Genomic DNA, 288,358 nt, shown 5'->3' with positions numbered 1-288,358 from the left:
AAACACAACGCTTGGGATACTAATGGGTAATAAACGACCATTTGATTTTCTGATTTTTAATGTTTAGGAGCTCCATTATATTTTTCAACACATAGCAATTGAACTTTATTCTTTAGACACGCATGCCTTTGTTTGTTAGCAAGTTCCTCTCACCTCTCGTAGTCCAGTGACCTCAAGTGCTGTTTGCAGATGTATTTTAAGGCGAATTTGTTAACTGGACACGATTCAGTGTTGTTCTGTCCGCAATGTGATGGACATGGTCGAGCCAGTGAAGTCGGTGCTGTTGGTGCAGGTCATTCCAGCTAATTCTGAGGATGCGCTCAGACTGCGTGTATGGAAGGCGTTGAGTTTCTGTTCTTGTCTAGAAGAGACGTTTCAAGACTCACTTCCATGCAGCAATGAGCTGAAGATGCAGGATTTGTCGACAACAACCATGGTGTGGGTTGTCAGCTTGCAGTATGTGGATGCTGCCTGTTGATCTCGGCATCCAAAGACAGATTCTCTGAAGATGGAAACGAGGTAGGTGTACTGATTTACCACCTCCAGTTTGTAGACATTGATGGAGATTGATGTAGGCTGCTCGACGCCTTAGTAGATCTAAGTCTTGCTTTGTGTTGTCTTATATATGTCTTTGTTGAGTGGGTTGCTAGAGCCCTGTTGTCTGCAAACAGCATGTCTCTTTCACATACTATAGTTTTTGCTTTCATGCAAGTCAGATTGAACAGCTTCCCATTTGATTCTATGTTGAGGAAGACTCCGACGGTCGTGGGTTCAAAGGTGTGCTTCAACATGAATGCAAATACGATTCAAAGCAGGGCAAGGGCAAGTACACAACCCTGCTTTGATCCAGAGGACGAGACGTCAAACTGTTAGTGTGGAGCCACTGGATCATACTGAGGAGCCAATAGCAGCACACGAGGGTGAAGGCTTTTGTGTGGTTGATAAATGTGATATAGATTGGCTGCTTCAGCTCTTTGCACTTTTCCTGCAGCTGACGATGGAGAAGATCATGAAGATCATTCCATCCACACTTCGAACCGGGATCCCATGAGCAAGTTTTAGAACCACACAATAAATAAAAACAATAAAACCTTTCCCATAGTCATAAGAAATCTCTGCCAAAAGTGATTGTACGATTCTGTTCCTTTCTCTTTTGGCCCATTTATTGGCATACGCTTCAACAGCATCCAAAATGGTTTTAAAGTTGTGATCCCAATTGGTAGGCGACAGCTCACGATATGTTGGTCCATATTTGAATAACTGATTAGGTTGTTATTGTCAACAATAGAGATTAGTTTAGTTTGTTTGTTGTTTAACGCCATTCTAAATCCAGTCTGGGCATCATAGGCATTGATCCTCATAATTGGGATATGATGACATGCATTAACAAAGTCAGAGAGTCTGACCACCCGATTCCATTAGTTGCCTTTTACAGGAAGTTTAGTCGCCTTTTAGGGCAAGCTTGGTTTGCTGAAGACCTATTCTAACCTGGATCTTCACAGGTACAACAATAGAGAAGTCACCTGTGATTATGTGACATACAGGTTGGTAGCAGTATGCCGAGTCTTGGCAGCAACAAAGGGTTGAATTTACATACCTTCTGCAATGTTCTGCAACACTTTCATATAATTGAACAACCAGCATGAAATGATGTTTGTATTGGAAATTGTTGGAGGTTCCTGAAATTTGTGGCACACTGATTTGTGTCTGAGAATGTTATTTAAATATAAGACATCACTTACCTTCTTTGCAAATTTCAAATTCAAGAATATGCGGTCTTTGTCTCATTTAACGGAGTCTGGAGCAAGTTAAGAGCTTTCCTGCAGTGCTCAGCAAAGAGATCCAGAGATAGTTGTTACAAACGATCCTATCATCCTTGTTCTTGTACAAGGTAGCGATGTTTCAGTCTCTAATGACCAGGGGCACCTCGTCTCAACACCGACACAGATGTTCATGCAGGTGGCTAAGATGAAGCCCCTATCCACAGTTGATGGCCTCTGGAAGGATCCCATCCATTTCAAGTGTTTACCCACAGACAGACTCCCGATGGCCTTGCTCAGCTCCTCCACCAACAATTTCCCATCCAGCACCGTCATTACTGGCAGGTGCTAAAGGGCTTCCAGTGGAGAGTCAGAGATTTTGTTTTTTGCTGGACCAGAGCTTAGTAGTGCTTAACCCATCTCCCCATTTGCTTGTCTCTGTAACTGATCGTGTTGCGGGGCAACATCTTGTTTGATTTGGACCGATGTCTTACTTGATCATACACACCTTGGATGATCCCATCATCAGTTGATAATTGAATGCCTTTACAGAACAGCACTTTATTCCTCTCAGGCCGAGTGCAGCAGCATATTTGGTACAATGAGTTTTTACAATGTTATACAAATTATAATGTGAACAAATGTACATATACAGACATTCAACAAATAGTCATTTACGCATATTATTTCAGTTTTCTGTCATTGGTTTCCATTTGTTCTGATAGCTTGCAGGATCTGGTCAGGGTAGTTTTGCAAATTCTGTTTGTGCTGTGCACCTTTCCTCGGTGACAGGGATGGCATCACAGGAGTAGGCTTTGAGTCACTCATGAGTTTCCCCCTGGACTTAAGTTCTAAAGTAAAGGACTAAACTCTTTGTGGGTGGAAGGTCTTGCTGACATTGATGAAAGAATTCCCCTCCAGCTTAGGGTGGTGCGTATACATTGGTTGGAAGCTCATCCTGCAGCAGACCAAGGTCTGTGTCGTAATCAGCACTGAGGCATAAACATGTGATAAGCAAGTTGCTGAGCTGGAGCCATCTTGTAATGATTAGGTCCATCTGGTGCCAGTGCTTTGGCGGGGGTGTCTTCATGGCAGCTTGTGCTGAGACTTAGTCTGGAAGAACGAAATAGTGCTGCACAGGTAGTGGTGTGTACAAAATTTGAGAAGCTGTTTAATAGCCTTGCCAATGCCATACTGTCCCTGACAGCAGGGCCTTGATTCGTGTCAGTACCCACTCTTTAATTGAAGTCGCCAAGCTGTAGCAGCTTTCCTTGACTGTGACCCTTTGATGATGATCTGGAGCTGGTCGTAAAACAAGAACTTGTCCTTTACCTCCAGAGGGTAGGAATGTACACCCTGATGATTCCCGTCAGATGTGTCGAGTCGAGGATCAGAAGTTTCTCCATGGATTCTAGCCAGTTTCTATCATTCTGAGCATTGAGTGGTTTCTGATTTGATTAGTTCATGTATCATGGTGATATCCACTTGCAATCTTCCGAGTTCACATTGTTGATGCAGTCATGCGTACATCATTCATCTCCCAGAGGTCGGCTGACGGTCAGGTCGTCAGGGTGCAGACATTGCAGCATCAAAACTCTTCTTGAGTTTCTTTCTTTCTTCTTTGTTTGTCTTATCACGGGCAAAGTTTACAGTCTGCATGCAAGGCTGGTCAGAGCACAATGCATTGATCCTTCCCACCATCTGAAGCAACTTCTATGCCAGTCAAGCTAGGCTTTCCACTGGTAGACTCCTGCTTCCCCGGTTGTCCCGTCACTGTGAGGTGATGCTGGAGTTACCTCTGTCCTAGGCAGCTTGATCTGGAGTGCCAACTAAAGCACCTGCATGAGTTCCCGCCTCTCCACGTCTCACTGATAGATACAAGGGTGATAAAAATAATAACTAGAGATTTATATAGCGCTGGTATCCAGTTCGAAGAACTGCTCAAACGCGCTTCATTTGAGTCTACACAAAGAAGAGACATTACACAGCTAGGAAAAAACCAAAGCCTCAATACTCTAAGAAAGATTGGGTGAAATGATTTTTGAGTCTTGATCGGAACAAAGTAGGACTGTCAATGTTCCCGATATCCAATGGCAGCCTATTCCATAGCTCAGGGGCAACTTTGGCGAAACTCTGACCTCCAAAAGTTCTAACACTAGGCACAGAGAGTAGGGACTGGCAGCTTGATCTGAGAGATCTCCCAGGCACGTACTCTTCAAGAAGCTCGCTGATATAAGTTGGTTTTTGATTGTGTCTCGCATTGAACACAATCAGCATCACTTTATACTGGATTCTCTCATAGTAAGGCAAAATCCAATACTGTTTGGTATCAGTGACAGGGTAAGAGGTGACTGAAGGGTTTTGAATAATGGCATACTGCCTTAGGGCCTCTGACTCTGGATTTCGCTCAGCTATTCCCATGGATTGGTACAGCCACAAGGCAGCAGTGGTTTGGAATGAAGGTTTACCTTCACCTAGAAGAGCAACCAGCCATGGTTGACGAGATCATTTGTCCGAAGCATCTGGTTTTGAGGTGTCCGAAGCATCTGGTTTTGAAGTGTCCGAAGCATCTGGTTTAGAGGTGTCCGACTTCTCAATATCTAAATACACACTGTCTGCAAGAAAAAGGTACATTATTTTTTTCCTACAGTACGAGGCATATGTAAGTTATTTCAGTAAACCAAAGTATATTTTCAGGAAAAGAAACTCCCCTGTGAACTCACGTATCCTTGGTAAAATTGTTCTTTCATCACTGTCAAAATGGCACATCCACAGCAAATATTGATTTGTGTAATTGAATGGTATGGGAAAATGTATAGCAAAAATGATGTCAAACATCCACCTTTTGTAACAGAAAACACATCACCTCAGCACCACAATTCACTTGGGGAATCGTTTGAGTCACTTCATTAAACTGAAACAAATATTATATACTCTTCAAAAAAAAGAAACTTGACACTGACTTTCAAAATGTAATATAATGCGATTGTTTCAAAATAGGACACAGAAACCATAATTGAAACACTGTTTGAAAATCAATGTACACAATGTTCAAAACATTAATCGTGTCACCTAGGCAGACACACGTACACGATACAGTTAATGTCACAGGGGTACAGAAAATGTCAGTATCGGCTGTGCCCACCACGTGCATCAATCACCGCTTGACACCGACGACCCATAGATGCAATCAAGTTGTCAATAACACGCTGTTGGATGTGCTACCATTCATGTTGAAGTGCATCAAGAAGCGCCGGAAGTGTTTGGGGCGGTGGATTCCTTCTGCGAACGCGTCGATCCAACTCGTCACACATATGCTCAATCGGGGACAAATCTGGTGACCGGGCTGGCCAAGGTAATGTCTGGATGTTGTTGTGCTGTAAGAAGTCCTGACAAACACGTGCAATATGCGGTCGAGCGTTGTCCTGCTGGAACTGTCCGCCATGAACGTTGACGTGAGGAAGAACGTAAGGCTGTAGGATCAAGTCTCTGTAACGCACACCTGTCAATGCACCTGCCACATGCACGAGAGGCGTCCTACCACCGTGATGAATTCCGGCCCATACCATGAAACTCCCGCCGCCAAATGGGACAACCTGCTGCACACAGTTGGGGGCGTAACGTTCACCCCGACGTCTGTAGACACGTGCGCGCCCATCAGCAAGTTTGAGTAGGAAACGGGACTCGTCGGTAAACAGTACATTTCTCCACGTTGCACGTGCCCATCTAACCCTCTGTTGGCACCAAAGCAGACGGTCCGCCAGATGACGTGGGGTCAATACATGACGTCGAACAGGTCTTCGTGCAAAAAGTCCAGCCTCCCTCAGTCTGTTGCGTACCGTTTGATCTGATATTCTGCGTACCCCAGGGATCTGTGTGGTTGTAGACGTGGTTGTGGCAGTGCGGTCTCGGAGGTGTCGCAGCCGGATGTATCGATCTCGTGCTTGGGTTGTCATCCTTGGTCTTCCTGACCTTGGACTGTCGTCAACTCTGTTGGTGTTGTTGTAATAGGTCCACAGTGAGGAGATCGTCTGTCTGGATACGCCAAAGTGCCTGGCAACTTCTTGCTGAGTTGCTCCAGCTTGTAATCTCCCAATGGCGTTGTTTTGTTGAGCTGCATTCAGTCTTGGCATTCTGTCACCGCCTCTACTGCCGTTATAAGGACTGTATGAACAGCCGTTGATGTGGATTTTTATACCCATTCAGCAGGGGGCCTGTAAGCCTAAATGCAGGATCCTGTGCTGCACGTTTTTTACAGGCGGTTGCGTTTGGATGAAGCTATAAAATTGATCCCCAAACGCTACGTTTATGTGCTTTGCATGTGTTTTCGCGAATTATAGACACATCATCTATACATCTATGTCAAGTTTCGTTTTTTGAAGAGTATATAATTATAATATTATAACTTAAATATAAATCCTTCTTTTTGCTGCTTGAGATTATGAACAATCACACACTGAACGGATAATAAAATGTGACTGAGATAAACTATAAACTACCAATTTCAGTTGTGTTTTACTATGTTCAAAACGTACTTTCCCTTAAGGTAAGAAGGATGCAGACAATTAGGTGGAAGTGCCCTTTAGTTAGCCCTATATTCGAGAGTTTACGGCACTGCGTATTACATGTTTCTTTTTAAACCCATCTAAAATGTAGTGTTAGTCTGTAACCCATGTGTTATGCAAGAACTATAATAACGTCAAGCAGTCGGAGGCAAGGGTCCTCGTGCTTTAACTATATTAGTACAGGGCAAAACTGTTCCATATTACACAACACATGGGGGTAGATCAAACTTTATTTCTCAAGCATAGGGCCTTGGCAACTGAAGCTAATTTGTTGTTTACCGGTTTTCGGTTTGTGGTAATCATATTTGGTAACATATGTTTCTTCTTCAATTACAGGGATACTGTATGACTTGACTGGATCGTATGATCTGCCTTTCCTGATATTCGGCAGTATGGGTGTGAGTGTCGCCTTTTTGCCAGTGATCATTCAGTGTCTGAAATCCACTGGCACTCACAAATCTGTCACTATTTCACACCAGTGAGGTTCCATATTCATTGATGTCAAAGTTACAAACAGCAAACAGCTGAATACCCAGCTAGTTCTTGTGAAAAGATTTGTGACACATTTAATGTTAATTCATAAACTGTTTTTGCTGCATACAACATGCCGAGTATAACACCAATGAGGTTCCGCATTCATTAAAGGCAAGGTCACAAAGAGCCAAGAGCGAAATACCCAGCTAGATCTTGTGGAAAGAATGTGACTCAAGGACATATTTAAGTTACAACTATTACAGTTTGTTAAAACGAAACTAAAATTACAAAAAGGAAACCAGTTCATTAAAAGGAGAAAGAGCAAGACCTACTCAGTATACCCACAGTATACATGCTGCAGAGACTCTTTCCATTCAGAAATCATAAAATATTTACTAAATACGCACACAATACAGTGGATCTGCAGCCCTTAAAATGGACATCGGAGGTTAAAAAAAGCTTACAATGAAAGTTACAAATGTACAAATGATTAAAATTGATTGTTTCACCACATAAAGTTTTTCAATTTTATATACCAACATTTCAATTAAAAAAATCACTTTGCGCAAAAGTTGAACAAACATAGCGGGGTTGGGTAATTGGGAGTTTTGTCATGAAATTCAATCGAAATTGCCGACATCAAGCCAATTTCACACTAAAGATGTGAGCCAAGGGATTGTGATCGGTTGCTGGTCAGAGTAACCACATTTCGATGGTTGTTGCCTGAGGAGATGCGTCTTGAAGGTCATCATGTAACGGGTGCAAAAATATACATTAAGATTTATGTCACTGGCCCGTACATAATTGAGCACATGCGAATTGTTCCCACAATTGCACATACAGGGGCAGATGTACAGCACTGTAGGAGGGCATGCCTCGAAGCGGATGTAGCAGATGCAGTTGTAAACTGACAGTGCAAATTCGCTTCTGAAATCTGAAACATTCGAACGAGAACACACAATCACTGCGTCGGATTTCCTCTCTACGGTTCAGGCTTCCATTACAGTATTGTCCTTGATGAATGATTAATAGCACGTCTTATACATGTACAAGTGGAATAGACAACACAGTCCAGTTGAATCCATGTACAATTGGATTGGTTGAGCAGGGTCTGAATATTTCACGGACATGCTGAAACGCTTAACTTGTAATTGGACAGCTGGCAATATCGTAGTACAATAGTAACCTTTCACACGGCAGGCACAGTTCCCACTTCAGAGTATTGCGGTATATTTGAATAGCCCCGGTGACTCTGTGATATCTCAATACAACTGTAACTATACAAGAGCCATTTCAAAATGATTCGTTCAAATAAACATGTACTGTGGTCTGAGTCATTGTGCAGAGTGAGCGCAGTTTTTGATTTTTTTCAGAATTGTTCAGATGGGAATAAATGTTTGCAACCACTGGGAAGACTTGTTTTGTGGAAACGTTTACTCTATTACAAACCAATGTTCTGTTGTTCATTATGAGAACATATCGCTACAAAACAGACCCAAGCAACTCACTGACAAGATACGTCATTGACTGTTTTGTAATACCTTGACTGGGTTTTTGTTTATTTTTCCTCTCGAAGAAGAGGGCATAACACGCTCACTGGGGGTGGACCAGTCGTCTGAGGCGCTGCAATTCGTTGTGCAGCCTTGTGTCCCTACGGCGCTCCAAAAACCTATGATCGTTTGTTTAAATCCCGGTTCACCCTGATCATGTTTCTTGGCTTGTCGGTATCGTGGGTTTCACCAAAGTGGTAAACGTCTGAGACCTGCATCACTCTGGGCTTCGTCCCACATTAAGCTGAAACGCCGTGATATAACTGGAATATTCTAAATGCGGCGTTAAACCAACTTACTCACTCACCCATTGCTTCAAGGCAAACAAGGAGCCGAAATATTTTAGTCTTTTTATTATTGTTTCATTTGTGTGTTTTTTTCACAGGGGTTGGTCCTTTAGAATTATTAAATGCCCCAGGGTTAAATCCAAACCTCCTTAATCAGTTACAGCGACATTTGGGGCTTACGGGAATAAAAGATTCCCATCTTTGTCGTAGTTATAGTGCGAGACCTGACTACCACGGTTGTTAGTGATTGTGGTTAGAGCAGATAAAAATGGTGAACCTGACTATTGTGGGTATCAGTTACCAAGAAGTTGATCTTGCTATCAACCACTGTTTTGCCTCCTCCAAGTTCCGGTTATTTAGAGGCCACCGTTTTATGACTGGAATATTGTTGACTGCGGTTTAAAACAACAGTGTTCTGGTACCCTAGATCGTTGCTGATGCCGTCAATCACTGATTTCTGCTGGCCAACATTATTTACAGACTAGCGTGATATTGTTTGGATGGTGCTTGCAATGGCGTGACAAATATTTACTCACTCACTCAATGAGGGCCCAGTGGTTAAAGCATTGGCTCGTCACGCCAAGGACCGGGTTCGATTCCTGACATGGGTACAATGTGTGAAGCCTTGGTGTCCCCCGTCGCGATATTGCTGGAATCTTGATAAAAGTGGCGTTAAACTATACTAACTCACTCACTCACTCACTCACTCACTCACTCACCGAAGACTAGGGTTCGATTAACCTGTCACTTATTCCTAACACGTATGTATCGTGATACAACACTTTGGCAATAAATCGTATCAGAGAAAGAATGCATACAGGGATGTATCTTGACTTCATGACGAGACGCAACCCCGATCAACAGACCAGACATATTGATGGTTCTGACTCCAAATTGATCATGTAGCGATTAAACAAATTAAAAAAGTCTTCCGATTTTAAAACGATAAAATCCAAACATATTATTGCGCTTGAAGTACATTTCGCAGTACATTTATCACATGTTTTATCAATATATTCATCGACACGCAGTAACATGTATGAAGATATGACAGTGTATTAATATAAAAATATTTGCTTCCGCTGAACATTGTCATTTTGAAATGTTATCTATTTGTTTTGTTAAATTGCGTATGGCTTTATCTTGCTTGTTGGGCTTGGTCCCTAATTACAATATATGATTACATGAACGTGCTCTTTAGAGCTTTCCGTTTTCATGCCAGACCTAGAGATGATGTATTTTCTTGAGCGTTTTCATATCATTGCACTCATTATCTCTAAACAGAACCGGGTAATGTCTTCCTTTTCCGTCATCAAGTGCGAGTGAAGAATAGTTGCATGGCATTCAGAGTGACATGTCATTTGATTCAGGTCAATGTGATGCAACCAAATCCTATTTTTTTTAAAAATATCTCATATTCAGCAGCATCCTAGCCTGCTAATAACGCCATGATGAGCTTCTTTTACTCGTGTACCAAGGCGCTAACGAGAATATATTGTTTGGGCTTCCTCATAAAATATTAGTATTCATCATTATCATTACTCGTTAAAAGAATATAGTGATATGATTAGCTAGACGATGTCTGCATAAGAGCTGACTGGCCTCGTGCGCCAAGAGATAAGGAATACATTGCGCCCACACTTTCAGAGGTGTGTCTGACCCTACTTTCTGTATTGCCTGTATCAGTCTGTGTTACATACCTATTTTGCATGTGCGATAGGGCCAACACAGACGGGCATAACCAGATCCTTATTCGACCCGCTTCCTTTGTTGATGCGGCTTTGTCAATGCATTTTGATTCGGCGAACGATATCAGCCCGCGTGGTAAAAAATTGGAGTTACGTCCCTTATTGCGTCGTCTGCTCGTCCTCTCGATTTGCTTTCCCGTGACAATGTCTTCCAAAGAAAGGTGAAAATGGATGCATTTTACAATTTTATGTTATGTTTTATGATAAAAAGGTTATTGTATGGCAGTTTTCCATATCAACCCGCGACCACCCCACCCCACCCTCGTTATATTAACATGGTACCCAATTCAGTTAACTTTGTCTTATGTACATACGAGTAGCACCTATTTTTAAAAGTTATATTCCGTTATTGCCGTGCCATGTGATGATGTTAATCTGTATTTGCATTGTCGTCTACCTTTACTGTCGGCCACCAAAAACATACTTGGCAACTGGTATTGTGTTTTTAGGCGTGTTTATGTTCATGGTTTAAATCCTGGTCATGAGACTTTGACTAAATAAGCGTTGGTTCAGAGTTATAGAGAAACTCCCGCCAACACCAAATTAAAAAACACCAAACTGGTGCAACAATCAAATGACACTAGCAACGGTACTAACCCCCTCTACACATCCATTTGTTGGCCTTAGACGACTTAACGCCCTGTGTCCCCGCACATTTTTGTGACCACTGATGATTCTTGGGTTCAAGAACGGAGGTCGTGCCTCATACAAGATATTCATTCGTGCGTTCATTGACTTTTGAAATAGAGCCAATTAATGATTTCATCATTGTATCATATATTTGGCACATTGTGTAACATGTGTAACTTGTTGATCGTCCATTGATCTTGTGTGGTTATGTACTGATTTCACAACTATCTCGGTTAACTTTCGCGTTTCAGTTAGGTGAGGTGAAATGGGGTTTAACGTCGCGTCCAAGATTATTGCACTTAAATAGCGACGTGCATGCACGTGTGTGTTTGTGTGTGTGTGTGTGTGTGTGTGTGTGGCTGCTTGTACTAGACCGGACTGATGCCGATTTATAGTGCTAGCTCACATGACAATGTTTAACATGAATACCCCACAGTCAGACACAGTATACTGACTCCAAGCCGACCAGTCCTTGTTTTAGCCCCTTAATGCCGAGCGCCAGACAGGGTAACAACAAGTACCATCTTTTAACGTCTTTTGGTATGACGCGGCCGGGGATGGAATCCCGGACCTTCCGCTCTCCGGGCGGACGCTCTACCACTAGACCTCCGCCCTTATTATCTGCGTTGTTGTTGTCTCTTGTTGTCTGCGACATCTAGCTGTGGAGTACAAAGCAATCAATAATAAAATTTAATATTGCGCAGGTTAACATGGTCTCTCTCTCTCTCTCTCTCTCTCTCTCTCTCTCTCTCTCTCTCTCTCTCTCTCTCTCTCTCTCTCTCTCTCTCTCTCATAGCCCGTGTTTTAAACAGTTGTAAATAATATTGCAATGCCCAAATATGTTTGACAAATTTGTTTTTAAACAAAATATGTATTCATGACACTTGTGTATATATCAACTTGTTCTTGTCATAATACAATGCCGATGCGGCGTTGAATTTAAACTCACTCTCTATTATTCTGTTAACCCCATACGTGAGACCCCGAATTAGAATACATCCCCTGCAACCTATGCCTGGCGCACATGGCAACTAAATTGGACCTGATGGTCAGACTCGATGGCTTGGTTGATTGCGTGTCACCCACAGGGGCTTGTAACAGAAATATTAGCAGCAAGATATATACGGTCACTAACGGAGTCATAGAACTACATAAAAGGATTATCCTTATTATCAAATTTGCGTTACAAGCCCCATGTGGTGTCACCGAACCCCGACGACGTGAGATGGAGCTCATAATGTCAGCCACTAGTTTGTCTGGCCCAGCTTCCATTGTGTTCAACCTGAGGAGTACAGCCTCAGTGCAGCGCCAGCGCAGCATACCCAGGGAACCAGGCTTGCAGGAGTAGTGCTGTCTGTGGGTAAAACCTGATATTATCGCGCGTGCATCACTACAGACCACGAAGTGACAGCCGTACCACGCATTCGTCACCACTCGCATGTCTCCATAACCTACAACAAGGCCCGTCACCCTCTTTAAGGCAGTCATGCGTTGAACGGCGCAAATATCCCTTTGTATATTATACCAAGAAGTTAAAAATGTATTAAAGTAATTAGTGAGTTGGGTTTAACGCCACTTTTAACAGTATTCCAGTTATATCGCGGCGTGTGAACTTAATGTGGGATGAAAGCCCGAAGTGATGCAGGTCTCAGATGTCTACCACTTCGGCGAAACCCACGACCACGGGTATGGTGCTGACAAACCTAGAAACATAATCGGGACGAACCGGAGTTCGAACCCACAATCATAGGTTTCTGGCGTGCCAAAGGGACGCAACTATACACAGCGAATCTCGGCCCCCTATCACAGATTTCAAAACAAATTATTCATGTACCTGTCAAACTCACATTGTGATATTGATATTGGCCACTGGCGATTTTTTTTGGTTGTAACAGACCAAGGTAGCCAAATGCTTCAGTAAAGCCCTATGAAAACAAAAGTAACTTTTATACCGAATAATAAAATACACAAGAAATTTGGAGAAATTATGATATACCCAGAAACATAAAATAGTTAGGTTAAAGTAACGGTATACAATTACAAGAATCTGTAACTAAATAAGCGTTATATAATAACACTTTGCATTTACTGTATACCATAAGCATCACTTAATTTACGAGGGGCGTTCAATATGTTTTGCAGAAATCCGCAAATTGGCCCTCTAACCACGCTTAGTCTGGGCTGTAGGGTGGGTGATTTAACTGTACAGTCCAGACTTTGCCCCCAGTGACTATTTCCTGTCCCGCAAATGAAATCTGCCCTACGTGGAAGACGTTTCCAGGATGACGAGGACATAAAGGCTGCAACAGAGGCGTGGTTAGACGGCCAATCTGCGGATTGCTATAATATGGTATAAAAAGTTTGAAGGACAAATGGAATAAGTGTACTGACGTGAATGGAGATTATATTGAAAAATAAAAGTGCAAAAAATATTCTGCGACTTGGTCTTATATCGAAGTTGCAAAACTTATTGAACGCCCCTCGTATCTAAGCGTATATTACAAAATACAATCATGTATTGTAGTTGTTATGCCCCCATTTCACTACGGCCACGAGTATCCCGAATCACCCCGAATAGGAAATTTTTCACGTTCGTAGATAAATCTCAATAATTTCTTGAAGTTCTTAAATTAATCTTTTTTGATTCCCAAACATTCGTACAGTTCGCGGGAGTTCGTCGAATCGGCGAGAAAGTTTTTGTTTGTCAAAAACTTTCGTGGAAGGGTCCCCGAATTGCAATTTCGTGGCTGTATCGTAATCCATTCGTAATTAATTCTTATGTTCCGTAACCGCTACGTAATCGATTCTTTTGTATTCTTGGCTATTCTTAGCGATTCGTTGCTCCCAAAATTTCTTGTCCTCAACCCTAAAACATCCCGAAACAGCCACGAATGTCCCGAGTCAACTACGAATCATGTAAGAATGAAGGAAGAACAACACGATTCCCCAAGGACCAGGACCAGAGCAACACGTGCTCTCCGTTGAACCTCCATGCTGGAAATGACGGGTTGGCCAGCCTTTCGGGACCCAAGAACATGCCGAAGTGTCAGGAAAAGTACCGACTTTCGCAAACTATTCGTAACTATGTCGCATGAGTCGTATCTTATTCGTTGCGATCGTCCTGCATTCGTACATGCATTCTGCATATTCGTAAGTTAGTCGTAGGTGATTCTTACAATTCGTGCATGATCCGTACATGAATCTTGTAATTCGTACATGTTTTCTTAACCCATTCCTGGCATTCTTCATATATTTCCACCCGCTTAGCCACTAGTTTTCGTAACTCCGTCTTACGTTTGTCGTGACTGCTTCGTACCTCCTACAGATTCTCCACGGAAGTTTGCATTATTGGCCGAATCATCACGAATTTCGAACGTTTCCGATTCGGGGTGATTCGGGATATTCGTGGTCATAGTGAAAGAGGGGCATTTAGACAGAACATAATTAAAATCCTGTTTAGCTGATTTTAGACTTCTTCTAAATGATAGCTTTTATTAACTACATGTATCTATAAAAATGACTTTGTCAGACATTCCTCTTGGATATAGATTTAATGTCGCCAGCTAGCACTGACATATAAAGAGACAATCCACATCTATAACAACTGCTTTAACAATGGTGTTTATCTTCGCTTTATTATATTTTGACGATTGGATTTGTGTAGATGGGTTAAAAGTATCACAATTAGAGCAGTGGTAATATATTTAAAACGGATATTATTGCAATAAATATATATTTGAGTGATTATCTGGTTGTACATGATACACCTGCACACAACACACAGATCCGCATCACATACTTTCATTACATTAACAAGAGATAACTAAAACAATACTTGTTGCTAGAAAAAATCGATTCCTCAATAAATATCCACAACTATGTGATCTTTTGTATAGCACAAATCATAAACGCAAAGATGTAAGAGATTCGAACAAATTGTTTCGAAATTTGTAAAAGAAAACCTTCAATGAAGGGAAGCTATTGTAAAAAGATCAGAAATTTTTAATGAAAAACTTAATGTCGTAAATATTATGGGTTTTAAATGACCCTAAAAACGTACATATAGTCTGAATTATTAAACCTGTATGGGACTAGTATGGTGCTCCCATACAATCTAATCCGTTAAATACACAGATATTTACTTGTTTTATATCCAGGACATATATTGTTTGTTGGAACGCCGCACTCAGCAATATTCCTGCTATATGACGGCGGTCTGTAAATAATCGAGTCTTGACAATACAGTGACTGACATCATGAGCATCGATCCACGCAATTGGGATACGATAACATGCATCAACCAGGTCAGCGAGCCTGACCACCCGATCCCGTTAGTCGCCTCTTACGACAAGCATAGTCGCCTTTTAAGGCAAGCATGGGTTGCTGGAGACCTATTCTACCACGGATCTTCACGGGTCAGGACATATATTGTACTCAGCTACACGTTTCTTCATTAGTTAATAATATTGTGTTCTTTCTTTTTCTCTTGACACCTTAAAAGTGAACGAGCTTTGAATACAGAAGTTTATTAAGGGCACACATGATCTTTTTCAGGCGGCACCTCATCACATACCTAGTTTTCCTCTGCAAGGAAGAGCCAGACCAAAATCATCAAGATGGCCAGCGAACGATTTTCTTTTCAATAATTTGTCCAAGTTTTGGAGGTCATATTATTTTCAGTGGATGATAGTCCTAATACCTCCCTATAAGGTGTATGGGGATTCGCCAACTGGCGACTGTTTTGACCGCTGTGTGCAGACAAACTGCCAGGTACGCTTGTCACAGACTGAGATTTCCACTGCACAAAAATCAATGAAATCCCAAGCAAATAATAATTTTCCATTTCTACAGCATATTAATCGACCGAGAGAGCGGCAAAACAACTCACTTCGATAATGGAGGCATGGAGTAATTGCGAAATGGAACATGATCAATTACTTGTGAGCATTTAACCTATGATTCCGTCTACTATATAACCATTAATCGATACAGAATGCATTGTTCAAACTGTGATTCAAGGGAGACCGTTTGATGAGAATTGCTACCTAAGTAGGTATTTTTGCCACGATACATTACCACATCAATATGTTTACTATACAGATTGAACTTATTACTTTCGATGTAAACGCTAAATTGGATGCATTGTTTTAATTGGTGTGTTAAGAAAATTGCATGCAATTTGACGTATATGTATTTATGTATTATTATATTTTTTCATGGAAACTATTTCGACTTAGACTATTTCGAGAGTAGGGTTCGTTTCCGGGCCATACCCATCTTCCCGAGGCAAGGGAGTTACCCGACTATTAAAGGCCAGTGGGAACTGGACTTTTACAGTCACTTAACTCTCTTGCCATAACTTGACAACCGTGCCTTTTGATATTTCAATATTTTTAACATTCTTTTGTTATTTCCATGAAAACTTTTGATTTAGTCTCAAATGAGGCTAGGGTTTGTTTTCAGGTCATAACTTAAAAACCTTTCAATATTGTTCAGCGAAACTTGGCACATGCATTGCACATCGACCTAACTGGTGTCTTTTGCTATTTTGATAAAAATAAATAAATTTTAGTATTTTATGTTTCCATGAAAACAATTTCGACTTAGTTTCAAACAACTCTGAACTTAGTTTCCGCGTCAGAACTAATGAATATTTTTTTCATGAAACTAGACACGTGCAATGACCACATGCTCAACTATTGCCTTTTCAATGTATATATTGTTTAATGTCTTGTGTTGGAAATAGAAATTCTTAAGAGTCTTTCTACTGAACACCATACTACTGATTATTCATGGGTACTACATCTACTTGCGGGGGCACGGGTGGCCCAGTCGTCTAAGGCGCCGCGATTCGCTGCGCAGTTGCGTCCCTGCTTAAGCCGTAATACTGCTTAATTAATGCATAAATCAGAAATTGTACTAGTATGGTTTTTTTATTGTTGTTTTTCGGATTTGCAAGCACATTTACAGCAACAACCAACTCGAACTAATGTATCAGAAAAAGGGGATATATGTTTTTATGAGTAAAAACACATTCTAGTTCACCAATGTAGCTGTTTCTGGTTGGTTTATGTTATGATAATGTTCAGTGCAACAATAGGTCGGTGTGATAGTTGAACTATTTACCCGTGTGTCCGCGCGTAAGTGGCTGCGTGCATGTCTTAAATGTCATTCAGCATATAATATACGCGTGATTGCTTGCGTATCTTAACTATTACCACTTGTTTATCACGAGTGCTTTCGTGCGTATATAAAATATTGAGTGAGTCTGATTTTACGCCGCTTTTAGCAATTTTCCAGCAATATCACGGGGTGGGGTCACACATTGTACCCATGTCGGGAATCGAACCCGGGTCTTCGGCGTAACGAGTGAACGCTTTAACCACTAGGCTACCCGACCGCCCCTATATAATATTTTGTCACGTGTGGATGATATTTGCTTGAATCGAAGGGTGCGTGTCTAAAATGTTATCAAGCGTACAATATGTGCATGCGTGGTGGCGCGGGTACCAGAAACATTACTCCTTGTGCTTGCGTGCTTATATGAAATATTATCACCTGTGCTTTGAATCAAAGGGTGCGCGTCTGAAAAAATATCACGTGTGAACAATGTCTGAATGAGAACGTGCATGCAACTGTATTTTCACACACGTGTGTGAAAGCCAAGGAATCATTCGATACTGTATGTTAACCTGAGCTGTCCGTATTCTTTATATCCGCAATTACTCCATGCCTCCATTATTGAAGTGAGTTGTTTTGCCGCTCTCTCGGTCGATTAATATGTTGTAGAAATGGAAAATTATTATTTGCTTGGGATGATTTAGGTGCGGTGGTGAGGTGAAATGGGGTTTAACGTCGCGACCAAGATTATTGCACATGTACGTGTGTGTGTTTGTGTGGCTGCTTGTACTAGTCCGGACTGATGCCGATTTATAGTGCTAGCTCACTGAGTCTCCGAGCCTACCACTCCTTGTTTTAGCCCCTTAATGCCGACAGGGTAACAACAAGTACCATCTTTTAACGTCTTTTGGTATGACGCGGCCGGGGATGGAACCTCGGACCTTCCGCTCTCCGGGCGGACGCTCTACCACTAGACCACAGAGGCGGTCGGATGATTTAGGACCTTAGATTGGCTCATTTAGCGTTAAATATAGAATACTAAACGAGCTCCCGTGTAATACCAATTTTATGAAACGAGTGAATAGTTCTGGTATCTGACGAGCGAAAGCGAGTCAGATACCACAACTATTCACGAGTTTCATAAAATTGGTTTTACACGAGAGCGAGTTAAGTATTTTATTTATTACTTGTCATTTATAACATTTTTAGAATTATACTGTTGAGTGTAAATAGGCTGACACCTACACGATCCACGGCATAATCCAATTGAGTTTAACAGAATAATACTTCAAACACATCAAAAGTTGAAACGTATGAATTTGATATCATACAAAGGTCCACCTTTAGAATTCAGGCGTTCGTCCCACAAAATTATCGTAGTGCTAAGGCTATCACAACTCACATAATTTAACTTAGACTAACGACTGTCGTTGCGCTAGAGTACGATCGCCTTATGGAACGGGGCCTTGCACCTCAAAGTTTACAATCACGTCACAATACCCGATGACGTAATTTGCTGAATTTTGTTGCAAGATCCATCGGCGAAACAATGCCATGTGACGTCAGCCTAGCAACAAGGTTGCTGGGGTCATCGAGTGTGCATAAGCTCCTCCCAGTGATCTATCATCTCCACACACAATGTCGTTGAATACGCCAAGGGATGTTGAGAGCTTTCAATATTTGTTCGTGAAACGTGTTCCAAGAGTACATAAGCACGCATTTTGGTATTACACAATGTGTAATAAAGCTGTATGTTTATTAAACGGGTGATCTCTTCACGGGCAAGTAATAATATAGATTATTATACGAGCTTGCGTGTCAAACTCATTTTGTAGAATCAGTATGACACGCACGCTGGTATAACAATCTATATAAACGCTAAATGAGCCAATTCTTTTATTTCCCGAGCGAGAGCGAGTATGACACACATGCGATTGTAATAATTACTTTATTACTCATTATTTCTGTATTCCTTTGAGTCCCTCTTTCAGAAAATTGATATGATAACAAAAGCCGTCTTGAAAAAAATCGTATGACGTCAACAATCTTCAGCTATGACGTCGGTTCTGTTGTGACGTCATTCCGACCTTACGTCATAATACGATTCGAATGCGGTCGATAATGGCGTCCGGATGACGTAAACAATACACTGGTGCGCGTGAAGTGATATTTGCCCAAGTGCAGTATGCTTTTTATAAATTTGTTATTTTTTACCCTATGCATGGGTATTATTAATTAATACTGAACAATGCTCAGAGTAAACACTTCTTTTGAGGTTATTGAGTGTATCTTAGATAAAGAATTTGATCTAACGCAACTGTCTCCAATAAACCCGTTGTACAGTGACATCATAAATATTATACTCTATATCACAGTGTATGATGCTGTAGTTGATTTTGACCGCCTGTGTCACTAATTCAAACGTTTAAATATATATTGTATTGTGACTATAGGAGCTATACTATAGTATTCTGGTAAAACTGGCATCTCATCATTGAATTCCACATACACAATTGTATTCTGAGTAGCTTTATCAAAACAAGTTGATAAGCATGAATACTATAATGAAAACGTGTGGCGTCAGTCTCTGACAAATCACACAAAAATTCATTTTTGTAAAACATCATCTGTGGTTTAACAATAGAAAAATGAATGAAAGCTGAAATGAAAGGCCTTAGCATGTTAATGTAGGTCACAGTGTTTCCAGATTCACTGTATTATTTGCTAAGTAGCGCTTGTTTCGTTTTAATATTCCGTAATCCGAATTTAGAGTAACCAACTGTCCCAGTCGGCGTGCGGGAGGTGGTCACGTGAATGTCATGTGATTGTGGTTTACGATGGTTTCGCCAGTTGTTTTCGTGATATCAGCAGTATTTTGCTGTATTGTTTTGCCGGGACCTGCATCATGTGTGGACCCACAGCGCATACAGCAACAAATACTCTCATATCAGAGTGTTGCAGATCAAATTATTCAAAGATCGGTGTATGGAAAATCACAAAATCAGTCGTATGAAAGATTAGCTACATTTGTTGACAAATACGGAAGTAGGTTGGTTGGCTCCCAGAATCTCGAGAACTCGATAGACTATATGTTGAATGTGTTGAAGGGAGATGGCCTAGAAAATGTTCACGGAGAAGAAGTGACGGTTCCCCACTGGGTCAGAGGTAACGAGTCCGCGACAATGCTACAGCCCCGGGTACATCCCATGGCTATTCTTGGCCTCGGAAGCAGCATAGCGACACCTCCAGAAGGGATAACGGCAGAGGTTCTTGTCGTGAAAACATTTGACGAGCTTCGTAAGAAAGCAGGTTTGGCTAAAGGGAAGATTGTTGTTTACAATCAAGACTGGGTAGAATATGGAATTACTGTTGCATATAGAGAGAACGGTGCTGTGGAAGCTGCTAAGGTTGGTGGCTTGGCGTCATTAATACGAAGCGTGGCGTCATTTTCCATCTACAGTCCCCACACAGGGATACAGGAATATAACGACAATGTTACTAAGATTCCCACAGCCTGCATCACAGTTGAGGATGCAGAAATGATGTACAGGATGTCCCAAAGAGGGGAGAAGATAGTCGTTAATTTGAAAATGGAGGCTAAAAATCTGCCTCCGGTTAAATCCCGTAACACAGTCGCAGAAATCAAGGGTAGCACATACCCTGAACAGGTAGTATTGGTGAGTGGGCATTTGGATAGCTGGGATGTCGGGCAGGGAGCGATGGATGACGGGGGCGGGGCATTCATCTCGTGGCAAGCTCTGTCACTCATCCGTCAGCTCGGACTCCGCCCTAAACGTACAATGAGGATGGTAATGTGGACGGCAGAAGAACCCGGCCACGTTGGTGCAATACAGTATTGGCAGAGACACAAGAGCAACGTCAGCAACTACGATCTTGTGATGGAGTCGGATGGGGGTACCTTCACCCCCACGGGACTGGGGTTCACTGGTAACAAGGCTGCGACGGTTATAATGCAGGGTGTGCTGAATCTTCTGAAGTCTATCAATGCGAGCACGATGACAACGCCAGCTGATGGCGGGGATGTTGCCAACTTCATCACAGCCGGCGTCCCAGGGGCCAATCTCAACAATATGAATGACAAGTACTTTTATTTCCACCACAGCAACGCTGACACAATGACCGTTCAGGACCCACACGCAATGGACTTGTGTTCTGCATTGTGGGCAGTTGTAAGCTACGTGGTAGCTGATATGGATCAAATGCTGCCTAGAGATAATGCTGTTTAACAATAGGCTAATACGTGTGTGTGAGTGAGTGAATGTTTCAAGCATGCAAGGGCCACCCGAGTTATATCTTTTATTGTAAACAATGGGAAACCATGTTGATTAAACTTTATTACTCTACTTTCTGGGGTATGATTTCATCATTTGAAACCAACTTTTCTTCAAAATTCATGAATTGCTTTCTGAAGGAAGTGTTTCAACTGAAAAAAGTCATCCGGATATACGTATTACGTATCACTCTAAAACGCTACATGATAATATTGACCTTTTTCTTTATCATAGAACACTCGGGTATTGCCTTCTTTGGAAATACACAGAATACCTCACTCTACTCTATACATTCGTTTCAATTTTGGAATTTCATTCCGTTGTAGGTTATATTTGGATAGATATTTAGTAGACTCCACATATTTACCATTGCCTTTTTATTTATTATTTTTTAAGAATCCAGTTTACACTGTAGCCTTTCATTGCCACTAGCTGCTTTCATGGAATGGGAACTTAATATAAACAGGCTGCTGTGTGTGTCATGGTGTGACACATCCTATTTTGGTTCAGTTATTCCAAACCTTAGTTTTATTGGTTTATCAATTGGGTTTAAAATATCGATCGACTGTATTTCTTTCTCAAGTGGTCGTTCTAATGTACATGTCACATTATTTAATAGCTATGGTCATTATTGGCCCAGACGTCACGGTCGTAAACCTGTACCCTGCGATTAAAATTCTCAATTCATTGGACGAGCTCCTGTGATGTTTATGCCAATGTATGGATATGTCAATATACCATCATACATATGTAAATATATATTTAAAATTAAAATAAATTCTTTTAATGTTAACATGTGTTGTGTACATGTAACCGTTTAGTACAAATTCATGCATTCCCGAGGCAAGGGAGTTAACTGACTATACAAGTCCAGTTCCCAGTCAGTTAACTCCCTTGCCTCGGAGAAATCATTCCTTCCCAGCAACATGCATGTTTGTCGTAAGAGGCGACCTAAAATAGTTGATTGTATGAGGGTGACCCGAACTGATCCAGGACCGGTTATTTAAAGGCCGGCTTCATGTAAGTGGAATATTTCTTAATGCGGCCGTCGTCATGTAAGTGGAATATTTCTTAATGCGGCGTGATGAAGATTCAGGGGTAGAATAGGTCATCAGCAAACCATGCTTGCCGTAAAAGGTGACTATGCTAGTCGTAAAAGGCGACTAACGGGATCGGGTGGTCAGGCTCGCTGACTTGGTTGATGCATGCCATCGATCCCAATTGCGTGGATCGATGCTCATGATATTAATCACTGGATTGTCTGGTCCAGACTCGATTATTTACAGACCGCCGTCATATAGCTGGAATATTGCTTAGTGCGGCGTAAAACAACAAACCAACCAACCAACTAATGCGGCGTGAAACACACACACACTAACACACACTAACACTAACACTAACACTACAAGCGTTGTTGGACAGATAGCCTGTAGAAAGAAAGTGACCCGTGGCATGGATGTTCACTGGTGCAACCGATCCAATGAGTCGCCTCTTTCCGACAAGGTTAGGTTGCAGAGGAACTCATCTTTTATCCGGAATCCCTCAAAGAAGTATGGAGGAAAGATCAAGTGGTGTGGTGGGGGGTCATAGAAAAAAGTTTTATTCGAATCAAGTTGGGGACAAGTGATACTTATCATAATAATAAAAATTGTACAAATATTTGAACGGGCGCGGGTTGAATGGCATACAGGGTAAAAACATCTAAAGGACATCTATAGCTACCAACAATATACTGTATACCAACAACAATAAACAATATTCCAACCGTAAACTATTCAGTATTTGAGATGCACATTATGCGTGGTCTAATTGCAACAACAAAAAGAACCTTAGAATTTGCTTACTTGGGGTGACCAGCAAAAGACCAGCAACTTAATTGGTGTGCACAGAACAATATATCGACACTGAAAATAATATCAGTTTGAGTCTTTGTGAAATACAGACTTCAAAACTATCGTACGTTATTCATAAATACTCAAGATCTGTAAAAAGACATTAACGCAATTCATTCTCAATATTTATTCACTATCAGTAAATCTTATCGACAGACCATTCTCAACAATTCGGCTGACAAGAGCCCTTCTTCATTCTTAGAAAAAAAACATTTCTCCCTTTCCATCGTATACAATAAGCCCTCCCTCACGTTCTTTCTTACCTCGCCGCTTACATCACTAAAAATCCAAAAGCATTATTTCTGTGTACGACTGATAGGGAAAAGTTTAACATTATCATGATACATTTGGATTTTTTCATCTTATCAATAGACAATCGTCGTAACAAACGTACTGGCGAAACACAAACTAATGTTGAGCGTTATAAGCGACAAAACAATAATTCAACATGGGGGCAATGTTCTCAAACCCCAACAGGGAGACGGGTGTCCTCAGCGAGAATATGGGGGGAGGGCCAATGGGACTTGGTATGGCTGTTTTCTATTTGACCATATGTACATAGTTAATGCACTGCCTGGACATTACACGGAAGTTTTTTTAGTCTTCTACCGCAAAGACAGCGGCCTTTTTACATATTAGGAATGATGAAACATGAAAGATCGACCGTAACCAGAGACCGTATGTAACCAACATGAATGAACATTGACAGTTACCTGCAGAGAGACATAACGAAGGATTTCAAATTGTTGAACAAGTTACCTGCTACAAAATTCTTATACAGCGTTGGTCTGTCACTATGAAAATAAACCTAAAATTTCAACAAGATATTTAACGTGTCGGCAAAGTTCTCCAAACTCAAGAGAGTGATGGTGTCAACCTTGAAAATAGCTATCAAAGCCTTAATACATAACCTGAGGATGTCACAATACCCCTTTCTCCATATGCTACCAGCATATATACAATCAATGCTTCAGTTTGTTTACGTCTTGATTGAACATAGATCACAAAACAAACCATCTTATGAAAAAATAACATTAAATATCATGTGTATATGTTACACGAGCCCACTATGGGTGATCATTCAGTTAAAAAACACAAAGTTGAAATAAATGACAAAAGTACGCAAAATTAGTCAAATGTTAAGAATAATGAATGAAGGTTACAAATGAAGGTCATTGTTTACATACAAATAATGAATTCAAAATACAAAACAACATGTAGTTACTATATCTGTCCCATACATTGTAATTATTACCAATGATTAGAAATTAGTTGCCATTGATCACACATTTCATGTGCTACATCTTCCCAATAAGAGGCTGACCATTTGTTTTGCTGTATATCACCATATGCAAACTGAGCTTCTCTGCAGGTGACCCAGAAGATCAGTCACTACGGAAAGCTGAGAGAGAAATTGTCATCCCCCAGAAGATGAAGGCCAAGGCGAAGAAGGGGCAATGTGCTGAACAAGTCAAAGGTACCGGTAGTTCTAATTCCTTATCCAGGGACTTACCAAACAGACGACTAACGGGATCAGGTGGTCAGGCTCGCTGACTTGGTTGATGCATGTCATTGTATCCCAATTGCGTGAATAGATGCTCATGATGTCAATCACTGGATTGTCTGGTCCAGACTTGATTATTTACAGCCCACAGACATATAGCTGGAATATTGCTTTTGGGGGGCATGACGGAAAGCTACCGGTGCAGCAATGCATGACAAATATTTTCATTGGCTGATATGTATAGACTTGTGATGCTAAGAAGCTATCCATTGACTCTGGAAGCGACCAAGCAAAAAGTGTTGCTATATCGGTTATACCTACAAAATTAACATTTGCACAAATTGTTGAGTGTGTGAAACAACCTTTGACATAGTAAAAAAATTAAAATAACAATAAATGTCTGTAACAAGCTTTTTACGACTAACATCCTTTTTTGGGGACAATTAAACAGGGCTTCCTACTTGTCCAACAGCTGGCCAAGGAATAATCCATATCGTGTTTGTTTAAGCAATATATACCCATACTTCCAGCATTCATTTACTTTAAGGCCTGTGAAGATCCGGGGTAGAATAGGTCTTCAGAAACCCATGCGTGCCATAAAAGGCGGCTATGCTTTTTGTAAGAGGCAATTAACGGGATCAGGTGGTCAGACTTGGTTGATGTATGTCATCGTATCTCAATTGCATGGAATCGATGCTTATGATGTCAATCACTAGATTATCTGGTCCAGATGCGATTAGTTACAGACCGCTGTCATATAGCTTGAATATTGCTGAGTGCGTTGTTAAATAACAAACAAAACATTTCCTTTAAAATATGAAATAAACAATTGATAAAAAGAATGAGCACTGTATAAAATATTGTCTTATTTGTCAAATTCACATTTAACATTTCCATCATTCACAGTCCAACTAGATGCGAAACAGCATTGTGATAATCGTTCACTGGTTTCTAGTGGGCAAGAGCTTGTCTCTTCCCCACTCAAGGGCATTTGCTATACTTTGTTCTCTCCTTGGGTGTCATCAAACTACCTGGACTGTGATTGCAGTATTATCCTGCTCAACCTGCAGTATCTCAGTGAATTTGTACAGATTTAGATGTGACCCCTCAAGATTATGTGTTTTGTCATCTCACTGCTCAGTGACATAGAATTGTATTTCTTGTAAGTATTCCTTTTTGTGAGGAAAGTATTTCTAAATTATTCACGTTCACTCACTCATTGATATATATTTTAAAATTTTTCACTCGGTACAGTATAGTGAATAAAGTTCACCAATTAGTTGTGTCATAAGTGAAATGCCCCCCTTGATCCCCTACCAATCCCCATGCTCTGGTGAATTTGTACTGAAATCAAAAGGTGCTGGACAAGTCGGAAGTTCCCCAATAAACCACCAGGCAAACTGGGCGCCGGCCCAATCTTGAAATTGTGCAGCACATCAAACACCGGTCACCCGTTTTAAGCCCAGTAAGGGGAATCCCATGTGTGGTGGAATCATTCGTTTGTGAGACGATTTTGGCTGGCGTTTCTTATTATCTGTTTTACGGTATTTCCCCTTTTGCAATTTAACTTCTGGCATGCATTTGTGATTAGGTATGCCCTAAAGTATTAAAATCTGCAAAGTTGCTATTTTTTACTTTACGTTCACTTTAAGTAATGAAGAAAAACCTATAGAATCTCAACCATTCTGAAAAACTGGGTTGTTCAGATGGCCCATTGTTAGCATTTTGGGTCATTATGAACAATGATTGACACCATATGGTGTTCTAAACAATTAGGCAATGTGATGTCACATCACTTCAACATTGAGAATCATTCTTCCCTTATTGGAAATATATGTTAAACAGTACATTTCTCTCCTGGATGATGTATATTTATATTTATTATATAATTATTCCATCCTGAATTATACATTTGTTATGGTTCAACTGTAATATAATGCATCCCAGTTCTAAAATGGTGACTATGAATAGGTCTCCAGCAACCCATGCTTGCCTTAAAAGGCGACTATGCTTGTCGTAAAAGGCGACTAACGGGATTGGGTGGTCAGGCTCGCTGACTTGGTTGATGCATGTCATCGATCCCAATTGCGTGGATCGATGCTCATGATATTAATCACTGGATTGTCTGGTCCAGACTCGATTTTTTTACAGACCGCCGTCATATATTGTATATCGCTGTGTATAAGGCGAGTTTTTCGTACCTAAAATGAGGGGGTTAAGAAGGGGGTCGTCTTATACACGGAGTCAAAGATCTCCCATTTGGGGTTGATATAGGATTTTGGGTTGATTTTGAAGGCGTGTACAGGGGGGTCGTCTTACACGTGGGGTTGCCTTATACACAGCGATATACGGTAACTGTATTATTGCTTAGTGCGGCGTTAAACAACAAGCCAAATCTAAACAATTCCTTTATCGCAGAGTTTGGAATCTGTGCCAAGGAAGCAGGTCTGCTGCTGCCGTTCAAATGCAGAAAACAAGCCAAAGAAATGCACATCTGTCTGACAGCAGCGTAAGTTGATGAGGAAACAGTAATATTGCTAGTGATGATTTGTACTTTTTTTCATAAGCCAATTTTCTGTGATAAATGGGAATTAATCATCAATAAATGTGCCTCATAGTTTCCGTACATTTGACTTGTTGAAAAAATGTTAATTTGCTTGTATTGTGTTATTGTTTCAGTCAGTGGTGTTGTTAAATGGTCTGCCCATGACAGAGTTCAACTGGGTTTTATTTTCATAATTTATTATCCCCTGTCCGTCAGTCCTTCCATCCATCTCGTTTCATTTCCCGAGAAGAGCTAAAGAGAGAGAACTAAACTTGTCACATAGATAGACATAGTTGTGAACTGGTGCCCTTTGATAGTTTGGGAATTTTAAAAATTGTTTGTCTAATCACCCATATATGAGGAAAGCCTGTATCAAAGCTAATGGGTAACATAAGTCAATAGCTAACTGAGCAATCAGACACTGAATCAATGTTTGGACATTAGAAGAAGTCCCTGCTTGTTGGCCTCATTTGCATTTTTATATCGCGATACCAAATTTACAATAATGGTTTATCGCATCAATAACACTATCCTTTATATGATAAGGCCTGTTATAATCTTGCAGCTATGCAGATCAGGCTTTTATTGACGAGTGTACGGCGGAGTATCTGAAGGAGAGGTCGGAGTACCGCCGAACTGGAATCAAACAGAAGATGAAGAAGTCAGAGGGAGTCATGATTTAAGCCAGTGAATTGCAGAATCAAAGTGAATATCTCAAAACTTTGAAAGAAGATAGACAACCCTGAAGAATGAAATCAACTGTGGTCTGATCATTGTGTTTGGAAGTTCTGCCAACTTCTTGCTAGGGGAAATTAAGATTTCGCCCAGAGGACATATTTTCCAGGATGGTTATAAATCTAAAGGGAGGTAGTGCTTGCATGGTGCTTCCTAATGACGTTATGGCTGTGTGTGAAGCCAGTGATGCAGCAGTCCTAATAGTGGTAACACCTTAAAGTAACACTGTCACCATGACGTTAGAAGACTGGATCCAGTGGTGCACCCCTCTCCCCCTTTTGTTGAAGCACGCTAAGCATTAGTACATGGTAGACAAGTTATTACCGTATCACAGAACTACAGGTAAATCCTGACCATATTACAGAACTACAGGTAAATCATTGCTGATATGAAATCTTTGAAACATAACAGAACAACCAGACACCTTTTTGTGGACTATTAGTATTCATTTTGCATCACTACCCTGTTCTTTGTTAACATGGTAAGCATGAAATATTAACAAATGGTAGAAGCGACTCTTGAGAATGAATTCTTATAAGAGAATCAGTGTAAATAGACCAAATTATCATGTATACAAGTTGTGGAGAATGAATGTGCAAGAAAATTGAGACTGTTACCATGGTTACTGATGTATCCCTATTTCTTTTGCTGATAGTGAGCTTAGTGATAGAGAGAGTGAGCTATGTTGCAGTGCACTTAGATGAGAATGTATCTTGAAAAGAGATGTGTTGGCGGTACAGCACTAGGGTCATGATGTGGAGTGGGTCTGATGCTGCGACTATAGTTCAACAGATGGGAAGGGTTTGTTTTGTAAGATCATTTATAAGTGATTCGTAATTGTGACTGTGTTGCAAATGTACTTTGATAAGAGCACGTATATTTGAAATAAAATATCAAAGAAATCTATGTGTGTTGTGTTTGCACCGAGTGTGCTAGAGTTTAGAACTTTGTATGGTTCCTTCTTGGCCACATGGATGACAGAGCAGTTTGCTGGAGTTATTGACACTGAATCATTTCATGTACAGTATTAATATCAGAATTGTTTAAGTCAAACCTTGATTTTTATTGCAATGAAGTAAGCCTGGAAACAGGTAGAGCACCCATCCTGTACTTTCAAATATTCCCAACTTAAATGGTTGTTTTTATTGACTTTCACTTTCTATGAGTTCATTGGAGTATGAACCTTCATAGAGTAAGGGTCAAACGTTGTATGAATGTAGTCGCAAGCTCCGACGTTCATGCAGTTTGGCATTCACTCTATGTAGGTTCATACTACAATGAACTCACACAAAGTGAAATTAAATTCCTATGATATTTTATATCATTTTTTCCCTCGAATGATGTAGCGCTAGCTAGATCTATGCGTGTGACTTCATGCTTACACTGACAGCCATACAACCAGCGGTATTGCGGAATAAAATAGTTGCGCTCATGTCACCTCTCTTTTTGAGTATGTGTGCTCAACTTGCTTTACATGAACATCTGTTGTAGTTTGTTTACAACAAATGTATTCAAATAATATCATTGGAAGGGAATGGTCTGTTGAGAACTACCTCAGTAAGTCAGTCCTAATGACAGCACGTCGTAGTACATTTACATCAAGTACAAGACGTAAAAATGGCCGACACGGTGAATCATGTGACGGGAGAAATTTCTGATGTTGTTAGTGAAACAGGTCACTGAAAGGTGATTATAAAGATGTGTCAAACAGTCATAAGTCAAGTGTTAAACTATTGGAGTTGTGATTGTCTTAGTGCTAAGATCGCTTCATGCAAGTGGGTTGTGGTCACTGCTGAAGGCAAGTTCTTTATCACGTTTATGGTAACCAGCCATTGTGAGTTAAAGTTCTAATATTCAGTGTATCACAGCAGTCTGTAAATGATCAAATCTCGGCCAAGCAATCCAGTGCTTGAGCAACAATCTACACACGACAACACCATGGTTCATACAGTTATGGAACATTCAAGGTTTTTTCAGTAGGGTTAATAACATCAGTCTGACCTTAAAAGCAGTATAAACATCACAAATTTTCAAACAAGATCAATTTTCACAACCAACAAATAAAATAAATTAAATCTGTCATGAATTCTTCAAGGTGTTTGGGAAAGTGTCAAATCTATCACTGTGATAAATCACACTCAAACATCCATGGTATGTAACTGTTAGTTGTGTATGTAAGCCTATGTAAAAGTATGGGAGTTACGATCATCTTAGCGCTAAGATCGCTTTGTGCAAGTGGGCCCTGGTTATCTGGACAAGTATGGTTTACTAAGGATCTATTTTCTGTGAATACATGTATGTAGACAGCCACCAATTAGGTCCCCATTTTAGTCAGCTCTTGTGACAAACTTGAGGTACTTGGGATGTTTTAAGCTGAAGAATCATCCCAGTCCAAAGAGATGATATAGCTCCTGGAGGGTCTTTCCTGTACAACTGGACATGGTGAGCGTAGAACAGCTGGATCAGATCCTGATATATCAGTAGTAGACTTGTACACAAAAGCAAACAAACATGTTTCAATATCAATTTTAATGTTTCAATACTTGCCATTAGCACAAGTAAGCCATAAACATTATTATTTCGTATTTGCAAACAATACAAAATCAGTTTGTATCTTGATGTTATATACAACATGCAATTATCATCCAACATGACCGTAAGACTGGTTGAAGATCACCTGAGTGATATATATTGTACACACTATACAGAAACAGCCATGGAGGGGGGCTCCCATGGCTGCATGTCCTTGAGGTACATGCTCTTTAGGATGCCATCCTTGTAATTGCTAAAATCACACAATATTTCAAATATCTAATTTGGATGTTCATACATGTAAATTTCAGATGTGTAATGAATTTTATTTGTGACAGAGTAGTAAAACCTCCCAAACTTAAAAAGGGTGACCTTGATGGGAACACCAAGACTTGGTATCATGCATTTGGTGTAAGGCTGGGACTGTGTGTTATGAGTGAGTGAGTGAGTGAGTATGGTTTTACGCTGCTTTTAGCAATATTCCAGCAATATCACGGCGGGGGACACCAGAAATGGGCTTCACACATTCTGTGTGTGATGAGAAAACCCTTAGACATCATCACAATACTCAATGTGGGATAAACACTCTATATACTGAGCAAAGCTTGGGATCATGAATATCTTTTGAACTGAAGACTGATCACACAATTTCATAAACATTACCCAATCATGATCTCTAACTTATTTGGTTCAGTATAGATCACTTTATTTAAGGAATGTCCTTGTATCTGTGCATTATATCACTTAAAATTACAGATTCTCCACTCTTACAATTGCAGAATCGGCAGGATTATTTCCTTCAGAAGTGTGACATTGGTACCCCGTTTCAGTGCTCTGAAGGTATCTTGCACGGATGTGTTCTACTGCATTAACAAAGATGCCAACTGCACATCAACGACATAAGGAGCACGGTATGCGACTGTGCAGAAAATAGGAGAATAACTCATAAAAAGATGAACTATTTCACAATAAGTGATCCTCCTTGTTAAAATAGGAAAATGGGATCTCCTGTGGTGAATCTGGGGGGATCGCTTACTGATTGTGCCTCTTCTCACCTTGATGAAAGATACCCCTAACCTTAAGAAAGACATCTGTGGAAAGGATTACTGCTGACTTCGAATGAGATATTTCATGCCATTTCACTGGTTTAAATATCTGCTAAATGGTTCACCCCATTTCGATTTACTAAGACAAATATTACTGTCAACTCTATACAGTTAGACCTGTGCCTTTTGCTGCAGGACATCATCAGAGAACAACGAAATATTTGGACTAAGTATTGAGCTGATGAGCTGGATGTGACACCTTAGTGAAACAATGTTTGGAGATTAATTACATACAAGAGCCATGTGGGGAAGCAAACCTAGGCCATGAAGCATGACAGGCCGACACTTTAACAACTGGACTACAAGATCCTCCTGTCTATCTGCATGATGAAATTGTTCATGTCAAGTGACTTTGAACACCCAAATAATGTTTCTGGCTACCGTATTCAACGTAATAAGCGCCCAGGGCGCTCTCAAATATAGAAATAGGGACCTCTTATTAGAATATTATTTTGTTGAAAAAAAAACAGAGTTGAAAGATAAATTTCGTGGTTTATGTTGATGGCCTGAACTGTTTATATACGACAGATATATTTTTCCTGAATTCAATTGCCCATAATTAAGCGTGTACATAACACACTCGTGCATATTATACACGAATAAATAAGTCTTGTGTACATTGATCAATCGGAAGGGGCGCTAATTGGGATTGTTCACTTGCCAATATATTAGCAAATATATGGTATATGTAGATTCAAATAATGTCAAGTACTTCCAGGAACAAATTGTCATGCGGGTTGTTTGGGATCCAACAAGAGGCTCCAGTTATCTGTTTCTTTCTACTAATGCACATCTCCATAACATGAGGCAATTGTCTCACCAATGTGAGGAAACCAATGTCAATGTACAAATGAATCCATGTATATAATATCACGACGTATCATAAACGAATATGTACACACAGAATGATTTCCACCTCTACTCAGCATTGTCTAAAATCAAACTACAAACGGTAGGTCTGTTTCCCTTGTCTAGACACATTAGGAACAGGACAAACGTGGCAGTGGTTTCAACATTAAACATGCAAGACATGAACAGCTCAGAGAGGTAGGAACTATGTTATAACTTAAATCTACACAAGAGGAAGTTGTTTCCAACGCTTCAAAGTACAACAGATGGAGAACCGATACGAGACAACAGTGCTGAGAAGGGGTCTGGAGGACAAAAAGATGCATTGTCTTGAACATTATATCAAGTTATGTTCATTGTTTCTTCAGGTTGTTATTCTTTGTATACCCCACACATGCAGGGGCCAGGGTTTGACCATTCGATTTAAAGGGCAAGTTCACACGGAAATGAACCTTTTTTTCTTGTACTTTTTCCACATTAAAAGTGTTAACATAGAAGTGTCATAGACAAAAATATAAAAACATCATATTTAATTAACATATTTTTTGCACTAAAACGATTTATATTTTTCACATTTACCAAGTGTTCTATTTCCATAACAAAAACACCATGGCTTATGTCCCTTGCAATATGACGTCATTGGTGCCAATTGATAAACATTATGACGTCATCATGCTTTGTTAGAGCCGCTTCACGTGGTGTAGGTACAGTTTTGTGATTCTAGCATCTCAGATGCAAGCCAGAATTGTGTTATGCTGAGTCACCACTGCGCCGCAGTGTGTCGTAAACCATGTTGTTTTACCGCAAACTGGTCCTTGATATCTTTTGCGTTGAGAATAGACAGGCACCCAGTTGAATTGGCACCAATTACGTCATAATCTAAGGGGGATAACTCAGGCCTATTTCGCTCGTAAAACGAAGGCCTCATAACGGCATATCACTTTCACACTATTGTGAGCTTCCTACTTTCACTGTGAAAAAAAATGAGTGTATATTTTCAAACACAGATACTAACTAATTCTAAAATTGCGTTTTGTTTAGAAAAAGAAAGAAAGTGATTTTTGCGTGTACACTTCCCCTTTAAACGAGGGGAGACCACCTCAGTTCAGATTTATTTCATTATCGAGCAAAGCCCATCACGTTTGAAGTCCACATGGTATAAGATGAGTAGCGCCTTCCTCAAAGAGGCTATGCACTACAAAGCTCTCAGCCGACGCCTCGAGTGCTGGGATTCTAATCTCCCTTGAAGAGGGCACTAACCCATACGTAATGGTGTCTGAGTTAATGAAGGTTCCCTATTTCTTAGACTTGCAGTGTAATGGTGAATCAGCACATTCTGGATCATTACAGACTAACATACAAAGTTAATGAAGTACCGTATTCGACGTAATAAGCGCCCAGGGCGCTCCCAAAATTAGAAATAGGGAGCTCTTATTGGAGTATAAGTTTGGTGAGAGAAAAAAGAGAGTTGAAAGATCGTAAATTTCGTGGTTTATGCTGACAACCTGAAATGATACAGAAGAAAAGTCTGTGCGTATTATACACGACAGATATATTTTTCAAATTTTAATTGCCCATAATTAAGGGTACACATAACACACGAGTGTGTATTATACACGAATAAATAAGTCTTGTGTACAATGATCAATTGGAAGGGATGTTAACTGGGATTGTTCACTAGCCAATATATCAGCAAATATCGCCGTCAGCGCTTATTAAGACGAGGCGCTTATTACGTCGAATACGGTACCTCTGACATGATACTTGATAACATCCTTCTCATTTCCATCAGCAGGGATTTTCCTGAACCTCTCTAACATCTTGCGTAACAGTACTAAGCATGCGTTGTTCAGACAAAAACTGCAAAATAATTTCCAAAGAAAATGAATCTTAACTCCTTGCTGTTATTTGTCATACACTCATCTCTCCAAAGTTCTAAGTGATCTTCAACATATGATGTGGTATCCGTTTGATAGGTGAACATTTTTCTAAAGGCTCCACTATGACGGGTATCATGTCCTCTAACAAGGAATTTAAGACGGGTTTATGTATTTATCAGAATAATTCCCAAAGAGTTTTCTAATTGTGTGAATAGTAAATAATGAGAACACATGGCAGGGGAATGAGGGCTCAAAACATGTTGTGTTACACCAGTCAAAATAATCACTGGCTTGCAAAGAAGTTGGCTGCAATCAAGCAGCCTATTATTATACTTTGAGAGCAATACCAAGAGATCATATTATTTGTAGAAATTTAAAGTTTGCAATGCGAGATGTTTCTTGAGTATTTCAAGAATACATCATTCCGGTGTTATGGTCATCATATGGGACACATAGCGTTTGTCGGCACACAGACCACATGGAACACACAAGTGGCAAAATTAACTTTCATAATTCTTTTTTATAAGTTATGTGTTGAGTGAGTGAATTGGTTGGATTTTAAATTTCTTTGAACAGTACTTCGCTCATATCGGGGCATGTCGGCTGAGTGTGTGAAAGTCCAGGGTGATGCAGGTCTTGGAGGTTAATGACTCGAAGCCACGAGCTGAGACATTCACCACCTGGGCAGCGCGTCAAGACTGGAACAATGCAACTCAGTACAGCTACCATGCCCAGTACATGTATAAGTCTGTCACATTTACCTCTACATTGTCACACTCATTCAAAGGCAGGGTCAGGGATGGAACAGATGGGTGATGGTGCAGATGGATAAGCAATCTTAAAATAATGTCTCCGTGCTCGCTACTGCAACACAAAGATCTGATGACATCCCATTACAGGTCACGTCAGAAAACTTTGACCAACCAATAAAATGACTACCAAGAAATCGACATAAACCAATCAGAAAGCACCTTTCTCAAACTACTTTCAAACTGTCCATTCCAGACTACGCTTTGTAAAATATCGATTCCAAATTTGAAAACTGAACACAAGAAAATTCTCAAAAGTCTTACAGATGGCTGAGATTGTATGGCAGTACTTCCCATGGGCTATGGAAAGTCTTTTCCATTTCAAATGTTTATCTCTTTGAAGCAAGAGATGGACAATGCTATTGACGGAATTAGTTGTACAGGCTGTAACTGTTGTTCTGAATACCTCGTGTGTTCTGAATACCTCGTGATAACTTTTTCGAGGTTGAATGATAAGAAAACACATTCCCGCTGTAACTGTCCAGATCAAGTAAACGATGCTCTGATGTGACGGATTAAAAGCTGTTCTGACATGAGCCGTAATAGGATGTCCTCAGATCTGTGTTGAGCGGTAACGTGAACTAAGATCTGATTCTAATGACATTGGATTGTTCAGGTAGAGAGGTAAGTGCAGCAAACTAATCAGTGGCTTGGAAACGCACGCAATATTCAAGCATATAAACAACATAAGAAAAGTCCATGGTCAAGGAACTAGAGCTGTTGTAATGACTGTTTGATGTACAACTGCATCTTTTTGCAACATGTTGGCCAATGGTAAGAAAACCCCTTGTAATGGAAGGCATCAACATTCACAGAAAACCATTGAGAAAACGGGTCATGAAGTGTCACTATGTCTACCAGTGAAAACAGCTGTCTCTTTCTCTCCATTAGATTCCTAGCATAATGTTCATCATTTATGTTTCGATGTCATGGATGATTCGACAACACCAACACTTCAGTTCAACTTCCTCCAAAAAGTTAGTCTCCATCAGCACTGTTACGATTTAACTCAATTGTAAGTCATGATCAGGCCTGACAATCAAGGGATGTAGCATTCATCATGACTTAGTGGATCAGAGCAGGTCTGGAGGGAATCTATCCACCCACTGATGACTGTCGGATTAACCCTTTTTGTAAGTAACGGAGCCTACACGACTTAGTGAATCATTACAGGCCGAAAGGAAACCAAACTAGTTCTCAATACTGATGACTGTTTCTCGAACTCTTTTTGTCAGTAACAGAGCCTAGATGACTTAGTGTATTATTACAGGCCTATAGGGATCCCAGTAGGTCCCTACTGATGACTGTCGGATTAACCCTTTTTGTCAGTAACAGAGCCTAGATGACTTAGTATAATATTACAGGCCTGAAGTTTCCCTGAAGTTTCCTGACTGATGACAGCCTGAATTACCCCTAATGTGGCCATTGTGAGTATCAAGAGCCTGGACGACTCGGTCGACACACTGCTGCTAGTTTCCCATTCTGCTGGTCCTCCAGTCACTATTATATACTTGTTGGGGATGTCATCACTGAACGGGACTGCACAAGCTGTGGTTGCTGCGGGATATGTCAGCATGGCCCAAACTCCCACCATCACCTGTTGTGACAGTCACACTCCACTGAAGTGATTCACCGGTTTACAATCACTGCTTCTAAATGACACAGTCAACACACGTCCATCTGGATAGGAAACACAGTCACTATCAGTGTCTGGGCATCTTGGCAGGAGGGGGCATTAAGTCTCTGTCTGAGGAGTGGCCGAACTCGGAGCGGTTTGACCCTGGGGGTGTCCACCTCTCTCTTTCTATTGTGTGCATCAGGATGTCTTTTGTAACTGGCTTACGAATACTTTCACAGACACCTGCAGAGAACACAAATGTCAGGACATGTGTAGATACCAAATCGTTTACAACTTTAAGACAGTACAAACATTGAAATGTCAATCAACAGAATGGCCATATGCATCAATTGTATGTTCGCAAGATTGCATAACTAACTCTTCATTGTTACTCCAAAGAAAGAAGAAAACAGTTTTTCGCATAAAAGTATTTGGCACCTAAAATTTCATATGAATTATGTTTCATTCAGAATTATGAAACAATTTTCTAAAGTTTAAATCAAATTACATATCAATTAGCCCAATAGAAGAATACAATCTCAAGTTGAATTTTGTAAAAGGAATTAATTTAAAAAAAACAGTTGGGGTGACTTGTTTATGATTCCACATTCCTGGAGGTGGGGGAGGTTGGGGAGGCTTTGGATGAAGTCTCCCCCTGCAGCATTGTGACAGACTCACTCACCCATGGCTGTGCTGTATGCGTTAGGGAAAGACTTGTCTGTCCTCTGCCGCATGAACTTCCACTCTCTTCCATCCCAGGAACACTCTATGATTTTGTTGTCTAAACTTTTCAGTTCTTTGTTCAGCTGAAAAAATAATGAAAATACGAATGTTCATGTGAGCATGAATCTGATTGGTTGCAACTCATTGCTAAGTGGTATCTTAAAAGACTTATCATTGCGTATTTCTTCTTGGAAAACTTCTCTTGGCAACTATTCTATTTCCTCAGCCTAAAATTTGAAAACGTGACATTCAACATGCTGACATGAATATCTTGCCTATATAAATGTATTCTGAATTTAATTAATACTTATCAGAAAGATATCACTTTGTAACAGAAACATTTGTTAATTTGTTTGTTTGTTTGTTGTTTAACGCCGCTCTCGGCAGTTTTCAAGCTATATGTCAGCGGCCTGTAAATAATCTAATCTGGACCAGACAATCTAGTGATTGACATCATGAGCATTGATCCATTGGGATACGGTGACATGCATCAACCATGTCAGCGAGCCTGACCACCCGATCCCGTTACTTACAACAAGCATAGTCATAGCTTTATGACAAGCATGGGTTGCTGAAGACGTATTCTACCCCGATCTTCACGGGTTAAATGTTAAACACATAATGTTGCAAGTCAGCAATTCTTGGGTCCACCTGGCACTGTGAGTGGGATGCTTGACTCTCACCTTCATGGCTGAGAATGGCTGATCTAAGCTGCCCACGTACAGGTAGCCTTTAGTTTCTGGCAACATTCTGAAGAAGGGAAGTTCACGATTGTTGACATAGTAACACAACTTTTAAAATTTTCACCTATTTTTATCCTACTTTTGATAGATATATGATTGAAAGTAATACATAAGTATAATAATTCCTATTAAATGAAGGCTTGCTACAGTTTACAAAAGATTTTATACAAGGGATGTCATTCTTAATGACTATAAGTCAATTTGAATAAGCAATTTTATTAACCTACCCTGGTCTGTTCTCTTTGACTATTTTCAACCTAAAATCAACAGAATTCATGCTTGGGGGTTTCCACTTGAGAACATCATGACATCTCCCTGGATTGTAAGGCTGAAATACATCATATGTATAATTAATATCCTTACATTTTATCCAAACTCAATACTGAACCATCAGAGAGTCTCTGATCACGTAAATTCATTACACAAGTATTAGGGCTGGGACGAATTTACTACCCAGGTACCCACACCCCTATTACTCGACCCTACCTGGGTACCCGCTGTTGCTGTCAAGAGATAGGTACAAAATGTCCAGTTGGGAATAGTTTGACAGTAGCCCTTGCAAAATGTATTTAAATACATGTATAAAAAGATGTGGTCATGCATACATTGAAGTTGACTGAAGTTTTAGCTTTGTTCAAACATATATAACTCAGAAGGAACGTGTTCATAGTCATGACGAAATGCGAACATTAGAGACTTAAAATTGTTGTGTAACCATGCAGTTACGTAGTGAATTTTTGTCATGAAACAATATATCATGTGACTAACCACGGCTCCGGGTAGTCCTGTGGGTAGTCCTGTCGATACCTGGGTCCTACTCGGTACCCACCCAACCCAAGTACCCGAGTTACCCGTCCAAGCCCTATCAAGTACCCATTCACAATTCAAAATACTGCATAAAAATGGTTCACTGAAGCAGATGACACGGAGAACATGATGGACACAGTCAGAGATGGACACAGAGAAGGAGATGGACACAGATGGACACAGAGAAGAAGATGACACAGATGGAAACAGATGGACACAGAGAAGGAGATGACACCGATGGACACAGAGAAGAAGATGACACATATGGACACAGATAAGGAGATGGACACAGATGGACACAGAGAAGAAGATGACACAGATGGACACAGAGAAGAAGATGACACAGATGGACACAGAGAAGGAGATGGACACAGAGAAGAAGATGACACAGATGGAAACAGATGGACACAGAGAAGGAGATGACACAGATGGACACAGAGAAGAAGATGACACAGATGGACACAGAGAAGAAGATGACACAGATGGACACAGAGAAGAAGATGACACAGATGGACACAGAGAAGAAGATGACACAGATGGACACAGATAAGGAGATGGACACAGATGGACACAGAGAAGAAGATGACACAGATGGACACAGAGAAGAAGATGACACAGATGGACACAGAGAAGGAGATGGACACAGAGAAGAAGATGACACAGATGGAAACAGATGGACACAGAGAAGGAGATGACACAGATGGACACAGAGAAGAAGATGACACAGATGGACACAGAGAAGAAGATGACACAGATGGACACAGAGAAGAAGATGACACAGATGGACACAGAGAAGAAGATGACACAGATGGAAACAGATGGACACAGAGAAGGAGATGACACAGATGGACACAGAGAAGAAGATGGACACAGATGGACACAGAAGGAGATGGACACAGATGGACACAGAGAAGGAGATGGACACAGAGAAGAATATGGACACAGAGAAGGAGATGGACACAGAGAAGGAGATGGACACAGATGGACACAGAGAAGAAGATGACACAGATGGACACAGAGAATGAGATGGACACATATGGACACAGAGAAGAAGATGACACAGATGGACACAGAGAAGGAGATGACACAGATGGACACAGAGAAGAAGATGACACAGATGGACACAGATGAACACAGAGAAGGAGATGACACAGATGGACACAGAGAAGAAGATGACACAGATGGACACAGATGAACACAGAGAAGGAGATGACACAGATGGACACAGAGAAGAAGATGGACACAGGTGGACACAGAGAAGGAGATGGACACAGATGGACACAGAGAAGAAGATGACACAGATGGACACAGAGAAGGAGATGGACACAGAGAAGGAGATGGACACAGATGGACACAGAGAAGGAGATGGACACAGATGGACACAGAGAAGGAGATGGACACAGATGGACACAGAGAAGAAGATGGACACAGATGGACACAGAGAAGGAGATGGACACAGATGGACACAGAGAAGGAGATGGACACAGATGGACACAGAGAAGGAGATGGACACAGAGAAGGAGATGGACACAGAGAAGGAGATGGACACAGATGGACACAGAGAAGAAGATGGACACAGATGGACACAGAGAAGGAGATGGACACAGATGGACACAGAGAAGGAGATGGACACAGAGAAGGAGATGGACACAGAGAAGGAGATGGACACAGAGAAGAAGATGGACACAGAGAAGGAGATGGACACAGAGAAGGAGATGGACACAGAGAAGGAGATGGACACAGATGGACACAGATGGACACAGAGAAGAAGATGGACACAGAGAAGGAGATGGACACAGATGGACACAGAGAAGAAGATGACACAGATGGACACAGAGAAGGAGATGGACACATATGGACACAGAGAAGGAGATGGACACAGATGGACACAGAGAAGGAGATGGACACAGAGAAGGAGATGGACACAGAGAAGGAGATGGACACAGAGAAGGAGATGGACACAGATGGACACAGAGAAGAAGATGACACAGATGGACACAGAGAAGGAGATGGACACATATGGACACAGAGAAGGAGATGACACAGATGGACACAGAGAAGAAGATGACACAGAGAAGGAGATGGACACAGAGAAGGAGATGGACACAGATGGACACAGAGAAGAAGATGGACACAGATGGACACAGAGAAGGAGATGGACACATATGGACACAGAGAAGAAGATGACACAGATGGACACAGAGAAGGAGATGACACAGATGGACACAGAGAAGAAGATGACACAGATGGACACAGATGAACACAGAGAAGGAGATGACACAGATGGACACAGAGAGGAAGATGGACACAGGTGGACACAGAGAAGGAGATGGACACAGATGGACACAGAGAAGAAGATGGACACAGATGGACACAGAGAAGGAGATGGACACAGATGGACACAGAGAAGGAGATGGACACAGAGAAGAAGATGGACACAGAGAAGGAGATGGACACAGAGAAGGAGATGGACACAGATGGACACAGAGAAGAAGATGACACAGATGGACACAGAGAAGGAGATGGACACATATGGACACAGAGAAGAAGATGACACAGATGGACACAGAGAAGGAGATGACACAGATGGACACAGAGAAGAAGATGACACAGATGGACACAGAGAAGGAGATGACACAGATGGACACAGAGAAGAAGATGGACACAGATGGACACAGAGAAGGAGATGGACACAGATGGACACAGAGAAGGAGATGGACACATATGGACACAGAGAAGGAGATGGACACAGAGAAGGAGATGGACACAGAGAAGAAGATGGACACAGAGAAGGAGATGGACACAGAGAAGGAGATGGACACAGATGGACACAGAGAAGAAGATGACACAGATGGACACAGAGAAGGAGATGGACACATATGGACACAGAGAAGAAGATGACACAGATGGACACAGAGAAGGAGATGGACACAGAGAAGGAGATGGACACAGAGAAGGAGATGGACACAGAGAAGGAGATGGACACAGATGGACACAGAGAAGAAGATGACACAGATGGACACAGAGAAGGAGATGGACACATATGGACACAGAGAAGAAGATGACACAGATGGACACAGAGAAGGAGATGACACAGATGGACACAGAGAAGAAGATGACACAGATGGACACAGAGAAGAAGATGGACACAGATGGACACAGAGAAGGAGATGGACACAGATGGACACAGAGAAGGAGATGGACACAGAGAAGGAGATGGACACAGAGAAGAAGATGGACACAGAGAAGGAGATGGACACAGAGAAGAAGATGACACAGATGGACACAGAGAAGGAGATGGACACATATGGACACAGAGAAGAAGATGACACAGATGGACACAGAGAAGGAGATGACACAGATGGACACAGAGAAGAAGATGACACAGATGGACACAGAGAAGGAGATGACACAGATGGACACAGAGAAGAAGATGGACACAGATGGACACAGAGAAGGAGATGGACACAGATGGACACAGAGAAGGAGATGGACACATATGGACACAGAGAAGGAGATGGACACAGAGAAGGAGATGGACACAGAGAAGAAGATGGACACAGAGAAGGAGATGGACACAGAGAAGGAGATGGACACAGATGGACACAGAGAAGAAGATGACACAGATGGACACAGAGAAGGAGATGGACACATATGGACACAGAGAAGAAGATGACACAGATGGACACAGAGAAGGAGATGGACACAGAGAAGGAGATGGACACAGAGAAGGAGATGGACACAGAGAAGGAGATGGACACAGATGGACACAGAGAAGAAGATGACACAGATGGACACAGAGAAGGAGATGGACACATATGGACACAGAGAAGAAGATGACACAGATGGACACAGAGAAGGAGATGACACAGATGGACACAGAGAAGAAGATGACACAGATGGACACAGAGAAGAAGATGGACACAGATGGACACAGAGAAGGAGATGGACACAGATGGACACAGAGAAGGAGATGGACACAGAGAAGGAGATGGACACAGAGAAGAAGATGGACACAGAGAAGGAGATGGACACAGAGAAGAAGATGACACAGATGGACACAGAAAAGAAGATGACACAGATGGACACAGATGGACACAGAGAAGGAGATGACACAGATGGACACAGAGAAGGAGATGGACACAGACAGACACAGAGAAGAAGATGGACACAGAGAAGGAGATGGACACAGAGAAGGAGATGGACACAGAGAAGGAGATGGACACAGATGGACACAGAGAAGGAGACGGACACAGATGGACACAGAGAAGGAGATGGACACAGAGAAGAAGATGACACAGATGGACACAGAAAAGAAGATGACACAGAGAAGTAGATGACACAGAGAAAGAGATGGACACAGATGGACACAGAGAAGGAGATGGACACAGAGAAGGAGATGCACATGGAGAAGGAGATGGACACAGAGAAGGAGATGCACATGGAGAAGGAGATGGACACAGAGAAGGAGATACACATGGAGAAGGAGATAGACACAGTGAAGGAGATGGACATGGAGAAGGAGATGGACACAGTGAAGGAGATGGACGCAGAGCAGTCCTTGTTTTAGCCGCTTAATGCTGAGCGCGAGGCAAGGCAACAAGAAGATCGAACCCCGGACCTTCCCCTCTCTGGGTGGACTCTCTTCCATTAGACCAAGGAGGTGGTCGAGAAGGAGATGGACAGAGAGAGGGGACAGAAAAAGGGGAAGATGGATGGAAAAAAAAAAGGAGGAGAAAAATGAGGAAGAGGAGAAGAGTGATAAGGAGGCTGAGGGGTCGATAGAGGAGAAAAAAGAGAAGAAGAAGAAGTGAAATATTCATCGCCAATAAAGGACTCCTTTGTACATGATGTGACCAAGTGAACATCAACTCACATCAGATCCAGGTTGGAACACCAAACCATCCACCTCATGGCTCACTTCCTTGGTGAACTTCCCATCCAGGAGCTGCAAATGAGGTATGACTTCATAAAGACTTTATTTAAGAAATAAACAACAAGTGAGAGTTGTTTATCGTACAATAAAACACTGCAGGGAGAATAAACCATGTGGGTCGCAGACCAAATACACTTGCAATGAACTACTCAAACAATGTACTACACTGACTAGTTCACTTTGTTATGGCCCATAGTTGAAAGCTGAACTCTTTGACCAGCCCTTGTACGAGGGGGTATCATACATAGAACTGCATAGCCTTCATTTCATCCAATAGCATTCTAGGAACTCATGGAGTGTAACGGGCCTATTGTTCAGTACCAGGTTGTGGACAGCATCACTGGATTTTTGTGTGCTGTTGGTGACTAGTGGAGATTATCTGCCAAATTCTCTCCCCCACATAGAAATCATCTGCCAAATTCAAATCATCTGCCAGTTTCCCTCCCCCAAATTGAAATTCCTTCATCCTATGTGACCAATGATTGGTCAGCCTCCCCATAAACAGCATGTACCCATTCATCAATACTGACTGACCCTAGGGGAAAAAATATTATGACTGCACTATACTAATTTTTTTCCATTTCAATGCCAAGGAGTGGGATAGCTTAGAATCAAAGTCAATTATGAGTGAGTATGGTTTTACGCCGCTTTTAGCAATATTCCAGCAATATCACAATGGAGGACAGCACAAATGGGCTTCACACATTGTACCCATGTCAGGAATCGAACCCGGGCAAACGCTTTAACCACTTGGCTACCCGACCACCCCTCCTCAAATATGAACAAGTAACTGGACTGAAGTATGCATAATTGTGAAAGATGACTCAACAAACACAGGTCAATAATAGTATATGTCACACTCAGCATAACAACAACCAAGACATGCCAATCTCCAAACTTTCTGATACCTCTTTGTACATATGTCTTTACCAGTAACATCTGAACATTCCCGCATTCAGTGCATTACCTTCGCACACATGGTGACATCCCAAAAGGGCTTGGCTCTCACACTAAATGGCTCCTTAGTCTTGTCCAGCATGCCCTGTTGTATCTTTGCATATCGTGGGCCAATTATTTCCTTCTGTATGCATAACAATCGCCGGTCAAAATCTGTCTTCCCAACATCTTGACCCTGACAAGAAACAGATTCTCTGTATACGTAAGTTCACACTGAGCAATATAAAGGTTTCAATAGCATAATATCAAGAGTGAGTGAGTGAGTGAGTAATTTTTTTTTTTTAAATTTAACATCGCATCGGCATTATTTCCGCCATATAGCGACCATTATATTAAGATGTTGAAGGACCCCCGATTCTTTCATATTACTATAGTCAGCCTGTCATGACAGATTTAACTTCTTCTGAGTGACATATTTTAAAGCAGCTTGTGAAATGGCTGTAGAAGTCTGACCAGTCAACTCACCTCAAATTTAATGATATCATATACAAGATATCGTGGTACCGTTTTGTCCTCTACCTTGTCTAGAATCATCTCCTGCAACACAACCCATACCCACATCTTTAACACTATCAGACATCATGTCAATTTACACATTGAAATCATGTAAACTATGACTCAATTTGTGCTTGCACTTTGATTTATTCCTGGAAAGAGTGAATGAGTGAGTGAGTTGGGTTTAACACCGCTTTTAACATCATTCCAGTTATATCGCAACATGTCAGCTTAATGTGGGAGGAAAGCCTGAAATGATGCAGGTCTCAGACGTTTACCACTTCAGTGAAACCCACGAGCCCAGGTATTGTGCTGAGGGTTTCTGGCGTGCCCAAGGGACGCACCTCTGCACAGCGAATCGCAGCGCCTTAAACAACTGGGCCACCCGTGCCCCCTCCTGGAATGTCAGTGAGAAGCAAGGAAATATGTTTTCCCAAGGAGCATGTAATGAAATATCTGATATCAAACAATAATATTCAAGGTATATTACGCTGGCCTGTAAATAATAGTCTGGTTGTTCTTGACTGCAGAAAACTGTTTCTTCACCGTACGCATCCAATGACTCTCACATGGGCATTATCACTTACAGTTCCACTTTCCCCTCCAATACCGCTCTATGATGATGATGCCTGTCTCATCATGGACTCTACAACGACTAGCATGATGTTACTGCTACCTACCCCGTCTAGTAACGTTTCCCTCAAGTGTGAGTTAAGATCCTTTCTCTTGGGGAACTGTAAGTGAGGCACATGAAACACTGCGTTGTCTCGATCCACCATAAACACTTCATCCATACCATCAATGAACATCATGTACCTGAAACACACAGCGGTACACATGTACCGGGATCTCCACGGGCTGCTGGTGTGAGTGGGGTAGACACAGAAATGTAACCTATTCGCGAACAACTCTGTACCTTGACAATTGAATATGACTGGGATTCTTGTTAGTGACAGACTATCTTGCTTCAATATTTGAGGACATCCAGCACAAAAACAGCACACACACACCCCACACCCCTCAATAAGTGAGTTTCTGAATATTACATAACTGAAGCACATGCGCTTGTACACAGCTTAATACTCAGATTTGGTGTAAATTAGGGACTTGTCTTACGTCATGTTTGTTTGTTGTTTAACGCAGCACTCAACAATATTCCAGCTATATGGCGCTGGTTTGTACATAATCGAGTCTGGACCAGACAATCCAGTGATTGCCATCATGAGCATCAATCCACGCAAATGGGACAGGATGACATGCATCAACCAAGTCAGCGAGCCTGACCACCCAATCCCATTAGTCGCCTCTTACAACAAGCATAGTCGCCTCTTACAACAAGCATGGGTTGCTGAAGACCTATTTTAACAAAGATCTTCACTGATCCGCAGCGCTATGAAGCTGCCCCAATAGTTGTATCAGTTTAGGAAACAACTTGTCTGATCAGTCCCTACACAACTTCAGTAACTGACACTGTTACTGAGTACACACAAAACATCCACAACACTCCGTTACCTTGTTCCGTCTGCCTTCCAGCTGACCTTATACGGTTTCTTCCTGAGGAAGTCGAGGTTGTTGATGTCCATTGACACGGGCTGGGATCCAGGGAAGCCATTACTGCAACACACACTCACAGCTCAGACAACCCTACAGCACTGGGAACACACTGGGATCATCCCACTAGGCATGAGATACATACACAACCTGAAGAACATAACCAAGTGGTCGTAGTGTCTTACCTGGACCAGTCACACATCCTCTGGACACACTGCTGGATCTGTGACAGCCGGGGCTGCACCGACACTTGTAACACCCCCGACACACCCTCCATGAACTTGGCATCCTGCAATGAGACATTTACGGTTTTATCTTGACCTACAAAAACAGCGGTCAAGGGAACCCCATTAACAAACTATAAGGGTCCGTACAGGAAATATGGGGGTCCTGTGTCATAATGAAATGGTGTACCGTACTGTAAGATTTGATAATTACTTTAATTACAGGATCTTTATAATATCATTGATCTTTCTTGTGTGTGCGTGTGTGCGTGTGTGTGTCACAGCCTTAGACTTCTTTTTCTTTATAAGACTAGTGAGTGAGTATGGTTTTACGCCGCTTTTATCAATATTCCAGCAATATCACGGCAGGGGACACCAGAAATGGGCTTCCCATTGTACCCATGTCAGGAATCGATTCCGGGTCTTTGGCGTGACGAGCGAACGGTTAAACCAACCACCCCTTTTTTAAGACTAGTCCAGAGGAGTTGTTTAAACCTTATTTCACTAGTCCTCCGAGTTTGTAGGTCTCAGACTGTGAGAGGACTATCATCATTGTATTTTCACTTGTCCTCAGCAAAACTTAGTTGTGGCTTGCGGACTAGCATGGATTTTGAAGGATGATGTCATACAATAATGATTGATGACCAGTCACCTTTGCTGAACCACATACCCCAGCTTGTCCAGATGCCGTCATTGACACGCTATCAAGTGTTTTGGTAAACCCTTCCCATGACAGTGTTTCTATTGTTTTAAGATTGTAAATTTACAAAATGTGAAGCTTGTAACAGTATTATCTAAGATAAACCTTTGTAACTTGTATTAATAAATATTAAAAAACATGTGTTACAAGTAAGTAATTCTTGAGCCAATTAACAATCAAGTTACTAAGGAAGGAACACCTACTTCTTGAGGTTGACAATCTAAAAGGATTTTAACTCACCTTTTTGTTGAATTCCCGTTTCCGTTTGCTGGAACCATTCTGTTTAGAGGCTTCTGACTGATTGTTCATACTATTCCCATCATCATCAACACTGTCGTCATATTCTGAGAAGTAAGGTGAAAACAACAAGTTACTGTCTGTCTACAGCCTCAAACACATTGCCATCACATCAGACATTACCATGGTGAGTATGGTTTTACGCCCCTTTTAGCAATATTCCAGTAATATCACTGTGGGGGACACCAGAAATGGGTCTTTGTCGTGACGTGCGAACACTTAACTACTAGGCTACCCGACCGCCCCTGCTAGCTCACTGAGATACCATGCTGCAGTTTTACATGAATACCCCACTCAGACACAGTATACTGACTCCGAGCCGACCAGTCCTTGTTTTAGCCCCTCAGGGCCGAGCGCCGACAGGGTAACAAGTACCATCTTTTAACAACTTTTGGTATGACGCGGACAGGGACCTTCCGCTCTCCTGGCGAACGCTCTACCACTAGACAATGGAGGCGGTCTATGGAAACACTGAACATAAGATCCTGTTAAGTCACAGTAGTCTTTTATGTTCATCACCTTGGTGAAACTCATGAGCCCTGGTATGGTTCAGATAAACTATAACACATCATCAAGAAGAATCTGGAAATTGAACCCATTATCATAGGTTTTGGCACACTTACATGACCAAAGGGAAGCAACTCTGGACAGTGAATAGCAGCATCTCAGACAACTGGGTCACACATGCCAAATACGGAGCAGCCATTATGTGTATCTGAAATGTTCCACCACAATGACAAATTCACACCACTCACCTAAACACCAGTCAGGGAGGGGTGGGGCAGGGGGCGTGTCCTCCTTGTCTCCGTACCGCTCAAACAGCTCATTCAAGTAGTCTTGCTTATAGATGCCAGGGGGCCGTGCCTACAAGTTTGGCATATGAACTATCAGGATGTTCAAGGTTTGGATTGTTTGCAGAAGCAGAGTAGGTTACAAGACATAACTTTCAAAAAAGAAAAACCTTTTGGAATGGAACAGATTGCAATATTGATGTTCACTGGCCTTCCACAACTTCAGATACACATTTCCCATTTTCAATTATTTCAGAGGTGAAATGAAAAAAATTATGAATTCGATATTTTTGCTATCCAGTTCCTAAGAATCTACATCACATATATTTCACCAAGCCTCACCTGTGCAAAAGCTCGAACAGCTGCCTCTACACTGGAAGTAAAAAAACATTGTCACCATCCTTAAACACTGTCAATACCACAGCACACAAACAAGCATCATTCATTATAGACTTCTAATCAGCTGAACTATAGCTTACACATCGGTGGTAACAATATGGTTCATACATTAGAAATGCATTACAATCAATCAGGGGGACTATACATGACTATAGGGGACATTTCTCCTATTGCAATAGCATTGTTGTTATTAAAATCAATAATAGTATTGAAATAGGTTATACCTCTAAGATACTGCATTGTATTTTTCCTTGCATAATTTGACATAATGACAAAGTCACTCACATCCACCAAGTCTTAGATTCAACAACAGACTGTTCTTAAAACATGGATAATTAATACAAGTTTTTGAGCACTTCTTGAATACCTTACAGCCCCTTAAGCAAGGTACATATTTTAAAAATGAAATCTTTAATAAAAACAACACATAAATTGACAGAAAGATTTTCACACCAAAATCTTTCTATCGCCAACACATGGAACAAAATATTAAAATGCATTGTGCAAATTGAAATGTGTCTTGAAATTAGATGCATAATATAATCAGATAATGTAGTAACTCCCTAGAAAGGTAACTGTATAATAAGGCCAAATAATTCCCGATTTGCTGCACTTTTTTTGGTAAAAAATAATCATGAACTATCATATGCTCCAGTACACCACTAAACCTATGTGCCAAATTTGCTGAAGAAATGTACGGTTTTCAAAATCTGCTCCAGAAACAAGCACTACCGCCATTTCCAGCCTAAGGGAAAGTCATTGACTTGGAAACACGAAAAATATTTTTTTCAAAATTTCCAAACTATTAAAAGGCACTAGTTCACCAACAACTGTATCTATGTACCACGTTTGGTGAAGAAATATTGCACGGTTTTCAAGATCAGCTCTGGAAACAACGCAAGGACGGAAGGTGACCATTTTAGATAACAGATGCGGTAGATAACAATTTTTTCAACGGTGTATCACGGCATTGACATTAACTTTCGATATCTTACCAAGACATCAAGGTATTGCATCAGACAATGACCCAAATCACCCATACTAAAATCAATGCTAATTGCATTTTCTCTGATATTGGTGTAATTATCCTTGCAAACCTAATGTCCTGTCTACGTTCTTTAAATCGATCTTAGCACCAAGTTGACAGTAACTTTGATATTTTAAAATTGACCTACAACAGCTATAGTTCTCAGATTGCCTTGTGAATAAGGGACAGTATGAAAACATACAAAGAGCTCCAGATTAGCTTTTGGTGTTGTGGGTATTTTACCCATGCATTTTAAAATCACTGGGTATCAGTAATTCTATCTGGGTATTCAAATTTCTGTTACCCACTAGTTTTTACACATGTGGGTATTTAAGTTAAATATTTAAAAACACTATTCATCCAGTCCCTGCAAACTGGTGTCATGTGGGTTTGAGAGCTTTATAGGACTCAAAAATACCACGATACTTCCACGAGAAAGTGTGATAGCAAATGATCATGATGTAACTGTCATCGTGGAGTTTGGCAAGGTTGACGGAATGCCCGTTTATAATTTACAAATAAGTTGCTGATTTGCTATTCAAATACCCAGGGTTACTTCACAATATTTTGATGATACGCACAAGTTCTATTTTTGTAGGGTAGCTGTAATGTTTGTTGCGTATTTGATACGCTTGGATTTTATTTTACTGTGTATTTCTGCATTTCTGATGCGTATTTTACGCAGATATGCAGCTTATCTGGAGCTCTGATACACTTGTAGAAACATCCAGTCAATGATGCTGTGAAAGTGTCTGATCTCACCTCCAGGACATCTTCTCCACCAGATAAGCCACCATCATGAAGCCAGTCCTGTTGAAGCCATGAGTACAGTGGACGCCTGTATGAAGCACATGGACATGAGTCAACAGGTGCAGATTGAGTAGTGCTTAGATGATTGATAAATGTGCTGAGCTGGTCCAAAATGAATGGTATACCGTACTTGACCCGGGTCATGCATTTCATCACCCGAGTCTGCAAAGAGCGATGTGCATGTGTGAAAGCTGCAGGTAACATGCATTACATAGGGGCAACTCACAGTGCTCTCACAGTTGAGCATATAGTTCCATAATATCTTTCAAAATACCTTTAACAAACAATGTTTTTTAAGCATTTTAGGTGCTACAAACGTTGGACATGGTTTAAGCAGGTTAGAGCACTCGGACCACGGTGTCTAATCATTGAAGTGGTTAGCTAAGCGCTCCACACCCCAGACTCTAACTAACCATTTCAAAGACTGGACACCAGGTCCGAGTGCTCCTACCTACACTTACTCAGAAAGTGTTACAATGCCACACGTCACAATCCAATTTTGTATTGAAAACAATGAAGAGCCAGTTGAACTAGAATCTGAGATATTGGTTACATTGATTAATTAATATATAACGTGTTAATCATATCAACTGAAACCACACTTTGCATGATCTGACACAAAATTACAGAAGAAAAGCATTCTTACCAATAATTTCCAGAGGTTTCTGTGTTAGAAATCTGTGACACACTTCAAGAAAAGCTTGTGTTTGCTCCACAGTGGGAGTCTCAGACCGACTGAAACACACAACACAGAACACACTTTCAACAATGGCAGTTAGAGCATATCATACCACCATGACCATATCTGACAACTGTTACCAAATTCTCCATAAAAACATCCCACGCACTAAGAAAATTTTCAAAGGGGCATTTGTTAAATTCTTACACAAGGTAAATTTGTTTTCAGAGATCATACAGTAGTGATCAAACTTAGTCCAAACATCACTGAAACTGAAAGGTTTTCACTTATGCACCCATTCTTACTGTTTCTGTCATATGCACAAGAAAATATTGACTTTCATATCATTTTTCGGTCTTTGTAGGGAGCGCTTTATAAAGATTATTTACAGATTATCTAGACTTTGATTTGGGGCACTTATTGGAGCAGGCGAATATGATAAATGCCTTGAGTGTTGGGCTAGTGAAACTCAAACATAGATTGTGTTTTTAACTAGACACCTGGCTAGAAGATTGTGTTTTTCACTAGACATCTGGCTAGAAGATTGTGTTTTTTTCACTAGACATCTGGCTAGAAGATTGTGTTTTTCACTAAACACCTGGCTAGAAGATTGTGTTTTTCACTAAACATCTGGCTAGAAGATTGAGGTTTTTTTACTAGACATCTGGTTAGAAGATTGTGTTTTTCACTAAACACCTGGCTAGAAGATTGTGGTTTTTTCACTAGACATCTGGCTAGAAGAATGTGTTTTTCACTAGACATCTGGCTAGAAGATTGTGGTTTTTTCACTAGACATCTGGCTAGAAGATTGTGGTTTTCACTAAACATCTGGCTAGAAGATTGAGGTTTTTTTACTAGACATCTGGTTAGAAGATTGTGTTTTTCACTAGACATCTGGCTAGAAGATTGTGTTTTTTTCACTAGACATCTGGCTAGAAGATTGTGTTTTTCACTATACACCTGGCTAGAAGATTGTGTTTTTCACTAGACATCTGGCTAGAAGATTGTGGTTTTTTCACTAGACATCTGGTTAGAAGATTGTGTTTTTCACTAAACACCTGGCTAGAAGATTGTGTTTTTCACTAAACACCTGGCTAGAAGATTGTGTTTTTCACTAGACATCTGGCTAGAAGAATGTGTTTTTCACTAGACATCTGGCTAGAAGATTGTGTTTTTCACTAGACATCTGGCTAGAAGATTGTATTTTTCACTAGACACCTGGCTAGAAGATTGTGTTTTTCACTAGACATATGGCTTGTTTCTACTTTCTATGAATGTCCAGCCCTGCTCACCCTTTACATTGAAGCTTGAGATATTTACAGTCCTGGCCGTCAACCTCCTTATTGTCATAGAACCTGGTTGTGTTGGTCAGGTCGATCAGCAGGCCCATCTTGGTCTGAAACAAATAAAGATGAGTAGTTAACATGGCTTACAAAGCTTGAAGACCTTAAAAAACACATGGCCTTAGAAACGTCACATTGGAACTACCCTTCTGTAAACATCTTCGATCGAACATATTGATTAAACATATATCACAAAACAATTAGTTTACACTGCCTTGTGTTATGCTTACACAGAGCCTACATTTAAGCTATTAATGGCTAGACGGGCCACAGACTAGACACAGACACTGATCTACTTGTACAAGACCAAGACAGTAGTTAATCTCATAGTCAAATTCATGCTATTGAACTGTTGTTTTCAGAGCTAATGCTAACACAGACAGTCCAATCCCTGAGCAGTTGTTATGTTAAGATTCATTTCCCACCTCTTACAAGACACCTACAGCACTTGGTGTTGTTATCATCCCAACCAATACTGTAAACTCCAGATTCATCATCTGATATACGGTACTGACAATAAACTGCCCCCAATGAAGATGATGTAACGACTCTGTCCTCACCATCGACGCAGTGTGCAGACACTACATCATGGAGATGATGTAACGACTGTCCTCACCATCGACGCAGTGTGCAGACACTACATCATGGAGATGATGTAACGACTGTCCTCACCATCGACGCTGAGTGCAGACACTTCATCATGGAGATGATGTAACGACTGTCCTCACCATCGACGCAGTGTGCAGACACTACATCATGGAGATGATGTAACGACTGTCCTCACCATTGACGCAGTGTGCAGACACTACATCATGGAGATGATGTAACGACTGTCCTCACCATTAACGCAGATTGCAGACACTACATCATGGAGATGATGTAACGACTGTCCTCACCATTAACGCAGAGTGCAGACACTACATCATGGAGGCGATGTAATGACTGTCCTCACCATTGACGCAGAGTGCAGACACTACATCATGGAGGTGATGAGGAGTCTTGAGACACAAGCCAATCCACAAGTTAGGGCTTTGGTTGGTTGGTTGGTTGTTGGTTGGTTTGTTGTTTTACGCCGCACTCAGCTATATTCCAGCTATATGACGGCGGTCTGGACCAGACAATCCGGTGATTGATATCATGAGCATCGATCCACGCAATTGGGATCGATGGCATGCATCAACCAAGTCAGCAAGCCTGACCACCCGATCCCGTTCGTCGCCTTTTACGACAAGCATAGTCCCCTTTTACGGCAAGCATGGGTTGCTGAAGACCTATTCTACCCCGGATCTTCGTGGTCTGTTAGGGCTTTGGAGAGGCGGTCATACAATTATGACCTTGCTATAGGCAGACTTATGTTAAAGACTTTTTAAAAAAAAAAAACTTGACCACAATTCACCCGAACACATCCCAAGCATCACCATGGTCACCGCCCAAGAAAATGGGTCACACACTGTAAACTCGTGCATAGCGACCTACACATCATGATCACATGACTACCTTGCCAGATCATTCTCTTTCTTAGAGCTAACAGGCTAGAACAGCTGAGATGCGGGGATAGTCGGAAGGGGATATAGCATGTGAGATAGGATAAGTATATAAATATAGAATCTGATGTAAAATTTTTAAAAATTTAAACTTAACCTTTCTCATTCCATGCATTTATCCCACGGTTGGACTGTGAGGTGCAGATACCCTAGTCTGTATAGATTACAACCATTAGACGTGAGGCATATACGAGGAAGCTGGTGCTAAACAATGATACAAATGAAATAATCTAGAACACTGCCTAGTGTCATAAAGACAAGAACTCGTGCGGGGGAAGACACACCATAATAAGTGATGTGATCCCTATATGTTAGGCGGACGTAACATCATGAAATCGGGTATGACAGGTGTTACCTGTTTTTACATATGACATCGTTTCATGAATAATCATGTAGTATTCATCATACAACTCATAATTGATCCAGAAGGGACTCCAGTCAATCGATTCTACAAGACTCCACTATCTCCGATGGACAATAGGGTAAGCCAGCTCGGCATCTCTTTTAACCCTTAGTCAAAGCTATCAATCAAGCCCAAGGGATTGAAGCATGCTAAGATGCAAAGAGAAATGATCGACAATATCCATAAGAGGATCTTCGAACCAATACTGATACACCACATGCACAAGGGATAGGTGTGCAGGTAAGAGCTCAGGACACCGCCGTAAAGGCCACACCTTGCAGTGACTTCGATGTTGAAGACTGGAGTCTACAGGGGTGGTGTCTCACCATCAAATGGGTACACAGTCTGGAACCTGAATAATAAAGACAATAAACACAGGTGCGATAGTTCCAAGATTTATTCTGTATCTACAAGATACGGAGGGCTGAGTAGCAGGAGTGGGTACCCTTGTGTGCAGATGTCATCTGTAGTGCCAGGAACAAGGGACCAAACAGATGGAGGTGAACATCGGTGAAGGAGATGGATAATGGGAAGGGACAACAGTACCAGACTTCCAAAAGCATCTCTCCATAATGGTGGACAGGGTGGAATACTGTGCAAGGCCATGGTCGAGGCGACGGTTCACTTATCATGTGGAGTTGGATGTCACAGGTGGAAGCAATCCAGTGAAGGCGAAGGCTTGCCTGAAATCAACATGACTGATCAGCCAAGTTGTAAGACCAAATGAAGGACTTTTACTCAGCAACCATAGAGATCTCTGATCCTGTTGTAGTTGCAGTGACAGAGTTGATCGCATCGACCCTTTGAGTTTCCAAGTAGATCGCAAATGTTGGAGATATTCAGCAACTTGCTGAAGCAGTGGATGGCTTGGTGATGTCATGAGCTCGACAGTAGGCTTCAAACCCTTTTTCATTTGTGGTTGTATGGGGTCTTAGTAGAGGTATTTGAGTCTCAGTGTTGGTCTTGGCTCCTCTCCTTGAATACCCTTTGGTGACAAATGACTTCTGGAGATGAGCCAGATGCAAAGATGGAGCGTTTCGGGTGACACATGTAGCAGGTGGAAGTGAGGCTGGAGGAGAAGATCGTCCTGCAGTGGCAGATGGTCGAACTTTCTTCCTATGAGTTGTACCAGCATTGAACCAACCCCAAGTTGGCCAATATGGCGTGACCAAATGCAGTGAAAGGAAGTTGGTGGGTGCCGCCTTCTGAATGACCCGAGGTAGAATGCCGTTGGGGGGAAAGGCCTAGGTATTGATGTTGATATCAATCTCCCAAGAGATGGCTAGAGCGTCATGGTCCCATGCCTGAGGATCAGTATCTGAACGTTGAACCTGGTTGTGAAGAGGACAACATCTGGGCTTGGATAAAGTTGACAGCGACTGCAATATCATTGGGTGGAAATGCCTTGTTGATGTGCCCGGGAACGTGCCTCACTCAGACCTTAGTCAATGAGCTGGGAAAAAGTTGATCGACAGCGACAGGAGCAACTTCAACTTGGTGGAGCCCATCTTGTTTACATACCAGACAACTGATAGACTGTCCCACTGGATCATGAGGTGTGATGCACGAAGGAGCTCTGCCCAGCGGGACACTACCAGAATGAATGCCTGGAATTTGGGGTTGTTGATATTGAGTCGCTTCGCTTCAACGAACCAGTGCTCTGCCACCTGAAGGGTGAAAGTGAGCTCACCAGCCCACATTCGATGCGTCGACAAAGAGATGTTGGGTTGGGACAACAGCTGCAAAGAGATTCAGGTGCAATGTTCGATTTCACCAATCAACATTGAAGATACGGACGCTGAGAGATCGGCAGGGAGATCTGGACCTGGCAATTGTCGCCCTGGAGGGGGAGCTTCAGGAAGCACTGGATCAGTTGAAGCTGAAGATGACCTCTCTGAGTGAGAGGGCTTGTGCTGAGGTCAGAAGACCGAGCAACTTCTGGATCTGCATGGGCCTGAATGCAATCGTCAATATATGACTTGAAGACTATCCCTCAAATGTGCAGGAACTTTGTGATGGGCTTGGTAATATGGGTAAATAGCCACGGGTAAAAAGGGCCATAGAAATTACAAAAGGGAGCACCTTCCATTGGTAGTGGTGGCCTTGGAGAATGACCCATAGGAAATGGCAATGCTCCCGATGGTTGGGTATATGTAGATACCCGTTCTGGAGGTCGAGACTGACCATTTAGTCGCCGGGTCGGCTGATTGTTCAAAGGAGTGCGAGAGATTTCATGCGAAAATGTGTCTTCTAGCATGTCTAGATACAATACATTGAATGTCTTTATATCGAAGATCATCCGGAACCTCATGCTGTCTTTCTTCAGGGACCAGGAGGATCGGGGAGTTAATCCCTGGGTACCTGGTATCTGGACCTAGACATTCTATAGCTTGTTTTGAAAGCAACATATCGATGGTTTCTTTTAGCAACAGAAGCTTACTGGCCGCATAGACTCGCTGAAGGGGTGTGGACGTCGGCGGGAGAATTATAACTATAACCGTTCTCCAGGAGAACCGTGACTAAAGGATCGGCCAGGATGGACCAGTTCGCTGCAAATAGACTGAGTCTTCTGCCTACGGGAGTCTCTACAAAGGGTACAAGTAAGGCGTAATCCCTGGAAGCCGTGAATGACACAGAGCGCCCTGAGGACTTGGAGCCCGATGTCCTTGATGGCCACGCCCTCGGCCACAAAAGGAACTAGTCTTCCCTTCACGGAGGTCTCACTGTGAAGAACGAATTGTGGTCGACATCGATTCCTCTTCTGTTGCTCCTCCAGATGCTGCTTTTGAAGTCGGAAAAGGTCCATTGATACCTGGAGATGGGTGTTAGATTACCGACGGTATGGTAGAAATCAGTGTCAATCCCCCGATCATCAATTCTTGGCATTTGCGTAGGTTGATTTATCCGTGAGATGAGAACACTAGGAATATCTTTTGTCTTTGCTAAAAAGGCCATGACAATCACAACAGAGATTGTGAGAATCCGAAGCAGAAAAGGATTGTCAGCACTCAAGATATGCCGGGCGATTGTCATGTCCGGTATCCATCGTCCATAAGGTAAAAATGTAAAGTTAATGAATACTGATACTGGAGGGAAATCTGAAAAAACATGGAGAAAATGTATTCTCTAAGAACTCAGTACACGTATCCTGTGTGGCAATAAGAAAGGGAATGATGTGGCAGGGGCATTCATGTGATCATGTCCTGTAGGTCGCTATGCACGAGATTACAGTGTGTGATTACAGTGTGTGATTACAGTGTGTGACCCATTTGTTTGGGTGGTGACCATGGCGATGCCGACATGTGTTCAGGTGAATTGATTTTAGAAGCTAAAAACTTGTCAAGCATGTTTCCACAGAATAATCGAAAGAAGAAGGAAGAAATGCATAGTGTGAGAAAGGACAAGTTTAAAAATTTATATTTTTATCTCTAAAACTGCAAAATATTAACTACTAATCACCTAAAAACACACACACAAAATAACAAAAAAAACAAAAACATTTCCTGATCGTGTCAAATTATCTAAGCCATATTGTAAAATACAAAATGATTTTGAGAAAAAAAAGAGTAGATTAGATAATTAGATATGAGGTTTGACAGCATAAACTTGGTTTCTCCATTATGGAAGAATGTAGAGTCATGATGAAAACTGCATACCTTGAAAGTTTTGAGAGAAAGGAAGAGCATCTGGATGTTGAAAATATTTTCATCAGGGATTTGATCATCATACTTTGAGTCCAGTGGTGTCTTGAATGGGAGAAACTTGCCTGTTGAAAGAATGACTCCCATACTGAGCAAACATCAACATTTATAATCACTGTTGTCAAGCTTCATTAATCTGATGCCAAACATGGTGGCAATGTAATGAAGAGAGTTATATTTACACATGTAGGTTATGCATGTTATGCTCATTTCATCAGCAACAGGAACAGTTCAAGGTGTAAAATAGTATAACAATGTTGTCGTTCACTTCCAACAATCAGCTTTTGAAGACTTTATGAAACTACCATGCCCATAAGAAAAGCTATCCATGATATGTTACAACAAATTAATTTGTGGTTCCAACATCATGATTTAGCTTGGCCTTGTGCTTTCTAAGAATGTGGTGGTGAGGTGAAATTGGGTTTAACGTCGCGTCCAAGATAATTGCACTTAAATAGCAACGTGCATGCATGTGTATGTGTTTGTGTGGCTGCTTGTACTAGTCCGGACTGATGCCGATTTAAAGTGCTAGCTCACTGAGATACATGACAATGTTTAACATGAATATCCCACTCACACACAGTATACTGACTCCGAGCCGACCAGTCCTTGTTTTAGCCCCTTAGCCAGGCGCCAGACAGGGTAACAACAAGTACCATCTTTTAACGTCTTTTGGTATGACACGGCCGGGGATCGAACCCCGGACCTTCCACTCTCCAGGCAGACGCTCTACTACTAGACTACGGAGGCGGTCTCTAAGAATGTGAGAGGTGTGAACATTTCCTTGTAGTGTTCTTTACTTTTCAAATTATAAAAATGAAGTAATAAAAGGGACAGGAACATTTGAAGACTTTTTATTGTCATCCTGATTAATGACATTTATGTTTCAATGATTTTTTCTGATTTTAATTATTTTCGAGTGCCGCAAAAACAATGAATAATAGGATCTGAAGTATTTGACAGACTTTCACTTCCGTATTTGTAAAAACATGCAAAGTCTCAACTTCATCTGGATGTACATTTCACAGGAGAAATATTTACAGATGACAAGCATGTATAACAAATGATGAACAGACCATGACACAAGCTCACCTGCAACAGGCTGACCCTTCCGTGGGCAGTGGAGCCATCGAGGAGGCAACTCCCACCGTCTCTGACTCATGATGGAGATTCTAAAAGTTTAACGCTGAAAAATGTTTCAAGTTTACTGTTATATATCACAGACTTACAAGCAATCATCAGTTAGGCTACACAAAAAAGCTTTATCAGGCAATTTTTTCTCAAAAGCGAAAAGCAAGGTAGGAGTTCTAGGACACTTTATATATTGCCAAACAATAATATTGATATGTTGGTTTTTTTCCTTCCCTGATATACTAGTGATATCCAAATAAAAAGACTAGTGTCTGTCTTTTGGCATTTATGGATTTTTACTTTTTGAATTGTTCGTATAATTTTTGTTCTTAATTTTTAAAATTCTTAATGACTGGGAAAGCTTGACACACTTTGAATTAAGGGAAATAATTACAGTGATAAGAAATACTTAATGTAACCTACAATTTGTATTAGACATTGACATATTTTTCAGGAAGTTCATGCATTGAATTCGATTGGTTGAATGAAGGTCATGCAGATGACCTTCTCTAACAGGTATCCATGGTTACAGAACATCAAACAGCGTCATATATCAAATGTGCATACATACGATATAGGTTTAGAGGGGATATTTCCTAAATCAGTGAAAACAGCCCTCAGGAATCAAATTCAATACAATTACCAGTGTGTATGTTGGGAATAAAGATAATGCACCAAGGAAAGTAAAGAATAGTGTCAACTGTATGTGGTCACTATAATATTAGACAGAACTGGATTTGACTCAAGACTTCACGCAAGTAACAATTAAGGTATTTTAGCGGAGAACCTCTGCCATTTGGTAAAGATGTGCACAAGCTCCTTCCCAAGTAATTGTTTTCTAAGTTTTTCAGATGCCATATTGAGCCTCCATGCTAAAATAATAGGGTGATTGGGGGAGGGAGCTTACCCAACACAACGATGGCTTGAGATAAAAGCTTTCACAAGTTTATGTAAGTTTTACTAACATAAGTTTATGAAAAATACTATGTATTTGTTGAAATGTAGCTCTGAGGAATGTGACTGATGAGGTTGCCACTTGCCTTTATCATGATCATGGAACATCTATTTTTTAGTAATTTTTCAATGTTGAGGTCCAATTATTCAAGTTATGAATTGCTATGAAATTCTTTTGTAGGTTTAATCAAATATAACCACACAAATGCAAGCAGTAATTTATTTTTTTCAGCATCATCGCCTTATTTCCCAATGAGTAACGCTGTTGTATGTGGCAACATTAATAGCATCAAACAATCATGGTGACTAGATTTCTGGTAACATCTCTGTAAACCACTGGGATGTCTTGATTTTCTACGTAATGTCTCAAGCATGTTGTGTTCCTAAAACGTGTACTTTGCTGTTTTTATGTTTTTGTTCTTACTTCTCAATTTTAACTTTCAAGAAGTTTTGATTTGGGTCTGATTTTACATTTTACATTGCATATACTGTTTCTAAAAAAACTGATCCAAAGTTAATGGTGTCCATTCAAGAGAACAATGTGAAAGAAACTGATGCTCAGAAAGACGAGTAAAAAGTTAATGCAACGGATCGAGCTGATATATGCTTCCTCCATATTCACACAGATTGTATCCCACAGATAGGACGTAAGGGGAATTTTTTCTTACATTATCAAAAACGATGCTTACATCTATGTTACAGTTTACGCCTAAGTGTCATCATTATTGCGATATGGGTCTAAGTAATCAGTTTTTCACAAGCCGAAATGCGTGACTCGTCCACATCGGCGCCATGACAGACTCGTTTTGGTTCGTAAATTTATTACTTCCTGTTTACTACAATTAGAGTGACATCCCCTTGACCTGAAGACGCAAGTACAAATATTTCTTATGCGTTTCATACGAAGGGAGATAACTTGTTGTTAAGTAAAAATAGCACGCACGTGTTCATGCCTTGAAGTGTTGTTAAAATGGCAAGACCTAAACAGGGTCGAAACAAGAAGAAATATAAGCCAAAGAATAGAAAACAACATAATCAGAAAGGAAAGGTGGAAGTTAAAGCGTCGAAATCCCCTGATGAGGAAGTTGACAGTGATCAAGAATCCGATGATTTAGAAGTGGTCACCTCCAACAGAAATGTCAAACATAAGGTAGTTTACGGAATATATTTCTATCTATTATCTGCATTTTTATACCTTGTTTATTGCTGTCTTGCTTAGTGTTGTTGTGTGTGTCCTTCAGGCTAAGAAATTGACTTTAGGGAATTAGTCCAGTTATTAATTCACTTGTAGTTTATAGATCTAGCTCTGTAAAATCAGATTGTCTAGCTGGTGTCAAAGTTTCTTTTAAATTGCTTTTCATTTATATTTTGTCGGAAACCAAGGAAAGATATGAAGGGGGGTGAACACGAAAGATCTCTTCTGAAACCTTTTTGTGATATGCAATAAACTTGATAAGAAGAATGTGATGGAAAATGTGTTGGTAGATAAAGATATTAATATATTCAGTCAACTTGATTTGTGAAAAATAAGAAAAAGGATTATTATCAAATTTAGTATGTTTATATAGAGGATATTATATGAGTTTATGTCGTACTATGTTTATGATGTGTGTGTTTACGATACAGTAGGCACAAGTGTTGTAAACATAGTATGACATGAACACGAATATGATGTTCTATTTATTACCGAAGAAGATGTCTACATACAGAGACAAAGTTTGGTGTTTACCTTTAAGGACAGTAAGCACAAGTAAGTCACAACAGCAGCGGAACCACAATTTGTCGAATGACTTCATTAATCTTCAGCTATGATGTCGTTTCTAGTGTGACGTCATTACGACCTCACGTCACAATAATTTCAATTGACATATCATGCCGTCGAGATGACGGAAACAATACACTGTTGTCTCGTGACCTGATATGACCCTGGGGCACATATGATATTTATGAACCCCGATAGGTAATAAATGTTTATGTGTCAAACCTTCAGCATGCGTGGCATGTTGAGACAAGTGAAAGGGAGTTTGAAAGGTGGTTAAATTACCCCTACCTACATTCAAAATTGGTTAGAAAAGAATCCACTGTTTGGAAGATATCCCTTGACCCAACATATGTGATATGAATACTGATTATCCATAATCCAAAACAGGAAGTTATGTAAACCACATAATCCACATGTGTCACACCACAAAATAGTGATACCGCAATAATATAGAGTTGCCTGCCCTTTGAGTCGTTAAAGACAGATACACGAACTCGGTAAAGAAAATCAGAATCTACCAATCCTAATTGAGGTGTCATTATGTTGAATAAAGAACAAGAAAATTTTGCGTATGACATTTTTAATATGTTGCTAAGTATTCGCCATTATGATCCATTATAAATTAACTAAAGAGCACCAATAATAAAAATTGACTCACAGCCAAATGGTTACTATAGCAATGCAAGAACGGTGCCTTATTTTCATTTTTAAATTTTTTACCTCGTGTTTAAAGACAAGAAATAAATTAAATTAAGCTTACAGATTCACATGCAAACACAAGTAACTGGAAAATGTTAATTACCTACAACATGTTTTCATTGGAAATTAGAAATAAACTCACTGACACTGATTGGGATGCGCAAGTAAACTCACTGTGAAAACAACACATACTTTGAAGTTTTAAGTACCTTTATTCAATTAAACTCATAGTCAGAGAATCAATAGAAGACCATGTTATTAGTGGTATGTGGAAATATTGTGACAAAAAGACAATCAATAGAAGACCATGTTATTATTGGTAAGTGGAAATATCGTGACAAAAATAGATTAAATCATTTCACTAAATTGGTGATGTTTTGCTAAGGTGCCATTTCAGCCTGCACCCGTTGAATGCTACACATGCAGACGAGTGATGGCGATGGGGAGACTGATATGTATGGTTGAATATTTCAGAATAGCGATGAGGAGTCTGATATGGACTCAGATGAGGAGATGGCACAGACACGGAAACTCGTAACGCAACAAAACAGGAAGAAGAAAAAGTCTGGTGGCTTCCAAGCCATGGGTAAATACTGATTCACCATTTTAGTCCGAGCTCTAGTCAGCCAGAGACTGATGAAAATCTCAAGAGACTGATTGTTTTCTTCCAATATCGATCTATTTTACATGATCCATTCATCCAATACAAGCTGTGAATCAGTTGGGTAAGACCGATGGTGTCTACCCTGTAATAGCTACAGTCACTGACCAATCATTCAGTGAATTAATGCATCAGAATATTGTGAAATAATTTCAAAGTCAATTTTGCTTGTGTCATTGAGTCATCGCCTAGATTATTTTAGATAAGTGTGAGCAGTATTGTGGTTAGGGAAGTGCACTGCATCACAACACCATGTATATCTCCATAGTAGGGCCAGATGTGATACACAATATGATACAGAGAATAAGCTTGCCAATTGTCATGTCAAGCAGATGTACTATCTTCAAGGGAATGGCTAGAGGCCCATGCAAACAGGTTCCCTAGGTTCGAGTTATTAGAACAATAGTGCCTTGAGAACTCACATATAAACAGTCAGAATGTAGTACTTTGCAATTCTTTTTCCTACCATTTCACATAGCCTTTGCACTTCCTGTACTTTTATCGTTTTTTAACATGATTAAATAGTCCCATGATACAATACTTGTATCAGCATGATGAAGGCACATTTTTTGATGATACATGTTACTTTTAGTGTAGAACTGTAGAATGTTGTTTTGCAGAGCCAAAATCAAAAGTTACTATTCATGTGGGGTGGTCGGGTAGCCTAGTGGTTAAAGCGCTTACTCGTCACGCAGAAGACCATGTCACCGGGGACACGGGTGGCCCAGTCGTCTAAGGCGCCATGATTCGCTGTGCAGAGTTGCGTCCCTTGGGCACTCCAGAAACCTATGATTGTGGGTTCGAACCCCGGTTCACCCCGTTTATGTCGCTAGGTTTGTCAGCACCATACCCGTGCTCATGGGTTTCACCGAAGTGGTAAATGCCTGAGACCTGCATCACTTTGAGCTTTCCTCCCACATTAAGCTGACACGCCGCGATGTAACTGGAATACTGTTAAAAGCGGCGTTAAACCCAACTCACTCGCTCACGTGTCACTACACTGCTAGTAGAATGAAAGCATTCCACACACAAACATGTTAACATGGTTAGCTTTAGATTGTGTAAGGTGTTAATCATAACCGGTAGTTATGAATAATTTAATGTTTTCGCATGTTTGATTTTCCACAAAAGACAAGGTATGATGAGGGTCCTTTTACCCAAAGGATTTTCATTGTAAAAGATATGAGCAGAGCTTGTTTTTGAAAAGCAAGCCTGTGATCCAACCTCATTTTCATAGGAGTCGTAGGTAAACTTATAGTAACACAATCCTTTTGGTCATAGGCTTGACCACAGTTTGATATTCTGTTGATGTTACCTTTTACACATTTTAGCAATATTTGTTTAGTCGTGTCATTTGTCCAAAACTTCCAAGTGTGAGAAGGCAATATGGCTAAATGTCAACCATACTAACAGGTGTCAAATAATTAACATAACAATATATCTGTGTTTTTCAGTGGGCCCAAAAAGGCCCTTGTCCAAATAATTAGGATGAAAATCAAAATGCTTCTTGACAACATAGTGACAAATGAACCATTTAAATACGGCTACTTTATGCTTGTCGTAAAAGGCGACTAACAGGATCGGGTGGTCAGGCTCGCTGACTTGGTTGATGCACGGTCATCGATCCCAATTGCGTGGATCGATGATCATGATATCAATCACTTCGATTATTTACAGACCGCCGTCATATAGCTGGAATATTGCTGAGTGCGGCGTTAAACAACAAACCAACCAATGACATCCCAGCTTTGTTTCAGGGCTGTCCTACCCTGTGTACAAGGGCATCACAAGGAAGGGCTACAAGATCCCGACACCCATACAGAGGAAGGTACGTGTAGTGGCACTTGAGGGCAGAGTGTGGATTATTGCTAATGAGCGACACAGTATCACTTGTCATACTTGTGGATGTCAAGTATGTTTATAAGCACTGGTAGCCATGTGTTCTGTGATGCTGCATTGGAAGATGGGGATATTTGCTTTTATCTATAACCTTCCTCCTATTGCAGATCTTGTGTAAGTGTGAAAAGGTTTCTTTCAAAAGAATTTACCTGCATCAATCTATTTATGAGGCCAGAAGACTCTTCGAAATAATTTGGGTGTCCCAAGGCATGAATATAATGCTCCCATACTGGCCAGGTTCCAAGATCTTTGCTGATGTCATATCATTGCACAGGTGCCGAAGCCTATTGTAGAGGAGCAGTTTATTGTTAAGATGTAAGATTAAACATTTTGAAGAAAATAAACCATTGATACTCCGAACTTTGAGTGTATTTTTCTGTGCAGGATGGAAATGTCAGTCCCATGTAACATGCCACTTTGATTTGTTTGTAATGATTCAACTGCAGCTCCAGGACTCAAAATGAATATTATTTGTATCCATTCTCAGTTAGTATGTGTAAAACCATGTTTCCAAGTACCGGTATGTGGAATAAATTTCTGTATGGCTAAAGTAATCTTATTTGAGGGCCATTCATAACCTAATGGTTTGGCATGATGTAACGATTATCAGTAAAACTAGGAGAATTGAGTACGTAGTGTATTTGTGTATAACTATAAGGATAACACTCCTCTCAACAGACAGTGCCTCTCATCATGGATGGTAAGGACGTGGTTGCCATGGCCAGGACAGGAAGTGGTAAGACTGCAGCATTCCTGATTCCAATGTTTGAGAAGCTGAAAGCCCATTCCTCTAAGGGAGCCAGGGCCATGATAATGTCCCCCACCAGGGAACTGGCGCTACAGACGCTCAAGTTCACAAAGGAGGTGAGACTGTGCTGTGTTTAACCATGCTGTGCCTTCTGTCATTCACACACTATCATGCACATTGGATCCAGTCATCAGAAGCACTGTATACATTGGTTGCAATTGTGAATGATGTAGGATCACCAGTTCTGATTTTGATGCTTGTTTCAGTGGCAGGCAAAACTTGGACAAAGGGCATCATTACTGATTTCTATTTTGACCAAAATCTAATGATTATTTAGGTTCTATTTTCTGAGATTCATAAGGGGGAACAGGTGGCCCAGGTGGCCCAGTTGTCTAAGGTGATGTGTTTCGCTGTGCAGAGTTGTGTCCCTTGGGCATGCCAGAAACCTATGATTATGGGTTCGAATCCCGGTTCGCCCCGATTATGTTTCCATTTTTGTCAGCACCATACCCGTGCACATGGGTTTCACCGAAGTGGTAAACGTCCGAGACCTGCATCACTTCTGGCTTCCCTCCCACATTAAGCTGACATGCCTTGTTATAACTGGAATACTGTTAAAGGCGGCGTTAAACCCAACTCACTAACTTAGATTCACTTAAGTATTCTGTACCTATCACTTTTGTTCCAGCTGGGAAAGTTCACTGGTCTGAAGGCTGCAGTTATCCTCGGTGGAGACAGGTTAGAAATAGATGCTTTTGTTTTGTTTGTTTTGTGGTCTAGTGGATAGAGCATCTGCCCGGAGAGCGGAAGGTTGTGGGTTCAATCCCCGGACGTGTCATACCAAAAGACATTAAATGATGGCACTTGTTGTTACCCTGCATGGTGCTCGGCATTAAGGAGCTAAAACAAGGACTGGTCGGCTCAGAGTCAGTATACTGTGTCTGAGTGGGGTATTCATCTTAAAATTGCGGCATGGTATCACAGTGGGCTAGCAGTATAAACTTGGCATTGGTCCGGACTAGTACAAGCAGCCACACACATACGTGCATGTATGTCGCTATATAAGTGCTATGATCTTAAACGCGACATTAAGCCCCGTTTCACCTCGCCTGTCCTTGTTTTGTGTAAACATTTTTTGAAAACATGAGTATTTTTATCTTATTGATCATGTTGAATGTATTTAACCCTCCTTACTGGAAAGACCGCCTCCGTGGTCTAGTGGTAGAGCGTCTGCCCGGAGAGCGGAAGGTCCGGGGTTCGAACCCCGACAGCGTCATACCAAAAGATGTTAAAAGATGGTACTTCTTGTTACCCTGCCTGGCTTAGGGGCTAAGACAAGGATTGGTCGGCTCGGAGTCAGTATACTGTGTCTGAGTGGGGTATTCATGTTAAACTGCGGCATGGTATCTCAGTGAGCTAGCACTATAAATCGGCATCAGTCTGGACTAGTACAAGCAGCCACACGTACATGCACGTCGCAATATAAGTGCAATAATCTTGGACGCGACGTTAAACCCCATTTCACCTCACCTCCTTACTGGAAAAAAGGTTATCAGTACAAAGACTGAGTCTGGTAACATAAGTGGCATGTTTCTGACTACATCTTATCTGATCAAAGTCCATACGTTAGACTACAATTTACTGAAATATGATTATGCTGAAACACTTGTCCAGGGTGCCGTTGTACAAAGCAATCTAAGCGTAGCGCTAAGGTAATCGTAACACCCATACCTTAACATAGGCTTATTACAGTTGTAGGTTGTTTTGTACGATGACACCCTGGATAGTAGATTTATGAAGTTTGGGCACGGACTGAGTTAGAACCAATAGCATGTGGTAGTTGACATGAGGTGTGCACTATGTCATTGCTTTTACAGAATGGAGAACCAATTTGCTGCCTTACATGAAAATCCAGATATGTAAGTAGCCACAGACGTTTGCACTGATGATCTCCTTGTCTTCAAGCATAGTTACTTGCTTCCTAGATATTTTGTATGTTAGAAATAGATACAGTATATAATTTCATTATTCATAACCTTTTTTGTAGATGCATGCAGGAATGCTTCTTAGGACTAGTCCTTTTGTATAATGATCAGGGTATCCTAAGGGTAGGGGAGGTGGGTTAGTCCAGTGTTTAAAGCATTTCTCGTCACGCCAAAGACCTGGGTTTTATTCCCCACATGGGTACAACGTGTGAAGCCCATTTCTGGTGTTCCCAGCCGTGATATTGCTGAAATATAGCTAAAGGTGTTGTAAAACCACACACTCACTCACTCACTCACTCACACAAACTCACTCACTCTCACACACACACACTCTCTCTCTCTCTCTCACTCACTCACTCACACACACACACTCTCACTCACTCACACAAACTCACTCACTCTCTCTCTCACACACACACTCTCACTAACTCACTCACACACACACACACACACTCTCACTCACTCACTCACTCACAAGGGCTAGTATAATTTCAGGCTTTTTATGGTGTGTCGCTATATGCTCTCACTTTTCCAGCAAGTAAATTCAGTTGCACCCCTGTGCTCCTTTACTTTACCTATTAGTTAATCAGTTCAGATTACATCATGGAACCTGTGTGGAACTTGATTGTTTCAGCATCATAGCAACGCCCGGACGTTTCCTCCATGTCATCGTAGAGATGGACATGAAGCTCAAGTCTGTGGAGTATATTGTGTTTGACGAGGCTGACAGGTAGGTTTCTTGGCCTGGTTACCTTAGGAGGAAACATTCTATGTAACTGTATGAGAATTCCCAGGAAGAAAAGATTCTCCATCTCGACTATGCTTGGATAAACCAACGTAAGTTGTGCAGCCACGATTGCTATGGAGTGTTAATACTGGTAGTATATTGATGCTTAATGAATTGTTGTTTAACTGAAGGGCTACATTCTTTGTTTGTGGGACTGTTGGACTAAAAAAAATAATAGTCTTTGTTCTCAGGCACTGCCCACATCATCATAAAGTTCATTGCACATTTCGTTTTTGTTTCCATTTTCAATTTTTTTGTGCATTGTGTTATTAGGATTTATATAGTTTTTGAAAATGGCAATAAAAACAAAACATATGGCAGACTTTATGATGATGCGGGTGGTTCCTGAGAACCAAGACTTTCATTTTTTTAGCTTAAAAGACATTTCACATTGGTGAAAATAGCAAATTCCTTGAAATGATGAGTTGGTGGTTTGATTGCAGGAGATGAAGTTGCAGTGTTTAAAGTTACGAGGTATATTATCTGAGATTTGATACCTCTTGGTTTTCTATATGTCACCATGGTCACCATAGCTCATGCTAAGATCACATCGATGGTACTTGGTTATTGTAACATGTGATTGACTCTTGCACATTCAGAAAGAGATCGGGGGCGTCCAAGTCCTCTAAGCCGCTGCAGCAATTCGTTGTGCAGAGCTGTGTCCCTTGGGAATGCTAGAAACCTATGTTTCAATCCCGGTTCCCCGCGATAATGTTTCCAAATTTATCAGCACCATACCCATGCTTGTGGGTTTCACTAAAGTGGTAAACTTCTAACTTTGGGCTTTCCTCCCACATCAAGCTGACTTGCTTTGATATAACTGGAATTCTGTTCAAAGCGGTGTTAAACCCAATTCACTCACTCAAAACGAGATCAAGATTTTGACCATCATTTGTGTGACCCTCCTGCAGTAAACTGCCTATTGGCAACAGGAAGTGGATAGCAGAGTAATCTGCCATGTAACATGAACTGTCTCATGTATTGTTAAGTAGGGATGACACTGGTACTGGAGTGGCGATGGGTGCCTTTTGATTTAAGTGTTTACTTGTCACACAAAAGATCCAGGTTTGATTCCCCACATGTGTCAAGCCCATTTCTGGTGTCCCCTGCTATGCTGTTGCTAGAGTATTGCTAAAAGCAGTGTAAAACCATACTGACTCACTCGAGTATGATTTAAGTATAGACTATCTATCACTAGCCACACAAAAGATCCAGGTTTGATTCCCCACATGTGTTAAACCCATTTTTGGTGTCCCCTGCTATGCTGTTGCTGTAGAATTGCTAAAAGCAGTGTAAAACCATACTGACTCACTCAAGTATGATTTAAGTATAGACTATCTATCACTAGCCACACAAAAGATCCAGGTTTGATTCCCCACGTGTTAAACCCATTTTTGGTGTCCCCTGCTATGCTGTTGCTGTAGAATTGCTAAAAGCAGTGTAAAACCATACTGACTCACTCAAGTATGATTTAAGTATAGACTATCTATCACTAGCCACACAAAAGATCCAGGTTTGATTCCCCACGTGTTAAACCCATTTTTGGTGTCCCCTGCTATGCTGTTGCTGTAGAATTGCTAAAAGCAGTGTAAAACCATACTGACTCACTCAAGTATGATTTAAGTATAGACTATCTATCACTAGCCACACAAAAGATCCAGGTTTGATTCCCCACGTGTTAAACCCATTTTTGGTGTCCCCTGCTATGCTGTTGCTGTAGAATTGCTAAAAGCAGTGTAAAACCATACTGACTCACTCAAGTATGATTTAAGTATAGACTATCTATCACTAGCCACACAAAAGATCCAGGTTTGATTCCCCACATGTGTTAAACCCATTTCTGGTGTCCCCTGCTATGCTGTTGCTGGAGTATTGCTAAAAGCAGTGTAAAACCATACTGACTCACTCAAGTATGATTTAAGTATAGACTATCTATCACTAGCCACACAAAAGATCCAGGTTTGATTCCCCGCATGTGTTAAACCCATTTTTGGTGTCCCCTGTCATGCTGTTGCTAGAGTATTGCAAAAAGCAGTGTAAAACCATACTGACTCACTCAAGTATGATTTAAGTAAAGACATTAGCAAACTAGTAGTCATATGCCCTTCCTAATGCTATTCTCTGAGTACAGTGTCCACATGTCCACAAGCCATGCTGACATATTGTTGTGTGGTTGCAGGCTGTTTGAGATGGGCTGACATATTGTTGTGTGGTTGCAGGCTGTTTGAGATGGGCTGACATATTGTTGTGTGGTTGCAGGCTGTTTGAGATGGGCTGACATATTGTTGTGTGGTTGCAGGCTGTTTGAGATGGGCTGACATTTTGTTGCGTGTTGCAGGCTGTTTGAGATGGGCTGACATTTTGTTGTGTGGTTGCAGGTTGTTTGAGATGGGCTGACATATTGTTGCGTGCTTGCAGGCTGTTGGAGAGATGGGCCGACATTTTGTTGCGTGCTTGCAGGCTGTTTGAGATGGGCTGACATTTTGTTGCGTGTTGCAGGCTGTTTGAGATGGGCTGACATTTTGTTGCGTGTTGCAGGCTGTTTGAGATGGGCTGACATTTTGTTGTGTGGTTGCAGGCTGTTTGAGATGGGCTGACATTTTGTTGCGTGTTGCAGGTTGTTTGAGATGGGCTGACATTTTGTTGCGTGCTTGAAGGCTGTTTGAGATGGGCTGACATTTTGTTGTGTGGTTGCAGGCTGTTTGAGATGGGCTGACATATTGTTGCGTGTTGCAGGCTGTTTGAGATGGGCTGACATATTGTTGTGTGGTTGCAGGCTGTTTGAGATGGGCTGACATTTTGTTGCGTGTTGCAGGCTGTTTGAGATGGGCTGACATATTGTTGTGTGGTTGCAGGCTGTTTGAGATGGGCTGACATATTGTTGTGTGGTTGCAGGCTGTTTGAGATGGGCTGACATTTTGTTGCGTGTTGCAGGCTGTTTGAGATGGGCTGACATTTTGTTGTGTGGTTGCAGGTTGTTTGAGATGGGCTGACATATTGTTGCGTGCTTGCAGGCTGTTGGAGAGATGGGCCGACATTTTGTTGCGTGCTTGCAGGCTGTTTGAGATGGGCTGACATTTTGTTGCGTGCTTGCAGGCTGTTTGAGATGGGCTGACATTTTTTTGTGTGCTTGCAGGCTGTTTGAGATGGGCTGACATATTGTTGCGTGCTTGCAGGCTGTTTGAGATGGGCTGACATTTTGTTGCGTGTTGCAGGCTGTTTGAGATGGGCTGACATTTTGTTGCGTGTTGCAGGCTGTTTGAGATGGGCTGACATTTTGTTGTGTGGTTGCAGGCTGTTTGAGATGGGCTGACATTTTGTTGCGTGTTGCAGGTTGTTTGAGATGGGCTGACATTTTGTTGCATGCTTGCAGGCTGTTTGAGATGGGCTGACATATTGTTGTGTGCTTGCAGGCTGTTTGAGATGGGCTGACATATTGTTGTGTGGTTGCAGGCTGTTTGAGATGGGCCGACATTTTGTTGCATGCTTGCAGGCTGTTTGAGATGGGCTGACATTTTGTTGTGTGCTTGCAGGCTGTTTGAGATGGGCTGACATTTTGTTGCGTGTTGCAGGCTGTTTGAGATGGGCTGACATTTTGTTGTGTGGTTGCAGGCTGTTTGAGATGGGCTGACATATTGTTGTGTGGTTGCAGGCTGTTTGAGATGGGCTGACATTTTGTTGCATGCTTGCAGGCTGTTTGAGATGGGCCGACATTTTGTTGCGTGGTTGCAGGCTGTTTGAGATGGGCTGACATATTGTTGTGTGCTTGCAGGCTGTTTGAGATGTGCTGACATTTTGTTGTGTGCTTGCAGGCTGTTTGAGATGGGCCGACATTTTGTTGCGTGGTTGCAGGCTGTTTGAGATGGGCCGACATTTTGTTGCGTGGTTGCAGGCTGTTTGAGATGTGCTGACATTTTGTTGTGTGGTTGCAGGTTGTTTGAGATGGGCTGACATATTGTTGTGTGGTTGCAGGCTGTTTGAGATGGGCCGACATTTTGTTGCGTGGTTGCAGGCTGTTTGAGATGGGCTGACATCTTGTTGTGTGGTTGCAGGCTGTTTGAGATGGGCTGACATTTTGTTGTGTGGTTGCAGGTTGTTTGATATGGGCCGACATTTTGTTGTGTGCTTGCAGGCTGTTTGAGATGGGCCGACATTTTGTTGCGTGGTTGCAGGCTGTTTGAGATGGGCTGACATCTTGTTGTGTGGTTGCAGGCTGTTTGAGATGGGCTGACATTTTGTTGTGTGGTTGCAGGTTGTTTGATATGGGCCGACATTTTGTTGGCCGACATTTTGTTGTGTGCTTGCAGGCTGTTTGAGATGGGCCGACATTTTGTTGCGTGGTTGCAGGTTGTTTGATATGGGCCGACATTTTGTTGCGTGCTTGCAGGCTGTTTGAGATGGGCTGACATTTTGTTGCGTGGTTGCAGGCTGTTTGAGATCGGCCGACATTTTGTTGTGTGGTTGCAGGCTGTTTGAGATGGGCTGACATTTTGTTGGCCGACATTTTGTTGCGTGCTTGCAGGCTGTTTGAGATGGGCCAACATTTTGTTGCGTGCTTGCAGGTTGTTTGAGATGGGCCGACATTTTGTTGTGTGGTTGCAGGCTGTTTGAGATGGGCTGACATTTTGTTGCGTGGTTGCAGGCTGTTTGAGCTGGGCCGACATTTTGTTGTATGGTTGCAGGCTGTTTGAGATGGGCCGACATTTTGTTGTGTGGTTGCAGGCTGTTTGAGATGGGCTGACATTTTGTTGTGTGGTTGCAGGCTGTTTGAGATGGGCTGACATTTTGTTGTGTGGTTGCAGGCTGTTTGAGATGGGCTGACATTTTGTTGTGTGCTTGCAGGCTGTTTGAGATGGGCTTCCAGGAGCAGCTCCATGAGATCATCAACCGACTGCCCGAGTCACGTCAAACTCTGCTGTTCTCAGCCACGCTGCCAAAACTCCTGGTGGAGTTTGCTAAAGCAGGGCTGACTGACCCCACTCTCATCAGACTCGATGTTGACAGCAAGCTCAGTGAAAACCTCAAGGTAGGGTGCATGATCCGTGTTGTGCGAATCCATCTTTTCCTCCACTGTTGGATAATGGTCCATATGCTTCACTGGCATTGGAATCCCATTGCTCACTGGTCCCCAGTGACTGATGCTAAGATCTTTTGGTAACAATTTGTGACCTGGTGATTGTGTGTCATACCCTGATGGCCTGGATGTACTTAAGACATATGTGGTGTACTGGTGATGTATGTGTATTTTTAGTCAAATAATGAGGCCATGCATAACTTGAGCTTGACTATGTGCCTGACGTCTGTGTAAAAAATATTTCACCCACCACCCCACCCCCCAATTTGTCTGCCACATTTGGAATCACAGATAAATTCCCATTAAAACATGTCACTGTCTGTCCCTGTTGTCTGAGTGGAGTGTTGTCCAATCTCATAAATCTGCATTTTTGCTCCGATATGGAGACTCTCTACATGGAGATCTGAGGATACTTTCATGCAAGGTCTGTGCAGGGGAACTTTCTAGTCAGCCAATCAACATCAAGGCTCCTAAATTCTTCGTTACAAATGAGAGAAGCATTCAGACCAGCATGTCTGATTTCTGCATCTCGAAAATGAGTGAGTGAGTCTGGTTTTACGCCGCTTTTAGCATGATTCCAGCAATAGCAGTGCGAGGGACACCAGAAATGGGCTTCATACATTGTACCTATGTGGGGAATCGAACCCAGGTCTTAAGTGTGACGAACAACGCTTTAACGACTAGGTTACCCCAACGCCCTGACTCGAAAATGAAGTGAGCTGGCTTGTTCAGGATGTAGGTGTCCTCATATATTCACTAAGACGGGTATCATTTCACAGAGACCCGTGAAGATTCCGGGGTAGAATAGGTCTTCAGCAACCCATGCTTGTCGTAAGAGGCAAGGGGATCGGGTTGTCAGGCTTGCTGACTTGGTTGAAGCATGTCATCGATCCAAATTGTGTGGATCGATGCTCATGATATCAATCACTGAATTGTCTGGTCCAGACTTGATTATTTACAGACCGCTGTCATATAGCTGGAATAATGCTGAGTGTGGCGTTAAACAACAACAAAAAACACACACAGTAGAAGGTCTGATTTTAATGAGAATGATAGTTTGTTGTGTGTCTGCCTGCCTCCAGCTCTCCTTCCTGGCCTGTCGAGCTGTAGACAAGCTGCCTCTCCTCATCTACCTGCTGCAGTCTGTTGTCAAGGCCAAGCAGCAGACGGTTGTGTTTGCTGCCACCAAACATCATGTGGAATATCTAAACATGGTAAGAACAGGTCCCCAGTACCCCATGCTTGTCTCAACTGGGTATTCCGGGGCAGAATAGGTCCCGAGTACCCCATGCTTGTCTCAACTGGGTATTCCGGGGCAGAATAGGTCCCCAGTACCCCATGCTTGTCTCACCTGGGTATTCCGGGGAAGAATAGGTCCCGAGTCCCCCATGCTTGTCTCACCTGGTTATTTCGGGGCGGAACAGGTCCCCAGTACCCCATGCTTGTCTCACCTGGGTATTTCGGGGCGGAACAGGTCCCCAGTACCCCATGCTTGTCTCAACTGGGTATTCCGGGGCAGAATAGGTCCCCAATACCCCATGCTTGTCTCACCTGGGTATTCCGGGGAAGAATAGGTCCCCAGTACCCCATGCTTGTCTCAACTGGGTATTCCGGGGCAGAATAGGTCCCGAGTACCCCATGCTTGTCTCAACTGGGTATTCCGGGGCAGAATAGGTCCCCAGTACCCCATGCTTGTCTCACCTGGGTATTCCGGGGAAGAATAGGTCCCGAGTCCCCCATGCTTGTCTCACCTGGTTATTTCGGGGCGGAACAGGTCCCCAGTACCCCATGCTTGTCTCACCTGGGTATTTCGGGGCGGAACAGGTCCCCAGTACCCCATGCTTGTCTCAACTGGGTATTCCGGGGCAGAATAGGTCCCCAATACCCCATGCTTGTCTCACCTGGGTATTCCGGGGAAGAATAGGTCCCCAGTACCCCATGCTTGTCTCACCTGGGTATTCCGGGGCGGAATAGGTCCCCAGTACCCCATGCTTGTCTCACTAGAATACTAGTGTATTCTGGGACGGGATAGGTCTTCTGGGGCAGTTTGAGTCATGCTTGAATAGAATCAAGATTGGATGGTAACAATGTGATAACTGACTGCATGTCATCTTCCCATGACCAGGATTGATTGTTACTCAAGCTTTTAACCACTGGTTTTCCTGTGTCAGACTTTATTTTTTTAAGGTTTGCTTTGATATCTCTAAACATGTGGAGTATTTTGCTTATTGTGCATATATGAACATTAACTCACTCGTCCCTCCGGCAGGTCCTGTCCAAGGCCGGGATCCCTTCCTGCTACATCTACAGCTCCCTGGACCAGACGTACCGCAAGATCAGCGTGGCCAAGTTCCAGCACAAGAAGGTCAATGTGATGATAGTAACGGATCTGGCAGCCAGGGGCATTGACATCCCAATGCTGGACAATGTCATCAATTTCAACTTCCCAGCCAAGTCCAAGCTTTTTGTACATAGAGTTGGTAGGTTGGGTCTTTGTCATCTGCAGTTTCCATGGCAACCCATTAAATTAATTTTAGATATCCTTCCTCACATATTGTTCTCATATTGTTCCATTTCACAAAGTCAAGTAACGCTACGACTGCTGTAAGTCTATGTTAGACTGTCGGAGTTACTATCATGACTATGGTAGCATCGCAACAATCCCTTTGTGAAACGGGACCCAGGTCCTAAGGATACATAGCCTGGTGAAAGGTGTGTTTACAGTTCACACTCAAAGCAATATGTGAGGCATTTGACGGGAAGAAAATTCAAACTATCGGCAAAGCCTGTACACATCACTAATATGTCTGATACACCTCACCTTTTTGTTGGAATATTGGCGTCATGTTTCACCAATATGTCAATGAATCACAAGTTTACACCTGACAATATGACACACCACAAACTTGCTCATGTAACAAATGATGTTTTCATACACTGTCAGTTTAAGAAGGATAATATGTGCAAATTTTGCAAAAACTTAGCTGGATAACTTCCAAAGCTAGATTAACCATGCTGCCTTTCATGAAAATATAAAGCTAAATCGGATTGGATAATACATTAATCATCCTAAAGTAATCAGCTGACAGCCACAACCTTTTATTAACTTGGCTCCAATTAACATGGAGAGTTTCACACAGAACCAACCGATACACAGTGTCAAGTATCACAATATGTGAGGTAGGAGCGATGTGACCGTGTACATCCAAGTGTTTGGTTGTTTCAGGTCGTGTTGCTAGAGCGGGACGTAGTGGCACTGCCTATAGCCTGATAGCCCCGGAGGAGGTGCCCTACCTGTATGACCTTCATGTGTTTCTGGGGAGGGCTGTCAGGACTGTGCCCACAGGCAAGAAAATCACAGGTACGACGCTTTACATCCAGGTGTAGTCTGGGATTGGACCAACTCCATAGTTGGAATGATTGAGTTAATAGCTTACGTGTGTAAGTCTGGACATTTATATCTTATTATATTTCTGAGTCAGAATGTGCTGAGGACATTGTACAGATGGAATTGACTATATTACTGATGACAGCCATCTTGCAGTTGGTGACAGAAAGCTGTCACTGTGAATGAAAATAAGCTTGGGAGCAAGTCGGTGGAACATCTCAGAGTTATTCCATTGTAATTTATAGTTGCATTTGTTATAGAAGATCTTTCCTGTTCTGTTTTATAACCTGGCGATGTTTGTTGTTAAGTAGTTACAAACCGTGCCTGGTTGTGTGTTCAGATGATGGCTGGTGGTTCGGTGAGGTGCCGCAGCGCGTGATAGACGGTGAGGCCGAGATGGTGAGGCAGCTACATGACGAGTCTGTGGACCTGGTGAGTTGTGCAGAACACGCTGTGTAGGAATACTAGAACCTTGCATCACTGTTCACTGTCCTTCCTGACTATGGCAAGTATCAATAAATGAAATCTTTTGACACTTTTTGAGGGAGTTTATTTATTTATATACCGGTACATTTTTTAACATACTTGTGTTAGAGACTATTTTTGTGTGTTGCTAATACGTTACTATTTTGTGTCACTTTTTCCTGTTACTATTACATGTCACATATATAAGATACTTTGGTAATTTGAAAGTAATGCAAAGCCACAGTCTGGAGATGCATCCACTTGTGAAGTGTGTATTGCTGCATTATCCTGAAGCAGTACGCCACCTGAATGATTTTCCCTGAAAGGGTGTCTCAATGACATACTTCTGTGGCATAGCATTGCCCAATCATCGTGTGACCCTGACTCACTTAGTGATACATGATTATCCACTTACTGGACAGTAAGTGGATAATCATGTATGTGGATAATCATGACAAACTAGCTGACTCTTGACCAAAATGCAAATGTCCGATTTGCAAAAAAATAATTCGGGATCCCTGGTGTTAATGTAAGTTGTCAACTCATCCTGAGGGGATATGGTGTGATGTACCCTGTGTGAGAGCCTATGTACCTCTAGGGGATATGGTGTGATGTACCCTGTGTGTGAGCCTATGTACCTCGAGGGGATATGGTGTGATGTACCCTGTGTGAGAGCCTATGTACCCCAAGGGGATATGGTGTGATGTACCCTATGTGAGAGCCTATGTACCCCAAGGGGATATGGTGTGATGTACCCTGTGTGAGAGCCTATGTACCCCAAGGGGATATGGTGTGATGTACCCTGTGTGTGAGCCTATGTACCTCGAGGGGATATGGTGTGATGTACCCTATGTAAGAGCCTATGTACCCCAAGGGGATATGGTGTGATGTACCCTGTGTGTGAGCCTATGTACCTCGAGGGGATATGGTGTGATGTACCTTGTGTGTGAGCCTATGTACCCCGAGCCATCGGGTGTGATGTACCCTGTGTGTGAGCCTATGTACCCCGAGCCATCGGGTGTGATGTACCCTGTGTGTGAGCCTATGTACCCCGAGCCATCGGGTGTGATGTACCCTGTGTGTGAGCCTATGTACCCCGAGCCATCGGGTGTGATGTACCCTGTGTGTGAGCCTATGTACCCCGAGCCATCGGGTGTGATGTACCCTGGGTGTGAGCCTATGTACCTCGAGGGGATATGGTGTGATGTACCCTGTGTGTGAGCCTATGTACCCCGAGCTATCAGGTACATCACACCATATGCCCCGAGGGATCGCTTGACAATGAATTATCTCACGATATTCATTCATACAGACCTGGAATACATGTCTGAAGTTTCACTGAGTAAAAATATTTGATTCAGTCATTTTGACAGTAGCAGGTGACACAAACCGAATTACTTCCCTTTTACCCATTGCATTCAGATAAACATCAACTCATTTTAGCTCAACAATACTTATGCAAGATAAGCAAGTTACCTAACGTGTCTTCCAACTGATTTCTCAGCGGGCTACATGGAAAATAATTGCCTGCTCCTTAACCAATCAGAGTGAGTGAGTGAGTGAGTATGGTTTTACGCCGCTTTTAGCAATATTCCAGCAATATCACAGCCGCGGACACCAGAAATAGGCGTGACGAGTGAACGCTTTAACCACTAGGCTACGCAACCGCCCCTAACCAATCAGAAGCTGGTATTATAATGTAAGGGGAGATAAAGTAGATAATCCTTCCTCTTCAGCAAAACTTGAAGCGTGTAAGTGAGAACGCCTACAAACACTACGTGAAGTCTCGACCGCTGCCAGCCCAAGAGTCTGTGAAGCGAGTCAAGGACGTGGACAAGTCGGGGGTAAAGCTGGGCCCTCATCCCTATTTTGGTGAGTATGTGCTCCCTCTGTTGACGTTAATGTGCTCTTATATCCAATGTTGCTGGCATAGTTGCAGAGACGGTTTTACACAGTCATGGCAACAGCTTTTCCACATTGTGCAGGACACATGCTAAGTTTGTCATTTTGTAGCAGTGACAGCACTAGCACTGCTTAAACTGAATACCGTCAAAACCACTGAACAGAAAAGAAATGTTTGTACTAAAAAAATAAATTGATAGAAACAATCTGTTTCAGGTTATTTCTGAAAGCAAAGAAAATAATGTGAAATGTCTTCTTTTTTGTCCTACCTGCTGGTATCAACCAGGATTTTTCACAGAAATAAAAACATTTAATAAGAAATTTTCTCAAAAAGGAAATAAGAAAACGTCATACCTTATTAAGTGTGCTAATAACTGCTTGAAGGTGTGTGTGAGATGTGTATTTTCTTAACTTTGACTAAGTTCAACACTAGGCAGGGCATGAGAAAAGAAGATGTAGGTTGTGTTAATATTGGGGTACTCTTCTCCTCCCACAGCCAATGTCAAGACAGGAGACGAGTCGGAGAGGCTGAACCTGTTGGATGCTCTCCGTAGCTACAAGTCAAACACAGTCAGTATTTACCTGGTCATCAATGTCGGTCTCCTCCTTCAGTGGGGGGGGGATCAATTCTTGTTGCACCCTGAGGGGACCCAGAGTATAATCCATGGACATCAATGTCGGTCTCCTCCTTCAGTGGGGCATCAATTCTTGTTGCACCCTGAGGGGACCCAGAGTATAATCCATGGACATCAATGTCGGTCTCCTCCTTCAGTGGGGCATCAATTCTTGTTGCACCCTGAGGGGACCCAGAGTATAATCCATGGACATCAATGTCGGTCTCCTCCTTCAGTGGGGCATCAATTCCTGTTGCACCCTGAGGGGACCCAGAGTATAATCCATGGACATCAATGTCGGTCTCCTCCTTCAGTGGGGGATCAATTCCTGTTGCACCCTGAGGGGACCTAGAGTATAATCCATGGACATCAATGTCGGTCTCCTCCTTCAATGGGGGATCAATTCCTGTTGCACCCTGAGGGGACCCAGGGAAGAATGTCTCCCCAGTACCCCATTGCTAGTTGTAAGAGGCGACAAGATTGGGAAGCCTTTGAGATTTCCGTGTTAGAACTGGCCCCCAGTAACCTGTGCTGGTCAAAAGAGGTGACTTGATGGAGCAGGTGGTCAGGGTCGTCACTTGGTTGATTGTGTACGCTGATGGCGTGGATCATTATTCATAATGTCAATCACTTGATCTTCCGATCCAGACTCAGTTATTTACAGGCCACCAGCATATAGCAGAAACTATGCTGAGTGCAGTGTTAAATAACAAACAGACACTGTCACACCCACCCAGCAGTACAACCACAGGGCTCTTGTGATGAAGGACTGACAGATTTCTACATTTTCTTTGGGCTCCAACTTGTCCATTTATTGTGTGACCTTTTCCAGTGTTAAGAAAGCTCTGAAGGTGTAACATTAGGACAAGATTGATAGCTTGCAAAGTACAAAGATGGGTAACTTGCGCCCATCAATGTCAACATACTCAATAAAACTTTATAGAGACGCAGACGTCTTCTTCATACACTAGGGCTGCAACGGTTCAGTTCGGTGCACCGAGAACCGGTACTTGTCATCTCGATTCGATCTTCGATCCACAATGTCTAGATTTCGATTCAGTTCATTCCAATTTTTGTAATAAATTTAAAATTAACAAAAATAACCTACCTCGTTGGCCAAAAAAATTAAAAGACTTGCGTTCATATCGACGAAGAATCTAATGTTTGGGCTCAAGTATGGCTAGTGAGAGGGTCTTTTCAACAGCCGGGGATGTTGTGACTGCTCAGAGGGCTTCCCTCAGTAGTGACAATGTGGACATGCGTGTGTTTTTATCCAAAAACATGATCATCCCTGATGACCTGATTGACCTCACAGTCTGAGGTGATGAGTTTGTCCTGTTGGTGCACAGTGTTGCACTGTTCAATAAAAAAGTTAAAGTAAATACACGTTTTGTTACTTATTTATGCATATTATACATGAATCATTGTACATTATTAGACTAATGAATCGAATCAAAAATAATCGAATCGAATGGAAATAATCGAGCATCGAACCGAATCGAAGTATTGGTGAACCGTTGCAGCCCTATCATACACATTACTTAAGCAAAACATTTCCAATGATAGATGTACAATATAATGAAATCCTGCTTGTCTGGACCTTTCAAACCTGAGCCTTCAGAACAAGTACTGTTGTAAAGGGCTGCAAATATAAGGTGATCATAACTCCCATGCTTTAACATTAACTTATGATAGTCGTAGCTAAGATCACTTAGTGGAAAGGGGCCCTGGACATTACTCCATGTACATCAGTTGGTTTGGAATTTTGAAAATGCAGACATATCATCGAAAACAGTAAATCTAGATTATGACATAACATTGGTTTCACACACTTGTTTTGAGCTTGGTACAATACGTATTGTATACGTGATATAAGCTGACAAACTTGCCAACAGATTTCAGTTGTAACAGCAATTATGTCATGATTGGCCCGGTCGTCTGAAGCACCACATTGTGCCAAACAGAGTTGGGTCCACTGAGCGTGCACAAGCTTATTCCTTAGTAATGGTTTATAAGTTTTTCAGACACCATTTTTGTCACCTCGCTAATAAAACAGGGGGTTTGGGGGGGCTTGCCCCCTTCTCAACAGTTTGAATTCGATGCTTTGGTAAGTAAAAGAAATGTTTAATTTGCAAAGTAGATACAAAATACAATGTGTTTGCTAAAATGTGGCACGGCGGATGTCACTGATGAGGTTGTTGCAAGCCATGATGGAACTTCTATTTTTGAGTACCGGGGTACTTTGATGTTGATGTCCAATTTCTGACAGTTATGCATTGCTTTGATATTCAATTTCAAGGTTTAATCACATTAAACCATACAAGTGCAAGCAGGGTCATTTTTTCTGCTTATTTTTAGCTCTCTCACCCAATTTTTCAAATAGCAAATAGCAGCTTTATTAGCATCAATCAAATATAGCGGATTGGTGTCCGGTATAATGCATGTTCCACATTTAGCGGACACACTATGATATCACTGAAATAGTCACCTAACATTCACTGCAAGAGCAATTCAATTTACAGACAGTATTTGAGGTGAATTCCACCAACAAGAATCCATCATTTGATGTGATGAAGAACAAGCGGACATGGCATGAGAGGGTGATCTGCAGCAGCCGACTGAGGGAGGCCAACAAGCGGGACGCGGACGCGGAGGAGGAGGAGGAGGAGCGGGAGGGGCAGGAGGCAGCCAATCAGGAGGACGTTCAGGTGAGTGTTATAGTGCAGGGCAGTTGCAGTGTACTGGATTCCTAGGACTCCTGCAGTATCAGAGGCACGGGTGGCTCAGTGGTCTATGGTGTGACTATTCACTTTACAGAGTTGCGTATCTTGACCATGACAGGATCCACTGATTGTTGGTTTGAATCCTAGATCTGCCTTGATATGTTCCAGTGATCTATTGCTAAATGAATTCCATCGTAGTCACTTCAGATTTCCTGCTGACATTGATATGATTGATGTACTGTTCAAAGTGGCATTTAGACTCTCACTCATTCACTCACTCACTCACTCTCAGAGGCACTACTATCCAGTTGTTTGAAAGCAGCTGTGGAACTCTTACCTTTTGTTGTAGTGTTTTCTTGCATTGTGGACTCGTTGCTTTATGGCTGAAATAATGCTGATGTGATGTTAAATTTTTATCCCCACGGCATATAATGCGGGGGGATATAGCGATCAGCCAGTCTGTCTGTCCGACCGTCTGTCCGTCCGTAATCATTTCCTTTTCCAGGGCAGAATTCCAAAACCAATCAGTGTATTTGATTGAAACTTGGCAAATCTATCAGGCACATACTGAAGTGGTGCCTTTTGATATTTTGGGATTTTTCTATTTTTTATTTTTATTTTTTTTTGGAAATAAGTTGGACATAGACTCAATTGGGGATGGGGTTCGTTTCCGGGGCAGAATTCTAAAACCATTCAGTGTATTTGATCGAAACTTGGCAAAGCTACCAGTCACATACTGAAGTAGTGCCTTCAATATATTGGGATTTTCCTAATTTATATTTTTTTTAAATTTTATGGAATGAAGTTGGACATAGACTCAATTGGGGATGGGGTTTGTTTCCGGGGCAGAATTCGAAAACCATTGAGTGTATTTGATCGAAACTTGGCAAAGCTATCAGGCACAAACTGAAGTGGTGCCTTTTGATATTATTTTTTTTACGAATTTTTATTTTTTACAATTTTTATGGAAAGAAGGTGGACCTAGACTCCATCATGTCCATTGGAGAACGGGTTCGTTTCCGGGCCAGAATTGGAAAACCATTCAGTGGGTAAACATTGTATGCTTCTTAAAGAACATTCAACTGTTGACTCATTACATAGAGAATTGCACATTTACTAGTGGTTACTTTACAGACAGCTGCCGGGGGGATATGTCATCTTTCTGATGACTCTTGTTACTCACTCACTCTTGCATTCTGGTAGCTTATACATGTATTGTTCAAATTTCTTAATAATATTTTAGTTTGAATTCTTACTTTTGGCTTGTCATGAGATCCAACTCTTTCATAAACATAGTTCAACTTGATGTCAAAGTTTACTGTATGTAGCTCCTTCGCAGTCAGCTGTTGATGTAGAAATGTCATTCCTCTGTCTTCAGAAAGTGTTCAGCACTGTGATAGCACCCAGTAAACATCACTCCGGCAGGGAGACATCCCAGAGGAGGAAAGGGAAGAAACGGAAACACGTAGACATCAAAGATGAAGAGAACTATCTCCACTACCGCCCTGCTGACTACCAGAGTGAGAAAGGGTCAGTCACAACTACAGTTGGATTAGCTACTAGTGGCTTTAAAAAATAAAATGTTTTAATACGTAACCGTATGAAGGGGAATGAATTTTGCTGGAAAGGTCTGTTGTCATTGAGATATACAGACTGTACATGAAGACAGTGTTATCATATACATTTAATGGACAGTGTTATCATATACATTTAATGGATAATGTTATGATATACATGTAATGGATAGTGTTATCATATACATGCAATGGATAGTGTTATCATATACATTTAATGGACACTGTTATCATATACATGTAATGGATTGTGGTATCATTTACATGTAATGGATAATGTTATCATATACATGTAATGGATAGTGTTATCATATACATGCAATGGATAGTGTTATCATATACATTTAATGGACAGTGTTATCATATACATGCAATGGATAGTGTTATCATTTACATGCAATGGATAGTGTTAACATTTACATGCAATGGATAGTGTTGTCATATACATGTAATGGATAGTGTTATCATATACATTTAATGGATAGTGTTATCATTTACATGCAATGGATAGTGTTGTCATATACATTTAATGGACAGTGTTATCATATACATTTAATGGACAGTGTTATCATATACATGTAATGGATAGTGTTATCATTTACACGTAATATATAATGTTATCATATACATGCAATGGATGGTGTTATATACATGCAATGGATGGTGTTATCATATACATGCAATGGATAGTGTTATCATATACATGTAATGGATAGTGTTGTATACATGCAATGGATGGTGTTATCATATACATGCAATGGATAGTGTTATCATATACATGTAATGGATAGTGTTGTATACATGCAATGGATGGTGTTATCATCATATACATGCAATGGATAGTGTTATCATATACATTTAATGGACAGTGTTATCATATACATGCAATGGATAGTGTTATCATATACATTTAATGGACAGTGTTATCATATACATGTAATGGATAGTGTTATCATTTACATGCAATGGATAGTGTTGTCATATACATTTAATGGACAGTGTTATCATATACATGTAATGGACAGTGTTATCATATACATGTAATGGATAGTGTTATCATTTACACGTAATATATAATGTTATCATATACATGCAATGGATGGTGTTATATACATGCAATGGATGGTGTTATCATATACCTGCAATGGATAGTGTTATCATATACATGTAATGGATTGTGTTGTATACATGCAATGGATGGTGTTATCATCATATACATGCAATGGATAGTGTTATCATAAACATGTAATGGATAGTGTTATCATATACATGCAATGAATAGTGTTATCATATGCATGTAATGGATAGTGTTCTAAACTAAGCCAATCCTGTAAGCTTGATATCATGACCTGATGAATATGCAAATATGGTCACCAAACAAGAACTACTTTTAGTCTCCATACATCCATTAAATGTCTCCCTGCTTGATAAAGTATTGACTAACATTCCCAAGAACTTTAGGTAGAGGTTTTCAGATGTGTGGTTGATAATGTAGATTAACATGGCTCATATGATAAATGGAACAGTTCACTCAAACATATCAAACACTATTCATCCACTACTTCATTTAGCGACATTAATAATTGAAACAATGATATTATATGATATATAGGTGATGTGTGTTTCTGAAGTTCAGGCTCAAAAAAATAAAAGTATTATTTCTCAATTGTTTTTGAAAATATAGTGCGGGCAGTGTCTTTTTTGGGGGGTGGGGGGTCGTTCAAACTATGTAACCAATAAACAGTTGTGTAATCAATAAACAGTTGTGTACAATCAACCTGGGAAAGGTTGTATCCCTTGATGAGTAAAATACTGGAATACAGTATTTGAACCAAGGCTCTCTTTTCTTTTTTTCAAACCTTATAGATGAAATATTAACATAAAGAAATATCGCCAAAGACACACATAATACAATTTGTATTCCTAATATATGATATTTATGATACCAAATCACATTCGGGTAATATTTTCATTCATTAATGAACTTGACAGTGTTTAGATCCTGTAAAGTTACGTCTGATCCCATATGGAAAGGCCATTGAAATTATTGAATGAGATTCCACGAGTCAGTCTCTAGAACCTTTCTCAAGTCTCGTGTACACATTCCCTGCAACTGGTGATATTACGGAGTGTTTCTTTCAGCCTGAGTGTCAGCAGTACATTTGAGCAACAGGCCTCCAGTGCTGTTCTGGATCTCACCGGCGACGACGACACCGGGATCAAGAAGAAAAACAATCAGCTCAAATGGTGAGTTGTCTCCCTTCAGTTAACAGATCACTTTACATCACAAAGACTTTTGTAGTGAAACACTGAATGAACCAAAGTTCACTCTTGTCCCACACCATGCTTAGTAATGTTGGTGGATATAACAGACTAATTCTACATCCATACCCTAATGAATCTTTACATTTTGTGTCTCACCTCGCCACTAAAATATCCTGGGGTATGGGTGGCCCAGTCATCTAAGGTGCCACGATTCGCTGTGCATAGTTGCGTCCCTTGGGCACGCCAGAAACCTATGATTGTAGGTTCGAATCCCGGTTCGCCCCTATTATGTTTCTAGGTTTGTCAGCACCATACCCGTGCTCGTGAAACCACATACCCGTGCTCGTGGGTTTCACCGAAGTTGTAAACGTCTGAGACCTGCATCACTTTGAGCTCACCTCCCACATTATGCTGACACGCCGTGATATGACTGGAATACTGTTAAAAGCGGTGTCACACCCAACTCACTCACTCACTCACTAAAAGATCCCACTTCTTTTCATCTTATTGGCCCTAAGTACCTACAGTTGAAACTGGCTACCTGTCCCTGTCTCCCTTTACTTGATAAAATATACCATACATAGTCCTACCATCTGAAAGACATCCTTTAATAGTGGATCTTGTTTTAAAAGACACAAACATGAAATGAAGTGCCTGCCACCTCACGTTTTTGACAAATTTGGATGAAAATCTAATAATTATTGTATTGTAGCCTAATGATCCAAAAAATTTGTTTATCCAACGTTTATTAGGTTCATTACATAAAACGGCAATTTATTCTTGGTAACTGTGAAAGTTTACTTAGGGGACCAGTTCAAAAGTTTGATGTCAGATATAAATCTTTCATTCTTTAAGTTTAGATGTAGGCAGGTAAGGGTCCTTCAAGTTTTCCTGCGGACAAAATCAACTTGCCTGATTTCTCAGTGTTTTATGAAATAACTAAACTAAGCAAAAACTCACGAACCTATTTTTACCATGATATTGTTATCACTGTCAGGGCAAGTTGAGAGAAAAAGCACTTACTCTTCCTGCAAGCTCTTAGCACCACTGGTAATGTTAACAGTATCGCAACAGTATTTGCCAGGCATTGTTGTTATATTTATTTGGTCATTCCACAACGTTGAACTGTTTAACTGGTCTCTAAACCCATCTAATTCACTGGTTTGGCATATATGTGTGCATCCCTTGTTTTACTTCAAACATCCAGCTGAAATCTTTGAGATTTATGTCCATGAAGCTGTATTAATGACTTTTTGTCAAAAGGGACAGAAAGAAGAAGAAGTTTATCCGGGAAGAACAGGACCCAAAGAAGAAGAAGATAAAGACGGAGAGCGGCACCTGGATCTCGGCCTCCTACAAGTCTAATGCATATCCTTTGCTTTCCTACCCTGGCTCCCTGTGGTATTCTGGGTGTGAGTTGCTCCACACTCAACCATGCTAATGACGAGGTGACCTATTGAATCAGGAAGTCAGGCATGGTGACTGGGAGTTATCTCCTCCTGATGATGTGGGACATTGTTCATATCAATCAATGGTTTGTCTGGTCAAGATTTCACTATCCACCTTCATAAAGCTGGAATATTGCTGAGTGCGGCATTGACCATCAAACAAATCCTACTCTAGCAACACAAGCTATTAAACATGTTAAATATATACTTGGCCATTCCACTTCATATATGTTACAGTCAATAGAAAATGACTGAAATCTTTACTTATGCAATTTACAAAAATGCCAGGGGTGGTCGGGTAGCCTGGTGGTTAAAGCGTTCGCTCATCACGCCGAAGAACCGGGTTCGATTCCCGATACGGGTACAATGTGTGAAGCCCAATCCTGGTGTCCCCCGCCGTAATATTGCTGGAATATTGCTAAAAGAGGCATAAAATCAAACTCACACACTCACTACGAAATGCCAAAATATTTTACAATTATTTTGCTGTCAGATTGACTAAAAGTTATTGAGAAGTTAAAAAGGTCCTCAAAACATCACAGTAGACTTATTATGCTAGGATTAGAAGCCAAAAATGTTTTAAAATATACATTGACCTTCATTTTCTTTTCATCCTATCATTTTCTGTCATTTGGTGATTAAATAGAGCTTAAAAATGTTTGGAATTGTATGATTAACAGAAAAGTAATTGTAAAAGATTTTTGGCGTTTTGTCAATTGTGTAAGTGATAATTTCAGTTGTTTTATACACTGACTGATTTTACACATTGACTGTAAGATATATACACTCACAGATCCCAGTGGGGATTGCAGGCTAGGATCTAAGCAAGCTACACTTGTAGGAGGAGACTAAATGGATAAGCTCAGCGATGTGGCTGATATCTTGTCATCTTACTGTGCCATTGTGGATCGTTGCTTACAGTGTCAATCACTGGTTTGTCTGGTCCAGACTTGATCAGTTGCAGGGTTCAGTCACAAAACTGAAATATTTCTGAATGCTACATTCAACAACAAACACATCGATGAACAGTTTTTCCATTCCGTTATTTTTCTTAATGTTTTCACTTACCGTGACTGGCGAGACCGACACAAGATTGACTCCAACCCAGGCGACAGTGATGATGAAGGTCAAAAGTCAAGGTCATTTGGACCAGGTCGGCTGGTGGTAATGGGCTCCAAGGGACGACTATGTGAGTTCATGGCATACAACACACAAGCTACAGGCGCACCACTCTCTTTTCTTAGTGCTAGTTTGGGTTGCCTAACACTTTGGGTACCCATTATCTTTCTCACAGGTAGAGCATGCCACAGACATTGTTTGATATGAAAAAAGAATAAGTGTGTGTTAAGAAAATGTTCAGATTTTACTGATTTCTGGGTTTCAGATTTCTAGGTCTGATAGATTCCCGGTATCTTGTTCTTGACATACACATATCTGGTGTCCCCGCCATGATATTGCTGGAATATTGCTTAAAGCGGCATAAAACCATACTCATTCTTGTCATACTCACTGACTAATGAGGTTCTGGTGGTTACTAAGTGTCACCAATCTGATCGATTGATTGTCATGACCCGACAACGTTGATTGCGGCACATGCTATCAATGACTGTCAGCCTGGCCCATACTCTATAATTTCCAGGTCACTGTAACAGCCGAAATATGCTAAATCTTGTGTTAAACATATACATGTACTATGTTCTTCCTTTTCGTTATCTGCATTGTGTGGGTGGTGTGTTGACTCAACATCACTGCTGTTATTGCAGGGCACACTAAGGGATCAGAAGAAGCTTCAGGACCGAAGAAGAAGAAACAGTTTAAGGAACTAAAGTCAATGGATCAAATAGTCAAGAATAGAAAACAAAAAAGTAAAATCCAGAATTTCCAGAAACACAGAAGGGAAGAGAAGAGTAAGAGGAGAACATTTAAAAATCAGAAGATGAAAAAACAAAAATAGAGTTCGAGAGTTGTTAAAACTTCAAGACGTTCAGTCAGTCCTTGAGTTCAGTCATCATGTTTACACTGTAAGTAATATGTGGTATACATCAAGCATACTCACAGTTTGGTTGTGGGTCAGTCAGTAACATGAAGTGTCCTTGAATGACAGATTGAATGGAGCTTCAGAAGTATGAAAACCTGTTGCGATTGAGTACTTTTAACAACCCTAATAACTGTAGATTTGTTAGATAAGAAGAGGAGTTTGGCTAAAACTGAAGAGTAACCTCAAGTATTGGTGACTAGGTTCAAGCTGGAGGGCTCTCATCAGACTGTTCGACGAGTCTCAAATGTCCATGAGGTACATGAGGCTGGTTGGAGAGGTCTGAATCACATTACGGTTTTGTAAAATTAAGGAAGAAGATAATCTTCAACGTCATAAACTTGTTTTGTTTGTTGGTTTAGTTTTGACTTACCATTAAACATATACCGTCAAACACAGTTCTGTCGAACTTTGATGTGTCAAACTTGTAGTTGCCTTGAAGTAAATATTTGGTCCCTGCGTATTCTTTCTTAAGCCGTATTTTGAATTTGTGGAGACAGAAAAATTGAGGCTGCCGTACGGCCTTTGAAGTGATGCAGCCGCACGGCAAACGCAAGGCCATCTTATGCCCGACCTATGGTTGCCGTGGAACCGCTCTATGGCATGGCTAAGGCGTGCCTAATTGCTACGGCGAACGTAGAAATTAAAAAAAGTTATAAATCCGCGCTATATTCCCACGGCGACCCCTACGGCCTGTAAAAGATAGGAATACTCCCTAGGGCGACCCTGAGGCCACCGCAGACCCTCTTCGGCCGCCGCAAGTAATCCCTCGATTTTGGGGGCTTCAACCGCCGTATCCTAGCCGTAGAGCAAATGTGACATGTGAGGCATTATTCATCATTTTCAGTTGTGTCAAACCTCGGATAACTTGAAGTATTTATGTAGGTCCCTTCAACATCGACACAACGGTGTTTGACTGTGTACCTGTTCATCCTACAATATAGGTTAACTGTTGCGATGATTCACCCATACAGATGTTGCAGTGTACAAATTGAGAACTGAATCTCTTTCAGGTTACTGCAAGTTATGTCTGTGTGTGTGTTTGTGCATTTGTGAATAAAATATTCCATCCACAACTGTCCACATTTTTTGTCCCAGTTTGTATACAGTGCCTTTCTCACTATATCCCACATATGGAGGTTGGTGGTTGTAGCATATTGTGTTTTATTACCTCCGAGGGGTTCATGAAAATATATGTGGCTAGGGTCATATCACGTCAAGAGACAACCATGTATTGTTTCCGTTATCCAAGCAGCATTGTTGACATCATTCGAATCTTATTGTGACGTGAGGTTGAAATGACATCACACTAGAAACACAGCTGAAGATAATTGACGTCATTCAACAAATTGTGGTTCCACTGCTGTTGCGACTTGCAGTCCTTATAGGTAAACACTAAAATTTGTTTTATGTGGACATCTTCTTTGGTAATAAATAGAGCATCATAATCATGTTCATATCATGCTAAGTTTACCACGTGCCTAAATTCCAGTATTAAGACACTCGTGTCATAAACATAGTATGACATGAACACTCAGATAATATCCTCCATTTATTTCCAACACCATGTCCTGGTACCTCCTGACCTTGATGGAGTGCAGTGGAACAGTAGGTATTTGAGTTGCCATAAGAAATACAAGGTGATCTGACGTCTGTGTTCAATATGTGGACAGAACATTGGATCAAGGTTACACCAAGTACTACCATATGGTACAAGTACATACCCTGCTTAAATGTGGGTTAGTCCCATGAAGATCTGGGGTAGAATTTGACTTCAGAAACCCATGCTTGTTGAAAGAGGCGACTAACAGGATCGGGTGGTCAGGCTTGCTGACTTGGTTGATGCATGTCATCGTATCCTAACTGCTCGCGATGTCAATCACTGGATTGTCTGGTCCAGACTCAATTATTTACAGACCGTCATCATACAGCTGGAATATTGCCGAGTGCGACGTTTAAACAACAAACAAGGAAGTAAATGTGGGTTATTTTTTTAATTATTTTCTCATGTCATTAGCGTAATGAAATATAATAAAACTTCTTTTTCATCATATATTTTGAAGTGTTGATTAGGTGATAGTTCTATCAAACCATCATTTACTTCCTGGGTAATAAGACCTTTGCAATGAATTAAATTCTGCATTCTAAAGGATGCATTACTTTGAATTAATACATCATTGTTTGTGTTAAAAGAAAATAAATACATTAATCAGTGTACATATTTGCATTATGCCATATCTACACCCATGAGCATGGTCATTGTGTGACATTGGACCCCGCTCCATTTATCCCTTGATTACTGCGTAGACATTTAAGATATTATAAAATCTGGGAAATGAAAAGAAAACTCAATGGCATGTGTATGTTGGTGTAAAGTTTATTACATTGACAATAAATCAAGATTACAGGCATCAAGTGAATATACTAAGAGAGTAAATACCACAGCATAGGAAGTTCTGCAAAAACAAATGTATGAAATATATACACAAAGAAAACAAGTTCATCATGGGTATGTGCTTTTCTTCATGTTGGAACCCAACAAAATTCTGTTTAGTTTATTATCTTCAAAACAATAAGTTCTCTTTAGACAAGTTTAAATTATGACTTTTTTACCACAGAAATGGTATAATGAAACTGAAACACTAAGTCTTGTGTTATTAATATCAACTCTTGACACAAGAACTTCAATGTGTCAAATGTTCAAAATCAATGTAACATCAGTGTGACTGAACTACGGTGTGACCACCTGCAAGTTGTGAACTTCTTTTAAACTCTTTACTGGGGGACCAACCATTTTTGTTAGAGACAGGATATTATTTCAATTACTGCTTCAAGATGTACATTTTATTTTCCAAAACATTTCCTTTTCCAGGACATACAGACATTCTTTGTGTAGAACAGTAGTAGATGTACATATCATAATTATTTGAAGACACACCTAATGATACTTTTTGTATATAACGTTCTGCCAATTATATTTGTAATTTCGGTGTTTTTTAATTACAGCAATATAGAGTCTGTTCAGTGTAGGACGTATGTTTTTATTAGTTTAATAGTTACTAAACAGGAGCATGCATTCTCCATTAGGAGAGTTGCATGGATAACAGGTGAGTTGACATAGGCTTACTGATTTCATTTCTATGAGACCCGTGTTCCTTGACAAACAGAAGAACAAAAGATGAGATCCTATACTGAAACCACATTGAATAAAAGTGGTGCAGGCAGAAAGACAGGTACGTAATTTGGACATATTAAGCCATTTATTGATTACATAAAATCGATAAAATGTCTCTAACATTTTGGACACTTTGAACTATTCAGAATAAAAATAGCAGAAATAAACCGGAAATATTGCTTACTAAAAACTTTCAAAATAAATTGAATGACATTTTAAATCAATATGGAAACTATACACGCTTGAATGGTGTTCAGAATAGAATAGTCAACAAAATCTGTGAGGCCATAGCATGTTATGAAATCTTTGGGTAGGGAGATCCATTTGGCTATCATTTTTATGAGAGTGTTTCTGCATTATTAAGTTCCTCAATCTGTTTGCATTTTCAAAATATTTTGCACAAAATGAAACAAAATAAAGTTGTTTCTGGTAAATGTGATTACGTTAATATTTATGAGTCTTAAATATTTAACGGATTAAATAATAAAGTTATTAATTTATCATGTGTAGCATGTTGCAAACAAACATCCACAATAAAAACACAGAAACTTGTCTTGGGTAGTATGTTACAAAAGTATGTACATAAAAACCGTGCAAATTAAAAGATACATTGTGTGATGGATAAAAAACAACTGGAAGCATAACATCTAATTTGCATGTGCTAAACACCAACAAGATAAAATGAAAGTCCTGAGCTGGGATTATTAAAAGGTCAGCTTAAGAGTCCATTTTGAAGCCAATTTAGTTCCTCTTTTACTTCAGGGTAAACCGGGATTACATTTTTCCCTTTTGTCATAAAACTAAGGATGTTTATATTTAACAGAATGATGAGATGGTGTCTTCTAATCAAGATAAATATATATTCATTTTGGAATCACTTCAGACTAACAATACCCCAATCAAGACAAAATTGTCTTTACAAGCTCATAGATGTTTTAAAAACAGTGCCAGAGCACTGTAGCTCACATGGATATATAGTCAACAGTTTAATCTGCCATTAAGACAGACACTCAACAAATTAACAAAAGTTCCTGCCAGTATTGCTATTCAGATATTTTCTGTAAAGATAAGGACAAAATCACTAAAAACTATGAAACAAGTGATCAACTAAACATAATGTAAGAATGACTGCTATTTTAGAACATAGTTGCAATGCAAAACAATTACATTTACAGACAGTTTCTAAGGAGAATATGGTATTTCCTGATCCAAATGATTGAATTATATAAAATGTCATCATAAGGAGAAACACACATGCCAAAGTACACCTTAATCAGTCTGGCAATTTGAAAAGATGTTTACAGAGTCAAAAATGCATTTTCAGATAATTTAACAGCATTAAAGTAAATTTTGAGCAGAGCTGTAGCCATACATCTGTTTTCAATGTTGTTACAGACAGCAATGCTGAGGACATGGTACAAGAAAGCCATGATATAAGCCCACAAGACTTTCAGTCAGCTGAGCTAAAAATAAAGCTAAAGTAAATGGTATGCCGAGTTATTTAACATTACTCACTTATTGAAGAAATTACTTTTAAGTGTAAAAAATAGACAAAGGTCATGTAGCTCACCTGATGTGCTACATACATTGCTGGTCTCCTTGATATCTATGCACATTCAGGACGTCATGTTAACACACAGGCCTCTATAGGTGGGCTATGGCACGGAGTTCATGTCTTTAAGAATCACAAGTGCTTGAAAACACATTCAAGAAATTTGTCTTGACTTCTGACTACATGTTTATCTATTCAGAAACTAGGAACATGACAAAGCATGGACACTGACACAAAGTTTCAGTTTTACAACAGTTTGCACAATTTGTTTAAAGGACATTTAGATCCATTTCCTTTTCCGTTAATGATATGACAGAATATCTCCACAGTTCTAAAGCATGGGAATTGACACAGTTGTATCCAATTACAGACATTGTAATAGCAGTAAAAGTCATCTGATTTTCAACCAGTCATGTGTATGTTGATTTCATCAATGTCTGTTCATTTTTACATGGATATGCATTTACATAGATACTGCCATACTGAAGTTTGTCACAGTTTAATTCAAGTCAGTTTGTACATATGAGAATTACAACATTCATCGTAAATAAGCGCTTGCATTTCAACACTATTTACACATATCACAAACCTTTGCTATTCTGCCTTTTGAGTGACAATGGACCTCGATTACATACAAGTTCATTAATATTTTATATGTAAAAGAGCTGTTTGACTTCAAAGGGAGCAGGAACATATTTCAACACTTCAATTTAAGGAATATTTGCTTGGTGGATACAAAAAATGTCCGATGGGTCCAGATATTGTTGAAACAAGTAATTTTACACACATTTTGCAATGAATGATTTGTTTCCCAATTGCCATGGTTGAACAAATAAAATTACTATCTTTGCTCATCATTTCACCTGTAACATTTTAAGACAACTGGGATTTTGAGTTCTTGGGAAGATTACATTTCAGAAAATCAAAGATAGCTTCCAAAGTAACCTTTTTGAATTTGATTTCATGAAAATGGGATCCCCTACATGGATGAGGATTCAGCTCAATCGAGACAAAGAAGTGATTCATGATAAAAATGAGGAAAGATAATGGATGTAGATGATTTCTCAGTTTGAGCCAGATGAACTAACAGACTACAACACAAGCACTAGCGACATTATGCATATATGCTAAAGGTCATAAGTGGTATACAACTTGCATTAAAACAGCAAAAACACCTTCAAAACACAAAAGAAACAACTAAGAAATGGAAGTCACCTTGGTAAATTGCAGCAGATATTTAGAGTAGCTTTTCTTTCAATATCCATGGCACCAGCAGTTTTGCATTCATCTCAAATTATAGCGAAACAGAAAGGTTGTTATGCTTGTATTAATTAAGAACTGTTATTGACATATTCCACAATCTGCATGCCTTTACCAGTGATTTCAAGAGATGTGTTCACTTGACGACCACCCTTTGCAAAAACATAACAGGTAAATACAATTACAATCGAAATAGGTGTTTCTTGGAGATACTGTCACGTTCCAATTTATCTACTTTGGATATTTGGTTCAATGTACAACATAATTCAGAAATATTCATAAATAACGACATCCTCATAAAGAGGAAATGGGATAACATAGCTGGCAATGTTATGACTGCTTAATTAATAAATATAGATTAATGAATAATGATTGACACAAGATGACATCTAAAGCACTGTCCTTTTAAACTAACAAGACAAGGTTAATTACAACACATTGTCTTATTAATTTTGGAACCTTTTTCAAATGCATGTAATTACTAAATCGTAATCAAGCAGAAATCATATCACTGACACATTGGTCCTATGTCATCAATTACCATTATTATTATTATTCAATATTATATGTTATATGTAAAAACTTAACAATTTAACATTACACACAAAAGATATATCCCAAGTGTCACCTTTTTTAACCCGACATATGTACCAAGTGAGTGATTTGGATTTAACGCCACTTTTAACATTATTTCAGTTATATCATGGTGTGTCAGCATAATGTGGGAGGAAATCCCGGAGTGATGCAGGTCTCAGACATTTACCACTTCGGTGAAACCCACGAGCAGGGGTAAGGTGCTGACAAACCTAGAGACATAATCGTGGTGAACTGGGATTCGAACCCACAATCATAGGTTTCTGGCGTGCTCAAGGGACGTAACTCTGCACAGAGAATTGCAACGCCTTAGATGACTGGGCCACATATGCCCCTGTCTAGCCATGAAATATTGAGGCTGACAAGTCATGTTCATTTCAAATATTCTTGTATACAGTCAGTATATCCCAAGAACAAACATTTCATACACAAGTACAAGTAATCTGACAAGTTCTATAGCATTGGTCATTTTGATGAGGTCATGGGCAATTAACACCAAAGAAAACTACAACTGAATACATACACAGTATACTAGATCCTTACAAAATGAAAACCATTCTTTAATGAAACAGAAACTATGTGCACAGAATATATACACTTCATCATTTCTTACTAATAGCTTACCTCCACCATTCTTCTTAAAAGAATGTAATAAAATCAACATCAACTTTAATGGAATTCTACATAATTTCATAATATGATGTTCATAGTTATTTACAACATAAATAATATTTACACACACATTTCATAGCTGTGTACAAGATGTGAAAACAATATTGTTTCCGATTTCAGAATTTGTTATGTAAGTAATAACAAGATACAAGATCATGTCTAGTAGAACATAAGTATTATTTTTTAATGTTGTTACCATATTTGTCATTATATTCATTTACAAAACTATTTACACAATTTACAAAACTTTTCAACATTTGTTTATCATTTTATGAAAAAGATCCAGAATAAAAGACATCAAGTTCTAACATTCTATGACATCTACCTGATAGTTTAGCACAATGTTCGTAGCTATCTACAACATAAGATACCAATCTACTATACATCATTCACATTTTGAGATAAGGTTCTTTGAAAAAAAATGTCAAATGTTTTGTCACTGTATTTATCCTATAGTTCATGTACCACTAATATTTACAAATGTCTTCAACAATCCATGCTTATTAAATGATTTAGTCACAGACAGAGTTTTGTATTGATACACCAGTCACTGAACTAAATGGTATTGTGCATTCTTTGGTTGTGTGCATGCTCATTTACAAGTGATCAGTCAGCAATGATACATCTGTCACTATCCTTATATGACATTGTAGATTTACATTAACATTTACCAACCGTTTAACACTTTGTATCAGGTTATTGACATATCTAGAACTAAGTCAAATGTCCATTCCAGTTTTATAGATATTAACATCAATAATAATTACACTCAAATTTTATAGCTATGTACAAGATATAAAACCATTGTTTCCAATCTTAGAGTTTGTTAGGAAAGAAATAACAAGTTACAATGGGCACATGGTTATCATGCCCAGTAGAATAAAAGCATTTTTTTTCAATATATTTTGTTTCTATATTTGCAAGAAATTCATTTGTCATCACTATTTACAAAGTTACAAAAGTGTCCAACATTTGTTTTAACATTGCTTGAAAATGATCTAGAAAATAAGACCAGATCAAAATTTAATGTTAAGGAACATCTATCCAATAGTGTCACAATTGCTCATAGTTATTTACAACAAGAGATACCAAACAACTATCAATAATACAGATTTCGTTCCATGATTCATTGCATGAAATAAGTAAACAAAATGTTAAATGTTTTGTTACTATATCCATCATATAGTTCATGTATTACAAATATCTACAAAATGTCTTCTACAGTCCATGATTATGAAATGATTTAGACAAAAAGAGTTTTGTTTTGTTTATACACTAGTCACTAAATACATTGGCATTAGCATTGTACATTTATACATTATACATTTATACTTGAAAATATTTGTGTTATCATTGCTTGAAAATGATCTAGAATATGAGACAAGATCAAAATATAATGTTGAGGGATATCTATCTGATTGTGTTACAAATGTTCATAGTTATTTACAACATGAAATACCAAACAACTATTAATAATACAGATTTTGTTCAATGATTTATTGCATGAAATAAGTAAACAAAATTTTAAATGTTTTGTTACGATATCTATCCTATAGTTAATGTATTACAAATATTTACAAAATGTCTTAAACAGTCCATGATTATGAAATGATTTAGACAAAAAAAGAGTTTTGTTTTGTTGATGCACTAGTCACAAAATACATTGGCATTGTACATTTATACATTATACATTTATACTTGAAAATATTTGTGTTATCATTGCTTGAAAATGATCTAGAATATAAGACCAGATTATAAGGGATATCTATCTGATTGTGTTACAATTGTTCATAGTTATTTACAACATGATAAAGCAAACAACTATTAATAATACAGATTTTGTTATATAGTTCAATGAATGAAATAAGTATAAAATTGTTTATTCAATATATTTATGATATAGTTCATGTAGTACAAATATTTACAAAATGCAATGTATAGTCCATGGTCATGAAATTATTTTGTCACAAAGTCGTGTCCTCTTATGTATTTGCATGCCTGTTTACATTTGTCAAAAAAAAGACATTGTAGATTTGCATTAACATTTACAAACCGTTTAACACTTTGTATCAGGTTATTGACATATCTAGAACTAAAGTCAAATGTCCATTCCAGTTTTATAAATATTAACATCAATAATAATTACACTCAAATTTCATAGCTATGTACAAGATATAAAAACGTTGTTTCCAATCTTAGAGTTTGTTAGGAAAGAAATAACAAGTTACAATGAGCACATAGTTATCATGCCCAGTAGAATAAAAGCATTTTTTTCAATATATTTTGTTTGTATATTTGCAAGAAATTCATTTGTCATCACTATTTACAAAGTTACAAAAGTGTCCAACATTTGTTTTATCATTGCTTGAAAATGATCTAGAAAATAAGACCAGATCAAAATCTTATGTTAAGGAATATCTATCCAATAGTGTCACAATTGCTCATAGTTATTTACAACAAGAGATACCAAACAACTAACAATAATACAGATTTTGTTCCATGATTCATTGCATGAAATAAGTAAACAAACTGTTAAATGTTTTGTTACTATATCCATCATATAGTTCATGTATTACAAATATTTACAAAATGTCTTCTACAGTCCACAATTATGAAATGATTTAGACAAAAAAAAGAGTTTTGTTTTGTTTATACACTAGTCACTAAATACATGGACAGTATACATTTATACATTTATACATTATACATTTATCATTGCTTGAAAATGATCTAGAATATAAGACCAGACTATAAGGGATATCTATCTGATTGTGTTACAATTGTTCATAGTTATTTACAACATGATATACCAAACAAATATTAATAATACAGATTTTGTTACATAGTTCAATGAATGAAATAAGTAAACAATAATGATATAGTTCATGTAGTACAAATATTTACAAAATGCAATGTATAGTCCATGGTCATGAAATTATTTAGTCACAAAGTCGTGTCCTCTTATGTATTTGCATGCCTGTTTACATTGATGAAAGAGTTTTGTTGATACACATGTCACTAACTTAATTGGTATTGTATATTGATACTTGAAGATATTACAAAACCATCCAACATCTATTTGAGCATAATATCCAGTTCCTGGTTATTTACAACATAAGATATGAGACATGCCATATAACCTACTACTTATTAGTTAGGTTTTTCTTTCATGTTTCAAAACAAGAAATAAGTATACAATTGCTTTAAATGTTTTGTTCTATTTTGGTCTTATTGTTCATGTACTACAAATATTTACAAAACGTTCCAACATACCTTTTATCAAAGCTTTAACACAATCTACAATAAAATACAATCAAAGTTTAAAATATGTTTATGCCTACATGTTAATCCAACACAAAGCTTTACACTTATTTACAACATGACATAACAACCTGCTATTCAGCATTCACGTTTTGGTAAATGGTTCACAAAAGGAGGCAATAAACAGCTTGGACATAGTGTCTGTATTGTCTAGGATCATGGACTGATACAGTCACATATTCCAATCTTTGGTTGTGTGCATGCTTATTGATAAGTGATCTGTCAGCTTTGGTGACATTTATTATTTATATTTGAATGTTTTCGTCAACTTGTTTAACAATCTGAATCAGGTTATAGACACATCCAGAACTAAAGCCAAATAACCATTCAATTTTTATTGATCTTAACATATATAATATTTACACACACATTTCATGACTATGTACAAGATAGGAAAACAATATTGTTTCCAATTTCAGAATTTGTTATGTAAGTAATAACAAGATACAGTGGACACATGGTTATCATGTCTAGTAGAATAAAAGCATTATTTTCCTATGTTGTTGCCATATTTGTCATTAAATTCATTTACCAAAACTATTTACACAATTTACAAAACTGTCCAACATTTGTTTATCACTGTTTGAAAAAGATCCAGAATAAAAGACATCAAGTTCTAACATTCTGTGATATCTACCTGATAGTTTAACACAATGTTCACAGCTATTTACAACATACTATATGTCATTCACATTTTGTGACATGGTTCTTTGACAAAATAAGTAAACAAAATGTTAAATGTTTTGTTTCTGTATTTATCATATAGTTCATGTACCACAAATATTTACAAATGTCTTCAACAGTCCATGCTTATAAAATTATTTAGTCACAGACAGTTTTGTATTGATATACCAGTCACTGAACTAAATGGTATTGTGCATTCTTTGGTTGTGTGCATGCACATTACAAGTGATCAGTCAGCATTCATACATCTGTCACTACCCTTATATGACATTGTAGATTTGCATTAACATTTACAAACCGTTTAACACTTTGTATCAGGTTATTGATATATCTAGAACTAAAGTCAAATGTTCATTCCAGTTACATAGATATTAACATCAATAATAATTTCACTCAAATTTCATAGCTACAAGATATAAAAACATTGTTTCCAATCTTAGAGTTTGCTAGGGAAGAAATAACAAGCTACAATGGGCACATGGTTATCATGCCCAGTACAATAAAAGCATTTTTTTTTCAATATATTTTGTTTCTATATTTGCAAGAAATTCATTTGTCATCACTATTTACAAAGTTAAAAAAGTGTCCAACATTTGTTTTATCATTGTTTGAAAATGATCTAGAAAATAAGACCAGATCAAAATCTAATGTTAAGGGGTAACCATCTGATAGTGTCACAATTGCTCATAGTTCACCATTTACAACATGGAATACCAAACAACTATCAATAATACAGATTTTGTTCCACGATTCATTGCATTAAATAAGTAAACAAAATGTTAAATGTTTTGTTACTATGTCTAACATATAACTAATGTATTACAAATATTTACAAAATGTCTTCAACAGTCCACGATTTTAGACCAAAAAAGACAGTTTTGATTTGATGATACACTTGTCACTAAACACATGGACAGTGTACATTTATACATTATACATTCATACATTTGTGTTATCTTTGCTTGACAATGAATAGTTATTTACAATATGAGATGCCAACCTACTTTTAATACTTCAGATTTTGTTACATAGTTCATTGAATGAAATAAATATGTAATGATTCATTCAATATATTTATGATATAGTTCATGTACTACTAATATCGACAAAATGCAACTTATAGTCTATGGTCATGACATTAATTAGTCACAAAATCATGTCCTCTGATGTATTTGTATGCCTGTTTACATTTATCAGAAAACAGTTTTAATACATATATCACTAACTTAATTGGGATTGTATATTGATACTTGAATATATTTACAAAACGTTTCAACATTAATGTTATCGTAACATTTAATACATCATAACTATTGACATTATTTGTGTGATGTCAATGTACATTCAGTTGGTCACATTCAGGACAACCTCATCAAATTGACCAAGACTAGATATGACAAAGAAAGAAGCCAAGGGCAAGATGACACTCAGTGAGTCGGTAGATGGCTGTATCTGTACAGAGAGAAAGAAACACAAAGATATGTGTACATTTATATACCAACTACATTCACTACATCACTATGCATACTTATCATCCCTTTTCATACTTAACACATGCATACGTATGCATACCAATTTGAGTTTGTCATTCTTAACAAAAGACAATTTTAAATAGAAAGGATTATATGCAAAAACAGAAGCAGCTCCACCCCACCAATTCCTGAATACACCAAAACGTTCCCATCAGAGACATGTATCATGAACCCTTTTGACTGATGATCTCGCACAGAATACCCATGCCATAATAACAAAGTTGTGAGCAATTCCGGTTTAATAAAATCACCTCTGGTATGGGAAAAACACATGCCAAATGCAATACAATTTTTGAAACAGAAAGTTAACTGATCAAGATATTGTGTAAATACAAGCTTTTTGTGACAAGAACATTATTTGTTGCAAACTATGGTTATGTTATAAATATGAAGTCTCCATACCATACTAACAGTACTTCATGAGTTAATGGGCGGTCAGGTAGTCTAGTGGTTAAAGCGTTCGCCCGTCAAGCCGAAGACCCGGGTTCGATTCCTGATATTGCTGGAATATTGCTAAAAGCGGCGTAAAACCAAACTCATTCACCCACTCATGAGTTAATAAGCTTCAAATTGATCTTGACAATTTACAAAATCATGATGTATGTTAGCCGTTGAGTTAGTTACTTAGAATTTATCCTGATTGCAAAAACCTGTGATTGTTTAATCTTCATTATATTTTAACCATGTTTCATAATTTGATCTTGACCTTATATGTAGGTCATTCAAAGTTAATGAGATAGAGACCACAGCTGAGAGATGCATACTAAGTTTCATCAATTTCAATTCATAAATACTCAATTTATAGTGTACACAAGTTTTTTTAGGCCTAGATCATACTCAGTCACCTTGGTCTTCAAGGTCATCGAATCATATGTCAGAAAAAAATCCCTGTGGTACATATGAGGTACATGTATATCAGGTATCTGTCACAAGTGTGTGTTTGAGAAAAACAATTGTGCCAACTGCAGAGGTGAAGCTCAAATTTATTACAGGGGAATGCTTAACACCAGACTGAACAGGGGATTTTTAAAGGTGATGAGGAAAAGTGAAATACTTACACTTCACTGTTTAGCGTTTCCATTTCTTTGATTTGACAGCCTTTGTCTGCTTCTGCTTGTGCCGAACATCACCACATACTGCCTTTCTTCTGTAATATGACATGATAAAGATTTGGCCTTTGATAAATAACACTTTGAATGAAAAATGATTTCATTGAATTTATTATGGACACATAATATGTTCCAAATCTAAAAATATCATGTTGACGCTCATAAGTGTTTGAACGACACATTTTGACGCTCAAACATTTTTCATGATATTGATGCAGGTCTCAGACGTTTACCACTTCGGTGAAAACCACGAGCATGGGTATGGTGCTGACAAACCTAGAAACATAATCAGGGCAAACCGGAATTCGAACCCACAATCATAGGTTTCTAGCGTGCCCAAGGGACGCAACTCTGCACAGCGAATCACGGGGCCTTAGACGACTGGGCCACCCATGCCCCCTTGACATATATTGAAAAACAGGTCAGTTACAAAACCTACCTTAATTTCCTGCCTGTAGTACTTGACGACATGGAAGATATGTTCAGCACATATGCTTGGTGGTAAAATGCGAACCTCCTTTTCCTCGTCATTTTCAACTGCATAGACTCTCTCTATTAAACCTTTAGGCCACAAAGAAGGGTTTTTAAGCTGATCAGAAAGTTGTTGCTCTGGATCTGCACCTTGTGACTGCAAGTATCTGTAAGCATACTTTGAAAGAGCTATCACCAAATTTTGAAGGAAGGAAGGATCACCAAAAATTACAACTTGACTGACTGCAGCCAGTGCTTCTCTTGGAATCTCTTTTCTGAATTTGTCTTCCAGTGAGTCCACAACATCAGAGGCCATGTGTTTTTCCACAGCTTCATAGAGTGCAACAATATTGTAGAGATATATATTTGAGCAAAAATCATGAATAGTCTCGACCCTGTATGGAAACAGATACTGCCACGAATCGAGGAAATCAGTGAGGAAACGTTTCCTGTCTTTTTGAGATACTGGTGTTCTCTTTATCAGGCAGAAAGTCATCTCTATGTAGTTCATAAGTACTTTACGGTCAGCTGGGTCCATTTTGTCCACCAAGTGTTCCATCTCTGGACTCAATGGTTCTTGTTCTAGGAGTTGTTCAATCTCCTGAAGAAGGGAAGCTGTTGTGTGTTGGATTTCACCAGAGAACGAAATAGTTGGGAAACTTTCTCCAATAGAAATGTATGCTTTGTTTAAAAGACACTGGATTCCTATATCCCTCTCTATCTGAAAAAAGTCATATGTCACTTCTCTTCCATGTCCACATTTAGTGTTGCACTGGGAGAATTTCAACAGCTCATCAAAGTCAGGACCTTTCATAACGTGTTGCTCTTTAATATCTTCTACTTTTACTATTGGCACTGTAGCACATGTACTTGATCTCATAAGAAAACTACTTGACAACACATCTTGCAGAACTGTTACAGTCATTGCATCATCTAAGATTCGATTTTGCATTCTTAAGAGAACTTCTAAAACTTTGTATATTTGAGATTCTTCATTCACAACAATGCACTTTTCCAGTTCAGTATTTGGATGGATAATATCTAACTGCCCCAGATCATCATCATACATGTCTAAGAGAGACTTCATCTTTGCGATCTCCATCCATGACTGCAAAAAGTCATCTAAGGTTTGCTTTACTTCTTCACCAGTGTGTTCACTCCCATTAAGAGAATGTCTAAAGTCTGCAAGTGTTTTCTTGCTGCACTCTCTTTTCTTGTATCTGTAACTGATGTGTTTCACTGTACAAATATGCCATTGTATAACATTCCAGATATGCTTTGTGAGGTTTAATTCTTGCTCATTATACAGAATTAGTGAGAGCAAAGGAAACATTTTATTTGAACTTGTCAAAATAAATTGCATTTTCAAATTTTCAGGATTTGGTTGAGTGACTTCCCTCCACAAGTGTGGTAATGATTCATATCTTTTTCCTTCCTCAAAAACCTCACAAACTGAATCTTGCAGACACCCATCTTCCATGTCACATATATGTTTGAACTTTTCAACATCTTCCTTGATAATTTCATATCGTCTTTGCACAAGGGGAGAAATAGTTTCAGAAAAATACATTTCAAACTCATGTCTTTCCTCTTTTGTGCCAACATGCCACTTTACATCTGTCAAGAACACACGAGATTGCCTCAAAACAATATGCATAAATCGATTGAGCTGTTCATCTCCCATGCTTAAAAGGGTTTTGAGGCATTCCCAGTGGCATAACAGTCTGTCATTAAAGTGATTTGTCACATCTGAATCCTTGTCCAGGCATAGAAGCATACGTAAGTCTTCATCATTTGCATATTGCAAGGCTGATGCACCAGTTAAGCAGCTGAAATATATGAACTGGAGTACCCTGAACACGACCTGTGGCATGCCACGAACTGTCTGCCAGCACGTCAGTTTCTTGCAAGCATAATAATCATCTGATACTTTTGTAACAAGTGGGTCAGCCATGACTTCAACTTGATCAAGTTCCCTTGAGCAGTTTGGACAGTTGCTGTCCACACTGAAGACGTTTCTGTAACCACACTCGCAATCTAAGAAGTGTATAGATGACCTTCCATGCATGATATCACAATCACTGTGTGTACTGACTGCATCAGTTTCATCTGAACATCCTGGGATAGACCTCCTGACATCCCCGCATGGGTTGCATATGCACTCCAAGAAAACATGCAGACTTGCTTTGGAGTCCAAACTGGGTACAGCAGAAATTACTGTAGATAATATGTCTATGATTGGAGATACCATATGGTAATCAGTGACAGTAGATGGAACCTGGAGAAAGAAAACTCCAAATGCTTCTTGCTGACAAAGCCTTGAAAAGAGCCTCATCTGATGATCAGGCATGTGCTGATTTTTTGCCTCTTCTATAAGCTTGCTTGATGTCTCTTCTTCTGATCTGTTTTGAGTTCTCCCAATAGAAGCAAGATAAAATTGTTTCATGGTGTATGCAAAAAGGCTGTAAGTTACATCCGCACTTTTCTCCTGCAGCAGAGTTTGTAATGGATTCACATCACCCTCAGTTAGGCAATTTGCTGCCTTTTGTATTTCAAGGAACACACTTGTGAAAGACATTACCATTGGATTTTGTTCTAGAAATGTCATTGTCTTGTCTGAAGCAGGCTTAATAGATGTCATGTATTCTAAGAAATTGGACCAGTTTATTTTCATATCCACGCATGCTTTGAAACCTCCTCCTTTCGTCAGGCATTTGAGGAAATATGTTTGCATTCCTTGCATTCTGCTTGTTGTAGAAAGCATTCCACCTTCAAAAAGTTGATTTATTTTTTGCCAAGTGTTATCTTTAAGGCGGTTTGTTTCAATTAAATTAACTAGGCTTTGCAGTGCTGATTTTAGATATGCTACAAGAACCAGCAACTTAAATGTCACTTGCAGGGAACCAATGTATTGTCTCTTTAGCTCGAGAAGTTTGTCAAGAAACTCAGATTGTCCTTTTTGTAGTTGTTCACTTACGTTTCCAAATATGTGGTTTTGTAAGAGATCAACAATAATACAGGCTAGTGGAGAATCATCAACTTGCATTTGACTTCTTTTCAACCATTCGTCAAGTACTTTGAAAAACTCATTCTCTAATAGGCTATCTGTCATCAGTTCTTCTGGATTATGATCAAATTGCAAGTAGATTGAGTGGTGGAGAACTAAACCAAGGAAGGCAACATCACTTCCTTCCTCCCCACAATCATAATAAATGCCAGACAATCTTGCAACAAAATCTGTTTCTGCATTAGCCATGAGACAGCAACTTGCATATGATGAAAGAAAATGTTTCAAATCTTTTGAAGGTACATCACAACTAACCTTTCTGATAAAGTCTTGGAGTACAAGCACAGAATGTTCAGAATCTAAGGTGTCAGTTGAAAGTTTACTGCCTACATCCCAGAAATGTGTTTCACTTACTCCATGAGGCAGAATGATGAGAGTGGCCATATCACTGCATACTCGAAGTGTTTGTAATATCATAGGCTCAACACTGACATCTGAAGTAAGTGAAAGAACTAAATTGAACAAACTCTGCCATGTTTTAACACTTTGCACCTTCCTTAGTTCCTGTGATGGTATAAGATATTGGCATGCCAGATCCACAAGGTGTGCTGCAACAGTTTCGTCTGGATCTGAATCAGTGACGTATTCTAAGCTTTCACATGAGTTTCTCAATGACCTATCATCTGGTTCATCGCTTCCACTAATTTCAACAGTTTCAAATCTCCTATCGATACCACCATCAGACATATCAGATTGTTCCACAACAGGTTGAATTACTTCTGGATCTGTTAGCAGGATCTTCAGATCCTCACCATTAGATTTCTCTCCACATGTGTTGTTATCTTCACTCTTTTCATGGACACATATGACTTGTTGGCAATTTGCAGTTGTAGCTTCTTCCCAATTCTGTGTTTCATCACGTTTCTCGTCCTCTCCATCATGATCAAGTCGACCACAAGCATCATTGTCACCATCATCATCACCACCATCATCGTCATCACATATGCGCAATTCTATTTGGTCTACACATCTTTCTTCAGTACATGTTGTGTCCTTGCTGTGTGTAGGCGTTAGTTCTGCTCTGTCATGATGATCTCCTTTTAAGGCCTCATTTCTGTTAATGTCTTCCTCATCCAACACTGTTCTTTCACTTCCAACCTGATCATGATCTGTAACTTCAGTACATGTTGATTCTTCACTGTATGTAGGCGTTAGTTCTGTTCTGTCATGATGGTCTCCTTTTACATTCTCTTTTTTGTTAATGTCTTCCTCATCCAACACTGTCCGTTCATTTTTTGCATGATCGTGATCTGTGACATCCATTGCACTGTCACCTTCTCCTTCATGATACACATTTGATTTGATTTGCTCAATTTTCTTAACCTTTTTTCTCAACTGATATGTATGTTTCAGTATGTCATCAAGAGATATGTTGAGCTGTGAGAGACAAGTATCCACAAGTACTAGTTCAGATTGCAACTGATACTTGAACATCCATGCTGTTACATGCAGTTTAGTCACAAACATGTCAAATGAGTCTCTATCAAGACAGGTACGACTCCTAATTGCATGACCAGTCACTTCAATCATTTGATTTTCTGACATACTCAGTGGCAGTTTTGCTGTAAACCACAGACAGAAATCATGAAAGTAGTCACCAAACTGTTCTTCTCCATAGCTGTATTCAAACATATCTGTGGCAACAGTATTTACATGTCTTCTGAATGATTCAGTCAGTAATTCTCTGGCAGTCTTGTCCATACTGTCATTTTCCTCAGTTTGTCTGGCCCGCCATATATCCAAGAATATACTTTCTAGATTTTCAATAGCATGAATGAAGTAGATGCTGAAAGGGAATTTTGTGGAAAAGGTTGACATTTTACATGGGAGACATTCTGGACCCTTTGGTTCTGCAACACCTGATATATCAACAACACATGTATTCAGGACAAGACGACTCCACAGCGCCATTTTTTCCTGTGTCATTGTATCATGTTCTTCTGTACAGAGACAATCCCACCCATGGAATCTTTCAATGGTAAACACTAAAGCAGCGAGTGGATGCAGCAGTGTTGATTTTATTTCTTCCAAAAGTGCAGTTTGAAATGTCATATAGTTTTTCAATTTGACAACATTGCATGCAGTTTCTAGTTGCCAGTTCCTATCTTCTCTGATGGACTCTGTTTCTTTGATCCATTCCTCAATTCGTTCAAGTAAGACATCAACAACTCTATCAAGATTGATCATCGATTTAATACTGTCTATTGAACGTGACTTTTCAGTGTATCGAATGCAGGCAAAAGCTTCAAACAGATTTTGAAAAGTGATCCCCCTCTTTCTCAGTAGTCTTTGAGCCATGTCTGCCATGGTTCCTTCAAGTAAGCCTTTCAGTGGAAACATATGAGGTTCCAGACAATCAACATTTGCCATGTCCCACCCACACAAAAAGTTCATGAGGCCTATTTGGCTGCCTTGTGTAGTCCTGTCTACATGGATGATGACAACAACATGTTTAACATATGCTGCAGAAGGTTTTGTTGATAAATATCGTTTCTGTTCCAATTCAAGGATGGATTTTAACAGAAAGAAATGTTGTTGATCAGTGTGTGACACTTGTATGAACAGCCAGTCATGAGTGTCAGACCAAAACTGTTGTATGCTACTTGACAGCTGCTTTTCAGATTTGAATGACCCAAGCTTTTCATACTGGGCATGCTTGGTAATGCTTTGGGTAATGGCTGGAAGGTCAACATATATGTTGCTGTGTGTAAATACCATTGCAGATATTCCATGGCTACAACACTCTAACATGTGTTGCAAATATATCTCCAAACCATCATGTATTGGCAATGAAAAGTATTGTTCTCTTATTGATTTTACAAGACTCTTTTCTTTTGTCATCAAGGCAGACTTTTCAGCACGAATTATGCCTTCAGGAGTACAGAGTTTGATAATCTTCTGCAAACATACGTTTTGAAAATCTTCCCTGTCATCAAGTTCAGGCTTGTATTCACTGTGTACCAAGGATGGGATCAGATCTGAACTAAATATTGGAAGGAGCTCTGTTGGACTCATGGATTCAAAATCTGATACTTTAGAAATGTCTTTAATCCATGATTGCAATTGTTCAACGATCTGCTTTGCCTCAGGAACAAGCACATCATTTATAATGAGTTTTTGTTTTTCAAAGCGATTTAGGAATGGAGGATCCGACAAGTCTACTTCCTGTTCTTCCACCAGAACAATGCACCTAAAGCTATCATCCACTTGACACAATGGGTTGCTGTATGCACCAAGTGCTATTCTGCAGTTCTTTTTGCACCCGACTGTTGTGTAGTTCTGATTGAGCATATCATACAGACTTCCATAGATGTTCTCCAGATCTTTCAAAATAAGTGTGATTCCTTGTTCCATACATAAGATGATTTTACTGAGGATTCTGTAGCTGTAGTGGTCTGTCTGATCTTCATCAAAACAACTGCCCAAGATAGTGATATACTGTCGCTTGTTTGATCGCAGAAGATCTTCAACAATGCCTAGAGATGAATCCCCCCTTGTTATTAGCATCAAATGTCTAGCTGATGTATCCTTGATGTTGTCATCAATCAGCTTCAATAATGATGGAAAACATTCATCTGTTAGATCTTGGGGTTGTCGTTTTGTCATTCGTTTTAAGTGTTTGTTGAATGTATCAATCACAAATTTGATTTCTGATTCCAAACCACTGAAGTTACGCAGAAGTCCTTTCAAAACAACTTGAAACTTATTCCTTAGGCCAGCTGACTGAGAATTAGCTTCCCGGGAAATAAATTTAACCAGGGAGTAGAAGTCTCTCAAACCATGAAAATTCTTAATGTTTTGATTTTTAACATATTCAAAATAGGCATATGCAAGAGCTTCCAAAACACTGTCATCTTCTCTTGACAGATCTGAAGATATGGTACTGTCTATAGATTTTGATTTGTTTGCTTCACTACTAAATTCAGCAATAGACATTGCTGTGGAATGCAACTCCTTAACATCCATGTCTGGCCGTGAGAGATGTACTGCACGGTTCATTTTGGCTGCATCTAAAGCCCAGTTTGATATTCCAACTACAGCAACATCAGGGAAATCTTTCCTCTCTGGCTCCAACAAGCTATGCAGGACTTTCAGTGGGTTATATGCAGATACTTCTGCAAGACCTATCTCATCAAGTATTACAACAGGTAATACATCTTCTTCTTTGTTATGTTCACGGTATTTCTGTGCTTTTTCAAAAACCTTTATGATTCCATCAGATGTAGAAGACTCTGAACCTTGATAAGACACATAATACAGCTGAGGTAGCTTTCGGAAGTAGTCATTTTTGGAATCTTTCCCTCGAAGATTGCCCTTAAGCAGCTGTAGTGATAATGACTTACTGCACCCAGGCTTACCAACAACGAATATTGGTATATGTTTCAGGATGCACACCAGTATGACAAACACATTCTCCTGGAGTGCTGTGTTTCTGGCTATGCCATCAGGAAGTTCCATCTGGTCAAGGACTGCCTTCTGATTTTTTTTTATTGTTTTCAAGACAAATTCCTCATCAACATGTAAACCATGGTCTCATAAAAGGCCTACTACACTTTGTCTATACTCTTCCCTATTTTTGCTTTCATTCAGTCTTGAATGATACGAGTGTGCCAAAGCCATTATCATAGCCTCTGTTTCCCTTTCATCTGTGTTGTCACCACTATCAGAGATTTCTGCTAGCATATCATCTCTAAACCAGGACACCAAGAGCCTACATCTATTTACATCTCTCAAACTTACACAGTAGGGATGATTTTCAACACGCCTTATGAATTTCTGTGACATTACCAACAGATCTACAAGTAACTCACATGGCAAAGCATCCAATGTTTTGGCAACCATACTGCTAATATATGCCTTTTCATCTGATTCTGTCAAGCTGCCATAATCCCACACATAGTCTACCATTCTTTCTGGCAAAGGGTGAACACGGTAGACTAGCTTGGACTGGTCATCACTTTTCACTTTGGTGACAAGTCCTGCTGTTAAAATGTTACATTCTTTTCGTATCTTGTAAGGGTTGCAAGCTGCCATTATTGCAAGGTTTGGTGGGAGATTCTGTCCCTTGAATTTGTGGTGACAAAGAAGCTCATTCAAAATTCCTAAATGATCACATGTGTTTATTTCGTCAAAAAAGAGCCAAACATGTTTTTCCAACTTTTCTTTGCACAACTTCATTGCACCTAATACACACCCAGTCACATCTTCTTCCTCTATGCCTGCATGCATGTTCTTGGCAATGAAATGAATGCCACATACACTTGCAAGGTATCTAAGTAAACTGGTCTTTCCACATCCAGTTTCTCCCATAATAATTACAGGGATGTGTGCTTTGATCCTCATTACAATTAGGATCATTTTTAGTAGGTTGTCTGGAGTCATTGCATAAGACTCGGGTACTTGTGACAGTGGTTCATCAGTTGATCCGGCAATATGTTTCAACTTATCCTTCAATTCTGAATCAGTCAGCACTGAGAAATCAGGTAGGTCCTTATTCATCTGTGTCTCAAAGAGAGTTTTGACATGGTCTGGAATTCTTTTCAAGTCTCTATATAAGGCTGAAAATGTTTGGATATTTTGAGAGTGGAAAGCTATGATCAAGTGATTACTATCCTCCCACTGTATCATGCCCTGCACTCTATCGGCCATTGTTGTAGCTGTTGCCATGTCACTACTGCCACTGAGGACACACCCCTCTCTTTTTGACCATACAACAGTCTGCTTCTGTTCCTGCCTACATGGCCCAACTGACCTAGTAGCAAACTCAGTTGATGATGATATCAAAGTCTCTAGGAGCGAACTCTTAACTGTGTTGTCACCAACCATGGAATACAAACTTGACGTTCTCAAAAACAAACTGCAGGACATTTTCTTTAACTGATCTGCAAGTACATTCACCAAAATGTTTAGTACCGAAAATGACAGATCTCCAATTGTAGAAAAATGTTCTCTGAGTAGGTTTCTGCACCAATCTTCAGGCAGTGGTTCTTCAATATTCTCACCAGAAAAATACATATCTGTTGAATCTACTGCACTGTCTTTCATCTTCTGTAGATAGTGACAAACAACTTGAACTGCACTGCCAACTTCCTGACTAACTCTTAGATTTGTAAAATTTAGCCAAGGCAGGTTTTTCTTTTCAAAAAAACAACTGGTTGGCAAATCATTTTCCAAAGTGTGATTGATTGTGTTGGTTATCTCAATACGCACGTGTCCAGTTGTACAGGGAAATATGCTTGCACCACAAGACATGAACCCGAGAATGCAAAGTTTGAAGATGAAAATGTCAATTTCTTCTGCATTTGACACAATTCCTATATTGATATGTAAAAGACTGACCCTTTCCAGTGAAATCTCCTTCAACTTTGACATCAATATTACATCAGTAATATTGCCACTTACATCTAGGGGCACAATGTCGAGCCCTTTTCTGAAAGCATCACACTGAACCTGTTCGCTCTTTCCTTGACCTGGAAGATCAGATGTAACAACAACTACATCAGGCCACAATTGCTTAATGCTGTCCGAGAGTGCATTGTTTAACATAGGTCTTAGTTTATGTATATTCTCAGAAAAATGATTCACAAGAGGGTGGTTGATGTTTCCTCTACATATGACTGCCAGATATTGTATCTTATCTCCAAGTTCTTTCAGTTTGTATACAAGTTGAAACTGCACTTCATTTCTCAATTTCTCTGCATGAACAACACAGTAAAGTTGCTTCTTAAATCCTTTGTATTTGCCTCCAACTGACCTATTAAGCAACAGCTGTATACTTTCCCATGTTGTATGTTCAGTACAGAAGAGGACTTGATGATGACATGGTATGAGCCCTGTAGTGTTCCTGTACAGAGTCATCAGTGTTGGGATGACATACGCACTGTTTTCGTTCCAGTTAAGGACATACAGTTGCCCCTCTTGCACCCTCTCCAAAGGACGTACCTGTGAAGGATCAAAATCTTCATCTTCTGGGAACTCTTGACCATTAACAATGTTGTCTCTCAGAATGTCATCTAATGTAGCCCCAATAGCATTTAAGTTGAACTCATCCATATCTGATAACCTTAGTTTATGCTGTGAATACAACTCTTGTGCAGTATCTAAATTGCCAGGTGTACATCCAGCACTTTGAAACAATGACGAAATTGCATCCCTGTTCAACCCATCCACAAGGAAACCTTTGACTTGGGAAACTTGCTCTGGATAGAAATGATTTAACCAATACCATTGCTCCCTTGCCTTTTCCAGAGCTTTTTTCCATTCAGATAAAGCTTTTCTGAGTCGTTGTTCCTCACCTGCAAGGTGATTTTTCTGCTCAGACATGGCATGTCCAACATGATAACAGGGATGCCCAGTTGAAACTAACTGTTCATACAATCCTGCTATTGCTACAGCACAATCAACCAACTCGGTGAATTTACTCAGTTCAGATTGAAGACTTACGTCTTGTTCTTTCGATTCTGTGTTAACTAAGAGTAAAGCTCTGCTTCTGTAATCATTCAATTCATTTGAATTCAATAGTTTCTCTCCCTTGCCTGATCTGTACTTTAGTACAATATGTACCTTACTACTGCTCAGTATTTTAAATGAAAAGCTTGCCTCATCATCACTAATTAATGCTTTTACAATACCCTTGGTCACTTCACCTCTGTTGGCTACATTGTGGTAGAGAGAACGTAAGCCATGCAGATTAGTATTACACTCCTTCAGTTTGTTGTCTAATTTCGTCAGTTCATTTTCTTCAATTGACTTTTGCACAGTCTGTAAAAATGCCAGAACTGAATCTTGCAAGGAACCTTCAATTAATGGTCTAAGGAACCTCCGTACATCAATGAGAGATGAAACTGTTACTTCCTGCACTGACTGTTCAGAGTGTTCTTCAACTGCATCAATTAGATTCCGGAGATCTTCATGTTTTATTTCTTCAATGAAATAAAGGAGGTGTGTTGATTCTGAAAACTCTTTGAGAACATCTACAATTTGCCGGTCCATCAGTTTGTCTATTTCTTGGAAAGTTTCACTTGCACTAATAAGTGATTGCAAGGTGTCCTTGTGTGTTTCAATTCCACTAAATGCTGATACTGCTGTGGTAAACTTGATATCCTTTGTAGCATCAAGGTCAAGTACCTTCAGGGCACGTTTCAAAATGTCAGTCTTATCAATGTACATTCTGTAGTCACAGGCTAATTGAAGTGCATCCTTTACAGACTGAGGGACAAACTTGTCCATTACTTTCTCAGCAGTTTGTATTTCACATTCAAGATCCTTAACAGATATCATGTGAATATCTGCGATTGGTGTGCATCTGTCACTGGTTAATCTTTCCCAGTATGTTTGGAATGTCCTTTTCGTCTTTTCCATCAGATCACATACGCCTGTTATTAACAATGAACCGTCGCTATGAAGACTAGAGTCACCAGTAAGACAGTTTCTATACATTTTCAAAAAGACTTTTGATTCCCAAAGATATCTGTTCATTTTGCATATTTTCAACATTCTTTTGAATTCCCCAAAGAAAGACCTGTCCACAATGCATTTTATGGTAATATCTAGTCCAATGTCGAAGTCCTTTGCCTTCCCTTGCATTGTTTTCATCAATTGTTGTAGAGAAGGTGCATTCTGTGTCATTATAAAGAGAACGTATAACACACATTTCACTTCAATATCAGTTTCTTCTATTTCACCTAGATATTGCTTCATGCTTCCAACAATCCTGTTTGGCTTCTTCCAAGGTTCAACATGTGAAAGAAATGAAAGTGCAATGTAATCATCTTTTTTGAACAACTCATTGAGCTTCCTGATAACATGGAGTTGTATGTGATCATCTTGGAACTGTCTCTGGTATTTGTCTCTACATTTCAAAATACATTTTAAAGATTTTTTGTTTCTAAACAGAGAATTTTCTGAGTGCTTGAGAGCCCAACTGCACAATCTCCAATGTTGTAGGATGACATTCAACATATCATCAGAGTTTTCTGGCATTATCCGTCCAAGTGTATCGACTCCAATTTGAATTGTCCTCATTCTGCAAACATGAAGAAATAATTACAAGAATATCTTGATCCACATACAGTAGCTACCAGCAAAACATGTATTCAAAGCAAAACGTATTGAATTGCTGCATGAAGTAAATTTGACAAAAGACAAACAGACTATGAATAACATTGCTTCCGCATTAGTCAGTAAAACATGTTTCTTTTTATTTACATGATTATATATCAGGACAGAGTTGTGTAAAATCCTCACTAGTGGCTATATTAAACCCTGATGGTTCATAAAAATCTTAATAATTCTTGTGAATACCCTACCTCTATTACATCATAGCCATAAATTCCTGTTTAAGCTGAGAACCACACTACAAATATTAATACATTTTCAACAGACATCCTCTTCACTGCCAACATATCTAATAGTTGTGAGGGAAACCCTATCCCTCACAAGAGACGCCACTGCGCATGCCCAAGGGGGGCAACACCTCACTTCTTTCCTGTGTGTCCAGATACATCTGTACACGTGATTGCTGTTTCACACTTACAAGCCACACTAGATCATCACAAGATCAAATTAAGACAAGCCTTGAGCAGTTCTACAAGCAGAGAACAGGGGTATAAGAAGGCAGAAGTCTCTAGTAAGTAATTAGTTAGAAAAAGTGTTGTGGGATTGAGGACTTAATCCCCAAAACAGACACCGGTCCGTTCAGGTCGCGTGGGGACACCATCTCTCCTTCTGAGGAGTGATCCCGTCGCTCATCCAACTCTCCCAATATAATTAAGGAACCAATGTAACTTTCAGGTTTTAACGTAACCAGTCACGTACATTCTGAAGCGTCTGGTAAGGCGGATAATGTAGGCTTGGAAGAAGCAACCGATCTCCCCTCTATGCCACGTTTCCCTTTAACTTAAATGAGTTCACGGAAATGATAACCAATTCCATGACTGTAATGATTGACAAACGTATGCAATCAATGTCTCATGAAACCTCACATCTAAAGAATCCGTCGCACAACACAAGATTCACAAGAGATCTAATGCTGAATATGACGGGGCATCCTCACACAGTAGACACTCATGCAGTCAAGCTGAGTCAGCTTATTATGAGGACAGTAGGAGAGATGAAAAGGACATTGAGAATCTCATAGATCCCCTCCCTACCACGCACGTCATAAGGCAGATTGTGAATCAGGACATCACATCGCAGTGAGCACAGAAATACACACCAGTCCCATCCAGCCACTATGATAGATGAGTTGACAACAAAACCTGTGCACATCATGCTAAATTTACCTAGCATGCTCCATACCATACACAGTACAGCGAAGCGAAGGGGAAAGCGAAGTTTATGTTACGTCACAATCATACAGTTATAGAACGCTGATTCCCACTCCGCTAGCCACAGATCAGATGACCGGGATTTCCTATCCCCAGCTCAGCCTGAGCAGGGGGTTCGGTTTAATTGTTAACACTGTTTCTTCATGCAATTGGGACTCCACTGCGGGGGATAATTACAAACCAAAAAATTATTCCATTAAAGTCATCATTGCAGAACTTTATAATCTGATGCCAGCCTTAAAACCAGGTAGCAAAGATAACCGGCTACCAAACCCTTGTTAGAACGTGGTGGGTATGAAGAACCTGTCAGCAAAGCTGAAGAATTGCATACCCTCTCCTGTTCATCATACATTTATGCATCATGAAGAAAATCGAAACATCCTTGAAAGCTTCATCGGCACATAATATCAGACTTGGTATGCCTGCTATTAATAAAAGTGGTTACAAGACACATGATGTTCCCTTCACACAACAGCCTACCATTGATGAAGAGTTTTATGACCTTGTTAAGAAACCTAACATCAGGATGCACGTTGACATGGCCAAAAATCAGGGACTTTGACAACGTCAATAAACAATGATTAACAGCCTACTATTGATGAAGAATTTTATGACCATGTTAAGAAACCTAACATCAGGATGCACGTTGACATGGCCAAAAATCAGGGACTTTGACAACGTCAATAAACAATGATTAACATCAGTTAAAACATTAACTGGGTTGCAGCTGGAATTCGTCAGGTCTGACCAATCAGAGCGAAGACCTGCTATAAGATACCCCCATGGAGATGACACTACGGCAGGCCGGGTTTATTTACAGCTCATTGGACCAGATGCTGAAGATACAGGAAGATCTTCAATCAGCATAAGTTTGCATGTCAGCACAGTTCCTGCTCATAAAAGGAAATCATCTGCTGCAGCAAGTTCATCATATACTCAATAACAAAAGTTGGTGACACCAATATTTTAGTGTATTTTTCAAACAAGTAAAGTTTGGTTTTCAATTGTAGTATATGTATGGAATCAAGTCACAAAAACACAACAGCTACAGAAAAGCATGCATTCCATGCATTTCACCACCCATGAATGGGTATAAAAACATGTGCGTTAACAGGATTTCATATGCATTTTTTAGCATCTTGCTGACAACCACTCAGAAAAACAACAAAATTACGCAATTATGCAACATGAGCGTCTGCAAGCCATTGGTATGCTTGAAGCAGGATCGAGTCAATGTGATGTTGCAAGACAATTTAACATCCACAGAAATACCATTTGGTGTTTATGGCAACGTTGGCAACAGACAAATGCAGTCAGAGACCATCCTCAGAGTGGCAGGACACGCATAACCAATAATTGACAAGACAACTGGATTTGAACAACAACACCTACGAAATCGATTCCAGCCAGCAACAGTGACTGTAAGAAGCATCCCTGGCCTTCGATGAATATCTTTACAAACCGACTCAGATGTGCAGGGATTGTCGCCAGAAGACCCTCCAGACGTCCTATTTGGACAGGAAACCACTGTCAAGCACATCTACAGTGGTGCAGACAGCGTCTATGCTGGGGACAAGTTCCATTCACTGACGAGTCTCATTTTCACCTCAGCAACAGCAATGGATGACGTCGAGGTGAACGTTACGTCAATCATTGTGTCATTGAAGAAGATCGGTTCGGGGGCGGCAGCGTTATGGTATGGGGTGGGATTACAGCAAGACAGAGGACCCATTTGATAGTGGTAGAGGGAAATCTCAATGGACAGCGCTACCGTTACGAGATCATCGGCCCTGTTCTACCATTTTTGCGTCGTCATGGCTCGGGCATTACCTTTCAACATGACAATGCCCGGCCTCATATTGTTCGACTTGTTCAGGATTCTCTTCAACAAACCAACGTAAATATCCCCTGATTTGTAAATTGACATTTGAACACTTACAGGAGTCATTTATCTGTTGCAAACCGAAATTGTTTCAGATTTGGTAAAAAACATAACTTTGCATTAAATCTTATTAAATGTCACAGGAAGTTTTGTTGTTCAGCATATGATTCTAAAGCCGCTAAGAAGATCCATGCTATCACAACCTATCACAACCTATTACGGCTCCACAGATATTCAACGGCAGACTGAAGTCAGTGAAAGAAGCTTTTGCATCATCGACGAGTCAGAAGTTTCAAGAATCAACAATCTCATTGGCATCCAAGATCCAGAAATGGCCTGCAGATTTCCAGCATCAACAACAGAATCCTAAATCTCATCATGGGAACTCTGGTCGGAATTCTGTTGGAGCCTCTGCATGGAAGGACAGATGGTTTCATCCCAAGAAAAAGAACTCCAAAGATGATCATCCCACTTCACCAAGACGAAGAAGTAGAGATAGAGGAGGTTTCCGAGGCTGATGCCACTGGAAATGACTTAACCAGAGCTCAGCAGATTTCTTCAGACCCTGCCGACATTGCCTGCCCATTGCACAACAATTTAGTAATAGAGAATAGAATAATGTAGAATATCAATGCTACAACCACATTGAATCCCGTCAAACTAGTCTGTCTCATAGACATCGATCCAAGACTGCCGAAGTTCAGCACTACCCCTACTCAGGGACCAGTCGGAGGTCGCCTTATGCAGTACGCATGCAGACAACTGAGAAGTCATCACAGACAACTCATGGCTGCTCGAAAAAGAAGTTGAAGAATGCCTAAGACAAGCAGATTGGATGATAAGCCTAGATCTCCAAGATGCTTATCTTCACGTCCCCATTCATCCATGTCATCGTCAATATCTGCGCTTCGCAGTCAACGATCAGAGATACAAGACAGGGGACTTCCATTCGGCACATCCATCGCCCCATGGTTATTCACCAGGATCACCAATCCCGTCATCGGCTTCGCCCACTTAAAACTCATAAGGTTACATGGATATATAGATGACTTCCTATCGGCCGATCAGGACAAGTCACAGTTCAGATAATATACAGTGTGCCTTATTAGGCGCAAGATTTCTACTCAACATGGACATAGCAGCCCTCCAGAGGACAGATATTCATGGTTCAATGACATGATATCAAGCGCACTCGACCAGCCAATCAAATCAAGACGCTGGTGGATGTCTTGCTTAGGCACGCTCACCTCCATCCAAGATCTGACCTACAGAGGCAGACTGCAGCTACGACCCCTGCAAAACTGGATGAATTCCACCAAAATCCTAGAGCTAGAAACACTAATTCAATCCCCACCAGTTCGAATCTCAGAACTGCATTGGTGGCTAACTCGTCAGAACGTCATGCCCGGTATTCGACTCTCATATTCCCCCCTCCCCTCTACATCAACTCTACACAGATACGTCAGGAGAGGATTGGGGTGCCCATGTGGATGATATTACAGTACAGGGAAAATGGTCCACCAAGAAAGGTTACACACCAACTGCCTAGAAAAAATGAGAGGGATGTATGATATATATCATATATCTAGCTCTAGAAGCATGGCTGCTTACATACAGCACCAGAGAGGCACAAAGTATCAGCCTTTTTTGTAGGAGGCTACAAGCTTTTTGTTTTTTTTGCCTTGGTAGACTCAGTGAGTTGCAGGGTCAAAGCAAGACACATACCGGGCAAGTTGAATATCCTAGCAGATTACCTATCCCAGGAAAACAAGATCATACCCACAGAATGGTCACTACATCCTGAGATATTCAAGTGGATAACCTCACTATAGGATACTCCAAACTCGCCACATGTCTCAACAACAAACTGTGGGTGGTTCGCTCGTCACACCGAAGACCCGGGTTCGTTTCCCGACATGGGTACAATGTGTGAAGCCAATTTCTGGTGTCCCCTGCCGTGATACTGCTGGAGTATTGCTGAAAGCGGCATAAATAACACACTCTCTTACTCAACAACAAACTACAGCGTCAGCCCTGTACCAGACACTCTAGCTCTCCAGGTAGACGCTCTCTCAATGGACTGGGAGGGAATGTTCGCTTATGCATTTCCCCCATGGGCTGGACAGAGTTCTGAAGAAAATAGAAGAGACAGACTGCATCATAATTCTTATAGCCCCAGCAAAGCCAAACAGGGCTTGGTTCCCAGGTTACTACCCCTCCTAATGGAAAAAGCTCTGAAAACTCCCGATACGTCACGATTTAATGAGACAACCGAAATAGGCCGCCTCAACAATCTCCACCTTCACGCTTAGAAGTTATCTAGAATAAATTGCAAGCCGCCAGTTACTCTAAATCGGCCGCACAAAGAGGCTATTACATACCCCTGGCGTACCATCAACTCATCAAAGACCCCAAACAGCCATAATCCCGTTGTTTACATTACTGGCTTCATCCTTTGTATCATGGCACTGACTTCACCCATGGTCATCATCACTGCCCTTGTGTGTACACAGCAGGCTTCGCTACTCCAGTATACAATATCTACCCTACTGTATAAACATTGCCTCCTACGTGTATATATACTTGCTTACTGCACTCTGTAAATCACTTGCTTGATAACGGTGTTAGAACCTACACCGAAACGTCGCTCTTAATTGTAATAAAAAAGTTGTTCACCCATAAATTCTTATCCTTACTTAGTACTCCAACTTCTAAATGCCTATCCAAGTAGCCTTGCCACCCCTTCTTCTCTCAGGAAGATTTCAGAATGCCTCATGAACTTGTACTTGTAAGTTGACCTTTGTACTTAGTTTGCTATTGGATAGTAGGCAGGTTAAGTGGCAACACTGAAATCATAGATAGAAGGGATACAAAGTGATATACGGTTTCTACATGATGTACTACCACCAGAAGTGACGTCATTGGAGACTTCACATCCGGACTAACGTCAATATACGTTAAATATCACTGTCCTAAAGGGCACAACAGAAATAACGTCATAAGAAGTGATATGATGTCATATGAGACATATAAACGCAAACAAGATCAAAGAAATGAAAACCGGAAGTGACTTCACAGGTGATGTCATCACCGGAAGTGACGTTATAATATGTTAAAGAATCCCATTGATGGCTCAATATATGTATATAATATTAGTGATATGACGTCATCTATGTCTAGCCTTGAAGTTAGGTTATTAGACATATTCCGTTTTGGTCCCTTTTGTATACAATTCATGTAGTCCCACTTCACAAATGCCAACTATCTAAGGGATACTTGATTCAAGATCCCTACGGTCCCTTTGGTGTATACTGGCTATGATGTAATAGAGGTAAGGTATTCACAAGAATTATCTAACAATAGTTTCATTGTGTATAATTCTAAGAATACTACCTCTATTACATCAGGAATTAATTCCTCCCGCCTCCTCAAATATCTGCATCTAGTTGATGAAGGTTATGGGTTGAAAGAAGTGAGGTGTTGCCCGCCTTGCGCATGTGCAGTGGCGTCTCTTGTGAGGGATAGGGTTCCCCTCACAACTATTATATATGTTGGCAGTGAAGAGGATGTCTGTTGAAAATTTATTAAAATTTGTAGTGTAGTTCTCAGCATAAACAGGAAGTTATGCCTATGATGTAATAGAGGTAGTATTCTTAGAACTATACACCATGATAACTATTGTTAGATATTGCAAATTTACTAATAATAGTACAAATATTACCATGCTTTAAAGGTCAACAGTCAACTTTTCTACATGGAAACTAGTTTCACTGGTGTCTATTTGGCACAAACCATAATTTCATATCCAATCGTGCTTTGACAACATCTGTGTAAAGATTATTTATGAATTACTTACCCAGGATAAGTGTAATCTGATGTGGTCAGTAGCTCATGAAGTATCAACACAAAATAGCGTCCTCTGTCCAGATGATCTGTTATTTGCTCAAGATGAGTAAAAAAGAGGTCATCAACCATAAATCCCTTTTGAAGACACTTCTTTAAAACAAGTTCTACATCCATGGCAGAGAGCGTTTGGAAGACTTTTTCTTTCAGTTTGCTAGATAGACTCTGATCTTGACTGATTTTCTTCACCCTTAAAAGTTCACGAAGTCTCACATACATGTCTGTCAAATAATCTGCCGGTGTTTCATTGTTTGCATTTTTACTTAAACGTTTTATTACGTTTTCCAACCACACACACGTGCATTCAAATATCACTGATTGGGCGATATTCCAGTTCTCAATTATTTCCAGATAATAACCATGCAATTGTTCAGATTGGGATCTGCTGACGATTGTTATCAATGTCTCTTTTTCATCTCTCTGTACAAAGAGTGCTTCAGACATTAGGATCTTCTTCAGTGTGTCACCAGGTAGTGGTGTGTGGCCACCCAAAGACCTCATCATACCAAATGTAATAGCTGTAAGATCTGCTGAATATATGTCTACAAGACTTGGATGTTTGGATACCACCTCACACACTTGTCTCAGTTTATTCCAGTTATGGTTGGATTTGATTCCTTTGAGCTCAATCTTAACTGAATTTGATATTAACCTCTGGATCCTCTCTATCAGATTTGGGTAGTTTTCAAGCGGAAATTTCAGAATATGAAACACGTTGGTATATTCTATAAACAAATCAAACAGATGAAGACTGGACTCGGAATCTGCATTCTCTCGTGAAACAACACATGCCAGTTTGTGAAATAGTTCTTCATGCAAGTTAAAATCTGTATCAGTGTCCCGTGAAGAAAATGTGAATTTGTTCTCCTTCTGTAGGCGTATGAAATACGAACAGGGGAACAAATGGAAACAGTACTTCATCATCCGAAGGACACAAGCAGTTTCTTGAAATGCAGCCCTACACAATTTCTGTGCAGAATATTGCAATTCCATGAGCTGTGGTCTTGACAATACATCTGGTTTGAACATAATAAAACTTGTAAGTACCTCTAATGGAGACACTGTACATGTTACAAGTGTCTGATGACGTATATCCCACTTACCTATCAAGTAAGCAAGAATAGCCAATACCTTTGACCGTTTCAAATGTTTTTCCAACAGAGATGTAATTCTTGTGAATAGGTCAATTTTTTTAGTCACATCCAAGCTTGCAAGTTTACATAAGTTGTCAATTTCGATCATATTACCTCCTTTCAACTCACTGGAACTCCCTGAGGCAATGTGAAGCAAGTGTGATGTGAAACATTCCATCATTTTTGAAGATCCTATTGAGGCTCTTGTACGTGAAGTCACACGTAAACACTGTGTAAAACTTTTATCAGAGTATGATGGCTTTCTCAAATCAAATCTTCGGTAGATATCAAAAGCGTAAAAAAATGTTGTAACCATTGGACATTGAATCTTGTCAGAAAACCACAACTTTGATTCCTTGTCATATTCCATTTTTAGTTTGCGTTTCTTTCCGTTTCCATCAAACTTATATTCCATTTGGACTGTACTTGCAGAATACTCTTCAGGCACAGAGAGTATGACTTCTGTAGATAATACCTATCAGATAAATATAAACGTGCATTAGAGGCAAATTACAGTTCCAATAAGACCAACACTAAAACAGACGACATAGTACCACGGCACTGTAGCTCACCCAAATATATGGTCCACAGCCTAAAATGCTAACAAAGACAGTTTGCAACAAACATAATGATGGCATAGCAAGAAACATACATGCTGAAGTACCCCTCCCTCAAAGCCAAATGTTCATTTTGAGAGGGGGCGGTCAGGTAGCCTAGTGGTAAAAGCGTTCGTTCGTCACGCCGAAAACCTGGGTTCGATTCCTGACATGGGTACAATGAGTGAAGCCCATTTCTGGTGTCCCCCGCCGTGATATTGCTGGAATATTGCTAAAAGTGGTGTAAAATCAAACTCACTCACTCACTCATTTTGAGAGAATTGAATACCGTTCAAAATACGGTCAGAAGTAAACATACTGCAAAAAAGACGGATATATATATAATGAACCCCACAACTAACTACACATATAGCAACTTTCTGAGTAATGTCCATGGTGTGGAGGCCGTGAAGATCCGGGGTAGAATAGGTCTTCAGCAGCCCATGCTTGCTATAACAGGCGACTATGCTTGTCGTAAGAGGCGACTGACAGGATAGAGTGGTCAGGATCAGGGACTTGGTTGATGCATGTCACCGTGTCCCAATTGTGTGGATCGATGCTCGTGGTGTCACTGGATTGTCTGGCCCAGACTCGATTATTTACAGACCGCCGTCATATAGCTGGAATAGTATGTGGCGTTAAACAACAAACAAACAAACAAATGTGGAGGCCATAACCTCTTGACTGAAACCGCTTGAACAAATTGGGGTGCCATTATTGTAGGAAACAAGAAGGTAAGGTTTCAGCTTCACTGATCCAGTGGTTTCTGAGAAGATTTACAACGCACAATGGACAAACAAACTTTGTAAACTCTAAATGTTTTTACATTTGTATGCCTATCCTGCATTACTCCTAAATGAATCTACTGCTGTTTTCTGATAGAAAGACGAGCTGTGGGAGATCCAGCTGCTATTGAAAGTTGTTCCAACCAGTAGAGGCAGCACCCTCTCACAATCGGCAGGTGACCTGGAAGCTATGATGTCACATCAAAGAATATAACTGCTGTAAACACAACAGGGGAGGTAGCGAACGGTGGGCACCTACATGTCTAATGCAGGATAAGTATACAAATGTATCTTATCCTGCATTACTCCCTCATCTTTATCAGACAGCACGGCCGGTGGGCATACCTTCAGATGTGATCCATAATAAACCCTCGTCAATGTCTGATGAACCCGCGCTGCATACAAGTGATGACTGGAACATCTACGACCATTCCTGTCGGTCAGGAAACCAGTGTCAATGCAAAAAGGAAAACCCTAATAGGTGACCGAAATGGAATGAGGCACGTAGCCAAAAACTAGAACTGACCTAAGAGCGAATGCGGAATGCAGAAGAGCAACGGAGAGTTCGAGGGGCTCCCGCTCGACGGGGTATTGGAGAATCAGCATTGTTGGGGATTGGTGTCTACCACCAAGGCTACATCACGGAGCTAGTGACAGGTGAATAAGATGGTGTCAGAAAAAAACAGTCACCCCTGATCGATGAAGAGCCAAGGGAGATTGACCGTTCTGATCTCCTGAGAGGGATATTCTTATCCGGAAGCTTAAGAGGATGACCGCCCATAACTACAGGGGAATAGTATTCCGGGGCTAACTTCTGACTGCGATGTGCAAGTGACCGGCTATAAAAAGTGTTTCCGAGACTTGAGGCAGGTTTTTGACAGTTGTAGGAAAACCCTCAATGCCCGCACCGGGCATAACCAATGCTCGGCCTCCGTCTAGACCAGAAGGGGGAGGGGCATGGTGTACAATCTATCAGGCTGTCTTAGGAGTTGACCATACACATAGAGATGACAGAGCTTTTCAATCGATGAGTGCTGCGCAAATAAAGCAGAAATTCAGCCCCAAACTGTTGTGGTGCTGTCAACGGATCCTGGATCTGAGGAGAGGGCCTGGAAGGAACACAACTTGTCATACAGTACCCATGTAGACGGATGATGGGCTAAAGCAATAGCCAAGTAGCCCTTGGTGTGCATACAAAACCAGGCGGGGTTCAGGTGTGGCAATCTGCTGTGGGTGTAACAGGAGCAGGAGGTTGAGCCACACCAGAAGTTCTTGGGTGCTGCATCTGGCAAGTGCTCGGAGGACACAAACCAGTTTCTTGCCGGCCACCAGGGCATGACCAAAATCAGTGGCCGAGGCCCTGGTACATTTGAAGAATCCTGGGAAGGAGAGGTGGAGGTGGAAAAGATTAAGCAGATAATCCTCCCAAGGAAATTTTGAGGGCATTGACTGCCATACCTAAAACCATACCATACCTATACCATTGACTGGACCCATGAGATGTGGGATGTCAGCTGGCAGTTTCAGGGATGTGGTGAACAGAATGATGTTGGGAGAGACGATCTTATGGCAGATCAAGGTGAACACGTCTGCATAGAGCTACCACCCAAGGGTGCCACTTTTTCCAGCCTGGACAGAACGAGTGCCAGAACACAGCAGGAATGGAGAGTGGAGAGTACGCTCGTTCTGGAGACACCACACCATGGTGACGTTGTCCGTGGATACAATCAACTGGGTATGACCTAGAATGCTCTGGCAGTGAGTGATGGCCAGGATAAGCGTGTTTAGCTCGAGGTTGTTCCTGTGCTAATGGAGTTGATCTCCGGACCACAGCCCTCAGACCGTCTAAGTCGTCAGGCAAGCTTCCCAGCCCTGTTTTGATGCATTGACAAACAGGTGGAGCACAGGATGTAGCGCGGTCAATGAGACGTCGCGGAAGACATTTGATTCCATCGTCCACCAACGGAAGGAAGGTGTCAGGAACTGTTGGATTGGACACAAGAGTAGTCGACTTCAGCCGGTCACAACATGGACTGGCATGAGCAGTCCCCATAGCACCAGCCTCTCACAAAGTGGAAGCTGTTGAAGAGCGGAAAGCCATCGTAGATGAGGTCGTAGACAAGACTGCAAAGTTGAAATGTCAACAACAGGGGTCTCCAATCGTGTTCTGTTGGGACGATACGTGGAAAAGTGTGTTCACCTGCAAACCGATACCAAAACTCAAGCAGACGAAATAAACCTTCTTCTCAAGAATAAGAAAATTGACGCTGTATCTGGTAGCCAAGGACGAAGATATAAAAATTCCGTAGTCTGAAACATCATACCGTATGAAGTAAGGTGATCTTTTACATCCCCTGATTGCCGTATAAGCGCTCCCGTTCTTATAGTGACGGGACACTTAAACAGGATGCCTTGTGACTGCTGGGTTGGTAGCGAAAGTCTGCCGTTTCCATCCTCTGCACATGCAGCCGTGAGCTGTAGCGCCGATGGAGTTGTGCAAGCCACAAGAGCTGTGTGCAAGAGCGCTGGTGGCGCCACTGATGCCAAGGCAAGGTAGACAAGTGCCGTCGACTAGCAAGGTCGACGTAGAAGGCAGGGCAGACGTAGGGACTGCAATTTCGCCTTTGTCATTTGAAAGTACAGGGCATCGTAAATTCAAGGCAGAGAGGTGGGGGGTCCCAACCAGAATTGTTCCCTGGGCATAAATTCTGGAATTTAAGCAGAGTCATATTGATTTGTTAAGCACACAATGGGAAACAGGAGGCATAACTCAAACACTTTTTATTTTTGAAAAGGTTATGTGAGCAAACAATTACGCAAAAAGTAGTGAACATAAAACACATAAACATGATGTTAAACGAAATTAATGGCCAAATAAAAGAATTCAGAATGCAAGACACGAAAGTATGTGGCCACGTGGTGAATTCAAAATGACAGATTGAACAACAATACGCCCCTAAATTACCATGACTAGAGCCACAAATGAGCGATAAAACATAAAATATGTATGGGAAGACCACAAAGGGCACAGACCATAAACAGAAGATAACAAAGTAGCAAACGATGAATGTAGAAACACACAATGTATGAAAACAATAGGCTTTATCTCCACAAGGAGTGAGTGAGTGAGTGAGTTGGGTTTAACTCCACTTTTAACAGTATTCCAGTTACATCGTGGCGTGTCAGCTTAGTGTGGGAGGAAAGCCCGAAGTGATGCAGGTCTCAGACGTTTACCACTTCGGTGAAACCCACAAGCACGGGTATGGTGCTGACAAACCTAGAAACATAATCGGGGCGAACCGGGATTCAAACCCACAATCATAGGTTTCTGGCGTGTCCAGGGACGCAACTCTGCACAGCGAATCGCAGCGCCTTAGACGACTGGGCCACCCGTGCCCCCTATTTCCACAAGGGATACAACAGTACATCCGTTCATGAAGGTGCCGACTGTGCGAGGGTGCTGTCGCTACTGGTTGGAACAACTTTTCTTTAGCAGCTGGATCTCACACAGTTCATCTTTCTATCAGAAAACAGCAGTAAATGCATTATGGAGTAATGCAGGATAAGTCTTAAAAATTGACTTTTTCAGTCAGGGGAGGTAAAAGATGAAGATAAAATCTTTCTGCTTTTACGATCATGACAGTTCTATACTTATTAAGAAATTGAACAAACACATAGTTGTAAAGGTACACTGTCAAATATACATGCAATTAAAATAATTTAAAAGCAATGTGAGCTATCATTAACTGACATTCACAAACTTTTAAGACCATGAAATGTTCTTTATTTCTATCGATCTAGTTGTCCCCATTTATGTTTTCTATTAAAAGCTTTAAAATGCACATTATATTGTCAACTGTTTATCAGACATTTTGAAGAGTCACTCATAAAAATGACAACTTTTTTTATTGTGAACAGCACAATGTTTCAGCGTATATTCAATTTATTTCGTCTGTGAATGACATAAAGCATCATCATGTTGCGTTAACTTGACTTTCTAGCAAAATCATTTTCAAGAAAGGGACTAGTGTATTGGAGGGAAACTGTATTATGTCTACGAAATTGTGAAAGAATATGTTACCCCTTTAAATTGGGAGATCGATATGTACATAAATGTTGATGTATGTTATTACGTGTATAAGTAAACCTGGAGCAGGGGTGTTTTTGATCATTAAGGAGGAGATGGGAATGACAGAGTATTAGGTGTGTGATTTGATGACGCACATACAGGAGCAAGCCCTTCGAACATGATGCACATCAAGGAGACGTTATTGCTGTAATTAGACAATATAGTACATAGTTACGTTATTAACCCTGTCATGCACCATTGTTGTCCTTGTCAAAACCTTACCCTGTTTTCAACTTTGAGTTTTTGTCGCAAAACATTCTGCAATCACTGTCTTCAGGGCCAGTGTGCTTTAATCAACAGCAATCAATCAGCTAAGTGTCGGAGCAACTAAATGTTTATGTAGAAGGGCGTGGAGTCATCCCAAAGATGACATCCTTGTTGACAAGACGTCCGACCTCGGATCAGAAGGTCCGTGATTTTGAATCCCATCACGGGACTCTGAAATTTTATGGCCGCTAGATTTAGATACCAATTAAGGTATTAAATAAATATCCACCAGTGAGCTTATAAGGAACACTGCATGGTTGGCGTTATTAATTTATTAGTTTTGTTTAATCAATTGGGTAGAAGCTTCTCTGTACTTTTCTTTTTTTTTTTTTTAATTTTTATTCAGTCATTACACAGGATACATAAGCACTCGGAGAGTAATACAGCTAGGTACAGATGAAGGCATAATCCACATCATGGTACAGATGAAGGCATAATTATGTATACAATTAAGAAGATGCGGTATTTATGGTACATCAAATTATGTTGCAAACATCACGTGAATAAGTTATTTTGCAGTTTGAGGAAACAAAGCCCATTTTCTATTAAAGGCAGAGAAGTCGTTTTTTCTACGTGCAATATGATATTCAACGTCATAGATACTTCTTATTGTGTTCTTAAAAGCAACAAAGTCAACATTTTCATTCTTAATACACTGGACAAAGATAAATCTTTTAGCAGCTACAATCAAATGGTTAATTAATACATCAGAGGTACCAAAGAGGAGCTCATTGTCAGTTATAAGGATTTTTCTATGCAAGATATGAGTCAAGTAAATACAAAAATCTGACCAAAAATTCTTAGCAACATGACATTCGATATAAACATGAAAAATATTTTCTTTGTGAGTATGACACATAGAACACTCATCATTATCAATAAGTTTCATTCATAATAACTCACGTTTAGTAAATATTACTTTATGAATAAATCTAAACTGGAAATCCCTGAGTTTTGTGTCCCTTAACCCATGGCAATATACACTGAATATTTGATTCCATGGAAAAGAGCATCCCAGCTGATTTTCCCATTTCAAACAAGATTTAGGGAGAGGGAGGGAATTCCCTATCAGTTTATTACAAAACACTTTTGTTCCTTTAATAGAACGTGTAAGATCATAAATCCAAGGAGATATTGTGAGATTAGAAGAGGAATGTAGATTTTTATCAATATTTTGTCTCCAACTTCTTGGAATATTAAAAAACATATGGTTATAGTCGAGAAAAGTTCCTTTAAGATCATAAAGTTGTTGTAAACGTGGGAAAGGGATCCATCCGTTTTCATCATACAAGTCTTTTATCGTAACTATACCTTTTTTAAACCAGTCATTAAAAATTAATACTGGTTCTCTAAAATAATGGTTTAACCATATGGGTTGGGAAGCAATTTCTGCTTTTTCTAACTCTTCAAAGTCATATGAATGCATAAAGTCACTCCAGGCTATGAGGGTATCTTTCCAGAACGGATTTACAATTTCCCAATTCTTGTGCAAACTGGCACCTAAAGTGTAGATATGAGCCAGCTGAAAACTAGCAAGGTCATAATTAATGTTTTTTTCACAATATCTTTTTAAACATGAAATTTTTAAAGATGATATAAATTTGGGTATATCAGTCATTTTCAATCCACCTTGACTATAATTCCTTTTCAAATAACCCCTCTTAATCTTATCTCTTTTGCCACTCCAAATAAAGTTAAAAAGAATTCTATTCAATTGATCAATAAAAGCTTTTAATGGATTTGGGAGAGCGGAAAAAATATGTACAAGGGTAGAGAGAATTAAGGTCTTAACAACTGTTATTTTACCCATCAAAGTCAAGTTACGTTTTTTCCATTTGCTTATAATACCCTAGATATTATCAAGGCGTTTTTTAGTGTTGATTACCCAAAGGTCTTTTAAGTCAACATTAAAACATATGCCCAAAACTTCAAAGTTGCCATCATGCCAATCTAGCTTTAAGTTAGGACAAAATCGGACTTTACTACCAGCCATACTGCCTATCCATATTGCTTTGGTTTTTTTAAAGTTCATTTTTAATCCTGAGATTTTGTAAAAAGTTTCAAGTGTATCCATGGCTAATTTTAATGATTTTTCCGAGCCATCTAAAAAAAGTTGGGTGTCGTCAGCATATTGGCCCAATGTGTGTTCAATATCGTGTAGAAGTATACCTTTTATATCTTCATTATTACGAATCATGATACCGAGAATTTCAGCTACGAAAAGAAACAAATAGGGGGAAATTGGGTCACCCTGTCTACAACCTCTTTCATTCATGAAAAATTTAGAGAGGTAGCCATTTTGGACAATACAAGAAGAGGCATTAGATATGAGTATATGTATCCATTTGATCATATTTGGCCCAAAGCCAATTTTTCCAGAACGAGGAAAATAAAATCTTTATTCACGGTGTCGAACGCTTTCTCAAAATCAATGAGTATCAACATACCTTTTTTGTCAAGTCTCTTAGTTTCAAATATGATATCGTAAAGTAATCTAGTATTTTCACTTAAACATCTCCCAGGGATAAATCCTGATTGATTACAATGAATTAATTTGTTTAAAGATTGCTTGATTCTATTAGTAATACAAGAGCTTAAAATCTTATATACAGCATTTAATAAAGTAATGGGACGCCAATTTTGTAATCTTTTTCTATCTCTATTTGCTTTTGGAATGCAAGTAATCACGCCCCAGTTCATAGTAGAAGTCAAAGAAATAGAGTGGTACGCGTGATTAAAGTATCTCCATATCCAGACTCTTAAATCTTTCCAGAAAAATTTAAAGAAGTCAATTGGGAAGCCATCAAGACCTGGGCTCTTATTATTTTTCATTGCAAGTGTAGCTTTACCAATTTCGTTTAAGGATAACGGCTGTTCAAAGGCTTGTTGCATATCAATCTCTAGTTTTGGAATTGGAATATTGTTTAACATCAGGCTTGGGTCAGTATCTACTGAACTATTTTTTTGGTACAAGTTTCTATAAAATGATTCTTGTTCTTTAATGATGAGAGTTGTATCATTCAGTTCCTCACCTTCACTATTAATCAAAGAGGAGATGATATTATTTGTAAAAATTCTATTTTCAAGACAACAAAAGTATTTAGTTGGTTTCTCTCCCTCCTCATACCATTATAATCTCTTATTAAAAGCATTTATCTTGCTTTCTTCTTCTTTAATTTTTTCATACTCCTTTTTTGATTCAGATAATTTACTTAAAGCTTCTTCAGAAATATTTTGAAAATCCTCTCTAATTTTGTTTTCTTATTGGTTTATTTCTTTTTCTAAATCGCCCAATTTCTTTCCTCTTTTCTTTTTCAAATATGAGGAAAAAGAAATTGCTTCTCTGTACTTGACTTATATATTCTTTAGGTTTTGATATATTACAAATTAAAACTATTGATTGGCTGTTTTTAGTCTCTTATTAATGAGATGGTTACATAAAAGACAATTGTTCAGATATGTAACCCGTAAGCACCAGACTGACGAATGTAGTTCCATTTTGCATTTACTTCATGAAACCTTTGAATATATGCCTCAAAAGATATGATCTTTGGTTTAAATTTGATATTTCATATTCTGTTTGGACTAGCAGAGGTCCATTTTAACCAGAGAATGAGACGTTATGACCAAATAGATCAGTCTTTCTTGACTGGCACCTGAGCCATTCTAACGCAATTGAACTGTTTTGCATCATACCAGAATGTGAAAATTTACACCAAAGAGAATATCGTTATCATACTGACTTGGCACCAGTGGGAAAGCATTGCTTGTTTTGCCTCAATTACACTGAAATATGACAAGATTTCTTAATATGAAAATAACAATTTTCTTATTTGATAGACCCATTTATGAGGAAACTGCCAGGGATTGATATATGATTTTCATTTTATTTATTCATCATGGTAAAAAAGAACTTTAAGTCAATATACCTGTGCTTGCTTCCTTTCAGAAATAGTTGCGCCACCACAAACATTGACATCAACCGAAGAACTGTCATCTACATTACTCAGGGGTGGGGTGGTCATTTTGTGACTCTCTGTTTTGGTGGATTCAGGCTGAAATGGCAAAAACAAGACAGAATATCAAAGGTAAAGAAGACTTCACCTATGACAAAGACTATTCCCTTTAGTTGCTATCAAATCTACATACTTCAACCCATAAGTGTGCCACCTTGAAGGTTTTAATGAACTGTTTTCCTCTAGGACATGAATTTCATCATGCAGTGAGTGTAACATGCGTTATTTGTCTGGTAATATATTCGCTAAAAACTGCTACACGATGGCATGTATGTTCCCCCTAATGATGACACCCCAAGATTTTGAAATAAATTCTTCCAAAACTACAACACTGATGAAGCTAAAACTTGGCACATATGTTCCCGCTAAGGATGACACCACAAGATTTTGATCCACATTTCATTACAAATTTAGTTGTCATCATTGATGGCATGTGAAGTTTCAGCTTTAGTGGTCCAGTGTTTAGGAATAGAAGATTGCAAAGACCAGGTCTATTCATAAAAAAAGGTTCTCGGTAAAACATGTGTATCACTATCCTGCTTCATGGAAAGATGACTAATTAGACGGAATCAGTTGTACAGCCTGTTATTAAGAATATCCCGTGTTAACCTTATTGAGGTTGTATGATTAGAAAACACATTCTGACTGTCACTTACTTCATCTGGTAAGTGACGCTCCAACTGGTCGGATGAGGGGTCGTTCTGACAGTTATTCTTTTAATGATAACTATGAGCTTAACTATTCCATTAAATTTCTTTTGGATATAGTACTATCTTATAACTATTGTTTATTTAAAAGAAAACAAATTCAGTATGGTTTGATGTGTAAATAAACTATAAAAAAACTTATAAATGGCCTGATAAATGAGTGAAACCATTTCTATCCGGAATTCAAGAAAATGTGTAATATAAGTCCCATTGTAACGTTGTACTCTTTGATTTGCTAGATTTCTTGCTAATGGTCTTTTACAATCATACACAAGTTGAAGGTAAATCCTCTCATCTTAAGTTCATCATCGTCAATCACATATTCTTCTTATCACAATGTACAACAAGCTAAACTTACCAACATTGCATCTGTATCTACATATACAGAAGGAATATCAATATGCTACATTAACTCAGCTAAAGTCACATATTACAATGCTATTTCAATTTTTGATACACAGTTAATAATTAATAAATTAATAATCAATTATTAATTGTACCACCGGAAGTGACTGAGTTGGGTTTAAAACCACTTTTCACAGTATTTCAGTTATATCTGATCCTGGTATGTCAGCTCAATGTGGGAGGAAAGTCCTAAATGATGCAGGTCTCAGATGTTTACCACTTTGGTGACACCCACAAGCACTGGTATGGTGCTGACAAACCTAGAAACATAATCATGGCGAACCGGGATTCGAACCCACGATCATAAGTTTCTGGCATGACCAAGTGACACAATTCTGCACAGCGAATTACGGCCCCTTAGTCGACTGGGCCACCCATGCCCCGTATCACCAAATAAGCCATTCTAGGTCTGCTTATGTGACATAGGATATTTTATCTTAAAAGCTTTAGTAGTTGTGGAAACTTCTTTTAGAAAATCATCACTTTGTCTGACACAATGATTTCCCTGAAATTAACATTGCTAAAAGTAACACTTACAGCAAGTACATTCTTGTCAGATCCACCAGAATGAGCTCCCGACACATCAGAAAGTTCCGTGTCCGGTATTGAAGAAGAGGATTCTGGATTTGGGACTTTGGCTGTTACCTAAAGGCGTAGAGAATTATGTAAACAGTTGGAAACTTTGTCTTTGTAATGACCAATTTTGATGACTCTGGATTCTCATTTACTTCCCATGATTTTGTTTAAATGCTAGTAATTATTACAAGAAAAGTTTCTGTTTCTGTCACAGTTTCTGTGGGGGAATGGGTGGAGAGTGCAGGGTTGCATCCCTTGGGTAGCAAAAACCTTTGATCTTGGGTTCAAATCCCAGTTTGCCCTGAACCTGTTTCTAGGATTGTCAGCAGCACATCCATGATCATAGGTTTCACCAAAGTGGCAAACGTCTGAGATCTGCATCACTTTGCGCTTTCCACCCAAGTATTTTGTCACAGTTTATAGGGAATAACTTTGATTTCATGCTGCAATATATTCAATGCTCATGTTGTAATGACATTCCACTTTTGTAACCATATAATGTATAACACAAGATTAACCAACCGTGTGTTTTGTCATGTTACAGTTACTGGAAATTTAGAAATGTCCTCCACATCTCTACCATAACACTTTATTGTAACCTTGAGCAAACAAATGTTAATAGAAAGATTGTACCTCAAAAGTTGAAATGTAGACACCATTGCTGGAGTTGCTCTAATATTGCTTGACATAAAGGGAAAGCTGAAACTATCTCTCTTGTCAAAGAGCTTGGTACAGAGGCTAATATCATTTGGAATTTCTAAGCACAGATCTGTTTATCAATCTAGTAATAAATGTTTTCCCTCATTTAACAGACACAATGTCTTGTTTGACATATGCTACTAATTACAACATTTACACCTAAATAAGGCTTGAAATAGACACTATACCATAAATTATAGCTAAAATGGATAGAATTATCATTAACTGCCCGCATGTTATCAAAAATGAGCGGGCCACTGTAACTTGATAATGCCGTCATATTGCTTGACGACAGGCCATTATCACGCCTGTTGTTAGGTGACGGCATAGGATAGGGATAGGTGAAGTCACGTTCAATAGGTTTTGAAATATTACAAATTAAAACTATTGATTGGCTGTTTTTAGTCTCTTATTAATGAGATGGTTACATAAAAGACAATTGTTCAGATATGTAACCCGTAAGCACCAGACTGACGAATGTAGTTCTATTTTGTATTTACTTCATGAAACCTTTGAATATATGCCTCAAAAGATATGATCTTTGGTTTAAATTTGATATTTCATATTCTGTTTGGACTAGCAGAGGTCCATTTTAACCAGAGAATGAGACGTTATGACCAAATAGATCAGTCTTTCTTGACTGGCACCTGAGCCATTCTAACGCAATTGAACTGTTTTGCATCATACCAGAATGTGAAAATTTACACCAAAGAGAATATCGTTATCATACTGACTTGGCACCAGTGGGAAAGCATTGCTTGTTTTGCCTCAATTACACTGAAATATGACAAGATTTCTTAATATGAAAATAACAATTTTCTTATTTGATAGACCCATTTATGAGGAAACTGCCAGGGATTGATATATGATTTTCATTTTATTTATTCATCATGGTAAAAAAGAACTTTAAGTCAATATACCTGTGCTTGCTTCCTTTCAGAAATAGTTGCGCCACCACAAACATTGACATCAACCGAAGAACTGTCATCTACATTACTCAGGGGTGGGGTGGTCATTTTGTGACTCTCTGTTTTGGTGGATTCAGGCTGAAATGGCAAAAACAAGACAGAATATCAAAGGTAAAGAAGACTTCACCTATGACAAAGACTATTCCCTTTAGTTGCTATCAAATCTACATACTTCAACCCATAAGTGTGCCACCTTGAAGGTTTTAATGAACTGTTTTCCTCTAGGACATGAATTTCATCATGCAGTGAGTGTAACATGCGTTATTTGTCTGGTAATATATTCGCTAAAAACTGCTACACGATGGCATGTATGTTCCCCCTAATGATGACACCCCAAGATTTTGAAATAAATTCTTCCAAAACTACAACACTGATGAAGCTAAAACTTGGCACATATGTTCCCGCTAAGGATGACACCACAAGATTTTGATCCACATTTCATTACAAATTTAGTTGTCATCATTGATGGCATGTGAAGTTTCAGCTTTAGTGGTCCAGTGTTTAGGAATAGAAGATTGCAAAGACCAGGTCTATTCATAAAAAAAGGTTCTCGGTAAAACATGTGTATCACTATCCTGCTTCATGGAAAGATGACTAATTAGACGGAATCAGTTGTACAGCCTGTTATTAAGAATATTCCGTGTTAACCTTATTGAGGTTGTATGATTAGAAAACACATTCTGACTGTCACTTACTTCATCTGGTAAGTGACGCTCCAACTGGTCGGATGAGGGGTCGTTCTGACAGTTATTCTTTTAATGATAACTATGAGCTTAACTATTCCATTAAATTTCTTTTGGATATAGTACTATCTTATAACTATTGTTTATTTAAAAGAAAACAAATTCAGTATGGTTTGATGTGTAAATAAACTATAAAAAAACTTATAAATGGCCTGATAAATGAGTGAAACCATTTCTATCCGGAATTCAAGAAAATGTGTAATATAAGTCCCATTGTAACGTTGTACTCTTTGATTTGCTAGATTTCTTGCTAATGGTCTTTTACAATCATACACAAGTTGAAGGTAAATCCTCTCATCTTAAGTTCATCATCGTCAATCACATATTCTTCTTATCACAATGTACAACAAGCTAAACTTACCAACATTGCATCTGTATCTACATATACAGAAGGAATATCAATATGCTACATTAACTCAGCTAAAGTCACATATTACAATGCTATTTCAGTTTTTGATACACAGTTAATAATTAATAAATTAATAATCAATTATTAATTGTACCACCGGAAGTGACTGAGTTGGGTTTAAAACCACTTTTCACAGTATTTCAGTTATATCTGATCCTGGTATGTCAGCTCAATGTGGGAGGAAAGTCCTAAATGATGCAGGTCTCAGATGTTTACCACTTTGGTGACACCCACAAGCACTCGTATGGTGCTGACAAACCTAGAAACATAATCATGGTGAACCGGGATTCGAACCCACGATCATAAGTTTCTGGCATGACCAAGTGACGCAATTCTGCACAGCGAATTACGGCGCCTTAGTCGACTGGGCCACCCATGCCCCGTATCACCAAATAAGCCATTCTAGGTCTGCTTATGTGACATAGGATATTTTATCTTAAAAGCTTTAGTAGTTGTGGAAACTTCTTTTAGAAAATCATCACTTTGTCTGACACAATGATTTCCCTGAAATTAACATTGCTAAAAGTAACACTTACAGCAAGTACATTCTTGTCAGATCCACCAGAATGAGCTCCCGACACATCAGAAAGTTCCGTGTCCGGTATTGAAGAAGAGGATTCTGGATTTGGGACTTTTGCTGTTACCTAAAGGCGTAGAGAATTATGTAAACAGTTGGAAACTTTGTCTTTGTAATGACCAATTTTGATGACTCTGGATTCTCATTTACTTCCCATGATTTTGTTTAAATGCTAGTAATTATTACAAGAAAAGTTTCTGTTTCTGTCACAGTTTCTGTGGGGGAATGGGTGGAGAGTGCAGGGTTGCATCCCTTGGGTAGCAAAAACCTTTGATCTTGGGTTCAAATCCCAGTTTGCCCTGAACCTGTTTCTAGGATTGTCAGCAGCACATCCATGATCATAGGTTTCACCAAAGTGGCAAACGTCTGAGATCTGCATCACTTTGCGCTTTCCACCCAAGTATTTTGTCACAGTTTATAGGGAATAACTTTGATTTCATGCTGCAATATATTCAATGCTCATGTTGTAATGACATTCCACTTTTGTAACCATATAATGTATAACACAAGATTAACCAACCGTCTGTTTTGTCATGTTACAGTTACTGGAAATTTAGAAATGTCCTCCACATCTCTACCATAACACTTTATTGTAACCTTGAGCAAACAAATGTTAATAGAAAGATTGTACCTCAAAAGTTGAAATGTAGACACCATTGCTGGAGTTGCTCTAATATTGCTTGACATAAAGGGAAAGCTGAAACTATCTCTCTTGTCAAAGAGCTTGGTACAGAGGCTAATATCATTTGGAATTTCTAAGCACAGATCTGTTTATCAATCTAGTAATAAATGTTTTCCCTCATTTAACAGACACAATGTCTTGTTTGACATATGCTACTAATTACAACATTTACACCTAAATAAGGCTTGAAATAGACACTATACCATAAATTATAGCTAAAATGGATAGAATTATCATTAACTGCCCGCATGTTATCAAAAATGAGCGGGCCACTGTAACTTGATAATGCCGTCATATTGCTTGACGACAGGCCATTATCACGCCTGTTGTTAGGTGACGGCATAGGATAGGGATAGGTGAAGTCACGTTCAATAGGTTTTGAAATATTACAAATTAAAACTATTGATTGGCTGTTTTTAGTCTCTTATTAATGAGATGGTTACATAAAAGACAATTGTTCAGATATGTAACCCGTAAGCACCAGACTGACGAATGTAGTTCTATTTTGTATTTACTTCATGAAACCTTTGAATATATGCCTCTAAAGATATGATCTTTGGTTTAAATTTGATATTTCATATTCTGTTTGGACTAGCAGAGGTCCATTTTAACCAGAGAATGAGACGTTATGACCAAATAGATCAGTCTTTCTTGACTGGCACCTGAGCCATTCTAACGCAATTGAACTGTTTTGCATCATACCAGAATGTGAAAATTTACACCAAAGAGAATATCGTTATCATACTGACTTGGCACCAGTGGGAAAGCATTGCTTGTTTTGCCTCAATTACACTGAAATATGACAAGATTTCTTAATATGAAAATAACAATTTTCTTATTTGATAGACCCATTTATGAGGAAACTGCCAGGGATTGATATATGATTTTCATTTTATTTATTCATCATGGTAAAAAAGAACTTTAAGTCAATATACCTGTGCTTGCTTCCTTTCAGAAATAGTTGCGCCACCACAAACATTGACATCAACCGAAGAACTGTCATCTACATTACTCTGGGGTGGGGTGGTCATTTTGTGACTCTCTGTTTTGGTGGATTCAGGCTGAAATGGCAAAAACAAGACAGAATATCAAAGGTAAAGAAGACTTCACCTATGACAAAGACTATTCCCTTTAGTTGCTATCAAATCTACATACTTCAACCCATAAGTGTGCCACCTTGAAGGTTTTAATGAACTGTTTTCCTCTAGGACATGAATTTCATCATGCAGTGAGTGTAACATGCGTTATTTGTCTGGTAATATATTCGCTAAAAACTGCTACACGATGGCATGTATGTTCCCCCTAATGATGACACCCCAAGATTTTGAAATAAATTCTTCCAAAACTACAACACTGATGAAGCTAAAACTTGGCACATATGTACCTGCTAAGGATGACACCACAAGATTTTGATCCACATTTCATTACAAATTTAGTTGTCATCATTGATGGCATGTGAAGTTTCAGCTTTAGTGGTCCAGTGTTTAGGAATAGAAGATTGCAAAGACCAGGTCTATTCATAAAAAAAGGTTCTCGGTAAAACATGTGTATCACTATCCTGCTTCATGGAAAGATGACTATTTAGACGGAATCAGTTGTACAGCCTGTTATTAAGAATATCCCGTGTTAACCTTATTGAGGTTGTATGATTAGAAAACACATTCTGACTGTCACTTACTTCATCTGGTAAGTGACGCTCCAACTGGTCGGATGAGGGGTCGTTCTGACAGTTATTCTTTTAATGATAACTATGAGCTTAACTATTCCATTAAATTTCTTTTGGATATAGTACTATCTTATAACTATTGTTTATTTAAAAGAAAAAAAAACTCTAAATATTAGATTCAGTATGGTTTGAAGTGTAAATAAACTAAAAAAATCTTATAATTGGCCTGATGGACGAGTGAAACCATTTCTATCCGGAATTCAAGATAATGTGTACTATAAGTCCCATTGTAACGTATTACTCTTTGATTTGCTAGATTTCTTGTTGTTTCTTATTTTTTGATAACAAATTCCATCCATTTTAGCTATAACAACGGTAACGCTCTTTTTCAGGGCATTATCATTTGCAGAAGCCCTCGGTCTTTTCAACTGCCTTCCTTCGTCGGGCAGTTAATGGAAGACCTCGGGCTTCTGCAAATGATAATGCCCTGAAAATTAGCGTTACCCTTATATTAAATAGAACCCCTTTAACTTATTTACTCTGACCATGATAAATAAAGGCCCATAATCACTTTCACCATTGTGTTTGAGGCAGGATAATTTGAGTTCTTAAAGTCAACGATATTGCTTTCAATTCATTCAACATAGGTTTAAGCTTCCTTGGCTGATCTGACCGGCAAAGAGGCTAACACTAACGTCTTAGTCAGCTCTGCAAACTGTGCAGCAGGATTCAGTATACTAGTACCTCACTATGTGCAGGAGTTGCTGGTGTCTCAGTTACAGTTGTTAAGGGCTTCGACAGTGCAGGACTGGACGATGGCTCTCCATTTGGTCCTTTTTTAAGAGATGATCTGTGGCATAGCCATGTTGTAATCATAAAATAAAACATAAATAGACTGAAGCATCAAGGCACCAAAATAAGCAGTAGGGTTTAAACAGGTTCACATTAATTCTTGACCATTCATGTGTAAATTGATGTCTGATACTGAAATATGATATCATACATCCATGTTAGTATCACCACAATATCATGTCTCTTAACTGTTTGCATTCTGACAGAGTAAAAGATTATGCTTCACCATTTTACACAATATGATTTCTGTTTCCAAAACATAACAGGTCATGAAGACATCATGGACCTTAACATCTTCATCAAATGTTATATGTCTGGGCTTTCTGTTTTCAAGAAATTAATCTTACTGGCATGAAGAAATTTGAATCCCATTCTGCTACACATCACACACATGTTTCTGATCCAAAGGTTGTGGTTGTAAAGATTTTTCACACAAAATTTTTTATCATTCTTTGAAGAAAACTAAAGTATTTCACACCATGAACAAATCAAGATTTCTTTACACCCTCTCGAACTTCAGTCGGGTCAGAGGAGAAGTCTAATGTTTACAGAGTGACAGACGACACAAAACGTGCAATGCCACAAAAACAATAGAACTATGAAGCTCTGTGGTTTGTCTGAAGTTTTGTTTATTTTAATATTTCCATCATTTGTTTTTATTTCATAAAGGTAATTTAACATGATAATCAAGAAAATGATGATGATATTGTTTTGGTTTGAATCAAAATATCACGTGCATCTGACTGTCAAATATCACAGCAGTTTATGCTATATGCCTGATAAATTTGCTATAAGTGCTTAATAGGGAAATAGTTACCAACGGAGAGAAGGGCAGTCGGAAGGACACATGACAGACAACAACAGAATCTTACTTGAACCTTCAGTTCAATTGAGATAAAAATTGATTATGGAAAAATGTATATGTCATTACTGTATTGAACAGAGACATGCATAGTTTAGATCTGATTGTCTGGTGGATTCACTTGGTAATGTTAATCCAACATACGGCAGATGATCCAACAAAATGACATTCAATAATGTGGTCCGATACATTGAAAAAAAATGATGAAACTGAGATTTACCAGCTGTTTAAGAGTTTCCATAAAACAATTAAGACATTTAATAGGCTTTGGTCTGATTTGTAGTTTTCAGTAACAGTGTAGCAAACTGATCTTCATTATATTTATTACATATTCCGGTATTGGACTGTGAAAAAATAACAGAAATTTATTAAACAGTGTCAACCAACTGTTGAAAATTTGAACTTACAGTCTAAAATGTGCTCTTGTCTTAGTCAACAGTTGTCGGGTGTCCACACACATTTCTGTATCAATAGTTTTCCAATCTGGAAGTTTCAGTTTATCCAGGAGACCTTGTTGTATCAGGAATTTAGAAAATATTCCATGTAGATGTTTTTTGTTCAATTGCTTGAATAAATGACCGGATAGCTTCTTCTGAATGTGCCTCCCATGTGATTGAACCTTGGGAAGCGCTAATGAACTTGACTGTGGTTTTGATGAACTCATTAACTTTGTCAGCATTTGCAAGGAAGGGATCAACATCTTGTTGGTTTGCTCTTTCATCTTCGTGGTCTGTGCCGTTTTTGGCAACAATATACGTCATCAGATCAGTCTCAAAGCCTACAAGGAAGTTATATCACATTACCAAAGTCCATAGCACTCGATTTGAAAGCTCATGGCCCGGAATAAGTGGTCTCAGTTTTTTAGCTCCATATAAATTAGCATACATTGCATGTTTGTAAATTAAGTAGACTTATCATCATCCATGTCTTTGTACTACTTGCTCTACTTTACCTGAAAATCCATACTTACGAAAATTTGGTATTTCAACAGTATGTTGATGTTCATTTGTGATTTGTTTCCTTCTGAAAAAAACATGTGCAATTTGATCACCAGTCTATAACTGTAGAAACGAATCATAAATGTATTATTTGTTTGTTTGGTGTTTAACGCCACACTCAGCAATCATGAATGTTTTAAAACCTCTTAACCCTTTTATTGTATTCCTGTTCTTTTCAAATGTTTAAATACATGATGCATGATGTAGATCTCTGGCAGGTTATCCCTAAGATGTTCATAGTCATATGGCCTTATTTAGATAGTGACGTCATTTAGATTTTACATCAAGTCCACAGTGACGTCACTAGGCCACTATATACAAAGGTATTGCAGTGTTTCTAGGGGATAGTTATGGTTACACAGGCTAAGCAGTCAAACAGAAGTTTACCCGTTAGAAGAGTATGAGATGTCCAATCAAATCAACACAGATAGCAACTGAATATTATATAACGTTGCAGGACTTCTATTATTTTTACTGCTTATAAAATGTGTTTCATCGACATAGGGGCTTTAGTGACATAATAAAAGAAATCTGCACTGAGACATACAGCAATTGACTTTCAATCTTCCATGAATGAGACAAACTGTCCTAATCTGAATCAAAACATGGATTCCATACACATCTCATAAAATAGAGTAGCTCAATACATCACTTACAAGTATGTCTATGCTAAAATGTTAAGGCCCGAGCAATAATACATGATCAGCAGCATACCTAACATCTTGGAAATGTTTCTTTGCCCTTATTTTTAATTCCCTTGCATCAGTAGAAACTATGTCAAAGTCAAGACGATATCCAGTTTGAAGATTGAGCCTTTTCACAAGTCCTCTGTTCACTGCAAATTCTGTGAGTCGGTTCGATAGTTTCCTTTTTGTCTCAAACCATTTGGTTAAGGCTTCTTGTGAAGACACCCTCCATGCTATATGCTCTTGGGTCACAGAAACAACTTTGATGTTTTGGGGCAATAACTGATCCAGCTCCTTAACATCTCTGAAGCATTCTAGGATAGGCCCGTAGTCCTTAACTTCTGTCTCATCTTCTTCCTCATTCTCATTCACAACGTAAACATTCAGCTTTGAAGAAAAACCTGTAAGAATTCAAGAAAACACATGAAAGAGCGATTTATTTGCCTTTTCTTGCAAAAGTCTTGTGATATGTCATATAACTACGACATTGTGAATAAGCTATTATGATAGAAGCATGAGAAGAATAAATCAGCACATACCAAAATGTTCAAGTTGACGTTGCTGGTTGATATCCATACCACCACTTTGGCAAGACATGCTTCAGTAAATGAAGGCAACCTAAACAAAAACAATATCACTAAAACAAATATACTAATCTACATCATGTACATCACAAGAATAATTGGTTAACATTTATCTTTTTTACTTTCTATTCTGTAGATTATCAAAGATTTTTGTGTGTATTATTGCATGTATAGAACATCATCTGATCCATATGGGTTGAACTGACTAATTTTAGACATAGTACCTTAACCTTTTTGGCTCCAATGCCCAAAGTTGAGTGCTGATGATGGTGCCTAAATGAAACGTGCCTTATCAAAATTATTATTAAACTCTGTCAGTATTTTAATAGTTTTCATATTTTGTGAATACTGGTACACATCATACTCAAGGTTATGGTTTCAATGTACCCACTGATGCTTCCACAGTAGTTTTACGACAAGTATATTTGAATGATGCTTAAATAGTAGAGATCTTTACTGTGAGGAAAATGAAAATGAAATTATTTCAATCGCTGGCAGTCCTACCCACTGTCATTTAACAGAACCTGATCGCTAACGCTATATTAGAAATGCTCCTGCTCAAAACAAAGAAAGCAAGACTGCAACTGTCACCCCAGACATTATCATACAGGATATGTTTTCGACCTGCGTCATGTTTGGCTTTTCTTACACATTAAGTTGAAGTGTGATAAAAATGAAATACAGTTAAAACCAACGTCAAATTCCACATCACTCATACACTGTTGATCAACACATTTGCTAACCGGTCTGAGGTGCATAAAATTTACTTTTCTTCAAGTATAGCAGTGTAAAAAGCAAATACGAGAACAGAGGTACTAAATCATGGCATGCAAATAATAAGCAACATTCCAGCAGCTCACATCAGTGAGCAGGTGAGATTACTGAGGGAGAATCTCTTCTAGGCAGTTATCCGTCTGGGGTTGAAATAGATCTTTTCAAATTTACTAAATTACACTTATCAAAAGTTAGATAATATGTGATCAAGCTGAATATTATCAGTACTAGAAATCGTTGGAAAACGTTGGCAAATGTCAGTTTTAGATACCATATTCGACGTAATAAGCGCCCCGCTCTAATAAGCGCACACGGTGATATTTGCTAATATATTGGCTAGTGAACAATCCCAATTAGCACCCTTCGTGTGTTATATGCACCCTTAATTACGGGAAATTAAATTCTGGAAAAATATATCTGGTGTGTCTAATACTTTTCTTTTTTTATATCATTTCAGGCTGTCAGCCTAAACCACATAATTTACGATCTTTCAACTCTTTCACCAAAATTATATTCTAATAAGAGCCCCCTCTTTCTAATTTTCAGAGCACCCTGGGCGCTTATTACGTCGAATACGGTATATTTATTTTGTTCATTCCAGGGAAAACTAAATCACTGCATGTGCTAAAATACATGTATGATCCTGTATTAACGGGATATTCTGCACTAAAATTGTGATTAACGTCATTGGTGTCAGTGTTTGATTCACCATGTGGAATCTGGTTCGTTCGGATTTTGTGCATACTGCAGTTGTGTGTTCATTTCGTACACACACTTTATTAAACCAAACAAGCTCATCACACGCATCAAATTAGCTTTGCATTCTATATTAGTTATGCAAAGACTATGCTAGAGCTACTACTGACCTTATATAATCGAGCTAGATCTATATCCTTATGCAAAGTACGACTACCGATAGATAGAGGGTCCCTATGAGAATGATGCACCAAACACTTTCGTGACTTTAAATTGTTACGTTACGTCGTTTTTGGAAGAACTTCACGAAGGTGTGCAGTTTTCACAACGTCACTCGCCAATAAACTCGGCACAGCGTTAGGCGTAGTTCTCAGGCTATTTTTAGGTGGCAGCCAAAGGGTGAAGGTAAAAGGTAAATCGTGGTGAAATGAAGTCGGTATAAACTATCTGGACAGATATCTAAGACCTACTATGGATTCTCCGGTTGTGCCATCAGTGTCCCATTCCAAGTGTACTTTTTATGACATTGCTTCCGAAGGTGTTTGTTCATGAATGAGCATACAGGACTGCACGACCAGGCCAGATCACTCATAGTGATCAGTTCTGATACAACACATTCGAAAACTCCGTGGAAGTGTGCCTGACTTCTGTTTTTGTGGCCCAAACATCATAAATGTTAAAATAACATTGCTTATTGATCTCTAGCGTAAAACGCAGTGCGTTGAAGTCTAGATCACGGTTGTCTTTTCTTATCCCGATGGTGACCTTGGCCTTCGTTCGAAGCTGTCACAGACATTATTAGCAGACCACTCTCCTACCCAGAGTTCCATGCGGCCGGCAGCCAGCCAGCGCCATGTGACGATTAGTCACATCTTTCACAGTCCATTCAAGATACTGAATATGCTTTTCATCCGTTTCATGTATGACAAGTTAACACATTTTCATAAACAAACGTCAAAGAATGGTTACGGTTCATTAAGAAAGTATCCTAATACGTGAAAATCTATTTGTTTTTGCGTAGTTATTCTTTGTTTACATTGATTGTAAGGCTCCACGTGCTGTCATCGAAGCCCAACTGAGAGCTGGCGACACGGTCACTTTGATGCATAAAATATATATTGTCATGCAACTCACTGTCGCAGTTGTAGTAGAATATCTACATAATTATGCAAAACAATATGTTAAGCGACCCCAAATACTTGCATTAGTCCGTTCTACATTGATTTCTAAAAAAGCGCGTTTGTTTACAAACAAGGGAAAAGTCCGGTCACGTGATATGCAAATTAGCCTGTGGCAGTGGTGTTATGCTGAGTCACCACTGCGCCGGAGTTCGTAAGCAGACTTGAAATGTCAGCAATGTCCATATTTGGGCATATATCAATATTCATGCGCAACCAGATTTGCAACCGGGTTCAGTGTTGGTGTGTTCACGAACGAAAGTTGTTATGTATTTACACTTAAATACATAGATACACTTTACGTGGGTAAACTCGCTTTCGCTCGGCCAGATACAATAGAAAGTCCACTCGTTTCGTAAAAATGGGAGCACCTTTAGAATACAGTACCACAACTTCTCGTGAGGACGATCTCTGCCGTAGGTCACACGTCTCAAGACAAGCAACCAGTTGTGAGAATCCGTCGGACGCGAACCCGCGACCTTCGGATTGTTAACCTGACAGCTAACCGACTGAGCTACGTCCACGCTGTTTAAGCTTAGTGCAAATTAGTGCCTATGACGTCATGGAACTGGTCGAAAAGGTGACGGACACTTACTAAGGTTACGGGTAGGCATGGTGTCTACGGACACTTACGAATGATCCCGATGCCATTTGGCACACTCGTCCCATTCCGTAATCCACAAGATACAGAGTGGTGAGGAATGAGCCGATATGCCGCGAACTGAAAACGGCTTCAGGCGTCAGACGTCAGACGTCGAACTCGCAAGTACGCATAAATGATATGGTGATTTTTGTGACAGAAAAGTGTGGTAGGGAACACTGTAAGGATTATGTGGATAATAATAAGGAACGAGGGAGGAATAAGCACGGTGAGTTCGCTTTTGAATCAGTATCTGAAAGCGAGTCAGATACCATAACTATTCACGAGTTTCATAAAATTGGTTTTACGCGGGAGCGAGTTTAGTATTTTATTTATTACTGGCCATTTATAACGTTTTTAGAATTATACTGTTGAGTGGCTGACACCTACACGATCCACGGCATAATCCAACTGAGATAACACAGTAATACTTCAAATACGTCAAAAGTTGAAACGTATGAATTTAATACCATCCAACGGTCCACCTTTAGAATTCAGGCGTCTGTTCCATAAAACTATCGTAGCGTTAAGGTTATCGCAACTCATATACTTTAACTTAGACCAACGACTGTCGTCGCGCTACCGTACGATCGCCTTGTGGAACGGGGCCTTGCACCTCAAAGTTTACAATCACGTCACAATACCCGATGACGTAATTTGTGGAATTTTGTTGCAAGATCCTTCGGCGAAACAATGCCATGTGACGTCAACCTAGCAACAAGGCATGGGTTCATCTAAGCTGGTTCTCGGCTCCCTATGCGCGTCGTCAACTTGCGCCAAGTTAGGAGCCGGTACAGGCCAAAATAAAAAAACACTCAGCGTGTTTATTTGACGTCACATCCGGTGATTTTCAAAAATGGCTACGCTAATGCCGATACAGGGGAGAGACACACCTATGAAAAGCGTGACATCTTGCGTTTGCTTTGGTAAACCGGGCAATTTTATACAGTGGAAAATAGACAAACAAAATCAACTGACAACAGTCTCGCTAATCTTTTGGAGCGCTAAGGCGGATAAAAGTGGTTCATGGGTTGAATTCTAAGTGAAGACAGAAAAAAAAAATTGTATTTATGAAATTCGATGATTTTGTTTGCGTTCGTATATTCACATAAACCTAAAACAATTAGATCATGCCCTCTAAATGGTTAAAAAAGCTGCATTGTTGACATATTTATTTACAAGAATTCACTTCTATATTTTGGAGCACCTTTAGAATACGGTACCCTCACAAGATACTGTATGTCTAAAGGTAGGCCGAAGATTTACAGATTTTCGGGCAACGAGGTCCATTTACACCTTGTCCAGAATGAAGGTTTACAAAAATTCCTAAAAATGTTATGAAGTAGAGAAACTGCCACAGGCTTTCCCCTTGGATGATAGAGGGACATATTTGTCCCTCCTCTTCAACCCTCACTTTGAAGTCGAATATTTTCAAACTGCAGCAGTCACAGAGACACCTCACAGTTTTGAATATGGTGGGACATTCCCTGTTTGGTCATGTCATTCACTGGCATTTTTGGCAAAGCAAAATTACTGAAAATTAGGTTCATAGTAAATGTCGACATTTTTTTTACACATTACTAAATTACCACTCACGGCGTTATTTACAGCATGTTTTGAAATAATAAGTTCGGCTATTAACTCGGCGAAATGAATTTCAAAAATATCATAGCATCACCCGTATCTGTCTTTGATCAAATCCCCAATGATCATTCCAAAACGTCGCCGATAGCCTTAGAATCGTTTAGAATGTCTTGGGAAAATACGCAAACACGAACGCCGAAGTTTACATTCCGCCATATTGGATAGTGTTTACAAAATCACGTTTCACGTATACCGGTTTTGCAATGCCTGTAACATCACGTTAATTTCATACTCAGCTGCGATACCTAAATCCATTAATTCATCATACAGAGTAGAATCAAATGACACGAGGTACTTGTCACCAATGCAAAGTGTTTAGATGAAATCAATCAAAATAAATTAGGTGTGAAAACGAACGCTGTGCTCGAAAAACTACACTTGTTTGAAATGTAAACAAAGCAAAATTCAGATTTTACACAGTGTAGCATTTTCTCCTATTTTGAACTATCCATTCGTTTATTCATTGAATACATTGGCACAACAATTTCAGAAAATGCATGGGAAGAGAATCGTATGAAGAATTTGGGAACTAAAAATAGATACATTGCAATGGTTGATATTTTCAACAGAAATTGTCAAATTTTCCGTCCTGTGTGACGCCATGACTGACACAAAATCACGCACAACGACAACGGTATTTATCGGAATTTCTGACTATTTCCGTTGGTTTCAATAAAAAATATCACAACAAATAACAGTACTCTGATTGTCAGAATGTTTCTGATTACTTACATGTCACATTTATGTATGCACGATTCCTGAATCAACGAAAGTCCCATCTTAAAATCCCGCGTACTGTTGACAGCGAACACGCGATTTTGTAAAAGGCGATCACCGGTAGTGATGTCATACGCCAACATTGTTGAACATATTAGGTAATTTCTTGGAGGTGAAGGTCCTTGAACAATGTTGAATGAAAGCACACACGATCATTGTATCCTGCTGTTTACAGTTATAATTATTTTGTAGATTTTGCATATCTTTCATGCATTCTTCCGCCTACTTTGGATATTTGTCAATGTTCGATATCATATTATACGTAGATCTAGGCCACAACGTGTATCTACCTTTGATAATCTCCTGTTTGTTTGGACAAAGAAATTGATAAGTTTATATATATATAGTGTCGTATACGATATTTCTTTAATCTGGACAGTGTTACATCATTACCTTACGTTGAGTATCATATTTTTGACAATGCAGTTAATAATGAACTGTACAATGTGCAGAAATGTTTTTATTATGCTACATATTGAGATATGCAAGACAACAATGCCCGAAACGAGGTAAGGGAACCTCTTCTCTCTGATTGTTTGGGGATAGTTGTAATGCATTAATAAAAGGCTCGATGCCACAGAGATAACTCCTTTTGAGGATGATGCCCATGTCTGTCATGTTCAGTATGATGAAAAGCAGTTTTCTAAGAACGCATACCATAAGACCCCATACCATCTCTCCAACGATCTTGAAAATTATCAACATAATCACTTAACACAGGTTTGATTTATGTAAATAGTTACTAAATACCATCCATGTTTAAAAGAAAATCGACACCTGGACTCAACCAGGTGCAATCTTAGACTACATTACTACTATAGTATTATTTGTAACACTTTGAAACGGAATGTCACCTTCATACTGCTGTCACTCAGCTACAACGTTGTACAAAGTTAGAAGTGATGACTGGGTGAATGAATAGAAGCCATCCATTATGATTCTGCCCATTTGTTGAGTAACGGACATTGACTTATTTCGTTGGTATTAATAATTGTATTGCATTTGAATGTTGTTTAAAAATATATAGCTAGAAAATATCAACATCGGCCATGGTTAATTGCAATTCTATTCCAATTTCAATATTTTCAACAGAGGTTTTATCATTTTAAACGTAATCATCCAATAAATATATTGCAACCACATACGAGTCGTACAACACATTTATATTTGTCAGAAGAGTCACATCATATTTATTACGAGTTATTCTTTATTCCTTAAATGGAACACCAACCCTCTTAAAATAAACTTTTTCGACGTCATGGAATGGAAAGACAAAGTTAGGAATATTTTCAATGCGACATTTATACTGTATGGGTGGCTCTACATATGTCGACATATATAAACTTCCTACATGCGTATCTCGTTCAAATACCTGAGAATATTTTATTCGCTCAAAGTTTTCTGACAAGTGTATAATAAATATTTTTCTCGCATAGCACAATTTGGTGGTGTATTCGAAAACCTGCGAAATGTTCATGCAAATAATACGCTAGACTATGTTTACTATCATTTCTCTTACATATCGATATCATGTACGTAAAATATATGAAGAAAATAATTTTGGAAATTTAATTTCCTACAATTAATTACAATTCAAAGTTTGAAGGTCTTTCCTGCACCCGATGGTGGCACATCTAACAAAATGACTAAAGTAGTTTGTGACGTGTCTCGGTGGAGGCTTTTGTAGAAGGGTAGCGCTTCGTCTAAAAATTTCGACCAATGAAAAATTACATAACATAGTGTATGTTTAATATTTCGAAGGCGCTCACAGCCATCGTCTCATTGGCCTGTACCGGCTCCTACATATTGTGATATTGGAGACGGGGCCTAGCTTAGGGTTCATCCAGTGTGCATAAGCTCCTCTCAGTGATCTATCATCTCCACACGCAATGTCGTGGAGTAAGCCAAGGGATGTTGAGAGCTTTCAATATTTGTTCGTGAAACGTGTTCCGAGAGTACATAAGCACGCGTTTTGGTATTACACAATGTGTAATACAGCTGTATGTTTATTAAACGGGTGATCTGTTCACGGGCAAGTAATAAATATCAATTATTTACCCCACACAATCGACTCTGGTTTTGACAGAGTTTTCTTATGAATTTGGGAAGGGTTTTGCCACTTTTATTCAACTTTCCAATAGTCATTCTCCCATTGTGTCGAACAATATTCCTGAAATATGGTGTCTATGTAAGAAAGTGATGTAATGATAATTTCCATCAAGATCGATCCTTCCCAGCGCGTGACACCTTCGTAACACTCGCGGTAATATCGCTGCCACCAGTGTGGGCGTGGCCATTACAAGAATCTTGAAATTTGTCCTCTAACCCCAAATGTAGTACCGTTTATACTTTTGTTTATGTCTTTGGGAATTTCATTTTAAAAAGGTTTACGACTGACCATGTTGTCCAGATGATTTTATTTAGTTGTTTGTATAATCAGATTGGTTCGAGAATGCAGACTAACGGGATATCAACCAACTTCTCCCTTACATACTTACTATATCAATAACATGATAGTTTTAATGAAATAGAAATTCAAATTTACAAAGAGAGAAAGTAATTTATCAGCGGTAACTGTATTCGGCGTCACGACAGTCGTCACTTGTTTGTAAACATAACGGTCATTCGGTTGCGAGTTCAACTCCAAGCATGGTTGGGACACCTATCACAGTGGGGAGTTATGCTGAGTCACCACTCAGTTGGAGTGTGGGGTGCGCTTCCACCGAAAGGTCAACTGACCAATCAGAATTGCCCGCTTACTTTGGGCTGTATGCCGTTTGAAATAATTGGTGACCTGACTTATCGACCCGTGCAGAAACCTCGTGGTTCCGTCATCGACAGATTGTGTTTCACGGGCTTTTTTACTGTTAAAGGTGTCTGATTCCCATTTTAGGTATGGGTATAGTAATCTAATAGTTTGGGTTCAGGAATAGAATAGTTGTTTTGATATTTAAACATTATAAATATTAACTCTGGTTGTCACCTATTTTCGGGGGTCACGTGACCGCATTAACTAGATTCAGGGGAAGTAACCCTCATCTTGTTACGTTCCTGAAAGCACATGTCCTCGTCATTGAGGAACATGTTTGTTATTGGGAGCACCTTTAGAATACAGTACCACAACTTCTCGTGAGGACGGTCTCTGCCGTAGGTCACATGTCTCAAAGACAAGAAACCAGTTTTTGTGAGAATCCGTCGGACGCGAACTCGCGACCTTCGGATTGTTTAGCCCGACAGCTAACCGACTGAGCTACGTCCACACTGTGAAACAATGTGCAAATGTACCTAGTCATGCCTACGAAGTTACAGAACTGAACGAAAAGGGTCGAATAGGTGACATGAACATGCCAAACATGAACATGCCAAAATGTCAATTTACAAATCAATGGCGTTTGTGTCCACAGCTGGTTGCGATGCAAGCAACACATCTTCGTCTCATGGAATGGACCAGGCGTCGCACAAAGTCCTGTGGGATATCTGTCCATATCTGCTGGAGCATGTTTCGAAGTTCCTGGAGTGTCTGTGAAACACGTGGTTGACGTCGAAGGCGCCGATCCATCTCATCCCACATGTGCTCGATTGGTGAGAGATCAGGGGAACGAGCCGGCCATGGGATGACATTCGCTTTGTTTTGTTGTAGAGAATCCTGAACAAGTCGAGCAATATGAAGCCGAGCGTTGTCATGTTGAAAGGTAATACCTGGGTCATGGCGACGCAAAAACGGTAGAACAACATGGCCGATGACCTCGTCGCGGTAGCGCTGTCCATTGAGATTTCCCTCTACCACTATTAAACGGGTCCTCTGTCTTGCTGTAATCCCACCCCATACCATAACGCTGCCGCCCCCGAACCGATCTTCTTCCATGACAACTCGTCACGATATGGCTGAAATATTGCCGATGTGACGTAAAGCAGTACCTCACTCACACTCTTCCATGACAAAATGATTGACGTAACGTTCACCTCGACGTCGGTACACTCGAATCCGTCCATCGCTGTGGCTGAGGTGAAAACGAGACTCGTCAATGAATAGAACTTGTCCCCACTACATAGCCGTCCAGCGTAGACGCTGCTTGACGGCCAAAATGGGACGTCTGGTGGGTCTTCTGGCGACAATCCCTGCACATCTGAGGCGGCGACGTACGGTTTGTGAAGATATTCGTCGAAGGCCAGGGATGCTTCGTGCAGTCACTGTTGCTGGCTGGAATCGATTTCGTAGGTGTGTTGTTCGAATCCAGTTGTCTTGTCGATTATTGGTTACGCGTGGCCTGCCACTCCGAGGATGGTCTCTGACTGCATTCGTCAGTTGCCAACGTTGCCATAAACACCAAATGGTGTTTCTGTGGACATTAAATTGTCTTGCAACATCACGTTGACTCGATCCTGCTTAAAGCATACCAATGGCTTGCAGACGCTCATTTTCGGACAGGCGTGGCATTTCGTAATGTTGAATAATTGCGTAATTTTGTTGTTTTTCTGAGTGGTTGTTGTCAGCACGATGATAACAATGCATATGGAATCCCGTTAACGCACGTGTTTTTATACCCATTCTTGGGTAGTGAAATGCACGGGACTTGCATAAAAGTCAACTTTTGCATGGATTGCATGCTTTTCTGTAGCAGTTGCGTTTTTGTGACTTGATTCCATATATGTACTACAATATTGAAAACCAAACTTTACTTGTTTGAAAAATACACTAAAACATTGGTGTCACAGGAACTTATGTTGTTGAGTATATATATGGTTAGTAGTTTTATAACAAGGGACACAATTCATGTCCTACACGGGGTGGCGCCAAGACAAGTAGGCATGAAGTTGTTGGTTGGTTTGTTTATAACGCGGCACTCAGCAATATTCCAGCTATGACGGCGGTCTGTAAATAATCGAGTCTGGACCAGACAATCCAGTGATTAATATCACGAGCATCGATCCACGCAATTGGGATCGATGACATGCATCAACCAAGTCAGCCAGCCTGACCACCCGATCCCGTTAGTTGCCTTTTACGACAAGCATAGTCGCCTTTTACGACAAGCATAGTCGCCTTTTACGTTAAGTATGGGTTGCTGAAGACCTATTCTACCCCGGAATCTTCACGGGTCCATAACATGTATGTAAAATTTGGGTTTCGAAGTGTGGGCAAGACTTAGACATCCCCATGGGCATCAATCGTGCTACCCTTCTTGCTGATCGGTTTCTTTAGGCATATGTATCGGAATTTCTGCTCCGATTGGCAAGATCAAAACAAGGCAATTTGTCCTAGACGTCTATTTTATTTCTAGTTCTGGTGTAGACATACGGACGAATATGCCGTAAGCTCACTTTGCCAGTGACCGGATGAACAAAACGTGTAGTATCTGTGCCTTAGCAAAGCCGGTAATAGAAGGGACGCAACTGCGGTTGTCTTACTTGTTGATCAATGAAACTGCTTCTAATTTTACCGACATGACATGCACTGCTAACACAGAACACCGACTTGTTAACCATGTCCTACGTGGCCTACTTCACGAGGCTTTCATAACAGGAGTCACGTGGTTTAAGGATTACCACACGTCACTACAGTGCACTGTTAGGTCATGTTGTCCTGGACGCATATCTTTACGGAGAAAAGTAGGGAAAAATTTTGTTCTAAGAACCACATTGTACACAGAAAGCAACACCGAATTTACTACGTAGATATACAGTATTTATCACTGACATAGTGTCATAGCCTACTCTTTACGGGGTGGGGTAGTCGGGTAGTGGTTAAAGCGCTCGCTCGTCACGCCGAAGACCCGGGTTCGATTCCCGACATGGGTACAATGTGTAAAGCCCATTTCTGGTGTCCCCCGTCGTGATATTGTTGGAATGTCGCTAAAAGCGGCGTAAAAGCACACTCACTCACTCACTTTAAGGGGTAATTGTGAGTGGTATACTATAAAGCTGTCGTATTTGTGGTGACGAATTTGAATAGATCCCAATAGGTCTAGGACGGATAACTCGGGTACTCGGTTCGGGTGGGTCCTGAGTAGGACTCGGGTACCCACAGGGCTACCCGGACCCGTGGTTAGTCACGTGATATATTGTTTCATGACAAAAATTATCTAAAACTCTATGGTTACGCTACAAGTCACTAACGTTCCCATTTCTTTCTGACTTTTATATGTTTGAATAAAGATAAAACTCCATGCAGTAAACTTCAGTGTATGCATGACCAGATCGTTTTACACATGTATCTAAATACATTTTGCCAAGGCTACGGTCAAACTTTTCCAAATCGGACAGTACCTATCTCTAAATATCTATAATGGGTACCCGGGTAGGGTCGGGTATATATAGGGTGGATGGTACCCAGGTAGTTCATTTGGACTCGTCCCAGCCCTAGATCCCAAGATCCCATATTGCTAGCAGCAAAGGCCGACTCGAAATGGACACGAAATGGATCAAGTGGACTCGGTGACAGCGAGGAGCGTTGCTCATTATTTCACTGGTTTGCGTGATTCAGACTCGATTATTTACAGGCAGCTGTGATAAAGCTGACATATATCTGATTTTGACTTAAAACAACAAACTCATCAAACTACATTAATTGCAGGTCCTGCGACCATATCTACAAAATACACAAAAAATGAAATTACCATTGTGTTCATTCTGTTAGATATGAACCAGCTTGAGATGATAGATTTATATCATTGAAATGATTTAACTGACAGGTCACTGATTTAAGGACGAATGTTTCAAGACTGTTCATTTCCTACAATATATTCAATATGTCAGTTGTGATGTGTTCGGGTTCGGTGTTTATCGTATGTGAAAGGGTATCAGAACATTTTGAATTTATTTGTGAGTATTGTTCAACTCATTGCATTTGATGTTGATATTTCAAATTCAAGTCTTATTAATCTTCCTATACTTTCTTCTGTGGTGATACCCTAATTGCTTCCAGCAGTGTTTATTGCTACTTGGGCCTTTGTCGGAATGAATGAGCTTATGAACATGCATGCAACTGTTAATGAGATGTTTAGGTAAACCAGTAGAAACCTATCTATCAGCCTTGTACACTATATTTATCTGTGCTGATAGGATGTCATATTATTTATTTGCAATGTTGTATAAACCTGTATTGTTGTATGGTGCCAGTATTTAGAGTATGAATAAGTATGAGAAAGTAATACATGATCTAAAAGTAAAATAGAGTAGTAGGGATTTTAGGCTGTTATCACAGTCCAGTTGTGAATTTCTTGTAGACTGTGTGGGGAGCTATACGTTGTGCAGACTATGTTAAATAATTAAGTGTGTTATTGATAATTGGCTGCCTCTGTGTACTGATAAGGGGAAAATACATGTAAAAAACTGCGCACATGTAGAAAATATAACGTAACTCCAACAAAACATGTTTCATCCAATTACCTATTTTGACTACCTATATCTTTGACTATATTACCTACATCTCCAACGCCATCTGCTAAGCAAACACTTAGCCATGATTTTGTCGTTGTTGCGATATCAGAGGTGAAGTTATACGACTTGGTGATGAACGTTTCGTCTTCTGGGGGTGGTCCCTGTACTCAACAATTGCAAACTGATCACTTCTCCCACCCGTACAGACATTTGATCAATTATTTGATCAATTATACCATGTCAGATGTTGTCTCTGGCATAACCAAAATACGAGCCCATGCTGCCGAGGTCTAACAAGGACATAACTATTTTAAAAATTCGAAACACCGATATGGTTGTTACACCTTTATTCGCGATGCCTAATAGGGGGTGTAAGTAGGTCACGGGACTACGCGAGACCTAACGTTATTTAATACTTCCGGTGACAAACAACGTCTCGCGGCAATGGCGACAGTAAGCTGGTTCCCGGCTCCCTATGCGCGTCGTCAACTTGCGCCTAGATTGTGATATTGGAGACGGGGCCCAGCTTATGGCGACAGCAGTGTCACGTCGGACAGGTCCCGGCGAATCATATTATGAACACGCAGGTGTAACTTAGAAAAACATGACACTACCAGCACTCGAGATGGGGAACATGAATAGTAAGTGTTGGCTTGTCAAAGCAGTTGCAGTGTTGTCAAGACGTCCTATGGTCGATGTCAAACTGGCCGCTACCCATTCATGAATATTGAGGTAAGTTTTCACTTGTTGCACACTTCTGATAAGTTGGTATAATTGTCAGTGTTGATAAGGCAATAATGACCGGTTCATCATCACACGTACAATGGTGATGGCGTTGAAAAATGAGCATAAAACATTCGTTCTGAAGTTATTTGCAATATGCTCTCGGTTTATGGACCATACAATGTTATGGCAAATTTCCATTACATCTATCCTGAGCCTTTTCCAATAATAAATGTTCAGCTCTGATAGGGAACGTCACAGAATTATATTTGTAGGTCCAGGGGAGATGACACAAACTATAGTCATATTTAAAGAAGGCCTATCGTGTGTGTTGGCAACGCAAATTTTGTCAATACTTAATTTAATATCACGATGATAAAGTTATGTGAACTGAAATATCAAGGTTTGATTCACACACAAAAATATTAATCTAATTTGTAAATGATGATGATTAAATCCTTGCAGTGTTTGTTTTTAAGATCTCTGAAAAGTGACCTCACTTAAATGTATTCTGCATGATGCGAATAAATTTGATCATTACATCCCCATTTAGCATTGGTTTATCATATTCAGTTGAAGGTACAATGTACATACTTAATTTATTAATTATATCTTGATGTAGGCATTGTAAGAAATGGTTGTTTTTTTAGAAATATATATTATGTGATCTCATAAGTGTTATATCTTTTGCAGTTGGACCATATTTCCATGTTAGAGGGGAGAAAGATTTCCTCATCTTACTCACTAGTAGATGCATATGGATCACCAGAATTACCTTGATGCCAAGCATAACTGCACCTCAAGAGCATCTCGGACTACAACATATCTTCAGATTTCTTGGAATATTTTGTGGTCAAGCATTATATTGCCTATGAAAGAACAACTCTTGTTGTGTATACAGGTGTAAACATATTAAAGTTCGATCTGAACATTTTGCTGAAGTACTGGTTCTGTAAATGATGTCTGTGACCATCAGAATACACCATATACACTGGACACTTGCTGGAACAGGACCTACTTGTCATCAACATGGTGTTGCAGAACATATTGGGACTCTCTCATAAAGTCCAGTGTGAATCTAGATACTGACACCAGTAACAGTGCATTCTGGCACATTTATTTGTTCAGACTTGGCATTTGGGAATATTTGCCATGAATGTTTAATACTCATGACCTTGGAATAAAATTACTGAATAGATCTGAAGCTTATTTATTGTTTTTTGTCTGGGATAATGCATACAAAAAAAGTGTTTTTTTAATATTTCTGGTATCAGCCATGATACTGAATTGATATTGAATATAATATCATACCAATGCAGATGGAATGTGTGATAATATATTTCCAGTTTATGGGTCAAAATTTTCCCCAAAAATACAACAGATGCTTACCAATGAAAATTTAACTTAACCAATGGCATAGCAGTTGCTGCTTTGTGAAATGAATTCTTTGTTGAAATATCAACATGTCTTGTTTTCACATCACTGTTTTAGGGTCCAGCATGCAAATTACAATGATTCATAGAACAATAGCCAATAAACATTAACATTTCTTGACCAGTAATCTTAAAACAGATTGGTCCAATTGGATAGCGGAAAATGTGAAATGACAGTTACCTCATTTGTTTGACTTGGATTTATTGGCAGAATATTTGAAATACCCGGTACACAAATATATGAAAACTAGGTGCAATTGTTTCTATCTCTGCATCAAGTCAATATGGTTGCACTAAATTGTGTTCATCAGTGTTGACTGAGTGATAAGTTGAATCTATTAATGTTTTGGACTTGTGGCAATTTTTTTACTTGGTTCAATTGAGCCTCACAACCAGAAATATTAATTTAAAAAACCCTACCATTCATCACTATTAATCTTTTAATCTTGCCCCTGCTATCAATCACAGTCTGCAGTGTTATAACAATTATATTGCTGACGAGGTGTAACACTTTTATTTCTTCCCTCAGAATAACATTACACTTCATTTATTATTAAGTATCTTTCTTAATGTAGGACATGTCATTGCTGATCGCCTCCATAATTCAGTGTATTTGTCTTGCATTTTGGCCACTTCTGACTTGAAGTTGCTCCGTGCTGGATGCTGTTTCATCTTTTGGTTGCTGTACAGCAAAAATTCACTCCTGTATGACCAAGAAAAAACCCATTCATGTTCTGCAGCAACATAGAACTAGACATCAAGTACACACACAGTGTAAAATTACCGTTGTCCAACACAATTGTGTTTACACAATTTGATAAATAAGTATATCACTGTGAATATTCATATGGAATGCTAACAGCAGTTACTTGTTGTACAAACCTGAAACCACCTTATAGTAATCATTATATAATGTATTGACTTGCCTTCATGGTTATTTGATTAACTGTTGAGTGATTTGTGACACTATGTTTTTTAAGTTTATTTCCCATATATTCTTTTTTGGTGCATGTTGATGAGACGACTTCTATTCTATTCAATTTGGATAATTATTTTTGGGATCAATATATTTACAGGCAGGGCTAAGAAAATCTATTTGGCATGCAGTAAGCATTCATCCAAAGTAGAGGAAATCATTCATTTTCTCTAAACTTTTAATTATTTCACAAAAACATTTTTTTATTATTATCTTTTTTCTATTTTATATGGTGTGTGTGTGTGTGTGTGTGTGTGTGTGTGTGTGTTTTGAGTCTTTCTTGTTAATTTTTCACATCCGCACTTCCATACAGTCATTAAGTACATGTAGGTGAGAGTAAACTTATAGTGCAAACTACCAACGTGCAAGAAATAGTACATCTGCATTATTATATCTGTTCACATTTAATATAGAAACTAATTTTGATAATTACACAACATTCTACATTGCATAAAAACCCTCTTGTCTCCTTCATAAAAATATATTTATAAGTAAGTTTCTTCTCAAAACTAACAAATTTCTTAATATTATTTAAATTTATTTGTAAAGGTGTGTGACAGAGTAAACATGGTAAATATGACCATATATAGTTCATATTAAATTTTAAGTTCCAAACACATAGCTGGGTTATTAAGTACTATAATTACTAAAAATATAAATAAATACAATATACTAAAATAAATTTCACGTTTAAAAATATATTCATAGCATAGATTTTCCAAATTTCATCCTCCAAATCTTGCCTAATTTAATGCCTATTCAAACTGTCAAAGGCACGGCTTCCATGACACTGCTCATGCTGTCAGATACCAGAATAACGTGGTAAGTTGGGTAATGTGGCCTACCTATTAGTAGTTACATCTTCATAAATAATATTACATCACAGAAACATGTAACACATCCTCCGTAATCATAAAACACTGTCCACTGAGACAGTATAAATACACGTCTGAACGATAGTACCGCACTGGTTGTCAAAATTATTTTAAAGGTAAGGAAAAGAACACATACCTTTACGAACGATCCCGTGGTTGTCAGTTGTCAGTCAGGATCCGATAAACCTGACAGTAATGACAAATAACCGATCATATTATTCTGAAATAAGTAAACTTTTACGACTGTCAACAGCGGTGACAACCAAGCGTGGTAGTTTACTTGGTACCGTCTACAGAGTTAGCTTTGGCGGCCGCGCATTTCGAAAGCAGAACTAGTTCACGAGTATAGGCATGTCACCGGAAATGCTGGCAACGGAAGTAGCGCGTCGCCAGACTTACGGGCCCTTATTGTGTGTCAGAAAATCAATGTCTACACGTTCTAGAAACGCGTCTGTTGAACAGTATATTCTCCAATAATCCCTGGTTCTCGGAAGCACTACGCAAAAAGTTAGTTGATTCGTGATGCCTATTGTGTGTCATAAAATCAATGTCTACACGTTCTAGAAACCGTCCCTGGTTCTCGGAAGCACGACGCAAACAGTTTCGTTTTGGTATTACCGTATTCAACATACTATAAATGCATGATAAGGGACCAACAATTTAATATTCTGCGGGTGATAGGGGGCGCATAGTTTTAAAATGAAAAATAGTTCACAATACGTACTGTCTATAATTATGCATATCTACCTATAACAGCCGAACATATTTCACCTGGACACAATCGCTGGAAGTAACAATTCATTTTACAATTATTGAAACTTTAATACACATCTTAGTCGTCTATGTATGTCCTCCTGATACCATCAGGACGTCATACTTCCCAACACAAAATTATGTTTGCAAGAAATGCTATAGAAAGCCTTTCCTCTAGTGAGATATATAATTATATTGTCAACACCTTATTCTGTGTTCATGATGTATCACCATATATTATATTTTCTTATACTGCTTTCCCGGAGACGTTATACTTCAATAGTTCACGAGTGTGAAACATTCAGTCTTTATAGATACACAGAGCAATACAAACCAAGCGCCCCGTGAAGGTCCGGGTGAGACTTGGTCTTAAAAGTTGACTGTTCTCTGATAATTCACGGGGACGGGTTCTTGCCTTTCTTATTATTTCTATCCCGTGGATATCCGGATGATATCCCAGAAATATCAGTTCGCTTCATATCCTGCGCCAATCATATGCGCAAATGTCGCTTTTATTGATAATATAAAGGCTTGCCGTCACATTGATAATAAAATGAAATAGTTTTGTCTTGGAATTAATAAGGAAATGTAGGTATCTTTGGTGGTGGCTTCGGTAATGGTGGCGAAGTTTAGATAAGTCACTGCTTGGTATTGTGCGATTTTCGTTTACAATATTTCGTCTTGTAACACAAACTAAATATTTCATATCAGCATTGCTTATTTTATCGTGTTACAGTCAATGTGTAAAATGAATAAAAGTTTCACTGAGGCAAATTTATTAAACGCCTAAATATTTAGTTATTTTACAAATTGACTGAAATATATGTCAAAGATACATCTTATCCTAGCATAATTAGTCTATTGTGAAACTTTTAAGCCCTTTTGAATTTCGTAATAGTTTTTAGTCAGTATTTTAAGTAAATGGACAGATTTTCAGTCAAATTGTAAAATGACATAAATATCTAGACGTTTTATGAATGCCTAATGGAATCACATTTTACACATTGGCTTAATATACACACGCCTACAAACGAGAAGGCTTGTAACAACAGAGACTTGGCATCGAAGAGCTTCTCAACGATAACCTAGAGGAACAAGAATGATTCTGTGCAATGCTACAGCAAATAAATGAATACAAAATGCAAATATCGTAATTACAAAAGACCAAAGTTACATGTGTAATATTAGGCAGTTACCTTGTTCGATGAACTTATCCGTGAATATCCACATAAAGGAACAATATCCTATTCATCTACAGCTCTGCACGTGTCTTTGTAACACTATAATATTTTTGATATGTATGTAGCGTTTCGGGATATTATTACTCGTGTTCATTTCTCAACTAATCACGTCAGTTTGTTTCAGGTGTTTTCACAAGTGACCAGTCTTATTGGTCGCCTGGGATAGCACACGTGACAACTATTTTCAAGATGTCCACCGTTCTTTAAATAAATCTATTTAATAACAACGAGAAATCTATCAACGTATTATCTGCTAATCATTGGAACAAAAGGGATTAAGAAAACGTCCAACTTTATGGATAAACAACTTCCGGTTTATTACATATAGCGACGTTTCGATGTAGATTCTTAAATCGTTATCAAACTGGAGTGACAGCAACCAAGTGATGAGAGGCATAGATAAGCATGATATGTTGTGAAAAGCAGCAGATTAACATTGACAACAACAGGTAATAGATAACAAGTAAAACACAGATAATTGGATGAAGCCAAACGTACAGTAAGAATAACAAATAGCACACGGGTAATGAAGCACGCGGGTGATGAAGCCAAACGTACAGTAAGAATAACAAATAGCACACAGGTAATGAAGCACGCGGGTGATGAAGCCAAACGTACAGTAAGAATAACAAATAGCACACAGGTAATGAAGCACGCGGGTGATGAAGCCAAACGTACAGTAAGAATAACAAATAGCACACAGGTAATGAAGCACACGGGTGATGAAGCCAAACGTACAGTAAGAATAACAAATAGCACACGGGTAATGAAGCACGCGGGTGATGAAGCCAAACGTACAGTAAGAATAACAAATAGCACACAGGTAATGAAGCACACGGGTGATGAAGCCAAACGTACAGTAAGAATAACAAATAGCACACAGGTAATGAAGCACGCGGGTGATGAAGCCAAACGTACAGTAAGAATAACAAATAGCACACGGGTAATGAAGCACGCGGGTGATGAAGCCAAACGTACAGTAAGAATAACAAATAGCACACAGGTAATGAAGCACACGGGTGATGAAGCTAAACGTACAGTAAGAATAACAAATAGCACACAGGTAATGAAGCACGCGGGTGATGAAGCCAAACGTACAGTAAGAATAACAAATAGCACACGGGTAATGAAGCACGCGGGTGATGAAGCCAAACGTACAGTAAGAATAACAAATAGCACACGGGTAATGAAGCACGCGGGTGATGAAGCCAAACGTACAGTAAGAATAACAAATAGCACACAGGTAATGAAGCACACGGGTGATGAAGCTAAACGTACAGTAAGAATAACAAATAGCACACAGGTAATGAAGCACACAGGTAATGAAGCACACAGGTAATGAAGCACACGGGTGATGAAGCCAGATGCACAGTAAGGATACATCTCTGACCTTTGCTGTCACCACCGTGTTTGTGTATTTGATCATCTCCATCACTTCAAACCTGGATTTATAAGCCAACCTTACATTGAATATTTACCCCAGACAAAGATTGTTTTTTTGTTGTTGTTTAACGCCGCACTCAGCAAGATTCCAGCTATATGACGGCGGTCTGTAAATAATCCAGTGATTGGCATCATGAGCATCGATGGGATACAATGACATGCATCAACCAAGTCAGCGAGGCTGACCACCCAATCCCGTTACTCGCCTCTTACGACAAGCATAGGCGCCTTTTACGGTTACCATGGGTTGCTGATGACCTATTCTACCCCGGAACCTCACGAATCCCAGACAAATGAAATGCCAATTGGAAATCTTTGTCAGCTAATCTGTGTCGTTGCTGGGTCGTTGCTGTTTTGCGTACATGTATATGAACTGAACTTCATTGCTGCAAAAATAATGCGTACACGTCTTTACTGTATACTAAAATCATAATTGTACATACACATTAACTTTGATAGTTTGTTTTATAATGCTCCGCCCAAATGAAGTTTTGCAGGGGACGTAGAAACGTGGTCCGTCTGTCACGTTTCGTTTCCGGAGCATAACTCATATACCATTCAATATTTATTCATGCAACTTTGTTTTCACGTCAGGCATACACTGAACCGGAGCCTTGTGGTTTTCAGGATAGATATTGTTTTGCGTTTCTATGGCCACAAGTTGGACTCCAAACGAGGGTAGGGCATAACTCATAAAATATTTATCTTTTCTTTGTATTATGCAAGTGCTGTGGAGAGGGGTTCTTTTAGATTTTGCGTTTCAAGTTGAACTCGGGTTCAAAACAAGGTTACAATTTGCTGTTTAATGTCAATTATATTGACAAACCTTTTTGGGGATATAATGAGGTTTATCACATATACTTTGTTTGATTTATGTACATATGTAACAGGGAAGGGGATATTGACGACTTTATCTTCTTGTTCGGTTTATATCCGTATATAGTGTGCAATAGGTATATGCAATGACAAAATGGGGTTTCATACTTTTAATTTTTTTTTATTATATTCTATTGACATTACATGATTAAATATCAAACATAGATATAGGATCCAAATTAATGTCAGTCACACTCAGTTGCTTTAGCCAGCAATTCGATTCACGGCAGCTGGTTAGCCCTAGTGGGCAGTATTAGACAACCAGGTAGAAGGGAGATTAGTCCCCCTTCAAGCAATCCATGCTTGACATAAGGGGCGACTATAATTGGATCGGGGGGTCAGGCTCGCTGACTTGGTTGATGCATGTCATCATATCTCAATTGCGTAGATCGATGCATATGGTGTCAGTCACTAGCTTGTCTGGCCCAGACACGAATATTTTCAGACCGCCGTCATATAACTAGAATATTGCTGAGTGCGTCTGTAAACAACAAACAATAGAACAATCCAAGAAATAATTGAGGCATCTCTTCCAAGAATATGCTTGAGTTTACTTGAGTCTTATGCCTTTTTAACTGTTTTGTTACAGTATTACTGGATTATACACTTTGGTCTAAAGGTATCCAAGATGGCTAATTTCATGCAAACTTGGTTCTCTTGGAAGTAACAACCACATAGGTGTATACTGACTCATCGTATTCCACACAATAACAAAATATCAGTAATTGAATTTGACCTTTTCAGCAGGGAAACATGTTTCGGTTTTAGCATTGAGCTGTCATGGAGCAGTTCCTCTTCATTCGAGTAAGACCGTATTAGTCCGGCTAGTGGGCTACGTGGGCGTACACCATGACTGATAAAACCCTATGTCCCTTGTTGGATTTTGAAATGTCCCAAAAGTCAGTGCTAGTTAAAGTGCCTATATCTTGAAGACATAAATATACATAATAATATACAAAACAATATCATGGAAATAGAATAACCCTTAAAGTGGAGAGTAGAACATTGTACACGAATGCATGGTTCCAGTACAACAAGGGCAGTGGGGTAGCCTGGTGGTTAAAGCTCGTCACGCCGATGACCCGGGTTCGATCCCCCACATGGGTACAATGGGCGAAGCCCATTTCAGGTGTACCCCGTCGTGACATTGCTGGAATATTGCTAAAATCGGCGTAAAACCATACTCACTCACCCACTCCAGTGAAATTAACAAATTGATCACAAGAGGTTTTTTTTACGTGCTTATTAAATGAGAAGTCACATAATTTCATAACTTTAGTGGCGCAATCATTCTTTACATTCCACATATGTATGATGTAAAGCATGAAAGACAGTTTGTATGAGTGTAACATTTGATAATACAAATGGATACACAGTCGACCAACCGGGATGAATATACAGGATGAGGATACACAGTAAATAATATTTGATTTGTTTGTCTGCATATCAGTCCTCAAACAGTGCTTTGTTCCTCATCTTGGACTTCTGCACCATTCTCTGGACTTGGGCGTAATCTACCTCACTCTCCTCCACGTCAAACACGTCACCCACAGCAGCACTGGCCACGGATGCAGGGCGAACATATCTAAGATTTGTTCTCCTGTACTCTACCAAATCAGCCATCTTGGAGATGACCTTGGCCTTGTCACTCACATCTCCCAAACTGGCCTTATTTCGTCTCAACTTCTTCGTTGTGATACCCTTCCTGGCCATTTCTGCAGAGAGGTGTAGCTCCATTAAATCATCGTCAAATTCAACACCTGAGTCTTGTAACTGTTTGATGGCTGCACCAACTTCTGTCTTCATCAGATATTCCAGTGACATCTCCTCCTCCGCGCCACATACAATGATGGTGGCGAGGTTGTCAGAGGATGCAAGAGGCACGTATTGCCCCCCAGTAACATAGGCTAAGCCTGTAAAGAAGTCCTTGTAGGCTGACACACTTGGTTCACAGCCGGCAACATAAAGCACAACTTCCTTTGTTGCTAAGCAGTTCACAATTTTCAGAGGGTCGTAGCCCCGTGGACAACCTCTAGGGTAGTTATCACCACCACCCCCAAGTCCATGAGGTGGCGCATCACAAACCAAAACTGCAATTTTTGTTGCATCTTTTCTCCAAGTAAGGTTTGTTAACTCATGCAGACCGTCAGCAACAGCTTCAGGCGCGTCGACGACGTTTCCCTCTGTCACAGCTTTACATACATCCAGCCATGATTTCATTGCCCGTACACTGGATGTGAAGTCCCTAACCCTCACAGTATCGAATTCTCTCCATGGGGAGAAATGGTCACGATACTGTATAAGTGCCAAACGAACGTCTCGCTTTTCACTTGCCACGATTTTATCAACAATGCGCTTGATGTTAGCTTTTGCTGCGTCGATATATCTCTTCATACTTACTGTGCAATCCAAGACGAAAGCAAGGTCTAGTTGCGCCATGACGGCGGTTTACACAGAGAAATGCAAATGGCGAACACAAACGTGCTCATTTGCATGTTAGTTGCTCACGCATACCTTGCATGGTAGCTTGTGATGAATGTCGACCCATTTAAGGACATACGCCTCCTTATTTCCAAGAAATCCAATATGGCGGACTCAGGGAGATACCAATATATCTATATAATGTATACGAGCTTGTTTACATGCAAGGCATTGTTCACTTAGTACTTATCTCATCCGAGTTATTGGTATGTACAAATATGACAGATGTATATGTAACATTGTATCACTGTTTGAAAGGGATACTTGAACAAAATAAACTACTCTTCTGGTAGGGCAGGGTCCGATAGGCGTGGCCTTCTTACACATGAGGTCACAAACACAACTGAAACTGCAAATCTGCCTAAAGAGGACATACAAAACACAGGGAGCCTAATTATACGAACAACGGAAAAAATCATTGGAAAGTATGACACTATTGTATTTGAAAAATGTGTCTTTGACGTAAGTCAGTAGTTTGAACGTGTGAACAAATGTTTCCTCGAATATAACCTTGGATACACAAAAGCATACCGCATTTCCCACAATGAGCCAAAGCTATTGTCACTTTTTAACAGATTATGTCGATGAGATTTGTCTTAAGATTTTTTAAAATTTTATATTTACAAAGCACAGAATAATGGCTTATAAAATCATGTTGGGGCATACATGTTCAATGTGTACCGTATATCGCTGTGTTTAAAGCGACCCCACGTCGCTAATAGCCAGACAGATGAATCAGTGATGATATCTCAGCTGGAGAACAAGGAGCATGTCGAGCAAGCTGTCGACTTCTGATAGAACCACAGTCATCAGAAATCTAAGTATGCCCTGATTATAAAGCAATTACATCATTAGTGATGTTTAGCTATCCATAGTCATTAAAGAAATACCTTCTAATTCCAAGAATAGCATTTGGTATCGGAATTGTGCTCGGAACTGATTATTACGACTGGTTTGCATGTACATTGGATGACAAGATACACTTGATTCAATACCCAGTACAAGGGCAGGTTATCCTGTAAGAAACCTACCTTCCAGGCGTGAATAGTGTACTGTACACACTTGACCACGCTGTGTAGGGATCTCTCCATCACTTGCGCTGTAGACACCCACCTCGCTTATGAGGTGTACGGACGAGTCCATATGCGTAAAGGGGTTGTCCCGGGTCATCGTTGAACTGAAAGGAGATTGGCAGCCAAGCTTTGGGTGTCCGGGTCTAGAACAGTAGTTTTGAAGGTGAGATTGGTTATAGATTGGTATGTAAAATCCACTCCACATATCACAGAGTGGATGTCACAATGTAATGGGAAGTACAAACTAACCCGACTGCTTGAAGCTTATGCGTTTGAAAGCGGTTTTGATTACCGTATTATACTTAAAGAGATGCACAAAATAAGGTCATAAGTGAACGCATATTCAAATGCTAGATAAAACTGTATAAGCGTTTCTTCAGTAGATAGACAACGTATGATAGATTAGAGAGATACATGATATATTCATATCACAGTGCACACACAGGTTTCCTTACACACATTGCATGATATATAAACGTAGCCTGTGTGTGTCCAATATGCAGAAATCATCTGGTTGCAGGATGTTGTATCATTTTCGGCATTTTTGGATAAATGTTTTAGATACAACCGATTCTTGATGAAAAGATGATATATGTCACTGCATTATCGGTTTTAGAGTACGAGAATGTCACAAAAATATATGTATTTAGTCAGTAAACAGTTGAAGGTTTTTTTTTATAAAATGCTACATGGGAATACAATATGGAATATATATATATATATATTAGTTAGAGGTCCTTCGTTATGTTCCATATGTATTCTTATTTAGAAATGCCTGCACAACTTTCCTCTTCTAAAAATGTTCTCACAGAAAGTTTAATCAATTGCTGTAGGACGTCATGTCAGTACATTAATATCAGGCTTGTTCGGTCCGCTGTCAGGTCGAATGTGAAACTGTGTAGTACTGCGTAGAATATGAGTGTAACCTGTGAAACGGTGTGATTCTGTGTGGTATTGTGTGGAATGGTGTGATTCTGTGTGGTATTGTGTGGAATGGAGTGATTATGTGTGGTATTGTGTGGAATGGTGTGATTCTGTGTGGAATGGTGTGATTCTGTGTGGTATTGTGTGGAATGGAGTGATTCTGTGTGGTATTGTGTGGAATGGTGTGATTCTGTGTGGTATTGTGTGGAATGGTGTGATTCTGTGTGGTATTGTGTGGAATGGAGTGATTCTGTGTGGTATTGTGTTGAATGGTGTGATTCTGTGTGGTATTGTGTGGAATGGAGTGAATATGTGTGGTATTGTGTGGAATGGTGTGATTCTGTGTTGTATTGTGTGGAATGGTGTGATTATGTGTGGTATTGTGTGGAATGGTGTGATTCTGTGTGGTATTGTATGGAATGGTGTGATTATGTGTGGTATTGTGTGGAATGGTGTGATTCTGTGTGGTATTGTGTGGAATGGTGTGATTCTGTGTGGTATTGTGTGGAATGGAGTGATTCTGTGTGGTATTGTGTGGAATGGTGTGATTCTGTGTGGTATTGTGTAGAATGGAGTGATTCTGTGTGGTATTGTGTGGAATGGAGTGATTATGTGTGGTATTGTGTGGAATGGTGTGATTCTGTGTGGTATTGTATGGAATGGTGTGATTATGTGTGGTATTGTGTGGAATGGTGTGATTCTGTGTGGTATTGTGTGGAATGGTGTGATTCTGTGTGGTATTGTGTGGAATGGAGTGATTCTGTGTGGTATTGTGTGGAATGGTGTGATTCTGTGTGGTATTGTGTGGAATGGAGTGATTCTGTGTGGTATTGTGTGGAATGGTATGATTCTGTGTGATATTGTGTGGAATGGTGTGATTCTGTGTGGTATTGTGTGGAATGGTGTGATTCTGTGTGGTATTGTGTGGAATGGAGTGATTCTGTGTGGTATTGTGTGGAATGGTGTGATTCTGTGTGGTATTGTGTGGAATGGAGTGATTCTGTGTGGTATTGTGTGGAATGGTGTGATTCTGTGTGGTATTGTGTGGAATGGAGTGATTCTGTGTGGTATTGTGTGGAATGGTGTGATTCTGTGTGGTATTGTGTGGAATGGTGTGATTCTGTGTGGTATTGTGTGGAATGGTGTGATTCTGTGTGGTATTGTGTGGAATGGTGTGATTCTGTGTGGTATTGTGTGGAATGGAGTGATTCTGTGTGGTATTGTGTGGAATGGTGTGATTCTGTGTGGTATTGTGTGGAATGGTGTGATTCTGTGTGGTATTGTGTGGAATGGTGTGATTCTGTGTGGTATTGTGTGGAATGGTGTGATTCTGTGTGGTATTGTGTGGAATGGTGTGATTCTGTGTGGTATTGTGTGGAATGGAGTGATTCTGTGTGGTATTGTGTGGAATGGTGTGATTCTGTGTGGTATTGTGTGGAATGGAGTGATTCTGTGTGGTATTGTGTGGAATGGTGTGATTCTGTGCGGTATTGTGTGGAATGGAGTGATTCTGTGTGGTATTGTGTGGAATGGTGTGATTCTGTGTGGTATTGTGTGGAATGGAGTGATTCTGTGTGGTATTGTGTGGAATGGTGTGATTCTGTGTGGTATTGTGTGGAATGGAGTGATTATGTGTGGTATTATGTGGAATGGTGTGATTCTGTGTGGTATTGTGTGGAATGGTGTGATTCTGTGTGGTATTGTGTGGAATGGTGTGATTCTGTGTGGTATTGTGTTGAATGGTGTGATTCTGTGTGGTATTGTGTGGAATGGTGTGATTCTGTGTGGTATTGTGTGGAATGGTGTGATTCTGTGTGGTATTGTGTGGAATGGTGTGATTCTGTGTGGTATTGTGTGGAATGGTGTGATTCTGTGTGGTATTGTGTGGAATGGTGTGATTCTGTGTGGTATTGTGTGGAATGGTGTGATTCTGTGTGGTATTGTGTGGAATGGAGTGATTCTGTGTGGTATTGTGTGGAATGGTGTGATTCTGTGTGGTATTGTGTGGAATGGAGTGAATATGTGTGGTATTGTGTGGAATGGTGTGATTCTGTGTGGTATTGTGTGGAATGGTGTGATTATGTGTGGTATTGTGTGGAATGGTGTGATTCTGTGTGGTATTGTATGGAATGGTGTGATTATGTGTGGTATTGTGTGGAATGGTGTGATTCTGTGTGGTATTGTGTGGAATGGTGTGATTCTGTGTGGTATTGTGTGGAATGGAGTGATTCTGTGTGGTATTGTGTGGAATGGTGTGATTCTGTGTGGTATTGTGTGGAATGGAGTGATTCTGTGTGGTATTGTGTGGAATGGTGTGATTCTGTGTGGTATTGTGTGGAATGGTGTGATTCTGTGTGGTATTGTGTGGAATGGTGTGATTCTGTGTGGTATTGTGTGGAATGGTGTGATTCTGTGTGGTATTGTGTGGAATGGAGTGATTCTGTGTGGTATTGTGTGGAATGGTGTGATTTTGTGTGGTATTGTGTGGAATGGAGTGATTCTGTGTGGTATTGTGTGGAATGGTGTGATTCTGTGCGGTATTGTGTGGAATGGAGTGATTCTGTGTGGTATTGTGTGGAATGGTGTGATTCTGTGTGGTATTGTGTGGAATGGAGTGATTCTGTGTGGTATTGTGTGGAATGGTGTGATTCTGTGTGGTATTGTGTGGAATGGAGTGATTATGTGTGGTATTATGTGGAATGGTGTGATTCTGTGTGGTATTGTGTGGAATGGTGTGATTCTGTGTGGTATTGTGTGGAATGGTGTGATTCTGTGTGGTATTGTGTTGAATGGTGTGATTCTGTGTGGTATTGTGTGGAATGGTGTGATTCTGTGTGGTATTGTGTGGAATGGTGTGATTCTGTGTGGTATTGTGTGGAATGGTGTGATTCTGTGTGGTATTGTGTGGAATGGTGTGATTCTGTGTGGTATTGTGTGGAATGGTGTGATTCTGTGTGGTATTGTGTGGAATGGAGTGATTCTGTGTGGTATTGTGTGGAATGGTGTGATTCTGTGTGGTATTGTGTGGAATGGAGTGAATATGTGTGGTATTGTGTGGAATGGTGTGATTCTGTGTGGTATTGTGTGGAATGGTGTGATTATGTGTGGTATTGTGTGGAATGGTGTGATTCTGTGTGGTATTGTATGGAATGGTGTGATTATGTGTGGTATTGTGTGGAATGGTGTGATTCTGTGTGGTATTGTGTGGAATGGTGTGATTCTGTGTGGTATTGTGTGGAATGGAGTGATTCTGTGTGGTATTGTGTGGAATGGTGTGATTCTGTGTGGTATTGTGTGGAATGGAGTGATTCTGTGTGGTATTGTGTGGAATGGAGTGATTATGTGTGGTATTGTGTGGAATGGTGTGATTCTGTGTGGTATTGTGTGGAATGGTGTGATTATGTGTGGTATTGTGTGGAATGGTGTGATTCTGTGTGGTATTGTGTGGAATGGTGTGATTCTGTGTGGTATTGTGTGGAATGGAGTGATTCTGTGTGGTATTGTGTGGAATGGTGTGATTCTGTGTGGTATTGTGTGGAATGGAGTGATTCTGTGTGGTATTGTGTGGAATGGTATGATTCTGTGTGGTATTGTGTGGAATGGTGTGATTCTGTGTGGTATTGTGTGGAATGGTGTGATTCTGTGTGGTATTGTGTGGAATGGAGTGATTCTGTGTGGTATTGTGTTGAATGGTGTGATTCTGTGTGGTATTGTGTGGAATGGAGTGATTCTGTGTGGTATTGTGTGGAATGGTGTGATTCTGTGTGGTATTGTGTGGAATGGAGTGATTCTGTGTGGTATTGTGTGGAATGGTGTGATTCTGTGTGGTATTGTGTGGAATGGTGTGATTCTGTGTGGTATTGTGTGGAATGGTGTGATTCTGTGTGGTATTGTGTGGAATGGTGTGATTCTGTGTGGTATTGTGTGGAATGGAGTGATTCTGTGTGGTATTGTGTGGAATGGTGTGATTCTGTGTGCTATTGTGTGAAACGGTGTGATTCCGTGTGGTATTGTGTGAAACGGTGTGATTTAGTGTGCTATTGTGTGAGACGGTGTGATTTTGTATGGAATGGTGTGATTCTGTGTGGTATTGTGTGGAATGGTGTGATTCTGTGTGGTATTGTGTGGAATGGTTTGATTCTGTGTAGTATTGTGTGGAACGGTGTGGTATTGTGTGGAATGGTGTGTTAATGTGTGGTATGGTGTGATTCTGTGTGGTATTGTGTGGAATGGTGTGATTCTGTGTGGTATGGTTTGATTCTGTGAAGTATTGTGTGGAACGGTGTGGTATTGTGTGGAATGGTGTGTTTATGTGTGGTATTGTGTGATTCAGTGTGGTATTGTGTAGAATGGTGTGATTCTGTGTGCTATTGCGTGGAATGGAGTGATTCTGTGTGGTATTGTGTGGAATGGTGTGATTCTGTGTGGTATTGTGTGGAATGGTGTGATTCTGTGTAGTATTGTGTGGAATGGTGTGATTCTGTGTGGTATTGTGTGGAATGGAGTGATTCTGTGTGGTATTGTGTGGAATGGTGTGATTCTGTGTGGTATTGTATGGAATGGTGTGATTCTGTGTGGTATTGTGTGGAATGGTGTGATTCTGTGTGGTATTGTGTGGAATGGTTTGATTTTGTGTAGTATTGTGTGGAACGGTGTGGTATTGTGTGGAATGGTGTGTTTATGTGTGGTATTGTGTGATTCAGTGTGGTATTGTGTAGAATGGTGTTATTCTGTGTGCTATTGTGTGAAACGGTGTGATTCCGTGTGGTATTGTGTGAAACGGTGTGATTTAGTGTGCTATTGTGTGAGACGGTGTGATTTTGTATGGAATGGTGTGATTCTGTGTGGTATTGTGTGGAATGGTGTGATTCTGTGTGGTATTGTGTGGAATGGTTTGATTCTGTGTAGTATTGTGTGGAACGGTGTGGTATTGTGTGGAATGGTGTGTTTATGTGTGGTATGGTGTGATTCTGTGTGGTATTGTGTGGAATGGTGTGATTCTGTGTGGTATGGTTTGATTCTGTGAAGTATTGTGTGGAACGGTGTGGTATTGTGTGGAATGGTGTGTTTATGTGTGGTATTGTGTGATTCAGTGTGGTGTTGTGTAGAATGGTGTGATTCTGTGTGCTTTTGCGTGAAACGGTGTGATTCTGTGTGGTATTGTGTGAAACGGTGTGAATTTGTGTGCTATTGTGTGAGACGGTGTGATTCCGAGTTTGCCAGCTGCCTCCTATTTCCCGGTACGTTACATTACCCCCAAACGCGTTCTTTCGATTTGCTTTCCAAGTATCAAGTGTCACAAAGTGTATGTGTCAGATACGTTAACAATGAAATTGCCATATCCAAGCACCAATAAAAAAGAGTTACACATTATATCGCACTGACATCTCATAAACGTTTTGGAGACCTGTAAAGAACATATATAAGAACAATGATGTAGGTCAGTGCAACTCCCATCACAGGTACCTGTTGATCGCCTATGGGTCAGTTGGTAGCTCTTTCCGAGAAAAGCGTGATGTGAAACACGTGACACAAGTGTCGTCACTGATTTTCAGTGATCCAATTTATTTTTTTATGATATAATCTTCAATGCTAGTTTGCCATTTGATTCTAGAAGATCGCGAGACTGGTTATTCTCTAGCATTGATGTTTTACATTCATGAAATATAACTTACTGGTATGTTTAGATGTGCATAATATAATAATATGAAGGTAAATTAAAGTGACATTTAACGTCGGATCGGTATTGTTTCAGCCACACAGTAACCCTTTTACAAAACATTCATGCAGAAGCATAAATTATAATACAAATAGTTATATCAGTGATATATTGAGCATCACAAACATTTTTATGCTTTCTAGGTGGTTAACATGGAGTGCCATGGGTGTGGCATTGAAAAACTCTCTAACGAGTATCCTTCCATGAAACTCACGACAGAGTGCAGACATCCACGATTTTTCTGCATGAGGGTAAGATGGCAATTCTTTATGCGGCAGTCAGTAATATTTCAGATATATTATGGCGTGTGATAGTAATATGGAATGTTATTTTGATTCTTTTCCACTTAAAGGATGCGACATTTTTGCATTCATTATTTTAAAACAGTCTGTATACAGAAAAATATTTGCAAGTGTTCAAATATATACCAGGTTAGATCTATTTTTCTGTTCTTGGTATAGAAAGGGTGGGTCAGTTTTAAGTCTGTGTAGTTTTAGCCAGCACCCAAAACGATCACATGTAAATCCCAGAGATGAGTTGGAAACGAGGACGATAGATTTTGTCCAAGTCATACATATATGTAGCCATTTAAGAATGTTATGTGTAATGATGACTGATATATTCTTAAATATATCGACCAGCAATGCCGTTTTAACTCTACAGTTCACCCGATTTCAGTGGTTAATACCTGTAGCTCATGCAGTCAACTAATGGTTTCTGTTCCAGGCCTGTCGTACGAGGTGGTCAGGCTCGATGACTTGGCTGATGATTGACATCGTATCCAAAATGGGTAGATCGATGCTCATCATGTCAATCACTGGATGGTCTGGTCCAGACTATTATTTACAGACCACCGTCATATAGCTGGAATATTGCGGCTTTAGAAATAAACAAACAAATATCGGCGGCGATTTTTTTAGATCAAATGAATTTTCAGTTATTCATTTCATTAAAGACAAGATATACTCTGCAAAATAGAAAAGTCAAAGTGATTTTATGTGTATTCATATATCATATAAATAATCAACAGATTGTTTAAAGTCGGCACACATCATTCCCATTGACCCAGGTTCCATATGGCAACATGGAACAGTAGATTTTTCAAGGGACAAGGCCATCTGTTCTTAATATATTGTATGGACACCATTAGAGTCCAAAACTGACTGACGTCGTCGTCCCATGGAAGCAGTCAGATACCGAATTGTGGTCTGGGGAATGTTGATCCGCTCTGCCGGCAGTGCTTGTGACAATTGTCGGATGTTCTGTGGTTGTTGCTTACGTACTCGAAGTCGTTGATCCAGTGCATCCCATAAATGTTCGATTGGGTTTAAATTTGGAGATCTGGAGGCCCATGGCAGGACCTGGAGGTTGTGATTCTGAAAAAGTCTGTATTCCGTCTTGCCGTGAGGGGTCGAGGGTTGCCTTATTGGAAAATGACGTTCGCTAAATGCATAATGGGACGTGTGGCCAAAGAATCTCATCCGTGTAACGTTGTGCCGTTAAATTCCCCAGAACATGCACCAAGCATGTTCTACCGGTGTAGGAGATGGCTGCCCACATCATCACACTACCACCGCCAAATCTGTCCACTTCCTGTATGCAGTTTTGTGCATAACGTTCCCCACGACGCCTGTAAACGACTACCACCCACAAATGTGACAAATGTTGCCACACTCTGTGACCTTGACACCATTGACGTCGCAGCCAACGATACAGGTCCGTCAAAATGACATCCTGAACTGGTCGTCTTTCACAATATACCTTCAGCAAATAAACGGTTCCTCACGGTCCGGGCTGACATCCCACGCCATCCTGGTATTGCAGTAGTTGTAGAGGTGCCATAGTCGTTCTTTCACACAGCCCTATGAATGTCCTGTGCTTTAATAGTGACACGTGGTCGACCGGATCTGGGAAGGCCTGTTGTCCCCTGTGTTGCAGTCTTGTAATGGTGATTGGTGCTACGTGGAAAAACCTGGCAACAGCTGAAAATGATTCTCCTGTTTGCAGTCGGCCGATGGCTTTGTTGCGATGGGCGTCCGTCAATCGTGGCATGTTTTCACTGTTAACTTGCTGTGAAGATTGTGATGACATGCAAATGAAAACCAAATTACCAAATTTCAGCAGTACCTCATTATTTCCACACTAATCAATCCCAATCCATGTAGAAATTACTATTTCATTTTTGGTATTAATTTTGTATGGATTCGTCAGATATTTATGATATTACTACATTTGGGATTCTTTTTTGGCAGAGTATATTTTATGGATGACTTCTTTATTCTATTATGATGTTTTGGTATAGAGCCTTATACTGTTGTCGAGCACGAGTGAATACGAGTAAAAAGTCATATACATCTTATACGGATTAACAAAAACAACATGAGAGTACACATGACAGGGATTAACAACAAAGGATAATGGTTGATTGATATAGTAACAGAGAGAACCTAATTGGCATTTTTTCGAAAATGATAAGTAACAGTAAAGACAAGATATTTTATGTATACTCTCATGTTGTTTTGGTTTATCCTTATTAGATGCATATAAGCCTGTACTGTGCTGTCTTTACTCTTGCTTGACAATACTATAAGGATATATACGGAAACCTCGCATCATAATAGAATAAAGAAGTTGTCATCCATTAAATACCTTTTCTTACTGTTACTTACCAACTTCTAAGCAATGCCAATCAAACAGTTTATTCAGTTCAAGCAGATAGTTTAATACTGATGTATGTCCTACTGACTGCAGTGTGTGATCCAGCATGTAGCAGACAACAAGCACTGCCCTTTTCAGGAGTGTGGCGTTGAAGTAGACCCTGACAGCAAGGTGATGAAGATTCTTGAGGCTACACTGAGGGAGATGTTCCGGGAGTACAGCTGTGAATACACTCCACCTATGTCACTGAGCGGAGATGTGGTCAAAGTCACCATCTTAACTGGAGATGCAGTGGTCCTGCCCTATAGAGCAGATCTCACGATCCTTCAACTGAAAGATGCCATCAAGAAAAGGTTCAAACATGATCACAGCAAGCAAAAACTTGTGTACAATGAAAAAGTACTGGAGGTAATTGATTTGCCTTCTTTTGGGGGAAAAAGAATAATTAGAAGGTTGTGGCACGAGCAGCTGATCTTGGGGTTGAATCCCAAATTCAGTCTGATCTTTGGTTTGTCAACACTAGATATCATAAGTTGTAGCAGGATCACGAGGGGTACATGTCCCTCGTTAGGTGTTATACCACAAGCCGGATAAAACCCCATGTACCCCGAGTGATCCTGCTACAACAAATTTATCTAACTTACATATTTTAATGTGACATTGTAAAAGTTAAGAAAAATTCAAAATTCAAAAATGACTTGGGAATAAATAATGTATTCTGCTTCTCAGATATTCCTCTTGGCGAGGTATGATATTTATTCACCTCTAGAAATTTATTACCCTCCAAGGCAGGTTACACAGTATTTTATCAAGATCACAATACTTCAATCAATTCTCATCATTCTGACATGGATGTATAAGTGCTCTTGTGTTCCAAATTCATGATATACAACAAACTGGAATAATGTTAAACTCAGCTCACCTGTTCAGGATATGGAAAACAAAAAAAATATTCCGCACACAAAGTTATTTTAAGACAAATGATTACTTTAAAATGAAAATAGTGCTTTTAACATAGGGGGTCACTTTTAGATTATTCATGGTTGATCATGAAAATAACAATGTCACCATACAGAATATATCATATATTATGATCACACATATACACATATCTTTCTGCAAGAATGCCTACAGAGGTGTGTATTTTGCCTCTGTGTTGTATTACAGGTCTATGGCAGATCGCATAAAGAGATGACGCTAGCCGACTATGGCATAGAAGCAAATGCCACAATCCATCTGCTTGTCCTTCTGTATGCAATCCCAGATGACCTGGACCATGTCATCTTTGACCTCCACTGGGGCTATCCCGCCAGCGCTGGGGAAGACAATGTGGACTATCTGGATGCGTCATGCTTTGCTTTCAAGAAGAACATCTACGCCTCTGTTTGCGACTTCATGAATGAATCAGAAAAGTCATCTGCGAAAAAAACTCGTTTCAATCTCATGCGCCATGTGAGAACAGATAACGGATGCAGTGCTGCCATCAAACACTCTGGTGATCGTATGGATGATACTAATAAACGTGGGCACCACACCATTGAAGTTCACATGAAGAAGATCCCAGAGTCAGTGTCACATCTTATCTTCACACTGAGCGCCTTCAAGGCCCCCACTGTCTCCAAGTTTCCCAATCCAACACTTCAGTTCTATGAAGCCTCCAATACTAATGCTGACCTTTGCTCTACATCATTTGACAGAGCAATCCACAGCCGAGCTATCATCATGTGCTGTGTGGCTAAAGACCATGCTGGGAAATGGCAGATCTACGACTGTGGAGCGGAGTCTGATGGGTGTGCTGCAGGGTACCTCAAACTGGTGGCTACCATCAAGAAACTCATGAAAACAGGCATCCTCTAGTTCAGGACACTGAATGAAAGATATCTGCGGGAAAAAGTCCCTGAATCCAAACATCAATTACCCTTCAACTGAATTTATCCATCCTGCACTGCTGTATGTGTGATAGTATAGTTTTATGCCACTTTTAGCAATATTCCAGCAATATCACGGTAAGCAACACCAGAAAATATTCAATTCATTCTTAAGAGGGAACATGTGTTTAGTCATGTCTTTATTTATTCATGTTCACATGAAATGACGTGTAATTTTCACACATTTAAGAAGCACCTTGTTCAATAAAGCAAGCTTTGTACATGCATCCCAATTACCATGTTTAAATCCCAACTAACCTGGGGGAAAAATAAGATGCTCAGGTAATGACTCCTCTTTCATCCTTTTCCTTGTTTGCTTGTTAGATTTTTCTTGTGTTTGTTGTCACGCAGAATAAAATATTGACTGAGAACATTTGTCTGTGGTATAAAACACTAAGTGAGAACATTTGTCTGTGGTAGCTGTTCTTGTGCTCCAGGCGCTTCCATTGCAGGAGGGGCGGTCGGGTAGCCTAGTAGTTAAAGCGTTCGCTCGTCACGCCGAAGACCCGGGTTCGAATCCCGACATGGGTACAATGTGTGAAGCCCATTTCTGGTGTCCCCCGCCGTGATATTGCTGGAATATTGCTAAAAGCGGCGTAAAACCAAACTCACTCACTCACTCACTCCATTGCAGGATGTTCAGGACCTTGGTACACTGACAATCCAAGACATAGGAAATATCAAATAACTTGATTGTTGTTTTGTTTGTTTGTTGTTTATTGCTGCACTCAGCAGTATTCCAGCTATATGACGGCGGTCTGTAAATATTCGAGTCTTGACCAGACAATCCAGTGATTGACATCAGCTGCATCCACCCACTTTGGATACGATGACTTGCATCAACTAAGTCAGCGAGCTTGACCACCCGATCCTGTTAGTCGCCTTTTACGGCAAGCATGGGTTGCTGAAGACTCATTCTACCCCGGATCTTCACATGTAACTTGACTGTTGTAGATATATGGTCATATATATGGACCTTGCACTTATGGTCCAGCCTTGATGATGAACACACAGAGAGGATATTGGTTGTTATTTCCATCTTGTTTATGGGTAATGATCAGCAGTTCAAATTAAGCAGTCTAATACTTATGTTTGAAGCAAGCTAATATCACTAAACCTGGAGGTATTGTTGTGGATCAGATGGTTGCAAACAAAACACCCTGAGTGAGTGAAAGTTGGTTTATTGCAGACAGTAGTGTCACAGTTATATCACATTGATCTGAAAGACAAGATTTTTTTCTAATTCTTGGTTTCCAGAGTTTCTGCAAAAAGTCACCTGAGTATGTTTGCCATATTAAAGCTTGTCTCATCAATCTTGCAGTTGAAATTCATTAAATGTGGCCATGTCAGTTGAAGCCTAATGTCAAAATTTATTATGATCATTTGAGCTTATAACATTGTTTGTTTGCTGTTTGACGGCGGTCTGTAAATAATCGAGTCTGGACCAGACAATCCAGTGATTGACATAATGAGCATCGATCCATGTACTTGGGATACGATGACATGCATCAACCAAGTCAGCGAGCCTGACTACCTGATCCTGTTAGTCGCCTCCTACGACAAGCATAGTCGCCTTTTACGGCAAGCATTGGTTGCTGAAGACCTATTCTTGTAACAGTGTAGAATTATCATAATCATTGATAACAGGTATTTTGCAAATAAATTAATGCATTCAAACTCAAAAATACCACACAAAACAAAGATCACGACCATTAAAGGCTTATTTCATCTGGTTAGTGAGGTGAATAAAACTTGATCCTCAAACCATGCAAACAATGGCTTCTGACAAAATAACAATCAGAAATAAATAAATAACGGTCGTGTTAAAGTGTATCAAAGTCTATTCACAATTTCAAACACATGTAAAGATAATAAATTATACTGAAACGCAATTTTGAAAACTTCAGTATTCCATATATATGTATATTTATATTTCATCATAAATGGCTTACAATAGTGAATGCTTATAACAAAATATAACCAAATATTTGACATTATTTCCTTAGAAATAATTACTTCCTACAGTTACATTCTTCTGCAAATTTGTATGACATAGAAGATATTACAAACTAGTTTAATCTATTTGTAGTTAACTACAAATATAGTTAACTCTGATTTGTCATACATTATTGAAAAGTTATACCTCCCAAAGAGCTTCTTTATTTCTTCATTGAAGTTTGCATTGGCAATCATCTACTTCAAAATAACTTATCCTTTATCCCAATACAAATGTATATAAAAAAAGTGAAGTTTTGTTCCGATAGGACACTGAACATTGTTTTGTATTTTCTGATACGAATTATAGGGAGGTGAGGTGAGGTGAGGTGAGGTGAGGTGAATTGGGGTTTGACGGCCGTTCAAGATTATTGCGACATGCATGCTGTGTGTTGCTGTTTGTACTAGTCTGGACCATAACACAGTTTCACATAGATGAAACACTCAGACACATTTGAGTTGATCAGTCCTTGTTTATTCAATGCCAAGCATCAGGCAGGGTAACAAGTACCATCTTTGAAGGTCTCTTGGTATGACATGGTCACTGGTCAGGGGATAAACCACAGACCTTCCGCTCTCAGAGCAAACGCTCTATCCACTGGACAATGGAGGCAGTTGATACAATATAAGCTAACAGTGCAAACATGCTGGTCCTGGGATGTAGACCCCCATCAAAATGTCATTTAAGTTCCACAAATAGTATGTATGTCTTTTCATTATTTGCAAATCATAAAATAGTCCATGCGGTAATCATGGTAATGTCACATATATGCTTCTCAAAAAATACTATATGAGTTTGGGCGATTTTATTATTAGCAGGTATTCTTTTGATAAATGCAATGCAGCATTCTAATGCAAAAACCTCCATTGTCTAGGGGGGCGGTCGGGTAGCCTAGTGGTTAAAGCGTTCGCTCGTCACGCCGAAGATATTGCTGGAATATCGCTAAAAGCGGCGTAAAACCACACTCACTCAGTCACTCAGTCCATTGTCTAGGGGAGATAACTCTAGGCCTCATTTTGTAAACAACACATGGTCAAGGTCCATTTGCGCACAAAGATATTAATAGCTTTAGGAATGCTGTACACTTAGAGTAACAATAGACAAGGGTTACAAAAGACAAGCACCAACATGAACAATTTGTGACAATGGGCCATACTTGGCCATGGGTATAGTGAAGGGATATTCATGCAGCAGCCATTACCTCTAACATGTTATCACAGAACCCTACAGTGTGTGATATCTGTAACAAGCCAACATTTGGTTGAAAGTGTGGGCATTAATATCTGATATGTAAGCACTATTTTAGTCACTTCTTAAAAGGATGGGTTACCACCGCATGGTCCATTTGTACAAACAGATGTTAGCACTACAAAGATCATAACTCCAATACCTTAACATAGAGTAGGCATAGAGCTGAGTTCAATTTGTGCCAGTGGGTCAAAAACTCCTACCTGGAGACTTAGGACACTAAGGACAGGCATCACCTTTCCCTACAGACTAAAAGGTATGTGTTGTAAATGTGCAGCTATTACACTCAGCCACTGGTCCAAGGGAGTTAACTCTACACAAAACTGACTCGGAAATTTTGTGATATGGAGCAACTGCGGTTATTCCTGATGGACAGAATAGAATCGGGAGAGTAGGGATGGAAATTAGCCAAAAACATCAAGCATAGCATACAGCAATACCTCAAAAATGTTTGAAATTCTACCAGCCCTAAGAAATGTAAACATGTAACCAATTAAAACTAACAAATACTTGTGAAGCTTTTTTTCAATTGTAAGGTGCAGTGTCTGGCATATGTATGTTGGTGTAAAATCTATTACATTGATAAATAAATCAAGCTAACGGGCAGTGAGTTAATATGCTAAGAGAGTTAATACGACAGCATAGGAAGTTCTGCAAAAACAAATGTGTGAAATATATACCGAGTACACAAAGAAGAAAGTGAAGTGGTTTTTTTCATGTTTGAAACAGGAAAAAATCTGTTTAATTTAACCAATATGTGTGCTCTTTAGACTGGTTGAAATTATTTACATTTAGTACGCGCTTGGTTACGTAACCATCTTGTGGTGAAGTTAAACATCACTGCTTCTTGAATTACGTCACTGTCGCACAGTCATTCATCACGCCTCACATCGCATTATCACCTATTACTCTGGATCTTTCTTTCTTTCTTTGTTGTTTAATCGATCCACACAATTGGGATACGATGACATTCACCAACCAAGTCAGCGAGCCTGACCATCCGATCCCGTTAGTCGCCTCTTACCACAAAGAGTATGAGTTCCTGAAGACCTATTCTACCCCGGATCTTCAAGGATCTGGGGGCACGGGTGACCCAGTCGTCGGAGGCGACGCAATTCGCTGTGCAGAGTTTCCCACGCCAGAAATCTATGCTTGTGGGTTCGAATCCCGGTTCGCCCCGGTTACGTTTCTAGGTTTGTCAGCACCATACCCGTGCTTGTGGGTTTCATCGAAGTGGTAATCGTCTGAGACCTGCATCACGTCGGGCTTTCCTCCCACATTAAGCTGACACGCCCCGATATTAAATGCAGCGTTAAACATAACTCACTCGCTCAAGGATCTACTCTGGATCTGTTATAGGTAGACACCAACAATATCCTGCAGATCGTTACTGGCACAATGCACGCGACCCAGTAAGGTGGAAGAGAGACGATCCATACAGTGTGCGAGCTCAGCCCATGTTACCGCTTATAGATGGAAACCAAGCTTCGCTTTCACACAGGTTATAAATAGATTCAATGCTAAAAGCCCTATAGTGACGTCACAACCCCTGTCACAGGAGGTGACAAAACTGTTCTGTACACCTACCTCATATATATATCTTTTTATTACTAATCCTACACACATATGTTATACTTTCATATATTTCCCATGTCCACATATGTCTATTTATAAAAAAAATACCAAAATATAACCCATCGATACATTGAATAGACTCTGAGAACATGTTTGTTGAAGTTACATGACCTCAAAATATTCTCTCACAGGGTAAAAGACCCACACAAAAATATGGGTGCCATCTATCTTAAGGGTAGGAGGGGCCAATTCCTATGTTTCCTGCAATCACTGATCACTAAGCTTCCCAAGACCACCTTAGAATAGGAGGAGCTGCGATGATAAATATAATTTTAATTGGATAATAGACAGTCCCCAATATCCCCCTCAAAGTAACCACAAAGTCCCACACAGAGCGTCAAGAAATATAAATACACATGGCACCTAAGTGATAGCATCACATTCCACTGACAGATACATTACTTTAGGGCAGTTTAACACCGTTTGTTTGAAATTGTCTTGACTGATATGTCACTTAGGGTCTAATTTGTGTGTCAGGGGTCAAAACTGATTGTTTACAGGTTGTGGTGTTTGACATTTGGTCTTAAGCATTCTAAACACAATTTGTCAGTGTTATCACACTAAACAGACATTTGCGCTTAAATAAATCAGAACTTAAATCTCAAATATGCATTGGTTTATTAGTTTTAATTAGGAAGTAGTAACCCTTCACAGAACCGGAAGTAGTCAAGATTTTTAGTCACGTGACCTCTATCAGTGAAATGATTGGCTTAAACCTATCGTCTGCTGTAGCAGAATACAACTGTTACTATTGTGGATTATTCCTGTTAGATTATACCTTGGCTATAGCATTTTTTATGCACAATCATGGCTCAGTTGTGTATTTCAGCTATCATTTTCTTGGCCCTCACTTGGAATACCCTGTGTTTTGCACACTGTCCATCATTATGTGACTTCAAGCTGACACCACTGGAGATGTGCCAAGAAAGGTATGAACATATTGGAATTCTGACACCCATCACACTCATTAATACTCAAGTGGAGAATATGAAGAGTACATTTATACCATACGGGCTATTGTGTGCATTAATATTATGTAGAACTTTAAAACCTTATGGAATTTTGCATCTTGTGAATATATGTGCATTTATTCTGAAGCCATTGGATCTCTTTTTCAAAGCTGGATTATTTTTCATCATTGCCACAGTTAACAGTTTTATGTGTGGGAAAAACATTCTATTCTTTGTTGTTTCTCCTTCTACGAGACCAGGAGGGGAATGCAAGCATTCACCCAAATCCTTTCAATCTATCCCAGCATCATCCAATCAAACCATGTTCAAAATGCCATCCAAAAAGTCAGGTAATTACAGAAAAGATAGAAACAATAGTGGGAATGATGGTATTCCTCCTAAAAAGAAATGTAAAATGTCGTATCATGATGGTAGCCCATGTAGTCCTTGTCAGGTATGGATACAGTTGGGAAAATTTACCAAAGATGGTCCTGATCATGAAATGAATAAATCTTATCACCCAGGTGAGAAAGCATTTAAGTTCAGTGAATATTTTTCGTCACAAGGAAAAATAATAAAACTAACAAAAGACAGTTGTTTATGCAGAGCATGTTATGTCTGCCATCATGACATTGACTTGACAGAACCATGCCCATGCCCATGCCAAACTGCCACACAGTGGATTAAATTCAGTGTCTGGACAATGGGTTTATCTGCTAAATCATGGCAAGAATATTTTAATATCACAAGAAATAATTTTGCTTGTAATGTGAAGGATACTTCGGTAATTTGTAAAGTACATTATATGGAAATGTATAAAGAAAAGACAATGTGCACTTTGTAAATGCAAATCTTCAGGTAGCTGGGAATTTACCAATAAATACATGGATAAAATACAGGCTACATTGACACCACAGTCTGGTATACTTCAAATGTCAAATACAAACTGGATCTGTGAAAATTGCCTTAAACATTTACTGAAAACAAAACCTGTAACAAGTCTTTTAAGTAAAGATATGTCTTCAAACCATAAGTTCATAAGAGATATGGCTTCATTTCTTCTTCAGGCTATTGAGGAAATAAAGCAACAAGGTTATCTGTTGAGAGCAACTATTGTAAAAAGGTTTAGAGACTCACTTCTGCAGGAGAAGGAACGAGATGAACTGGTGAAACGATTTGATAATTATCTTTCAACACATTTTCGAGGTAATCCTCTCATTGGATCCTACTGCGAAAAATTTAACAGGGCAGGTACAATGTTGTACTATAGAGAACAGTACACCAATGTGTCAATAAGAGCTGTATATTAACTTTTATCTGAGAATACTGCACTGGAAACAGAACTGGAAGAATTAAAACATTCATCAATAACAATGTCGATTTTGATTACAGATCATTATTTGACTCATACTCAACTGACACAGAATGCGACAAATGATATTTTATGGGTACTTATTTACACCAACCACTTATGTAGTTTTTGAAAAATGTTCTTGGGTTGGAGAAAGTGGACAATGCCCATTCACATAAACAGAATATGAAACTTCAAACGGCTATTGGTGTTTTGTGTCATATAAAAAACCGGAATGCCATTATGCTCCAAACAATTATTGGACTCTCAGCATATGCAAACGGTTTACGAGATAAAGGGTTTCAAATCTTAAACTTTCTTGGACTAACCTGTGGAATTCATCTCATTCGCCGGGAAGCAAATAAATGGTCAAACAATCGAAATGTTCTTGATGAAATTGACAAAAGAGTATTTTGGAGGATAACATTTGATAACTTGAATTTTAAAAGAAAATTTGCCAAAACCTTAGCAGTAGGAGGGGAAGTTCTTGATAGGATGCTAAATCTCTTGACGGGACAGATATCACATCGAACACATAGTTCTTCAGACACTGCATCAGATTCGTCATCACATTCTTCATCATGTTCATTATCTGAACGCCCTAAATCTATAGATGAGAATACTTTCTTCACCAAATCCACAGAAGAAAAGCAGTCATGGAACCAATATCTAAGAAGTTTAGTCAAACATGGTTTAGGAAGAAAACACTTACAAGTCAAAGATATCAAAAGAACACTATTAAATGAAATATAATCTTCAATGCCAGATTTTACTCCACGTGAACCTGATAATGTAGCCTATGCAACCGTTCAGTCAGCTCAGTCATCCAGCATAACTGATGTTTCCAAATATTTAATACACATTAAACGTGATCTTAGGATCGGTGACAAAGATTTTCCGAAAAGACTAGTTGTCGGAGGTGATCAACAAACATATGCCATTGTTAAAAATCTCATCAAGAAATATCCTGAAACCTTTGCATGGGTGATACCTGTACCTGGAGATTGGCATTTACTGAAGAATGCAGCCGGAACAATTAGAGACATCATATGGGATGGCGGATTACGTCAAATGAGTATACTCTGCAAACACATGAAAGATATCGTCCAGTGGCGTGACATCCATAACATGTTATCTTCCCTGCACGAAACCCTCCTGTATGAAGCTCTTAACGACATGGAACATTGTGATATTAATGGCTTAGAAGAGTGGGTAAGAATAAAAACGTCAAGCAGTAACCTTGATGAGGTTTCCAAATTTTGGGCCCAAATGCTAAGATACTTAAATGCCTACACCGGTTACTTTTTTGCAATCAGATCAGGAAACTTCAATCTGAGAAATAGTTGTCTGCCAGTTATAACAGAACTATTTTTTGCATATTCACATAAAAAATATGAAGAATTAGCATGTCAAACGATGAATGATGTCATTTTGCTTCCTGAAGATATAAGGAATCATTTTCTTCAAGGTGAATGGACCCTTAGCATTACTGCTAATCCATTTCACAATGTTGCCCTTGATGAGGGCCATGAACAAATCATTAATAGGAGGCTGAAAGAATTAACAACGAGGCCCTCAGAATATAGAACTGTGACACTTGCTAACTTTATGGCATACTTAGACAAAATTATGTCACTACTTCAGGACGTAATATTTATATTTAAGAAGAAGAAACAGTATACCAACAGATATGACTATGTTCAAGCCATATATCCTGCCATAAAAGCATTACACATATTCAATTCAAATGAACCAAGAATTCTCAAAAATGTTTTTACAGAAGGTGCAGCAAGTGATCTTGACAATGAAACAAAACATGATCTTTTGAATATTAGTTCAGCAGGTCAATCCCGGATGCGTACTTATATCAGACAACATGCACTGCAACCTCCTGCTGAGGTTCCACGCCGCCAGTGTCGTAGAAAGATGCGTACATTCTCTCGCAGAAAGACCACAGCCAGAACACAGAAATCAAAACTTGGCCAAGTAACACTTCTTCTTAAGAGGGCATATTGTCAGTTGCAAAAAGCTGGAAATTATATTGAAAAAACTGTTGAGTATCCTTTGTCATTTTGCAATGAATTCGGTGAAATAAGAGGGCGTCAAAAGAGCAAATTTAAGGATGCATTGCAAAAAAAAGATGAACTCTTACCTATGTTCCATACAGAAATACCATTCATTATCAAAGATAACCATACTGAAACAGTTATTGACTTTCTAAAATACATTCATGAACCAACGCCCCCTGATGTAAATACTTATGACGATCTTGGAATCTATTATTGGGTACACACTGTTTGCAAGCTTGGAATTCAAAGAGGGGCATCAGTAATAACAATTGTTTTTGACAAACCAGATTTTCTACCTCCTGTTAGATCGAGTTTGCACGAAGAAAGAAAACAGAAAACAAAGACTTCTTTTCAAAACTTCCAGGATCATGAAATCAACAAGACATCTAGAGTTTTTCATGGATCAGAATATGTAACTGCTCTCCAAAATGCAAATTATAAACAGAGACTTATATCCTTTTTAACAGATATGTTCACTGCTAAAGCAAAGGATACGACAGCTAAAGTTAAAATTATCATAGATTCACCTTCATTGGGAACATCACCTGCTTGTATTGAAAATCATACAATTTCTGAAGTTCGGGCTAATAACAAAGCAGACTGTGGGGTTCCATGCATCACAATCTGACTGTGCTCAGGTTGTCATTGTTGCCAATGACACAGACATATGGATGTTTGGTTTGGCAATCATGGAAATTGGACATCTCAGGTTAACAAGTACTTATGACAAGTTAGTGTGTGTTGAACTTGCAATGGACAGAGAATATATACACATAAATGACGGTGTTAATAGGATTAAACAACTTGGTGTTTGGGCTCAAAATACACAGGCTTGTGTATCATTTTTAGCAATATATGTCATGAGTGGATCAGATTATATCAGCAGTTTCTTTGGAATGTCATACCAGCGTTTTATATCCAGTTTTGTTGACTATTCAGATTTCATAAGTCCACATGATGATCCATTAGTAACAGTGTCCCATGAGGGCATTGTATCTGTTTCAAAGGCAGCATATATGCGACTTCTCTGTTGTGCTTGACAAGTATCCACGTATGTATAGACATATGCAACCAAGTTCTTCTGCTCTCTTCAGTTCATTTAAAGTTGCTGGAAATAAGATGAGCCCCGAGATGATGTCATTATTGGAATGGCTTGGATACCCAGTTAAAAACTGTTTGACTTCAAATTTTCAGTTAACTATTGAAACTGATTGGCTTGAGATGGTTCGAAGAGTCTGCTATTTCAGCAACCATGGGTCAAAAGATTTATACAAATTAATACCTCCATCTGACACTGCCTTGAACTTTCATAGATTAAGAGGAGAAAGTATCCTCACTTTAGCTATACAGAGTCCAATATCCTCTAGTGAACATCATACCAAATGCTTATCATATGGATGGATAAAAAAAAAACAATGACATGGAAATAAAATGGGAAGAAAATATAGATGAAGACAGAATACTGTTGACTAAGAAACGCCCGTTGCCTATATCCAAATGTTCATGTAATGCAAAAGAGGGTAAATATGGACTTGGTGGTCGTTGCAGGAGCTGCTGCAAGATGTGTAAGCCCTGTACTCCACAATGTGCATGTAAATCCAAATGTGACAATCCTCATAACATCGGAGGAGAGTGTCCACGTTGCAATACCGTTACTGCACCAGAACTACCTATCAGCACTAACAATTATGACTCAGATTCAACAATCTCTTTCTATGAAAATGAACGCGAAGAAAATGTATCTGATAATGATTCCAATTTTGATTACATTGATTCACAGAACATTGAAACTGTGATGGAAATTGACGATTATTTTGAGGACAGACAAACATTTCTAACAGTACCTCCAATTGACAATACATACTGTGATGATGAAAATAATTCAAGCTGAAGAGACAAATATTATTTTATGAAAAATTACAACAATCGAACTTAGTGGAATGATTTTTTTTTTTGATAATTGAGGAATTGTATTGTATAAAGTCAATTCAAGGTTAGGCAGGAATAGTGTCCAGAACTTATTCACATTGGAAGGATACCACAGAAAAGATATGTGACAACATATTTCCTTGTCAAAGAATTTGTGTGTTGAAAACAATTACATGTATTACCCTTCACACAGCAAACAATGTCAATGAAGAAATGATCAGAGAAATGGATTATTTAAGGTAAGTAAAATCATATTTTGTATGACTTTTCTTGAATTCAGTTGCTGTAAGCTGATGGAGAAAAGGTAAATATTTGTTTCAGTAAATACCCACTTTGTCCAGTTGACAGAGACTAGAGAGTGAATCTGTCGTCTGCTAGCAAACTTTGTTTACTATATGTAGGTCGTACTTGAGAACGAGGCTTGGTTTTTACGGGAAAAGATATCAATTACAGAATTGAGGCTAAGCTCGCACACTGATAAGCTGAACAGGCGGCTAGCAATCATGGCGTGCATCTGCGGCGTGGGGTGTCGGGTAGCACTTTTGTGCGAAGTGGCGGGTTCTTTTGGGCTACCTCATATATCATCATAATTTATATGAGTATATGTACTAATTAGTGTTTCCGATTATCTGCTTTCCAGCGGCAACCCAGACTGGGTTTACCTTCTTACTTGTTGGAATCCAGTCTTCCCTTGGTTTTCACTCGGAAATCTAGTGACAATAAAAATTTGGCAACGCAATTTGCTACATAGCTGGGCCTGGTGACGTTAGCTCCCAATTTAGACCTGCAGCGTTGGTCGGGCAGCGACGTCATTAGGGCGTTAGCATTAATTATCTATTAACAATTATGTTTGGAGACGCAAGTCGCCACATAGTTAAATTTGGCCTGGCATGGTTATGCCATTTAGGCCTTTACTAGTCATTCTCTCAACATAGCCCACCTTCCTCAGGTAGGTGGACTCTCGCTGTAATACCATGCAATAAATCTTGTAGGTGTTTGTGTTTTTTTATAGCTGGTGTTTTAGAATCTTGTATTAGTGGGCGTATGACTTGATGTTTTATTATTCTTAAATATCACAATAATATCTATACTATAAACAGGCTTTACAAATATAGTTGTATGTATATGAGACTATTCAAAGTGTGTGTGATTAATCGACCAAAATTGAAGAGTGAGTGATCATATTAACACCAGTTATCAGTAATCTTGACAGGATTCCAATGTGAGAGAAATGATGCTGTAGTGCGACCATGTAATGTTTATATATAGAAAAGAGATTTATATTTGGTTTGGTGTGGAAACTAAAGCCGCTACTATACCATGCGCAGTTTAACATGGATACATCACCCAGACACAGTATATCAACCTAATTTATAATCAATCACGCTAGACAAAGACGGGCTGAGTTTAAAGGTTCCCTTTTCAGAAGGGACGCAACTCCGTTGTCCTTATTGGTCGATGAACCGGTTTCATGTTTCCAGGACATGTTCACATGGGTGGGAGTTTTACAGGTAAGGCTTTGGGTTCAGTTTAGATTAAGGCCGTTGTAAAAGATGTAATGTACTGATTCAGCTTGTTATACTAGCATAGGAGCATAGGTCATGGTAACCTACTTAGCCCTTGCACATTTAACTAAGGTATCTCCACTCAACCAATGAGGTGAATGGACGAGTCGACAAATGAAGGGGGTAGGGCGGGCTTTCTGTCACTGTGGCTGAAGGTAAACGACGATAACTGAACAGTGGGCGTCGGGATCAAGACTAGTCACTGGCTGTGTAAGTTTTCACAGATTCGAATACATAACCCTGCATATGCATAGTCAGCCTTAGACCATGTCTTGATTAACATCTAAATAACGTGCTAACTCTGACTTCCGGGAACCTACTTTCGGTTCTGAATACAGATGCTTGTCGTGAGAGGCGACTGGCGGGATCGGGTGGTCAGGCTCGCTGACTTGTTTGATGCATGTCGTCGATCCCAAATTGCGTGGATCGATGCTCATGTTGTCAATCACTGGATTGTGTGGTCCAGACTCGATTACTTACAGACCGCCGTCATATAGCCGGAATATTGCTGAGTGCGGCCTTAAACAACATGAAACAAACGAATACTGAATTAATTCAACAGAAAGCGTTAAAAAAATTGCTTTGAGTAATCTCGTTTTTCCTAAATCGCTAATCTATTTATGAGTGCCGTTAAATCATGGATGTCTGAATGGTCAAAGTGAGCTAACGATTTAATTCCAGAAGTTGCAAATACCTCATTCTCAATTCATGGTAGTAACTTGTTTCAAATGTGTCCTTTAAGACTTCGATTGATAAAGCAAATCAAGAATGAAAATATATAATGAAAAATATCTGCTTTTAAATGGGACAGTTGCACTTATGAATGCACCTATCATACATTCCACAGCTATGACACACCAACCCCTTTACTCGGAAAGGGCAGATCTCGTCTTTCGATTTGTTTTCCAGGTATCGAAGGTCAGATAAGGCCGCGTCAATAGGGCTGTACGAGGGCTGGTCCAAACGTTCTAAGCCTAACAAACAAAACCAACAATTGTGAAAGTGTTTTAAATGTTATTTTTCAACATAATCTCCCTGCTTTTCAATACACTTCTCATATCGATAGTGAAGCTTTTCAATTCCAGTCAGGAAGAAGTTTTATGAAGCCACCCTGAAAAAATCATTCACGGCAGCTTTGCCGTCATAGTGCTTTCCACGAAGGTGTTCTTACAGTTTAGGAAACAGGTGGAAATCTCTTGGGGCCAGGTCTGGCGAGTATTGGGGTAGTGATATAGCCTTTGGCAGTTCTTTTTTCCTTAAGTCAAGAATTTAGAAACTTTGGCATCCAACGAGCAGATATCTTATTCATCTGTAAATGTTCATGACTACAGTTTCAATGAATAGTTTCAATGGATCCATGGCTTAGACCTGTGTCTTCCTCAAGTTCAACAGTGGAAATACGTCTATCTGACAGTATAAGTTCTCCTTGATTGAATCTTCATTGATGGAAGTTGAGGGGCGTTCTCCCAGCCTTAAACATAGCTTAACAACAGTTAACATTGGAATAGCTAGGGCACTTATCCCCATACACTTGTGACATGCGGTCATGAATTTATAGGGGAGTACTTTTTCCTAAAGTCCAAAACTTGATGACTGCTCGGTACTCGGTTTTTTCTTTCTATTTCTGTGTCCATTTGGAAACCAATCACGTTCAACTGGCTGTCGCTTATATACAAACAGCCTCAACAGACCAAATACACTTGCAATGAACTATTCAAACAATGTACTACATTGACTGGTAAACTTGTAATGGCCCATAGTTGAAAGTTAGTCAGGTTTAAAACTTTTTGACCAGCCCTCGTAGAACAATAATCAGCATAATGGTACAAAATCGCATGACAAGTTGACATTTTCACTCGTGATAACACCACCCATGAAAATACCAACGTCGTGTGACACTCGATGGCATGTGTTTGTCAAGAAAATACAAATATTTTCTACAGGAATTGAAGCTTACATGACTTAGTTTAGACCAAATGAGTCAAAACGACATTTGAATACATATTAATTATGAATAAGGGGTGACCTTGTAAAACACTTTTCGCTGGTTCTTAACACACACACGCACGCACGCGCACGCACGCACGCACGCGCACACACACACACACACACACACACACACTCACACATATACACTCACTCGTAAACACACACCTCAGCGCATCCTTTGTAATCCCAATAACGTATCGGCAACAAATTTGACATCACCAACAAATAGTACCAGACTACTGTTGTCAATGTTCTCATCAACAAAATGCTTCGAGGGCTGCTTTCAGTCCATTCTTGCACTAATTCATTACCCAAATATATAAATAGTATTGGAATTTTGCCTTATTCCACGGTTTGTGGAGAATCGATTCTGATAAGGGTGGAAGCAGATACCGTTTGGTATATATATTGTATAACAAATGCCATTAACGTACAAATGCATAATATTTCTTAGGAATGGTCTTGAAATGGAAGGTACTACGTACTGAGTTACGTATATATTAAATGTTTTGCAGGTGATACACCATGGAGTGTTATGGATGTGGCATTGGGAAACTTTCGAACGAGTATCCCTCATTTAATCTCACGGAGCAGTGCAAACATCCACGATTCTTCTGCATGAGGGTAAGATCGTCGATGGCTGTCAGCGATGTTCTGAATTAGTGTACATCTGGATATCTCACTACTGGGCCATGCGGAACGTGTAATGTGTTCTCGATGACAGATTATAGTAACGATCACCATACTAAATGTCTTTGAAATGATCTTGTGATATTGCAATTACTCTAAAGCATGAGGGGGCGGTGGGGATAGCCTAGTGGTTAAAGCGTTCGCTCGTCACGCCGAAGACCAGGTTTCGATTCCCGACATGGGTACAATGTGTGAAGCCCATTTCTGGTGTCCCCCGCCGTGATATTGCTGGAATATTGCTAAAAGCGGCGTAAAACCATACTCACTCACCCAAAGCAGAAGGACTGCTGTGCGGCATTAGGCAATTAACACTTACTTTTTATGCAAAGTGTGTCAGTGGCCGGTGCTACCGGCAAGTCAGAACATGCGTACGCTTTTCGCGAACACATGGTGTCATCATCGATTAAGTTATCTATTCATGTTTTCCCCGATATTTTGATTTTTGCACGGGATGGAATCTGTTTCCGTGGGTGATCGGTTTAGATAGATAGATAGATAGATAGATAGATAGATAGATAGATATGTGTGTTTTTGTTAAATAATCAAGTGTGGGCAAGACAAACCAGTGATTGGTATTCTGAGCAAAGTCCAACGTACGCCGTCAGGGCACCGTGACAGGCACCTAACGTAGTCACCCAGCCTTGCCTCCCGATCCATTTCGTCGCCTGTGACGACCAACAGTGGTCACCGGGGATCTATTCTAATCCGGAATCCCTTCGTTCTCTTTTTGCAACGACGTGCAACTATTACAGTGATATGGTTTATAATGATATATCAAATTACGAATCCTGAATCACTCAAATATTTACCAGGTGTTATAAGTGTTGTTATTGCATGTTTAATTATAAATTTGAAAATATTCTGCTTTAATAATGCTGCACATTTGACCACGAGTCTGTTTCCTCAGTGTCGGCGTATTAGTATTAACGCTGGACAGAGAACGACTAGAAGTACCAAAGGAAGCTACCATGTTTGTTCGCCTGTTTCTTCTTGAACGCCGCATTCAGCAAATGAGCTTAATATAATGATATAGAGGTGGGGTGGGCCCTTGAGTTGTTGCTTCCAGTCAGCACTTCAGGACATACAGTTGTTTTCTCTGAAAGGAGGTACCACATAATATTTATAAAATTTCTAGCATGTTCAGTATGCAATTTTACTTAAGTTTGTAAAACCTTAAGACAAAATATTTTTGTACAGTATTTCGGGGAACAGAATATCAAATAGCCGGCCTGCTAGAACATTGGCAATTTTATTACACGAAGACTTCAGAAATTGTATTGGTGTGTGGATAAATGGTTCCAGGGTTAGAAAAAAAACAAAAAAAACATTATATAATTCTCGCCTGCTGGTTTTATTGACATCATTGTATCAACAATCTTCACGATATGAACAGATTACACCTGTAGACATTGTCCTTTACTACCTGCAGATTCATATTCAATATTTGTTACAGCCAGCAGGTATACTTAAATAATTTAATTTAATCACAGTGGGTTGGTGTGTTTACTAAAACAACCAATAGAAAAAAAGGTAACAATATGCATTGAGTTATTATTTACAAAACACAATTACAACACTGACGACGTTCGAATATAAAAATTAACAGCATTTTCATGTTCAAAACATCAACTATGAAAAAATAGTTGATCAAGTTATACCCAAAACTTAAACTTGTTTGCTGGACACACTGGACGTCCTGAAAAAGAAAGTCTTGTGAAAAGAAAGATCCCAGTCCTCCAACAGAGTGTGTGTATCAATCCTCAAACAGTGCTTTGTTCCTCATCTTGGACTTCTGCACCATTCTCTGGACCTGGGCGTAATCTACCTCACTCTCCTCTACGTCAAACACGTCACCTACTGCAGCACTGGCGATAGCAGCAGGCCGGATACTACTAAGGTCTCTTGACCTATACTCTTTCAAATCTCCCATCTGAGAAATAGCTTTAGCCTTTTCACTAACACCTCCCATTCTGGCATTGTTCCGTCTCAACTTTTTTGTTGTGATACCCTTCTTTGCCATTTCTGCTGAGAGATGTAGCTCAATAAGGTCATCGTCAAATTCGACCCCGGAGTCCTTTAAATGTTTAATGGCTGCACCAACTTCTGTCTTCATGAGGCTTTCCAGTGACATCTCCTCCTCCGCGCCGCATACAATGATGGTGGCGAGGTTGTTGGCAGACGCAAGAGGAACGTACTGACCCCCTGTAATGTACGCCAATCCAGTGAAAAAATCCTTGTAAGGTGATATACTTGGCTCGCATCCAACTACGTAAAGCGTGATTTCTCGAGAGGCCAGGTTATTTGTAACTTTAAATGGGTCGTGTCTTAGAGGACAGCCTAATGGAAATCCGTCCCCTTCCATTCCAAGCCCGTGTGGCGGTGCATCAGCAATCAGCACGGCTATCTTAGTTGCACTTCTTCTCCAGGAGAAATTCAAGAGCGCCTGCAGTCCATCTACCACAGCTTCAGGAGTATCCCCTCCTCCTCTGGCAGAACAGACGCTCAACCACGATTTCATAACGGTGACGTCGAAGGTAAAATCATGTTGCTGGGTGACAAAAGTGTGGTCTTGTGGGGCATGGTCCCTATACTCAACAAGTGCAAACTTCACACTTCTACCACCAGTCGAGGATATTTGATCGATAATGCGTCTGATATTTGTTCTAGCAGACTCAATATACGACCCCATGCTGCTTGTGCAGTCCATAACAAAAGCGAGATCTAACAAGGACATCTCTCTGAAAAGGTGTATATCTATATCTTACAATACCGTGTGGTGTTGCACCTCTTCACCTGACCATGGTCTGTGACAAAATGAAATCTTCGTGTAACGTCTATATTTAGACAGGCGTGTTTTCCAGCTTGGGAAATTATACACAGTAAAAAAAGTGTTGCACCCCCTATACTTTTTCATGGAGGGGTGTTTTGAAAGGGTGTAAAGATAACCGAATTAATATTATAACCAGGATTTCGTGTATACCAACAAACCAGTGTATTGTCTATACAATGAACTTAAATGGGGTATTCCATGACCTTATGGCATGTAATAATCTCATGCTGAACTTTTACGAAAAATGAACGAACAACGAAGACGCATTAAGTATGGTGACATCTCAATAATTTTTAGTGACCAAATTCATCCAATAGGGTAAGAATGTCATATGGAGATTTGACGAACACAGTAAGTCAATATCGAGAACTTCCACCAAGCACTTGGATCACAGCTTGAAGTCTTCGTCTCATACCCCTCACCAGACGTTGGAATCGCTCCATGGGCAGCTGCTGCCACTCCTCGTGTAATGCTGCTTCCAATTCACGCAAGTTCTGTGGAGGAGGGTCCCGACGATAAATCAGGCGTCCCACAATGTCCCATACATGTTCCAGAGGATTCAGATCTGGACTCATTGCTGGCCATGGAATCTGCGTCAGAGCATTGTTGTGGATAACCTGGGTCACAGCTCGTGAACGATGTGGTCTGGCATTGTCATCCATGAATATCGGTCTGGTGGCCAGTGGATGTTTGTCAAAATGGGGCACCACAACTGGATTCAGCACCTCTTGGATGTAGCGCTCCCCTGTCAAGTTGCCTCGTATGGTCACTAAATCAAGCTTACAATCAAATGAGAAGCATCCCCAGACCATAACAGATCCACCTCCATATGGTACAGTTGGCATGATGTTTCTTGCAGTATAAGCTGTTCCAGGACGCCTCCATACTCTCACTCTGCCATCCACAACATGCAGAAGGAACCTGCTTTCGTCCGACCAGTGGACTCTTCTCCAGGACCTCAAGTTCCAGTTCTGTCTCAGTCTACACCAGGCTAGACGTAGTCGTTTGTGGTTGTCTGTGAGTTTAGGTCGCTTGATAACCCTTCTGGACTTCAACCCTGCAGCTTTAAGACGATTTCTCACGGTCTGGGTACTGAACTGTTGACGAGGAAGCCAAAGACGTTTCAAGGTTGTGCTTGTAGCAAATGGATGACGCCTTACCACCCTCAACAACGCTCTGTCATCTCTAACTGTGGTCTTACGTGGTCTGCCAGAGGGTCTGCGATTCCTTACATCATTAGTTTGTGCGTATTTTCTGACCAAACGGCTTATTGTTGAGTAGTGATGTCCGGTTCTTCTGCCAATCTCCTTGAACGAAAGACCTGCTCCATGAAGGCCAATAATCTGCCAATTGACTGCTTCTGACAATCGTCTACCCGGCATTGTGGGTTACAATAAACTGGGCTGTCAGAGAACATCTTTTATAGGCGATGTTGAGCTTAAGAAGATACTGCAATCTGCAAATGTCATGCACCATGCAATTCACGTGCTGATTGCTACGTTTTGGTGATCATCTTCCCTCCGAAAACATTACACATTTCACATCAGATCCCCAAGGAATACCTACCATTAAAACCAGAGTCGGGCGTTTTAAATGTTGTGATGTATCAAACGTATTAATGTGGGGGTGCAACACTTTTTTTACTGTGTATATAATCATGCTACTTTCGTTTCCTGATCAGCCTCGGTTTCGTCTAGAATCAGTTATATTTGCATGTGTAAAATGTCATTCACTGAGTTTCACTCTTCTTTAGAATGTTCTACCCTATTTAACGTATGCTGCTAGGTCACAGTGTATATTTAGATCACATTTTGTACTGAAAATGTAACCGTGAAAGTCCCGTTTAGAATTGATCTTCAGCAACCCATGCTTGTCGTAAAGGCGACTAACGAGATCGGTCGGTCAGTCTCACTGACTTGGTTGATGCATATCATCGTATCCTAATTGCATGGATCGATGCTCATGATGTCAAACACTGGCTTGACTCGACTATTTCCAGACCGCCATCGTATGGCTGCTAAACAAAAAAAACAAACTGAATATACTATCATACTTGGGACCCAAAATTATTTGTATTTTTAATAAGTGATTAGTAAGTTAAACTACTGTATATCAATTCAAAACTACAATTCGCACGTTTATCGTTGTTTGTGAATGGTATATCATATTTTGTATTGGCTTCTAAGTTATTACCTATTGCTGTTCATAATGATAAACAAATCTGAAGGCAATCAGACCTGTCAAACTCCTAATTTATTCATGATAATAATGATTAAGATATATGGACTTGATACACAAAGCAAAAGTGACACCACTGTGTGCCTTCAATATTTGCTGTTGTCAAGTGAAAACCTCAGTCATGTAGTATTTAGCAGATACTACCTACAGTTTTACCGTAAGGCAGTGGCCTATATTCCGGCTGCCTGGCAGAATGACAAATCTCGATCCTTGTGTGTGCGGGCGTTTTGTTTAACGGGGCACTCCGGAATATCCCAGATGTTACTTATATTATGGGACCCGTGAAGACCCGGGTTAGAATTTATCTCAAACGACCCCTGCTTGTTGTAAGTCGATTGGTCAAGTTCAGTGATGGTTTTGCCACAAATGGACACAGAGTAATATCGCCTTAAAAATGATTACTTATTATAAATATTTAGGCTTGACGCTGTAATCTAAGCTATCAGGGTCAGTGCGTGCGGACAATTAGCATCGCAAGCATCAGAGTTGGTTAATGCATGTCATCGTAGATTGATTTCTCATGATGTAAATCACTGGCTTGTCTGGTTTGGACTCATTTATTTACAGACCGACGTCATACAAATGGAATACTGCTGAGTAGGGTGTTAAACCACAAACAAACGAAACTTATATATGCTATGGGCATCGAAACGTCTAGCTTCGAAGATACCTATGAACGAAGTCACCCAGACCGGGTGCAGGAGAAAATGTCCCCATGCGAAAATGGCGCCAGACAATTTGGAGAAAAAAAGCCCCAAATTTGAGTGAAAATGGCCACAATTTTGGAGAAAATGGATTCAAATATTGGGAAAAGAAAACTAACATAAATCTGTAGTAACGTAGAATATTTATTGTTTAGACGTTAAGTTTACTTCTTGATAGGAATTTATGGAATGTGACATGGTCGCCGACTGGTAGCCATAGGATCTTCTACACAGACACAGCAAGTGAAGGGAAATACCTCTTCTTGCTGTGTGAGCTCCTTGTACTCAGTGACAGTACCTCCAGGTCCACATTCTCTGTGAATCCATCCCTGACACGAGTCACATGATAAAGCTGGCCGGTTCCACCACACCGTCTTCTTATGCTTGTTGCAATGAACAGTTGTTTTGAATTTATCTGTGGTCATTGTTGTTGCTTTAGTGTTTAAGAGCTCGCCTTCTGCCTTAGCAATTTCGGCTGACCTGTCCCTCTTTGGGACTCATGTGTGTGAGTAGGGTACATATATTTATTGTGAGTTTTAGTATTGATAACGTTTCTGTTTTTGTATTGATAAGATTTTTATTTTCATATTGGTATGATGGTTTTTAGAAATTGACAGAATTTTGTTTGGATGCTCGGTTCATATAGTTCGAGTAGCTGACCATCTCTCAGATATAGAGTTAGTTTGGCCTTCGCTATTACGTCTCCTCTTTAGAAGATCCACTACAGATAGCGGATCTAACTGCAATTCTTGTTTTAACCCAGTCCAGGCTGGGGCATGGTCTTGACATTCCAGTTTAAAGTGGGCAATGGATTCAGGTTGATTGTAAGATGGACATACCTTGTAATGGTTCTTTTTATGACCGAGTCTGAGGCATGAGATGGCTACTTCAACTTTCCGTTCATTTGAGTATGAATATGGCTTTTTGGTGGATCTTGGGTTGATTCTTGTATAGCCATCTGCCATCCAGTTATCAAAGTGGTAGTATTACAAGCGAGAGTCACCCTTCTTCATTATTTTAAACCGACAGATGGGAGTTCAAGTATATCAGCAGGGTAACAGGTCAAAGATCATAACTGGTCGAAACTAGTTATTTTTGCTTAAAACCTTATTGTATAGTGTAGTATTATATGAATTACATGAATGTCCTTGCAGTGTGTGATCAAGCATGTGGAGGCCAATAACGCATGTCCTCATAAGGAGTGTGGCGTTGAAGTAGACCCTGACAGCAAGGTGATGAAGATTCTTGAGGCTACACTGAGGGAGATGTTCCGGGAGTACACCTGTGAATACACTCCACCTATGTCACTAGGCGGAGATGTGGTCAAAGTCACCATCTTAACTGGAGATGCAGTGGTCCTGCCCTACAGTGCAGACCTCACAATCCTTCAACTGAAAGATGCCATCAAGAAAAGGTTCAAACATGATCACAGCAAGCAAAAACTTGTGTACAATGAAAAAGTACTGGAGGTAATTGTTTTATCTTATTTGGGGAACAAATGACTCATGTGGAGGTAAATTCATTTTGGTTATAAAACACACACGTTTTTAGAGGACACAAGGAAACAGGCAGGCCAGCAGATGCACTCATTATTAGTGGTGGGAGCAGCTGATCTTGGGTTCAAACCCCAAACTCTGTCTAATCTTTGGTTTGTTAACACCATACTTGTGTTCCTCCCAAATTGACTACAAACTTAAAGTGTACAAAAATGGGTAAAACACAGGTCACCTGTTAAGGATATGGAAAACAAATTAATATTCAGCTCACAAATAGTGCTTTGAAGACAAATGATAACTGTACAAACATGCAGTGCTTTTAGAATGTGCAGGGAATCACTCATGTAAATTTATGGTTGTAATTAAAACGCAAAATAACCATTTTGTTTTTTTACCATAACAACATTACAGAATCTATCTGAAAGTTTGCCTACGGAGATGTGTATATTGCCTCTGTTGTATTACCGGTACAGGTCTTTGGCAGATCACATAAAAAGATGACACTAGCCGACTATGGCATAGAAGCAAATGCCACAATCCATCTGCTTGTCCTTCTGTATGCAATCCCAGATGACCTGGACCATGTCATCTTTGACCTCCACTGGGGCTATCCCGCCAGCGCTGGGGAAGACAATGTGGACTATCTGGATGCGTCATGCTTTGCTTTCAAGAAGAACATCTACGCCTCTGTTAGCGACTTCATGAATGAATCAGAAAAGTCATCTGCGAAAAAAACTCGTTTCAATCTCATGCGCCATGTGAGAACAGATAACGGATGCAGTGCTGCCATCAAACACTCTGGTGATCGTATGGATGATACTAATAAACGTGGGCACCACACCATTGAAGTTCACATGAAGAAGATCCCAGAGTCGGTGTCACATCTTATCTTCACACTGAGCGCCTTCAAGGCCCCCACTGTCTCCAAGTTTCCCAATCCAACACTTCAGTTCTATGAAGCCTCCAATACTAATGCTGACCTTTGCTCTACATCATTTGACAGAGCAATCCACAGCCGAGCTATCATCATGTGCTGTGTGGCTAAAGACCATGCTGGGAAATGGCAGATCTACGACTGTGGAGCGGAGTCCGATGGGTGTGCTGCAGGGTACCTCAAACTGGTGGCTACCATCAAGAAACTCATGAAAACAGGCATCCTCTAGTTCAGGACACTGAAGGAACGATATCTGCGGAAAAAAGTCCCTGAATCCAAACATCAATACCCTACAACTGAATTTATCCATCCTGCACTGCTGTATGTGTGAGATAGTTTAGTTTTATGCCACTTTTAGCAATATTCCAGCAATATCACGGTAAGCGACACCAGAAAATCTTCAATTCATTCTTAAGAGGGAACATGTGTTTAGTCATGTCTTTATTTATTCATGTTCACATGAAATGATGTAAAATTTTCACACATTTTAGAAGCACCTTGTTCAATAATGCAAGCTTTGTACATGCATCCCGATTACCATGTTTAAATCCCAACTAACCTGAAAAAAATAAGGTGTTCAGGTAATGACCCCTCTTTCATCCTTTTCCTTGTTTGCGTGTTAGATTTTTCTTGTGTTTGTCACGCAGAATAAAATACTGAGTGAGAACATTTGTCTGTGGTAGTTGTTCTTGTGCTCCACGCGCTTCCAGTGTCAGGATGTTCATCACCTTGGTACACTGACAATCCAAGACATGGGATATATCAAATAACTTGATTGTTGATTTGTTTGTTTGTTGTTTATTGCTGCACTCAGCAGTATTCCAGCTATATGACGGCGGTCTGTAAATATTCGAGTCTGGACTAGACAATCCAGTGATTGACATCAGCTGCATCCACGCACTTTGGATACGATGACATGCATCAATTAAGTCAGCGAGCTTGACCACCCGATCCTGTTAGTCGCCTCTTACGGCAAGCATGGGTTGCTGAAGACTCATTCTACCCCGGATCTTCACATGTAACTTGATTGTTGTAGATATATGGTCATATATATGGACCTTGCACTTATGGTCCAGCCTTGATGATGAACACACAGAGGATATTGGTTGTTATTTCCATCTTGTTTATGGGTAATGATCAGCAGTTCAAATTAAGCAGTCTAATACTTATGTTTGAAGCAAGCTAATATCACTAAACCTGGAGGTATTGTTGTGGATCAGTTGGTTGCAAAAAAAACAACCTGAGTGAGTGAAAGTTGGTTTATTGCAGACAGTAGTGTCACAGTTATATCACATTGATCTGAAAGACAAGATTTTTTTCTAATTCTTGGTTTGTAGAGTTTCTGCAAAAAGTCACCTGAGTATGTTTGCCATATTAAAGCTTGTCTCATCAATCTTGCAGTTGACATTCATTAAATGTGGCCATGTCAGTTGAAGTTAAATGTCAATATTTAATATGACCATTTGAGCTTATAACATTGTTTGTTTGTTTGTTGCTTAACGCCACACTCAGCAATATTCCAGCTATATGACGGCGGTCTGTAAATATTCGAGTCTTGACCAGACAATCCAGTGATTGACATCATGAGCATTGATCCACGTAATTGGGATACAATGACATGCATGAACCAAGTCAGCCAGCCTGACCACCTGATCCTGTTAGTCGCCTCCTACGACAAGCATAGTCGCCTTTTATGTTTAGCATGGGTTGCTGAAGACCTATTCTTGTAACAGTGTAGAATTATCACAATCATTGATAACAGGTATTTTGCAAATAAAGTAATGCATTCAAACTCAAAAAATCACACAAAACAAAGATCACGACCATTAAAGGCTTATTTCATCTGGTTAGTGAGGTGAACAAAACTTGATCCTCAATCCATGCAAACAATGGCTTCTGACAAAATAACAATCAGAAATAAATAACGGTCGTGTTATAGTGACCTACATGCAGCCAATTATATATAATTGTTGGCCTAACTATGTTAGCATGGTTAGTGTATCAAAGTCTATTCACAATTTCAAACACATGTAAAGATAATAAATAATACTGAAACACAATTTTGAAAACTTTAGTATTCCATATATATACGTATATTTATATTTCATCATAAATGGCTTACAATAGTGAATGCTTATAACAAAATATAAACAAATATTACCAAATATTTGACATTATTTCCTGAGAAATAATCACTTCCTACAGTTACATTCTTCTGCAAATTTGTATGACATAGAAGAGAAGCTGCAGAAGGGTGCTGATCGACCTTGTCACTTCTGTGTATCTGTCTGGGAGTCCTCCTCCTCTTCCCCTCGAGACTTGAACCGTTTGGTCAGCTTCCGGCGCCGTCGATACCCAGGCTTCTGTTTTGAAGGTGACTCCACCCGGATATAACCTAAAACAAAAAAAATTCATTTCCCTCATACTTGAAACAAACAATACAGTCCAGTCACATTGAAAGAAGATATTACCAACTAGTTTAATCTATTTGTTTTAACTCTGATTTGTCATACATTATTGAAAAGTTATACGTCCCAAAGGAGCTTCTTTATTTCTTCACTGAAGTTTGCATTGGCAATCATCTACTTCAAAATAACTCATCCCTTATCCCTGTACAAATGTATAGAAAGAAGTGAAGTTTTGTTCCGATAGGACAGTGAACATTGTTTTGTATTTTCTGATACGAATTATAGGGAGGTGAGGTGAGGTGAGGTGAGGTGAGGTGAGGTGAAATGGGGTTTGACGGCCGTTCAAGATAATTGCGACATGCATGCTGTGTGTTGCTGTTTGTACTAGTCTGGACCATAACACAGTTTCACATAGATGAAACACTCAGACACATATGAGTTGATCAGTCCTTGTTTATTCAATGCCAAGCATCAGGCAGGGTAACAAGTAACATCTTTGAAGGTCTCTTGATATGACATGGTCACTGGTCAGGGGATCAAACCACAGACCTTCCACCCTCGGAGCAGACACTCTATCCTCTAGACCATGGAGGCAGTTGATACAATATAAGCTAACAGTGCAAACATGCTGGTCCTGGGGTGTAGAACCCCATCAAAATGTCATTTAAGTTCCACAAATAGTATGTATGTCTTTCTATTATTTGCAAATCGTAAAATAGTCCATGCAGTAATCATGGTAATGTCACATATATGCTGCTCCAAAAATACTATATGAGTTTGGGCAATTTTATTATTAGCAGGTATTCTTTTGATAAAGGCAATGCAGCATTCTAATGCAAAACCCTCCTTTGTCTAGGGGAGATAACTCTAGGCCTCATTTTGTAAACAACACATGGTTAAGGTCCATTTGCCCACAAAGATATTAATAGCTTTAGGAATGCTGTACACTTAGAGTAACAATAGATAAGGGTTACAAAAGACCGTATTTAACGTAATAAGCGCCCAGGACGCTCTCAAAATTAGAAATAGGGGGCTCTTATTAGAATATTATTTTGGTGGAGAAAACAGAGTTGAAAGATAAATTTCGTGGTTTATGCTGACGGTCTGAACTGTTTAAATACAACAAATATATTTTTCCAGAATTAAATGCCCATAATTAAGGGTGCACATAACACACTAGTGTGTATTATACACGAATAAATAAGTCTTGCGTACATTGATCAAACGGAAGGGGTGCCAATTGGGATTGTTCATTTGCCATATATTAGCAAATATTACAGTGGGCGCTTATTAGAACGGGGCGCTTATTACGTCGAATACGGTAATAGATTTAGGAATGCTGTACACTTAGAGTAACAATAGATAAGGGTTACAAAAGACAAGCACCAACATAAACAATTTGTGTCAATGGGCCATACTTGGCCATGGGTTTAGTGAAGGGATATTCATGCAGCAGCCATTACCTCTAACATGTTATCACAGAACCCTACAGTGTGTGATATCTGTAACAAGCCAACATTTGGTTGAAAGTGTGGGCATTAATATCTGATATGTAAGCACTATTTTAGTCACTTCTTAAAAGGATGGGTTACCACCGCATGGTCCATTTGTACAAACAGATGTTAGCACTACAAAGATCATTACTCCAATACCTTAACATAGAGTAGGCATAGTGCTGAGTTCAATTTGTCATGTGGGTCAAAATCTCCTGCCTGGAGACTTAGGACGGGCATCACCTTTCCCTACAGACTAAAAGGTATGTGTTGTAAATGTGCAGCTATTACACTCAGCCACTGGTCCAAGGGAGTTAACTCTAGACAAAACTGACTCGGAAATTTTGTGATATGGAGCAACTGCGGTTATTCCTGATGAACAGAATAGAATAGAAGAGTAGGGGAGGAAATTAGCCAAAAACATCAACTAACCCAAATAGTGATAACATACAGCAATACCTCCCAAAATGTTTGAAATTCTACCTGCCCTAAGAAATGTAAACATGTATACCTCCAAGTTGTAACCAATTAAAACTAACAAATACTTGTAAAGCATTTTGGCAATTGTAAGGTGCAGTGTCTGGCCTTAACATTAACAATACTGCCCCTGGCTGGCGGGCTAGTGCTAATTTCCCTCCCTGATAGAAGAGCAAGCCAGTGTCACCTCTCTCCTCACACTCCTGTGTGTCAGGGAATCCGATGGACCAGAAGTGTTCGGGTGTGGAGGGCGGCAGGTAGCGGGCGCGGTGTCTGGAGCAGTCCTGGATCTGCTGCTGGATTTCCTCCTCTGAGCAGCCTTTACTCTTGTAATACTGCAGAGGGAACACAAGCTCAATGTTTTAACACTGTTTGTTTGTTTGGTCTTTAATGCTGCAATCTGCAACATTCCAGCAAAATGATGGTGGCCTGAATACAGTCAAGTCTCGTTAATCAGACACTCGTTAATCCGACAATCGGCTTTATCCGACACTAATGATGGGAACCGATTAAATCAGTGCTATTTAGACCAGTTAATCCGACACTCCGACTGACACACCAAATTTGCAACGAACTACCGAATTATCAGTCTCGTTAATCCGACACAGTCATCAGCATACTCTGTGGTCATCTGCCCACGAGTACACAGCCAGTGTTTTGATGCGAGACGAATCGGCTGGTAGCTGCATATTACAATGGATGCAGAGATAAACTTGCTTAACAATAAACAATTAATGCTTTAAATACAGGATTAATCACATGCTAAGATTACCTCATTCTCATTATAATCAGATACAAGTTCTCGCTATCGCCGAGGACTTCCCGTTACAGGTCACAACAGAACAATATTTCTGGAACTATGACTGACCAATGAAATGCCTAACAGGAAGTCAACGTTGGCCACTAAGAAAGCAGCTTTCTCAAGCTTTGCGGTACCAGTTTCAAACTGGCGACTTCCATTCCAGACTATCCTTATTAAATTATTTTGAATTAGTCATACAGTCTGTAACAGTTATTTTGTGCTAAGCTTTAAAGGTTGCATGATTAGAAAACATATTCCGCTAACAATGTAAAAAAACAATATGAATATTTCATTTTTTATTACTTGTTTGTATTGTTACCTATTGAGTAGTTGTCCGATTTTCGATAACAAACTTTGATACTACTTAATTCCGTTTATCCAACATTCTCGTTAATCCGACATAATCATATGCAACCAACGATGTCGGAATAACGGGACTTGACTGTATAATGCTTTTTTGTTGTTGAACCTCCCACTCAGCAATAACCTAGCAATATGATTACAGTCTGCAAATGATCGACCAGTGACTTATATCATGACTGAAAATAATGAGCCTGGCGCAGACAAACAAGTGGTTGATGTTATGAGCAACGGTCCACGCTGTCAGGGTATTTGTGACACACTATCCACTATATCACGGATCCTGATCCGTTGGCGTTAAACAATAAACAAACAAACTTCTAGCTTGTACACAATTGTATCAGTCTGCAAACCACGTGTGCCCACCTCGTAACACTCCTGACAACTGGAGGCCTTTAGCTGTTGTCTCTCCACCTTCTTCCTCACCACATCCACATAGGCGAACTCAGCCTGCTGTTTCCGCGGCACTCTGGAAGGAGTAAATAACAGCTTGATAAGGAAAGGCTGGGATTTATCTGGGCCCACTCAGAGGCCATCATTAATGTCAGTAAAAGTTCCCAAATTGAATTTAAACTTTCCCAAATCATGCTGATATGGTTATAAGTAGTGTGATGGTTTGGTCAAGGTGACTTGCATTTCACTCTTGGATGTGTGTATGTGTGGCTGCTTGTGCTATTCTGGACTAAAGCCAACCTTTTGTGCTAGCCCATTGAGATACCATGTCGCATTTATTCTTTTACATGAATACCCCACTCAGACACAGTATACTGACTCCGAGGCAACCAGTCTTTGTTTGAGCTCCTTAATGCTGAGCACCACGCAGAGTAACAACAAGTACCACCTTTAAACATCTTTTGGTATCACGCGGCCGGGGATCGAACCCCAAACCTTCCCCTCTCCAGGCAGACTTTCTACCACTAGGTGGTCTAAAGACCCCAATGACAACTCTCAATTTCAAAACAGCATACTGTACCACTGTCAGTGAAACCAGTGTGTATCCGAGTGTTGTGCTACCCACGTGTCCCAGTGTTCCACAGCACACGGCACCTTAATAATTGTTAATTACTCACAGAGGGCTCATTACTGTCAAAAAAACATGCAAGGGCGGTTTTCACACTTTCTGTTAAGTTCATATACATATCAGTGTTTACAAAATTTGTCAGATTAATTAGATCGCAGCTTCAACAGTTTCTGACCTGTCAAAGCTGTCACTCAAGGACTCCCTCCTGTGACCCCGCCCATCGGGAGTAATCGTGTGTTCTTCCTCCTCCTCCAAGTCATCTACATCACCGCCTGCAAGGATACGACAATGACAGATGAGTAAAATGTTACATTTTTAATTTCCAAATTAACGAATGAAGATGAAACGTATTATTTTTATACTTATCCTATCTCACACTATGCATTTCTTCTTTTATCCTATGTGGAATCGTGCTTGAACAGAGCTTTCAGCTTCTAAAAAACAATCCACCTGAACACACACCAGCATCACCCTGGTCACCTCCCAAACGAATGGATCGTGATCCCGTGCATAGAGACCTACACAACCTGATCATGTGCCCCCTTTGTCACTACATTCTCTTTCTCATCGCCACATGGTGACGTGTCTGACAATTTGTTTTGCCCTAACGATTTCCCGACACTTAGTGCAGACGTTTTTATACCACATTATGGGGAGTGCAAAAGAAAAAGGAAAAAGCGATAGATAATCTGCATCTTGCTTGTTCGTAATGTCGACATACCTACTATACCTTTGACCCACAACAAAAGTGTTGTGACTGTCACAGACAGTGCAGCCTTGAATCGTGCAGTACAGAATGCAAACACCTCCGGAGGCTGCATTCTCCATTTATCTCCCCAAATGTCATCAGTGGGAAATCGATAGCCACTCCAAATCCCATGACTCGGACAAGAAGTCTTAAGATGAATCCATCAATGTCCATTGTCACTCATCAATCTACAGCAAGCCTTCTTCTGCCACCGTGTCTGCTGCTGTCCCCTTAGCCTGACAATCATTGGCAACAGCACTGGTCACCCCAGATACCATAGTGGTCTTTGCCACCACTCCCTCAGGTGCTAATTCATCTATGATGGTTGTCTCCCTTTCGACTACTCCCTCCCCTGTGGCATCCCGTTCAGACAAATATTCCATCTCCACTAATGCCGTTCGCAACCCTAGACTATTGTATCCATTCCTATCGATCCCCAAGGCCCAACGTCTCCTAGGAAGGATCAGGTTAAATCACGCTCTTCACCTACGGCTTACAGTCCATAAGTGGCTTGATCAAATATTCACCACTCTCCTGAACACTCTCCTAGGGATCGCGGTTCTAAGGTTCCACGAACAGACTCTATCTGATCCCAGGATCGACGTTCTGATCACTGCTCCAAGACTCAGTGCTCCCACAGCATTCAGTCTCAAAAGGCTTGGATCAACGCTCTCGCTTTGACAAGTGACATTCCAGATCAGGTGACAACAGGATCTAACCACAGGAGTTCGTAGCGGAATTCATGCTTGGCCTACAGCCTCGTATAATATGTGGGTGAATCTTTTTACAACAATCAACATCAATTCAAACTTTGAAAAGAATCTTATTCTGATTATTAGGATTGTGTACTGCCTGGAATTTTGTATTTCAATATATTTTTTGTTATTCTTAGGTTCGACAAACTTCGTATTGTGATACATGCTCCAATTTCATGTCATAACACACCGCTGTGTTTTCTTCCACTTTCAAACTGCACTTCATATTGTTGGGAATGAGCTCAAGATCAAGAGGCTTGACCACCATTTATAACTGTAGTAATGCTTAATCATGGGAGGTAACACAGTGACAAATAGTGGTGCTTCCTAGAAATATTATTAGAATGAGATTAGCTGTAACCAGGAAGATTTCAATTTATTTCATTATTGAGAAACCCAAGGAAAGCACTTATTAATATATTTTCTCAATATATCGACCAATTTATCGTAAAACATATTGTGGATGGCTTGCATACCAGGCTACTGGTGTACCGGTAATACCAGGCACTGCTACTGATTATGCTTATCAACATGTCAAAATAATATAGTATGCTCAAATATGTTTTACAGCTTGTTTTTTAACAAAACTTTGCATTAATGACTAAATTGTAAATATATTAACTATGTCTCATTGCTATATGGCTGCGATAATGTCGATGCAATGTTAAATTTTAACTCACTTACTTACTGTCATCAATGGCAGTGTCATGTCTACATGCTTATAGCATGAACAGGACTTTAGCCTGTCTGTGAAAGATTTTCAACCTTGATGTGAAATTACAATAAATCAGACCTCACCTATCACTGCTTCTTTTCCTTGAGAATCCCCAGATTTGGAAGATTTGGAAGAACCAAACTTGAAACTGCGTGAGCTGAGTGGAATACTGTCAGAATCTGTCTGCACACTATCAACATCCATCTGTGCCTGGAACATGTGAGCTTTCATGAACTTGGGGTCAAGGGTGACATCTGCTTCATTCTCCTCTTCCTCTGTGTGTAGAGATGGACCCATACTCTCTACACTAGCACTGGGCTTGCTGGCTCCACTCTCTACACTAGCACTGGGCTTGCTGGCTCCATTGTCAGCAAGGTAGTCATCATGGTCCAGAGAGACTCCTTCATTGAAGGAGTCAAAACTCGGGACACTAGTCTTTTTCGTCCTTAACCTGTCTTTCATGTCTTCATTACCCGATTCAGCAGTTGAGGCTCTACCATCCTTATTCTTCTTGCTAAATCTAGATTGAGCCTCACCGGAAGCAGGGTCTGTATGTGTTCTGCTGCCATGTACCTTGTGAATCCCACCCTTTGTTCTGTAACAGGTGCCCTCCCCTACATCCAGCGAGGCTCCCTGTGACCCCTGACTGTGACTGGCTGACCTCGGGCCTGGGTCTCTCCTCGGCTCTCTCCTCGAGCTTCTTCTCAAGCCTGGCCTCTGTGACAGGAGTTCTGTGTCAGAACAGTACTGAGTCAGGCTTACATCGGGGTCCAGGCTCTCGTTCAAGACATTCACTGGAAACTTCCGTATCTGATCCACACCGTGTCCTTTATCAGAAAATGTCTCCAAGGATGCTGAATCTGGAGCTACAGTTTCATCTAAGTCTATCACATCCACATGGTCATTCTGTGTTCTGGAATGTCGGTCTGATTTCTGTTTCGGTGGAGATTTCTTGTTTGGAGACCTCTTGTTTGGAGACCTCTTGGATGGAGACCTCAGTGACCTTGGTGAGGGTGGCTTCTTAAAGACAGGGGGAACATTCTCAGCACTAGTAGCATCATCGGGTTTGTGTTTAGATTTCACAAACAGAGGCTTCTTTGTCCTGACCCCCTCTTTGTTGTCATGTATCTCCTGTAGTGACAGTCTGATAGCCTTATCAATAGCAGCCCTTTCCTCGGGTTTAGTGGGAGAGACGGGCAGGCCAGGTGGACTCGCGGTGAAAGCCTGGCTCAGAGTCGTCTGCTTCAGCTTCTCAGCTTTTCTCAAGTTTCTAGCATGAACAGTCCTCTGCAGCCTTTCCTGAGAAGTCCTCCCAGCTTGCAAATACTCTGAGTCGGTGTGATTTCGTTCCTGTGTTCTCACAGAGACATCTGTACTTCTTGGCGCCTCCTTGAGAGCCGGACTCTGTCCACATTCAGTGCTGCGGGTTACAACTACCTCTACTGGCCTCAGCAACAGAGGCGACTCCTGGTCTGACATCACCCCACTCATGTTGACACTCCTCCTGCTGGACGACCTGCTGCTGCCTGGCCTGTCCTCCTCAAACAAGAAGGGAGACTCGATACTCTGCCGTGATCCCTTCACACCGGAAAATACTGGAGATGATGGTTTGGGGGACATATCCTTGCCATTCATATTGTCTAATTCTATTTTTTTCACTACCACACTATCACTTAATCTTTCACCCTTTTTATGATGATCCGAGGTACTTTTATCACATCTGCTTTCATCTTTTCTTGATGCAGAATTCTCTTCCGGCTGTGTCCTATCAATGACAGTTCTACTCCTCCTGTTCAAAATCCTGTTGACCTTCTCCATCTTGTCCTCTACATCTGATGGAGAGGTCACAAGCGCATCATCTGGACTGCCATCCACAGACTTGGCCCTGATCGTGTCCTGTGTGTCTATGTCAGACTCGGACTCACTCTCACTGCTTGTCAGCCCCATACCAAGGGTCTCAGGGACCACACCGAACTCAGTATTGTTGCGCTCCGCTATCAAGGACCTCCTGCTTCTCTGTAGCTTCTCTGGTGAGCCATCTGAACTCATGGAGGCTGTCCTGTCCGTGTCTGGGTCACACGTCTCCTGAACCAAGATGTGAGACGGATGTGGGTGGTAGGAGCGCTGTTGCTGATGAGGTGGCCGGGGGGCAGGAGGTCCATCAGACTCATCCGACGTGTTGTGAACATGGGAATTGTCAAACTTGTGTTTCTTGTTCTCCTGCACAGCATCCTTAAATAAAGAAATCAACAATCAATACAAAATAGACATTGCCCCTAAATCAATTATGCAACGAGTCGATTGGTGCGGACAATATTTCAGTTTATATTAATATATGGGGGTGAGTAATCGTCTAAACACCACAGTCAGCAATATACCAGCTACATCATGGCAGTCTGTAAACAACCGACAGACAAGTCAGTTGTCATGAGCAACGTTCCACAGCGTCAGGGTGATGACACTCAATCAACCCAGTCATCGATGACCACTGTAGTTGACCCCAACATCAACCTAGGTTACGAGGGACCAATGCTGCCTCAGATTCCCCACAGAGCAAATATCGTAAGCTTTCGATGCATTCAAGTAGTATCCAATAACACTTTCTTGTCTTCACATCGACTCGGCAAATTCAGTACCTCGGTGTATCTGCTTCTCTTCCCCGGCTTCCTGCCCAGACGCAACTTCCTCAGTCTGGCGGACTCCGGACTCTCCCTGTCACTGGACCCGTCAGACCGACACCCTTCCTCTTCCATGGGTGTTGTCTCTCCACCGCCGCTGCTAATCTCCCTCCTCCCAGGGTTGCTGGGCAGTGTATCCGAGGCAGTGTCTCTCACAGCACAATGATTGACATTGGATCTGGTGTGTGATGTTTTTGCAATACCACCATCCGAATGTTTCTGATCAGATGTTCTCGGGTTATATACTTTCCCTGAATCAACTTCATCAAAGCATTCACTTCTCTTGAGATTAGCGGCCCTCCTATCACATGATCTCTGATTTGCCTTACCCACCGACAGATCATCGCTGCTTTCTGTACAGTGTCTTTGTGTGACAGCCTTCATTGTTCTGGAACTAACAGTTGATGCGGAGTCCCCATTTTTGTCTCTAACTGCAGACGCTGGACTCCTTCCAGGTACACTATCTGCTCCATCAAAGGACTTGTTTGGGGTCAGAAGATTGGACAAGCTGGAAAAGCAATAAACAGCATATCTTACTGAGCAGTCCATTTTGATTTTGTTTGTTTGTTTGTTGTTTAACGCCACACTTCGCAATATACCGGCAATATGATGGCAGTCTGAAAAAAATAATAGAGTCTGGACCAGACAATTCAGTGATTGACATCATGATCTTCGATCCACGCAATTGGGATTGATGACATGCATCAACCAAGTCAGCGAGCCTGACCACCCAATCCCGTTAGTCGCCTCTTATGACAAACATTGTCGCCTCATTTTGGTTCGGAACAAAATACAGGCGAGGTGAGGACAAATAGGGTTTAACTTCGCATTCAAGATTATTGTACTTGGGATATGTGTGCATGCATGCATGAGAGTACCAGCTTGTACTCGTCTGGACTAATGCCAGTCTCATAGTGCTATACTGACTCCGTGACAACCAGTCATTGTTACACCCCTTGATGCTGAGTGACAGGCAGGATATGTACCATTTTCTGGACATGTTACGTTGGACACACTATCCACTAGACCACTAAGGCAGTCAAACAAAATACAGCGAAACCATCATTCTGGCAAATAAATTCCAGACTATACAATCAGATAAATGCATGTCAATTACTCATATCATAAATTCAGCTGTAAATTGTCGTGTAAATGGAGCAATCTGGCCTGCACAGCAACTGATCAGTGAACTTTGATGAGCATTGTCTCAGTCATTGAACTGTAGTAATGTGGTTAGCATGAACAGCTGATCAGCTTGGGTTGTATACATCCCAGGGAGCTGAGAATGAAAATCGAGTGCACACTAGGTTAATAACGTTAGCACTTTGAATTTTTGCACTGAATGTATGGAGGCTTGCACAATCTAAGTACATACATTATCCTAATAATCAAAGGTAAGCTGGATGTCCATTCTGTTTACTGTCCAAATTGGGGAACTAAACAATATAGGGAATCAGAGTATTCCACTTATTTATATACTGATCTCTCCACAACAGTATGCAATATTCCCGGGTGGGTGGTCAGGCTCGCTGACTTGGTTGATGCATGTCATTGATCCCAATTGCGTGGATTGATGCTCATGATGTCAATCACTGGATTGTCTGGTCCAGACTCGATTATTTTACAGACCGCCGTCATATAGCTGGAATATTGCCGAGTGCGGCGTTAAACAACAAACCAACCAACCAACCAACCAAACTTGAGTGAGTGTATGAGAATTATTTTACGCCGCATTTAGCAATATTCCAGCAATATCATGGAGGGGGACACCAGATATGGGCTTCACACATTCTACCCATGTCGGGAGTCGAACCCGGGTCTTCGGCGTGACAAGCGAACGCTTTAATCACTAGGCTACTCGACCGCCCCTCCAAAGGGCTAAAGAAGGGGAATACTCTGATTCTCTATATTGTTTAACTTATCCCTCCACAACAGTGTACAATTATCCCACAGTAGGACAGCGGGTTGGATCACCTGCATATCCCCATTTGCAATTAAGTGGTCGTGCCAGACTAGACAGCAACTTAGTCTTCAACCTAGGGTGTGTTCACTAGTCCCTTAATACATCACCACCATGCCTGGTTACAGACGAGGCTGGGTAGGAAATTACATTGCAACTGGAGGTACACGAAATATTGGTAACCGTAGTTACCCTCTCGATATGTACTCCCCTCGGTACAAAGTTTAAAGCAATCATTCCGTAGAAAGAAAGAACAAACAGATGGGTGTACGTCAACGCAGATGGGGAGGGGGCACGAGTTGCTGTGTGAAGACGAGAGGCCACAGCTGGTAGACTCCCTCGACATCCTCAACGGACAGATTCCGGAAGCAGAATTTGGCAAAAGTAGAGTCGGTTTGCCAAAAAAAACCTCGGACGATGTCTTTGACGGAGCTGTTTGCGTGATGTGCCATTGTGGACGCCTTAATTTCATATGGATGGGCATCTGTCTGAAGAATGGTGGAACATAACCAAAACAACTGGGTAGTCTTGAAGATATTCCTGCACCCCTCCTCGGTGGTAGGGAGGAAAAGGCATTTGCGTTGATGACGAAAAAACAATTAGTGATGTCCTTATAGTGATGTAAAGCACGAACAGGATAAAGGAAAATGTCCTCTGTCACCAGACCCAACAATGTCAGTCAGCGGGGCAAGAGTGAAAGTGTGATCCGCGAGACCAGGCAATAGTCACACATTAGGCCTCCGCATCTCAACCTTGTCAGCCACGGTCAAACTTGATTTGGGCGACATCGAGAGCATGGAGTTCACTGACACTTAGGGCATCAGCAAGAATGTTGGAAACGCCCGGAATGTGAGGAGGTCTCTCACCTCCAACGAGATGTCGCCTATGAGACAACATACCATTAACGTGAGGTCCAGGAGACTCTGTGAGTAAGTGATCCCAGGCAGTTGATGTCATGACCAGCCGACAAGTTGTCCATCGCTATGACGAGGCCAATTCCCCACAGTATCGTCCGCCATGTCTGAATAGCAAGTATGCCTGCTTGAAACTCCAGACAGTTGTTGCGCCAGTAGGGAAGGGGCAGTTCACAATCCTGAAACCCGGAGGTCCTTAAATGGGCCCCCCACCATTCATTTGATGCATCCACAAACAGGAGTCTAAGAACTAAGTCGGGTCAAAGAGACCCCGTCGAAGATGTTCAAATCGAGGGTCCACCAATGGAGGTAAGGTCAAAGAGAGACTGGGAGAGATACAACCTGTTCTGTCGTGTCCCGATCGAACCACAGTTGACGAAAAATCTGCAGTGGGCGAAAGCAAGCGTCTGGGGTTTGTCAAATCCTGCGCTGATGTGATAAGTTGGTACTAGGAAGATATGACTGTAAAATCCTGGGGTAAGATTCCTTGGAGATAGGTGTTCTTAAGCCCCCTTGTCAAACAGGACCCGCATGTTGTCCTGTAACGTTATGGTAGGAGGGACAAACGAATGTCAGAATCAACAGGCATGAGGGATCTATCATCCATCTTGAGGTGCAAGGACATAGAACAACCCAAAGTTATAGCATCGTCTCCATCAAGGGGAGACGCCAAAGTTGGAACTGAAATCCCATGCAATTTTTAATGCAGGACCCGATAGCGGGTTTGGGAAGCGAACCCTTAAGGGCTTCCTTATCCAAAGCCTGCTGCAACAGACAGGAGTAGGGGGTACCTGAGGAGACGAGAGTGGTACTGGAGTACCGAACTGACGTCCCTGAGCATATGAGCATCCTGAGACGGTGGAGGTGACAGCTGCATGCTTACAATAGGGGTTCAAAGTCGATACCAAAATGGAGCTTTCACGTGCCAAGAGTTATGTTAACAATGGCGGGGAAAGAAATGTGTGAGGAAGGTAAGTAGCCGTTTTTTAAATATTTTTTTATAAGGAATGGCTAAGGACACATAATTTACGGAGATATTAAATTCAAACCGAAATGACAAACAAATCCAATCGTAAATGGGGAGTGGAAGCTAACACGTCCATTCACTACGGGCGATGAAGGAAAAAGTGACGAGGAGGACAGGAGCATGCTGGGAACGACGTGGTCGGACGGTGTTTTCCGCTGATTGTTGTTTTCACAATGTTCAACACTGTTATATAATCGAAGCAAGAAGGAATATTGCATACTGTTGTAGAGGGATAAGTTAAAAAGTATGTGTATTACTGTATTACTGTACGACAAGTTACAACAATCCCACTTACTTCAGATTAGGCTGTGGAACTTGCTTGGTCTCAGATAATCTCTCTTCTGCAAAATAACAGTAAGACTGCATTCTACACATGAGTTAACTTTACTTGATTAACTTGTTTGGTTAATTTTTCTTTACTGTTATCATTATTTTCTGTCCATAATAATCATTATCCAGTTTTCAGACTAGTGGGGCTTAATTATATCCATCAGTTCTTTTCCAGGAGTAAACTATTCTAATATGCATTTATTAGTTTACCCACACAATAAACCTAAAGTGAAAGTGAGAATTGTTGTTTAAGACTAGAGTGAAGTACGATATTGATTCTAACATATTGTAGCATCATTGGTTCCCCATAAGCTCCAGCATGCATGTTGTCCCGTTTCACATTCCCATTTCAGTTTCCACTACTTCACTTTCCACGACCCATTTCAGTTAAAATGGTTCAGGTTCCCAGTTCCAGTTTCCTCTGATATATTTTTTCCTGCTTCAGACCCCCTACCAGTTTCCTAGTTAAGGTTTCCCTATGCTATGGCTTCCCTTTTCAGTTTCCCCTGCTTCAGTTCCACATTTCAGTTTCTCCTGTCGCAGTTTCCACTGCTGCACTTTCTCCCTCCGGTTTCAGTTACCCCTACTTCAGTTTCCCCTGCTTCAGTTTCCACTGCTTCACTTTTCCAATCTCATCTTATTTTCCCCTGCTTCAGTTTCCCCCACTTCAGTTTCCACTGCTTCACTTTTCCAATCTCATCTTATTTTCCCCTGCTTCAATTTCGCAGTTTCAGTTTCCCCTACTTCAGTTTCCCCTGCTCCAGTTTCCCAATTTCAGTTTCCAATGCTTCATTTTTCTAGTCTCATCTTATTTTCCCCTGCTTCAATTTCGCAGTTTCAGTTTCCCCTACTTCAGTTTCGAAGTTTCAGTTTCCCCTGCTTCTGTTCCCGAAGTTTCAGTTTCCCTGATTCAGTTTCCCCTGCTTTAGTTCCTGAAGTTTCATTTTCCCCTACTTCATTTTCCCCTACTTCCGTTTCCCCTACTTCCATTTCCCCTACTTCCATTTCCCCTACTTCAGTTTCCCCTACTTCCGTTTCCCCTACTTCCGTTTCCCCTACTTCCGTTTCCCCTACTTCCATTTCCCCTACTTCCGTTTCCCCTACTTCCATTTCCCCTGCTTCAGTTTCCCTGCTTTAGTTCCCGAAGTTTCAGTTCCCATACTTCCATTTCCCCTGCTTGAGGTTCCCCTGCTTCAGTTTCCCCTGTTTTAGTTCCTGAAGTTTCAGTTTCCCTGCTTCACTTTCCCCTACTTCAGTTTCCCTGCTTCACTTTCCCCTGCTTCAGGTCACACTGCTTCACCTTCCCGCTGTCAGTTCTCATATTTGTTTCCCCTGCTTCAGTTTTCTTCAATTTACCGAGATAGTGGATCATCTTCTCCTTCTCCTCCAGGCTGTGCTTGTACGCCTCCTGTATGGCCGACACCGAACTCTGAAGGTGCTCACACGTCCGACACTTCCCACTGCCCCGACCATCCCTATTGTCAGGCACATGTTTGAGGTAAAACAGGAATACAAACAACTATAATAGGTTTGCTGCTGAGGTCAGCTGCTGTAGTATTTGAATGCAGATAACCTCTTAATCTTTTTTTTTTTAACTAACATGGTTAATTTCATAAATTTCAAAATTTGAATTTTCTTCAACAATTAATATACCAAAGAACTAGAGTGAGTGAGTATGGTTTTATGCCGCTTTTAGCAATATTCCAGCAATATCATGGCGGGGGACACCAGAAATGGGCTTCACACATTGTACCCATGTCGGGAATCAAACCAGGGTCTTCGGTGTGACGAGCGAACGCTTTAACCACTAGGCTACCCGACCACCCCCCAAAAGAACTAGAGCATTCATGTATATGATAGAGTTTGTTTCCAGCTACATCTGTCAGCCTTACTGAGCTCTGATGTCCTCCAGGAGGTTCCGGAGACGAGTGTTTTCACTGTACAGGATCTCATTCTGGTCCAGCAGACCCTGCACTTTCTCTACCAGTCTGAAGTATAACTAGACATGTAACATCATACAATATCAACAGAAAAGTAAGACCTAGCTACATCAAGATGAAATTCCTACGCACACATCACCAGAACATCTTCATTGAATGCATCTCACAAAATAAACAATTTATTCTATCAAGTAAACATTGCAGTTTTTGCAACATGAAGGTTATAGCCAGGCTATTCATGAAAGTGAGTGAGTGAGTTGGGTTTAACGCCGCTCTTAACAGTATTCCACATATATCGCGGCGTGTCAGCTTAATGTGGGAGGAAAGCCGGAAGTCATGCAGGTCTCAGACATTTACCACTTCGGTGAAACCCACGAGCATGGGTATGGTGCTGACAAACCTAGAAACATAATCGGAGCGAACAGGGATTCGAACCCACAATCATAGGTTTCTGGCGTGCCCAAGGGACGCAACTCTGCACAGCGTATCGCGGCGCCTTAGACGACTGGGCCACCCATGCCCCCCTATTCATGAAAGGAGCGTCCGTTAGCTTACCGGTAACAAGTTCAGTTTGGTTGAATCCATCATGATCAATGTTTGATAATTTTGATAAAATTCTCAAACTGATTTGGTATTTGTATGTGTAAATAATTGAATCTAGATCAGACAAACCAGTGGTTGATAGAAGGATCAATGATTCACATCATCACCAGCTGACTCTAACGACTAAAGGCTCATTCTGGCTGGGCTCCTCACAGAGCTTCCACCAAGAGTTTTACTTCAGCTATCCATGTTATTCCAGGCTCATTACCTTGTTTTGTGTTGGCCAAGGTGATCATAGCCCTTTTTATATTTATCTTTTTCATCTGTTAATTCTAAAAGAAAAAGAAAAAGAGTTGTAAGTTAAAACAGTTTACTATTCAAATTACCATAGAAATATGCCTATGTGTAAATCTGATAACATTTACCTCCACACGGCTATGTACAGCTCCACTTTCACTTTCCAAATATCTACTGGTCAATAACACACAGTTATAAATCCTCCAGTTGTACATCGGGTAACTTTTACTGCAAACTCATAGCTATGTACAGCTCCACTTTCACTTTCCAAACATCTGAAGGTCAATAACACACAGTTATAAATCCTCCAGTTGTAAATCAGGTAACTTTTACTGCAAACTCATAGCTATGTACAGCTCCACTTTCACTTTCCAAACATCTGCTGGTCAATAACACAGTCATAAATCCCTTTTACAGTACCAACCTACCATTCTATTAGAGTTTGATGCTAATTTTGAACCAGGTTTCACTATAAACAAGCTCTTTCGAGTGCTGCACATCAAAGGATATCATGGAAATTGACCTTTTAGTAGACCAAATATCATGAATATGGCTTGTGAAGGCCAGTTTAACATCAGCATCAGACTATAGGACTGTTACAGCAGGAGGGATTCATAGCTTACCTAGAACATGAAATCAGTTCCAAGTGGATATTGTCAGTCCCATTAGATATTGTCAGTCCCAGTGGATATTGTCAGAAAACGTAGCTACAATTTTGCAGTAATCAAAGGTGTATTTCTAGTAACACAAACCAAAAATATATGTATTTCCAAATGAAATGACATAAGCGACAGTCCAACCTGTTACTTCCGCACTGGTTCCCTGCTCAATGTGGAACTTGCGACAACTTGTGACATGTAGAGACAGAGCCAAGCTAAAACGTTTCATTGTTTCACCTTCATTCAAAAATGGTCGTTTAGCACTGAATATCTTAACTAGCACATGACTTGTAGAGAGACTGCAACTAAAACACGAATTGACACGCTGGAAGGTAAGGGGCAAAAAGCCATGAAAAACTATCAGAAAATTACAAGGCATCGTCAGTCTGAGGTAATGCTGCATCAACGAAATAATCCAAACTCAACTATCAGCCATTGTGTTATTTCCCACAAGTTCTTGATTAATGCGACATTCAAATCTAACAAATAGTTTTCATGGACTTAATTGACTTCAATGTAATCAAGTTGGAGATCGGCCTAAATGTGCAGCACACAGGCAACCTTTCATAGGCCTTGACAAAACGATAGTTTTTTATTCATATGAACATTATGAAAAGGCTGGATTACATAAACTAACACATTGCTTATGTTTCAAAATTCCTTTCTGCATGTAGGCCATGTCAGCAGCACAATTTAAAGCTGACACTCAATGACTACCTTTCAAAACCTGAAAACTTACCTCTGATCTTCTCCTTGTGTAGTGAGTAGACCTTCTTGAGAGCAAGTTGTAGGGGATCTAACTGAGATGGTAGCTCTGTCCCTGTCGACTTCTCACTCATCCTGTTACTGCGGACAGACTTCATTCATTAGTCCATGAATGATGAACTGATTCCAGATCCCAGAAATATACCCTCATTCAAAGTAATACTATCATTATCTCCACTACACTTTGTTTTTTGTTTAACGCCACATTTAGCAATATTCCAGCTATATGACAGCAGTCTGTAATTTATAATTGAGTCGACCAGACATTCCAGTGATTGACATCATTAGCATCGATCTACGCAGTTGGGATATGATGACATCGTCAACCAAGTCAGCGAGCCTGACCACCCTATCCCATTAGTCGCCTCTTACGACAAGCATGGGTTGCTGAAGACCTATTCTAACTCAGAACTTCACTCTACTATGCATTGATATCACTCGGAACATAGGCCTAGTTGAGATATGATAGTATGCACAGAGAATTGATGCTTATAACCACAATGTGACTAATATTCTATACCCAAACTCACAGGTGAGACCTCGTCTGCGATGTTTTTGGTAGGACAAGTAGCCCGAGCAGACTACAACCCATTCAGCATGACTGACCGTATGTCTACATGACTATGTACAACAACAATAATTACGTAAATAATCTTACTGCTGATTGCAGAATACAAATCAGTCTATATTAAGCTTTTTAATAGGTGTGTGTGTCTTTTGTTACCTCCTGCAGTGTCCATTCAAGTTCGTGAACCCAGGCTGTCAACATATCATGAACTCGTGCCAGTGCACGAAAATCGTATGTCTACTGGTCAGCCGTAACGAAGTCTGGGCGTTATTTTGTACCAATATGAACATACCTGTCTAGATTGAAATCACACGATCCCCTGGTGCCATCAAGATAAATCAAAACGAGTCTGCGTTTGGGTAAATGACATGAGGTTGTGAATTACAATCATTCTTCGATGTTGTAACTCGCGCCACTTTCCCGTTTCAGTCAGTTCGATTGGATAAACTGGTACACGATATGTTTACGCGAAAGTAATTTTTAAAGCGGCAGTAAAATCTCTCCTTAATGTTATACAGGGGGCAGTTTTGACCTGCTCCCACGCAAGTGATACGAAAGAGTCTATATAAAACTGTGTGCAACACTGTTATAACACATTATGTTTTATTCGTATGATTCTTATGCCAAGTGTCGGGACTACAACAAAGCTGACGACATACTCGAGTTTAGAATAGAGAAATAATACTGTGGTTAATCGAGGATGAGCTGAGGAATATTCCTCTCTTTTTCATATGACAAGACATTACTCAGTGTAGGGGATACGTTCCACAGTCTGTTGAATATCTTCAGTCAGGGTACCAGAAGTGAACGCAGAGACCATGCATTATATAAATGTGCGGTGGTGTCTGGTGCCAGATTAAAACTTGCCCGGACATTGCCGTGTGTAATAATGCATGTCGGTTGGTTGGTTTGTTGTTTAACGCCGCACTCAGCAATATTCCAGCTTATGACGGCGGTCTGTAAATAATCGAGTCTGGACCAGACAATCCAGTGATTGACATCATGAGCATCAACCAAGTCAGCGAGCCTGACCACCCGATCCCGTTAGTCGCCTCTTACGACAAGAATAGTCAACTTTTACGGCAAGCATGGGTTGCTGAATACCTGTTCTACCCCGGAATCTTCACGGGTCGTAATAATGCATGCAATAAGGAACCTCAATTAATCTACAGCATAAAACTTCAGTTATCAAACAAACAAATGCTGCTTCTATGATTTGCAGGACTGTCATTTTCCCTCTATGTTCATAATTCAGTCAAAACGGACCTGCGCCAAATTGGTCGAAACTGACCAGTGAAATACCACGTGAGAACAAAGAGAAGCTGGCCACATTTAGAGTTTTAAACTCCTATCATGTCTTTTGATATAATATATATTTGGCTTACAAACTCGACTACATTCATGCTGATACACTACATTTAGTCACACACTATTTGGGCCTATATTATACAGGAACACACGTGTGTATATATACCTACGTCTAGGTGTAACAACATACATCTTGGATGAGTTCATCGCCGGAAGGACGACACAATGTTAGCAGTACTATACAGAGAGTGCCAACCCCCTCTTGGCACGCAGGCTGCCGAGCCTTATGTGGTACCGCGGATGCCGCAGTGCAGGAAACTACGTGGTCGCCATGCACCGTTTATCTGGTACGCGGGAGCCAATGTTTCAATGTTTAGATTTAATTTCTATAAAAGAGTGAGTGAGTATGGGTTTACGCCGCTTTTGGCAATATCACCACGGGGGACACCAGAAATGGGCTTCAAACATTGTACCCATCAGGGGAATCGAACCCGGTCTTCGGCCTGACGAGCGAACGCTTTCTCCACTAGACTATCCCACCGCCCTTCTTTGGCGTGAGAGAGAAAATGAATTTTTAACCCTAAGCTTATGAGCAGCATGGTTATGCATTCTATGTGAAAACCCCAGTCTAATTTACTTGCACCAACTGTGTACACTGATATGCCGATGCCTATAGCAGGGGTTAATGACACCCTCTACCTCACGCCTTCTTCATTCAATCTCCATGTGACCCGTGAAGATCCGGGGTAGAATAGGTCTTCAGCAACCCATGCTTGCCGTAAAAGGCGACTATGCTTGTCGTAAAAGGTGACTAACGGGATCGGGTGGTCAGACTCGCTGACTTGATTGATGCATGTCATCGATCCCAATTGCGTGGATCGATGCTCATGATGTCAATCACTGGATTGTCTGGTCCAGACTCGATTATTTACAGACCGCCGTCATATAGCTGGAATATTGCTGAGTGCGGCATTTAACAACAAACAAACAATCTCCATGTCGGAATCCTACTGCAATCTGTTAAGAACACACTGCTAGTATCTGTCAAAACGCTCGTGTCAACAAACAATTGGAAATAAGCAGGATTAGTGTCAATGAGTGATCGAGTTAGTAGATTTCAATTGACAATATCCGTGCACCATGCAGCAAGACCTATAAGTATGTAGGATTAGTTAATTATAGGTCTATTCAATTATTTACTTATTATTGAATAGTAACACTTGATTGTGTGTCGAGTTACTGATGTTCTTGTGCCTCAGCTTCCACGCCACACTGTCGACACAGACATATAAGATAAGATGTTTCACATCATGAATCCGGAGTCGTTATGAACGACAGACTAGTCTTTTTCTTATGTATATGACTTAACGAGCTCTTCCGTTGTATCTGATTTCTAACTGGACAGTATATACACATTGAGACATACTATCATATAATGATGAAACTATTTGTTTTATGGGTTTCCATTATTCGTCGAAAATCTTTTCTTAAGAAAACATTCTTCAGACTATAAACACAAAAACACCACTAGAGCTCATCAGTAAAGAGACATTTAGCAAAAACAACATCTGACTGGTGTTCTCTATTGCTATTTCGTCATTTTAATTTCACCATGAAAAGACACTATCCGATTCGATGCGAATGTTGGGGCATTTTATTTGCCTGTCATGACTGGCATCCTGCGGAAGGTCGCTGCTAATAATTATTGTCCCTACATGTGTGTACCTAAGGAGCATTTTACAAATCAGACAGGTAGAAGAGGTGCAGGAGACAATGACCCCTAGCGAAATTGGCCCCAGACAACATTTGCAGAAAATGGCCCCATTTTTTTTAGAAACAAAACTAACTCAAATCCATAGGTGCTCGTTTATTTATTGTCAAGACATTTATTTATATTATTTATTGTTAGCATATTTATTTTATTTATTGTTCAGACAATTCCTTTATTTATTGTTAAGCTAATCTGTCACAATGTCCGTGATCTCTATCTTTTTATCTTTTCTCTTGTCCATCAGTTTTCTCAACTTGAGTCACAGGAGCCTGCTGATTTTGTATAAAGACTGGAGACTAGATATTTAATCAGCTCCATTTGCAACCCCCCTCCCCCCACCTTTCCAAAAAAAAAACCCCAAACAACCACAGACATTTTTTAACTATAATTATGAGCCCAAATTTCTTTTTTTTTTTTTTTCCACAGCCATACACATAAATATATATTTTTAAAACGCCCCACACCCCCGAATACAAACAATCTTCCCGTTCGTCTAATCGAATTTACACGATTGTCGTTATTCCCCGTTGTGTTTTTTTGTCGTTCATATACATATGTATATATTAAAATAACATTTATGGCATTGAATCAATTAATACATATTGTATAACATAAAATACAGTAACTTCTGTCACATAAACTGTTGTGCATATTTACGACTTACCAACAATCAGAATACAGGAAGTAAACAAATTTCAGCTTGGAGAAGCGTTTCCAAACATAACGTTTTTGTGTTAGCGTCACACAAGTGCTGTCGAACGCATCGTTTATTATTGCATTTTGTTTTTTGTAATAACCATAAACACAGGTAAATGCTTCCTCTTTACATTAGATTTGTTGATTTAGGAATTTCAACATATGACAGGTGCGCGCAAATGTGAACAGTGAACACTTGAGTCCCTATTCAGTATTCGTTTCTAATCCATGACAAGAATATATGCTCATCATCGGATCATGGGCTGCAGGGCAGTGTGTCTTTTTTTTCTTGGCACATTGGTCTTCGCGCATATTTGATCAAACGGGTCGAGTTATTTGATACGCCATCACTTTTTTACATTTGAATTCCTTGACATATTGACTGGTTACCACGATTTAGTACCCATGCTGACACAGGACTGTGATACGCATAGGTTGTACATGAAGAAAGGAGATCCAGACCCCCACTGATAATAGAGACAAGAAATCACATGGTTTTGGCGAATATTTAAGCTTTACAGTTTTGCCATTTTAATGTTTGTCATTCGTTGCATTCTGAGAGAAGCATCAAGCCTGTCATGAAATACCATTGGGAAAAAAATTAAAATCTGTCAATCTTAAAGGGGCACTGATCTAACGCAATTCCCCGGGACTGGTTGTTGCCTTTGTTATTGTTTTTTCCCAGTGAGTACCCGGATGTATAGCAGAAATCTAGACTAGTTCGCGACCTCTGCTGCGCCATTCGTAAGCGCATTAGTCACTTTTATGGGTAGTAATCAGGGCGTATGGTCACATTGATCAACAAAATGAAATACAGTTTTCGAGATAATAAGGAAATGAATGTATCTTTGTGGGTAGCATCGGTAATGGTGACGAAGTTTTGATAAGTCACTTGCTTGGTAATTTTGCGATTTTCGTTTACACTATTTCGACTTGCAATACAAAGTAAATATTTCACCTGAGCATTGCTTTTTTTATAGTGTGTATATTTTTTTACTGTCAAAACATGTAACAAATTTATTAAACGTCTAAATATTCAGTTATTTTACAAAGTGCCTGAAATACATTTCCATCTGTATTATTATGATAACGAATTCCAAACATTTTGATGTTTAATGTCATCACCAAGAGACTGAAAATGTTACGTATAAAAGTACATTTCTATGTTGTTTGGCTTCTAATCCTACATAATAATCTTTTGTGATGTTTGTAGGCCCTTTTGATCGTCTTAACCAATCCGGACAGATTATGTAGTCAAAATGTCTGAAATATTTACACATTTTATAAATTGCCTGAGTGAATCACATTTTACAAATTGACGGTAATATATACACGCTTACAAAGGAAGTGACCTGTGAAAACAACGCCTGTCGCTCATCGAAGAATTTCCCAACCAAGACGTAGAGAAACAAGAACGAATCGGTTCAAATGAAGGAAAACAAAATGCAAATATCATAATTACAACCTACCAAATTTATGTGTATAAATTTTAGGCAGCTTCCTTGTTCGAGGAATGTATCCATGAATATCCACACAAAGGAACAATATCCCACTCGTCTGCAGCTGTACAAAGAAACTTATTCGATGTCACGTGTCTCAGTAACAATCAAATATTTTCAAAGATATATATCGTTTCGGGATATTATAACCCGTGTTCGTTTCTGAACTGATCACTTGGATTGTTTCAGGTGTTTTACATAGGTGTCAAGTCTCAATGGTCGGCTGAGAAAGCCCACGTGACAACTATTTTCATAACGTCCACAGTTCCTAAAAAATCCATTGAGTGATAGATAACAATGATCAATCAATCAACGTAATATCAGTTAACCCTTTGAACAAAGTATGTTGTTTTTACATCGGCACTTCACGCCATGATATGAGTGTATTCCCTTTGTTTTAGTAAACCTAGACATGTAAACAGTCACTCTTGACATATCCACTCTGCAAGATAACTGTGATTAATCAATCAACGTATTTTCTGTTAATCCTTTGATGACTAGGAACGATCCGTTGATTTACAAAAAAAAGTAAATCAACTGATCATTTACCTCTTGCTGGGCTGCGACGTGCATATTGCATAACACACATTTCACCTCACTTCAAACCTGGATTTAGATTGAATAATTACCCCAGACACAATAAATGCCAAATGGGAACCTTTGTCAGGTAATCTAAGTGGTGCTACCACTAATTGTACCTGTAATAAATTCATTAACTGAGCATCAAGTGAATGACGACAAATACACAAGTGTAGGGTTATATGAGAAAACGTGGATGACAACAAGGGAGTAGTAATCGTATTATCGACGCAAGCCGAAATCCGAAAATGCTTTCACTGCATGGATACTTTTTTTAGTATTAAACTATAACCATCTGGGGTATTTCCAAATGACGACATCCAATGAGCTCCGCTGTTCTTTTTGTCTGTTTGTTTAGGCTGAAGAAATTAATTAACATGCGCCCTTTGTCGAAATCATTATAGGTCACAGTTAACCAGTCAGTGTTTATGCAAAAATGCGTTAAACAAATATTGCCTCCAGCCTCCAAGTTTATTTAGCTGTCCTTGCAGACGGTAGCCCAGTCTCTGGTCACGCTCAGTTGCGTTGCGTATCATCCGGGTACTCACGGGGGAAAAAACAATAACAAAGGCAACAACCAGTCCGGGGAATTGCGTTAGATCAGTGCCCCTTTAAAAAAATTGGAAAATTAATTCTTTTCACTTTAACTAGCTATGACAACATGAAAATGTGTAATACCTCTTTGTAATAATGGTCATGCCGAAGACCCGGGTTGGATGCCCGACATGGGTACAATGTGTGAAGGACACTTCTGGTGTCCCCGCAGTGATATTGCTGGAATATTGCTAAAAGCGGCGGAAAACCATACTCACTCACTGTAATAATGGTTATCCTCTTTCAATGGTTAAAGCAAATATGAAAGAACTGGGAGTGCTGATTACAATTTGTATCATTAAAGTTGGTGAATCAGCTCCACTTATCTATAGAAAAATGTTACCTTGCAGTGGAAGTCTGAGCATGCCTTTGTGTAAAGGCACCCGAGGCACTGTTTTCTAGTGAAAAATATTATTGTCACTTTCAGTATTTTTATTTTGTTTCATTCATTTACTGTAGGACAGAAAACAATTGTTCTAGTTCCTTTAGGCGATCTTGGTGAATTATTTTTACGTGAGACAAGCAATTTATTCTCATTGTTTACTGTTTTGTTTACATTCCTAGACATGTGAACACACCATATACTAATACAAAGGTGAAATCACTAGTATGTGTTACAAGTCAAAATAGAGTAAAACAAAAATTTCAGGAGCCACAGAATGCTCATCAAACACTTTTATATATTCAAAAGTTTATTTTAGTTTTCTTCATGTGAATGTGTCTCAAGTACTTCACCAATATTTCTTCTTACTCATGCTGGCATCGACTGTACATGATACAGCTTTATTATCATGATTATGTTTATAACACCCAGGGTGCTCATTGCACAACACGCAAAATATAACCCAAAATGAAAAAGGCAGTCCATCCTAAGCACTTTGAGTCTAGTGATCCTTTTGTACTGTGAGAAGTACACAAATACATGTATTATAATATGCAGCAGCTCCTGATTCTACCCTGTTCACAGAGCCCAAACCCAGAAAGCACAGTATCAAGTCAGCATTGGTTGTTTTTTTTAGAAAGCAATATGAAAGTGAGCAGCGAGTCTCATTTTGTGTGTTTCTTTTTGTGTTATCTGAATCATAATAGTCTTAACATTATAACAAAATGCATCTTTAGTCATAACTGTTTCAGTGTTAACCCCAAAATGAGTGCAAATCGCGGTGGCGAGGGTGGACGTCAGACCGGTGATGACGAGGGGTTTGCTGATGATGAAAGTGTGGAAGAGGAAGCCATGGAGGTTGTACCTACAGTTGCTGACAATGAAGGTAAGATGCGTATAATGATTGCTGAAAAATGAAAAATACCAGAATGTATGTTACTATGATTGGACATGTTTCCTCATCATTAGCAAATAACATGTTCAACACTTATGAAGACTCTTAGATACCTTACATATTTAGAATTTTGGTTAAGACTACTGGAGAATTAAGACTAGTGCCTGTTTTCATGATTGTTGGTCTGATTCTCTGAATCCTGCTATAATTTATATTGTAAAATGAATTGGAGCGTGTGCTGCAATCTGATTGGTTGAAAAACATTACTATAGAGATTCAAAACTAAAAGTCACTGCTCATGAATAAATAGAGCAGGTGGGGCAGTACTTGGAGAGTTAACGTTCTTAACGGCATGCAAGTTGAACCAAAGTACCCATTGACTTTCTTTCCTTGTATATGTGAAGGGAGGTAACTGCTGTGGTGATTATAGTCGGTAGTGGTCGTGTTCGTGCGCTTGTTTCAGCAAATTCTTAGGATATTGCCACAATGACTACTTCGGTAGTAATCGGACCCTTGCGGTTGAAGTCGAACACCTTTGCGTCAGTACCTGGACAATTTAAGAATTTGAAAAAAATGTCTTACCTGAATGTAACATAATTACTATTGTGTTTTTCTGATTGTATCAATGAGAACATCAAAATAATAGCAACATAAATACAACTCCATTGGTTTATCTCTCTCATTTTGGTATCACTATACACAGATACATGTGTTTTCTTATACTGTTAGTTTTCTTCTCAGTCACTAAACCCAAACACTGTCACCATCTAATCCTGTGTCATTCAGTCTTTCTAATATTTTGAATAAAGTACGACGTGGCTTGATACGCAATAAATAAAAACAGTCTAGTTTTGGGCCCCCACCCCTAACAGGCCCACTGTGAGTCATTTTGACAGTAAAGAATGTTGTCTCATTTAAAATGCAACCTTCCATCATCAAAGGAGTGATTACTCCTTATAATTTTAAGTGAACTCTGTCGACGCCAGCTATGTCTCGTAAAACCTGTCTATTGGGTGGGGGGCGGACTTCCAGATCTAAACTACGGAAATGTATGTCAGCTTCATCAGGAATACTAATTTTGAGAACATTTACGTCATAGATGTTTTCTCGTTCCTGATTCATCTTCAGTGCCATAAATGGTAACAGCTTCACATGATACATGTGATAACTATGAAGAAATAAATTATGATATGACAAGTGACAACAGTTGCTGAATAATCTTCCATTGTTAATTAGGTGCAAAGTCTGTGTTAAACTGGTTGTCATACATTTCCCCCAAAATTATAATCATAGAAATAAACCAGTACATCAAATGAATATAGTTTCAGTTTTAATATTATCCAGTTATTGACGAAAATATTTCAATGAGTTTCGTGCTATGTTCATTGGTGTCTATACCCCACCCAGGTGGTCCAGAGTATGCATGAATTTCGTGGAAAAGGGCATCAAAGGGACATTCCATTTTTCTGTTAAAATATGAAAAACATGTATATGTTTTGTACATTTTAATGTGAAATGAACAATGAGTTCACTTCTTTTAAAAAAGCAAACTATGCCAATAATAATTTAAAATTCACATTGCATATGAGGGAAACATTCTTTTCTCACTCAGCTACAAGTGTGACACATGAATGGAAGGTCGGCCAGTTGTTGGTGTGTTAGTTTCTGATATCCCAGGCAATTCTTGTGGAACCATTTTGTACCATTAAGGCATTCCACCCAGTTGTCATCATGCGACAAATCCTGACCCAAACAAAGGTGACAAAAATCCCCGAGGGTATTATCTGAAAAATCGGTGTCGTCGTCCGTGTAGGGAATCTTAGATTCAGAGAGGTCTTCGTCACTGTCTAGTGTTTTCTTTCCAATTTGTTTTAACAGTTTGGATGTTTTTTTTCACATCTTACTGTTTTTTTCCTTCTTGTTTCCTCTTCTTCTCACATGTCTCAAGCTTCTCTTCACTTTCTTTTTCTCTTAGGGCTTTCCCATGTTACTGGGACATGAGGGCTTGTAGCAGATGATGGCAGAATGAGTGAGTGAGTTGGGTTTTACGCCGCTTTTAACAGTATTCCAGTTATATCACGGCGTGTCAGCTAAATGTGGGAGGAAAGCCCGAAGTGATGCAGGTCTCAGTAGTTTACCACTTCGGTGAAACCCATGGTGCTGACAAACCTAGAAACATAATCAGGGCGAACCAGGATTTGAACCCACAATCATAGGTTTCTGGCGTGCCCAAGGGACGCAACTCTGCACAGCAAATCACAGCGCCTTAGACAACTGGGCCACCCGTGCCCCCAGGTGTTGGCAGTGTTGTTTGTACGACTGGTGAAGTGCTTGTATGTGGGGCAGAAGCTGAGGATGCATATTCTGGTGATGTTACTGTAGCCGAAGGTTGGGATGAGCTTTCCTGACTTAACCGAGCCTGCTGGGGGTGCTGATGTAAATGTTCTGACTGTGGATGGGGTTACACGGGTTGACTGAAGGTCTGGTTTGTCAGTGAGGTAGGTTGTGAAGGTATCAAACCAACCAGCAATTTTTTGTTGTGATGCCATAGCACGTTCTTTTGAAAGTTTTCTGGGTGTTCTTATCAATATTGTAGGGTTTCCTTTTAAGAAAGTACTAAACCAATCCCTACCAGGTCTGTCATCAGTAAAAGGATATTCCCTACCATCTAATTTGATTATTTTCTGGGCTGTGTCTAACAGTTCTTCCCTTATCTGGCCGTACCCTATACTTGACATTGGTACATGTTGGTATAGCCCAATCTGAAAGATGTCTTTTCTCGTCCTGTGATAAAATGGGTGAAGGACCTTTGCGGTAAACAAGAGGTACTTTATCGGAGAGTTTGTCATGAAGAGTACTTTTGGGTATTCTGAATGCCACTGAAGCTTTGTGTGCTGACATCTGCTTGGCATTAACTGAATCCATAGCCCGCTTTAAGTGTTCAATTGAATAAGCAGGTTTTCCTCCTCGAACGCCCATTTTAGCAAATTTTCACAGATGGTCCTACAATATAATTAGAACTAATCAATGGAACTATTATATTCTATATAATGTAGAATAACAGGAATGTTACTGGTACTTAATATGTTATATTATCAGATTAGAATGAATGAGGGTCCTGATGGGTGTCACTGCTGACTGTAAATGTAAAAAAACGTTCAGTTTCATCGCAAGAGTAAAATGTGAAATGATATTGCTTTTCGAAAACACAGGGTGTATGCTATCTTATGATTGAAAAAATGACACTGAGATAACATCTTTATTGAAGAGATGGACAGTCACTGAATATTTACACTAAAAACGTGCAACTGACATACTGTACTAATTCCCAGCATAACACCTCCAAAGACAAAGTCACCCCCAATCAGAACCCTCTTAAAATATGTCATTTTGCATTTTCTTAATCACTTATTTTTCAGTGATCTTTATTTATATCATTTCTAAAAAGTAGTTCCAAATTTCATTTGTCGACTGTCCGAGTACTGCCCTCCCACGTAATTTCCCTGAGGTAGTAGTTGGACACAGCTTAATTAGGTCATTTTTAGAATTTTTTGCACCAAATGTTTCCCTGTTGGCGGGGTCGATTCACTAGAAGTCGTCAAAAACAGAAAAACAGACCAAAAACTAGTCGTGTGGAAGCTATAAGCTTATGATCAGAAACTGCGATGCATTGCCAAAACACAACAAAATGCGTAGGCGGCATGGTCACATGGGAAAACATGTACTCGACCTGTTTGTAGTGAGTGTAACCAGTAGCAGACCAATCTTTGCTGACATCAGAGAGGAAGAGGAAGAAGCCTGCATCAGTACGTTTGCCTCTGGTGTACACATGTTAATTTGCTGGGTGTCCAGGTACTGCCACTGTCCAAGTACTGCCCCACCAGCTCTATATTTGTTTTCTCAATCCCAAATTGGATACCTGTGAAGATCCGGGGTAGAATAGATCTTCAGCAACCCATGCTTGCCGTGAAAGGCGACTATGCTTGTCGTAAAAGGCAACTAACGGGATCGGGTGGTCAGGCTTGCTGTCTTGGTTGATGCATGTCATCGATCCCAATTGCGTGGATCGATACTCATGATATTTATCACTGGATTGTCTGGTCCAGACTCGATTATTTACAGACCGCCGTCATATAGCTGGAATATTGCTGAGTGCGGCGTTAAACAACAAACCAACCAACCTAAATTGGAAAGACATAACATGGCAAAATGGAATCCATGTTAATTAAATGAATATATCAAACATAAGTTTGATCAGTATAGATAAGAACAACTTCAATTTAGTTGTGTTTTTTTACGTTCTACTAACCAGGCAAGTTCAGTAATCAACATTGTTCAATGTGGGTTTTTTTTTAGACATGATTGGAATATCAAAGCTTGTCTCAGTACTACTAATAAAGTAAATAGATGGACTAACAGTGGCATACGTTCACCATGTATATACATGCCATACTGGTAAATGTTAGTTCCTGAGTGCCAAGATAACGTCATGTTGTCTGTGTTGTGGCAGTTGATGAGGTCCTGAATGGTCCGAAGGCCACAGTGTATTATGCTGTACAAGTTCCCCCCAACACGGACCTGGCTGCCCAGCAGGGGAAAGACTACACTCGTGACGAGATCGAGGAACTCATGCAGTCGGAGGCCTACCAGAGGAAGATCTCAACCTGTCACCTGTGAGTGTGACTCTCAACCTGTGGATATTGTCAGACTCTTTGTAGACATGGTAAACATGGTATTACCTAATAGGTGCTTGCAATGCATTTACTCATATTTTGGTAAACAAAAACTAGTTCCCTGTTTGGTATGGCCTGCATACTGATAACGAAAGGGAAACTGTCGAAAGTAATATATGTCTACTTGACCGATGTGTACCTTTAAATGGGTCCAATTCCAGTTAGATCTGCCAGTCATCATGGTCATAGGGATTAGCTGAAGAAGACATTACTGAATATTATACAACTTTGCCAGTTTCCATTAAATTAAAATAATATATAACACAGCCACTAAATCTTTTTAACCTGTTGAATTTGTGTAACCTGTGTTTGAAGGGCCAGACTAACTTGACTGACTCCTGGATCTATTTTTGCCATGAACACTCTCAGATTTATCACCAACTCTTTGTTTCTGATTGTTCACATCCTTGTCAAGTAGAGGCTAGAGTACATGCTCTCAAGGGGGCACAGATGGCCCAGTCATCGAAGGCGACACAGTTCACTGTACAGAGTAGTGTCCGTTGGGCACGCCAGAAACCTATGATTGTGTGTTTGAATCACTGATTATGTTTCTAGGTTTGTCAGCACCACACCCATGCTCGTTGGTTTCATGAAAGTGATAAACATCTGAGACTTGCATCACTTCAGGCTTTCCTCCCACAATAATCTGGTCCAGTGAAGACTCCGGGTTAGAATAGGTCTTCAGCAACCCATGCTTGTCGTGAGAGGCGACTAATGTGATCAGGTGGTCAGGCTCGGTGACTTGTGTAGATCACTGGATTGTCTGGTCCGGATTATTTACAAACTGATGTCATATAGCATGAATATTTAACAACAAAACAGACAAACCCACAATAATCTGACACACCATAATATAACTCACTCATGCACTCACATGCTCTCAAATCATGTCGCACATTGTCAAGTCTGAAAATGGCAGCATTTAGGAGTACCGATGGAGTAACAAAGATCATTTAAAGTAAACATCGATCAGACTGCTCATTCAAAAGAGTAAACATCGATCAGACTGCATGTTCAAAGTAGTAAACAATATCAGGAGTCACCAAGGTATGGTTTTTTGAGTTTGTCCTCTAAATTTGATTTTGTGTCTTCCTGGGTGATCAGCTGGTGATTCTAATCTATATTTATTGAAAGTTGCTATGTTTTCAGGTGTGGCAAAGTCTGGTTTGACAATGTATTCACAGCCAACTGTAAAGAGTGTGGGAACTTTGCCATGACACGACCTTGCCCTATCTGCAAAGGTCAGTGTGGGAGAGTGTGGAACAGGAACCTCAAGATGGTGAGACTTTATGACAACAAGATGACCCACACTATAAAATACCTACCAGTTTTGTGTTTTTACACTGGAACTTTTATCATAATTCAAGATTTACTTTAGCACAAGATCGATCTAATTGTCACACACAATATTTCACTGACATGATTCTTTGTAACTTGCAATGATAAATGAATTTCCTGTGTCAAAAGCGGGGTGTACAAGACCTTACAAGCTGAACAGTTTTGTACATCCTCAGCCATCATTCTCATGGTATACAACAACCCCATTCAGTTCATAATAAAATCCTCTCCACCCTGCTGTTGACATCTGGAGCTCACTGACCATAGCCCCAGCACTGATGTGAAGCTGCTGACAGTGGTACCCAACATATGTAATGTCTGTTCTTTTCTCAACAGTCACATGCGTACCACAAAGACTACTGGGAAGGGGACTGCGGCTCCCAGTTCGAGGCAGCGGCATCGGCATCAGCATTCAGCATTCCATCTCTGAGTGACTCCACAGAAGACACCACAACGCTGACAGAGGGCTTGCAGGATCTGTCCACTAGCTAGTGTATCACAGCCACTGATTAGAAGACGCTCACATTCTCATGGAATCCATACAGAGCGTGTGCAAGATATGTGTGTGAAAGAGATATTTACCAATACATTATGATATTGTACGCAATATCCTAACACTGCTGAGTATTGAAATGTTCCTGTTGCTTCTGAGAATTGGTTGTAGTCTCCACGGCCAGAATCCTACACTGAATTGTATGGATTAAACCACAATCTCTGCATGGTCCTTTTGTCTATGGTTGAAAGGTCTGTGGTTTTGTTTTGCCAGCTTCTGATGTATGACCTGTGTGTGAAGATCAAGATTTGAAGACCTGGGACAGTTCCCATGAACATTTGTTTAGGTTTTGTCACAGGTTATGTGAGAATGTTCACAGTGTCTAAGATCAACCTTTAGGTTTGCAACGACCATAGTTTCAGGTTTTGCAAAGTCCTGTTGTGTGAGTTTAAATGATCTGTCACCTGACGGAGCAGTGGACACGTTTTGAACTTGTTGGAGCTCACTTTCTTCTAACACTTATGTGTTCTCAAGGTTTGTGCGTGAACAAGGCAGATATGAATATACTTTGTGCTCATTTTCATCTCAGCTTCTTTGATATTCAAGGATCAGCATGCCTGGCACGAAACATTGGCTTGCAGACGACCAAGTGGAACAATTCCTGGCTTTCTTTACAAATAGTGTCTGTGTTGACATGCATGAAGACTTAGCTTGTCGTCAGCCCCAACATGGCTTGTGTGTCTGCTCAAGTCCAACCATCGAGTAATGCCACAGTTATTGAATTGTTTTCTGAACATTCCATTTTTCACACCAAATGAAAATGTAGTCGCCTACTCTGTTAGCTTTTCAGTGAACTCTGGTAAGATCTGAACGATTTTAAGACTTACTTTAGTCACAATTGATCAATGAGATTATGTCATGTCGTGACAACAAAAACGGAACTATTGTTTTTGAGATTGATGCATGTTACAGTATTACAGCTTTAAGCATGTTGACTTGACCTTGACAAGGTCCTAGACTTGTAAATACATCAGGCACCTGTCGGGGGGCACATTTCTTCACCCAAAATGCTAGGGACCAACCAAATCTTGGGGAATATTTTACGTCACAACTACAAGATATATTTTTACAGTACCCTGAAAGTGAAATGGTTTTTTTTTCACCATCAACATAGTAACAAAAAGTTATTTAATTCAGAAATACCACCACCACCCCTACCCCCACCCCACCCCCACCCCCACCCCCACCCCAAAAGAAATGAAACATAATTTGACCTGTCCCTTATACATGTACATTATATATATACTTACAATTTGTTACATCAGTTACATGTAGTTCACATATCTTTACAAGGTATGCACTGATGTGCATTCTGTATACACTGATCATCAGGTAAACATATGTGATGTAGATACACTTAAATGTATCTGCCAGCTCTATCCATGCATCATACATGTCACATACTAGACCAGCTAGCACCAACAGTCCCTCTTCTCCCTTGGGGTTTCAGAAAATCCACAGCATTTCTATGATATATTACGAGCCCAAACTGTTTGTGTTTTCACTCTCTCAGTGTAAATATATGTATACATGTGCATGTTTGCCCTCATTCCTTGTGGTCTGCCTCATGTCATTGTCAAAGTCTTCAATTCCATCATGTCCATCACAACAACTGAAGTGGATACAGATCTGAGAGGTCGAATACACTTCTGCATCAGACAATGTAATTTTTCATTTTTTCAGAAGGCAGGAAACTAATTGAAGCATCTGTGGCAGCAAAGTTCAGTCAAGGAAAGATAACTCTTCTGTCAAAATTTGGACAGTCTCTACTTTACAGAACTGATATCACAATCTAAATCGTTCACTTGACTGAATCCAAAAGTGTTTATCATCTTTATCAAAATGTCAGAACAAATTTTAACTATCTGTGACTGACCTGCAGAAAAGAAAAGATTTCATGGACTCAAACCTAGTTGATATTAAGATTAGTCTAGATTGTACAATTAAAATTTACATATGTTGAAGCACAGGAGTAGAGGCGGCAGTTGTAATGATTGATGCAGGGATGCTAATATTATGTGCTATCACATTTGTATGCTTTATAATGTACATTTAAAGTGTTAACCACATACACACAATAACTTATATTACAGCATCCACCAATAGCCTTGTTGTAGAGTTAGTTATGCAAACACAATGTCTACATTCTTTTTGTGTACGTTAACCTTTAGCCTGCTAAATTTTCAGAAGCCATGTATGGCCATCCAGGATCAAGTTCAGCCTAAGTTGTGGGAGACAGGGATCTTGGTAAACAGCTATTGACACTTTTAGTTGGCAGTGTCCTTACGTCACAGCTGAGAATGTCACTGTTGAATGTGTTCAATTCACATGCTAGGCTTATAATAACCCTGTTGAATGGATTGACAGTAGCGCTAAGAGATTTAATATAAATGCTACTACGGTTATAACATCTCTGTTATGCTGTATATGTGTTAGCCATATGTTCCTGGCATCCCAAGGAATTTCTGATCAAATCATGTTAGTTATATATGAAAAGTTATATGAAATGTGTTGACATAATGTGTTCAGGGATTATCTAGACCTGCTCAGAGGCCTATATTTGGTAAACATTCCCTAATTGGAATTAATACTTTTAATATTCATATAAATATAACTCATAATATTCAACTCATGTCAAGGCTTTGTAGAGGTAACTTGTATTTCACAGTGATAACAGAATCAGTAATGGTACATGCTTTTTTACTTTGTTATACATCACTACTTTGAATGCAGTGTTAGAACATTTCAGGAAATAAGAATTGAAAAAGCAATCCCAATTGTGAACAGAACAATTTTTTCCCAATATGCCTGCCATGGGCACTTCGTTTAAGATCCTAGAAAAATCCCTGGTATTGCAATGTCGCTGCCTAAGGATTTGAACTTCACAGCCTATATGTCGGGGTGCCTTGTAATATCTATCCAGAGTTGTACGGTCAGTTCAACATCTGGATACAGACAAGACAAGTCTGGGAGCCATGCGTGCTCAAAGGCTTTCCTCCCACATTAAGCTGTTACGCCATTATATTCCCTACCTGAAGTTTTGTTAAATAAACAGTTCAACAGCGTCAAGAATAAGATCAACTTACTTGCCATGTTTATGGCAGTACATTGTTCCGTGTCGAAGTAATTGTCACTTATGATCCCTCCTTTTTGTTTTATGTCCAATTTTTTGACTTGTTACAGTCACTGTTAAAATAGACACATGTGACATGGAAGAGTTACTTCCCTTTGTGTAATAACCCAGAGAATTCTTCAATCTCAATTTATATGGTGTTTTAACCACATTGAATTATTTAAAAACATAAGGTGATCTATGAATTAAATGATTGAATCCTGAGGTAGTGTAGATTATTGAATTTTTGCAGTAAGGAAGGAAAATAAACACACTCATGTTTTAGCATATATATATGGTACACTTATTGTCTGTCAAGTTACAGGATGAACATAGCAGCCATGGTGGTCATACTTCCAATTGGATCAGAATTCTGTGACAGGTCTGTTCAGGATACTATTGCAGTCATCATCATTGCAATATTGAGTTGGACTGATCATGCTGATGGTAGTGGTAGGCATTAGGAAGAAGGAACTTGCCCTGTCAATGAAATGTGTCCCTTGAGAATGATGGTAATGAAACTTGTACAGTGCAATCCATCGTTTGATAAATGTTTGTCTGTACCAGTGTTTGAACTCAAATCCAAATTGGATTTTAGTTACTATGGTTAAGAGTCATTTGAACACAACTGTAAATCATTGTTACCGATTCTTTATTATGTTAATTGAGCTAAAGCAATGCCTCCTCTGTGTTGGTTGGGATGGACCAGTGGTTAACATGGTTAAAGTGCTCACCATGCAGAATTTCCAGGTTCTATTTCCCACATGTGTACCATGTGCAAAGCCAATTCTTGGTGTTTTCTTGGCATGTTCTCAATTAACATATGTAAGTATCAACATGACTAGACAGACCTAGTTCTGTTAGTCATCTGACCTTTGATGCAGTCAGAATTATTCTTTAAAAGAATTTATGTGTGTTGCATTAGAACAACCTGTTCTGACATCATTCATTTATTGACCATGTTGACTAGAAATATTTCAAAACTTCATACACAAGAAAACGTTTTTAGACTATGCCTGAAGATTTGGGTTGTTATCACAGTTATGTTCAGTGGTCGCAGTACAGTGCAACCTTGTTTGACCAGAAACCCTGTTGGGTTTGGGAATTTCAGTCCTTGTTAGTCTGGCTTCCAGAGAGTTTTGATGGGAATTTCTGTATATATCCAATGAAAAATTACCCCATTCCCATGATTCATTGATCCAGACTATTTACTGGTACATGAAAATGGGACTGTCTGTATTAACGAGGCCCTACTGTCGATGAAAACAATGTGAACAAGGTGATGATCTGTGGAATTGTGTGGCTGATGCCTGTATGTGTATATATGTACTTTACCTGTGATCAGATGTAGTCTGGGTGGTAATGTGCCAGTAGACAAAGAATGGTGTTCCAACACATATTTGTGAACACTGATTCATGGTCATTTGCTTGTTATCAGTGAATGTTACTGTAATTGTTCACTATGAAAATCAGTGTTTATTGAAAAGTCATTGAATCAGTGAACATATGCTGTTGTAACATGTAACCAGAACATAGAAAAGTCATAAAAGTTCTCAGAATTAAAATGATCTCTCCGGTGACAGAAATGTGTGCACAATATTACCATGGTTTGTCTTCTACAAAGGCATCAATGCAGAGTGAAAACATTTTGAAAAATGCATGATATTTATTTTTGAAAACATTGTGTCTCAAACCAACTGTCCATTTCAAAACATAATCAACTTTTCATCTTGTGATGTGCATTGATATCAGGTACCAAAAGTATCTGTTTCGACTTAACTTTTGTGATAAGAGTCGTGATATGAATTGTATTGTGGGTAAATACCAAATATATCATGATCCAAATAACCTAATGTACCCCATACCCAGTGAAATACCTTATTTGCTATATTAAGCACCCCACTCCAAGAAGCATCCCCTGATCAACTTCTAGATCAATATGTAAGCTAAATAAATATCCCATACAAAGTCTGAAAATTAACATGACATTCCATTTTCTCATACGTATATTATAGATTTTGTTTTCCTTGTAGAAGGGTAGATAACTGCCCAATGACTATCATCAAAAAAAGTTCCATCAAAGTATGACTGAGCTCAATCTCTGACAACAAATTTGAGATAATTTTAATAAGCACCTTCCTTTGTGGATTTCCTAAGTACCCGGGGCACTAATTATGGCAAATACAGTATACATGTCTTCACACCTCCTGAAAAGCATCATAATATATAGAGGTACATGTATGTTGAAGTTACCTCATTAAAGTGCTGTCAGTAACCTGTGTGTTTTCCCTAGATCTTGCAAACACCAACAATGTTTTGTAATATAATACCAGCAATCGTGTTCCATTTTCATATCACATTATACACACAAAGTATTTTTGAGATGAGCATATGAATATGAATTAAGGAGATTGTTTCACCACATGAAGTCCCCTGTTCATTTATCAAATTGACTACATATAGTTTGCTATGTTTGTTTTTTATACCTTTCTTCTTTATTTAATGTAGCATTTGACACATTTCGAGAATACAAGGTATGTCAGGTATTTTGGTTATTAGTTGTTTTTAGCCAGTATTGGTTTTCTTGTATGTTTTATGTACATGCACAAAGAAAATATTGTCTGCTACAGTCATGACGTCATTGATATTCTTGGCCATATTGCAGAATTTTCTGGCCACCATGTGGAATAAACTGATACTTGTATAATGGACGTTTTGTTGTCATTAGCAAATGTTTGACTCTTGGATAACAAACATACATCCCACATGTTGCCTAAGACTGTTTGGCCCATGTTCAACATCCCTGAAACAAGATGAACATTTTAACTCTAAATACTGTACAGGGAATGTATGTCTGTGATGTTCAAACATAGTTGGATCTGTGAGTATGTTGATAGTTTAAGTTCCTATGATGTTAGACCTTTGAATAGTGATTCTGCATTTCTGACATCTCTACAAACAGTGTTAATGACTCTGTTATTGTGTTTGTGTGGTTACAGCAAATGTGTCATTGGGAGTTGTTTCAGGAATTCAAAGACAATTGTTGACCACAACATGTCATGATACAATATGCACTTTGATAACAAGCTTGTGATACACTACTCACATTTGACAAATAGAATTGTAAAGATGCTGTATTCAATCACCAATGGCATTTAATAGAGATAATAATAACTCGATGATAATACAGTATTCTCTTCACAATGTAAGTCACTACATTGAGAGTCATTGATATATGATTGTGTAATTTATCTACAGTGAGGGGATATAGATAATTAAGGGATAACAATTATTGTCATTAACTGTCTTTGATCAAAATATGCTAAAAACAAGATAAAGTTTAAAACCCGGGATGAAACTTGATGTTTGCAAATCCTTCCACGTAAAATGTCTTGAGGTTTTTGTGAAAAGTGGTTCTGTCTTGCATTGCCAGCTACTGTTTCAATCTGACCGTGGTTGTTGTAAATAACGTTGAGTTGTGCAATGAACTGATCACTTCACACACGATTTCGCCGAAATGAATGTAAACAAAAAATATTGAATGAAATTTTGAATAAAATCAATTAAAGAGATTACAAAGATAACTTTAGAGATACAATGAACACTTTTTATAACCAGACAGTGTAATTACATGATTAATTTCAGTACGGATTTGTTGGCATGGTATTTCCGGTGTTACACGTTCAAAGTACTGTCTTCATGGTCTTTGTGTTGGGGGAAAAAACATCAAAAGTCTTCAACCCTGTGTATAAGATGACCCCCCTGACAGCCCCCTAATTCTAGGTATGAATCAGTTGCCTTATACACAGCGATATACGGTACTACTATTATCCTGATACTTGGTAGTTTTTGCATCGGAAGAAGTTGCCTTGACTATAAAGTGTCTGCATTTTTTGGGCAAGTACTTGCAAACTCTAAACCATTTATAACTGAGAGCATTCAGGGGATGGAGCACAGTTCCCAGCAGCCCATGTTCGTTATGCATGCCGCATAATATGGATTGGGTAGACAAATAGTGTGACCTGGCTGATTGTGTGTCATGGTGCCCAAATGAAGTGGATTATTGCTTATGCTGTCAAGCACTGATTTGTCTGACCATTGCCAAGACATGTATCTGTACTGGAATATTGCTGACTGTGGCATATAACAAATCCTTCATTCACTCAACTCAGTTACTGACTAGAATGGATAAAAAAATACAAATAAATATGTGCAAATGTCAAATCTTTATTTATTTTTTCCCCTGAAGTCTGTGCATTACATGTGCACAATACTTGCATTTTCTTGAAGTGCAAATAAAACTGATGTATACCAAACAACATTGCAACAGTAATACATATTGCAACTATCATGAGTAACTCCGAGCACAACTGTGACATGACTTAGATGAAGTGTGTGAAACCGAGCTCATTTTGATGTTTTCCAAGAGGCCGTATACAGGCAGTCTTCTCTAAATATACTAAGTAGGTTTCTATACCTAAAGAACAGATTGCTAAAGAACAGATTTAATGTTAAATCCAGGTAATTCTGTAACTTTTATCACTTTATAATATTACATATATATTTGTGATCAAATTGTATTTAACATCAATCAAGACCGGACATTGGATGTAATTTTATACAGCTACAATGTAAATAATGCTGAGCCTAGACAACTTTCAAAAGACAAAGGATTTATCCTTATTATGGTATAAGCAAACAATGCCTTCAAATACATCACTGCCCATATCGTGTATTTTGGCTGACATCACACTATAAATCCTCTTCACTGTCATCTATCCATAATAAGTTATGCAATTAATAGTAGTCTAGTGAGTTATATTCACATGAGTTGCAGAGTCTAGTGAGTTATATTCACATGAGTTGCAGCTGAAGAGGATCTGTTTATCTTAGATATAAAGTTGCTTGGTGGTAAACGTTTGTTTGTGGGAGCAAGATGGCATCGTCTTCTACGTGTGAGAGATGTGGCCATTTAAAGATGGCTAGGGACCCTCACTGTTCCTGTTGGAAGTGCAGATATTCAAGATGCACTGATCATGTTAGATGCTCTCAGTTTGCTTCTCTCCCGCACGACACTTTCTGCAAGATTGTGGAAGCATGGAAGAGGGCAAAAAGGAGGGAAGCAGCCAAGAAGATGGTTGATGGGTTGGACTAGCTCTCTCCAGTCAACGAGAAGTTTTTGTTCCAGACTGCAGGAGGTCAGGCCCCAGGCCTGCCACACCATCTAATGTTCCACCTCCGTCAGCCACTTCTCTTCTGTCGACGAGCATGTTTGAAGATATGATGAAAAACAGGAGAACATGCAGGCAATGTTAAAAGAGAGATTTCAAGCAATTTCAGCAGAAATGGCTTCCATTAGGAAGGAGCAGCATGCACCTGAGCAGGCTGAGAAAACTACCCCGGCCAAGAGTCCAGTAAGGGGAAGCCAGTATCATGGCTGGGTGACTTGGACCATGAGCACCGTTTGATGTTGGAGTGCCAGATTGTTGTTGGGCTTGGATTCGTCTCCCCACAAATCCAGGGGGACAGTTAACGCGGACACCACAGTCACCAAGATGGCCACCAAGATGACAGCATGGAGCACAAAGAAGCAGCCCGATAGTGCATTGGAAATAAGCTCATGCCATGATTTCGGATCTTGATATGGCGTCCAGTAAGCCCATCAGACAGGTCAGGAGACCATACAGTATTATGCACAGGATTCCATGTGCAACATGTGGCAACCATCATTTATTCAGTCTTGGTTCTTGAATGAGAGCTGGACACCTATGGCTTCTTATTACGGTATGTGCAAACATCTATGGACAAGTTATTATCATCAATTGCTTGGTCCCATAAAGCTCCAATTGAGAATATTTTTGACATAACTGTATTCAAAGTCCACAGAAGCTCAAAATCTGATAGATGTGATGAAAATTCACTAATCTGAGAATGTGAAACATTAGGAAAAACTTTCACAAGCCTACATAATGTAACAAAACAATGAAATATCAAAACTACCATTGCTTTTGAATGTTGTCTGCCATTTTATTTTGTTTAAACAATCCAAAATAAATTAACTTTTAAGAGCCAACAAACACTGTTACACCACATGAACCAGATGTGATGATAACAAGTCACAACATTGATAAAACACACACTTCAATGGAGATGCACACAACACTGTTGTATACATGGACGGATTCACTGAGTAATACTGATATCTAAAGATATGTTTGTATCTTCTTAGTACTAAGATAGATAAAAAATGTTATAGGTGATAATAAATTTTAACACTGGAGCATGGATATTAATGCATGCAAAATATTTGGATAAGTGTTCCATACCTACAAATTCACTTTAACTTAACAACCCTAATTATTTTTGCCTCAAATGTATCATAGTGCAATGTCAACTGTCATTAAATCACAGCATTTATTGCACACAACTATACACAAAGAAAAACACTTTACTGAATTCCTATTGATTATTATTTTACTGTATTACACCGAAAGCTGCAGCCAAAAAAGGACTACATGCAAATCACATGCTATATTGCAATTTTAAATGTTTAATGCTTGCCTGAAGGTCAGTATCAATATCTTAAACAGAAAATTCCATTAAAGAAAACAAAAACATAAATCATATCCAGCATGATTAAAAAAATGGACTTTAATTTACAGAATGCATAAAAACACACAAAAACAGGATTTTGCCTATCGGGGAACTTGTCCGCAAATTGTAACCTAAAGATTTCCAATTCAAAGCAATTACATTGTTATGCTCTGTCATAAATACAAAATAGTCAATGACTCTAATCCTCACAATACATTTTGATGTGTTACTTCTTTATCTGACAAGGTCCATAAGAAGACTCAAGGGAAGTCGAGCGTTCAATTTTTTTATGAAAATATTTTTAGGATACTCTTTGCTAAAATTTTGGGTCAAAAATAAAAGGAGACTTCACTTGCTTATGGGGAACACTAAATGCAAGACATCTCCATATAAAAGATTATGTGATGATTTTTCTGTCATCAAAACTGACCATAATATTATTCACGTCTGATTATATTCTGACTTCACACAACTTCAAACAATACACAATTATATAGTAAAATAGGATCAGAAATGTATCATCACATAAATTATGTATAAATAAAAAAGAATATCGGCAAAATAATTTTGATCTCTGCTTAACAAAATTATATAAATTTCAACACAGTTACAATCTAGAACAATCACAGAAAAAGACTAAAAGTATTACAATCATTTCATTTGATACAATGAAGTGTGAATTCAATTTCTAGCCAAATAAATCTTAGTTGATAATGTTAAAAAAAATTAGATACTGAAGGTTGGAAAGAAAATGCTGACCCTGATACTGGTATGGTAAAGAAACAATGTATAAACATATAAACATTGCAGTATGTACAATAACAATGACTCAATGGTATATACATTGATAACAATGACTTGAGCAATCCAACAGCAAATCATCAATCTCTATACATTGCAAACACCTTACATGGTATTCATAAATATTTTTATAATCATAAATATACACTGAATACTGATCAGTATTTGCTAACAAAATGTTTCTGAAATGTATATTGTACTATATGAACATCACTCCTGTTGTTTCAGTAATTATAACCTCTTGAGCAAATAATCAGGCACATTACACTAATGTCTCTCAAAGTTTGGCTATTTCAAGCATGGCATAGAAATAATATAAACCTACAACCTCCAAACTTTTATCTGCATATTTCTGTCTGCACTGAAGAAGTCATTGGAAAGACTAAAATGAGAAACCAAATCCAAAAAATAAAGCGTCATAAACCCATACAGCGAAATCCAGTTATAGGTAATGTATTTGTACCGAGGCAGATGATACTAAATACTGCAATAGATCAGTTGGTTCACCATGAAAGAGAATGACCTGTTGTGACACACAACATGCATTGTAAAGATGATGTACATACATCAGAATACTTTTGGCCTATGTATGCTGACATTCAATATCAGACAGTGAATACTGTGCTTTGGTTAACAAAATATGTTGAGACAAGGGTGATAATGCTGTCATGTAACTACAAAACATCAACCTGTGCATAAAGAGTGAGTTGGAATGAGAAGAATTTGTTACCACTTTTGAATCATTCTTTCTTAAATGGTACCTTACACAGGTAAAATATGAACTGCTGCAATTCAAAGATTCTGATATTTCCATCTGAATACCACCATGTGTTTGTTAACTGATGACTAACAGCATTCCATTTATAGAAGACTAATTTAAAAAACAAACTTGTATCCCAGACAAAAGTTTTGTGGTTGTATTTCACTTACGCTTAGATACCTGCCATGAACAGTCTTGTGTTCAAGATTTCAATTGTAATAATACTGACTTGATATAGTCACACAAAGTATGCATTCATTCTATGTCAACTGGTATGTGTACTGGCTTGAGGAGAAATCATTTAGCAATTGGTGGTAGAAACTTCCCTGCTTCATCCACATTATTATCATGCGGCTGGTCTTTACTTTCTTCCACGCCACTGTCTTGATGGTGAATCTTTTCTGACTGTGTTAACTTCTCTACACCTGCATCCTGTGATGGCTGCTTGTCATTTGATTGGATCTTATTTGCTTTCTCAGAAGGGTCTTCAGAGGGCTCCTGATCTTCCTTCTTTGTACCGGGATCTAATTAACAAAAATGTTATGTATTTGAATGATAACACGCCATTGTGAAAATTCAAGTTATTTCAAATCTGAAAATAATTCTAAACAATCTCATTGCTGGTCATGAGTTCAAATCCGAGCTTTGCCCCGTTTATCATACTTTGTTTGTCAGTGTTACTACCTTTGATCAAGGGTTCACCAAAGTACCAAATAAGAAAACATACAACTTTATGGATAACGACTTCTGGTTTATTGCATTGTGTGACATTTGGTGTAGATTCGTACACTGCTATCATTGTAACAGTGAAAATTGTTCGATAGGCATTACTTAGAAGTTGACTGATGACAAGGTGGACACAATTTTATGGATAACAATAAGTTGTAATCCATAAAATTGTGTCTACCTTCTAGAATGCAATCAAACAGACAGTATCAAATGTCTATAATCTGCATAACTTAGGAATTTTATGCCAAATTTAGCTGATATTCTGAATATGATTGAAATACAGTAAATTATGTTTATAACGAACACACTTATAACGAACTGACAGCTATAACAAACTTTTTTCTGGTCCTGTCCATTTGCTGTATATATGCTTATAACAAACTATGGTTATAACAAACCATAATAAGTGGTCCCCTTGAGTTTGTTATAACCGTAGTTTACTGTACTCTACAAAGGAATCATAAGCCTCAACTCATTCACTCTAAACCATCAAGAGAGGAAAAAATCCTGAAGCTTATCAGTACAAAACATCCTTCATACAAATGAGAAACAAACTGCTGTCATCAAGCCCGACATGAGAATTCCAGGTCAGAATAGGCCCCCAGTTACCCCCCAGGTATGACAAAATTGGTCACACTGACTGCCAAACATGAATACAATCTGTGCGAAAAGTGAACTGGTATTTATTGTCTGTTGGCATTATTTTTAGAACATACCAGTATTACTATATGGGCTATTATTAGGTAGGCATGCTAAACAAAAAATTATTCTAAGAATACTTCTAATTCTGATAGTAGTACTTTGATGCATGAAAACGATGCCGCAGGGAGGTAATGGTATTACCGGTATCTGATGTTAGATATTACTTGGGTCCTGGGCTGCCTGAGATTAACTGCTGTATATCTAAATCAAGGGGTCTTTCTGACTTATTTTTAACACTGGGCTAATGACAAGGACCCCTTTACTTTTGCTCTTAATTTCAAACATTGGTGCAGGGTAATACCAACACAGTTGTTCAAGATGTCAAAGATTACTACTCACCCTTGCCTGTTTCTTCGTGTGTTTGCTCTGCAGAGGCCCCAACTGGTGGAACTCTCTCTCGTGCCTTGGCACTGCGTTTCTCCTTTAGTGACATCTTCCACTCATCTACCTTTGTCTTCTCTGAATGCAAAAAGCATAGTGTTCACTTATTACTCTACATATCTTTGTGTCATAAGACACCTGAATGTTCTTGTGCAATGTGTGGAAAGAAACACAAGGATAGACAAGTTAAATGTGAGAGAAACCCCAATGGGCTAATTTCAAGAAGCCTTAAAAAACACAGAATAAATACAAAAGCACAATGTACTTAAAAAACAAAATATCCAACAAAATATATATGTTATTGTTGCCTACCTCTAACGCAAAATCAAACTGAATGGATCACAGTCAATCATTTCATAGGCTCTCTCATCAGTTTCTATAAATAATGTCTTTGTGTCAGTGACATTGTATCAACAAATAAATATGAAAGACAACATGACTACTTCCTTACAAAAATTATCATAAACTTACATGGATCTCAACAAATAGCTAATGTATTTTCTGGATATTCATACCTTTCACAGGTGGTTGAGCAGGAACCTTGTAGGGATCGGGCTGTTGTCCCTCACTTCCAGGAGATGTGTGGCGTTTGTGCTGTCCTTTCAGAACCCTGTCTTTCCGGTGAACCAGCCCTTCCTTGATCCAGTCATGATGCAGAGCTTCATCTGATGTCATTCGCACTGATGGATCCCATCTGATATCAGGAAATGATTTAGTAAACTAGTTTACCTTTCTCTGGGCACTAATAATCTGATTCAACCATACATATATTGAAGAAACACTAAATTAGTTTTATTCATTACAAAGTCAGATTTTTCTAAAAGAACACACTTCAGTAAGGTTGATCAGTAAAGTCTCCACAACTATCAAAACATGAACACACCATAGATTCTTTATAACAAATCAAAATTTCCAATAAATGACAGATGTTTATATATAAATTGAACTAACTCTATGCATCTTCTTATAAAGTCCAGGAAGCTAGCATCACTAGTTTTGATTGCTTGCTGTAGATCCTTGGATGCCACTCTCCTCTTCTTGCCTTTACTATTGGTAAGACATCGGGGATTACCCTTAGAATCTGAAACAAATCAGGAAGTATTGCATGGATGTTTCTTCATTAGTATCTTCTGTTTCTCTATGTATACACTTCTATATACTTATCCCACTGTAATGCAACATATTGATGTTCAAGTCTTTATTTCAGAAATACTGAAAGGCCACAGGTCCATTGTACAAATCTATAAATTCAATATATTATATCACCAAATATTTTCTATACTTCAGTTTATTGTCATGTTGATTGTCATGACCGATAATAGCATGCGCTATAAGATTATATCAGTCTTTGGTACTAGATTAAACAGAATCAATACACTGCTGCCATATACCTTATCCAGTAGCATGTTCAGTTATACCTACCAAAGAAGAGCCTTCTCCTAGTTGCCTGGTCTAGGACATTCTGAGGTGGGAGTCCCAACACCTCCATGATGCAGGCTAACTGCTCTACCTCATTCTCCCCAGGGAACAAAGGGTAGCCTGTGTACAACTCAGCCAGGATGCAACCAAAACTCCACATGTCGATTGGCATGGAGTAGGGCAAACCTAGTATCACCTCTGGAGACCGGTAGAATCTGCTCTGTATATATGTGTACACTGGAACAGAGAGATTGTGTTACATTCTAACTTTGAAAAAAAAAATCACAGCCCATTTTACATCTATGATACATACATTTGATTGAGATATCCTAAGGACCAGTGGTTACCACAACAATTATTGAACAGTTTATAACATCAAGATAGCTGGAATATTGCTGAGTATGGCGTTAAACAACAAACAAAAACAAACAAAACATATAACACCAAGGTTTTTAACAAAAGAAATATGTCATGTTCCCTCACCTCTTTGATGCTCATAGCAGCTAGAACCAAAATCTATAACCTTTATTGAACTTTGACCCCTTTGTCGTAACAAGATGTTTTCCTAAAAGAGAAACAAACAGGTTATATTTTATCTTAACAAAGATGGGGAGTGGTAATGTTATACCATGTTATTATGCAATAGGCATTGTTCTTTTTTGAGTTGAAAGATTGCTCATAGTTGCATCTTAATAATGAGGTGGATCCTGTTGTATGCCCTCATTAACAAGATGAAATAATGAGACTATGGGAATAATCCTTATGAGAGACAATAATGTGTGTTGCTCACATATTCTATCAGAAAAGAAGAGAAACTTACTGGTTTTAAATCACAGTGGATTATCCGTTCCCTTTGGAGAACTTTGAGACACTGAAGTAGGGAGAAGGCAAACCTCCTGATAAGTGCAATACTAAATCCCTGGAAGTTATTCTTCTTGATCAACTCATAGAGATTCATTCTGAAATTATAAAGCACATACATTTTTATGCATAGGAAACAGCAAAAAAAGCATTATATATCTGATATCTTTAGTCATTAAAGAAATTAATGTATACAACCTACTTCCAGAGTAAAGATTTAAAAGTATTTTAGCCACCATTTTATTCCACCTTGCCATAAACATTACCAGCACATAAGTAATGAAACATACTTCAGGTAAAATGAAATGTGCCCTAAGTAAAGCATGATGAGGTTACCATTATTGAACTAACATTTTCACTAAAATTTGAAGATTTATTAAATATGATTATGAATTGCCTTAACATCACTGTTTCTGGACCATCATTGCTGTTTCATTGGTTCAGCTCAAATTCAACAAGTAAAATGGATGAGCATTCATTTTTATGGTTTAAACTTAGAAAACCTTTAAATCTAATTGTAAGTCATTACTGGTGAAGTTTATCTATATAATTCTGAGGCATATAGACACATTTACAAAGTGTGAGTAATTTCTAGTACTTGATCAAAATATCTTCCTACCCCATGAGTTCGAATGTGATACAGAGATGGTTTCTGAAGTAGAAGTACTCCAACATGTGAATGATGTTGTACTGGTTGTCCTTGTCCTTGCGCCGTAAAGCATCCAGAATCTTCACCTCTACCAATGCCTGGTGATGGAACCTGTACCAACACACATTTGTCATGAGCCCTGTATAACCTTCACATTACATTTTACAGTGAGATTTACATCACATAAAACCTTACAACATTATGTAATGAGCAAAACAGTATCTTTTTTTTATATTGATTTAACAACTCAAACATGTTACCGGATAATTGGTTGTTTTTATCACTTTAATATAAATATGTTTAAAATGACTGATAAGTATGATAAGTATAAAGTTATAAGATGGGGATATATTATAAAGGGTAGTGTTGGAAAAAATGTAGAAAAACAAATAAATTACTAAACTAACACTTAAAAAAACACCATGCAAGGAACTGATATACAGAAACTGTAATATATTGCGGGGAAAAGGTTTTGTTATGGCTCTCCTTAAAAACTACACAAAGAAATTCCTCTCTTTCATTTGATTTAAAACAAAGTAATTAAATCACTACCTCTTCTTATTGCGAATTATTTTGACTGCAACCATTTGGTCTGTTTTGTGGTCATAACATTTGACGACTTGACCAAAGGATCCTTTTCCCAACACTTCTAGCATTTCATAGCGAAACACCAAATGATCATGCAGCACCTGACAAAGCAAACATAGACAAGCCAAGCATAAGCAAAGAGAAGGTTGAGGGAGATACGCAGGGAAAAGGATTAGTCACTCATTTCTAAATGAGCTCAGGCAATAGACAGATGAATCTAAAGTAGGGCACTGCAAGGTGTAAGTAATACAATCTGCACAGATATTTTCAAATGTTTTTTTCTGATAGCAAAGGTGTCATCAATCTTCAAACATCAACTTTGCAGAATGTATGTCAGAGACAGAACATGATAGGAAAGCCATACAAACAGAGAGCTGAAAATAAGCAGAAAGGCCATAAGCTGACAACATATGGGGTTGTTTAATGAAGGGAAAAGTAGGAAGCAGAAATCAATATGTAGACAGAGAGGCCTGTATGTGCAAGGGATGATGTGCTGTTTACTGGCAATAGTCACAATGAGTGATGTATTATTAATCCAAGTGATTACACTGATGAAAAACTTCAAAGGCATACTCAACGTTAACATTTTCGTTTGTGCTCATCAATGAGTAAAATATGATCAAGATAGATAAGAAAGCACTTCAAGCCCTACACATTACATATCATAGGAAATTAAACAAAATGGTCATCATACATGTGATATTCATCTCATAAATTTGAGGATGAGAGTATCCTCAAATGTGAGGAGTGGTAATAGAGCACAACTTTGAATATTCACTGCTTTGTAAAAGTTCAGCTATTCCTCTCTGGAAATGGTTAATTTAATTTCACTTTTGAGGGTATCACATGTAAGATTTATTACAAGAAGCTGCAGTCTACATGGCAGGCAAATCAGGCTTGATTGTGACACCAGTGATTACCTCTTCTTGTTTCTGATAATTTTTACAGCAAACTCTTTTCGAATCTTGTGGTCAAATACCAGGACAACCTGACCAAAAGATCCCTTCCCAATCACTTCCATTATCTCATAGCGAAAAGCTAGATGGTCACCTATAACCTTTGTTGCACAGAAAATAAAAAAATATTAATGTTGATGTGATCAGATCCACTGGAATTCTGTTGTTTTACACCAATGCAATGAATTACATGGTCTCAAAATAGATCTGATTCCATTTTGGTTAAACAGTGAGGACGATCTGAAAGATGCACATCGTTAAACACAACTTAGTCATTTTACATGATTGAGGATACCTATATAGTATAATTAGATGACTCACTACTAAACAACACTGTCCAACAACTGGTATTGATGTAATGATAAATCAACCAATTTGCATTTCTATACAATAAAAATATGAAAATCTCCAGTCACAAGCCAGAACTCAGACACTAATTAAAGGTTCAGCTACTTAAACAGTGATATTAAGAATACACTCAAATTACCATGTTCATGATTGAGCTTAATCTTCGTCATGAAAAACAAAACAAATGCCAAAACAAAGTATCAATATCACTAACCTGTGCAATATTGATACAAAATCACGATAATATGAGACCAAATATTTTGATAATAAGTTAACAACAATCATTTCATCTTTCTCTAATATGGATACTTCCACTTCACTGATTACTTTGATGTACACCATACCACATTCAGATGTTAATGATCTATCAATAAATATCAGTTTTGGTTGTGACTTTCATAACTACACCATTGTAAGGATAATGTAAGTTATTGAACACTGAACCAAAGCTACACAAATAGCAAATGTAACGCCATCCAAACAGTGACAATAATTGTAGGTCTGTTCCACACCATTGGTCATCTGATAGCATGGATTGTTGTTAGTCACAGGAACCCAAAGGTGGTCCAAATCACGTTACAACAGGTATGCATTAGAGCTCTGTGCATGGTGTCTTGTTTCATTTCGGGACAATATGGCACTCAAGGTCTTATATCATGAAACACATACATTAACACATTTGACTCAAGTTACAAAATCTAGGACAGCCCTCTAAACCTCTGACTGTTTGCCATTATCATTATTGTAGAATAAAAACATATTTTTTCATCATAAAATATATATACATATCATAGTATCATTTATGGAATATTTGTTGCTCACCTTTATATTACTTACAAAAAAACTGATGAATAGCTAACAGAAAACTGATCCACTGATTTAACAAAATGAATTTGTGAGAATTCATAACTTATGACTATTATCCTGTACATTGTTTTAACCGTGTTAACAATGAAATTAATAAATTTAACTAATTTAACAGAAAATACAATGTCTGTATTTTTTTTAAGATCTTTCACAGATCTCACAACAATGATAATGTATGTCTTAGGCAATTGTATAGACATGTTACAGTAGTTCACAGTGCTGCATTCATGCAAACTGACATAGTTTGCACAATTGGCAATTGTAAGACAAAGAGTGCATAAATTAAGGCCTGGGTCCCCAGTCTGTACCTAAAACTTAAGTCAACCAGCCCCAAATTGTGCTCATCCATCTTTTTTTCAGTACATTTTAATCTTAACATGTGGGCTGTCATAACCTTAGCTTACGAGACCAAAATTAATTATATTAGGCAGTGGATAAGTTGCAAACAGAGACTGTGCATTTTGTCTATCATCAAATTACCATATCCTGAATTGCAGATTTATGAATCAATGATACTGATCTGATGACTCTAAAGACATGTAGCCACCTCCATTTAACAACAATCTCATTTTAGGCAAAATGTAATGAATGCCTACCTTGATGTATGATCCATTGTCATCATCATAACCATTGTTCTGAGCCCCACCAGGGATTCCTTCAATCTTTTTGGCTTCTAGGCCCAAGAACCAAACCTCAGGATAATCCAAAATTTCTGTTTGTTCAAACTGCGAAAGTTTACTCCTGTATAATTTGAGTGCCTCTGAAATAACAAGAACATTGACACTTGATACAAATTACCTTTTGATACATTTTTGCATTATCTTACAATAATGTCAGTAGTATTCACAGAAATATGGAACTTATAGAAAGAATAGTTTGTATTCTAAAATAAAACACTATGATATGAGAGACTGCTCCTTCATAAGTATCTCATATCATGCAATCATGGTCATTCAGTTGGGGAAGTAAACTACGAAACTGAAATAGTTACATGTTGTAAAATATTTTTCAATACCCCAATAGCCAATACATCAAAATAGACATTAAATAAATAAAAACTAAATATATGTAGTTTTTGTAGGACTGATGTCTGGACTCCCTGATATGCCATCACAACAATATGCCAACAGTGATGCGATGATCAGGTTAAGTAGTAAAACATAAACCAAAGAGTCACTACATTCACATAATATTTTACAGGTTCTGCAACCTACCAGCAGGAGTCATGGGGATCTTGTTGCCATACTGGTCTCTCTTGGTCCTCTCTCCTGTGAAGGATGAAGCCCCTGACACCCCATCTGTCTGTTTGAGCTGGGGCAGGGTATTGTTGTTTTGTTCTGTGACATGTTCTTGGTGGTGCTTGTGGCTGTGGCCATGCCGATCAGTGTTCAGGTGAGGTAATGTGGTGGTAGGTGCCACCGATGACACAGCCTTTGCCTACAATGTAAAAATTTGTTTGTTGTAATTATGAAAGTGGAAGAGTGGTTACCACTTATCCTGTACAATAATTTTAAAATCAGTGGACATTACTCCAAGTACTTTACCCATGAAGTAAACTATATATGTGGCATCAATTACCTCTTATTGGCAATAGAGGCAAATAAACATTCATAATATATATTGTACCTACCTCCAAGTTATAGTGAGAATTCTTGACCCTGCTAGAGTTGGTCCCTTGTTTTTGGGTGGAGGTAAGAGAAATCTGGGTGGCATAGCGGCTTTCTCCATTCACACGGTGGGACCTGTGGAGACTGCCCTGTTGGGGACTCTGAAAACAAAGGCCACCATCATATCAAAGAAATTGTTTGCAAAGATCATGATATAACTGTCACTTATGAATACACAGAGTCAAAGGTTGAAGTTTATGTGTTATTCTGTCAATGCTAAAAGAGCACACAGGGAGAATTGTAGACTGTTGACTACAGACCTCTGTAGCATCACTAATAGTTGTAAAAAGATACTTACCATGAATTATCATGCTGTCTTTACAACACATTGTAAGTGTGTAATGTTTTCACCTACCTTTACTAAACCAAAACTCTTACACACAACTAGCAGAAAAGTTACAGCTAGCCATCTCAGTCAATTTCAATATATTTCAGTAATGAAACAATGGCTATTATTTATGCTTTACAATTACTCTTCTACTGTTTGTTAACGAAAGTTTTAACAATTAATAGCAGCTGATAGTTGGATATGAGACAGTAAGTACCACTGTCATAACAAGATGACATGGACTGATAACTCAGTTGTTGTAAGAGGTTATTACTAATTGTAGATTCTATTTACCATTCCAAAGTAACCAGGGAAACAAGTTCTGCCCTGCCTAGAAGTGCCACAAACTGAGCACTGTTCCCTTGGGGTGGAGACATTTGAAACTTGTCGACAGTATTCTCTGCTGCTTTCATTCCTAGTCAAGGAGTGCTCACCAAAATATGTACCGTTACTTCTTTCAAGAAATAACACAGGGGTATCATTTCTCTTAAAACTGGTCACTTTCTTTGGTATTTGAGAGATACCATGACTGTGTGGACTTTTTGTAAGCCAAGCATTTCCACTGTTTTGAGTTGAACTCTTATGACCAAGCTGCTTAATTGGTATATTTGTTTGTTTACATTGATACACTTGTCTTGACTTGCTCTCCGTACGAAAGAGTCCAGGATTCTGATAAATGAATGATTGTTTGATGTTAGTGCTGTGTATAGAACTAGCACTTGGAAATTGAAAATCCAACTTATTAAAAGTACCTTGACTAGATCCACTTTGCACAAAACCATTACTGGTATCTGAATGTTTCAGAGGTCTGTGTATCAACTTTTCTTCAATGTTTCTTGTATGCTGAAAGCCACTTTGATATGGGTCAGATACATTTCCATCTAAAGCCCATGGAGCTCCTAAAGGTTGGTAACAGCTTTCAGAGGCTCTTTTGCTCTGTCTTGATGATAACATACCATTCTTGAATGCTACAATGTCTTTTTGATTATTAGGTATTTGCAGAGGTCTGCACAGGCTTGCATTGTACAACTGACCGCATTGTGCATTGTATTGAGGTTTGATGGTCATTGGCATATCTGGAAGGGCCATATGGGGATTGAATGGTCCTGTACTTTGAGGAACAGGGGGAATGCAGGATACAGCAAACCACATTATGACCACTGGTTATAATCGAAGAAACTGTCACCTCAAACCTGTTTCAGTATGTAAACACTCTTTACATGTGTACGGAAACACATCACATGAAAATCACCTTCAGTGTTTCAACACAGAATTTCAGGATGTAATAATTCATGATTCTTTTGGTTGAAAGTTTGCTTTTTCAGAATATCCTCTTTATACACAATGATGGATTCCTCAAAAGTCCTTTATGAAATTCATGTTTCAGTGGAATGTCAGTTCTATATAAACAAAGTCATAAGTCCTTCGACAATCGAGACAGATGTCCAGTCAGATAGCTGAGACAAACACCTTTTCCTCTGACATATTCTGAAGCCATTAGTGATATATATATATGTTGGGAAGATTACCCAAGGCATGATACATGATCTTGTCTTGAAATGCCTGTAGTAGCCATCAGCTAGTAGCCAGAAGCATTTTCTAATGTGATCATTTAGAATACCAGATTCATTAGGTCAGGAAGTGAGATGAAACTCACCATCAGACCCCAAGCTCTGTAAACATGATGGACTGGACCAGAACAGGAGTGCATCACATGATCTGTCAGCCTAATTAGGCTTAATAATGAGGCAGGTTTGGTAGAAGATACTATTAGCCTCCCTGAGGCCAGTCAAGACTGGTGTCAACCTATGTGTTACATGTTGTATCACATGTGTGCAGTATCGTATTAACAGACAAACTAACACATGTGATCAGCCCTGATAATGGAGATTTGTAGGTATGTGTCAGATTATATAAGCTATTAAGCTTGTCAGAATAAGTTATCTGATGATGCTATAAATGATAATAGATCTCTGTGCACTCATTAACTTAGAATTAAAATTTGACATATGACCTATATAAACTATTTTTGCTATTGGAATAACGTTTTATACATGTTATTAATTTATATACTTCCAATATAAATATCATAATAACAAAATGTGATTATGTGATTATTTCTTCTGTTCTAAATACATTGATCTCTCCAGAAATGATAAAGATAATGCCAAACTCAACAATTTCAAGGACAACAAAGTGCCAATAATGACAATAAATTAATTTGAAAGGATATTGAATCATAAAATTTGTAACAAAATGATAAAAAGACCCCCCAAGTCTCGTATCTATTTGCAGTAGTGTAACTCAAGTGGTCTGAGAAGGAGTTGCTTCCTCCTTAAGAATCCTGACTACCACATATATATAGACACTTGCTATAAGCCATAATAGTTCCAAAAGCATCAAAGTTACTGCTTATACATGCCCCCAAACTCAAGTAGTATCTAAAACAAAATTACTTTTTAAGATACAATCCATAACAATAAGGATCTTCCCTTGTTTGTCTTAGCTTCATCACCCTACTTTGTAGGACACACATGGCTACTATGTAAAACCTTGCTAAATTTATGGTCATCTTGAGAAGTTAAAAATAGGTTGCTTGGAACATTTATATTAAAAGAAATCATGAATGTCCACTGCACACATTATTGTAAAACACATACAACATCAATTCACTTCATGATGATGCAACTCCATGGATAAACCATTGAAAATCACTTAGCATCCGTTAGTGAATCTGTATTCCATCCCAGTAAATTGCGACAGAAGTATGTTTTCCAATCCAGCTGGAACATTTGATGAATGCACAGTTTCTGTTACGCCATGTGAACGCCGACAATAAAAAAGAAACATCATTCAATAACCTCCATCCCTGATGTTACACATTTACAAATCCACCAATCTAAATTTCCCTTGTAGAAAATAGTTAGAAAGTCACTCAGATGTTTCCCAAAGTTCGATGTTTTCTTTCACCCTAACATCCCACCCCAAGGAAAGTAAGGTCCAGTGCAGCAGCCGAAAGTGTAAGAAGTGTGTTGGGATTACTTCCAGTACCCTCAACCTGTCGAAATGAGGCTTTGTCAGAAGGTGAGGAACTTATATATACAGAATTCACGTGCAGTAAACATCCTACTTTTCATATTCATAAACATCTTTTCCCCTGAATTTAATCAGCCTATAATCATTTTCATGTCTTATTTTAGGTCTCCTTAAGCTCTTTATCACCAGAGTAAAAATACATATGTATAAGTACGAGAGAACATGCTCATAAAATTTGTAGCTAAGATAAAAACAAGGGGGAAAAAAGATGTTTTACATCTATGCAAGAAAACACAAGGCTTACGATGGGATGGGAAAAGATTAGTGGGATAATTTGGGCAACATATCAAGTTATTTCTACTCATGTGCAGCCAATTGCAATAATGAGTTGATACAAGTACACAAAACAGGCAGCTCTAGTGCTACTTTCTGTACTGCTGTGCCCCTCCACAATTTACAACCTCACCAGAGGAATCTCTCATGCATTTAACAACAAACCCACCTGTCTCCAGATCACACATATAGATTTCAACACAAATAAATGACTGCTTCCATTCAAACTAATGTTCCCTGGTTACATGACTCCTGATGTTTCTCTTTGCCAGTACTATTTTGTTATGTTTGAAATAAGCACTACATGTTGTGTGGATATGTAATATATCTCAACAAACTTTATATCACTGTGAAACAATATTATCAAATTACACAGTCGCAGATAGTTTACAGTCTTAGTGTCATATGTCATTCTTTTCATGAATTCCCAGTTGAAAACCCAAGAGTAATGTTTCACTTCTTTGAATACCGAAAAAATGTATACATGCATCCACACACACACACACACACACACACACACACACACACACACACACACACACTTTATCTATACAATTTACAATGCACTGTATGGATTTAATCAAGGCATTCTCAGAGGCCCATTTTCAGCCCCAGTAACTGTTGTTAAACATTTCAGTTAGAGATATTCAATTCAGGTTTTTCATAACTGTTAACATAATATTATAGTTTTGCATATGTGACTTGGTTCAACATTATTCCATTAAATGCAGTATTAGAAAACCTCAAAATGTAAGAATACATGAACCTTACACAAATTCCCAATTTTGAACAAAAGAAAAATGTTTCCCAGTTTGCTCGGCCTGAATACTTAGTGTAAAATCCTAGATAAATCTCTGTCATGCTTTGATAGGATATAGAAACACAGAGCAATAGATTAGAATGATTTACTAGCCTCCAGATCAACATTGCTTAACAGGTGGATGTTGATAGGTGACCCATTGTATATAGGTTACTTCTATATTTACAGTTTCCTGCACAAACAACATCTATGTAACATATACTTATCACAATGAAACAACAAACCTGATACCTTTCAATAACAATAAAGACAGGTATAGATATCTTACTGATATGATAATAAATATGTTGGTATCTGTCATGATGGAATTTCTTCAACAAGCACTTTCTCTTGTTTTCTTTGGATGGTAAAATAACATAACACCTTATCATGTTGCTAAAAAAAGATGCAAGGACAGAAATGTTTTCTTTTCACAGATAGGATATAATAGCTTAAAACAGCTGTAATAGTGACTTCGCAGGTTATTCCATATAATACTGCAAACAGCATGCTGTACTCAACTTTAGGTATAAACCTATGAAAGAAAGTATACACCTTAAGTAAACTATAATTACATAACCTTCTAAAAAGGTCACACTTATTCAATTGTTTTCTAAAGAACCTAAGAAAATAGCAGAATTTCTAAAAATGGTGCACTATTCATTTGTCTACAAACAACATCACTGGCGCCTTGTGGACTGGAAAAACCATTAACTTCCCCTTCAGTCCACACTTTGTCATAAACAGCTGTCCATGAAATTAAGACTGATGTGGAAGTCACAACCAATTACATCTAGCATCATTACCTAAAAAACTGCCACTGTCAAACCCCATGATGAAAATCTTTTTGCTCTAAATCACCTCTCTTCAGCCACTTGGCTGGTAGAACAATTAGCTGTTAGCAATCCTGTTTATTGGGCTGAGAGTTCAAACTGTTTCCCTGTTTTAGCTCCAACTTTTTCATAATAAGCAAAACAACATGTCGGGGATAAGATAGGATCTGTACACTTGCACTCTCTTAATGTGGTTCCGGGCACCCATATTCATATTGTTTATTTTTTTTTTTAAGTTATCCAAAGCAATAAAAAGACTTACCATACTAATAGATACATGCCATATTAAGGCCTTGTTTGAAGATCATACTACAGTCCTTAACAATAAGTAGTAAAAAACAATTCATTTGTTTAAAAGTTTTGAAATTGTTGGTAAAGCAAAATATTCTTATATTTGCTCATTTCTAAATCTTCATTGTTCAGTCAACTCTGAAGCCATAGTGACTATGATCTAAACCATATATTTCTGTGATCAAGTTTTCTTCAACATGTCTGTTTGATTGAACAGAGGGTCTCAAATCACTCAAGCATCATGCTAGATGCCTCCGATTAACAGCTAATATGTTGTCCACTTTATTGCATAATAATACTTATCTGCATTTATTTTGTTGCTTCTTTCACATGCTGCACTAGAGCCATATGAAATAGTCAAATTAACACAGATAAAACAACTCTTTTTTCTCATCAGTTGCCTGAATAATGATAACATAAATATGCAAACAATGAAAACTAAAGAAAGTCTTCTGTCCTAAGAAATGCCTTAACATAAAACATATTCTTAGTGTGCCTAATAATTATAAGCTGCCGTGCAAAAGAAAGTGGACGCTTGAACACGGTAAAAATTAGATTTGACCAAAAAATAACAAATGTTATCAAAACAGTCACTGAAATGCAATCTTAAGGTCCAAAACACAACAATGATACCCGTTTCAAATACATCACCATCGAAAAACCCATTCTTGTTTGTTTAATTATTAGCCATCATCAAACATGGTTGTATACTTTCTTTTGCCCAGCAGTTTATATTCTATCAACTTTATTTAATTTTATCAATCTCACATACCAATACAGGCATGACTAGTTCTTACGTAATCCTTGAAAATCATACTTATCACTATCTAATTTATTATTACATCTTGAATGAAACCTAGAAATCATGGACTTGCAGAAACAGACACAGCCTCAATACTGCTATTACAGAGTTTCTCATGTTCATACTCAGTTTTAAACACAATTTTGCACCTTAAATCTACAGTAAAATGGCTCTAAATTAGATATTGAAGTATGAATAGATGTCGTAGTTTCATATGGACTAAAATGATTATACAACAGATATAAGGCAATGCTCATGAATAGATGTTTAGACAATTCCAGTGATAAAAAGGGAAATAGAAATTGTGAGGCTAATATTTAATACTGGTAGTGAGCCTTGCATTGTAAAGGTTGTTATGGCGAGTGACTGGTTATACTCAAGTTATACCTTGATAGATAACGGAGAACTGCCAATAGCAATATAAACATTTTTAATTCTACTCCCCAATATTGATCTTGTACTATTACTGGTGTCTGTCTCACGATAATGTACTCCCACCACTGGTAAGTTGGTGATCCTAAGTCTATCAATGTTTGACCCAAATAAACAAATCTGGAGACACAGACCCCCTTAATGTTGTCAGATATTGTGTTGACTACGGAGAACATGCTCTTTACTTCTAGGTTGTACATAACACAAACATAAAGGATCATTGTGTATCAATTTTGTTTATGATGTTTAACCTCAAACATGTTTCTTGTTCCAAATTTGATGGAAAAACAAGTAGTAATTGACCAGCTTTTTAATATATCCATTGTTTATTATTTACCCTACCTTAGCTAAAACAGTTACTGTTGATGTTTAGTTTAAATATTTGTCATTTTGTTTCCTTACCAAAAAACTGTAAACAAGGGAATCATTGATTCTAATTATTTCGTGATCCTCAGAAGAACACTACAATGTGTATAAGGGATCATTCAACAACAGGTCTTCCAACATGTACTAGTATACATTTCATACACGAAAAAAATTGTTGCAAAACTTGGGAGTTATTGATCTGAAAATGTATTATTTTACATCCTGGACTACTGTGTCCATAACAGTAAGTGTAATGTTTGTATGGCATGCTACATGTCATTAAATCCTAATTCCCCAAGAGCTTAATAATACCAACACTGTTGTTTATCTCATGTAATAATAGTGATATGTTTTGGACTTATTCACCTCCCCCAAATGGACTAACATCTCAAACACCTCAAGCATCACATCAACAGTCAGGAACTGTATACATGACTTGTTTCCAATGTACTCGATAAAGCCAATGATCCCTTAAATTCCTAACTGAATAACAGGTGAATAGTGTGCATAGCCATTTTTTTTCATAAACCAGGGTGTGCCAATAAATCAATTAATGCAATTATGTAATACAATCCGCCAGTGGTGGCTTGGAACTCCACTAGGCATTATTTGTTACTGGATTGCACACACAACAAGGTTAGAACTATAGCCTGTTATTTGAATCTGTTTGCCTCACTTGGTAGCACAATACATTCAGGAAATAGTCTTATAGATTACTGTGGCTACAAACAGTTTGTCATTTGTTTTACATAAAGATGTAATGCAAGCCAATACCTCTTGTGGTAGACAAACTTATGCCTTAACAGACTTTCTTAATCATTACAACAGAAATTAACACCAATTTGGTATATAAAACACAGGATAATGACCCAAGTGATCACATCTTTCTGAAATGGTACACTGCTCTGAAAAGTTCATACCGACAAAAGCATTGCCTGTAGTTTGTAAAATGACATTATTTAATGTGAACACGCTTTAGATACACATGTCTGCCGCTTTTTCACTTTAATCATCATTTTAGTTTTTCAAAGCTTGAAAGACAAAAAAACAGTTAACTCATGGTTAATACATGATAATGTCAATAATCAACTCTTCATCTTCAAATAACTTTGAGTTATCCAAAGTTACTGATCATATCATAATTTAAACTGTGTTAGTTTCGACTTATCAAGAAAACCACTGGAAAAGATTGCAAATTTTGGCATGTCATTTGGAATGTGGGTAAACAATGGAAACAGTAGGTACTACAGTATCATGGAAAACTAGTTTCAGTCCATATACAGTTAACCCTGTTGATACAAACTGAACTGTTCACAGTGAAATTGTCACAATTAAGCATTATTGTTACTGAGAAATGTCCTTTGTGTGTATGTAGACACTCCTAACAATAGTAGTAACAATACCATCATTGTCTATGCTGGTATCATAGAGGGCTTAACACAGCCAAAACATATCATATTGGGAAGAGAAAATGCAGGAAAGACATCTTCCATGGATGAATACCAGGGCTGTCTTTGAAAATTGACATGAAAGTTATCCCCCCATATCGATCCATAAAAGGTGAATATATATATGTACTTTGACAACATTAACCAATTCAACAATATGGAATCCTGTTCCCATAGTGTCACACGGAATTCTACCATCTTACATACTACAAGTAAATCATATTGCAAATCAGTATGTTCCTTGGCTCAGCTTGATCTTTTGTCTATTTGGATACAGTTATTCTAAGAAAATATTCAATGAAGGATTAGACTAGACTTTGATACTGACACTTACACTAAGGATTTTCCGACACTGAGAGCAAATTCTTTCAACCAAGACAACTCAAGCAGCCATGAGCCTCCATGAAGGGATGGATGACTGGCATTGCCTTTTAATAGAAAGTTCTTTGGAAATGGAAGTGTCTAATTCTGAATCTATCAGTATGCTTACCCTGTAGGTAATTATCTCTTAAGGTAGTTCAAATAGTCTATTATACCATACAATTAACCACATGATTTTTACATAAAGAATTCACGTTACCATACTTTACAATCTTAAGGAAACTTTACCTTTGTATTTAAAGCTTTAAGCGAGTGCAAGATAATAAATATTCATTGATGTTCATTCATGGTAGAATAATTATTGTATCATACTTTATAAGTGTTATGGATACAGCTCTCTTCTGTATTTGTTCTATAAGCTGTACAGCTCTGTCTTGCATACAGATTGAACTATATTGCAGGCACATTATTTTACATTCATCTAAACATGCTAAAGGAATTGGATTTAGTTCTGTAAAAATAAAGTTTGCACTTGGAAAAAGCAGTGCCTGCTAGAACTCAGCATAGACACACTGTCTTGTTACCTCCATCTTTATATTTAGGGAACCAAGCTCCAAGGTATTCAGGAGAATTGTCTGCATAGTTCCCAATATGATATATTACAAAAATACCAATAGAGTTAATAATTGTATTTTTATAAATATGACTGTGTTGTCCCAATTAAATTTATAATGCCTACCTCAAAATATTTATGCACTTTGTATTCATGGTGGTAAAACAAGAAAGTAGGAGTTTCAGATAAGAATAGCCTATACAGTGTCAAAGCAAACCTAAATAATGTACCTAAACCTAATGTACTAGTACATATATTATGTATGAAGGCAAATCATGACACTGTAATCAGTGATCAGTGTTTTTTCTTCTAATAGACCTGATGTATGACAGATGGGACAATAATACTGTGGTGTTCACTGCACACAACTGATCAATGAAGGAAAATCCTTGGTTTTATCTATTTCTTACCTTGTGAGTTATCCTTCTTCGATAATCAACAACAACTGGAAGCTTGAACTTCATACTGATTATGCTGTATCTACTTCAGGTGTTTCTACTTTTGTTTGATCCAATTGCAACAAAACAATCCTCTGTATCATTATCCAGCCAATATAACACGTCCATACTGACAGTCATTACAGCTTGTCACGAAATCCCTTTAACGCTGAATATAACAGTCAAATGAAAGTTTCTTCAAAGAATACCATTTAGTGTGTGATTTTTGTGTTGGGATAAAGATTTTCATCACACAGTTCAAACGAGACAACACTTATAGACTGAATATACCTCCCCATACAATGACAAATGTGGTTGACTGAGCCAGTAAGCATTCAAATAATAATACTGCAATCCATCTATAATCATCCCATGAAAGATTCCTTCCAACACATATGATACGTGAGTGTCAGGTATATCAAACCTTTGTTCCACAACGCCTACTTCGGACTGTAATTCACAAGCTTTAAGAAGGCACAGGTGTGGAACAAGAGATCACTTATAGTAAAGAAGTAGCAACAAAGAACGGGCAATTATGAGTTCAGGTTGATGGGCCCGTTGTCCTCCTTGTCACTTTGCAAACCTGCTCAGACAAGGGAGTAAACATTGTAAAATAATAGACTTCAACCCAACATATTCAGTTCATATAAATGAATTACAATGTGACAGGCTCTTAACTGATTTGAAACAAGACAGGTACAATACTTCAGATTTGCAACACTTAACACATTTAAATGTGGTATGAGTATGTCATAGCTTGTCTCGTATCCCTGTGGTATGGTGTCGATTGACTTTACACTATGATAGTGCTATCTCATTCTAGCATGAAGTTACAGCATACCTCCCTGTTCAATCATTTACATGATCAATTGATTCACAGTTAGTCAGATGACTAAGGTTGAAACTAGCAGCCCCTTAGAATAACTAACACTTGAATATGGCATCAAGCAGTGTGTAATTTACAGCAGATATCAAATTCAAATAGCTATAATATGTATATATAGGTGACTCGAAGAGAAGTCATCTCAACAAAATTTATTTCCTCTTATAAATTGAGAAAACCTTAATGTTGAACAAAGTGTTACTGGTTAAGATATCAATTAGTTGAAAATTGAACTGAGTTCAGGGTTAGAGAGTAGAATACATGGAATGAGTTAAGAATCTAAGAAAGCAATAATCTGTAGGAAGCATACATTTAAATCACATATACATTTACCAACAAACTAAAGATTAATGTGAAACAGAAAGGATTCAGCATACAGTATTAATATACTGCAGATATTTCAGGAAGACATACACATTTTGTATAACAGATCTATGATCACCAAAATAAGATTTTATTTAATGGTATCAACAATTTTTGACATATGAAGACGGTTTCATTCTTTGACAATAGAACTGTTAGTGACTAATATGGATTTGTTCACCATTTCATAAAATATTTCTGAGGTTAATTTTCATTTTTACCGTAAGTAAACTTGACACATCAACAGTGACAAATATCCCACCTTTCGTACATAATATGGATTGTACATCACAGCTTCAACTAAACTGTTAGCTGACTACTGAACTTCCACTTCCAGTAATATTCAGCCATAACTTCAAACAACAATATGCTTAATGTTTTCATACTAAACAGTAAAGGGAACTAAGAGCCAAGTTCTTAATCCAAGATTTAGATTAGTGGCAATGAATCAAATACATTAATCTGAGGTCCTACCAGACCTGGAACTAGTAATAATAAGCTTATTACAAAATCCAACTAGCTGAACCTAAATGAACATTGTTTGGGCACTGACAAATGGCTACAATTCTCGGCTCAAATTAAGATTATTTTTGATAAAACCATTGTTTACAAAGAGAAGTGCACAAAACCTTGGCATCCATATTTTTCACATTTAATGATAAAATTTAAACTGTTTTATAAATCATAGTTTTGTCATTGTAGATGCTAGTTTTGGGGTTAAGACTGTCATCTCCCCTTTTCACTTCAAAACAGAAAACCTCCGGGTTTGTTCTCTTGGCCATTTAGTGTGATATTTTTAAATTTGGGTTATTATATAGATGAATGACTTATCAAATTTTGCGAAAAATAAAGTAATATCTTAACAAAATCACTGGTCTTTATCCATCTGTCATAATATTGACAACATGTCTAAGGATAAAGATTAACTGTCTGATGCAGATACCTATTTCTGACTAAAAGTTTTCAGAACTTATACCTTACCTGATTTATTTAGTTCATGTACTTGCAAAGATTTAGAAGTTGTATGCAGTGATCGATTTAGCCATAACACGCTTAAATTAAGAACAATGTCACTTTCGTGACGAATAAAAACTTCATAAATTCCCTGTATAATACAGACTGAATGTGATTAGTGATTGTCACAGCCAAAATTGAGCAAAATACCTTTTAGTCGACTAAGCTCAGCTAATATGTCAATACAGTGATATGCTAATACTGAAATCTACTGAAAAGGATGCCAAAAGACAGGTTTTGGCAAACAGACTCTAAAGCATTTCACACAGACTGTAATTGTGATATTTGTTTGTCAACCCATTGAAAGCAACAAATGAATACAGAAAACTATTGCATTTAGGGTGAATGATCTATGTAAGATTTTAAATGTTACCTGCCAACAGTTACCTTCTTCCACGTTATCAAAAACAAGGTTCAGTTACATGTTATTTGTACACTAACAAAAATATGATCACTATCCATCTGGTATATTTTTTACCTGCTGGTCCTTTGAATTTACTAATGAAATATTCTGGTCAGTGTCGAGCACTGGTCAGACGTACAAACATTTCATTACATGTCTTATAATGTAAAAACAACAATTAATACAGAAGGCATCACAAATATTTCTTCTGTTTCATTTGATAATTTCAATAAATCAACACATCACAGTAATATATGATATATACACACAAAGTATTACATAGCAATTATGTTCATCTAGGATGTGTCCATTCTAAAGGCATGGTCACATTTAATAAGTCTGTCACTGATCAATCATTAACCATTATAACTGCCATAATCTATACATATCTAAAAAACAACAACCTTCAGTTACACAACACACTACATCTATAAGATTAAATTATAAACTTCTAAAAAAGTCTATAAGCAAATAAACAAAATCGTATAAAAAATCAAATCTTGAAATGTCTGTCAATTATTCACATCTACATTTGATGGTCCAAAATTGATTGCATTCATCATGTCAATCATCACAGTCTTACATGTATACATCTTAGAGTAGTGCTTCATTAAAAATACATATGTCACTATTATGAGAAAGAGTATCTCAACAGACTTACATTCGAGTTGGCCTGCATGACCATTTTCATGTGTATATGTCTGTATAATGCATTGCCAGGTGGCTACCTCAAATCCCTGCTTCTCGGCAGAAATTACCAACAACAATGGTGGCAAAGCCAGAAAGTTAATTATTATTCATGTTATTACATGTGCAGTGCTCTTACTGGACCATTCTACCCATAATAATACCGTAAAGGCTCTAATCCATTACTTACCAGCTTTCAGATTAAGAAACTTGCTGAAAGAATGTATCTACGAAACATACTTTGAAACATACCATGAAATGTCTACGAAACATAGACATCTTTATGTTTGCTCATGATAACACTAGAAAGAAGGGTTTGATTATCAAGCTTGACCTTGTAGAAATGTTCAAGGTGAACGGGATGTTGCAAATCTGTCAGTGCCACTCTTTCAGATGTATGTCAAGTACAACAACAAAAATCAGCCAAGTAATCAAAATGAGGGAATCTTTCAAGTATTAATATTTCTATATTTTTTTTATCTATGAACTATCTTCTTTTTAGCCAACATTAACATTCACACAGATGTCTCACTTAACTGAATATTTACGGTTCTTGATGTATTAGAGACGGTTGGCTGCCTCAGTGCTTAGGAAAGTATGTTGCTAACACTCTTACTTCAATGTAATACTACTTATAAGAGCTTCATTACTAACATTAAGTGGTAAGTGCAGAACAAAGGACCTGGGTATCAACAACTGAGGGACTAATCAAGAATTAAAGGATCATAATTGCCTAATTCAGGGGCAATGGACACTATATATAGAACTGTTATGTGCACACTTCAGAAGTCATTGTGTACTCACAAGAACTTGTAAATACACTTCACTATCAAAAGTGTGTTTTCAGGTGTAATCAAAGCACAATGTGGACTGTCTGTGAAGTCTTTTTGATTCATCATACTGTCATAGTTTGCAGCTTTGGGAGATAAGACACATTGTTCAAAGAGCACCTATTTTCTTTACACAACCATTCCTAAGTTCTGAGCTTAGTTGAGTAAATAATTAACATTAAAACAATGACAGGATAACATGGAAAGATCACAACATCATAATGAATCATAAGTGAAACAGTAAGTTTATCCTGTTTATTGGTCTAGTTACTTAATCACTGCCACTGAACTGTCATCCAGTGATCTTGCTGTTCAATTAATTACCTTATGCCTGTATTTGACAATGACCATTCACATACCAGTAGTAGACACTGAATGAAATAAGTGTTCAATTCAGAACATCAATTGTAATATGAGGAAAATGTGCATGTATACATGTTATCATGTTATACTCACACTAACACTCATATCATGTGCAGACAAATTCGGTCCTAAAACAATCTCATGCAACACCTAGATATTCAAGTTTTCAAGTTCATGATAGCAACAAAAACCTCTTTGTAGGTAGGGCAGATGTGAAACTAAACTACATCATGACATTCAGTCAAATAAATTAAATATTACAAATTATCATAATTTGAGAGGCCATTTAGAGATATAATCTAACATTTTAGTCCACTAGTCCTTATAATGATAACATGTATAGCAAAACCATTAATTATGGCAAATGTCTGCTAGTCCTTATGATACCTTAACTATTGGACAGTTTTGCAAAAACTATAGGACTAGTGCCAATTTCTATCCCTGCATTTAAATCTTGCCCCATCATAATGTCACGTAATATTTTATGAACTTGTACAACCCTGCTCTTATAAAACATAATACAGTATCACATTCCTTAAGAATAATAAATACTATGTACAAATTAATAATCATGGCCGCTAATCTGAGAAACATCATACTTACATACAAGTGGCGGGTACGGGACAGCCTCACTAATGTCTTTGCTGAACTCTTCACCATGCTTTGACTTTTCCATGCCCAAGAAGAATTCAACCATATACTCATTCACTATTCATACAGTTTCTTTACAAACATTATAGATGACTTTGAGTTTGCTCTAATGACGATTTTTATCATATTGATAGAACCTCATAAACTAATATCAATCAATTTATCAAGCAGCTGTCAGACTTGACAGACTGTAACTACTTTAAAAATCTGGTTGCTCTCTATGCTGTCTGTTGTATGGAAGCTAAATGATATTTGACATACATGAAAGTTCTACACTTAAATATCAACAAAAGTTTCAACGGAAAAGAAATTAGCTCAAGAATATGATATACATAAAAATGCCAGTGTTCCTACCCCTTTATATTTTCACATCTGACTATCTGATGGAGGAGAATTAAATGAATGCAATAGCTTCTACATGATCCAGCTAGATATTGCATCCTAACAGAATGTGCCAAACCTTCTCATCAACAAAAGGGTACTCACACCTTCAGTGTTTGTGTCATGTGATATTTAACCATCTATGGTGAAAACTGAGCCTGCTATTGGGTTTCTATGGTAACTTATATGTATGAACTGAAGTATATGACAGTTTGACACATTTGTCATGTTTGTTAGCACAATTTCTGTCATCTGCTCTATGCATATATATGTAACTCCTGTGGATGAGTGGTGTTTGATATTTGGAATGCACCAACCAATTCTTAGTAGTATTGCCAACTATTTGAGACATAAGGTCACACATTTTTCGTTTCGTTTCAAAGGCCCGCCTACTGAAGAGCAGCAGGAAAAGAAGTAAATCAAACATTAAATGCTTTCTTTTATTATGTCTCCCACTAGTAATATAGACCCTCTTATACAATATAAAATGTTACAAATATATTCTATAGAGCTGTTACGATTCACTCGCGTATTCGGGGAATCGAGCCGTATCCATTCATGAATTGAATTCGTATTTGTGGCCACTAGAATCGATTATTTATGAATATGCTATCATGCATATTTACATACCCTGTACCTAAAAACATCTATAACAACATATTATATGCATAGATTTCTTTCAATGACAACATTCTAATAATATTTAATTTGACAGTATTGTGGTCACTGGTCATTGTTGCTTTTGAGCAGATACTAGTAGCTGGATAAGTGAAGTATATAAATGTTTAATATATTAATAATTAACAAACCATGTCAAATAATTTATGTTCTTAATGTTTCACTCAATGTAACAAATAATACATCAACTGCAGACTTGTTACTGTATTCATGAATTAATATTCATATTCGTTACCCTATATTCGTGATACGAATCATATTCGCCTCATAGCGTATTAGTTGCAGCCCTTATATTCTATGTTTACATCACTTTCAGTGATTCAAGAAGACAGCTGTAGTTTTAACTCCACAGCAGAATGACTTTAATATTAATAAATAAATGATTGACATAGCTATTTATTTTTATTCTTATTTCGACCGACTTTGTGTTGTCTGCTAGCCAAGTTTAGATCTGAGTAGCCACATCTTTTACACTACCAAATGCAAGGGGAAATCTTGTTATAGAGAAAGAAAATATTTTTCAAGTTTCAACAAGGTTAGAACTTCAATCTGAGTCAATATCAAACAGGTTTTTGTCACTTGCAAAACCAATGATGGTGACCAGGAATCACAACAAGCACAAAAATTGTTACAGTGTTCACATTAAATTAAAAAAGGTAGCCTTGACTTAACCGTGGCATTTAATAGGTTTTGACTTGATCATCCAATCATGTTAGAAAAAATGCCAGGAGTTCATTTGACAATGATCGAAAACAAGGGGTCCAGGGGTACTTGAGGTTTGCAGCAATAGTATATGAATCAAGGGACCCCCTAAGTTTTAAACTATTAACATCAGATAATAACATATTTTCCAACACTGTTTGAAGTATATCAGGTTAGAATTTTCTAATACCTGCCAATTGTGGCAGCAGTTCAAATTGAGCATTTACATTATAGGAGATTTACAGAAAACTATAAATATGGGATTAAATCATTTATGAAGCATATTAAAACAAGAAAACAACATTATCAGTATCACCTGCCATGGGGTACATTAGAATATTTGTTGTTCATACAGTAGTGAAAATAAACTATTAAAAAAGAGTTCTGTAAAAACTTAAGAACTGATAGGCACACATGCTTTATGTCATCAGAAAAAAGATTAAATGTGATATTAATACACACAAAGGGGCCTTCTCTGGAAATAATAATTTATGACACTAATTCTCAAACTCAGTCTTGATAAGTATCTCTTAGATAAGATGGACAGCTGGACGTCAGACAGACAGACAGACGGATGGACGAACTCCGTTTCTATATATTTCGCCCTTCTTTGTGGCAGGAGATAACGAGTATCTTGAACAAAAAAATTCTAAAGGCAATATTTGTGACAAAAAAACATTAAAACCTACTCATATTCCGGAAACTAACCAGAGTTAATGAGCGGGTTTGTCATAACGTGATGTGACATCATAGTGGAGGGTTGACTTGCAGACGATCACTGCTTCTGTACAGTGTTTGTTAGATTACTAGCATTCACCATGGCATCAGCTGACAATGCCATCAATGAAAACGTTGAATTTTCGCACAATGACCTTACATATATATCCCAAAATAATTAGGCTGCCAACCCCTCTTTGGTACACTAGATTCAGGGGTCTATTTAGAGGGTATTCAGCATTACAGCTCCCAAACCAAATTGATGACATCTTTTTTATCTCTCCAGTTTGAGCACATTTTCAAGAAATGTTCTCCATTTGTTCAAGATACAGTGAGCAATGTACATTTACATTATCTACTTCAAAGAGCAGGGTATTGACTTTTGGCTCAGCAGGTACTGCCACCATCAATATCAAGTTGTATGGCCAATCAATCCCAACTACTAGAGAAATTAGACAAGCTGGAAGTTTACTCAAAATGTTTTGACTCGGAATACAGCTCCTGGGAACAGACTCCAACTCATAGATGAAGTCTACAATGGCGTTGCTGTTAGGACTGAACCCTCTTGTCCCATGTACCCTAAGTGGATTGACAATTGTGGCAAAGTTGAACTGTTATCATTAGAGCATGGAAAGGGTGCTGCTTTGAAAAATGCACAAGGCCTCCTCGTACCATTAAGATTAATAATATTAGTAATGCTTAGGCTTAACTGGATGGACACCTTTGGAATCAGAAATAGACAAGAGAAAACTGCCGTTTCCAGGGAACCTATGCAAAAGCAGAATAGAGTTCCTTCCATGAAGAATCTTCGATACCAGACTCTCCCTCTCAAATTACAAATTCCCTTGGAAATGTTCCTGACATTAAGTATATTATATCCAAAAATAATCTTGAACAAGTATTTGTCACAAAGTGACGAAATGTCCCCCGCCTGTATATACACCATAGTACCAAATATGAAGACAATCCAGCGATTTGCCTGCTGTGACCTTGAAAATAGGGTCAAGGTCACCAAAATCGACTGGTGTCTGAGGTGTCTGTATATACACCATAGTTCCAAATATGAAGACAATCCTGCCATTAGTTCTTGAGATATCGCGGCAACACCGTTTTCCAACTCCAAAAGCAGATTTGCTTGCTGTGACCTTGAAAATAGGGTCAAGGTCACCAAAACCGACTGGTGTCTGCGGAGTCTGTATTTACACCACAGTACCAAATATGAAGACAATCCAGTGTTTAGTTCTTGAGATATTGCGGCAACACCGTTTTCCAACTCCAAAAGCAGATTTGCCTGCTGTGACCTTCAAAATGGGGTCAAGGTCACCAAAACCGACTGGTGTCTGCGGTGTCTGTATATACACCATAGTTCCAAATATGAAGACAATCCAGCCATTAGTTCTTGAGATATCGCGGCAACACCGTTTTCCAACTCCAAAAGCAGATTTGCCTGCTGTGACCTTGAAAATGGGTTCAAGGTCACCAAAACCGACTGGTGTCTGCGGAGTGTATATACACCATAGTACCAAATATGAAGACAATCCAGCCATTAGTTCTTGAGATATCGCGGCAACACCGTTTTCCAACTCCAAAAGCAGATTTGCCTGCTGTGACCTTGAAAATGGGGTCAAGGTCACCAAAACCGACTGGTGTCTGCGGAGTCTGTATATACACCATAATTCCAAATATGAAGACAATCCAGTGTTTAGTTCTTGAGATATCGCGGCAACAAGCAGGTGGGACGTACGGACGTATACGGACGTGAATACTATATCCCCCGCTTCGCGTCTGAACAGCTTTAGCACCCAATAGATGGCATATTCCCCAGTTGGTATACATGGAAAAAACTTTTAAAAAATGCCATTAAAGAATATGAACGTGAAGCCTGAAACTCTAAAGCACAAATTCATATAGTTATCTCCCCTAAACAAGCATAGGAAATTGCCAAAGAGATCTTGACCTGAAACAAACTGCAAACATTGAATTCCAGGTGTGTGCAGTCTGGAGATCTAGGAAAATCCAGGGTGTATGTAGCATATGTGAGTTTGCCAACCAGGAACTGCTCGTTGATGTTGTGTGTATGTGTCCAAAGACAGAGCAATTCAGAGATATTCTGTGGGGTAGCATGGTGGACACTTGTCCAGTGGAAGTCAGTGTGGCTCTCCATAACAAGCAGGAGATAGACTTAGTTTGCTGTCTGCTATGATGTAGGACCAGAAATCAAGCAAATCCAGAAACTGTAGAGAACTTTGCAAAAGTTGAAGTAAAAGTTCTTTTCCAATTGACGAGATATTTCTGATCAACATCAGGATGCATATTTTTGTACACCTGTAAATATTGTATTTTAATATCTGTCAGTCTCCAATGGAGGAATACAGAATACATACATCAGGGCCTAGATTTTGGAAACGATTGTAGCTAAGATAAATCTTAATAACTTACGTTCAAAGATAAGATATCTTAAGGTTAAGATAAGATAGGTTTTCGAAACTATCGTAAACCTGTCGCAGATCGCACAGAGCTACGATACCTATCGTAACTCTGACAGAGAACTCATTTGTGTTAGAGATTGAAAAAGCGGGGTGTTTCCCAATGATGTCACAGATTTCCCAGCTGCTGACAATTACAACAACATAGATAAGTGACACGGAATTCATGATCACATTGCCAGGTCACATTGTTTAACTCACAACTATCTGAATGACATTCAGTACAATCCTACATACATTCCAGATACATGTAGACGTTTTGTTTTTATGATAAAAGATGCCATGACTACCCGAATACAAATATCATTCGTGTGTCATGCAAAGGCATTTTGCAAACCCAATAAGTGTTATCGTCAATAAGTGTAGTGTTACCACACAATAGCTATTAGAATTGAACAAATGTGCAAAAAGATACTTCACTATTTTCCCTTCAAATGGTCCCCTAGCGAGCGCGCAGAACTTTATGTTAACACATCGCATACAAAGTCAAGGACGAAAGTAAGGGACGTTATTCTAAATGACAATGCCGAGACCTTTGGTCAAACAGCAGGCGTTAAACATTTAAGATGCGTGTTCAAGTCTGATGTTACATGATGTATAATGGGTCAGTTGGACAATACTGCTTGTTTTTGCGCTTATGTCATAAGTCAAGCTTATAGAGAAAACACCAACAGTATACCTGGAAACACTCAAAACAAAAATTGTTCATGAAGCAGTGCACCCATGAGCGAGTTATAATGACAATGTATGCTTAAATTAAGTTTGTTTGTTATTTATATATCCAATATATTTCACGAATAAACCAAGGACTCAAATACAATATCAAGCTATTTGTATTTAGATGATGTTATAATTTTTTTATCTACCTAGATCCATAATTCTTTTCAAAATTTGAAAGTGACACTAATTTCCGTTCACAAAGGGAGATAATTTAGAAATTGTCAAGTTAAGATGTCTAATGGAACACTCCACAAGTTAACGTGAACATACATATAATGTAGTCCTTTTCTATCCTTTTTTAAATTAAGTAGAGCTAATAAACAGATTTTATTATTTGATTTAAATCTGGCTGATGAGCGAAATATTTACATTGTTAATGTGTGAAATCTATTCCAAAAACATAGTTCGATGACGTTTGGCAGCATTGCTGAGGGCCATTTAATAGTATTTGTCCGGTGACCCTATCCTTTACAGTTATTTTATTGTCTGAATGGTTTCAAGTATTTATATCTTTTTAATATAAAACGGGTAAATGTACACTTAAATTTTAAAAAGACCAACATCAATTATTATTATAAAATCGGTCCATTGAATGCAAAATTCAGAGATTATTGTGATCAAAATGTCTATCAGTAAATTTCATTCAATAAAATACATTTGAAACAAAATTTTGGACAGTGTTCAAAATATGTTACTTTTTGACGACATTTTAAACTCAAACGTTCATGGGAACCCATTTTTTACTTGATTTTTCAAATCACCAATCTCGAAAATACGATGCAAAAATATGTGCTTAACTTTTGCTGTCAAAATATCAACAAATTGCTATATTTAATGGAATACATCTATGCCGTTAATCACCTGTTTTTAAAGAACGCAATTATTCAACAAAAAATATTTAATTACTTAATCAAATATTTGTCTTTCAATAATATCCTGCCGACACATCAATCCGTGGTACTCACCAATCCGTGGTATCTTTTTATAACGTCATTTCTCGTGCACCTCGCACGGATTTGCGCCCCCTAGCGATTGTTTACATTGACAACTCGATCATGACAGCTCCGAGTGAAAAATGTTCAGAATTGCATCTATTTGCGTAAGTACAGCTTTATATTACGATAAACTAACTAAAACTAACCTTCTGCACGTAATGCATTTTTTGTACCATTATAAAAAATGAGACCTTAAAAAATATTCAACTCGTAAGTTCAGCAAGAGAAGTTCCTCTGCTAGCTGATGTAAACAGTAATGTGTATCACGTGACTACTGAGGGGAATACTCGCTCAATTTTTAAAACTATGGAAGCTGAGTAGGGCCATATCTTATATCGTTTATCGTGGTTTGTAGGATAATCCTGCGAGACGCAAACGACAGTACCGGCCTTATAGTCCAACACAACTGAACGAAGCCTATCTGGAAGTAGTTGAACGAGGTTCTTCTGTCTACAAAGCAGCCAGGAAGTACTCTGTGCCTGACCAGATTCTGAGGGACAGAACTAAAGGCATTACTTCCCCAGAATGTTTGTCCTCTGGACCAGGCCCATATTCGACCACATAAAGCTTATGGCCTCAGTAGGGTATGGATATACCACGACGCAGGTTATCTGTCTTGGAACTGACTATGCCATAAATCTCAAGAAACGTAGTAATGATTCCAAATCACTATCACTGCAGTGGTTTTATGGGTTGATGGGAAGATGGCCTGAACTGAAGTTGCGACGACCAAGGGGATTGTCTCAATTACGAGCCACTGCCACATCTGAGGAGAGCATTAACAAGTATTTTTCTCAACTTCAAGCAGTTCTTGACAAGTATGACCTAAAGTCAAGCCCAGAGCTGATCTACAACGTCGATGAGAAGGAAATTAATCTCATACATTCTTCACCGCAAATCGTTGGATCTGCAGACGAAGTTCCAATTGAAATCTGCCCAGAGAAATCCTATACAGTTACTGTTTTGGGATGCGGCAATGCATTGGGTCAGAAGATTCCACCTTTTTTCATTTTTACTGGTTCACGCATGCGCGATGACCTCTTAGATGGTTCGACAGTTGGAACTTGTGGAACTGTTAACGAGACGGGATGGTCCAATACAGACATATTTCAGCGATGGTTGACAGGCCATTTTGTGAAATATGCCAAAGTCGGAGGCGACAAGAAAACTCTGCTGCTATATGACCGCCACAGGTCTCACATCAACCCTCATCTGATAGATTACGCTGTTACGCAATCCTGTTTGTTCTACCACCTCACACAAGCCATGTTCTCCAGCCGATGGATGTTGGGTGCTTTGGGCCTTTCACCAAGATTTTCAGTTCAGAATGTAGGAAATGGCAGCGGTCAAATTCTGGAACAGTTAACCGATATAGCGTCTGTTCTTTGGCCTGTAAGGCATACGAGATTTCTCTGTCTGCCAGTAACTTGCACAGTGCTTTCAGGAAATGTGGTATTTATCCATTTGACCCAACGGCAATTGACAAGTCATTCCTGAAGCCATCTACGTTTGCCAATCAACAGTTGGAAAAAGCATCAGAAATTTCAGTTACATGTCCTTACATCGTTGAACAGCCCTCAGATTCAAGATTTTTTGAAGATCATCTTCCTGTTATTACCATTAAGGAATCAAAGCCCAGACGTTCTATCCATAAGATCGTTGGTGGACAAGCAATTACGGAACCAGATATATCATGTCAAGTCACGGCTTACATCAACCAGTCCAAACAGTCATCAAACGCAGGAAGCAAGGCATCAAAATCAACTGCGAAGCCAAAGACAACTAAACCAACTACCAAGTCTACTAGCAAGGATAAGCAGGACAGTATGTCATCCCAACAACCTGGACCATCTGGGATTGATAAGCTCCTTATCTCAAGCGACGACCAATCAGATTCTGAATCTATCAACGATGATGACGAAAAGTGTTGTGTATGCAGAAAGTTTCAGCCAGATGAACTGAGGCGATGTCCACATGTTGAATTCACTAAGTGGGGACAGTGCATGCATGGAAATTGTGAACACTAGGTGCATTTAAAATACTGTTGTGACATCTCCTTTCTTCGACGACATGATGTGTTTTTCTGTCCGTGTCACGGTCTACCTTGCAGACACCAAGAAGAATAACGAAATTTGTGATGATCATGATCATAAACTGTAAATAATCTGAAAATTTGTTTTCAAGTGACAGTTATTTCATATTTCATAATTCAGTACAGTGTTATCTGTATTTTGTTACGTTTGGAAGTGCCTTGGGAACATTACTTTCGATTCCAAAGAACTTTGACATTGTGGCGTGTGCTAACCACCCGTAGCTTGACCCGATGAATTTTACCACGGAAACATATGACGTCACAACATGTTGTGTAAAAAAGGCCGCTATTGTACAGCAGCCGATACGGAGGCATTTGTGGACAAAATGATGTTTCCTTGTAATTAAATGGTGTAAAGGTGAGTGTTCTAACGATTTATTTCACATTTATTGCTTGTCGAAGTCAGCGGGTTGGTTTATCGTAATGCTAGGGTATAGATAACCTAGGTGTTGTTTTTAAAACAAAACAAATACAATTACTTTTGCTAGAAAAAGATTTAATATACTCTTTATACAAATATACACATTGGGTGGTCAGGTCGATAGTGTGTCATCATACCCCGATGGTATGGATTGTTGCTCACAATTTTGATCACTGGATTGTCCGTTCCAGATTTGGTTATTTACATGCTACAATCATATAGCTGTGATATTGGTGAGTGTGGAGTTAAACAACAACAAAACAAATGGAATTACATATTGATGGAATTAACTAAAATATTCTCCGAGTTCTGTTCCCTAGGTATCCAAAAATGGAGCCGTCAGTCAGGTGTAGAAATTAACTCATCTTAGACAATAGATCTAATGATGTTATAAATAAGAAATCCTGCCAATTTTAGTAATTTCTACTAGTTCTGTGGATACTGTAACCATAATGAATTTGGGTTTGGGCTGTAAGACCAACTGGCGTTCAGACTCAGCTTATTTCGAAGTATCAGGCATCCAATGCACAAAAACATTTTGCATAGGGTACATGCTGAATATACACAATGATAATCACAATGCACCCAAAAACCGAACAGTGTATGGAGAAACTTATCTACACAAATATACTTACAGCATGAGATGGGTGAGAAACCGTCATTGGCACAATGTAAGGCAGCTGAAGTGGTCTTGAATGGCTCTGTTCCACTTTAGATCTTTCACCTTTCATTCTTTTGAAACGGCTGAAAATACATTTTCCAAGTTTTAAACAAAATATAACAAAAATGAAAAACATGAATGATTATTACTTGTGACAAAGATCATACAAATATATTTTACCTTCAAATGTCTTCACCATTTTATCTTCTATCATGTCTCTAGAGTCAATTAATTCTCATAAGTCAACCAGGTCTGTTCATACACATAGATTACACTAAGCATTGCGAAGCCCTCTGTATTCTTCTCAATCGATAAGTATGTTGAGGATAACCAAAACAATTTAAACCACTATCAATAAGAAAATACCTATTGCAAAACAACTGATCAAACCGAATCTCAACCATCAAGTTCCAAATTCACCAGCATGCTGAGAAAAGACAATTACTGGGTCTATAGCTCTTAAATTTGTTCTCATTCATTGATCACTAATATTCAATCCAGTGAGAGTTAGCAAAAAGAGTCATGTATGCACCCTCACATCCGAGGTATGGAAATCCACGATATGACACTCAAGAGATAAAATCATATTGATTGGATTAGGCTGACATATGGCTACATACCAAATGGGAGATATCTTATCGGAAAGCCTTTTAGGTACACAGAAATCTTTCACTCAAACTTTGCTTATCAAAGATACAAACTGGAGATAAGCTATAAATGCAAAATAGTTACACCAAAGTATGGAAACTGGTCATGAAGTTGTTGTCCTAAAAACAATTCCAAAATTAAATTGTTGGAGTCTGAGACTAGAACCAAGACACTGCCTTTGGCTGAAACCGAAATTTGAGTAAAATATTTTTCAAAACTATTCTTTTATCAAAACTATTCTTTTATCATAAGTATAATAGCCTACATGTTCACAAGGTTATGTCTTAGTCATGTTTTTATTAATTATTGATCATGTTGACCCAAGTGATTTTTTTTAAACAAAAGACAATATTAACCAATTACCAAATAAATAAAGTCAGCAATTTCTTAAGCGGCTAGGTCATCTTTCATCAGATTAAATTCTTAGATCGTTTATCAGATAAAAATCTGAGATTTTTCCGTATACACAATACTGTATTATATATGAAGATTTTGAAATTAATCACACTTCAGTGTATATAATATCTCATCTTAGG

At 39.2% G+C, this 288,358-nt stretch overlaps 12 protein-coding genes across 16 annotated transcripts in view; 6 read left to right on the top strand and 6 right to left on the bottom strand.

The window, feature by feature from the left end:
* The window catches only part of LOC139459839 (monocarboxylate transporter 13-like), an 11,597-nt gene extending 4,790 nt beyond the window's left edge, over positions 1-6,807 (top strand). Inside the window, exons 6-7 of the mRNA XM_071241550.1 lie at positions 1-26; positions 6,662-6,807. The exon at positions 1-26 is cut by the window's left edge and continues 73 nt beyond it. Coding sequence (XP_071097651.1) covers positions 1-26; positions 6,662-6,807 — 172 coding nt within the window. The remainder of the gene's footprint in view (positions 27-6,661) is intronic.
* A 13,131-nt stretch (positions 6,808-19,938) lies between these two features.
* LOC139459832 (carboxypeptidase Q-like) lies at positions 19,939-21,971 on the top strand. Its single transcript, XM_071241538.1, has one exon. The coding sequence runs from the start codon at positions 19,972-19,974 to the stop codon at positions 21,379-21,381; it is 1,410 nt and encodes a 469-aa protein (XP_071097639.1). The 5' UTR covers positions 19,939-19,971; the 3' UTR covers positions 21,382-21,971.
* A 1,786-nt stretch (positions 21,972-23,757) lies between these two features.
* Positions 23,758-28,991, top strand: LOC139459824 (COX assembly mitochondrial protein homolog). Its single transcript, XM_071241524.1, has 4 exons — positions 23,758-23,845; positions 24,691-24,795; positions 27,241-27,331; positions 27,933-28,991. Exons 1-4 carry the CDS (start codon positions 23,767-23,769, stop codon positions 28,048-28,050), a joined length of 393 nt encoding a protein of 130 aa, XP_071097625.1. The 5' UTR covers positions 23,758-23,766; the 3' UTR covers positions 28,051-28,991.
* A 4,683-nt stretch (positions 28,992-33,674) lies between these two features.
* LOC139472859 (mRNA-capping enzyme-like) lies at positions 33,675-61,902 on the bottom strand. 3 transcript variants are annotated; one of them, XM_071255336.1, is made up of 19 exons: positions 61,780-61,902; positions 60,119-60,212; positions 58,982-59,091; positions 53,328-53,431; positions 52,003-52,091; positions 51,309-51,384; positions 49,463-49,493; positions 49,085-49,193; positions 48,273-48,376; positions 47,294-47,397; positions 47,070-47,171; positions 46,238-46,373; positions 45,528-45,599; positions 45,073-45,237; positions 44,046-44,117; positions 38,590-38,690; positions 38,303-38,369; positions 37,579-37,702; positions 33,675-37,139 (listed from the first exon to the last, which is right to left on the bottom strand). In XM_071255336.1, exons 2-19 carry the CDS (start codon positions 60,186-60,188, stop codon positions 36,982-36,984), a joined length of 1,794 nt encoding a protein of 597 aa, XP_071111437.1. In that variant the 5' UTR covers positions 60,189-60,212; positions 61,780-61,902; the 3' UTR covers positions 33,675-36,981. The 3 variants fall into 3 exon arrangements, with proteins under 3 accessions (XP_071111437.1, XP_071111430.1, XP_071111445.1); XM_071255329.1 differs by having other exon boundaries at positions 61,801-61,902; XM_071255344.1 differs by lacking the exon at positions 44,046-44,117 and having other exon boundaries at positions 61,801-61,902.
* Positions 61,903-62,055: 153 nt separating this feature from the next.
* On the top strand, positions 62,056-92,193 carry LOC139472849 (ATP-dependent RNA helicase DDX54-like). Its single transcript, XM_071255321.1, has 20 exons — positions 62,056-62,261; positions 64,047-64,158; positions 65,991-66,061; positions 66,811-66,996; positions 67,569-67,618; positions 68,758-68,799; positions 69,500-69,595; positions 74,495-74,678; positions 75,809-75,940; positions 76,996-77,206; positions 77,953-78,087; positions 78,455-78,546; positions 80,316-80,451; positions 80,978-81,051; positions 83,618-83,803; positions 85,197-85,348; positions 87,535-87,639; positions 88,921-89,025; positions 90,170-90,294; positions 90,869-92,193. The coding sequence occupies exons 1-20, from the start codon at positions 62,082-62,084 to the stop codon at positions 91,057-91,059; spliced, it is 2,565 nt and encodes an 854-aa protein (XP_071111422.1). The 5' UTR covers positions 62,056-62,081; the 3' UTR covers positions 91,060-92,193.
* An 8,107-nt stretch (positions 92,194-100,300) lies between these two features.
* On the bottom strand, positions 100,301-172,070 carry LOC139472839 (uncharacterized). The gene is given in 13 exon segments (XM_071255311.1): positions 100,301-103,850; positions 104,989-105,077; positions 105,459-117,602; positions 124,644-126,298; positions 135,530-135,655; positions 137,266-137,373; positions 138,924-139,049; positions 140,660-140,767; positions 142,318-142,443; positions 143,793-143,898; positions 146,475-146,847; positions 146,986-147,064; positions 171,952-172,070. Coding segments are annotated over 11 exon segments (15,009 nt in total). The 5' UTR covers positions 147,044-147,064; positions 171,952-172,070; the 3' UTR covers positions 100,301-103,850; positions 104,989-104,998.
* Positions 168,084-170,932, bottom strand: LOC139472817 (uncharacterized). The gene has a single exon (XM_071255298.1). It carries the CDS (start codon positions 170,876-170,878, stop codon positions 169,886-169,888), a length of 993 nt encoding a protein of 330 aa, XP_071111399.1. The 5' UTR covers positions 170,879-170,932; the 3' UTR covers positions 168,084-169,885.
* A 2-nt stretch (positions 172,071-172,072) lies between the features above and the next one.
* On the top strand, positions 172,073-207,497 carry LOC139472808 (uncharacterized). The gene is made up of 5 exons (XM_071255290.1): positions 172,073-172,156; positions 178,780-178,887; positions 181,388-181,702; positions 205,571-205,885; positions 206,386-207,497. Exons 2-5 carry the CDS (start codon positions 178,789-178,791, stop codon positions 207,073-207,075), a joined length of 1,419 nt encoding a protein of 472 aa, XP_071111391.1. The 5' UTR covers positions 172,073-172,156; positions 178,780-178,788; the 3' UTR covers positions 207,076-207,497.
* On the bottom strand, positions 200,309-201,436 carry LOC139472827 (uncharacterized). Its single transcript, XM_071255304.1, has one exon. The coding sequence runs from the start codon at positions 201,376-201,378 to the stop codon at positions 200,398-200,400; it is 981 nt and encodes a 326-aa protein (XP_071111405.1). The 5' UTR covers positions 201,379-201,436; the 3' UTR covers positions 200,309-200,397.
* Positions 207,498-209,047: 1,550 nt separating the features above from the next.
* LOC139459809 (serine/arginine repetitive matrix protein 2-like) lies at positions 209,048-226,812 on the bottom strand. Its single transcript, XM_071241498.1, has 11 exons — positions 226,713-226,812; positions 225,286-225,349; positions 224,427-224,522; positions 223,891-224,009; positions 222,500-222,545; positions 218,262-218,811; positions 215,709-217,857; positions 213,583-213,679; positions 212,753-212,855; positions 211,412-211,559; positions 209,048-209,241 (listed from the first exon to the last, which is right to left on the bottom strand). The coding sequence occupies exons 1-11, from the start codon at positions 226,810-226,812 to the stop codon at positions 209,117-209,119; spliced, it is 3,597 nt and encodes a 1,198-aa protein (XP_071097599.1). The 3' UTR covers positions 209,048-209,116.
* Positions 226,813-231,073: 4,261 nt separating this feature from the next.
* LOC139472803 (protein pinocchio-like) lies at positions 231,074-247,398 on the top strand. Its single transcript, XM_071255277.1, has 5 exons — positions 231,074-231,193; positions 234,888-235,021; positions 239,541-239,703; positions 240,913-241,042; positions 241,438-247,398. The coding sequence occupies exons 2-5, from the start codon at positions 234,901-234,903 to the stop codon at positions 241,591-241,593; spliced, it is 570 nt and encodes a 189-aa protein (XP_071111378.1). The 5' UTR covers positions 231,074-231,193; positions 234,888-234,900; the 3' UTR covers positions 241,594-247,398.
* Positions 247,399-249,012: 1,614 nt separating this feature from the next.
* On the bottom strand, positions 249,013-287,211 carry LOC139472774 (dual specificity tyrosine-phosphorylation-regulated kinase 4-like). Of its 3 annotated transcripts, none has more exons than XM_071255260.1 (13): positions 287,149-287,211; positions 262,052-262,189; positions 261,636-261,858; positions 261,018-261,181; positions 259,171-259,307; positions 257,633-257,773; positions 256,973-257,111; positions 256,636-256,717; positions 256,156-256,389; positions 255,685-255,814; positions 255,249-255,427; positions 254,692-254,811; positions 249,013-253,445 (listed from the first exon to the last, which is right to left on the bottom strand). In XM_071255260.1, exons 1-13 carry the CDS (start codon positions 287,173-287,175, stop codon positions 253,219-253,221), a joined length of 1,941 nt encoding a protein of 646 aa, XP_071111361.1. In that variant the 5' UTR covers positions 287,176-287,211; the 3' UTR covers positions 249,013-253,218. The 3 variants fall into 3 exon arrangements, with proteins under 3 accessions (XP_071111361.1, XP_071111346.1, XP_071111354.1); XM_071255245.1 differs by lacking the exon at positions 287,149-287,211 and adding an exon at positions 262,711-265,468; XM_071255253.1 differs by lacking the exons at positions 259,171-259,307; positions 287,149-287,211 and adding exons at positions 258,215-258,351; positions 262,711-265,468.
* Positions 287,212-288,358: the final 1,147 nt, after the last annotated feature.

This window comes from Haliotis cracherodii, unplaced genomic scaffold, assembly GCF_022045235.1.
Source record: "Haliotis cracherodii isolate W230 unplaced genomic scaffold, xgHalCrac1.p SCAF_1, whole genome shotgun sequence".
Classification (NCBI taxonomy): Eukaryota; Metazoa; Mollusca; class Gastropoda; order Lepetellida; family Haliotidae; genus Haliotis; species Haliotis cracherodii.
This window is presented reverse-complemented; position numbering and strand designations above follow the sequence as displayed.

What these genes read in the sequence shown, in the direction of transcription:
- LOC139459832 (XM_071241538.1), top strand. Translation starts at nt 19,972, where the DNA reads ATGGTTTCGCCAGTTGTTTTCGTGATATCAGCAGTATTTTGCTGTATT.
- LOC139459824 (XM_071241524.1), top strand. Translation starts at nt 23,767, where the DNA reads ATGGGGGCAATGTTCTCAAACCCCAACAGGGAGACGGGTGTCCTCAGC. An exon ending in GGGAGGGCCAATGGGACTTG is followed by an intron (nt 23,846 to 24,690) that starts GTATGGCTGTTT and finishes GCTTCTCTGCAG; the next exon opens with GTGACCCAGAAGATCAGTCA. An exon ending in CACATCTGTCTGACAGCAGC is followed by an intron (nt 27,332 to 27,932) that starts GTAAGTTGATGA and finishes ATAATCTTGCAG; the next exon opens with CTATGCAGATCAGGCTTTTA.
- LOC139472859 (XM_071255336.1), bottom strand. Translation starts at nt 60,188, where the DNA reads ATGAGTCAGAGACGGTGGGAGTTGCCTCCTCGATGGCTCCACTGCCCA. An exon ending in TTTCTCTCAAAACTTTCAAG is followed by an intron (nt 53,432 to 58,981) that starts GTATGCAGTTTT and finishes TATTTGTTTCAG; the next exon opens with ACCAAGATGGGCCTGCTGAT. An exon ending in GTCAAAGAGAACAGACCAGG is followed by an intron (nt 38,370 to 38,589) that starts GTAGGTTAATAA and finishes TCCCTTCTTCAG; the next exon opens with AATGTTGCCAGAAACTAAAG.
- LOC139472849 (XM_071255321.1), top strand. Translation starts at nt 62,082, where the DNA reads ATGGCAAGACCTAAACAGGGTCGAAACAAGAAGAAATATAAGCCAAAG. An exon ending in GCTTTTTGTACATAGAGTTG is followed by an intron (nt 77,207 to 77,952) that starts GTAGGTTGGGTC and finishes TGGTTGTTTCAG; the next exon opens with GTCGTGTTGCTAGAGCGGGA. An exon ending in GGGCTCCAAGGGACGACTAT is followed by an intron (nt 90,295 to 90,868) that starts GTGAGTTCATGG and finishes CTGTTATTGCAG; the next exon opens with GGCACACTAAGGGATCAGAA.
- LOC139472817 (XM_071255298.1), bottom strand. Translation starts at nt 170,878, where the DNA reads ATGGCGCAACTAGACCTTGCTTTCGTCTTGGATTGCACAGTAAGTATG.
- LOC139472808 (XM_071255290.1), top strand. Translation starts at nt 178,789, where the DNA reads ATGGAGTGCCATGGGTGTGGCATTGAAAAACTCTCTAACGAGTATCCT. An exon ending in CACGATTTTTCTGCATGAGG is followed by an intron (nt 178,888 to 181,387) that starts GTAAGATGGCAA and finishes TACTGACTGCAG; the next exon opens with TGTGTGATCCAGCATGTAGC. An exon ending in ACAATGAAAAAGTACTGGAG is followed by an intron (nt 181,703 to 205,570) that starts GTAATTGATTTG and finishes ATGTCCTTGCAG; the next exon opens with TGTGTGATCAAGCATGTGGA.
- LOC139472827 (XM_071255304.1), bottom strand. Translation starts at nt 201,378, where the DNA reads ATGTCCTTGTTAGATCTCGCTTTTGTTATGGACTGCACAAGCAGCATG.
- LOC139459809 (XM_071241498.1), bottom strand. Translation starts at nt 226,812, where the DNA reads ATGAGTGAGAAGTCGACAGGGACAGAGCTACCATCTCAGTTAGATCCC. An exon ending in CTTGGCCAACACAAAACAAG is followed by an intron (nt 224,523 to 225,285) that starts GTAATGAGCCTG and finishes GTTATACTTCAG; the next exon opens with ACTGGTAGAGAAAGTGCAGG. An exon ending in AGGAAAAGAAGCAGTGATAG is followed by an intron (nt 213,680 to 215,708) that starts GTGAGGTCTGAT and finishes GTATCCTTGCAG; the next exon opens with GCGGTGATGTAGATGACTTG.
- LOC139472803 (XM_071255277.1), top strand. Translation starts at nt 234,901, where the DNA reads ATGAGTGCAAATCGCGGTGGCGAGGGTGGACGTCAGACCGGTGATGAC. An exon ending in TACAGTTGCTGACAATGAAG is followed by an intron (nt 235,022 to 239,540) that starts GTAAGATGCGTA and finishes GTGTTGTGGCAG; the next exon opens with TTGATGAGGTCCTGAATGGT. An exon ending in AAGATCTCAACCTGTCACCT is followed by an intron (nt 239,704 to 240,912) that starts GTGAGTGTGACT and finishes CTATGTTTTCAG; the next exon opens with GTGTGGCAAAGTCTGGTTTG.
- LOC139472774 (XM_071255245.1), bottom strand. Translation starts at nt 263,568, where the DNA reads ATGTGGTTTGCTGTATCCTGCATTCCCCCTGTTCCTCAAAGTACAGGA. An exon ending in TCCCTGGTTACTTTGGAATG is followed by an intron (nt 262,190 to 262,710) that starts GTAAATAGAATC and finishes CTTTGTTTTCAG; the next exon opens with AGTCCCCAACAGGGCAGTCT. An exon ending in ATCACATTCGAACTCATGGG is followed by an intron (nt 257,112 to 257,632) that starts GTAGGAAGATAT and finishes TTATAATTTCAG; the next exon opens with AATGAATCTCTATGAGTTGA.